This window comes from Stenella coeruleoalba, assembly GCF_951394435.1.
Source record: "Stenella coeruleoalba genome assembly, chromosome: 13".
In the NCBI taxonomy this organism is placed as follows: Eukaryota; Metazoa; Chordata; class Mammalia; order Artiodactyla; family Delphinidae; genus Stenella; species Stenella coeruleoalba.
In genome coordinates this window covers 64828414-65116771 of record NC_137159.1, presented here as the reverse complement: position 1 = coordinate 65116771, position 288358 = coordinate 64828414, and the positions used below count along the sequence as shown (strand labels likewise).

At 37.0% G+C, this 288358-nt stretch overlaps 3 protein-coding genes and 1 pseudogene across 6 annotated transcripts; 2 read left to right on the top strand and 2 right to left on the bottom strand.

Annotated features, from left to right (window-relative positions):
• Positions 1-63955: 63955 nt before the first annotated feature.
• On the bottom strand, positions 63956-194342 carry MEMO1 (mediator of cell motility 1). The gene is made up of 10 exons (XM_079940721.1): positions 194194-194342; positions 193422-193499; positions 129309-129390; positions 112054-112122; positions 104930-105042; positions 102548-102659; positions 85182-85324; positions 76943-77019; positions 67005-67109; positions 63956-65655 (listed from the first exon to the last, which is right to left on the bottom strand). The coding sequence occupies exons 2-10, from the start codon at positions 193480-193482 to the stop codon at positions 65524-65526; spliced, it is 894 nt and encodes a 297-aa protein (XP_079796847.1). The 5' UTR covers positions 193483-193499; positions 194194-194342; the 3' UTR covers positions 63956-65523.
• Positions 194343-201360: 7018 nt separating this feature from the next.
• DPY30 (dpy-30 histone methyltransferase complex regulatory subunit) lies at positions 201361-212804 on the bottom strand. 2 transcript variants are annotated; one of them, XM_079940722.1, is made up of 6 exons: positions 212772-212792; positions 212573-212671; positions 212402-212473; positions 212269-212316; positions 203736-203878; positions 201362-201721 (listed from the first exon to the last, which is right to left on the bottom strand). In XM_079940722.1, the coding sequence occupies exons 3-6, from the start codon at positions 212435-212437 to the stop codon at positions 201649-201651; spliced, it is 300 nt and encodes a 99-aa protein (XP_079796848.1). In that variant the 5' UTR covers positions 212438-212473; positions 212573-212671; positions 212772-212792; the 3' UTR covers positions 201362-201648. The 2 variants fall into 2 exon arrangements, with proteins under 2 accessions (XP_079796849.1, XP_079796848.1); XM_079940723.1 differs by lacking the exon at positions 212573-212671 and having other exon boundaries at positions 201361-201721; positions 212711-212804.
• LOC307195999 (transmembrane protein 33-like) lies at positions 203888-212260 on the top strand (annotated as a pseudogene). The gene has a single exon. The product of its transcript is annotated as a transmembrane protein 33-like (transcript).
• A 12464-nt stretch (positions 212805-225268) lies between the features above and the next one.
• On the top strand, positions 225269-287800 carry SPAST (spastin). Of its 2 annotated transcripts, none has more exons than XM_079940253.1 (17): positions 225269-225945; positions 242250-242333; positions 244327-244410; positions 250953-251048; positions 256165-256352; positions 257401-257534; positions 257815-257908; positions 270481-270555; positions 271932-272003; positions 273439-273514; positions 273762-273853; positions 273997-274076; positions 276145-276187; positions 277391-277470; positions 279262-279332; positions 280681-280721; positions 284828-287800. In XM_079940253.1, exons 1-17 carry the CDS (start codon positions 225531-225533, stop codon positions 284948-284950), a joined length of 1848 nt encoding a protein of 615 aa, XP_079796379.1. In that variant the 5' UTR covers positions 225269-225530; the 3' UTR covers positions 284951-287800. The 2 variants fall into 2 exon arrangements, with proteins under 2 accessions (XP_079796379.1, XP_079796378.1); XM_079940252.1 differs by having other exon boundaries at positions 242247-242333.
• The last annotated feature ends 558 nt before the right edge of the window (positions 287801-288358 follow it).

Below are 288358 nucleotides of genomic sequence, written 5' to 3'. Positions count from 1 at the left end.
CAAGAACAGAAAGAGTGAGGACTGGGGCTTCCCTGGTGGCACAGTGGTTGAGAGTCCGCCTGCCAATGCAGGGGACACGGGTTCGTGCCCTGGTCCGGAAAGATCCCACATGCCGCGGAGCGGCTAGGCCCGTGAGCCATGGCCGCTGAGCCTACGCATCCGGAGCCTGTGGTCTGCAACGGGAGAGGCCACAACTGTGAGAGACCCGTGTACCGCAAAAAAAAAAAAAAAAAAAAAGGTGTAGAACAATCAGTACAAATAAAAAGTTAGAAGACAATTTTAGCAAAATATACCAGGAATCATGTAATTGGACAAAGTGTTCCAAAAACAAAAGTTGTCAGACTGGGTTTTAAAACTCAATTATATGATTTTAAAAGAGCCACAATTAAACATAAGGATAGAATGATTGAAAGCAAAATGATTAGAAAATATATACCTTGCAAATACAGAGCAAAATGAAACTGACATTGCTGTTTTCCTGTTTGAGAAAAAAGACTCTAATATTACAATGATTACTAGATATCAGAAGAATCACCTCATAATGGTGAAAGTTGAATTCACCAAGAAGATATAACAAATCCAAATATATATATATATATATATATATATATAGACCATAGTACAAGGAGAAAACAATATATTCAGATCACAAAGACCTACTTTAACACTTCTCTCAGTATTTCAGTCATTGTTAGAATAAGCAGACAAAATTCTGTAAAGAAGATATGAATATGTTCTTAATAAACACATATGGAATACTTCAGAATACACATTATTTCAAGCACACTAAGCCATAAGGAAAATCTAAAAAAAGTTTAAATATTGAAACTATATGAATTCTGTTATCTGATGACCATGAAATTGGGTTCTGAATCAAAAACAAAAAGATACTAAAATCCCTATATGTTTGGAAACTAAGAAATATACTTCTAATTAGCCATGGGTCAAAGAAAATAACAATTAAGAGGTAAAAGTATAAGTAATCAAAATAATTTTCATTTGAATGATAAAAATACTACATATTAAAATTTGCACAGTGCAGCTAAAACAGTAGAAAAAATGTATAATCTTAAACACATATATTTAAAAAAGAAAGTCCTAAAATAATGAGCTATGCATTTATGTCAAGAAACAAAAACAGAAACAGCAAAATACACCAAATAAATTAGAAAGTTAGAAAATAGATATTTAAAATAAAAGTTAATTAAAAAGAAAAAACTAATAAAAGCCATAACTTCTGACAAGACTGATAGAAAAAAATTGAAAGAGCAAATAAAAATGTCAGAAATGGTGTAGACAATTAAAAGATAAGATATTATGAACAATTTTCCACCAAGAGCTTGAAATTTTAAATAAAAGGAACAAATATTTTAGAAATATACAGCTTAAATAAAATGAACCAAGAAGAAATAGAAAACCTGAATATTCCTATAATTGCACAAGAAATTAAATTGATAATCATAAACACACACAGTCCAGGGGGAGATCTTCAAGATGGCAGAGGAGTAAGACATGAAATCACCTTCCTCCCCACAATTACATCAGAAATACATCTACATGCAGACAACCCCTACAGAACACCTACTGAATGCAGGCAGAAGCCCAGAGATTTTCCAAAAGGGTTTTGGTGCTCCGGCTGGGTGTCGGGCCTGTGCCTCTGAGGTGGGAGAGCCAAATTCAGGACATTGGTCTACCAGAGACCTCCCAGCTCCATGTAATATCAAATGAAGAAAGCTCTCCCAGAGATCTCCATCTCAACGCTAAGACCCAGCTCCACTCAACAACCAGCAAGCTACAGTGCTGGACACCCTATGCCAAACAACTAGCAAGACAGGAACACAACCCCACCCATTAGCAGAGAGGCTGCCTAAATTCATAACAAGGTCACAGACACCCCAAAACACACCAGCGGATGTGGTCCTGCCCACAAGAAAGACAAGATTCAGCTTCATCCACCAGAACACAGGCACTAGTCCCCTACACCAGGAAGCCTACACAACACACTGAACCAACCTTAGCCACTGGGGACAGACACCAAAAACAACAGGAACTACGAACCTGCAGCCTGCACAAAGGAAACCCCAAACACAGTAAGTTAAGCAAAATGAGAAGACAAAGAAACACACAGCAGATGAAGGAGCAAGGTAAAAACCCACCAGAGCAAAGAAATGAAGAGGAAATAGGCAGTCTAACCCAAAAAAGAATTCAGAGTAATGATAGTATGATATCCAAAATCTTGGAAATGGAATGGAGAAAATACAAGAAACCTTTAGCAAGGACCTAGAAGAACTAAAGACCAAACAAACAGTGATGAACAACAAAATAAAAGAAATTAAAAATTCTCTAGAAGGAATCAATAGCAGAAATAAATGAGGCAGAAGAACGGATAAGTGACCTGGAGGACAAAATAGTGGAAATAACTACTGCAGAGCAGAATAAAGAAAACAAAATGAAAAGAGTTGAGGACAGTCTCAGAGACCCGTGGAACGACATTAAACACACCAATATTCGAATTATTGCGGTCCCAGAAGAAGAAGAGGAAAAGAAAGGGATTGAGAAAATATTTGAAGAGATTATGGTTGAAAACTTCCCTAATATGGGAAAGGAAATAGTTAATCAAGTCCAGGAAGCACAGAGAGGCCCATACAGGATAAATCCAAGGAGAAACACGCCAGGACACATATTAATCAAACTATCAAAAATTAAATAGAAAGAAAAATATTAAAAGCAGCAAGGGAAAAACAAAACATAACACACAAGAGAATCCCCATAAGGTTAACAGCTGATCTTTCAGCAGGAATTCTGCAAGCCAGAAGGGAGTGGCAGAACATACTTAAAGTCATGAAAGGGAAAAAACTACAGCCAGGATTACTTTACCCAGCAAAGATCTCATTCAGATTCGACAGAGAAATTAAAACCTTTACAGACAAGCAAAAGCTAAGAGAATTCAGCACCACCAAACCAGCTTTACAACAAATGCTAAAGGAACTTCTCTAGGCAGGAAACACAAGAGAAAGGAAAGGCCTATAATAACAAAACACAAAACAATTAAGAAAATGGTAATAGGAATATACATATTGATAATTACCTTAAATGCAAATGGATTAAATGCTCCCACCAAAAGACATAGACTAGCCGAATGGATACAACAATAAGATCCCATATGTATGCTGTCTACAGGAGACCCACTTCAGACCTAGGGATACATACAGACTGAAAGTAAGGGGATGGAAAAAGATATTCCATGCAAATGGATATCAAAAGAAAGCTGGAGTAGCAATTCTCATATCAGACAAAATAGGCTTTAAAATAAAGACTGTTACAAGGGACAAAGAAGGACACTACATAATGATCAAGGGATCAATCCAAGAAGAAGATATAACAATTGTAAATATTTATGCACTCAACAGAGAAGCACCTCAATATATAAGGCAAATGTTAACAGCCATAAAAGGGGAAATCGACAGTAACACAATCATAGTAGGGGACTTTAACACCCCACTTTCACCAATGGACAGATCATCCAAAATGAAAATGAGTAAGGAAACACAAGCTTTAAATGATACATTAAACAACATGGACTTAAATGATATTTATGGAACATTCCACCAAAAACAACAGAATACACTTTCTTCCCAAGTGCTCATGGAACATTCTCCAGGACAGATCATATCTTGGGTCACAAATCAAGCCTTGGTAAAGTTAAGAAAATTGAAATCATATGAAGTATCTTTTCCGACCACAATGCTATGACACTAGATATCAATGACAGTAAAAAAAAAACTGTAAAAAATACAAACACATGGAGGCTAAACAATGCACTACTTAATAACAAAGAGATCACTGAAGAAATCAAAGAGGAAATCAAAAAATACCTAGAAAAAAATGATAATGAAAACACAACAACCCAAAACCTATGGGATGCAGCAAAAGCAGTTCTAAGAGGGAAGTTTATAGCAATACACTCCTACCTCAAGAAACCAGAAACATCTCAAATACGCAATCTAACCTTACAGCTAAAGCAATTAGCGAAAGAACAAAAACACCCCAACGTTAGCAGAAGGAAAGGAATCATAAACATCAGATCAGAAATAAATGAAAAAGAAATGAAGGAAACAATAGCAAACATCAATAAAACTAAAAGCTGGTTCTTTGAGAAGATAAAATTGATAAACATTAGCCAGACTCATCAAGAAAAAAAGGGAGAAGACTCAAATCAATAGAATTAGAAATGAAAAAGGAGAAGTAACAACTGACACTGCAGAAATACAACAAATCATGAGAGATTACTACAAGCAACTATAGGGCAATAAAATGGACAACCTGGAAGAAATGGACAAATTCTTAGAAAATCACAATCTTCTGAGACTGAACCAGGAAGAAACAGAAAATATAAACAGACCAATAAAAAGCACTGAAACTGAGACTGTGACGAAAAATCTTCCAACAAACTAAAGCCTAGGACCAGATGGCTTCACAGGCGAACTCTATCAAACATTTAGAGAAGAGCTAACACCTATCCTTCTCAAACTCTTCCAAAATATAGCAGAGGGAGGAACACTCCCAAACTCACTCTACAAGGCCACCATCACCCTGATATGAAAACCAGACAAAGATGTCACAAAGAAAAAAAATTACAGGCCAATACACTGATGAACATAGATGCAAACATCCTCAACAAAATATTAGCAAACATAATCCAACAGCACATTAAAAGGATCATACACCATGATCAACTGGAGTTTATACCAGGAATGCAAGGATTCTTCAATATATGCAAATCAATCAATGTGATACATCATATTAACAAATTGAAGAATAAGAACCATATGATCATCTCAAAAGATGCAGAAAAAGCTTTTGACAAAATTCAACTCCCATTTATGATAAAAACCCTCCAGAAAGTAGGCATAAAAGGAACTTACCTCAACATAATAAAGGCCATATATGACAAACTCACAGCCAACATTGTTCTCAATGGTGAAAAACTGAAAACATTTCCACTAGGATCAGGAACAAGACAAGGTTGTCCACTCTCACCACTATTATCCAACATAGTTTTGGAAGTGTTAACCACAGCAATCAGAGAAGAAAATGAAATAAAAGGAATACAAATTGGAAAAGAAGAAGTAAAGCTGTCACTCTTTGCAGATGACATGATACTATAATAGAGAATCCTAAAGATGCTACCAGAAAACTACTAGAGCTAATCAATGAATTTGGTAAAGTAGCAGGATACAAAATTTATGCACAGAAATCTCTTGCATTCCTATACACTAACGATGAAAAATCTGAAATAGAAATTAAGTAAACACTCCCATTTACATTGCAACAAAAAGAATAAAATATCTAGGAATAAACCTACCCAAGGAGACAAAAGATCTGTATATGGAAAACTATAAGACACTGATGAAAGAAATTAAAGGTGATAAAAACAGATGGAGAGATATACCATGTTCTTGGATTGGAAGAATCAACATTGTGAAAATGACTATACTACCCAAAGCAATCTACAGATTCAATGCAATCCCTATCAAACTACCAATGGCATTTTTAATAAAAATAGAACAAACAATTTCACAATTTGTATGGAAATACAAAAGACCACAAATAACCAAAGCAATCTTGAGAAAGAAAAACGGAACTGAAGGAATCAGGCTCCCAGACTTCAGACTATACTACAAAGCTACAGTAATCAAGACAGTATGGTACTGGCACAAAAACAGAAATATAGATCAATGGAACAGGATAGAAAGCCCAGAGATAAACCCACAAACATATGGTCACCTTATCTTTGATAAAGTAAGCAAGAATACACAGTGGAGAAAACACAGCCTCTTTGATAAGTGGTGCTGGGAAAACTGGACAGCTACATGTAAAAGAATGAAATTAGAACACTCCCTAACACCATACACAAAAATAAACTCAAAATGCATTAAGACCTAAATGTAAGACTGGACACTATAAAACTCTTAGAGGAAAATATAGGTAGAACACTCTATGACATAAATCACAGCAAGATCCTTTTTGACCCACCTCCTAGAGAAATGGAAATAAAAACAAAAATAAACAAATGGGACCTAATGAAACTTCAAAGCTTTTGCACAGCAAAGGAAACCATAAACAAGACCAAAAGACAGCCCTCAGAATGGGAGAAAATATTTGCAAATGAAGCAACTGACAAAGGATCAATCTCCAAAATTTACAAGTAACACATGCAGCTCAATATCAAAAAAACCCAACCCAATCCAAAAATGGGCAGAAGACCTAAATAGACATTTCTCCAGAGAATATATACAGATTGCTGACAAACACATGAAAGAATGCTCAACATCTCTAATCATTAGAGAAATGCAAGTCAAAACTACCAAGAGGTATCACCTCCCACCGGTCAGAATGGCCATCTTAAAAAAATCTACAAACAATAAAAGCTGGAGAGGGTGTGGAGAAAAGGGAACCCTCTTGCACTGTTGGTGGGAATGTAAGTTGATACAGCCACTATGGAGAACAGTATGGAGGTTCCTTAAAATACTAAAAATAGAACTACCATATGACCCAGCAATCCCACTACTGGGCATATACCCTGAGAAAACCATAATTCAAAAAGAGTCATGTACCACAATGTTCATTGCAGCTATATTTACAATAGCCAGGACATGGAAACAACCTAAGTGTCCATCAACAGATGAATGGATAAAGAAGATGTGGCACATATATACAATGGAATATTACTCAGCCATAAAAAGAAATGAAATTGAGTTATTTGTAGTGAGGTGGATGGACCTAGAGTCTGTCATACAGAGTGAAGTAAGTCAGAAAGAGAAAAACAAATACTGTATGCTAACACATACATATGGAATCTGAAAAAAAAAAGGTTCTGAAGAACTAGGGGCAGGACAGGAATAAAGACGCAAACATAGAGAATGGACTTGAGGACATGGGGAGGGCGAAGGGTAAGCTGGGACAAAGTGAGAGAGTGGCATGGACTTATACATACTACCAAATGTAAAATAGATAGCTAGTGGGAAGCAGCCGCATAGCACAGGGAGATCAGCTCAGTGCTTTGTGTCCACCCAGAGGGGTGGGATAGGGAGGATGGGAGGGAGATGCAAGAAGGAGGAGATATGGGGATATATGTGTATGTATAGCTGATTCACTTTGTTATAAAGCAGAACTAACACACCATTGTAAAGCAATTATACTCAAATAAAGATGTTAAAAAGAAAAAGAAAGAAACATACACACACACACACACACACACACACACACACACACAAGAAATCCAGATTCAGATGGTTTCACTGGCAAGTTCTTCAATACTTTTAAGGAAGAAAAAATTTCAGTGTTACACAAACTCTTCCAGAGAATAAAAACGGAGGGTATGTTCACAAATTTATTTTATGAGGCTATCATATTGATACCATAATTTAACAAAGATGGTATGAGAAAAATTTCCCAGCCAGTCTTATTTATGAACTTAGACATCAGTAGCATATAACTAACAAAGGTCTTCTAACAAGAACATATAAAATATTTTTACCAATCAATGACAAAAAGGCAGCGCATCCATTACAAAATTGTGCAAGGGACCTGACCAGGCACTCCACAAAAAGGGAAATGTAAATGACCAATCAACATATGAAAATGTGCTAAATGTCCTAAGTAATCAGGGAAATTAAGACTGTGAGATCCCAGTACACATAAAACATAGTGGTTGTCTAAGAAAAGCACTCCTGTGTTTCTCCTTTATTCTCACACCATTACCACACAATACTTCTTACACCAAATGTTTGGATTTTCCATACATTAAGCAATTCTCTGACACCAGCTGAGTGTCCTATAATTCAGTTCAGATCTGACACTACCTATCCAGAGTTAGTGTCATATCCCACAGGTTCAGGGCTCAGTCCCACAAGACCATCCCGATTTCAGACATCAATCACAAGTTCTTAATTGTCACCTGTACTTCTGACCAACCAGTTACAAATCAATGACCCCCTCTTTGGCTTTGATAATTTATTAGAATGACTTACAGAACTCAAGGAAACACTTACTTATATTTACCAGTTTATTATAAAGGATATATTAAAGGATATGAGTGAAAAGCCAGATGAAAACATATGTAGGGTGAGGTCCAAAGAGGTCACATGCATAGAAAGGTTTTGTCCCCATGAAGTTGGGTTATTCCACCCTCCCTGGATGTAGATGTGCTGACCAACCCAGAAGCTCTTCAAACCACATACTTTGGGGATTTCTGTGGAGGCTTCAACATATAGTCAGGGTCAATCATGAACTCCACTTCTAGCCCTTCCCCTGCTTCCCAGAAGATGAGGAATGGGGCTGAAAGTTCCAAGTTTCTAATCATGGCTTCCTTTCTGGTGGACAGCCCCTATCATGAAGCTATTCGGGAGCCAACCAAGAGTCACCTGCTTAGAGCAAAAGACAATCCTATCGCCCAGGAAATTTCAAGAGATTTAGGAGCATTGTGTCAGTAACCAGGGTCAAAGACCAAATATTAGAACAAAAGATGCTTCTAGGGTTATTATCATTTAGGAAATTACAAGGGTTTTAGCATCTCTGTGCCAGGAACCAGAAGCAGAGACTGATATATACATTTTCTATTATTTCAAAGTGGATAAAATTAAAAGATGTGACAATATCAAATGTTGGCAAGTTTGTGGGCAGATGGGACTCTCGAACACTCCTAATGGGAGATTAAATTTGTTTCACTGCTTTGGAAATCTTTATCATTATTTATTCAAGTTGAAGATATGTCCACCTTATGACTGAGCAATTCTACTCTTGATTACACACAATAAAGGATTAGTTGCCCATGTGTGCCATGTGCTTCCTAGCCACATTTTATGTAATATCCAAAAATGAGACACAAACCAAATGTCCATCAACAATTATATACAATGTTATACCATACAGCAATGAAAATAAACAATCTGTGGTAAAAAAGAAGCCAGACCAAAAGGTACATACTTTATGATTGCTTTTCATAAGTTTCATAAACAGACAATTTACATTATGGTATTTAAGGATGCATACTGTGGTGGTAAAACCAACAAGAAAAAAGGTGATTACCATAAAATTTAATAGCTATCATTAGGGGAGAGAGAGGAATATGACCAAGAAGGGGCAGAGGAATGTTTCTGAGGTTCTTCCAATATTCTATGTCTTGGCCCATGTGGTGATCACATAGACATTTATTTTACAATAAGTTTTTAAGTTGTACACTTATATATATGTATATTTCTGTAGTAGTGTTATTTTCCACACCAGAAAAGATTTAATTAACATGATAAATCGAAATCTAGATTCATTTTCACGGGGAGAGGCAGGACATGGGACAAGAGGGAAAAGGACATGCAAAGCTTCTACTCATACCTCTCCACCCAATATAAATATCTTTCATTTACTCACTGATGTCTGAGATTTACTTCTTTGCTAAGAATTTGCTTCTGTTAAAATATTAACACCCCACTAAGAAATATGCACTAAGATTTACAATCCCTGACAGTTTCATGAGAACAAAAATGTGTTTAATCTGTCTTTTGCATTAACATTCTGAAAAGTTTTGCATGTGGGGAAAGAGAAGAGTAGTAAGACAAAGGGTACATGAGGGCATGATATATATTTATATAGATAGAGAAATAGGGAGAGATAAGGGGGAAAGCCCAAGAGAGAGAGTATAAGAGAAAATTTCTCTGCTTTAAAAATGGAAGATGACACACAAAGAAAAGTACTATATGATTGCACTTATCTGAGTTACTTAGAGTAGTCAAAATCACAGAGACAGAAAGTTGAAAGGTGGTTGCCAGGGGCTGGGAGGAGGAGGGAATGAGGAGGTGTTGTTTAATGGGTCCAGAGTTTCAGTTTTGCAAGATGAGAAGAGGTCTGGTGATGGGTGGTGGTAATTGTTGCACAACAATATGAATGTACTTAATACCACTGAACTACACGCTTAAAAATGGTTAAGGTAGTAAATTTTGTTATGTATTTTACCCAATAAAAAAAATTGGGGAAAAATGTGGAAGATGACAATGACGTTTGGAAACCTTGAGTTTGAGACTACACACCACCTAAGCTTTATTGAGTTTAAACCAATAAACTACACGCTTAAAAACGGTTAAGGTAGTAAATTTTGTTATGTATTTCACTCAATAAAAAAATTGAGGAAAAAAGTGGAAGATGAAAATGATGTTTGGAAACCTTGAGTTTGAGACTACACACCAACTAAGCTTTATTGAGTTTAAACCAAGTATCCTCAGAAGATCCAAAGTCGAGTTTCCTCATGGGATCAACTCTCCATACTGAGCTTGGAGAGGAGATTCTCTTAAGTAGAACCTCACTTCACCTTACTATTGTTCTCAGGATCACTCTGAAAAACATGTCTGTGTCCCTAAATGATAAAATTGGCTACCTCATTCATCAAGATTTTCAAATTTGCAAAGCATGCCTAGAGTCATTTTTCTGGTGTTTAAATTTTAATGTTGATTTTCAAAGACCACAGCTAAAATCTAAAGCTTGCCCAGGTTTCAGTAAGTTCACAATACATGTGGCAGGCATTTAATGTCTCCTTTGCTAATGGCACTCTTCTTTCTGGAGCTCTCACTTTTCAAGAACTCACATTTTTCCAGGTATCTTGTTCCAATTTTTTGTTGCCACTTTCTCTCCTCACTAAAGTTTTCCTATTGTCTTCTGAACTTGAAACCATAAAACATAATATTGTGAATTTAGCTTGTAAATTCTTAAATAAATACTCAGTAAAATGGAAAATTTCTTCAAGCATTCAATGAAACAGTTATAGATAACTGGGAAAACCTCCCTGATATCACACATAACTTTCAGTTTTCCATTTCAAGTCAAAAGTCTTAATCTAGCTATTAGATTTTAGTTTTAAATTGCCTAATTTCATTCTTTTACATGTAGCTGTCCAGTTTCCCCAACACCACTTATTGAAGAGGGTGTCTTTTCACCATTGTATATTCTTGCCTCCTTTATCAAAGATAAGGTGACCATATGTGCGTGGGTTTATCTCTGGGCTTTCTATCCTGTTCCATTGATCTATCTTTCTGTTTTTGTGCCAGTACCATACTGCCTTGATTACTGTAGCTTTGTAGTATAGTCTGAAGTCAGGGAGCCTGATTTCTCCAGCTCCATTTTTCGTTCTCAAGATTGCTTTGGCTATTTGGGGTCTTTTGTGTTTCCATACAAACTGTAAAATTTTTTGTTCTAGTTCTGTGAAAACTAAAAATAGAACTATCATATGACCCAGCAATCTCACTACTGGACATATACCCTGAGAAAACCATAATTCAAAAAGAGATGTACCACAATGTTCACTGCAGCACTATTTACAATAGTCAGGACATGGAAGCAACCTAAGCGTCCATCGACAGATGAATGGATAAAAAAGATGTGGCACATATATACAATGGAATATTACTCAGCCATAAAAAGGAATGAAATTGAGTTATTTGTAGTGAGGTGGGTGGACCTAGAGTCTGTCATACAGAGTGAAGTAAGTCAGAAAGAGAAAAACAAATACCATATGCTAACACATATATATGGAATCTAAAAAAATAAATGGTTCTGATGAACCTAGGGGCAGGATAGGAACAAAGATGCAGACGTAGAGAATGGACTTTAGGACACAGGGAGGGGGAAGGGTAAGCTGGGATGAAGTGAGAGAGTGGCATGGACATATATACACTACCAAATATAAAATAGATAGCTAGTGGGAAGCAGCCGCATAGCACAGGGAGATCAGCTCGGTGCTTTGTGACCACCTAGAGGGGTGGGATAGGGAGGGTGGCAGGGAGGGAGATGCAAGAGGGAAGAGATATGGAGATATATGTATAACTGATTCAGTTTGTTATTAAGCTGAAACTAACACACCATTGTAAAGCAGTTATACTCCAATAAAGATGTTTAAAAATGTTTTAAAAATGAAATTAAATTAAAGAAAAAAGAGCTGTGCACCAGGCACAACAACAAAATAAAGTTCCTTAAATTGCTTAATTTGCCATGCTTGCATAATGAACGGCATCAAAACCCTTCAGATGAAAAAGGCTGTATATCTCCCTTTAGAACAATGAGGTAAGTGGGTTCCACACTCCATTTGTCATGAACAGAACATAACCCCTCCAGTTAGAGACGCTTCAAGAGGAGAGGTAGCTCAGTACTGCCACCTGCTACAGGAAAGAAAAGAACGCAGAAAGCTGACCCAGGGCTGAAAAGTAAGCCTGAGACCTTGCAGGAGAAGGTTCTTGGTGGGTTTCCTGGTAGTTTCTGAGAAAGGAGGATTTGAGCTGGCTGGTCTTTAAGACTGTATAAGACTACATTTGTCCTTCACCAGGGGAGAAGACCAGAGTATCCACACTGGGCCAAGATGTAGGTATGAGGAAGTACATAGATCTGCCAACAAGGAGCCAGGCTCCTGACAGGGAGCAGAAAGTAGGGTTGGAATGCAGGTTGGAGCAGAGTCAGGGCAACGTGACTCCTTACAAGTTAGAGACAGGAAGAGGATGAGGACTTTGTTCCGGGGAAGCTATGCCAACCGAACCAACCATGCCCAGACATCTTGTGATGTAGGGTTAAAGAAATTCTCCTCTGAAAACGTAATTTCCTTTCATCTCTTAGGATAAATTCTTTTGTCTTGGCCAAAGTAAGAAAAAGAAGGATAAATTCACAGGGTATAACATAGTGACTAAGAACATGCTTTCTGTAGTTAGACTACCTGAGCTCAAATCCTAGCTCTACTAATTATTCTGTGACCTAGAACAAGTTATACATTTTCCCCTGTGCCTCAGGTCCAGCTTCTGTAAAAATTGTGGAGATAATAATAGTTCTTACTTCAGGGAATAGTGTCAAGATTAAATGAAACAATAGAGATAAAGCTCTTAGAATAATGCCTGGTACATAACTAGAATTCAGTAGATGTTACCACTGGGTAACAAGAAGAAGCTCCTGCAGAAGTGGGTCTCAACTTCAGTGTGTAAGAATCACTAAGGAAATCTCCTCTAAATACAGATGTCAGGGGATTCTGGATTAGATATGAGGAATCTGCATTTTTAGTGTCGCTCCAAATGGCCCTAATGCAGGTCATCCAAGAGAACCCTGAAGGAACCCTGCCCTAATGATGGCTATATTTAGTGGTGGCATCTCCCCTGCCCAGTTGAAAACCCAGGAGCAATTTGTAAGGCAAACCGCAGAAGAGCTGGAGACAGCAGTGGTGCCACTCTCTTCCAGCTCAGAGCTTTCCCTTTTACACTTGCACAGAGCAAGAGGAGTCTGACGAGGTCATCTCAGTACTGTTACTAAGCAGCATCTCCCATTCCAAAAGAAACTTTTTGCGAGGACTTCCCCTGCCCCTTTTTTAAACTTTTCTGTTCCTCCGCTCTGAATGCTGTGCTTTTAAAGAGTGTTTCAAGATTTCTGCTGTCCCAAAGGGATAAAGGTTGGAATTAACACTCCATTCACACATAAGCTTGGGAAATCCTTCTGCAGCACAATGAGAAGATGAAATGGAAAAGCTTTCTTGGGCACTTTGAACAGTCTAGACAACCCTCCAGATGTGCCCTCCAGATCCTCCAGAACTCCAGGAGTAGCCCCAGATTCCAAACAATAGCGGGCTGAGACCCAAAAATGCTCTTTGTGGTCTTGGATCCTTTCGAGCACCATCCCAGATTGAAGAGAATTCAAAATTTAGCCTAACAGATTCTCTTGAAGTCTTGCCCCACAATGTCCTAAGTAAGCACTTAGCCTCCCACTCACTTAGCAATGGCATGGCACTTAAGAATTGCAAAGTGCATGAAAGACACATGGCTTTATTTTTCTGTGCATTTAGTCCTGGGCTTGATGATGGCATTATCTCCCTAATCATCACAAGCACAGAAATGGTTTGCTTGGGGGGGCAGGGGTGCACTTGTCCTTCACACCAGAAGGCTCCTTGACTAAAAGTCTCCTTTCCATGCAGTCCTTCTGTGCTCATTGCCACAGGATTTGAAATTATGGCAAAATTATCCTACTGAGTTTGTTTGTTTTTTTAGGTAACTGAAACTCTACATGAACCATTTTCCTTATACCAATCATTTATCTACCTTTTTTTTTTTTTTTTCCGGTACGCAGGCCTCTTACTGTTGTGGCCTCTCCCATTGCAGAGCACAGGCTCCGGACGCACAGGCTCAGCGGCCTATGGCTCACGGGCCCAGCCACTCCGCAGCATGTGAGATCCTCCCAGACCAGCGCACGAACCCGTGTCCTCTACATCGGCAGGCGGACTCTCAACCACTGCACCACCAGGGAAGCCCTATCTACCTTATTTTAAATTACATTCCTGCTTTGTCTTCTTTGGAGTATAATTGAAGAAACATGAGCTTTGAAGTCTGCTAGAACTGGTTTCAGCTTGGCCCTGCCACTTGACAGTTGTGTGAATTTAAGCAAGTTACTTAACTTCTATTTACCTTGGTTTCTTTAATCTGTAAAATGAAACTGATGTGGAAGCTCCTTTGGAGGTTCTTCAGAAGAAAATATCCATAGCTTCTACAATCCCTGTTTCTACAACTGGTCCATCATAGATATCTATAACTTCCTTCTTCCACTACCCATTCCATGTTCCATTGCCCTCAGTCATCCCCTCATCTAGAAATGTCTCTTGATCTAATAGGGTAATTCAAAATTTCATTCCTGAAAAGTCTGAATCACTAGCCTGTATTGGGTTGCTATAGTATGCCATTAACTTTTACCACTGGTCATGGAGACATGAGGAGACACTCTAACTGGTTTATTTTATAGAAGAGGAACTCAAGGTTAGAGAGGTGAAAATGCAAGAAGATAACCTGTATCAAGGACCATATAAATAACCAGTGTCACATCAGTATGGAGTAAAACAAGTATTATTTAAGAAGGTAGGACTTAACCAGATCTCTAAGGGAAGAGTATGAAGAGAGCATTCCAAGGAGGAATGAGGGAATCAGCAAAATTATGGCAATCAAAAGGAACATGATATGTTGGGGAAAACAGTAACCAAACCAGTTTGGAGGGAGCAGAAATTTCTTTCAGGGAAGTAGTAGAAGATAAGGCTCGAATAGTAGGTTGGGGTCAAAACCTGGGAGCCCTTAAATATCAGAGTTCAGACTATCCTGCAACATTGGGGTGCTCTTAAAAGTGTTTTAATATTAGGATGACTTGAAAAAGATGGTGATTTTGAAAGATAAACCAGACACCAAGGAAGGTCAGGGGACTGCACTGGAACCAGACAGACTAGTTAGAAAGTAGGAAGTGATGATGTCTGGGCTGGGGAGACTATAAAAGAAATCAAAAAGAGGAAGCAGACTGATTCATCATTAAAACTTGAGAAAGACGATGGGAGAGGGGTAAACATCAAGAGTGAATTAAAGATTTCCAGCTTATATGACTGGGAGGGTGAGGGTCTGAGGGGAAAAAAAGAGAGGGGGGAGGCAGAGAAAATAAACTCTTAAACCTGGAAAATTCCTTGCAGATTATCTCCTCCAAGTAGTGTGTTTTACAGATGATGACCAGGTGAATGCTGGTGCTGGAGAAAATGGGGAGACTGCTTTTAGTCAGAGCTCTTAGAATGTGTCTCTCATTACTTTAAAGGCCAAGAATGGAAACATCCACTGATGGAGAACAGCAACAGCCTTAGGCAGAGTTGCATCTGGCCCCTGGGTGGGGCTCATCGTGCTTCTCTTTCTTGTCTGGTCTGTGCAGCCCAGGATCTGCCCTGCGCATGGATGAAATCTTCTTCACCTGGATCTCTGTAGCTTCCCTGTTCCCTTGCCTGGAGTATTCTCTTACCTAAGTCCAGGCCTTTTATTCTGACCCCAGACTCATCCCCTCCGCTTAGACCTGCCCTGAGCAGATGCATGCTAGCTCCACAATATCCCTTTCTGCATTCTCCTTCAGTCACTCCTTCACATTCATTCATTCAAGGTTTTATAAGTCCTGGAAATACAATAGTAAGCAAGACATCGTTGGTGCCCTCATAGGGCTTACATGCTGGAATTGAAGGCAGGCCCTTCCCACTAACCCTTCAAAACAAGTAAACAAATAATTAAAACAAAATAATTTAAAATCATGATAAGTACTAGCAAGAAAAACAGGGCTGGGATGTAAAATTATGGAGGGTTTTTGCAATCTATGTGGGGAATCAGAATAGTCAAAGAAGGTGCTCTGGGGAGGTGTCACTTGAGTTGAGACCTAAAGGATGAGGAGGAGCCAGAATTCCAGCTATGTGCAAAGGCCCTGAGAATTTATGCACTCAAGGAATTGAAAGGAGGCCAGAGAGACTGAAGCACAGTGAGTAAGGGGGGAGACATACAACCAGGGAACTAGACAGTGAGGAAAATTCTTTCAGAAAAATAATACAGAATTTTGAATACAATATTAGGTACAAAACTAAGTTTATTTAGAATGAGAAAAGATATCACACAATATATAAATTTGTAAAAGCTTAGGAACTAAAATTTTAGAATTATTAAAACTTTCTAGTTGTTTGAACCTTTTATCATGAACTGAGCCGCTCTAATAATGCTTTCTAACTTAAAGTTTACTTGTCTGACAATAACTATACCAGTTTTCTTTTAGTTTTTTCCATGGTATCTTTTCTCATTCTTTATTTTCAACCTTTTGGAAACATTATGTTTTAAATCTTTTTCTGATAAACAGTCTATATGGGTATTTCTTAAATTCCATCTTAAAAAAATCTTTATCTTTTAACTAGAGTACTTGGTTCATTTATATTTAATGAAATTACTGATAAATTTGAATTTAAATCTATCATTATTTTCGTCTATTTGAGCCACTTGTTCTATGTTCCTTTTCCCCTCCTTTCATGCCTTCCTTTAGATTGACTGTTTTTTATCATTCTGCCTTTTCCATCTATGAGTTTGGATATTGCACATACATTTTGCACTCTCTTCATGATTATCCCAGTGCATCTTTGAAATATCAAAGTCTGATGCTAATCTTTACTTTTACCCTCCCCCTGAAAAAATGCAAGAAACTTGGAGTACCTTAACTATGTCTTCTTCGCCTCCAAAAAATCATATGTAGTATTATGTGTTTTGATTGCATATAGTTTTAAAACCCCACATGTTATTATTATTATTGTTGCTTTATATAGTTAATGGTCATTTAGATTCACCTACATATTTACCACCTTCTTTGCTCTCCTTTCCTTTCTACATCACAGAGCTTCCATCTGGCATCATTTTCCTTCTTAGTGAACAATATCCGTTAAATTTTTCTTTAGTGTGTGTCTGTTGGCAGGAATTTTATATTTCCATCAGCAGTGTATGAGGGTTCCAATTTCTCCACGTCCTCCTCAAGACTTACCATCCATCTTTTTAATTATAACCACCCAAGTGGGTGTGAAGTGAAATCTCATAATGCTTTTGATTTGCATTTCCCTAATGACTAATGATAGTGAGCATCTTTTCATGTGTTTATTGGTCATCTGTATATCTTCTTTAGAGAAATGTCTACTCAAATTCTTAGCCCATTTTTAAATTGGGTTATTTATCTTTTTATTATTGAGTTGAATGAGTTCTTTATATACTCTGGATACCAATCCCTTATCAGATATACAAACTGCATATGTTTTCTCCCACTTTGTGGATTATCTTTTCACTTTTGTGATGGGATTGTTTTTAGCATAAAAGTTTTTAATTTTAATGAGGTCAAATTTATCTATTTTTTTCTCTTGTTGCTTGTGCTTTTGGTTTCACATCTAAGAAACCATTGCTTAATCAAGGCAATTAAGATTTACTCCTATTATTTCTAAGAGTTTTATAGCTTTAGCTCTCACAGTGAGGTATATGATCTACTTTGAGCTAATTTTTGTATATACTGTGAGTTACGGGTTCAAGTTTATTCTTTTGCATGTGGATATACAATTGTCCTGGCAATAATTTTTTTAACATCTTTATTGGAGTAAAATTGCTTTACAATGGTGTGTTAGTTTCTGCTTTATAACAAAGTGAATCAGCTATAGATATACATATATCGCCATATCTCCTCCCTCTTGTGTCTTCCTCCCACCCTCCCTATTCCACCCTTCCAGGTGGTCACAAAGCACAAAGCTGATCTCCCTATGCTATGTGGCCAGCAGTACTTTTTGAAAAGACTGTTCTTTTACCATTGAATTGTCTTGGCATTCTTATCAAAAGTCAGTTTACCATAATATAAGGTATTATTTCTGTATTTTCAATTCTACCCCATTTATCTATATGTCTATCCTTCTGTCGGTACCACACTGTCTTTATTACTATATCTTTGTAGTAAATTTTGAAATAGGAAAATGTGAGTCCTACAGTTTTGTTGTTTTTCAAGATTGTTCTGCCTTGCATTCTCATATGAATTTTAATATCAACCTGTCCCTTTCTGGGAGAAAATCAGCCAGGATTCTGATAGGGACTGTGTTGAATTTGTAGATAAATTGGGGGAATATTGCCAGCTTGACAACACTAAGTATTCCAATCCAGGAGCATGCATATTTTTCCATTTATTTAGATTTTCTTTCATTTCTTCCACCAATGTTTTGTAGTTTTCAGTGTACAAGTCTTGCATTTCTTTTGTTAAACTTATATCTAAGTATTTTATTATTTTTATGCCATTGTAAATTGCATTGTTTTCTTAATTTCATTTTCAGAACGTTCATTGTTAAGTTTAGAAAAATGCAACTTTTCTTTGTGTGTTGATCTTATATCCTGTAACTTTGCTGAATTTACTAGTCCTAATAGTTTTTTTAGTGGATTTTTTAGGATGTTCTCTACACAAGATCACGTCATCTGTGACTAGAGATGGTTTTATTTCTTCCTCTCCAAGCTGTATGTCAGTTATTTATTTATTTATTTATTTATTTATTTTTCCCAGGTGTCCTTGCTAGAACCTTCAGTACAATGATAAATAGAAGTGACAAGAGCAAATAACCTTTTCTTGTTCCTGATGTTAAGGGGAAAACATTCAGTGTCACTCCTTTTTTTTTTTTTAATATTTATTTATTTATTTGGTTGTTCCAGGTCTTAGCTGCAGCATGCGGGCTCCTTAGTTGTGGCATGCAAACTCTTAGCTGTGGCTTGCATGTGGGATCTACTTCCCTGAACAGGGATCAAACCCAGGTCCCCTGCATTGGGAGCACAGAGTCTTATCCACTGCACCACCAGGGAAGTCCCCAGTGTCACTCTTTATGTATCTAGTTCCCTGATGAAATTTTTAAGCTCCAAATTTATCTCTATGAAGTTAGTAAGCATAGTAGTTCTACAGTCCATATCTAATAATTCCAGTATCTTATGTCTCTGTGGAGCTACTTTTTCTGCTAGTTCTGGCTTATACTCTTTTATCTCTTAGTGTATCTCATTGTTTTGAAGCCATTTTCATTTTTAATTACTTGCAGAAGTAATTTGAGGCCTTAAATGGTGTTATCTTCCTTCAGAGGAAATTTTTTTTCCCCTTCTGCCAGGTACCTACGGGCCCCCTTGCTGTTGGGAACCAAGGTTTTCTGAGTTGCCAAGATGACCTACCAAAGTATAGTCATATCCTTATTCCCAAGGCACATCTTGTTGAGGTCTCAGTCCTGAGCAGTGAGTGTTTCAACGTTTTTTCCACCCTTGGACTGTGCTGGACTCCAATCCTTACCTCTGCCAAGATAGAGTATAGTTCTACATTTCATTCTTTTCCCTGAAATGAGCATATGCCCCCAGGATAAAAACATTTTTGAATGGTGCAACTTTCATTTTGAATGGTGTGGGAGTCTCAACCTCCTGATTCCAAATCCCTCCTACACTAACCCGCGGAAAGTGTAGCTTTGTCCCAATCAATGAACACCTCCAGGGCAGAAGCAGCTGAGGCTTATCTCTCTGAACTATCTTTCTCAAGCTGATCACAACCTCATAATTATTCACTATCATTCTTCCTCACTATTACTTTTAAGACTTCTTTTTCTGTCCAGCATTTTTAGTTGTCTTCAGAGGAAATGTTATTACCAAATCCAGAAAATTCCTTTTCATCTTAGTAAGTTTGCTCTCCAAATAGAAGAGGATATTTCTCTTTATAGATGAAGCCCAACTGATTATTGAAGAAAGAATGACAAATTTTGAATATCATTGTTTTATAAACCTAGTGAAGTAATGAATCTAAGTATTGAATTATTAGCTGCTAAGATCACAAGAAGAGGGACAATCAGACATTGCAAGCCTCCTAATAGAAAAACACAATGCCACTATGAAGTAGTAATCTCACAAAAAAAAAAACACACCTAAATTTAATCAAGCCTCTAAATCCATCTACAAATCTATCTACAAGAAATACTAAGGACAAAGGGGCATATTAAAATGTAACATAAAGATGTAATAGGCAAAATCCAGATTGTAAGACACTCATGAGAAATAGCTTGGTTTCTTTAACAAATAAATTGCATGGGAAAAAAAGAGGATTGGGGGACTTAGAGGTTAAAATAGATTTATGAGACATATGAAAGAATCACATTGCACAGATCTTATTTGGATTCTGATATTTTAAAAACTATTGAAACTATGAAATTTATGATACAACTGAGAATTTGAATACTGAATCAAAATTATTTGATAACATCTTTAAATATTATTACATTTTAAAGTATGGTAATACTATTGTGATTATGTTTAGCAAAAAGAAGTGTGTTTGTATCTGTGTGTGTACATACATATGTACATACAAATGTATATGTACATACGTACATACATAATATGTGTATATTATACTATACACACATATATAGTATAGAAGTTATAAGTGCAAATGTTACTGAACCAAACTTGAGTCCACTTGCTGGTGTGCAGTAAAGCCAATCTACTGACACCGGCTTGTGGTGAAGGAAAGTGCAGCATTTATTGCAAGGCACCAAGCAAGGAGCTCGGACCTTTTAAACACTAGCTGCCCAGACTCCTTGCTTGGCACCTGCAATAAATGCTGCAAGATCCTTCACCACAACCCAGTGTCAGTAGATTGGCTTTACTGTGCATGGGCAAGTGGACCCAAGTTTGGTTCAGTAACACAAATATTAAGATGTCCGAGAGTTGTTTAAAACTAACACAGGAAGGTAAGAGGTGGATGGGGGTGTGGAAGCAGGGGAAAAAAAGAAGACTGTGTGGAGAATAGGAGAATGGGTTGGTAACAACAAGAATGCAGAAAAGGAGACCATTTGGGAGCCTACTGTTGTGTCCAGGTGAGAGATGATGGTGACCCAGACTAAGTCAATGAAGCAACGTGGAAATTTTTTATTATATGAAGGTGGCCTTGATTGTAAATTGAATGTCTGGATCAGGGAAAGGGAAGAACCAAAGGTCACTTCTTAAGGGAACCCTCATATATTGTTGGTGGGAATGTAAACTGGTGCAGCCACTATGGAGAACAGCATGGAGATTCTTCAAAAAAATTAAGACTATAACCACCAAACTACCAAATGATCCAGCTATCCCACTTCTGGGTATTTATCCAAAGAATACGAAAACACTAATTCTAAAAGATATATGTATCCCTATGTTTATCACAACATTACTTACAATAGCCGAGATATGGAAACAACCTAAGTGCCCACCAACAGATGATGGATAAAGAAGATGTGAGATATATATACACACACACACATACACACACACATACACACACACACACACACACACACACACACAGAATGGAATACTACTCAGGCATAAAAAAGATGAAATCTTGCCATTTGTAACAGCCTGGATAAACCTGAGGATATCATGCTAAGTGAAATAAGTCAGATGAAGAAAGACAGATACTGCATAATTTTACTTATATGCGTAATAAAAAAAATGAACAAACCAAACCAAACAAAAGCAAACACACCAATACAGAGAACAGAATAGTGGTTAACAGAGGGAAAGGAGTAGGGAGGAGGGTGAAATGGGTAAAGGGGGTCAACTGTGTGGTGATGGATGGAAACTATTTTTGGTGGTGAACACACTGTAGTGTATACAGAAGTAAAAATATAATGTTGCACACGTGAAACATATAATGTTATAAACTAATGTTACCTGAATAAAAAATAAATTTAAAAATAATAAAAATACCTAACAGCCAAAAACAAAAAAAGTGACTTCTCAGTTTCCAGTTTGAATAACTGAGTTGGTGTGATAACACTTACAGAGAAAACTTGAGAACAGGTGTGGGGAAGGGCAGGTTGGTGGGGAACAGACTTCTGCTGACATTTGTTACATTTTGACTTTGAGATTTCTGTGAGAAATCCATGAATACGTAAGAAGATAGTTGCCAAGGAAAGATTATATAATTTGGAATGAACTTATATCAATGAAAAGATGATTTTTAAATCTAGATGAATTAATAAGCCTAGTCAGGAGGAGAACATAAAGGCAAACATTTACTGAAGCCTAATATATCAGGCACTCAATAGATTTACAATCTAGATGGGGGAGACAAGTCAGTGGTAAATGCTGTGATAAACACGGGCCAAGTAGAGTTTTGAGTGGGGGTGTGAGGCAGGATCACTCTCTATTCTAGCTCCCCAACCAGTTACAGGGGATGGACTGTGAATATGGGTCGAGAAATGTAAACTGAATGATGTCTGAGATGTTGTCACTGTCTGAACTGCTCAACTTCCTCCAAAGGAAATCGCCATTTTTATTGATAAAATCATTCTTCTAGCCTTGTCTTTTTAAAAAATGAATTTTAAAAGCTTTAGGCACAGGGTAACATGTCATGCCCAGCATTTTGGATGCCCTCAGGATCAGGACAAGATGGAGCCTGAAGCTGCTGGTCAAAGCAGCCACGAGCAAACTAGGCTCCAATTTTCCTTGGTAGGAAGGCACTGGAACAGCCAAACAGGATGGGGGGAGAAGCCAGTCCAAGAGTACATTCTCGCTGGCTCACAAGGCCTGTTTATGCAACCCCTCATGCCCTTCAAGTTTTCTCCCACCCTGAACGCACAGGCTGTGAGTGAGTGCTAGTTTATAGGCACGGCTGATTCCAGTCTCTTACATATCATGTCCTAATGTTTTATGACGTGCTGAGAAGACCTCTGGCAAAAAGTCTCTGTTTGAATTCCTTTTATTATTTTCTCATTTGTGATGTATCAGGCCAGAGGATGTGTGCAACCTGATCAACCTAGTAAAAATTTTAATCCCTTCTATTTTTATGGCCTTCCAGGAAAAATTCCATTTAGGGGAAAAGTAATGAGTTTCAGAACTAATTCACAAACATCCTGTCAACATGTTACCAAAAATGGGGCCCAACCTTGTCAGGGGTCTCAACTCATCTAAAAGTTTTCCTAATAGTTTTTGTTTAAAACGTGGTGCGTTGGAGCACTTGGGAAGCAGAGACTTGAGCAGGGGACGGGTGAAGGGTTCACTGAGAGTGTGTGTCTGTTTGTGGGAGGAATGGAGGAAAAGACTTAGGAATGAAGAGTTGTTAGGATGCCTATTTCCAAGACCTTTAGTCCACAGAAACTAAAGGTCTTTCTTGCTACCAGATCACTCAAAATACTAATCACAGCTAAAGTCACAATCTCTTTGGTTCTCACAAAAAGCCTGTGAAGTAGATATTCCACACATTGCAACCCCATTTTCCAGATGGGGAACTAAAGCTGGGAAAAGCTAAATGACTTGTTCAGGGCCACATGGCTTAGTGAGCAACAGCTTTGACCTGGTCACTTCTGACCTCCATGTCTAGTTTTGTTCCTGCCCTGTGCATGGGCCAAACTACCTCCTACACAGAAGATTGCTCCCCAGTATAAACATTCCCCCACCTCTACTCAAAGAGCCTGGGAACCAAAGGAGGGCAAATTTGAGAGTAACATACACAAGAGCTGCAGCATCATTCCATGTATAGCATCTTCAGTCTAATGATTCTTACCTCCTTTTTATCTCACTCCCACGATAGTTCATGTACACCTGGGATCACCTCATCAGCATAGGATCACCCATCTGTAATTCCAGTACTTTGTCTCTCACTTAAAGAGAAGCATAGCAAAATTCAGGTAAGAGCGATATTAAATCAGCTCTAATTTATCTTCATGTCAGTCATTCACAAACATTCCATAATTAGTAAGAACAAGTTATTAGTAGCACCAATTACTTGCAATGTAGTTTCAAACTGTCACCAGAAGTGACACCTGTTGTTCCATCCCAGTGATAACCACTTATTCTTTTTCACATCTACTACTGTTTCCTATTCACAACCACACACTCACTTTCACTAATTGAGGTCAGACCACATGCCTGCCTTCAGATAATACCAAGAGAGACAAGAGACCTGTCCCCATGGAGGAGGCTATGCACGGAGGTGTGTCAGAGGAACCACAATGGTGAATGACTCCCAAACTGAATCCCAACACCGTAAGTGCAGGTATGACACAAGAGATAAATCAGTAATGGAGAGGCAAAACACAATGAAAAGCGAGATCATCTCAGGATCATATGTTAGTGAATCATCAAAGGATTGATAGGGTTCTACCAGAGGAGTTAGCTATATTTATTCTATCCGCTAACAAATCCATTTTTAAAATCTTAAATCTGACACTGATCACTGCTCACTCAAAATCTATAATGGTGCTATGCTGTCTTACCAGGGATTCCTGTCCAGTATTATCTGTATCAAAAAATGAAGATATGATATGTAGCCTCAGCTGGTGCCCCAGGGCCACTCTCTTCACTGACTGACTCTTAAGCCCAGTTTTACAATCATCACTCCATACTTTTTCCACTCTCTTTAATCCCTCAAATAGAAACTCACACCATACTCCCACACTCCACGTCCAAATGCACAGATGACCTAGCCTCCTAGGAGGTTTTGTGAAGCCTGAAGCGTATACAATTTGGGGAAAGGGGTTCTTTAAGGAAAAGAATGCAAAATGATGAATACAATAAAGAAATAATGCAAAGCACAAATTTTTTAAACGTGGAAAATACCACATCATCATAATATATATAAAAAATACATAATGTTTTTAGTAATTAACTGCCTGACATATCTCTTATATTTTTCTTACAATTTTTTGCCTGCAAACTCTGTGATCGTCTCTTCATATGACAATGGCTTTATAATATAATTTTTTATAGAGAGAACAGAAAGGTCATTATCTTTCCCTTAGCATGGTTGATCAAACTTTGTGGGTTTTTTAAATTCATATTTTAGGAGAGTTTCTTTCAATTTCCCAATTCTGTTACTGGTGATGTGAAGCAAATTTTTAGGATCATTGTCAAATTTAGGAAAACCTCTATTAAGTTTCTTTCATATATAAGCTATAAGATATGGAAGAAATTCCCATAGATTAGTTTATGACTCCTTATTTTTCAAACTTTGTTTCTCCTCCACTATCCACACACTCCTGATGCCTAGCACTGTAGAAAATGTTCGTTTGGGGTTATGACCTTTGGCTGCACACCTTCATGTCATGATGCCAGGTTAAGTCAGCTCAGTGGGCTGTAGAGTATTCCTGGATGTCATTCCTACACCGGGATTGCTATGAATGACTTAACTATACACAGAAGTGACTGAGAACTGAATAAATACACCCCACTAAACCTAATTAAATATATCCCCAACTTACTTCCCTGTAGCCAGATCCTCAGAATGTCCTCCACACTCCAATGTCAATCCACATGAGGGAAAAGTGTGACAAATAGGAAGCTGGAGTGGAAAGAGACAGCAATCTTAACCAAACGCAGTTTAAATATTGTACTTTTGCAAATCTTATAAAAACATGTGAACACATTGCTAGAAAAGGGAGGGGCCCATGAAAGTAAGGGGTTCTGAAGCTTTAAGTTTCATTAGATTCATGGTAAATCTACCTCTGTCTCTTAAGGGATTTGAAGTCATCCTACATAAACTTCCTCAGTTCCTCTCCCTTCTTTTTCAAAATGTGTCCATATCTTTAGCTATCCTCTGACCGTTCCCTTCTGTTTCTGGAGAAAAAGCATACCAACCTATTTGCAATAACAACCCTTCCATTTAATCCCATCTCTGCTGAGCTCTTGCCCAACCCATCATCCCTTCTTTTTTATCTCACCCTTCCCTGCACTATTAGTTTCTTTGACTCAGCCTGGAGATATACCAAAGTCCCAATACACCTTAAGGTGTTTAGACTGTGCTTTTCATCTTATCCCCATATCTGCTCTTTCTTTGTGTTCTCCTTTTTATTATGACTTCCATCATCATCCTAGACCCACAGGCTACAAGACTGACATATTTCACTCCCATATGAATCCTTTTGCCAAGTTTGGTCAAGTGTACATCCACAATATCTTTCTTAATCAGACACTCCATTTTTATATGACCTACATATAGTAAACAAACTAGGCTCTCAAGTCTATAGTCTTCCTGCTCTTACCCAGCCAAATACTGGGTTGACAGAGTGGACCGCTGTTGTTTTTTCTACCGAGCATTCACCCTCCTTTCTTACTGTCAATAACAATACCCCAATTTTTTGTTGAGGAGCCACCCCACCCCCATCCTCAGTCCATCTGTGGGCATAGACCTAAACATGGACAATCAGAGAATTCCATTTCCCTGGCCATAGTGATGATCAGTTCACATGTGGGCATAAACGACTTACCCAGACCAATGAGACTCCATTCTGAGTTTGGGGTGTTTTTTCTTAATTACTGGGGATGAGGAACTGGTAATGATATCTTACTGGATCTCTCACTAATAAATGGGTTAAATAAAATCTTGACACATTTATTTTACATTTGTATTGGAATCATGATTTTACCTTTTTTTTTTCAATTAATGATCTTTCTGGAGGTCCTCCACCAAGATGCTCAGTGAATGCACCTGACACAACTGAGTAAACTGCATTGCCAGGAAAGTGCACCCAATGGATAGCTTGAGGCCAGACACATATTATCTTTGCTCCCAGAGATGAATGCCAAACAGCAATTTATCTTGAACTTTGCTGACTCTCCACTTCTCTAGTTCGTTTGATTTTTTTTTAATTTCCACTAATTGTGTATGTGTATATTTCATTTATGACTGATCAATTATTCCCCATCAGTGTCAGCAAAGATTAGGAATTTGGTTTGAATGTATGACCAATTTGGCAATCTCCAAAACTGCATTAATAGACTGTAGAGATCTTTTTATGTTGTTGTTGCGTTAGAGAAGACAGAGAATTTGTTTGTTTGGTTCGTCTATTTGTTTATTTTGAGCTCAAGCCAGTCAAGAATTTGTGCTCACTGGGAAGGAGCACCAAGTTTTCAAAACTTGGAAATGAACAGAAAAATATTAGAGGGTATTTTGCCTAGCTCACCAGGTTACCTCAGCCTTTCCATGTCTTTGAGCTATTTCACAACTCTGTAAATTGTAAATAACTAATAGCAATGTAGATGATATTTTCCATAGTAATGCAAGTTATGCCTAGTGAAGAACCTATTGATTCCCAGCACCTTCTCCCCTACCCTTGTAGAAAAAGACAGTTTTCAAATTTAAAAATTTTTTTAATTGAAGTATAACTGAAAAATAACATTAAAATTTTAGAACTTTTTCTGGCTATTTTTACATGTCTCCCTTTCCCTCTAAATATTAGAATTAGTTTGTCTGGCTTTTAAAAATAATTTTGGAATTTTTCACTGGAATTGCATTAAATTTATAGATTAAGTTACAAATTATAACTTTGTGAAGTCGAGTTTTTTTTGTTTGTTTGTTTGCGGTACGTGGGCCTCTCACTGTTGTGGCCTCTCCCGTTGCGGAGCACAGGCTCCGGACGCGCAGGCTCAGCAGCCATGGCTCACGGGCCCAGCCGCTCCACGGCATGTGGGATCTTCCCGGACCGAGGCACGAACCCGTGTCCCCTGCATCAGCAGGCGGACTCTCAACCACTGTGCCACCAGAGAAGCCCTAGAGAATTTTTAATTTCATTGATTGTGTTGTTCATCACTGTTTGTTTGCTCTTTAGTTCTTCTAGGTCCTTGTTAAACATTTCTTGTATTTTCTCCATTCTATTTCCAAGATTTTGGATCATCTTTACTACCATTACTCTGAATTCTTTTTCAGGTAGACTGCCTATTTCCTCTTCATTTGTTTGGTCTGGTGGGTTACCTTGCTCCTTCATCTGCTGTGTGTTTCTCTGTCTTCTCATTTTGCTTAACTTACTGTGTTTGCAGTCTCCTTTTTGCAGGCTGCAGGTTCATAGTTCATGTTGTTTTTGGTGTCTACCCCCAGTGGCTATAGTTGGTTCAGTGGTTTGTGTAGGCTTCCTGGTGGAGGGGACTAGTACCTCTGTTCTGGTGGATGAGGCTGGATCTTGTCTTTCTGGTGGGCAGGTCCACATCTGGTGGTGTGTTTTGGGGTGTCTGTGACCTTATTAGGATTTTAGGCAGCCTCTCTGCTAATGGGTGGGGTTGTGTTCCTGCCTTGCTAGTTGTTTGGCATAGGGTGTCCAGCACTGTAGCTTGCTGGTCACTGAGTGGAGCTGGGTCTTGGCGTTGAGGTGGACATCTCTGGGAGATTTTTGCCGTTTGATATTACATGGAGCTGGGAGGTCTCTGGTGGACTAATGTCCTGAACCTGGCTCTCCCACCTCAGAGGAACAGCCCTGATGCCTGGCTGGAGCACCAAAAGCCTGTCATCCACACAGCTCAGAATAAAAGGGAGAAAGAAAGAAAGAAGATAAAATAAAATAAAGTTATTAAAATAAAAAGTAAAAATTAATTAATAAAAAAAAATTTAAAGTAATAAAAAAAAGGAAAGAAAGAAAGAAGGGAGCAACCAAACCAAAACACAAATCCACCAATGATAACAAGTGCTAAAAACTATACTAAAAAAAAAAAAAAGTACACAACCCTAAGACAAATGGTAAAAGCAAAGCTATACAGACAGTATCACCCACAGAAGCATACACATACACACTCCCAAAAAGAGAAAAAGGGAAAAAAAAAAAAATATATATATATATATATATATATATATATACCGTTGTTCCCAAAGTCCACCTCCTCAATTTGGGATGATTCGTTGTCTAAAGGAGGGAAGGAAGGAAAGAAAGAATGAAGATAAAGTAAAATAAAATAAAGTTATTAAAATAAAAAGTAATTATTAAGAAAAAAAAAAAAAAACAGACGGATAGAACCCTAGGACAAATGGTGGAAGCAAAGCTATACAGACAAAATCTCACACAGAAGCATACACATACACACTCACAAAAAGAGGAAAAGGGGAAAATATCATAAATCTTGCTCTCAAAGTCCACCTCCTTAATTTGGGATGATTCGTTGTCTATTCATGAATTCCACAGATGCAGGGTACATCAAGTTGATTGTGGAGATTTAATCCGCTATTCCTGAGGCTGCTGGGAGAGATTTCCCTTTCTCTTCTTTGTTCACACAGCTCCTGGGGTTCAGCTTTAGATTTGGCCCTGCCTCTGTGTGTAGGTCGCCTGAGGGCATCTGCTCTTTGCTCAGATACGATGGGGTTAAAGGAGCAGCTGATTCGGGGACTCTGGCACATTCAGGCCGGGGGTAGGTAGGGGTACAGAGTGCGGGGTGGGCCTGGGGCGGCAGAGGCCGGCGTGATATTGCAACAGCCTGAGGCGTGCCGTGCGTTCTCCCGGGGAAGTTGTCCGTGGATCCCGGGACCCCGGCAGTGGCAGGCTGCACAGGCTCCCGGAAGAGGGGTGTGGATAGTGACCTGTGCTCGCACACAGGCTTCTTGGTGGCTGCAGCAGCAGCCTTAGCGTCTCATGCCCGTCTCTGGGGTGCGTGCTGATAGCCGCGGCTCGTGCCTGTCTCTGGAGCTCCTTTAAGCAGCGCTCTTAATCCCCTCTCCTCGCGCACCAGGAAACAAAAGAGGGAAGAAAATGTCTCTTGCCTCTTCGGCAGGTCCAGACTTTTCCCCGGACTCCCTCCCAGCTAGCCGTGGCGCACTAACCCCCTGCAGGTTGTGTTCACGCCGCCAGTCCTCTCCCTGCGCTCCGACCGAAGCCGGAGCCTCAGCTCCCAGCCCCGCCCGCCCCGGCGGTTGACTAGACAAGCTTCTCCGGCTGGTGAGTGCCGGTCGGCACCGATCCTCTGTGCGGGAATCTCTCCGCTTTGGCCCCTCAACCCCTATTGCTGTGCTCTCCTCCACAGCTCCGAAGCTTCCCCCTCCGCCACCCGCAGTCTCCGCCCGCAAAGGGGCTTCCTAGTGTGTGGAAACCTTTCTTCCTTCACAGCTCCCTCCCACTGGTGCAGGTCCCGTCCCTATTCTTTTGTCTCTGTTTATTCTTTTTTCTTTTGCCCTACCCAGGTACGTGGGGACTTTCTTGCCTTTTGGGATGTCTGAGGTCTTCTGCCAGCGTTCAGTAGGTGTTCTGTAGGAGTTGTTCCACGTGTAGATGTATTTCTGGTGTATCTGTGGGGAGGAAGGTGATCTCCTCATCTTACTCTTCTGCCATCTTCCGATCGCCTATGAATATTTTTAACACATTTTTATTAATAGAGGACAATCAAGAGTTTGTGACAGATAGATAAATGATAGATAGACAGATATCCAAATACGTGTTCTTGTACAAACTGTAAAGTTAGGTGAATAGGAGTAACTTGGAAAAGTTAGAAATAAACTGAATAAAACTAACGGTGAAATGTTAAATACTTATCAATTGAGTTCTGTTTCCAGCCCTATGGTACAAATGAAGGTCAGAAAAATTCCTCTTTGTACTGAACATTTTTTTAAAAAGCTGCAATATACATAATTCATGGCTGAGCTGAAAGAAGAATGAGAGTACATTGAAAAGACAGGAATAACAATACTAGAATCATATTTATCCTGCAGAAAAGCTGGAACAGCCTTCCAATTTCAGCCCTGAAATACAAAGCTTCTAAGTCATCATTCCTATCTTTAGTAAAGTCTTCCAAGTGCGAAATTTTAAACTAGGAGATAAGTAGTGAAGGTAGTCTTAGCTGTCTACAGAGGTCTGGGCTTGTCCTTGCTCAAGAGATTTCCATAAATTCAATGAAATTATGAGAGCCCAAAAAAGAGATCATGCAAATTAACATTGTTTAAAAATAACTAGAGACAAGTGAAAAAAACCCACAACACACCAAACTTATGGGATGCATCAAAAGTGGAGCTAAGGGAGAAATTTAAAGCGCTAACCACTCACATTAAAAAATAAGAAAGGGGCTTCCCTGGTGGCGCAGTGGTTGAGAGTCCGCCTGCCGATGCGGGGGACGCGGGTTCGTGCCCCGGTCCGGGAGGATACCACGTGCCGCGGAGCGGCTGGGCCCGTGAGCCATGGCTGCTGAGCCTGCGCGTCCGTAGCCTGTGCTCCGCAATGGGAGAGGCCGCAGCAGTGAGAGGCCCACATACCGCAAAAACAAACAAAAAAAAAAAAAAAATAAGAAAGATCTCTAATCAAACTAACTTTACAACTTAAAGAACAAGAACAACAAACAAAACCCAAAGCTAGCAGAAGGAAGGAAATAACAGATTAGAGCAGAGATAAAGAAAATTTAGAATAGTAAAACAACAGAGAAAATCAATAAAAACAAAAATTGGTTCTTCAAAAAGATCAACAAAACTGACAAACCTTTAGCTGCATAGACTAAGATAAAGAGGAAAGACTCAACTACTAAAAAACAATGAAAGTAGGGACATTACTACAAATTCTACAGCAATAAACAGGATTATAGGCAGTTTTGGTCCAAGATGGTGATGTGGAAAGATCCTGAACCCACTTCCTCCCATGGACACTCTGATTCTATAACTATTATACATATGGAGCAATTTCCACTGGGGGGGGAAAAAAAACCTAAAAGCCAGCTGAGCAACACCTACATATCAGGGAAACAAGAAAGAAGCCACATTGAGCAGGTTGCTGGTATAACCTGGAAAGGAATTTGTAAACTGAACTGGAACCTTGATTTTTGTGATTGCAGTCCAAGAGACACCTCTATATCACCTGGCTCTGGTGGCCAGTGGGACTTATACTTGTGGTCCACAGGACTGTATATATTTGCATACTTTAAAAGCTGCAGCCTGAGGGCTTGGCTCCCAATCAGACTGAATATAGGTGCTGACAGAGAAACTTCCCTTTAGGACATTGACAGGCCTTGGCACACCCTCAGATACGGGGATCCACTAAAAATGGGCTGTATGGATAATCACAAAGGTTTGAGAGATAATAAAGAGTTAGGGCAGGGTTGAACAATAAGGTTCATCTACACAAGGCCATTCCATTAAGACTGGAAGAGGTGGCTGTTTTATCTAATGAATAGAAACTAACAGAGTCAAGGAAAAAGAAGAAGCAGGGGATTATGTTCCAAATAAAGGACAGAAAAAACATCAGGAAAAAAAATAAAGTCCTTAATGAAATGAAGATAAGAGATTTACCTGATAAAGAGTTAAAAAATAATAGCCATTAAGATGCTAACCAACGCAAGAGGGAAGAGATATAGGAACATATGTATATGTATAACTGATTCACTTTGTTATAAAGCAGAAACTAACACACCACTGTAAAGCAATTATACTCCAATAAAGATGTTAAAAAAAAATGCTAACCAAACTCAGGAATGATAAATGCAGTGAGAACTTCAACAAAGAAACAGAAAATATATGAAAATACCAAATAGAAGTCACAGATATATACATAGATATAGATAGATAGATAGATACAATAACCAAACTGAAACATGCACTAGAGAGGTTCAACAGCATGCTAGATGAAGCAGAAGAAATGATCAGTAAACTCAAAGACAAGGCAGTGGAAATCACCAAATCAGAGGAGCAACAAAAGTAAAAATAATAATAATAATAAATAAATAAAGTGAAGATAGCTTAAGGAACTTAAAGAGACAACACCAAGGTAACAAACATTTGCATTATAGGGGCTCGAGAAGAAGAGAGATAGAGAAAGGGGCAGAAAACTTATATGAAGAAATAATGACTGAAAACTTCCCTAACTTGGGAAAGGAAACAGACATCCAGATCCAGGAAGACCAGAGAGTTCCAAATAAGATGAGCCCAAAGAGACCCACATCAAGATACTTTACAATTTAAAAGTCAACAGTTAAAGACAAGGAGAGAATTTTTAGAGGAGCAAGAGAAAAACAACTTGTTATATACAAGGGAATCCCCATAAGACTGTCAGATTTTTCAGCAGAAATGTTATAGGCCAGAAGGGAGTGGCAAGATATATATCTCATGTTCATGGATCAGAAGAATTAATATTGTTTAAATATTCATACTGCCAAAGCCATCAGTAGATTAAATCTAAGCTCTATCAAAATTCCAATGATATTTTTCACAGAAATTGAAATCCTAAAATTCATAGGGAACCATAAAAGACCCCGAATAACCAAAACAATCTTCAGAAGGAAGAACAAAGTTGGAGGTATCACACTTCCTGCTTCTAAACTGTACTACAAAGCTATACTAATCAAAATAGTGTGGTACTGGCAAAAAAAAATACACATTAGACCAACAGAACAGAATAGAGGACCCCAAAATAAACAACCCCCTGCATATATGGTCAACTAATATTTGGAGCCAACAAGGGAGCCAAGAGTATTCAATGGGGAAAATATAATCTCTTTAATAAATGGTGCTGGGAAACTGGAAGACCACATGTAGAAAAATGAAACTGGACCCATATCTTACACCCCTCACAAAAATTAACTCAAAATGCATTAAAGACTTAAAATAAGACCTGAAACCATGAACTCCCAGAAGAAAACATAGTCTGTAAGCTCCTTGACATCAGTCTTCGTGATGACTTTTTGATCTGACTCCAAAAGCAAAGGCAAAAAAAGCAAAAATAAACAAGTGAGACTATATCAAACTTAAAAGCTTTTGCACAGCAGAAGAAATCATCAACAAAATGAACCTACTGAATGGGAGAAAGGCAACCTATTGAATGGGAGAAAATGTTTGCAAATCACACATCTGATAAGGGGCTAATATCCAAAATATACAAAGAACTCATACAACTCAATAGAAAAAAACAAACAATTGGATTAAAAAATGGGCAGAGGAACTGAATAGACATTTCTCTAAAGACATACAAACAGTAGATACATGAAAACATACTCAACATCACTAATCATCAGGGAAATACAATCAAAACCACAATGAGATATCACCTCACACCTATTTGAATAGCTATCATCAAAAAGATGAGATACTAAGTGCTGGTGAGGATGTGGGGTAAAAGGAAACTTTGTGTACTGCTGTTGGGAATATAAATTGGTTAGCCATTATGGAAAAGAGGATGAATTCCAGCAATTCCAGTTCTAGGTATATAGCAAAGAGAAAACAGTGATATTGAAAAGATATCTGCACACCCATGTTTATTGCATCATTATTCACAATAGCCAAGACATGGAAACAACGCTAAGTCTCCATCAATGGGTGAATGGATAAAGGAGATATGGCATATCTTGAGGGCATTATGCTAAGTGAAATAAGCCAGACAGAGAAAGACAAATAATGTATGATACCACCTATATGTGGACTGTAAAAAAAAAAAAACATACACACTCATAGAAACAGAGTACATTAGTGGTTGACAGTGGCTTGGGGGGTGGGGGAATTGGTCAAAAGGTACAAACTTGCAGTTCGAAGATGAGAAAGTTCTGGAGATCTTATGCACAGCACTGTGATTATAGTCAATACTGTACTAGGGCTTCCCTGGTGATGCAGTGGTTGAGAATCCGCCTGCCAATGCAGGGGATAGGGGTTCAAGCCCTGGTCCGGGAAGATCCCACATGCCACGGAGCAACTAAGCCCGGGCGCCACAGCTACTGAGCCTGCGCTCTAGAGCCCGTGAGCCACAACTACTGAAGCCCCATGCCTAAAGCCCGCGCTCCGCAATAACAGAAGCCACCGCAATGAAAAGCCTGCGTACCACAAGGACGAGTAGCCCCCGCTCGCCACAACTAGAGAAAGCCCGCGCGCAGCAACGAAGACCCAACGCAGCCAAAAATAAACAAATAAATAAATTAAAAAAAACTAATAATAATAATACTGTACTATACACTTCAAAGTTGCTGAGAAACTAGATCTTAAATCTTCTTATCACACACGCACACACACACACACACACACACACAAAGATAATTATGTAATGTGATGGAAGTATAAGCTAACACTATGGTGATAATCATATTGCAATATATAATTGTATCAATTCAACATGTTCAATTCAACCTTAAACTTATACAATGTCAATTATATCTCAATTTTTTAAAAAAGAATTTTAGGTCAAGTCTTCCACCATGTCTACTTCCACTTGCCTCTTAACATTTTCAAAATATACAGAATACTAAGAATTTCTTATACTTCAGTAAAGCTCTTTTTAAAATATTTATATTTCACATGTCATTCTGATGACCCTGTGTAGTAGGTAAGACAGAGATTATCATTATCTACACAGCTAATAAGTAGTATTAAAGCCTAGAGATAAGAAAATGTTAGCATCCTAGACAAAGAGGAGATGGCTCTAAATTTCTGATATGCTGAGTTTATGGAGGGAGGAGGAGTCAAATGAGATAGGCAGCTCTCTCACTTTCAACAGCTTGCCAATCTGAAAGATTATTGGTGCATAGTAGCCTAAGCTAGTACATTGTTATATCCTTTTCCGGTTTTAGATCTGAATTTCCCAGATCTGCTTTTTTTTTTTTTGGCTGTGTCGGGTTGTCGGATCTTAGTTGCGGCACGCGGAATCTTTCATCGCGGCGTGTGGGCTTCTCTCTAGTTGTGGCGGGCAGGCTCTGTATTTGTAGCACATGGGCTTATTTGCCTTGCAGCATGTGGGATCTTAGTTTCTCGACCAGGGCTCAAACCTGCATTGGAAGACGGATTCTTAACCACTGGACCACCAGGGAAGTCTCCCAGATCTGCTTAAGTATCTTCCTATTCCAAGCTTGGATACCCTCTAAATAAAATCAGAGCAGGCATTTCGTGTACATGACTATTTTGAAGCACAATGCTGACACCTAGTGTATTGACTGATTTTTTTTCTTTCATTCTTTCTACTTTCCTTTTCTTTCATCCCTTCCTTCCTTCCTTCCTTCCTCCCTACCTACCTCCTTCCCTTCCTTCCTCCGTCCCTCCCTCCAAAAATGGCTACTAGGATATAGTTGTGTTTGTTTTTTTTTTCACACCACACGACTTGCGGGATCCTAGTTCCCTGACCAGGGATGGAACCCTGGCCCCCCACAGTGGAAGTGAGGAGTCCCAACGGCTGGACTGCCAGGGAATTCCCTAGGATACAATTTAATAATAGCAAACATTTATTAAGAACTTAACAGCATATCAAGCATTGTGCAAAGCATTTTAAAATATTTATCTTCATCAACTACAAACAATTCTTTATCATCATCCCCATTTCATTAAAAGAAAAGGGGGGGTGGGAGAGGTTAAAAGTTTAAATTTTATGACTGCAAAAGTTAGGATTCAAATGCAGATGTCTGACTCTGGAGCTTAGGTATGCACTCAATCACTATTTTTAAAGGCTTTTAAAAAATAGTTTGATTTGATGGCTAAGTCAGTTTACGTGTTATTCACGTGGAGTACATGTTTACAACAGAGACTATTCATAAGACTATTCATAAGAGTTAAGGCAGAAAATACGACAAATATTAGGTCTGCAACTTTGAGCCAGCCCTTCTCTTGATTTAATGTCTCTCTAGGACAGGACGTCAGCCCTAGGCTCATCCAGGCTCTTTGCCCTTTCATTCTCCCTCTGAGGGCATAAGAAGACTCACAGAGTCTTCTAGGCAGGTTCTGGTTACCTCTGCCTTTTCAAAAAGAAGAGCAGTTATCCCGTGAACAATATACATTATAGCGTAGTTTCTTGTAGGGAGAGCCTACCTTTCCTTAGGTTAACTTGTTTCTTCTAGACTGAATGCTGCAAGAAGCCAGAACGTATGCCTTTCTCATTTTCAAAGGCAGAAAACTTGGCATGTAGTGGGTACTCAGTAATAATGTGCTAAATACATTAATGGAAGGCTGAGAATCTGTTATTTCTTTGCACGTTTTATTTAGAATATGCAGTTCTTTCAGTTCAGTTGCTTGGTGCTTGGTGTAAGACTATAGCTGTGAGTACAATCTCCAAGTGAGTAGCTTAGCTTCTCTCTGAGAAAACAGGGTCCCCAGGGCTTGACAGCGTCTCCATCCAAAGGCTCTTTCAAGAATTTTATTTCCCTTTCCCTTCTCCTCGCCTGAGAGTTCTGATACTAGGATGCATCAACTGTTCTAATGCAATGGGAATAAAGTGGTTAGAGAGGCTAAGTAACATGCACAGTGTCAGGCTTTCCAGTTAGTTTGAGCAAGCATAACTTGGCTGCTTCCAGGACTTCCCTTTCAACTTCCTTGGATCAGCCTGTCACTAAATCTTTGTGTTTAAATCTTTGTAATTAAACCTGAAAAGAACCTGTCAAAATACTTCTAGCCTAACTCTTCTAGACTAGATTTTATTCTTCATTTCCAGTGTCTAGTATACAATGGATTCTCAAGGAGAGTTTAGTAATAGAGAAAATATTAAAAGCTAACATTGATCGAATACTTGGCACATGCAAGTTCATTGCTTAACACAGCACACACATTATCTCAGTTCACAATACTAGAAAAAAAAACTATTATTATTGTTCCAATTTTACAGATTAGGAAACACAATAAAAGAAATTAAGTAATTCATCCAGGGTCAGGTTCCAGATTAATATTTGACTTAAAACCCAACACTTTACAGCTATGAATCCCAAGTCCAGAACTGAGCTTTCTTTTGCCCCTTTTGGATCAAAAAGGCAAGACGTTCCTGTCAGGCCTGGACTTTAGTTCGAAACTGTTCTCCAAACGTCTGTCTGAAAAAAGTAGTGATGACCTTTTAACTCTACTCAGAAATAGCCTCTGGATGCAGAACATCCCACAACGCCTTTTTTGGGAAACTCTGTAATAAATTCATTAAAATTAAAATGTATGTGATTAATGACTTGTTCACTTGAGGTACAGGCCTTTTAGGTGAAGTAGAAATTTAGAGTTGTTTTAATACCATATTATTTCTACAAAAGTTGGACAAATCCATATTCAGCAATACTACCTCCTTTTCCATAAAATCAGATTCATTTCTATCACTGACTTACAGTTTGTTTCAGGAAAGTATATTCCTTTGTTTCAAAACTGTAGGTATTAAAGATATTGAACATCTGATAGAATAACATTAATTTCCTCACACTCCCAATTATACACATTTTACAATCACTTCAGTAGTTCTCAAACTTCAATGTGTAAATTCTGTTGGGAAGACTGCTAAGAATTGGGGTTCCTAGGCTATTCTCAGAGAATTCTAATTAATGGCTCTTGTTTGGAGCCTATATAATAAACAACTAAGCTAATTGCTTTTTTTAAAATTTTCATGACATATTTATTATGTCAGTATATGCAAAGTGTTATCATTTCAACATGTAATCAATATTAAAACTATTGGGTTATTTTACGTTTTTTTGCACCAAGTCTTTGAAACATAGTATGTATTTTACATTTATAGTACACCTTTTAAAAAATTTTTATTTTATATTGAAGTATTGTTGATTAACAATGGTGGGTTAGTTTCAGGTGTACAACAATGTAATTCACTTATACATATACATGTTTCTATTCTTTTTCAAATTCTTTTCCCACTTAGGTTATTACAGAGTATTGAGCAGAGTTCCCTGTGCTATACAGTAGGTCCTTGTTGGTTATCTATTTTAAATACAGCAGTGTGTACATGTCAATCCCAAACTCTCAATCTATCCCTACCCCACACCCGTCCCCCCAGTAATGATTAGTTCATTCTCTAAGTCAGTGAGTCTGTTTCTGTTTTATAAGTTCATTTTTATCAATTTTTTTTACATTCTGCATATAATTGATATCACATTTGTCTTTCTCTGACTTACTTCACTTAGTATGATAATCTCCAGGTCCATCCATGTTACTGCAAATGGCATTATTTCATTCTTTTTAATGGCTGAGTAATATTCAGTCATATATAAGTAACATATCTTCTTTATCCATTCATCTGTTGATGGACATTTAGGTTGCTTCCATGTCTTGGCTATTGTAAACAGTGCTGCAATGAACACTGGGGTGCATGTATCCTTTCGAACCATGTTTTTCTCTGGCTATATGCCCAGGTGTGGGTTTGCTGGGTCATATGGTAGTTCTATTTTTAGTATTTTAAGGAACCTCCATACTGTTCTCCATAGTGGCTGTATCAACTTACATTCCCACCAACAGTGCAAGAGGGTTCCCTTTTCTCCACACCCTCTCCAGCTTTTATTGTTTGTAGATTTTTTTAAGATGGCCATTCTGACCGGTGGGAGGTGATACCTCATGGTAGTTTTGACTTGCATTTCTCTAATGATTAGAGATGTTGAGCATTCTTTGATGTGTTTGTCGGCAATCTGTATATATTCTCTGGAGAAATGTCTATTTAGGTCTTCTGCCCATTTTTGGATTGGGTTGTTTCTTTTTTTGATATTGAGCTGCATGTGTTACTTGTAAATTTTGGAGATTGATCCTTTGTCAGTTGCTTCATTTGCAAATATTTTCTCCCATTCTGAGGGTTGTCTTTTCATCTTGTTTATGGCTTCCTTTGCTGTGCAAAAGCTTTGAAGTTCCATTAGGTCCCATTTGTTTATTTTTGGTTTTATTTTCATTACTCTAGAAGGTGGGTCAAAAAAGGTCATCAGTGTTCATGAGGGATATTGGTTTGTCATTCTTCTTTTAATGAGTTTTTCTGAATTTTTGTTTGGTTGTGTTTTGGTTTGGTTTGGTATCAGGATAATGTTGGACTCATAACTTGGGAAATGTTCCCTACTGTCCTATTTTTAATGAGTTTGTGTAAAATTAGTATTGTTTCTTTCTTAAATGCTTGGTAGAATTTACCAGTGAAGTCATCTAAGCCAGAAATTTTATTTGTGAGAAGTATTTAACTCCTTTAAAAGGTATGCCTATTTTTCCAGTTATCTAGTTTCTTCAGTGAGCTTTGGTTGGTCAAGTTGTGTCTTTCAAAGAACTATCCATTTCACCTAAGTTGTCAAATTTATTGGCATGAAACTATTAATTTCTTTATTTTGATATCTGTATGATCTGTAGTGATGTCCCCTCTTTCATTCTTGTTATTAGTTGTGTCTTCACTCTTTTTTGACCTACTTGGATAGAAATTTATCAGTTATATTGATCTTTCACAAAATCAGTTTTGATTCCATTTATTTCTGTTTGTTTTCTGTATCACTGAGTTCCTCTCTTATCTTTGATTTCCATCTTTATACTTACAGTTACTTTGCTCTTTTCTAGTTTCTGAAACTGGAAGGTTAGATTATTAACTTGAAATCTTTTCTATTTTCTAAAAAAAAGCATTAAATTTTTCTTTAAGCACTACTTTAGCTAAATCCCATACATTTTGTTTTAATTTTCATTCAGTCCAAAATATTTTGACTCATTATTTAAAAGTATGTTTTTTAATCTTCATATATTTGAAGTTTGTTCAGACAAGTTTGTTATTAATTTTAGTTTAATTCTACTGTGATCGGAAAAAATTGTTTTGAACTTACTGCGATTTATTGAGATTTGTTTTATGGCCTAGTATATGGTACATCTTGGTGAATGTTCCATGTGAGCTTCAAAGAAAATATATCCTGCTACTGTTAGGTGGAGTGATCTATAGATGTCAGTTAGGTTAAGTTAGTTAATAGTATTGTCCAAGTCTTCTATATCCTTACTGATTTTTCTCTCAACTCATTCTATCAGTTATGAGAAAGGTGTTCTGAAGTAGTCAACTATGATTGTGGGTTTATCTAGTTCCCCTTTCCAGTCTATCAGCTTGCGATTTGTGTATTTTGAAACTTTATTATTAGGTGCATCAGAGTTAAGATATTCTCATTTCCTCTTGATCAGTTAACCAGGCTGTCATAATACAAAATCCTTCATTATCCATAGTAATATTTTTCGATCTGAAGTATACTTTATTTGACTAACACAGCCACTCCAACTTTGGATTACTGTTTGCATATAACTGGGTCTTGCTTTTTCATCCAGTGTGACAATATCATCTTTTAATTCTGGTGTTTAGACCGTTTTCATTTAATATAATTTAATATAATTATTCATATGGTTGGGTTTAAATCTACCCTTTTCATAGTTTTTTCTATTTGTCTCATGTGGTCTTTGTTCCTTTCCTCTTTTCCTAACTTCTTTTGGGTTTGCTGAGGTTGGTTTTTGTTTCTTAAATAATTCAAATATTTTTAAATACCTCTTTGTTTTGTTATTTTGTCTTAGTAATTGCTAGAGTTTACAATATAGTCAATCTTCAAATAACATTACACCACTTCACACATACTGTAAGAACCTTACTAATGCATGCTTCCCATCCCCCATTTGCACACTGTGATATTATTTTTAGACATTTTACTTCTACATATGCTATCCACCCCAAATGCATTGTAAATATTTTTGCTCTACATAATAGATTATTCCATTAGATTTAACAATTAGAAAAATTAATCTTTTTTATTTACTCACATACATGTGTCCAAATATCTGGTTGTTCTTGTTTTTTCTTGCTAGGAAAAGTTACTTGTCTTTTAGTATTGGTCTACTGTCAATTTATTATCTCGCCTTTTGTCTAAAAAAGTGTTTATTTCAACTTCCATTTTAGGAAGTGTTTTCTTGGGTCAAATTTGTAGGTTTAGGTTTTTTTTTAACTTTTTTTTTTTTTTTTGCGGTACGCGGGCCTCTCACTGTTGTGGCCTCTCCTGTTGCAGAGCACAGGCTCCGGACGCGCAGGCTCAGTGGCCATGGCTCATGGGTCCAGCTGCTCCACGGCATGTGGGATCTTCCCAGACCGGGCCATGAACCCGTGTGCCATGCATCGGCAGGTGGACTCTCAACCACTGCACCACCAGGGAAGCCCTAGGTTTAGTTTTTTGTTGTTGCTGTTTGTTTCAGTGCTTTAAAGGCATCCATTGTTACAGCCCGCATAGTTCCTGGTAAGTCAGTTGTCATTTTTATCTTTGTTTCTCTGTGTCTTACCATGTCTTTTTCCCCTCTGGTTTCAGATTTTCTCTCTATCAAAGGTTTTCAGCAACTTGTTTATAATACGCCTTGCTGTGGTTTCTTAGCATTTATTCTTTGTTCAATTTGCTTCTTGAATCTATGTGTCCAGTTTTTATGAAATTTGGGGAAATTCTGGACATTATTTCTTCAAATACTTTTTTTGTCCCTTCCCCAACCACCCCCCTCCTTTTTTTTCCCCACTGGGATGCCAATTACACCTAAATTAAACTGCTTAATACTATCCCATAGATCACTAGTGCATTGATTATTTCCTCTTCCCCTGACTCTTTTTTTTCATTATGGATAATCCTGTCTTTGATTTAGTGTCTAATCTGATAATCCCATTTAGTGTATTTTTCACTTCAGCTACTATATTTTTCATTTCTAGAAGTTCCAGTTTGGTCTTTTTTATATCTCCCACTTCTACCATGCTGTTTTCTTCTGCCTTCTTGGCCATGTGGAGCATTATTTTAAAGTCTCCAGTATAAGACAACACTCAATCTGGCTAAAAGATTCCAGAGTAAGTCCTTATGATAATGAAGGCCACCAAAGGCTGGCCTTCATCCAAAGAAGGTGATATTGTGTATATGGTGGGATTGGAAGGGAGTCCTCTATTATGAGCCCCTTCTGGAAAACCAAACGATTAATTCCAACAAGTACTGCTCTCAGTTAGACCAACTGAAAGCAGCACTTGACGAAAGCATCAGAATTAGTCAACAGAAAACGCATAATCTTCCATCAGGATAATGCAAGACCACATGTTTCTTTGATGACCAGGTAAAAACTGTTACAGCTTGACTGGGAAGTTCTGATTCATCTGCCATATTCACCAGACATTGCACCTTCGGATTTCCATTTATTTTGGTCTTTATAGAATTCTCTTAATGGAAAAAAATTCAACTCCCTGGAAGACTGTAAAAGGCACCTGGAACAGTTCTTTGCTCCAAAAGGTAAAAAGTTTTGGGAAGATGGAATTATGAAGTTGCCTGGAAAATGGCAGTAGGTCGTGGAATAGTGAATACGTTGTTCAATAAAGTTCTTGCTGAAAATGAAAAATATGTCTTTTATTTTTACTTAAAAACTGAAGGAACTTTTGGCCAACCCAATAGTATACATAATGTAATGTCATATATTTATATAGTTATAATTTATATATTTAGATGTACTGTTATATATGTACTATTTAATTTAGAAAGTAAATGCATACACACACACACACACACACACACACACACCCCTATCTATATATCTATACCTATCTATCTATTTCTCTATCTACATATATCCTTTCTAACTGCCCAGGACTCTTTTTCTCAAAAGAATGCTGTTCAAACTAAAGGGTACACCAACCATTATAACAATAGAAAAGACACTGAAAAATTTTTTTAATTACAAGAAAACATCTTGCTGCTTTATTGTGGGTAGTTTTGATGAAAAGAAAAAAAAATGACATGCTATCAGACCCTGTCCTTGCAACACCATTCTTCATCTGGAATGCCTCTGAGCCGAGATGGACAAGGCAAAGGAACATGTAGACAGGTGTGAAGAGGGTTTTCCAGGCATCATAAATAGCAGATGTAAAGCCATAGAAGTGCTGAAGCGTAATTTTGGATGGTTAAAGAAGAGGATGGAAGAGGTCATAGATGAGGTTGAAGAAGAAAGCTCTTTAAGAGCCTTATAAAAGAATTTCGACTTTATCCCATGGATAATGAAATGGCATTCAAAAATTTAAACACAGAAAAAGCACAATCATATTTTCCTATTAGAGAACTCTGGTGCTGGTGTAAATGAGAGATTAGGGACAGTAGAAGACTCGAGGTGGGAAGACTAACCACAAGAGTCTTATCTATAAAATGTGGACAATGATATCTGCTTTGCCTATTTCACTTAGAGTACTGTGAGATGATCAAATGAGAATATATGTGAAAGTGTTCTGAAAACATAAGTAGTAAACAAATGCTTATTATATCCAGAAGGTGAACTGTGCATAAGATCTGAGTGTTCATACTATTTCTGAAGAATCAGACAGCAATAAAGATGACAAAAGACCAAAAATTGGTAAATACTCTTCACTTTTTCAAAAGTAGTAAAAGGTGCATTTCCAGAAATTTAAGACTGGTAAAATTGACCTCAAGCCCCATTCCTACCAAGAATCATCCCTATACTTTTTAAGACATTCAGGGCCAAACACATGGGATGGTCTAAGTTCTCCCAGCCCACTGTGAATTTAGAGGTTATAAAAGGATGCACCTTAAATGCTGTGTGCAAGGCATCCTTATGATGGTGTATAGTCCCTTCCCCTTGAGTAACTTGCTTCTACCCAACTTTGAGAGGGTGTCACTTCCATAATTAGACTACAAAAGATTTTGACTTCTGTCTTGCTAGTAGACTTTCTCCCTTGCTCTGATGAAGTTGTCATGTTTGGGAAGCCTAGATGACAAGGAACTTCTGGCCTGCGGCCAGCTACACATCTGAGGCCTTAGTCCAACAACCCCAAAAGAACTCAATCCTGCCAAAAACCACGTAAGTGAGCTTGGAAGCAGAACTTTCTTCAGTCAAGCCTTCAGATGAGACTCCAGCCCTGGTTGACACTTTGAATCAATATGAGACAGCCATGAGGCAGATGACCAACCAGCTAAGCTGTGCCCAGATTCCTAACCCACAGAAACTGTGAGATAATAAATAGGTGTAGCTTTAAACTATTACTTTTGTTGTAGTTTGCTATGCAGCAATAGTTAACCAATACATACTAGTAGGATTACCTTGGACAAACACAATGGTTGTAGAACATTCAATTGAGCCAATGTTTTTCCCAAAAAAAAGCAACTGACTATAAGCCAGAATACTCTAGCATTCTCTTGGGAAGAAAACTGTTACTGTCATGGCAACCTGATAAAGTGGCCTTATTTTAGGAGATAAAAGATGTAAACAGCCTGGCCCAGGACTTCATTATAACATCATGTTCCTATTATCAAAAGATGATAGGGCTTCCCTGGTGGCGCAGTGGTTGAGAGTCCGCCTGCCGATGCAGGGGACACAGGTTCGTGCCCCAGTCTGGGAAGATCGCACATGCCACGGAGCGGCTGGGCCCGTGACCCACGGCCGCTGAACCTGCGCGTCCGGAGCCTGTGCTCCGCAGCAGGAGAGACCACAACAGTGAGAGGCCCGCGTACCGCAAAAAAAAAAAAAAAAAAAAGATGATAAACAACCCAGAAAAAAACACTGAAGATGATTAAAAGAAAGCAGACCATGAAGAAAGATTCAAGGACAAGAATGAATTAGGCCAGGGAAGAGTAATCTGGGTTGATAGGTAAGGAAGTTGAAAATGATTTCAAGTACATAAGGGATAAATGAATACATATGTACGGTTAGGTAAAGTTATAAAATTTCCCCCTAGAGATTTGAAAGGAAGAAAGAACAGGTTATTCTCCATAACCCAGTCAAGCTCTGTGCTTCTGGAATCTACACATCAATTCAAAACACCACAAAACAATGACATCACAAGTTTTAATATTCTGGCTTGGCAAAAATATGGGAAGCAGCACTGAACAAGTACAGCCATGTGTCCCGATACTAGTCTAGAGAGTATGGGTTAGCAAATGTAGTCATGCCTATCCATAGGAGTATTAACTACTACTCTGATTACTGCTGCTATAATCTTTGGTTGTCTAGACAGCTGTAACTATCTTAGAAAACGCAACAAATACTGTATATAGATTTAAGATAAATTTAAATATCAAAAGAAAATCTTCCTTATCACCTGCAAGTTAACTCTGCCAGAAAGGAAACTTGTGAATAGATGGTCATCACTCAACCCTTTACTGTGCTAGGATACCAACAGATCATTACCACATTAACCACGTAACTGCACTGAATCCCCCAGGTACCTTTAAAAGACAGCTTTTCTCAAATCAAACCACTGCATCCAGAGTCTGAAGAACCAGAACTTGTTTCACTGTTTAGGAGAGGCCTTAAGAAAAGAAAAAGAAAATATGGAAAAAAAAACTATAGTGAAGTTGGGTTCTTTAGTTTTTTACAGTCTGATTCCAGGTAACAGTTTCATTCCAGATATGCCTCACACAGAAGACTTTAATTCTTCAGAGTTCTAAGTAGATGAACAAAGGAAAATAACTTTACAAGGTTTTTAAAAAAATTTTTTTTCTGACCAGTTACCCCTTTGGTTAAGGTCTTGATATAAAAGTGCGCCATAGGAGTGATGTCAGCGAGATGACAAAATAGGAAGCCTTCCCCCAACAAACACACCAATTCAACAATAATTCATGGATAGATTCCCTTTGTGACAAACCCTGAAACTAGTTAAGTAGCAAAAATCCAAAACATTGACAACACCAAATGCTGGAGAGGATATGAAGCAACACGAACTCTCATTCACTGCTGCTGAAAATGTGATAGCAATACTACAGTCACTCTGGAAAACGGTTTGGCAATCTCTTACAAAACTAAACGCACTCTTACCATACAATCCAGCAAGCGCACTACTTGGTACTTACCCAAATGAGCTGAAAATTTACATCCACACAAAACCTGCACAAAGATGTTTATAGTAGCATTATTCATAACTGCTGAAACTTGGAAACAACCAAGATGTCCTTCAGCTGGTGAATGGATGATCAACTGTGGTACATCCAGACAATGGAATATTAGTGCAAAAAAAGAAGTGAGTTAAAAAGCCAAAAAATGACCTGAAGGAAACTGAAATGCACATTAGTAAGGAAAAGATGCCAATCTAAAAAGGTTACAATAGCCTATGATCCCAAATATATGACATTCTGGAAAAGATAAAATTATGGAGACAGTAAAAAGAACAGTGATGGCCAGGAGTATGGAGGATGGTGGAATGAATAGGCAGGAGCATGTAAGATTTTTAGAGCAATGAAACTATTCTGTATGATACTATAAGGGTGGATACATGTCATTACACATCTGTCAAAACCCATAGACGGTACAATATGTGATGTTGTAAACTGTGGACTTTGAGTGATAATGTGTCAGTGCAGGTTCATGGATTTTAACAAATATACCACTCTGGTTCAGGCCATGATAGTGGGAATGGCTGTGTACATGTCAGGGAAGGGGATATATGTGAACTCTGTACTTTCTGCTCAGTCTTTCTGTGAACCTAAAACTGCTCTTAAGAAGTCTATTTTTAAAAAATTAAATTTCATAGGCGCAGGTAGTCTGACAAAAACCTCAACTAATTTCTTAAATGTTCCAACATGTTTCCTGTCCTTCTTAAGGCTTAAGGTGATCATTGAAAAGAATCAAAAAGAGTATCTTGCAAGTTGTGAAGATAGTTATAGAAAGTGCCAAAGTGCTGATAAGTGGTCAGCTACCCACAGATATTGCCCCAAGGACAGCAGCTGTCTGTGTACATGAATTCGGATAAGTTGGTAGAAGACAAAGGTCTCTTCAGTTGATAGGCATATCTTATTCAAGGGGATCATCACATAGTATCCAAATCCTCTTTTCCTGAAAGTCTACTGTTTGTATATTGTTTAAATTTTGTTGTTATGCAGATTTTATTTTAAACAGTACTTTCTATAATGAGATTTAACCTGTAATATAGCCTCAAATTGGCTGAATATTACAAAGTTACATATCATTTTCAATTACTAGGTATATAATATAATCATAATGCTCATCAAATGCTTTTACCAAAAAAAAATATTTTTTTAAAATGTGACATTTTAAAAGAAATTTTATGAGAATCGCTAAGAAAGAAAAACTGTTTAAGAACACTGCTGTTTTAAAAGCACAGCTAACAGTTTTAAAATGACATTACTTCCCTGAGAATCACAGCTGTAGATGCCTTAATTCCTGTGCCAGATTAAAGAACATTAATTCGTTACCAAAAAGTAAAACTGAAGGACTTCAATACAAACATCTCTTTTAAATTTTAACGAAGTAAAAGTTAAGATTTTTCTATATCAAAATCACTAACTGAGATTTCCCCAAATTTCACAGTGGTTCTAAGGAATTCTAATTGTTAACAAACAAACAAAAAAAACTTTAAACTTTTGCATTTTCAAAAACTGCATTTTTATACCAGTTATCAATTTTCACTGAAATGTCTAGGAGTTTCACATACATAACCTCTAAGTATTTAAGTAATTTCAATTATGTTACATGGCCTAAAGGCTGTCCATCAAGTTAAAATCTTGACTATCCTGCTCACAGAAGTGAATTTAAGGTAAAGCAATGATTTGAAAACTTTTGAGGTGTATTCTTTCTTGCTTTCCTCCCCTCCCACACACCCACAACAGACAACACACAAAAGGGCTGTGGCATTAGGCTTCATAATGAGTTCTACAATCTCACCTTGAACTAAGAGAAATTTCACTTAATCTTTGAAACTCCTCCTGGGCAGAACCTTACCTAAACCATTCTTGATGAAGCTACGTCCCCTCTTCTTCACCAAACCGTCCTATGACTGTGTGCTCTGTTATGCTCCTACAGCTGCACAAGTGTTTCCCAGGGTCTGGTCTGATTTATGACTATTTAAAACTAGCTATTGGGGGCTTCCCTGGTGGCGCAGTGGTTGAGAGTCCGCCTGCCGACGCAGGGGACACGGGTTCGTGCCCCGGTCCGGGAAGATCCCACATGCCGCGGAGCGGCTGGGCCCGTGAGCCATGGCCGCTGAGCCTGCGCGTCCGGAGCCTGTGCTCCGCAACGGGAGAGGCCACAACACTGAGAGGCCCACGTACCGCTAGCTAGCTAGCTAGCTAAATCAATCAATCAATCAATCAATCAATCAATCAATCAATCAATCTAGCTATTGGGCTTCCCTGGTGGCGCATAGGTTGAGAGTCCGCCTGCCGATGCAGGGAACACGGGTTCGTGCCTCGGTCCGGGAAGATCACACATGCAGCGGAGCGGCTAGGCCCGTGAGCCATGGCCACTGAGCCTGTGTGTCCGGAGCCTGTGCTCCGCAACGGGAGAGGCCACAACAGTGAGAGGCCCGCGTACAGCAGAAAAAAAAATAAAAATAAAAAAACCCAAAAAACGAGCTATTGACTGAAATAAAAACAGCTCATTATCACCCAGAACATGTTCCTAAAGATAAAATCAATCCTGACCTCTCCTCTTTACTATTCCACACATTTTTCTTAAATCTTCCTCCAAATCCTATTTCCTCAAATCACATGTGCCACTTACTCTGAACTTTTTTTCTCCTTTTTGCATCTGTGGAGTCCAAAATCAAGCATAAAACTCTTACAAATGTTTAAACAATGTGTAAGGACTCTGCAAAACACCGTTAGGATGGCCATTTTTCTCCCATCGTACCTATGATGCCATATTATAAGTGGATGGCAATAAGCAAAGTTTGTATTTCCAGAAGAGTTATTTTTTCTCTTTTTGAAAACTCAGTGGGAAGGCTTGCATTCCTGGGTCCCTTGAAACTGAAACAGAGAGGCAGTTCTTAGTAGACTACCACCCCCACGGCACTGCGAGGACAGCAGACTGAAACACACCCCCGTCTTTCTGGAAAAGAGGCCTATTTGCTTGTCCTGGAACTTCAGCCTGAGGGGCAGCCTTCTGGTTTGGCACACACCTGGAGACTACAGAGGTGCTCTCAGGGAACAGGATGCCATCTTTGCACTCTCCATCTGCCTCACAACAGCTCTCGGATATTTTCCAGAAAGGAGCTTATACACTCATCTGGAGCACAGATTTGTGCACCTGTTGCCTAGGGAACACCTCCAGATCGCCCAGCTCTAGTGGCCAACAGGGCTTATGCTTGCGGTCCCACTGGTCCCACTGTATAAGTTTGCATGCTTCAAAAGCTGCAGCCTAAGGGTTTGGCTCCCAATCAGCCTGAATCTAGGTGCTGACTAAGATACTTGGACAATGACAGGTCTTGACACACCCTCAACTACTGGAAATTATTAAAGATAAAACAGGCTACATGAACAATCATAAAGCCTTCAGATACAACCAACAGCTAGGGCAAGGTTGAATGATAAGTTTCATCTCCTAAACAAGGCTACCCCTTCAAGACTGGAAGAGGTGGTTTTTAATCTAATGCACAGAAACGAGCAGAGAGATGAAACTGGACCACTATCTTACACCATACACAAAAATTAACTCAAAATGCATTAAAAACTTGAATGTAAGACCTCAAACCATAAAACTCCTAGAAGAAAACATAGGTGGTAAGTTCCTTGACATCAGTCTTAGCAATGATTTTTTGGATCTGATTCCAAAAGCAAAGGCAACAAGAGCAAAAATAAACAAGTGGGACTATATCAAACTAGAAAGCTTCTGCACAGCAAAGGAAAACAACAAAATGAAAAGATAACATACTGAATGGGAGAAAATATTTGCAAACCACATATCTGATAAAGGGTTAATATCCAAAATATATAAAAAACTCGTACACCTCAATAGGAAAAAAAAATCCAATTTAAAAATGGGCAGGGAATGTGAATAGATATTTTTCCAAAGAATACATACACATAGCCGACAGGTACATGAAAAGCTGCTGAACATCACTAATCATCAGGGAGATGCAAATCAAAACCACAATGTGATATCACCTCAAACCTGTTAGAAGGGTTATTACCAAATAGACAATAAATAACAAGTGTTGGAAAGGACTTGGAGAAAAGGGAACCCATGTACACTATTGGTGGGAATGTAAATTGGTGCAGTCGCTATGGAAAACTGCATGGAGGTTCCTCAAAAAATTAAAAATAGAACTACCATATGATCTCGCAATTTCACTTCTGGGTATTTATCTAAAGAAAATGAAAACACTAACTCAAAAAGATATATGCACCACCATGTTCACTGCAGCATTTACAGTAGCCAAGATATGAAATCAATCTAAGTGTCCATCAATGCATGGATAAAGAAACTATGGTGATCACATACCAATACACAATATTTATTATTCAGTCATTTTAAAAGCATAAAATCCTGCCATTTGCAACAACATGGATGGACCTTGAGGAGATTATTCTAAGTGAAATAAGTCAGAGAAAGACAAATACCATAAGATCTCACTTACATGTGGAATCTAAAAAAAAAACAAAACCGAGCTCACTGATACAGAAAACAGATTGGTGGTTATTAGAGGCAGGCAATGATGAGTGGGTGAAATGGGTCAAACAGTACCAACTTTCAGCTATAAAATACATAAATTATAGGGATATAATGTATAGCATGGTGACCATAGTTAGTAGTACTGCATTACATATTTGAAAGTTGCTAAGAGAGTAGACCTCAAATGACCTCATCACAAGAAAAAACATTGTATAACTCTATGGTGACATGTTAACTAGACTTATTGTGGAGACCATTTTGCAATATATACTAATATACTTTATGCCAATTATGCCTCAACCCAAAAAAGAAGAAAAAAATGACATTCTTTCTTAGATAAAGGGAGAAAAAGAGACATAGGATAAAAAAATGACAAAATAGAGAAAGCTGTATCCCTTCTGATGTCATATGATGAAAGAAACTGAGATTTAAGTGTTGTTTTAGGCTTGCAAAATTGGCCCTATTACACACAAAGGAACCCCATTCAAGAAGAAACTAAAAATCCATTTTTATTAATGATTTTTGTAAGAAAACAACATATTTACATACATGTTTACAAACATTTGCATAAAATTTTTTTCCTTTCCTTTTAAAAGGTGTTGTTCATTTGGCAAAAGATTAAAACATTATTTACCACTAGCAATGAAATCCAGTAACTTTATAAATGGTTATTTCTTCCCTTCACCCTTTTCCTTATATTAAATACACTTAAAGGCTACCCAAACTAACACTAATATTTAGAAGGACAATGAACTAAAGGAGCATGACTAATGGTAAGAATGCCTGTTAGGAGATAATGCTAAATTTATGTGTGCTAATTAAGAATATGAAATACAGCAATTGCATACTTACAAGGTCCTATTTTCCTTGATGTGTTTCATTGAAGGAAGAGGGAGAAACAGTAAAGGAGTGAGGGAAAAGGGGCAAGAAGGGGGTCGTTGCTGGTGGGGTCTTTTTTGGGGGGTGGGAGGGATGGAAAGGTCCTTGGAGAGGACCACAAAAAAGCATCTGAGACCACAAGTACAGTTAGAGAACATGCCTAACACCATTCCTGCACACAAACATGGGGCTGCTGGGTATTATCTCCTGAGTTCCACTCTCCATTAAAAACCAGGACATGGAAGCAACCTAAGTATCCATCAACAGATGAATGTATAAAGAAGATGTGGCACATATATACAATGGAGTATTACTCAGCCATAAAAAGAAACGAAAGGGAGTTATCTGTAGTGAGGTGGATAGACCTAGAGACTGTCATAACAGAGTGAAGTAAGTCAGAAAGAGAAAAACAAATACCGTATGCTAACACATATATATGGAATCTAAAAAAAAAGGTCATGAAGAACCTTGGGGCAGGACAGTAATAAAGATGCAGACCTACTAGAGAATGGACTTGAGGACACAGGCAGGGGGAAGGGTAAGCTGGGACAAAGTGAGATAGTGGCATGGACATATACACACTACCAAATGTAAAACCGATAGCTAGTGGGAAGCAGCTGCATAGCACAGGGAGAACAGCTCAGTGCTTTGTGACCACCTAGAGGGGTGGGATAGGGAGGGTGGGAGACGCAAGAGGGAAGAGATATGGGGATATATGTATATGTATAGCTGATTCACTGTTATAAAGCGGAAACTAACACACCACTGTAAAGCAATTATACTCCAATAAAGATGTTTTAAAAAAATGAATTGTAGGGAAAAATGAAAAAAAAACCAAAAGTCAAGCCTAAGGATACAAGAGAATGAATAGATTACCTACTGCCAGAAGCCACAGGTTGTGAGCTATCTTGAAAAAGTTTCTCCCAGGTTAAAGCAGCCTCTTCAGGACTACAAAAGTAGGCTGTCGTCGTTGTTTTCAATATACAGGAAAACAAAAATACAATAAAGAGAAAAGAAGAACGGATACAGATCAGTATCTTTCTTCACATCGCCATGTTTTATCTTAGAGGTAATCTTTTTTTTTTCCAACAGCTTTATTAACATTAGCAGCTTCATTCACATACCATACAGATCATCAATTTAAATCAAACAGTTCAATGGGTTTTAGTATATTCACAGACTTAAGCAACCATCACCAAAATCAATTTTATCACCCCATAAAAGAACACCTGTGCTTTTTATTTTTTGGGGGGGTGCTGCATTGGGTCTTCATTGTTGCATGTGGGCTTTCTCTAGTTCGTCTAGTGGGGGCTACTCTTCATTGCGGTGTGTGGACTTCTCATTGGGGTGGCTTCTTTTGTTGTGGAGCACAGGCTCTAGGTGCACAGGCTTCAGTAGTTGCAGCACGTGGGCTCAGTAGCTGTGGCTCACAGGCTCTACCGCGCAGGCTCAGTTGCTCCACGGCATGTGAGATCTTCCCAGACAGGACTCAAACCCATGTCTCCTGCATTGGCAGGCAGATTCTTAACCACTGCGCCACCAGGGAAGTGCCACCTGTGCTCTTTAGTTATCATCTCCTTCGTCTCTCTGTCTCTAAAGATTTGCCTATTCTGGACATTTAATATAAATGGAGTCATGTAATTGGTCTTTTATAATTGGCTTTTTTCACTAAGCATGATGTCTTCAAGGTTCATCCATGTTGTAGAGTGTATCAGTCTTTCATTCCTTTCCATTGCTATGAATATACTACATTTTATCCATTCAGCAGTTGATTTCTACTTTTTGGGTTTTATATGAATAATACTGCTATGGACATTCATGTAAAACTTTTTGTGCAGGCACGTTTTCATTTCTCTTAGGTATGTAGGTAGGAGTAGCACTGCTGGGTCAATCATAAGATACCTCTCTGTTTAGCTTTTTAAGGGACTGCCAGACTATCTTCCAAAGGGGCTGCACCATTTTATATTCCCACCAGCAATGCACAAAGCCTCCAATTTCTCCACATCTTTGCCCACATGTTGTTATCTATCTTTTTTATTATAGCCAGCCCAGTGTGAAATAGTATCTCATTGTGGTTTTGATTTGCATTTATTTCCCTGATGTCTAATGATGGTAAGCATCTTTGCTTATTGGCCATTTGTACAACTTCCTTGGAGAAATGTCTATTCAGATCCTTTGCCCGTTTTTAAATTGAGTTTCATTTTGAGTTGTGAGTTATTTATATATATATAAAATACAAGTCCCTTTCCAGATATGTGATTGCAAAATTTTCTCTGATTCTGTGGGTTCTTTTATTTTCTTGATGATGTCCTTTGATGTAAAAAAGTTTTAAATTTTGATGAAGTCCAGTTTGTCTTTTTTTTCCGTTTGTTCCATGTGGATATCTAGTTGTCCCAGCACCGCTTGTTGAAAATACTATTCTTTCCCCATTGAATTATCTTTACACTCTTGAAAATCAATTGATCATACATGAGGATTTATTTTTAGACCCTCAGTTCTATTCCATTGATCTATATGTCTATCTTCATGCTAGTACCTCCCTGTCTTGACTACTGTAGCTTTGTAGTAAGTTTTGAAATCAGGAAAAGTGAGTCTTCCAGTTTTGTTCTTTTTCAAGATTGTTTTGGCTATTTTAGGTCCCTTGCCTTTCCATATAAGTTTTAGCATCAACTTGTCAAAATCTACAAAAAAGGGCAGCTGGGATTGTGATAGTGATTGTGTTGAATCTGTAGATTACTTTAGGGACTGAGGCAATGTCTTTTTAAACGTTAGGGGATAACAAGTATTATAGAATTAAACCAGTAATACTACTGTTGAATTACTTGTATCAATTAACTAAAAGTGGGGAGAGAAACAGATAAAACTTGGCATTTACTGCTTTAGTTCCCAAATACATGAAAGATAGATACTCCTAGGAATAACCAACTTAGTTTGCCTTAAAAAGGGTCTAAATTTTTTAAAAAATATTTTGACTATTCATATTATTTTCCATTTATTATATAAACCTCATTATCTTTATTTGAAAGACTATTATTCTTCAGTGAACATGATAAAATCCCCAAGCTCAGTAATCTCAGCATCTCTATTTTGCTACACAATCCACTGTTGCTTTCTTGAGGGTGTTCCTAGGCTGATCTGCAAATAAGTACAAAATTTGGTAAAGGTTTATTTTTTAAGAATATTAAGTGCTGCAAACTCTGTTATAAGAGAGAGAAGTATAGCTCCCTATCACAGTGCTGCTCATCTTGGGCAGAAAGGCTAAAATTCAGCGAAAATAACTCCACTTTCAAATACGTAGTTTTCCTTAAATTGTAGAGAAGGTACTGGCAATGTAGACTTTTTTTTTTTAAGGAGGGGAAAATAATAGGATAGAAACTAACAAGAAAAGCTAAAGATTCTAACCAGATAGCTTTTTGCTTCCATGTGGTATTGAAATTACTATAAAAGTTTGCTAAAAATAATTTTTATAATTCATTTTATATCAAGAGTAACTTCAATCATCTACGAGTTGGTTACAGAAACCTGAAGCTATTATAGACAGATATAACTTCAGTTAAAGAGGTAAAATTTCAATGAAAAAAAAAGGAAATGTAGTTGTACCACATAAAAGCTGTTATCGCACACTGAACGAAAGGAACAAAAGTTCAAGTAATAAACTACTAATGATTTAAATACTGTACATTTACCTAAATTTCTATTAGCTAAAAATTTTTTTAATCTTCATTTTATAAACAAGCCTAAATGAAGGCAGAAATTTAAAACAACACTAATAATGCAAAACCTCTACATTACACTTAAAATGTAAATTACAATCAAGCAATTTTGAATCCAATATCAATTCTAATGTAAATACCTGAGTGGAAACTGATATCCTTCAGATATTCAATCACAAACCTAATGCAAAACACTAGACCTAAATTTAGACCAGTTTTAGTAATAACAATTGGTTCAACTTCCCTCATTCAATAATGTAAACATTTAGTTAAAAATTATTTGTTGAGACAATAAATGTGAAGATTTTTCAAACAGCAAAAAATGTAAATCAAGCACTGCAAGGTACAATATTTTCCTAACACAAAAACAGTAAGAACCAGAAATTACAAAATTATCTGTGTCAATTATGGAGATCTACTTTTTAAATAGAAATTTTAAAATATTTTAACTATTAAAACATGCATCATTGTTTCATCCAAGTTAATTTTCTCTGACAACTGTACCAAGTAGAACTTTCAGGAACAGACTAACACTATGAGATTCATCAAATTAACAAACACTCAGAAATATAACACTGTTAAATACAAGTACTTAACATTAATGTAGGCAGGGAGCACTTTTTAAACCTTAAAAAGTCCAGGTTGTACTTGAATACTTAGTACAGAGGTATTGCATAAGTGGCCTACTGGTGATGGAAAATATGTGAACTTTTGAAAAGAGACAATTTTTCAAGCTTGTTTTACATCAAGTTATCATGAGATTGTTCACATTTAGCACAAAGAATCAGCTTCCAGTAAAGACTGTAAAAAGATATTTCACATTTTTGATCTAACATTCCTTACAGAAAATATTTAGTGTTCAGGAAATGGGAGAGCCTTCTTGACACATTTTAAAAATCATCTCCGGTTCTTACTCCAAATTTTCAATCTATCATATTGAGATATTTGAAATGCCAAAAGCCTTGACTGGATTTGATAATAAATTAGTTAGTTGTTGGGAAGTAACACGTCTAAAAAATAACAAGATTAATGTTTTTGAAATAACAGAACTTATATTTACAAACGAATAGTTACTTTAATAGACTACAAGCTTTTTCCAATATGCCACTGCAGAGATTCTGAGGAGACAGTTTCCACTTTAGACCAGTTGATGTGTCCCAGGAGAAAGTCAGACTTACTCCTTTGTAACTATTTTCCCCCTAGACCATATTATCCAATTTAATCACCCAGCTGACCTTTGAACATTTCTAACAGACAAATGTAACCTCAAAGGTCAATAAACGCCCTGTCATATATTCAAAAGAACATGGCAGAATGTGAAGTTACCACAAGGCAACTGCATTGAGGGAAAATACTCTGTATACACTCTCTGGTATTTTCGCTTAAAAAAAATACAAATGTTTAAAGATGTTACTTTACAAAAAGGATAACTAATTAAAATACATTCTTTAAATGTTTTGTTTTTTCCTATGGAAAAATATCTGTGCGTGCTAATCTTAGGATGGCCCTATAAATAGAACTATAAACTTGGTTAAATTCATGCATGTTCCATCGCATAAACCAAATCAATAGAGAATACATTTCAGACATACAAACACAATTTTTACATGGAAAAAAGAAGACTGATAACTAACATATACCTAAAAGGAATACAAATCTCCCACATCAATTTTTTTAAAAACATATAAAAATCATTATTTCTAGTTCAAAAAAAAGGTATCCAAGAACTACAAAAGATGTACTTACAATACACTGAATTTAACATAGCGCTTATTCAACTTTAAAACTCCATATTCTTAATCTTTAATAAATCAGAAAAAGTTTTGAGTTAACAAGGACCACAGAGCAATCTTTGGGGAAATTAGCCAGGAACTAAATTTATCCTTACAATCAATGTTCAGCAAGGCTAATCCTGGTCACGGATTGTGAATAAGCAGGTCCTGGTAAGAGATGAGAAGGCTGGATTCAAGTAGAAAATAATCTATAATGTTGGCTGAACCAAATTCCATGTTAATTCAATTTCTACCAAAATAGATAACCCAGTGTGTCCTTATAAAGCATTTGGAAAATCAGGCCATAACTTTTTTTAGAAGGACAAAAAGATATGGTAGAAAGATTTCCACATAAGATATTTACCCTGAATTTCTACTTAAGAGTTTTACCTTGAATCTTTCCTTTGTTAGGAAATGAAGCTAAGGAAATTAATTTGAACATGGATGTGATTAGGAGACTAATTAAAGAATCAGAATATTAAAATACTTGTTTTAGATCTTGTTCAAAATAATTGCCTTAAAAAAAATCTTTCATATCTAACAAGAACACTAGTAATAACTTATTTCCCAAATCAAACATGTTTTAGTTTACCCCAGAAACAGACTCTGAGACAGGATTCAAAGACAAGAATCTCATTTGGGAGGTAATGTCAGAAAACATTGTTAAAGGAATGAGAAGTGAGACAGAGAAGAAGAGGAAGAAAATAAAGAATGCATATTTAACAGTCTCCTGTTGTGGGCAATGAGGTCCAGCCCCACTGGAAACTCTAGGAAACAACATGAAACACGCCTCAAAGTATTACCAGAAGGGCAAGGAAGCTGGAATAATTATTCTCCGATTCCCATCTATCACTGGCTGAGGGATGCTCCCAGAGGATTATCTTCCTAGCACTTCCAGTCTGCCCTGTGTGCAGGTGAGAAAATCCAAGGCAGAGTCGCAGGTGCTTGCAGGACACGTTAATGCATGAACTGGAATGCTGAGAGTGTCTGCTGCAAAGTCTCACCATCAGAAATCACAAAGCTTAAATTCATTTTTTGTCACAGTCGTATTACAAAGAAGAAGTGCATTTTTAACGATGCAAGCAATAGCACAGAATTTTGAGGTCTAAAAGTAAACCTCCCAGCAAAGAGAACAGAAGTCTGCAGTTATTAGGAGTATTTTAATCCACCAAAAAAAAATCTATTTTTGCCTGAATTAATCAAAGTAGATGTTTACATGAATCATTCCCATTTTCACTAAAGTTGCACAAACCCATTACTATTTGAATTCAATATGATATCTCAAAGAGCCAGCACCAAAAACAAAACATAGAATAATAATATGGTATAGCATTTGTAACACACAAGACTAAAAATTAGAAGAGCTGAATTCTTGCTAGCTCTTCATACTAACTAGCCATGCAAACTTATATAAGTCATGTTATTTGTATGGGCCTCGGAGTCTCTATCAGTAAAAATACAGTAACGTCTGGCCTACTTATTGTTGAGACTAAGAGAAAAGAAAAAGGTGTGAAACATATTTTTTAAATTACAATATGTTAAAAGTACAATATATTAAATAATAAGGTATTTTTATTATCATCATAAAAAGTCAAAGGTGGAAAGGCCCTTAGGAGTCATACTATTCACTTCTAACACACATTAATAAAGAGATAAACTCTGCTCTAGGAAAGACCAATGATTTGTTCCAGCAAATCAGTAGCAACTCACTGGCAAAGCTGAAAATGGATTCCAGTGCAAAGCTTCTAGCACCTCAAAACATCTTTTTACTTGAGAGTTGGCTAGACATGTCATTGGACAAACAGCTAAAACACAGTTTAATTAGCTGTTTTAAAAACTCTGTAACACTTTTAAATAACAGTAAACACCATAGGATATTATAAAATATGAGCTAAGAATCATGGGCCAATGGTTTTAAATTTACCAGATCACTTATATTATCATTCATTTGGCATTACATAGAGCCTAGGAATATTAAATTCTACCATCTTTTAAAATTAATAAGGAAGCTGGTTTCCACAATCAAAAACTGAACATGGAAAAAGCCAATTAAAAATTGCTTCCAGTTAAAAGGTTTGTTTTCCTGTCCTTTAGAAAACACTTCATATAAAGATTGCCTTTTGTTCTCCTTGCTTTAAAATTCAATTCATCAAAGTTGAACCAATACCAACTGAAGTCTCTTATGTGCTAGATTTAAATGGGTAAATTTTAAATGGAAAAAAAAACTTCTTAGAAAAGAATTTCCATTTATAAAATTGTTAAAGTAAAAATATTTTATTAAATCTAGTTCAACAGTCTAGGTATTTAATTTTAAAACTCACAAAACTCAGTCTTGTCATTTATATGATGTCATTCACATGTCATTCTAATTTTCTTAGTTTTCATCTTGCTTTAATATTTTTTACTTAAATGTATATAATATCACATTCAGTAAGTAATTCAGAGAATACTGTGGTCACAAAAATTAAAATATTTTCCAAAGTTTACATTGGCAGACTTAAAGACCAGAACTAAGGTCTTACTCATAGCTGAATACACTTGGCCTTGAATAAGTTAATAACATTCTCTTTGGTTTCCTTATTAGGCTGATAGGAAAAAAATAGGACTGTATCTAGTAAAATTACAAACCTCACTTTATACAGTATGAAATATACATTTCAATATAGTGTACAATTTAAAAACCAATTGCATTATATGGCTTTCAAAATTAGGAGAACTGGCTTTAAATTTTTTCCATTATTTTTCTAGGGTGATGGCCAAAACCTTGCATTAGAATTAAATACAAACACTGTAAATGTGATAAGCCCTGGGTCCAAACCACTCTGTGACCACTGGAGAACCCTTGAACAAATGACAAATCTAAAACTCTACGGTTCTTCACAGAGGACCCAAAAAACAGAACATATCAATTAACTTAGGATAGGCAAACAGACTCCATACACAACAATTACGTTACAAAGGCAGAAGTTCCAGTTACCAGCATTACTTTTACCAAATGTATATAGCATGGTCAATGTAATACTGTGACATGCCACTCGGTCATATTTACAGCATAGGAAAAGAGGAAAAGCGCAGAGAAAACTTATCTGCCAGCTGCTCTTGGTTCCCCTCCCAATATTTTGACATTAAAATAATATAAAAAGAGCAAGCTCCCTCAATACCCTTTTCTGATACTGATATAGCTCTGTTTTAGATTTAGGAAAGCTAAGTCACTTTCACTAACAATTAAGTAACAATCATCAATTTATAATCTCTGTTGAAAGTTAGTGTTAAATGATCAAAATCAGTTTTTATTTAAAAATGATTTCCCTTAACAGTTTTATACAAATGAAATAAGTTCCATTTTATTTATACTAATTCCATTAGCTATTTTTCAGCTTGGTGATCCATAATTTCAGGTCTACACAGGTAATATACCCCAGTGGTGGTGCTGATGCTGACAGTATAGGGCTCCTACTTTGAGAACCACTGATCTAGCTTTTGTGCGAATACTTCCAATGATTTTATGAGGACAGAGCTGATTTTCATGTAGAAATTCTCATACACATAATTCTCCTTAAATGTGGAACCAGAAACTTCCATTTCTTATAATTAATTTTTCCACCTAGAACAAGACAGAACAATTCTATTCCTTCTTACACATGGCAGTCACTCAAATATCTGAAGAAAACTCCCTCTCTTTAAACTTATTTTCTCCAAAATAAGTATCACCAATTTCTTTGCATCCCACTCAAGACTTTCAACATTCAGTCTGCCTCCTTATGAACACCATACTTCACAATGTCATTTTTGGTATGTGGCGCTTACAATTTTCAGTCTGCCTCCTTATGAACACTATACTTCACAATGTCACTTTTGATATGTGGCACTTACAATTTAACACAATAATATAAAAGTTTTAGTCTGAATATCAGAGTACATGTGGTTTACTACATCTCCTTATCAATAATAATTTTATAACTACATTAGATCTTTCAGCAACTGTATCACAGCACTTTCCAACTGCCAGTCTGTGGACTGATACTACTCCTTGATGAAATTTTCAGTGATACAGAGTAGATGAGAAAAGAAAAGGTGGAGCAATTTTTCCATCAACTTAAAGTCATTCAACTTAAATAACTCTCTTTTATCCTAAGTTTATGTCCTTCCTAAATATGGGAGGAATTTGAGGGGGTCTTAAACAAAGTGATGGTGATGGAAGATGGTAGTTATTTTTCCAACAGTCTTCCTTTATATGGCAAAATAAAGTCTCAAATTTCACAATTTCTCTTATCTGTTCCACCCTCTACTATCATCTAGGTAGCCAAGTGCTTAAGAATAATTTATATAATCTGCAACCACCAATCACAACCTCCACTCATCACTCTTTTGATTAACTATGGCAGCAAAGCAAAACTCTAATGGGCTCTAGCAAATAAAAGGGCTTCAAAGTGCTTTTTTCCCTAATAGTTTCTAGTTTCCCATACCCACTTCCCACTTACCTTTATAATCCTAAATAACATTCAAACCCAGCCAGCCAGACTACATCAAATTAAGAGAGGGCTGGAATGACAGAAACTCACAACCATTTGTTGCAGTTTAAATTACTAGCCAGTAATTTGAACTACAAGTGAACTATACCATCTAGGACAGCAAACTACGGCCTATGGACCAAATCCAGCTCACCATCTTTTTGTGTAAATAAAGTGTGAGTGAAGCACAGCCACAATGACTCATTTACACATTGTCTATGGCTGCATTTGTGTTACAATGGCAAAAGTGAATAGCTGTGGAGCGACTAGATGGCCTGAAAAACCTAAAATATTTATTATGTGGCCCTTCACACAAAACATTTACCAACCTCTAATCTACGATAATGAACTATTTGCTACCAAAGAAAAATTTGAGATCTGCAATAATAACCATTAACTAACTCAGGACACTTACTATCTCCATTGGAATATCTAAACACTGGAATCTGAATAATCCTTTATCCCTACTCTGTATAAAAGATTTGTTGCCCACCCAAGACAGAGAGCATTTACTTACCTGCTCACTGAGCTAATCTTTAACATACATTTCTCAAGGACTCATTACCCGAATAATGAAGAATCCATGAATATACTGCTCTGTGCAATCTAAGGTTTAAAAAAAAGTTGCTGCTAATAACTCAAAAGTATATCAAAAAAAAGAAACTGTATAGAACTACATAAAATTTCCTTTACATTTTATATTTCAAATAAAAATACTTTTAAAGGCACTTAAAGCAGGAAAGCTTAAGTTCAACAATTTAGGTACTATTAACTGCATTAAGTAATGCAAATTAATTTCCCTTTTGTATTAAAAAAAGGACTTTCGTTTTCATGTATGTAGAGTTGAAATCAAAAGATAATACTTCTAATCCAATTCAACCATGTAGTTTTTTAAACATAAATGACATTAGAATCTCTAAAGAGCAAAATCACAAGATCAAAGTACTTTGAAACCGGAAAGTGCTTAAAAGATCACCTCTACATTTTACAGTTAAAGTTTTGATACAACATGAAATATTTATGGTGAGACAAATAATTAGTGGCAGAGGCAGATCCAGAACCCAACACTTAACTATCAGTTTGGAACTCTTTCTACTTTATGACTAAGAAAGATAGCTCATATTCCAGGATAAAGTAAAGTGATGTTGAAGTACTTTGGAGATTTAAATGTACAGTAAACATACTCAGAGGGCTATAGCCCACTCAACCTACCAACCCTCTTGTGTTTTTTATTAATCAATTAACTATAAAATTACAGAAGGGAAAAAAATAATTCATTATAAAGCCACTCTTAATAGAATGATCAAAAGAACAACCAATTATTTGCTTAACAAATTGTCAACGATTAGAAAAAATAATAGCGGAAAAGCGGCAGTATGATGAGTACTCATAAACTGCTAATTTGGTACAATCTTTCTGAAGGATAACTTGGTCATATTTTAAAGAGCTTAAAAAGTTCTCACCATCTAAACCAATTATCCCATTCCCATGAATATATCCTAAAGAACTAGTCTAATATAGAATTCAAATTTCACATACAAAGATGTCCATCCCACTATTATTTATAATTGTCAAACATTAGAAACAATCTAATATCCAAAGAGAGAACTGGTTAAATCATGTTGTATTCATACAATAGAATATTAGGCAGCCATTTCTAAAAATCACATTTTCAAAGACATGGGGAAGTACTTATGATGGTCAGTTATAAAAAGTAGGATATACAACTATATGATCAGCATAATCTCAATTTTGTTATTACGCACACACACAAACACATATACACACTCATACATATAAATAGCATAGACAAAGACCGAAAGGAAATACAAAAAATATTAACAGTGTATATCTCTGAATAGTGAGATTGCAGGTAATTTTTTTTCTCTTCTTTATAGCTATCAGCATTTTCTAAATTTTCTGTAATAATCATGTAATTAGTTTTATACCCAGAAAACATTAAAAATGTACTCTGTAGTCAATTTTGAAATTTTTATAGTCTATATAATAAATAAGGAATAAATATTTACAGTACTCAAAAGTATATCTGAATGATGGGAAATAAATCACTAATATGTAAGAATATAATTTCCACATATGGATTGGTGGGTAATTTTGAATCCAAAAGATTACAGTATTTTATCTCAGTTGTTGAGTATAGAAAGTTGGTATTTAGTAAGAAATGCAAATCTTTAAGTAAAATTGGTGCAAGGCATCTAAAAATTGTGCTATTCTGGCATAACACTGAAGATATAAATGCTCTCCAATGTAATAATACCCACTGTTATATTAAAATAGGTATAATCTAGTACATACATGATGGCCAATATTAACTAATTGAATTAACTTTTTTTTTTTTTTGCCAAAGTGACTACGATTGGTCTATGCTAAAGGAAGAAATACAACACCATACCATTATTTTAGTTGGAAGAGCCGCACCAAAAATCATGACAAAAAAAATTGTAGAACTGTAAGAAAATCCAGTGGTTTTTTGTTACTGTTAATGACTTCCTGCTAAAAATTCAAGTAAGAGAGTCAAATTGCTTGAAGCACTAAAAAAGCATAGCAGCAGTGTATGGTCTGCAATGATTTGAAAACCACTAAGAACATTCTTCAGTATTTCCTCATTTGCAGACTATCAAGCACTGCCTATCAAGCACTATCTCTGAATTACAGGACTACACCTATGTTCTTTACCAATCTTGAATTTATATTGTGTTATAATACAGTAATGACACAAACTGATGTCACACATAAAAAGGCAAACTGTATGTAATTTTAAAAGCTAACTTTAAAATATGATTCTAATATCTGTGATAAAAAAATCACATAAATATGTAAAATATAAAAATACATCCTAACATATTTTTACATAAGAGCTAAAGTTTACCACTTTTAACATAAAAATTCTGAAATGGAATTAATAAAAAACAATTTTCATATGTACCACAGAGCAATAAGTTTAAATCAGACTATTTTGAGTTGTGTAGCCCTTTATTAGCAACTAAAATAGAAGGTATCTGTTGTACAACACGGGTAGTAATTGACTATAACTGGAGATTTTTATATTCTAATACAGATCATTTATAAATGCAATTTCTTTATTAAAAAGCTTCCACCCTTTTTGTTTGTTTGTGTACAATTTGCAAAACTATTCTGAAAGCGGAGTATATGTGCACAAGTCTGCAAAGAGTGCAAATTTAGGATATGGTAAATGCTTTACAAGTTAACTTTCAAAAAACTGACTGCCACAACTGTGCCTTTACATTGCCTTTTTTTTTTTTTGATCAAAATATTTTGATGCCAGCCTTCCTTCCACTGCTCTAAACTATAAAGCATTTTTTTAATGAGTTGAAATTAAGGAAGGACTACACCTACTAGAAAAGAAGAGAAGAAAGTTCCATTAGTTTGAGGTTTCAGAATCCCCCCAAACCAGGACCAGTATCTTGGTAAGGGTTAGGCTGGGACCCTGGACAGAGTATGAGTATGTGCAGGTGGCATCCCTGAGGATTCAGAGCTTCAGTGAACCGTGAGTGCTCCAGCTGCATAACTCACTGAACTGTCTTGCCAGTTTCGACACTGGCTTGACTGGGCATAATTCAAAAAGGAAAAGCTCATATTCATTCCATTCTTCTGCAGCTCTGTGATAGCCTAGAAAAAGAAAAATTTGGTTATGACAGACATCACACAAAAAAGTGAGCAATCTTTGAATGTGCTGGTAGCTTAACTTTGAAGCCTAGATCTCTCTCTCACTCTTAGTTTCTTGAATTTCTCGTCACCCCATATTAAATAGGAAAAAGAAAGAACTCCTTATTTCATTCTCTCAAAGAACTTCTCCTAATCTAGCTTCTTGATAAATATCAGTCATCTTCCACTCTACCTCTCCCTGTATTTAATAAGGCACTTTAAAAAATAAATAAATAAAAAATTTTAAAAATCATAGTATCTTTCTTTCTATTCTCTAAACCAAACCTTGGCCACTTTCGTCTTGAAATGTTGGAGTCTTTTCTTTGTCTGAAATTTTAAATGTATATAAATTGAGTACCAGATCTAAGAGGTATACCAGGGTTTTTACTTTAATTGTGAATTGGCTCATCATTTATTTTACTAAAGTTTTATTTGACCCAATTCAAACTTTGGTAAATTAGTATAGCTTATTCTAGTTTAAATTTTATAAATCAATTTAAGCCCTTAACAGGCTTTTCTCCCAATCAATCAACACTGCTTAAGAGAAGACCTTTCCTAAAAATCCACAATGTACTATTTTTCAAATCACAGTAATACTAGACCTTTAGGTTCCTACCCTAGACTATTCTAGACTACATTACCAACTCCAGTATTTCTCTGCCTCTCCAAACAATGAGCCCATTATTACTTCCTCTAACCATTCCTGAGTGTACACTGTCTTCTTTTTGAGTCTCTCATTTTCTTTCAATTTCAGTTTTATTAGGAAAAAAATTAATGTTATTATTCTCTTTAGAAAATCCAGCTAACCAAAACTTCTGCCTCTTTACCAGTCTTTAAATGAAATATTGTTTTTGTTATAAGTAGAAAAACATATACATGTCATCTGCCTTGCTTTATTAAATTATGAATATCTAAAACTCAAGAGCAGAATCTTCCATTTATTTTTTATAAAGTCAAGAACACTAAATAAAACCAAAAAATTAGTAAGACCATATTTCTTGAGACGTTACTTTGGTTTATATTTGTAAAGAGCATATTGGAATTGGCTCAGAGTCAAGAGAAAAAAATGGGTTTCTCTTCTAAATAACTTTCTGTATTTAAAAGAAAGTATTGACCTGTCATACAGTGATGTACAATTTTATTTAAGTAACCAAAACAATGGAAATTTAAATTATCTTAAAGGAACTAGAAAGAAAATTGACTATATATCTAAAATCAAAGCTAATAAGGTATGACAGATGATAACAATTAAGACATTTTGAAACATAATAGGATCAAATTTTAAAAAATCAAGGCTTCCTAAGGATACTCACATTTAATAACACCCCAATGGGATGTCTTCCACATATAGTATTATGGTATTTCTTCAAGTAATTGCTAAAAGATACAGGGTCTAATTGTTCTATAATACTCATACCCTAAAAAAAAAGAAGAAGAGAAAAAAAAGAATGAAAGAAAAAGAAAATAAGACAATTTATTATTTCCTAATTATATTTTAAAACTGTTACTTAGAGCTAACAATCATAATTTTTCAATTAAGGAGAAGTAAAGAAAATACATTAAACATTAAACTCTGTGAAATATCAAATTCATTCATCCAAGATAATCTCATTATAGTCAACTCTCAGTAATATACATACTTTATTAAGTATGTATATTAAACATACTGAAACATTTAATCTCCAGTTTTCTCTGACCTCCTGGTATGTTTCTACACCACCTTCCCCAGTTGTCACTCAGCTCACAAATCCTCAAACATTTCATGATTTTATGTTTTTCATATATAATATTTACACAAGTAAACATGTTGTGAAAATTTTCACACAAAATCTAAAATTAAATTTGATATATGGCTGTTTTTCCAATGTCCATTATACTTCTCATACCACTGGTATAAATAATCAAGAGCTGATTATAATTTATCTTTTTCCATAACATATACTTAAACATCAACAGTGTGTAAGGCATTTTGAATTATCAGTATTTAGGTATGTGATAAAAAGAGTCCACGAACTAAGAAAATAGTTAATGTATTTTAATCAATTTAAAGCTCATAAAAGACTGATAAAAGCTTAAGCAAAATGGGTCTTTAAAAATAAGTGGAAAAAATAAAAGTTCTTTATCTCTTAAACTAGAATGCTTTGCTTTCAAGATTTTAATTGAGAATCAAAATTTTTAGACTACTATTGAAACAATAACTATCATTTGGACACTTGTTTATACTTAATTCTGTATTCTGCAAATGCATTCAAAATAATGTGCTCAAAATACATCAATACAGAGCAACTTTAACTCATCTGAATCAAGCAAATAAATCAATGATTCTAACTCATCCATTTACCAACTACCTTACCTTGTTTTCTTATTCAGGTGAAATACTTTACATTTGTGTTTAATAAACTGGCTTAATATCCTCTGGGAAAAATGTAAATGGTGGTTTAACTCAGGAATTAACTGATACATTTTTGTGTTTTTTTAATTATATTTCAACATGTTTTAACAAGCACAGTGTAAAATCACCTAGAGTAATCAGATGAACACTCAACTGAAAAATGATAGCCATCAGTAGGTAGCACAGTACAAATATTGCAATGGCGGTATGTAAATCAAATTTTAATTTTATAAAGAATCTTTCTTCAGAATATCCAAGTCTTTCATAAACATTATCATATTTTTCTACAAATATATCTGAAAGATAAGCGTATGTGTGTATAGTCAACTTTCAATTGCTTGCACATCAATTAGCCACTCTCAGATTTATCCACAACCAGTGTTTAAGGCTAAGTTGGTTTTTCCCCTGTCAACTAGGAGGCTTACAGGTCACCATTCTCCACTGACATTTGGTGCAAACCGAGTGAAATATGAACTAATTTAAAAGTTAAACCTAAGATAAACAATTAGTATTATAATTCTGGTACGTAGAAAATCACTCATATTTCTAAACCAAGTAGTAATGCAGAGATGGGGTTACAAATCTCTTCCATAAATATGCATAATCAAGGTAGAACTCCCTAAAGATGAAGAAACTAAGGCATAAAAAAGGTTAAAAGCTTGTCTCAAATTTCTAATCCTAGGCTATTGGATTTCTAATCCTAGGCTTCTCATTGACTTACTCTGCTTCATATAGAATAACAAGAGACATACCAACAATTCTTTAATACTCTCACATAGGTACAATTGGTATACATATTATAAAAGAACTTTCAATGCTCCTGGGTGAAGTCTAGGACAGCTTACCTTAAATAGAATTCCACTTGTTAATAAATCATGTAACACTGAAGTTCAAATGTATATTTTAATACTAAAATCTCAAAGCACATTGTGAACAAACATCACATTTATATATATTAACATGAGTAATTCAAAGAGAAGAAAACTAATGATCACATTTGTAGAAGAGAAAGAATTAAAAGTAACTGGCCAAGAAATTTCACACAGAAAATATAGAATTATAAATGTAGAGAAGTGTAAATAAATAAAGTGTTAAAAATGAAGATATAATGGTTAAATTACAACACAGAAAGTAAAAAATTCAGGTGATGGAAGTTAAGGTATTACATTTAAAATTTTAATTTCCTGAAGTGTGCTATGTACCTACCAGGGCAAGAATCAATTCCATTATACTCAATTCTCTGACAAATATGACAGTTAAGAGGTATGCCTTTTTGGGACTTCCCTGGTGGTGCAGTGGTTAAGAATCCGCCTGCTAATGCAGGGGACACAGGTTCGAGCCCTGGTCTGGGCAGATCCCACATGCCGCGGAGCAACTAAGCCCGTGTGCCACAACTACTGAGCCTGCACTCTAGAGCCCGCGAGACACAACTACTGAGCCCACGTGCCACAACTACTGAAGCCCACGCACCTAAAGCCCGTGCTCCTCAACAAGAGAAACCACTGCAATGAGAAGCCCGCGCACCACAACAAAGACCCAATGCAGCCAAAAGTAAAAAAAAAAAATTTATATAAAAAAAAAGAGATGCCTTTTTATAAAGGAGGGATAGAGAGAAAAATTAAGGCACTTCTCATGAGTGAACCTCTCCAAGTGGAAAATTCATGACGTTTGCAAACAACAGCAAAAATGATTAGTAAAACTGCAAACTGGGACACCCATTAACTAACACAGAACACTGACAAATAAGCGCTTTTGTATATATTTATGTTTTGATGCAAACAATTTTGAAATTACTATTACCAAAATTCCAAGAAGATAAAAATGCTAGTTTGATACTACTGCACAAATTCCAAAAAGATGAAAAACAAAAATGCTTCCCAAATACGCCTAAAGAACTTTTTGATTTCTTAACATACTGGAAGATATGATCAGCAAATCTAAAGTCCAGGTGATAGAAAGCTTGCCTAGGGCCTGGTATATTGAGAGTTTGTTCATATGAACTTAATCTAATATGAAGCAGTGAAGTGGGTCACTACCCATTCAGCTCTAAGATACAAACAGACATTATAAACACCAAGAGCCTATCCATCATAGTACGGGTTTCTGAGGAATTTTAACAGTTTCAGCAAGAAATTCTCAGACTGAAAGCTAACTCCCTACCTTGAGGGGAAGAAGGGCGGAGGGAATCTGTCATTGTGCTGACTCTCTCCAAGTGAGTGAAAGCTTGTATTGTCAAATCCTAAATGGTAATCCCAAACCTAATAGGCAGTTTTAACTGCCTATTGAACAGAGCTGCAAATTCAAGACTCGACAACAAAGGTCTTCCCTTTTTAAAAGTTTATCTATATATAACAAATTATTTAATTTAAATTTTATTTAATTTTAAATACTATCACCTAGATGTAATCTAAAGTAACACACACAAAAGAGTAGCAAAACATTTTTAGAAGTCTTTGAGAAATAAGAACTAGAATCATGTCTATCAATTATTAACAGATAATTAAAACCATATTATCAAATCATTAGGACTGTGGCCTTATTTTTTTAAAATAAGGATACACATTTATGTTGAAGAGATGGGTACACATTTAGGAAGATGAGGTAGGAAAAGGAAATATTCTAGTTTCTTTAAGAGGTATCAAGATAAAATCTTCATTAGAAAGAAATTTTATGGAAAAAAGAAATCACCCTAAATATAGCAGTGCTAAGAACCAGTGTACTAATAAATAGCTACCTTAAAGATGATGCTGTAAAACCGACTAAAGACTACTAAAGAAACTAAACTACTGGCCTAAGTTCAAGAGAAAGAAGTACGAGTGGACAAACATGAACAATTTCACTTTCAGAAGCGTAAAAGGAAAAGAAGTTGAAGTTCAAAGTAAACAAAGTGACTACTAGTAAATTTGGAAGGAAAAGAAGTTACAAAGCTGACTACAATGACATTTTCAGATTCTCTCTGCCAAATCATAAATAGTATGCCAATAGCCATAAGGAAACACTGGTCTATATCAAAAGTAGTACGGAAAAAATAACCTGTGGTCATGTAATATATATAAAATATGTATAAATGTGGCTAATGTTTCCAGTATGTGATCTAAAAGGTTCACAAAAATCAACATCTTAAAATATGTTCTGCTTTGGTCACTATAATTACTGAAATTGCAAAGTACTAATTTCCAAAAAACATGGTCAGTAGTCAGTAATATTCTAAGACTTTCAGAATCTATATCTCTTATAACTAGTTATTTTCTCCCAAATACAACATTTGGAAGATTGTTTGTTTTCCAATTCATTCTTCCTTCCTTATGCGTTTTCTTCACATAATTAACTTCCAAGATATTCAAATGCTGGACATAAAATTTTTGCCAAAAAAAAAAAAAAAAGAATTAGCAGTTTTTCTTTTGGAAACTAAAAACTTTCAATTATTTTCTAGCATTTTAATAACTATATTTAATAAGACTTTTCTGATAACAAAAAAGGGACCAAAACTTAATTAACATAATAATATTTAAAAATTAAATCTAAAATTTTATACTTAAAAATAATCTTTTCACTCTATCAAACTTTCCAAACGTATAATTACAATTCAGAATTGCTAACATTTTTGCAATACTTGTACAGAGAAGCATCCTACTATATTTTGCTCTGAAAAGATTGTATATAGCAACTAAGATATTAATTCTGAAATGAAAGAAATTATTTACAACATAAAATGACACTTGTGAAAAGCAATATACAGTGGGATATTCACCATTTGGTTATATAAACCAATTAAGAAAACACATTGTATAAGAGTCTGCCTAATAGTGAGTGTACATATACTCATACATGTATAAAACCATATATACATGAGTATATGTACAGACCTAACCATGCTTATTATTTTAATCCATTTATTCTAACTCCCAGAATGGACTTATAACTTGAATTAATAGCATGCTAATAAAAGAACAGACCATTTTAGACCCCTTTAAAAATTCTATATATTATAAAAAAATTCTATATATAAATAGAAATGTTTCAATAAACGGACCACAAAAATCAAGTTCAAGTCAAATGTTACATCAAATACTAAATTCAAGCATATTAATATAAAGCAAATACTCAATAATTCACTGATTTACAAATTTGCAAAATTAAATGTTGCCTGATTAAAGTTTACAAATGATTTAAAGAGCTGAGTAGAAAACAAAGGGAAAGAAGATGAATAGGAAATTTTCTTCTACTTCAACAGATCAGGGGCCATAATAGGCTAGCTCAAACTCACCTACGAAGCTATTCTGGAATAAAGTTGTTGGGACTCTCTCCATATTACTGAAAGTGGATATCCAGGGGTGGGTATGGGCAGGTCTATTTTGAAAAAGTTCCACAAGTGATTTCAGTTGTAAAGATGGGGTTAAGGATTACTATAGTAGACAACCTTATCTCTGCCCTGGCTTTGATTACCATCTACATGTTGAGAATGCCCAAACTTACTCCAGACCTCTTCTCTGAGCTCCAAACCAATATAGTCAATCCATTAGCAAAGCCCTGTTGAATACAAGAACTCAAATCTATGAACTTCTTTCTATCTCCACTACTACCACCCCAGTCCAAATTACTATCTTCTCTCCCCTAAACTCCTGCCAATGCCCACTGTTACTATCCCTGACCCTCTTGTAGAATCTATTCTCTACACAACCGCCAGACCGACTTTTAAAATAATTATTTCATTACTACATCATTTCACTTCCCACTGTATTCACATAAATTTCTTACCCTGGACTATAAAGCCCTACATTATCTGATCCCTGCCCACCTCTCTTACCAGAGCTGTGTCACTCTAACCCCTATCTACTATATTCCTACAACCCTGACCTTTTTCCCATTCTTCTAACACACTAGCCTCTTTCCCATCATAAAGTTTTTGCAATGGCAGTTCTGTCTAGAATGCTCTTCCCTCTAATCTTCACTTGGTTTGCTCCTTCTTATTTATATCTCAATTTAATATTCCTTCTCAGGAAGTCCTTCTCCAATCATTCAATCTAAAGCAGCCTAGAATTATATACTGTTTAAAAACCCTTTTAATATTTTCTGCATAGCACACATCACTATTAGAAACTAACTTATATACAATATCCTTAACTTAAAAAAAAAAAAAATGTATCTCCTCCCGTTAGAATAAAATGTCCGTGAGAGCAAGTTGGCTTGTTTACTGCCATATCTCCACCAGTGCCTAGAACTGTAAATGCACTCAAAAATAACTGGTGAGGGCTTCCCTGGTGGCACAGTGGTTGAGAGTCCGCCTGCCGATGCAGGGGACACGGGTTCGTGCCCCGGTCTGGGAAGATCCCACGTGCCGCGGAGCAGCTGGGCCCGTGAGCCATGGCCGCTGAGCCTGCGCGTCCGGAGCCTGCGCTCTGCAACGGGAGAGGCCACAACAGTAAGAGGCCCGCGTACCGCAAAAAAAAAAAAAAAAAAACTGGTGAAAAGAAAATCCAAATGCCTACTTGGTTGACATCTCCACTTGGATGCCTTAAAAGCAATAGCAAATATAACATATCCTAATACAATTTATGATCACCCTACCTCGTAAAAAATCTAGTCCTATCTTCTTGTGCTTCCGACTTAAGAGAACAGAACCAAGACTTAACCAGCAGCATAAGCCAGATATTTAGGAAACATCCTTTTTTACTTTTTTAATTTTTATAAATTGTTAAAGGTTACATTCCATTTACAATTATTACAAAATACTGGCTTTACTCCCCATGTTGTATGATACATCCTTGTAGCCTGTCTTACACTCAATAGTTTGTACCTCCCACTCCCTCAACTCCATGTTGCCCCTTCCCCCCTCCCCACTGGTAACCACTAGTTTGTTCTCTAAATCTGTGAGTCTGCTTCTTTTTTGTTATATTCACTAGTTTGTTGTAGTTTTTAGAAGGAATTATCCTTGATACTTCCTTCCCCTCCAAGTTCAATTGATCTCCGAGTTCTATCATCAATTTGTCTCTAAAATATACTGGATACATCCACTCTGTCCCTCTCTTCCACCATCACCAACCCATCCACTGTCTAAATTACCATGTCTCACTTGGATTATCAAACTAGTCTACTCATTTCTCCTCTGGCATCCCTCCAACCCATTTGCTGCACTGCAACTATACGATCTATTCACATACAATCTGATTTTATCACTTTCTTATTAGATATCCTTTAAACAGCCTGTTCTAGATTCTCTAGCCTAATTTCTCACTACTCTCCCATCCACTCATCCATTAATTTAACAAATACATACACTGAGTACCACAAACAGGCTGATACAAAATGGACAAAGATCCTGATCTCACGAAGCTTATAATCTAATAGGGCAAGTTTTCATCAACAAATCAACAAATAATAAGTCACACAGTAATAAGTACTAAGAAGAAAAATAAAGCAGAGTAAGGTCACAGAATAACTGTTCAACACAGGGGCATAATGGAAAATTGTGGGCACATTTCTGGGTTGTGCCAATAACTAGAAGATACTGTCAGGGGATTTGGTAGATGGAATCCAGGGATGCTGACTGTCCTGCAATACAGGACAGTCCCACACAGAAAGAACTGTTCTCATCCTATAACACTTTCACATGTCCATGTATGCGAAAAACCTGCTTATAATTATCTACACTCTAACGCCATTTTACATACAAACACAAAGAAGTTTTGCATGATTTTAATATACAATAGATTTCCCAGGAACAAACTATCATATAAAGTGAGGGAAGACTGTACTTTGTTTAGTTTACAGTTTTGCTAAGAAATGTTCACCATTTTGGAAAATCAAGTCACCCACCAACGTAACTTGGTAAACGTAAGACAAATATAAACAACTGTTTGTATGTGGCTGTTATATTAAAGATACTATGTGTAAGCATCTAACTACTTCATTGTCTCTTTTAGTACAGTTGGTGCCTGAGCATTTACATTATTAAATATATATTAATATATTATAAATTACTTTCCTTTTATTTCTTTCTCAGAGTACACTTAGGGTATTCATTTAACTCAATTATGTATATAGGAAGATTATAGTCACCAATTCATTCATTTGAAAAGTATTTGTTGAGCACCTACTTATGTTCCAATTGCTATTCTAAGCACTTGGATACATTAGTGAACAAAACAAATATCCTTATGTAATAAATAAGTAAAATATTCGGTTTCTTAGAAGAAAAAGTGGAACTCGGTAAGGTGGACTGGGAATGCTGAAAGGGTGGAGTGTAAGATGTCAAATTAAATACGGTGGTCAGGGCTTCCCTGGTGGCGTAGTGGTTGAGAGTCCGCCTGACGATTCAGGGGACACGGGTTCGTGCCCCGGTCTGGGAAGATCCCACATGCCGCGGAGCGGCTGGGCCCGTGAGCCATGGCCGCTGAGCCTGCGCATCCGGAGCCTGTGCTCCGCAACAGGAGAGGCCACAACAGTGAGAGGCCCGCGTACAGCAAAAAAAAAAAATACGGTGGTCAGTAGGCCTCATTGGGAAGGTGAAAATGGAGCAAAGCCATAAAGTAAGTGAGACAGTCCAGTGCAAAGAGGGCAAAAGCCCTAAGCTAGGCACACATATGGCATTATCAAGAAATAGTAAGGAGACCAGTGTTTCCACACTGCCTCATAAATATCTTATATCTCTATATTGTAACAGCTTCTTTCTAAATCTGTTCAATGATTAGACTGTAAGATCCATTAAGTGGGAGATCATGTTTTCTCTTCTTAGTATCTTCAATACTTCACATAGTACCAGACACACAGTGGATACACATTAACCATTTGCTATATGAAGAAAATAAATGATATAGAACCAGAAAGTTTTCTGAGGCAACTAAGAACTAAACCTCAGAAAAGTAAGATTAGAATAATAGCCAGAAAAGAATTAACTGACTGAAATGGCAACATAATAAAGCCAAAAAAAAAAAAAAAAGTCAGTGAATTAAAATCCAAACAAAATTCCAAAGGTAAAAGCATTAGGCCATAATTGGATTTAAAGTAACAGAATAAATTTAAATATGATAAAATCTCCTAAGTAACTATTTTGTATGATAAAATCTCCTAAGTAACTGCATTCATTCCATTTGACTTTTAATAAAATAATACTACTCAATATAATCTACTTATAGTTTCAGATCCAGATTCCTTAGTAAAATGTTTTATCTACTTTAGACTAAATATTTTTATACTAAAACATACATAAAGCTTTTCACACACTGATAAAGTTGACTTTAACAGATTACAGACTTAAAGGCTGGTGGAGTTTAAAGACAATTTAGAGACCAAGCCTCTCCAAGTCTCTCATCTTAGAGATGACAAATTGAAGACTAGAAAATTGAAACGATCTATTGAAGGTCAGAGAGAATTAGTGATATATCTGCTAGATTCAACTCCTGGACTAGTTAAGAATACAATAATGCTTTAAAATTCTAATTTAAAACAAATTAAAATTCTATTTAAGAAAAACCCAAATGGCCAAAAAATATAACTAAATAATAAAATAAACTTAGAATTTGCTATGGTTGTTTCTGCTTAACAGTAAGTAATGGAATTAGTATCCCATTGTCCCTAAAACTAAGACATTCCCCAAATAGTATCTAAAAATCTGTATCTAATTATTCAAGGTGTAATTAATCAAATAAAATTAAGATGAAGGAAATTTCTACTAATAGAACAGGGATTATTTTTATAATCAATATCACATGACTACAAAATATATATTGCACATTTAGTTAAAGATAGGGAAAGAATTATTAGCCCATTGTATATTTTAACATATTAAGTCTTGAATCACTAATCTGAAATTAAAGAAAAAATCTTAGAGCAGTAAAACCCCACACCTGAAGGACTTACCATTTTATCTAGATGTTCAATGGATCTATAAATCTCCCCCTGGGATTCATCATAGTAACTGTAACGGAACCTTTGACCTTGAAACAAATATCATGTACAAAATAAAATAGGGAAAAATTAGAAGCTAAAAAGAAAGCAAGCGCTTACCAAATAATTTCAGTTCTCATGGAAGGCAAAGCACAGCTTAAGCCTCTGAGAGAATCATTCCCAAGAGCCCTTGTACATAAAAATAAAAGGCATATTTGGGAAGGTAATAAAGAAATGATATATCACCAGTGTTTCATGATGTTAAAAACTATTTCAAACTGTAAAACCTTAAAGTCACGAGCAATACAAAAGACTATGGAAACAAACAGTTTAAAAGTTAGAAGCATTGTTAAACATATTATATCGGTCTATAATGGAAAGTAAACGCCAAGAATATGATTCAAGAAAATTTGGCTTAAGGAAACTATCTCAATTTAACAAATCAATGAAAGCTTAGCTTTTGTTGTACAAATGCAAAGATTTAATCTCTACTACAGAAAAGAAAGAAAAAAAGTAGGTCAGAGATATATGTGGCTTGTATAATTTTTATGACCTAGATTTTAAAAATTTATCTCATTTTTGCAAAATTTTCTACTTGGAAAAGGATCAATACAAGTGCCTTTAAGTAGGATACACAGAAGTATAAATATAACAAATAGTCCTACTCTGACAATAAAATCTCAACAAAGGTACAAGCACAGGACATTCAATGTTTAGCTATTCTCCAAAGAACAGAGAGGGTAAAATGGAAGAAGTTTAAAAAGAAGGTAGAAAACAAAAGGCTCAGGAAATAAAATTTGCTTCCTACTATAGTCAAAGAAAAGCCAAAAGTTAAACATATTCATAATTAATTACATATTATTATTCAACTGATTATGTTGTATTTCAGATATATCTAAACCTATTTTTCAGCAATGCCTTTATTTCCAAGAACTCATTACTTTTATATTCTTTATTTTTAAAGATTCACCAAAACGCAATTTTGAAGGTATCAGAGTACACTAATCATACACACACATACTATGCATCTTGTGCTTCAATTTTACAGCGAAGTTCACATATCCAATTATTATCCTCCCATCTGAGGAGGCGGGTTTCTTTGGCTGGATAATTATGATTTTTAAGTTTTCTGTTTATCTCACTAAAAAAATCACCTTATAAATAATGAGACATGTAAAATTATAACACCCTTTTGATGTCCTTTTTTAGAGAAACTACACATCACAGTTCTTAACATTTCATTAACTTGTTGATGCTAATCATCTCCGATAGTCACCTTTCTACAATATACCATATTTCCTTAACTTTCACATATTAACTTTTCACATACATTAACATGCACAGCTACTCAATGTGGCAGTTCTTATTTCCCTGCACCCCCTGCCCAGCGCCACTATTAAATAAATATTTCATCTTAAAATTCATGATATCCTATAATCAAGCAATAGGGTTCTGAGACAATTACCTGCATTCTGAATATAACAACCTTTTCTGGTAAACACTGGAGATTACTGCATGTTGCTATAACTATCAGATTCATTACAGTCCTTGCACTAAAAAAATTCTTAAACAGTGACAATTCTATCACTGAGTACCCCTATATTAAATAATTCATCAGACATTTCTTACAAAATTTAGAGTTAAGTATAGCTTTGTTTTTCTTTAAAGAATATATGTACTTCCTCCTAGCTAACAACAGGAACTATATAATTCACCCTATTTTTCCTATTCGTCAGCTGGCTGCCAGAAGATTCAAAGCCAAATATAATGTCTGTCATAATAACTTAGTGATTCAATTCATTGGTACTAAATTTCTACTTCTGTTTCAAAGTTCTTTTGATGAAGCTGCCCCAAATCTTCTGTGAAATGAATAAACAATTAAAAGAATAATCTTAGACAAGAAAATTCTAACTCACTGTCACTGTAATAAGAGTAATATCCTTGGATGAAATCAAGATGAATATTCTTTGAACCCGAGCTGCTTCAGGTTTATACTAACACATTCTCTTTTTCTTGCTTCTGGTGCTGTCAGTTTTAGTTGTCAATAATCCCTGTGACTGGGACATAATTGTCTTATCTCAAGACTGCTACTCTCAGGTGCAAAGAAAAATGCATGTACTTTGTGACATTTACTATTCGAAAGTCCTTTCTATTTATTTCCAAGTTCAGAGCCGCTGTTTCAAACGCTGAAGTTGGTCAAACCTGCCTTAATCATAAGTCAGAAGTGTAACTATATTTTAAAACTCGGTCTTGTTCATATGGACCATTTTCAATGTAACTTTCACTTAAAAACTACTTCTGAAGTAAGAGAGAAGTACACAGAATGTTTAAAGTAAGTTAAAATACTAAATCAACATGTGATTTAATAAGAATGAAAATATACACAGAAAATCAATGAGCAAATGTTTAATATTTTGCTATCTACTTTTTGCTACTCTTTAGTAGCCACCTCCCATTTAGTAGCTGAAGAACTGAGTAGAAATATTTGATAAGTGTTAAAGGATTTATCAGTTAAGAAGCTAAATTTACACTACTAAGCTACTACACTGAAAAAAGTATCCTACTTATGATAGCTCAAATTGTCTTACGATCATTGTTTTTAATTATACAAACATTTCAAAATTACTTTTCAAAATTACTACATTCTGGTCAATATACTTAAAGAAAGCATCTAATTTGAAGTAAATAGTTGCCATCATCCTAGCCTAAATGTATATACACACATATGTATGAATATATGTGTGTGCACATGAGTACACACACATACAAGTTCAGTTAAATACTACTTGGAATTTGAGTTCAAAAGATTTTTTTGTTTCTAATTATTAAAAAAAAAAAGTTTGTCAAAATTTTATTTAACAAGAAATAAAAAAAGACAATCCTAGTGCAACACACTGATCATAAATGCAATTTTAAGTATTTATTGTTCATTTAAAATATATTATGATTTCATGTACCTCATGAGTTTTGTTTTACAATATTTCTAACGTTCAGTTAAGTTTATGCATCTAAACTGAACAAATATAGTTGCCTATGTGCCTGGAGAACTGGACTTGTGAACTTTTATATTAAGTATGAATAAAGCATATCACATAGTAAGAGAAAATTACTTACCTGAAACTTATCCTTTCAGAAGGTACACTGGGAAAATGGATTCTTTGAGCCCCTGTTTCAACTCCAAGTATGAGCTTTCTAGCTTTAAGAGCCATTGACACTGCCCCTAGGGGCAGCACAAGCTTTGGAACTCCCCTAGTGAGTATGTCAGTAGTTTCTTCAGGTGCCTTCCCTCAGTTCTTTTCAAATTCAAAAGATGAGAGGAAAAATAACCCAAGAAAAAAATCCTGTAAAGCAGAAACCTTACTCTTTGAGGGAAGGAGGGTAGCTCATTTGTGAATCCATTCCAGAGCACGCTTTCTGAGAAAAAGAAATACAGGTAAGTAATTTTCCCATCTCCAAAGGTGACTGGTGATTAATGAGTGGATTCACAGAGTGTGGAGAATAAGCTCCAGGGATGTCTGTTTAACACACAACAATCAACTAATGAGGACAAACATAACAATGAATGGTACAAGAACCAACACTACTTTTGAATTACCTCAAAACAAAAAGTAAAAAAAATATTAAATACCTCAACATTAAGCTATACACTAGATTGCAGAAACAAACATGAGCTTGGAAAGTTGTTCAATAAAGCCCCCAAAAGATCAGTCAGTAAGACAGACTACCAGACTTATGTCCAGTAAAAACTGTACTGTTATACATTTACTTAATCACTTTATGTTTATATGTTAAAACGTTTTCAAATATTTGAGTTAAACCTCACAACAACCTGTGAGATAGACTATTAAACCACAGTACACTAAGGATCTAAACTGGGGACACTCATAATTGACGTCACTACCAAAGAAAAAATGTACTTCACAAAGAAAATATTATCTAAGTATCTCAAATGAGGTAATCATTTTCATAAGCAAAATACTATAGTCCTTTCATTCTGAAGTCTTAGTTATAATGTAAAATTATTGGCTTTATCTCAAACTTGTAAAAGATTAAAACCCTAAATATGTGAAATCAGTATGTACCAGTATTTGAGAAGACAAATGTGAAAGCCTGAATAAGATATATTTCAGGTATTAGCTAGCTTACACTCAAACCAATTTAAATATTTAGAAAATAGTAATACCCTCAGACCCAATAGACTAACAACAGAAAGGAAGAAGAGTATGCATGAATAATCACGTGTTAATATATATTAAACTAGAATTCTGAATAAAGATATAAATTTCATAAACATTGAAGGAGAATGCCAATTTTAATAAGTGGCACATATTTATAAAAAAGAAATTACGTAAACCTAGACAAATATAAGTTTATAGATAAAAATCCAAAACTGCTGAAGTGACTGTAGTGTAAACTCTATTCATATTTTAACAAAATAATATAATTTATCGTTAACATCTACCAAATAAATTTACTGAAACTGATTTGAACTTAAAACTACCATTTAAAAAGAAAATTAAATAGAAGCATGAACCCACTTTTAAAGAATCAATTTCTGTTAGGTCCAGTTTCATTCAGAAACTTCTTAGAAGTTAACTGAAAGTTATGTTAATGAAAGTTGTCAGTAATCTAAATTTGGAAGTATAAAGTTCAGGGTGATCAGGAAAACACAAATATTAACAGTATATACGGAAAAGAGCAAAAATGAAACTCAGGAAAATAGAATAAAAATTCTACTAACTAGAAAAACTAAAATAGGCCCAGACAAAATCCTCTTACACGGAGCCATCCTCTAGGATGTGGAACTTGGTAAGTACACAAAGTATGGGGACAATATTACTTCACCATGGTAAAAGTCAAATACTAGCAGCAAGTGTATCCCACTCTTCCTGGTAGTAGTAGGAAAGGTGAAAAGAGGTGGGATCATTAAAACATTACCAGGGAAACATCATCCTATTGGACTCCCTAATGATCAAATAAAACGCAGGAATTGAAATGCAGGGGGTTGGCAGGGTGATTCAAGTGAGGGGATAGAAAGACAGGGCACAATAGAATCTAGGTTCCCAACTCTCCCTTTGCTTCTCTCACCCAAAAAGAAAAATTGAGAGTATTTTAATCTTTCTATTTTTTCTCTAATATCTCTTTCAAGTCTAAATAAGAGCTAAATGGTATCTGAAAGATGAACATCTTTAAAGTAAAATACCCTTTAAAAAAAAGTCATTCTTATAATGGACATTGGCTAACAAATAAGGTTGACAAAGGCAAAATCCTTCCAGTTACACACATATAGGTCTCCTAACTGTCTCTATCATCAAGTTTCTCATTTTATTTTCCACAGAAGCTGGACATTATATTATATAAAGAGAAATGACCACTGGAGATAAAAGATGTCGTCACTGCCAGTACTCTATTGTTCAACAAAAACAAAAAAATTCCACTGTATATATGTGAGTAATTGATCAACTGTACCATAATCAATTAAGTGATTTTTCTTCAAAAACCAGCTATTCAGAAATGTGGAGTGTGTTAAGAGCATAACTCAATGAAACTTCTAAGATCTCTGAGTACTTGAGGAAATGAATCCTTCCTGTGAAATGACTTAGAATTCAGTGTCATCATTATTTAGTATGGTAAGATCAATCTGCACAGCATCTTTAAAACAAAAAGAAACTACTAAGTATTATTGTCATGAGAAAAAGCTAGACTTTTGAGATGGAAATATACCCCTCATTAATTTAGGAAAGATGACCAATGCCACTAAAGCATGAATTTGAAAAATACGAAACAATTTCTAAGTAACCACAGTTTAACCCATAACTAGCCAATGATTCATATTATTTCAACAGGCATATAAAATAGAAAATGAAGCTTATTTTACAAGAATGACAGTTACTATTACTATTGTAGAAAGAAGTCTACCAATTTTGGAATAGTGTCCATGTAACTCTTTCCACTTACTCCCAAACCTCCATCAAATTTCCTAACAAGAATTAGTACAGTGCTTTCCATAAGTACAAAGTAAGCACTTAATGAGTATTGTTAGTGATAGTGATACTGAAAAAATAAACACTTGAAAAAGTTCCATTACTTAATCACCAAATGTAAATATAAATATGTTCTAGTCTCTAGATGATTCCCATAGCTAACATTTATCAACCTCTGGAAATTTTGAGTTCTTTTTTGTAATTATCACCAAAAAATTCTATCTTGCAATTTAAATTCCAAAATTTTCAAGAAATCAGGAGATCAAATGGCCTAAATAATTTTCTGAGGACCTAGATAGAATATAAGACAAAATTCATCTTTCTCTCTCAACATTCTACTTAAATATAGTAGTGGCTTAGGATTTGCTTTATAATCATCAATGAGGTAAAAAGGATGAGTCCACATAAAAGAGCAATATTAAAACATCTACTCATGTTTTATGTGGATTTATGCTGTGGTTGTACGTGCTGCCAAACTTGAGGGAGGGCCCTGAAGAACACTATCAGGGGAGTGAATTATTCAAATCATAAAAGTGACTTTAAATGATTCATAAGAGCCTTAATTAAAAGTGAAGAGGGAGGGAACACATGCTTCAGGAGCTTTTAATTTCTAAAACATGCTTTATTATCAACACAAATTCATAACACTAAGTAAAATAGCCTTTTTTTCAATAATGATACTCCCTAGTTTTATTACTAAACTTCAAAGTTCCCAAGAAAAGAACTCTTTCAAGCATCTACCTACTCAGATCTAAGTAATATACTTATATCCATAAAAAATAACTTCTGCCAAAGGTAGCAAACCAACTAGCAAATAGAATTCATTATTAAAGAACCCTGAGAGCCTCTTAATGAGTTTGACAAGGTAGCAGAGCTACATGCATACCCTAATCCAGGGCTTCCAACCTGAGCACTATCAACATTTGGGGCAGGATAATGCTTTGATGTGGGGGGCTGTCCTGTGCATTGTAGGATGTTTATTTAACAGCTTTCCTGGACTCTACTCCTTAGATGCCAATAGCATCCCCACCTCCTTCCCCACCCCAGCTGTGATGACCAAAAATGTCTCTAGGCATTTCCAAATGTCTCTAGGCATTTCCAAATGTCTCCTAGGGGGACAGTCAGCCCCAGCTGAGAAATCAGTGCCTTAAACAGAAATACTTATCTAGACCATTAGGGAGGATGGTTCTCTTGAACCGAAATCTCAAGGCCATGCATAGTGCAGCATGAGGTAAGAGAAGAAGAAACCAGCCTATCCAGGCCTGATAAATGTCGAATAAACTCCAGCAATCAATGATAAGACATGTAAAAGCCAGGGCTCCCTATATCTCATTAAGGATGTTTTTCTGGCCATTCTGTATCTGAAAATTTATGGTGTTGTGCCTTATGTCTTTACTATAATCAAAGAAATAACTAAAGAATGAACAGATAATGGCATCCTTAAACCATTAAAATAAATGAGTCAAAGAGATGTCCTAAAAGGAACAGGATTCAGAAATATTCTACAACAGTAATGGATAAATGAGAACAAATTGTATCCAAAGAATTCAAAACACAAAATTTACTAAACAAGGCATCCACAAATGTCTCACTTCCTTTATGATCTATTCACTGTGAAGCTTCCTTATTCTTTTAATTCACAATAATAACAAAAATCTCTTAGGAGTCCTTACCCTTATGAACCATTACCAATTTAGACCACAGTGCTAATAGCTAACATGTAACAACCATTGGAGGGTAGTTCTAAACTGGCAACTATGGGCAAAAATTAAGCACCAAAGGAAAAAAAAGAAAGAAGAAAAGACTAATTACAAAAAAGGAAATGTGGAAAAGGACTTGCATAGCACACAGTGCTCTTCTACGGTCTAAAGAACATTTGTTTTATCTACCAAAAATTTAACTTCAGAGAATCTATCACACAACTCTACCTGGAAATGGGGTTAAAAAATCTTAACTCCCACTAACCTAAGTGTCTAAGCAAGGATGCCCTCACAGTGTGAATCCAATTATACCAGTCGCCTTTGGAAATGTATCCATAATCCCCTACTACAATCTCATCCTTTTTAAATGACCAAAAGACTTTTTTATTCACCTTTAAACACTGTTGCTAAAAGTAAAACTTTCCACGGAAAGTGATAAAGAACTGAAAATCAGAGCTTAGAATGAAAAGATACCTTTAACCACAAGTACATTATATCTACCATGAAATGTTAAAATCTAGAACTTACCCCAATGGCAGAAATCAGAAGAAACCACAAAGAGATTACTAGGATCCGCTAGATATTTACTGAAGAGTTTTCCGAATTCCTGTTCTTTTGACTCACTCAGAGCTCCAACCAATACAGGAATAATGGTAAACTCATCCTTATGGCTTAAAGAAAACAGAAAACAGAAAAAAAAAAAAAAAAAGTCATTTAAGAAATATAAGAATAAAAATAGTTTTCCAATGTGTTGGCACTAAAAAGTGGAACATTTATTAATAGTGGAATGGATAATATACATATTGCTGAATTCTTAAAATCTATAAATTAATGTTTAAAGAAAACCATTTAAAAATATGAGGTACAGAATACTAAAAATATCTATTTAAATTACAGAAATGTACAATACTTCTTTAGGTAAACAAAGCTATTTTACTACTAATAATATCTTCGAATGTAAAAAGAAGCCCATCAAACCATCACCAAGTCAAGTCTTCTCAACTACCCATAAAAACTACAGTCATCTCTGCCCAATGCTTCTGTAATTTTAAAAGAGTATTAAATTCTTCCTCACTTATTTTAATTCTATCCGATTATAAATACCACCATTTCTGGCACTTGTTCTATAAACCTGCCAAGTGAGACCTACAAAACTTATCTTGGCTCCCGTAAGATTCACCAAATGCACCTTACTCCTATACTAATAAACAGATACAGGACAGTCTGAAGATACAACTCAAATTTCACTGGCATCTAGGGTGGACATAGAATTCAAGGAAATAGATATTAATTTCTAGCAACAAGAAAAAGACGCCACGCCCATCCACAATGTTTATGGCATATCCACAAGTCCCTTTTTCACTCTATAGATTGAAAGATTTATGGAAAAGGAACAGAGCAGATTAATTAAGAATAACTGTGACGGGCTACAGAACAGACCTTTTAAATTTTTCATTGTAGTGAAATTTTGTTTACATATATTCAATATTATTTATATTCTAAAGGATCCCAGATTTGGAATTTTAGAAGCATGAATCATGTTTGTCTGACTTGTTCTAAACAGGACTTTTAAAAATATCATTGTAATAAATGCTTTTTAATATAATCCGGCACTTAATTGATGTTGGACAAACAGAATTCATAAAAGGGTCTGTAAAAACACTAGGTTTAAGTATTACCAAAATAAATGTTAGCTCAGCTTCATAAAGCTAAATTCAGGGCACCCAAGCGCCTCCCCCAAAAAGGCCCCCTTACCCTTGTCAATTGCGAAATAAACAGATCATACAGATCTCCAATCCCTCTGCAATGCAGGGGCTTCTTGGGCAGAATCTGCATCTATGGAGTAAGAAAAAAAGAGGAAGCTGGCAGAGGAAGCTGCCATGGGATATCTCTTTCTCTGATTCTTACCACTTTGCTTAACAACTGCATGAACGAATAGGGGCTCTTCAGTAAGTTAAGAGTGATTATCATATGAAAGAAAAGAATTTGAGCGCTAGTAAAAATTCAAGAAGATTGTTATGAATTGTTCTAACTTCAAGTACTACCTACATAAATAAATACACTAAGATCATTAAAGAGTCTGCAAGTAATTATGACATAGTAGGGAAGCAGTTATATAGAGTATAAAAAACAAGAAGTCAGAAGAAATGGACTCAAGCACTATCTCTATCACATACAAATAAATGTTGAGAGCATAGGTAAGTTACCAACCTAAAAATTTATATTATTTGTAAAATGATCATAATTACAATACCCTTTTCATAAAACTGTTATGAAGTAAGGAATACTACAAGAAAAGTACTTTGTCAACAATAGTTGCTTCACTCTGAGCAAACACGTCTCCTTCTCCATAACAGCCACCAAACTATTCAATTAACCTGTCTGAACTATCTACACAGAGGTAAAAGTCTAATACTACTTAGAAATCTAAGCTCTGAATCAAGATTCATCCATCCACCTCTTTGTTATTTCTCTTTTTAAAAAATTGCTTGTTGTTCTCTATCCCCACAAAGCATGACTTAGAGAAAAGAGCATTTGGCTTTGAAATGTAATATTCCTAGGTTTTAGAATCCAAGTTGTGAAGTTGGACTTCCCTAGTGAAGGAGTATAAAATCTCGCCCTCAAATAACAATTATAAAAACTGGATAAAGCTGTCAAAAAAACCAACCATTTTGTGCTTTGGAAATCAACCAAGGGCGAAAAACACAATGAGAAGAGTTTATTCATGAAAAATAAACTGATTTCTTGGGAAGAACAGTGGAAGTCTGGCATCTTACCAGGAACTGACTCTATCTCCCTTCCCTGCTCCACCAACATTATGGTGAAAGCAAGGTGAGATTGCCTGTGAAAACCAGCAGCTTCACCGCTGAAGGAAGCTGACTTTGATTTGGAGTAGAGAGCAGAATACCCACACCCAGCAGGAAACAGAAAATCCTGCAGCTTTTGTTGCCTGAAATTACCATATCATTTGAGGCAAGCCACAAACCTGAGGACTACCTAGAAATCTAACAGGGAGGTCTGGGAAAGGAGAGACCCATATAGGGACTGAATAAATTCATATATTCTGAAGAGATGCCCTGATGGTGACCTGGCTGAACAGGAGGCAGCACATGTGTACAGGGGAGGTCCATAAGGCCCTAAGCTCTCGCCAAATGCCAGGTAATTGGGAGGATGAGAGCAAGCACAAGGGTAAGTGGAGACCTGAGAGACACCAAGCTCTTACACATCCCTGGCTGACTGGAAACCTCCACACACGCACAGGGAGACCAGAGAAGATCCAACAGAAAGCAAAGGAGGCAAACTTGAAAATTTCATATGTGCTCCCCAAAACATACACAATCCAGCAGCAGAGGGTGAAAGGTATACAGGTTCAACATGTTTAAGCACAACCTCCAAACAAACAGTAGCTAAGCACTAAGCAGTGCAGATACAGGGGTGAACTCTAGAAAGCCAGGGTAAAAAATATAAATAAGAATTTTTTAAAAGCTAAGGAGATACATCAGTAGCCAAATACTGTGAGAGAGACAAATTCCACACAGAGTCCACGAAAGTTACTTTTAAAAAAATTAACGGGGGCTTCCCTGGTGGCACAGTGGTTGAGAGTCCGCCTGCCAATGCAGGGGACACGGGTTCGTGCCCTGGTCCGGGAAGATCCCACATGCCGCGGAGCGGCTGGGCCCATGAGCCATGGCCGCTGAGCCTGTGCGTCCGGAGCCTGTGCTCCGCAACGGGAGAGGCCACAACAGTGAGAGGCCCTCGTACCGCAAAAAAAAAAAAAAAAAAAGGTACAAATGAACTTATTTACAAAACAGAAACAGACTCACAGACTTAGAGAACAAACTTATGATTACCGGGGGGAAGGGCAGAGGGGAGGGATAGCTAGGGAGTTTGGGACTGACACTACACACTGCTATATTTAAAATGGATAACCAACAAGGACCTACTGTATAGCACAGGGAACTCTGCTCAATATTATGTAACAACCTAAATGGGAAAAGTATTTGAAAAAGAATAGATACATGTACATGTATAACTGAATCACTCTGCTGTACACCTGAAACTATCACAACATTGTTAACTGACTATAATATAAAATAAAAAGTTTAAAAAAAAAGAATAAAGTTGCTATAATATACTATTGGGTTGGCTAAAAGGTTCGTTCCGGTTTTTCTGTAAGATCTTATGGAAAAACACAAACAAACTTTTTGGCCAACCCAGAATGTAAAAAGTCCAGTTTCAAGAAAAAAATTGTGAGCCAAAGAAAAAGGAACCTGTGACCCACTCTTGGGCGTAGGGTGGGGGTGGGAGTGGAAGTAGAAGCTGTATCCAAATGGGACCAGATATTAGATTTAGCAGACAAAGATTTTAAAAGTTATTAAAAATGTGTTCAAAGAAATAAAGGAAACTATGCTTGATATATACAATATCAAACATATGAGGATGCACACAATGGGAATCCCAGAAAAGTTACAGTAAAAGTATTAGAAAAAAATAATGGCTGAAAACTTGCCAAATTTCATGAAAAACATTAACCTTCAGATCAAAAAAAACTAAACAACCCAAAGTAGGTAAGTATAAAGAGATTCCCAACCTAGGTACACCATAATGAAACTGATGAAAATCAAAGACAAAGAGAAAATCTTGAAAGCAGCAAAAAGAAAATGACTCATTACTTACAGGATAGACTTTTCAACAAATGGTACTGCGATAATTGCGTATCCATAGGAAAAAAGTGAACTCAGACCTTTACCTCATACCATACACAAACTGGTTAATAGCCACAACTATAATCTAAAACCGTAACACATCTAGAACTGGGTTCAGCAAACATCTTTTGAAATGGGCCATACTGTAGGTTTTCTGGGCCATACAATATCTGTAGAAACTACTCAACTGTCACTGTAAAGAGAAAGCAGCCATAGTCATTAGGTAAATGAATGGGTGTGACTATGTTCCGATAAAACATTACAATAACAAGTTGTGGGCCAGATATGGTCTGCAGAACACATTCAAGAAGAGAAAATCTATGTGGCCCTGGATTCAAAAGTAGAATCCATACAAGAAAAAAAAAAGATAAAAATTCATCAAGAATGTTTGCTCTTCAACAGACACCATTAAGAAAACAAACAGACAAGCCATACAATGGGAAGAAATCTTTGGATATCATATATATGAATAAAAAAACCTGTGTCCAGAATATATAAAATCTTGTAACTCAGTAAAAAGATGAATTATCAAATTAAAACTAGGGCAAAATATATGAATAGGCATTTGACAAAAGAAGATACACGAATGACTAATAATCATATGAAAACGTGCTCAACTTCATAAGTCACTGGAGAGATGCAAATTAACACCACAGTGAGGTTACACTACACATCTATCAGAATGGTTGTAAAAAAAAGACCGACAATAACAGGTACTGGCCAGAATGTGGAGAAACAGAACCCTCATGCATTGTTCCTGGAATATAAAACAGTGTCATCACTCTGAAAAACAGTTTGGCAGTTTCTAAAAGAGTTAAAACACAGACTTATCATATGACTCAGCAATTCCATTTCCAAGTAACTATTCAAGAGAAATGAAAACATGTGTTCACATAAAGACTTGTACAAGAATGTTTATATCATTATTCCTAATAGCCAAAAATGAAAATGATCCAAATGTCCATTAACTGGTGAATGGTTAAACAAAATGTGGCATATTCATACAATGGAATAACTACTTGGCAATAAAAAGAATGAACCATGGGTACATACCGCAACATGGATGAATCTCAAAAACAGTATGCTAAGTGAAAAAGGACAGACACAAAAGACTATATTTTGTATGATTCCATTTATTTAAAATTTCCAAAAACTACAAATCTATAGAGAAAGAAAGAAGGTAAATGGTTGCCTGAGGTTGAGAATGGGAGCAAGAATTGCCCTCAAATGGACACAAGGTTTCTTTTTTGGGTGATAAAAATGTTGTTTTAAAACTAGATTGTGAGATGTCTGCACAAATCTATAAATTTACCAGAAATCAGTGAGCTATAATCTTATGTGGATGAATTTTACAAGATATCACTCATATTTCAAACTTCAATAAAACTGTTAAAAAAAGAAAAAGAAGAAAGAAAGAAAATCCATCTTTGCCACTTGCAAACTGTGCTACTTGCACCAGGTTACTTAACCTACCCTAAGCCTCAACTGTCATCAGTAAGAACAGAGTTAATAAAATGTACCTTGCAAAACTCTTGTGAGCCCTTTAGTAATGTAGATGAAAGTTTTATCCCTTTTTCTGTCCTATACTTTAACCCATGCTGCAGAAAATTACTATATCCAAGATGTGTAACAAACAATAATTGAAATCCCAGAACCAATAGTGAAGCACTCTCTTTAAAAACAAACAATATAGGCTTCCGTGGTGGTGCAGTGGTTAAGAATCTGCCTGCCAACTACTGAGCCCACATGCCTCAACCACTGAAGCCAACACGTCTCAACCACTGAAACCCACGCACCTAGAGCCTGTGCCCTGCAACAACAGAGAACTAGAGAAGGCCCGCACGCAGCAACGAAGACCCAATGCAGCCATAAATAAATAAAAATTTTAAAAAACCAAACAAACAATATTGGGACTTCCCTGGTGGTCCAGTGGCTAAGACTCCGCACTCCCAACGCAGGGTGCCCGGGTTTGATCGCTGGTCAGGGAACTAGATCCCACATGCCGCAACTAAAGATCCTGCATGCCACAACTAAAAGGTCCCGCGTGCCGCAACTAAGATCCCACGTGCTGGAACAAAGATCCCACATGCCGCAACTAAGACCCAGCGCAGCCAAATAAATAAATAAACAAATATTTTTTAAAAAACAATATCACCGTATCACCAATGCTCTTAATGGTACAGAGCACAAAAAGTCTAAATTCTAATGTAAAAATTCTAATATAAAAATGTGAATTTGTAGCTAACATAGTTCTACAGTTAATGGTACAGTTAATAACACTATTGAATATTCGAAACTTGCTAAGAGTAGATCTTAAAAGTCCTCATCAGAAGGAAAAAATGTGAACTCTAATATGAATATTCTAAGTGATAAGAAAACAATTTAAATGACAGTGTTTTTACTTAATTAGTGATATATAAGTAACTGAAATCTTAAAATTGATGACATTTTAAACTAGATGAAATACTGTATACAAATAGTTATTTGCTTATTCTTTCTATGGCATTAATCTGAATATTTCTCCCCTGAACAACACTGATGAACATGAGAAATTTCTTTTCTATACAAGTTCCAACTTTCCAAAGATTTTAGAAGCAGTCCAGAGCTACTCAGGTGAGAATTTAAAAAAAAAATCATAGGTACTTCCCTGGTGGCACAGTGGTTAAGACTCCGTGTTCCCAATACAGGGGGCCCGGGTTCGATCCCTGGTTGGGGAACTAGATCCCACATGCATGCTGCAACTAAGAGTCTGCATGCCACAACTAAGGAGCTGGCAAGCCACAACTAAGGAGCCTGCCTGCCGCAACTAAGACCCAGTGCAACCAAATAAATAATTACTAAGCCAGTCAGAAGAAAAATTATTCTTATCCCTAAGGTGCTGAGGCTGTTGCCACAATAATATCACTATATAATTTACTCTCCTCTCCTCTTTTAGAAAATATTCATAGGGAAAAAAGAGGACAAAACATATGTAAATATAAAAAAATCTTTACTCTGATAAAAATAAAATACATCCCAATCTTCTCAAATGTCTTATGCTACCTCTTGCTCATCCTTTTCATGGTCATAGAAACTAAAATTATTCCATTACGACCAACAGAGAATTTGTACTTATTATTCCAGAGATTCTCCATGTTCTATCTATAACTCTAAAAAATGCTCTCTTCCGGATACAGGTAATACTCAAAAGGAAACTTCTATGTTCATGAAAAAGGGAAACTGGGGAAGGGAAAGAAAAGGGAAAAGGGAGAAGGTAAACTAGCTGTCAATGACAACTAAAATTACCATTAAGTCATTATAAATCTTTACTGTTGGATCAGGTAAGTGAATCTAATGAGATTATCAAAACTAATTTCAAAGGTTTTATCTTTCTGAATTTCCATTCCAGTAGGAGTACTTATTAGAAAGGTTTTACAAGAGCAGGCATATTTCAGGTACCAGAGAATCGTACTAAACTCTGTTTTGGAAACTCAACCATTTGAAGCAAGAGTCCTATGATAAATTGGCCCAAGTCTGCTGTCAGAATTATAGAGACATTCTAGTATTTTGAGAGAAACAAGTCAACATTTATTTCCATGCCCTATGCTCTCCTAAAATTACACCCGGGTTTACACCTAAAACTTAACAGCTTTACCATCTCTGATAATTGTATACTCTTAGGCCTTAAACTTATCTTAAAATTATCTTACTCTACCACATAGAAATATTTACCAAGTTTTGCTCATTCTAACCTTTAAATGTCTCCCATAATCTGCTCAGTCTGCTACCCTATCCACCACTACGTTAGTTCAAAGCCCCCGTGATTTCTAAACCATTTCTACCAACCTCTTCCAATTCTAATCCATCCTTCACAGTACCATCACGCCATCAAAGAGTAATACTCTTATAGTCAAGTTCTAATCATCTCCCTCTTTTGCTGAGGAACTTTTACTAGCTCTATGCCAATCATGGAATGAAATACAAATATCTTAAAATGACATTCAATGCCCTTCATAATCCTGTCCCAACCTACTTTCCAACTTTCTAATCTTGGCCCTCTTACTCTACACCTCTACAAAGTTACCTATTCAAATGTCTCCAGTCCCACGTTGGTATCATATATGTGTGAAAAGTCAGATAAGGTATAAGATAACAGGAAGTGGCAGGACCAATATCCAACTAAAAACATTCATATCTGTGAAAAAACTTTTTCTAACTATGCAGGCCAAAAAACATCTACAGACAGACCTCAGTTACTAGTTCAGCCTTCTGTAACTCCTGCAAGCTAAGTCGATTAATTTTCTGTTCTTAAAATAAGCCCTGGGCTTTCTTACTCCTATACTTTGTATTTACAGTACTCCCTTTCCCTCAAAAAATTCTGCCCCATTCTGTGAAAATTATAGCCATCCTCAAAGTCCACTCAAATATCACCTTCTCACAAAGCCTTCTGTGCTCCCCTAACTCAGTTATCACCTACACCCCCCCTTTTCTGTTCCTATAAACTCTTCAATCGTACTTATTACATTTTGAATTATATTACATTTATTTATATAGATATCTCTCCTACTAGACTATATGCTGAGGAAACACAAAATATTTACTTATTTTTTATCACCTGTCATTCCTTGCACAGTTAGGCAACTCTACTAATACCGGAAAAATTCAGATTAACCAAAATTTTTAAATTTTGAGAGTAAATGTCATCTTAAAAACAATCAGGGCTTCCCTGGTGGCGCAGTGGTTGAGAGTCCGCCTGCTGATGCAGGGGACACGGGTTCGTGCCCCGGTCCGGGAAGATCCCACATGCCACGGAGCGGCTGGGCCCGTGAGCCATGGCCACTGAGCCTACGTGTGTCTGGAGCCTGTGCTCCGCAACGGGAGAGGCCACAACAGTGAGAGGCCCGAGTACCGCAAAAAAAAAAAAAAAATTAAATATTTACATCAATAACTAGTAAAACTGAAGGCAAGGGGAATTACGATTATGGGCCAAAATGAGTTTTGTTTACTAGCCTACTTAATTACTCCCCATGAATAAAATACATTATTCTTAATCTGTGATTAACAGCAACATTGGAAAAGGAGTCTCTTGTGTATTCCTGAGAAGGTGACAAAGGTAAAGGAAAAGAAATCCTTTTTCCAACCCAAAATAACAAGTTTTAAATAATAAAATCAGGAACTTCCCTGGTGGTCCAGTGGTTAAGAATCTGCCTTCCAATGCAGGGGAAGCGGGTTTGATCCCTGGTTGGGGAACTAAGATCCTACATGCTGCGGGGCAACTAAACCTGAGGGCCGCACTACTGAGCCCATGTGCTCTGGAGCCTGTGCGCCACATCTAGAGAAGAACCCGCACACCGCTACTAAGACCCAATACAGCCAAATAAATAAATATTTTAAAATAAATAAAATAAAATCAGAGCTATAAACTGCCAAAAAGTCCTTCTGAGACAAGGAAAATGATATAGGTCATAGACTCATATCGACATAAAAGAAAGGAAGCACATTAGAGAGGGATAAAAGAATGTAAAATAACATCTTTTGTTTATTTCATTTTATTTTTCTTATTCTTAATTGATCCAACAGATAACAATTGTTCAAAATAATTATAGCAATAATGTGTTTAGTAATTATAGCTTATGAATGATAACAATGTTATAAGGGACAGGAAGGAGAAATCGGGAATACTCTGTTATAAGATACTTGCACTACATGAATCAGTACAGTGTTACTTGAAAGTACACTTGCATCAGTTGCAAATGTATGTTGCAAACTTTAAAGCAACCACTAAACAAAGTAAAAAGAAGTATAATCAATATACAAAGAGAGGAAAGAAAATGAATTCATATTAAATGCTCAATTAAAACCTGAGCAAGAAGAAAAAGAGGGGAAGACAAAAAAGAAATAAAGAACAAGGGCAATGAACAGAAAATGGTAACAAATGTAACAGATATTAATCCAAGTATATCAATAATCTCTTAATAGGTAAATGGATACACTGTGATACACCCATAAAATGGACTATTATTCAACATAAAGAAAAATAAGCTACCAAGCCATAAAAAGACATGAAGGAATCTTGAAAATATATTACCAAGTTAAAGAAGCCAACCTGAAAAGGCTACATACTGCATGATTCCAACTACATGATATTCTAGAAACTGTATGACTATGAAGACAGTAAAAAGATCAGCAGTTACCAGGGGTTGGATGGAGGTAGAGAGGGGGGAGAAGACGAATAGGTAAAGCACAGGGGATTTTTAGGGCAGTAAAACTATTTTACAGGGTACTATAATGGTAGATACATGACATGAGGCACTTCGCAAAACCCATAAACTATATAACACAAAGAGTGAACCCTAATTAAACTATGAACTTCAGTTAATAATCATGTATCAATATTGGTTCATCAATTATCACAAATGTATTATACTAGTATAAGATGTTACAAATAGAAAAAATGTTCAGTTAATAGTAATTAATACCATACAAGGCATCTGACATTCTCACTCAGGGAACTCAAAACTATAATTAATACAAATAAACACAAGAATTACAAGAATTAGGTTTAACAATTTGGATTAAACTATACAAAATCAAGATTTTCTAGATATATATAATGGTATAAGTACTAAGTTACCAAATCCTAACCATGGTGAATTTCTAAGATTGGCTAGAACCTGAAACATAAGATGAAACAGATTTAAATACACGGTACTGTGCTTTCAAGTTGCCCATGTTCCAAAATATTAGTAACAAAAAGCATTATATGGCTAAAAAGATAATAATGATATTTTTACAGTGAACATGAACTTTTTTTTTTTTTTTTTTTTTTTGCGGTACACGGGCCTCCCACTGCCGTGGCCTCTCCCGCTGCGGAGCACAGGCTCCGGACGCGCAGGCCCAGTGGCCATGGCTCACGGTCCCAGCCGCTCCATGGCATGTGGGACCCTCCCGGACCGGGGCACGAATCCACGTCCCCTGCATCTGCAGGCGGACTCTCAACCACTGCGCCACCAGGGAAGCCCCAACATGAACATTTTTATAGGGTCATATTTCTCAAACACTTTGAAAGTTACTAAAGAACTCTATTTACTTTGCACATTTTTTCTGAACAAAAAAGAAAAGCACTGAAATTAGGGCAAAGGAATTGTTCTATATGTTGACGATGGTGAATATTTACAACTCTGCATTTATCAATATTCACAGACTTCTATGCCATAAAGAGCATATTTTACAGTATGTAAATTACCTCAGAAATCAATTAAAAATTTAAACTGTAAATAGAGTAAATGGGAATGATATAGAGAAAGGAATAAAAGGGGCGAAAGATAACTGAACAGAGTAAAATGCAAAGAAAAAGAAGAGGTGGGATCATGTTGTTAAGAGTGAACATTTTTTTTCAAGATATACGATTTCTACATATCCAAACTTAACTCTCTCAAATGTAATTATATGCAATATTAAAAACTATGAATTTCTGGACTTCCCTGGTGGCGCAGTGGTTGAGAGTCCGCCTGCCGATGCAGGGGACGTGGGTTCGTGCCCCGGTCTGGGAAGATCTCACATGCCGCAGAGCGGCTGGGCCCGTGAGCCATGGCCGCTGAGCCTGCGCGTCCGGAGCCTGTGCTCCGCAACGGGAGAGGCCACGACAGTGAGAGGCCGCGTACCGCAAAAACAAAAACAAAAAAATACTATGAATTTCAATCGTAAAGATAATATATGGAAAAAAAGGATCAGAATAAAATACTTAAGATATCATCTCCTATTTACATGTTTTAATTTTCACAAAAACATGTGTATGTATAAATCTTATACATATATTGTATATACACAAACATATATGCATACATATATGTTAGCATATCTATAATAATTTTTACTGTCAGTAAACACTGGTTGAGGAGAAGCAAAGCGGCTTTCACTGCTCATTTTGTACTTCTTGATGTTGTTTACACTTTTAAACCATGTACATCCATTTTTTAAATGTCAACAGAATTAACTGAGCAAGGGGATTATGGGTCATTTTATGTTTTCTCCTCTATAACCTCTAATGAATATCATTTTTAAATCTGTTTAAAATAAGAAAATTATAAATAATAGATATTTAATTGTTAAACCTGTTTTTATAGTAGTGAAAAATGAGGGAAAAGTTTTAAAATTAAATGATCAATTGAAGTATTACAGAGACATATACTAGAAAGTCCTATGTATACCCAATAAAAAGGAGTTTAAAAAATGACATGGAAATAGGTTCATGATATGAAAAGCAGTTAATAAAAAAAAACTGATCTCATTTTTGGGAAAAATATTTAATAGAAGTATTAAAAATAGATTGTTATTAATTTATTCAACAATTAATTATTGAGATCCTTTTGTGTACCAGGTACTGAGACGGGTACAGAAGATACAGGGTAGACTAGCTGCCCTGGAGTAGGGAATAGGTTAGGGAAGTACCAGAGAAGGGAGATAAAGAGCTATTTAACTGCAGTGCTACTGTGGTAGGTTGTCTACAAATATAATCACCAAAATTCCTCCCACTTCTGAATGCTCATGCCACCCCTCCCATTAGGTATAGAGCCAATTTCTCCTTCCCTTTGAACCTAGCCTTCCAACTTACTTTGCCAAGTAGAATGCAACATAAGTGATACTGTGCCAGTTCCAAGCCTAAATATTAAGAGGCCTAGAAGTTTCTACTTGTTTTCTTGTTACCCTGAACTGCCATGTACTTCAGGATAGTCCAGCAGGAAAGGGAAACCATGTGTAAGAGACAGGCCCTGAAGGAAGAGTAACAACAAGTGGAGATAGCACCAAGATGAGAACTAAGGTGCCCAGCAGACAACCTGCATCATAGCCCCAAACAGAAAGTGAGAGCACCTTGGAACATCTAGCCTAAGTCAACCTGTCTCAACTGGCAGCAGATAAAACAGAGATGACTGGTTGCCACTCATCCCTGACCAAATTTCTAGCCCAAAGAATCATAAACAAAAAAAAAAAGGTACTTTAAGGTGATATGCCATGCTGCAATAGATAACTGAGACCAAAAAATAGTACCTGGAAAGCGTATTACTGTAAGAGAAACCTAAAAAATATAATATTGGCTTTGTGGACACAGAGATAGGTGGAAGTTGAAAGGGCAACAAGGAGCCTGGAAACTGGATGAGCAGTAAGGACACTGCTATAGGAGGCTAGAAATAGAGTTATCCGTATTATTTACTGGGAGAACAATTAGCATAACGTAACTTAGAAGATTAAAAATACACTTAAAGATTAAAAATAGCTAAGAAGATTTCCAGACAAAATATTCAAAGTGTCAATGGCTTCTTTACAGCCAAGTATGAGAAGGTACAAGAAGAAAAACATGAGCTAAAGAATTATAAGCAGAATTTAAAAGAAATATTTCCAACCAGGAGTTGCTTGGTTGGAAAATAACTTTCTCATCGCTAGCCTCTACAGATAGCAGAAAACTGTCAAAGAAACAGCATAAGGACAAAGATCAAATCCACAGTGCTACCAAGAACATGGGCTCAGAGGCATCAAATCAAAACGCATCTGTAAAATGTATTAGGACCTCAGGAAGACTTAAGACAGTGCTTGTATACTCTCTCAGGAAGGTAAAAGGGCTTCTAAGAAACTCCAGGCCCCTAACTTGAGATCCAAAGTAGAAAGAAGCCTGTCTCAGAAAGAACTGTGGATGTGACTTTTGTCTAATGGAATGCACTTATAATCTGATGTACAGAAAACCCACAAAGTGTTTAATGGAGTTCAATCAGTTTGTACTAAAAAACAAAACAAAACACTATTCCAAATAAAAAGAGGCCTTTAGGCTCTTAAACTGTCACATACATGAAGCAGACTAAAACTGCTACTTAGATGCAAACAAGGCCCATTTCTTATGGAAAAGTAAAAATGACTCAGAGAGGAGAGCCAAAAGCCGAAAGGATCCAGTCAAGAGCTAAGAATAATACAGGTCTTCCTCAACTTAAATGGGGTTAAGTCTCAATAAACCCACTGTAAGTCGAAAATACATTTAATACACCTAACCTACTAAACATCATAGCTTAGCCTAGCCTACATTAAATGTGCTTAGAACATTTACATTAGTCTACAGTTGGGCAAATCATCTAACACGAAGCCTTTTTCATAATAAAGTGTTGAATCTCTCATGTAATTTATTGAACACTGTACTGAAAATGAAAAACAGAATGGTTGTCTTGGTTCAGAGGATTTTAAGTGTACCGGTTGTTCACCCTTCTGATCATGAGGCTGCCTGGGTGCTGCGACTCACTGCCACTGCCCAGAAACATGAGAGAGTAAGCACACACATTGCTAGCCTGGGAAAAGATCAAAATTCGAAGTACAGTTTCTACTTAATATGTATCACTTTCACACCATCAAAAAGCCAAAAAATCTTAAGTGGAATCATCATAAGTCAGGAACCATCTGTAATGAATTATGAAGCCACTACCAGAAGACAGAACCAAGCCATAATCAAGGATATTTTCTATTTCCTGGTTAGAGTTCAGAATTGCTTTGGACCAGAGACTACTACATGCTTCCCATTCTTTCACTCTGCAACGGAAGTAACTATTGTGCTTTACTGTCCTTGTCTCAAAACTGTATACTGAGTGTATTGGGAGGGGGAGGGGGAGACTTGCCTTCTTAGTGCACAGGTATCCAAATCAAAAAGAGCTACACCCAAGGAGCCTCATCCATATCCCAACCTAATGCAGATCATAAGATAATGGACTTCGAACCTGAGGTCATAACTGGATGAGATTTCTGGGCATCTTAGGAGAGCTGGGGGTGCCCTCCATGTTGGAGAAATGTGAATTGTCCACCAGAGGAAGAATTGTGGTAGCCATCTGCAAAGATGGCTGCCAACAATACCTCCTACTCCTGTACACATATGCTACTCCTCCTGCCAAGAGGTGGCATCTATTTCTCCTTTGAAAAACAAAATGCAGTTGAAATGATACTATGTAGTTTCAGGCCTAGGCCTTAATGGGCCAAGAAACTTCTGGTTTTGTTCTCTTGTTATCCAGAATCACCATGTAAAGAAATCCAGACTATCCTTCTACAGAGAAACCAAGAATATAGAAAAGCCCTGGTTGGTAAACAAACAGGCCATCTAGAGAACAGATGAGGTGTCTCAAGTAAAAGCCAGCACTAAGGCCATCTTGGATCCTCAAGGCCCACTCCAGCCATCTCAGTCAGTATCTTGTGGACCAGAGCAAGGTATTCCCTACTCAAACTCCTGATCCAAAAATTGTGAGCAATAAAATAGTTATGATTTTAAGTCACTAAGCGTTGAGGCAATTTGTTACTCAGTAATGAAAGACTGATACAGGTAGTGAGCGCAGCAAAGACTACAAAGGAAAAGTACTAGGTACTTTCTAAGAGTCAGTATTAGGAATCCTAATGTAATCTGAGATGTAGGGAAGGTTTTCTTGAGAAGTGATATACTTAAAAGTGGTTATTTAACACTATTTAATAGGAAATTATGAACAAAAATTTTGTTCACTGGTTTCAAATTTCTATTTTCCTAAATTTCCACATTATGCCTGTTTTACTTTTGAAATAACAACAAAAATGTTATTTTATTAAAGCTTCCTTAAGGATACTGTTGGCAGTTTACTGGTCCTATTGTATTGAAATTTATTAAGTCTAACATATATTTTCTTATGACAAAATATGCAAACATTTCAGCAAATAACAAAAGTTTTCTACTGTCCTATGTAGTTGAAGAATGGGATGTTCTGATTACACTAGGATTCCAAAACTTAAACAGCCTATATTGGTTTAATAACTTCTAAAGAATTAGAATGTATTAAAACAATTAACCTAAAATTATACTGCTTATAATTTAATATCACACTATTTTTGGAAACTTCTTCAGGTTTATGTTAATTCCTCATAGTTATCATTGTGAAAAGATGTGGATAACATAAGACTGAGAGAAGTAAATGATACTTTGATAACAGAATTAAGAGTGGAAATAACCCCCAAAACTGCAATAATGGAATAAAAGCAACATGGAAAAATTAAACAGAAATAACTGAAGAGACAAACACATTTAGGGTTAAAAAGAAATCAACCACAAAAGTACAAGAGGAGAAATAATCCAGCTTAACAGTATAAAAAAGCCTTGGGGTTTCAGCTGACCACAAGTATATCAGACAAGTATATATCAGTATATATATACAATAGTAAGGTAAGCCATATCAGCATAATAACTGCTTAGATAATCTCAGACTTCATTAATGCATTTAATTGACAAATATTTACTGAAAATCTATAATGCACTACTTATTTTCCTAAGAGAATACAGTAATGAGGACCAGAGAAGGAATAATCTCACCATATTTAGAACTAGTCAAACTACATATGGAATATTAAGTCCATATAAAGGAAATGGTTGAAAAAATTAGAGAAATGTGACCTATAAAAGGAAAACTTCCTAATTTGAATATTGCCCTAAAAGAAGAAAGAAAGCTCTTAAAACAATTCTTTCATTTTACCAAAATAAATTGACTACTACGTGACAGGCGTTGTGCTAGGCACTGGGGTATAAGTGGAAAACAAAATAGATATTGTCCCTGTCTTCACTCTACTTATAGTCTAGTGAACACCCTATCACTAGAAGACCTTTTAGCAGGTACCAAATAAGAATCTGTCAAGCACTTTTTATAAAAGAGATCTCTTTTATAACAGATCTATATTATATTTAGATAATCTCTTTTATTATATATTATTATACAATAATCTCTTTTATAATAGAGATTCATGTACTTTGATAAGGCTGAAATAAATTACCTCCAAAGTTACTTCCAAATCTAAAATTTTATGATTACTTACTTATAGCACTATAACATGAAAGAATGTAATTGTTACTCTGAGATAAATGAATGTATAATGAATAAGATAACAGGCAAATCAATACACACAAACACACACACACGGGTTGTTGTTTTTTTCTTTTAATATTTCTACCTAATAAGACAACCACGTCACTTTACACGTTAAGCCTTCATAGGCAAACTACTCAAAACCAACTTCAATCCATATTCAGAAAATCCAATCCCAAATTTTTATTTCATTTCAACAAAAATTTTAAAACTCTTTACCCTAATGATTATCTCACCCTAGTTAAAATAATTCCAAAGAAATTAATATCCATGATTTCTCTGGGATTTCTTATATTAATTAATATACCTTTCCATGGCTTTAGCTGTATAAGGCAAATGCATTTCAATACTGTGTTCATCTTCATCTGTCTGCAGAGACATTCGTTCAAACATTCCTGTCTTCCACAGTTCTCCGTAAACTAGAGATTTCAAAATATAGTAAAACAAATATATTAATGTATATCCTTACCCTGTGAGACTCTATCCAGTAACACAAACTACATGCTTTGGCAAGAGACAAAAAGCACCACATAATATTCTCCATTTTTAGTTTAAAAAAAGGAAAAAACAACTAGCTTCTTACATACCAGACAAAACAGTAAGACATGTAATGATTTATTCAGCACTTTCACATGTTACATAGTTACATAAAAAATAGTAATTTTAATTTTTCATCAATTCCTTTCATTATATCTAAAATCACCTCTGAGTCTAAGCTTATCCTTGACCTTATTCAATCTGTAGATATTAACAAGAACAGTTGATTAGAAATCTTACTGAAATATGGAAAAATCCCCTGGTCTACTTACTCATGAGGTTAATAATATAGTTTTTGAGTTTTGTTTTGTTTTTTAATACAATGTACAGACTTATTATTTTACACCTCAGGTTCCTGTCATACTAAGATAAGAAAAGAAAATTCCTTCTGAGAATGCTATTTTCCTCAACATTAAAAATTAAGCTCGTGGTATAGACTGGAATATAAATTTACCACAGTACCATGCCTTAAATAATCTTAAAATTTTAAAATGATTTAGTAATTCAAATCCTTCTGATGAATTCCACTTAAAACTAAATATTATCAATATATAGCAAGAAAATGATGAAATATGTAAAAAAAGATATAAGAATATTTTTATTTTATCATTGAACAAAACCAGCATTTTTATAACTACATCCATAAATGGGTTTACCAATAACAAAGAAACGAACAAATAACGGTATGACTTTTTTTTCTATAAAATTATACCTGATTAAAAATCCTCCATTCCTCATTGTCAGTCTATCCAAAACCAAAATTTTCTGAATGCCCCAACAAGGTTTTAAAAATAAAGCGTGTCCCAGAGGAAAGGGGAATTGGAATGAAGGTCGTAAAAAGGTACAAACTTCCAGTAATAAGATAAGTAAGTACTAGGGATGTAATGTACAACATGATAAATATAATAAACACTGCTGTATGTTATATACAAGTTGTTGAGAGTAAATCCTAAGAGTTCACATCACAAGGGAAAAAAATATTTTTTTCTATTTCTTTAATTTTGTATCTATATGAGATGATGGATATTCGCTAAACTTATCATTTCATGATGTATGTAAAGTCAAATCACCATATTGTATAACTTAAACCTATGTAGTGTTGTATGTCAACTATATCTCAATAGAACTGGAAGAAAAAAATAAAAATTTTAAAAGCATTTTAAATATTTGAAAAATGTGTACCCTAAAACCATTCCAGGGAGTAAGGCTAGTTTCATTAATAACCTATATCCTAACAACAAATTGCTAATACTCTATAATAGTTAAAACCCCAAATTATGAAAATTTAGGCCTAAAAATTAAAGAAAAAGAGGTGATCATTTCCTCTGCAAATGGCTTTCTTCATTCTACAGAAGAATTTGTTGCAAAATTTCTTGAAACAATAAAAACACTCAATGTACTTAAAATATAATTTGATGAACTGGAAGGATACACACCAAGTTCATGAGTGTGGTTACTTTGGGGAAATCAAATTGAGTTCAGATGAGGGGAAATTCTGAGTCAAGTGTGGATGATAAGTACATGAGTATTTGTTATAGTAGTCTCTGTATTGTTTGGTATTTTTTAAATTATGTACAAAATGAGACATGATTAAATAAAAACTGTGATTTCTAGAATTCTATTTAAAAATCAAAATAATAGATACGTTTTAAAAATAAAATGCACTTAAGATTTATGTGGCACCCTTCTTGCAGAGTTTCACAACTACGGTCTCAATTTTTTTCCCATAAAAATTATATATGAGGATATAAAGTCATTATCACCATTATCCATTTACGGTGAGGGAACTGTTATACACAGAGGAAGACAAACATGCCCAAAATGTTTCAACAAGTTGTTATGGGTACCAATTTCTTGTCTCACTGTATAACAAGTACATGGTACTTCCCTGATTATAAATGTAACCAGTACACTCCAAAGACTAGCGGATCTGACAGATTTTTGCGGCTGGCAGAAAAACTATAGTTGTCTTTTAGGCATATGGAAGATTTTCTTTCTTAGTTTTTGTTTTTTGCAGATTAGTTATAACAAATTTTATTTTTACAATTCAAATATTACTATGATACTAATACTTTTAACTGTAAATTAACTTATAGTTCCTATTTGTAAAAACTTCAGCTGTTTACAAACTATAAAATTTCTATATACTTACTCTTTTGGTCAATACGAAGGTCATACAGAGGTGTCCTATATATATCCACACTGGAAAGTGCACATCGAGAAAGGGGCACATGATGAGAAGGCCCAAGGATGAAAATTCTCCGGCTAGGAGATATACAATAAAAAACACAGAACAATTGCACTTCTACAAAAACTTTATTAAATAAAAAGGAAAAAACAAGTAATTTTTAAAAATTACATGTAATATTGTTTTCCTTGATTGAGTTCATTACCTACTGCTATATGCTAAACTGTGTTCTCTTGAAATCATACGTTGAAGTTTCAACCCCTGTACCTCAAAATGGAACCTATTTGGAGATAAGGTCTTTAAAGAGGTGATTAAGCTAAAATGAGGTCATTACCGTGAGGCCTGAATTCAATATGACTGGTGTCCTTATAAGAAGAGGAAGAGACACCAGGGGTGCACATGCACAGAGAGGTGATTGACCATGTGAAGAGGCATCAGGAAGACAGTCATCTGCAAGCCAAGGAAGAAACCTAAGAAGAAACCAACCCTGCCAAACCATCTTGGACTTTTCCAGCATCTAGAACTGTGAGAAAATAAATTTCTGTTGTTTCAGTCCCCTAGTTGATGGTAGTTTGTTATGGCAGCACTAGCAAACTAATGTTCCTACCAATGACTTGCTCCTCAGTTAATTAAGTTCAATTACTTATCTCTATCTTTTTGTTGGAAGGTCTTTAAAAGAACCATGTTTAACACCTGGGAATACTAGTTACTGATTATCTACAGTAAACCAACCGACTATGCTTAAAATCACCTCTGTATTCACAATGGCTAGGCTACAAAAGGTTTTCAATAGCTGTATTAATTGAATTTTAAACACTTCATCTATTAAAATCTCAAAATAACAAATTCTAAACTTGCCTACAACATTAATAAAAATCCATAAAAGTATAAATTCTAAAAATCCAAAATATCATTACAAAGAAGCATTCTGTTAAAGCTATTTCTACATTTCTTCCATGGCAGAGAAAAAAGGCATCTTGTTGAGAACTCTGTGTAATAAGCTTTCTCAGTTCCCATTCAAGTAGAAGTCATTCTCAAAAACAAAGAAAATTATGTGTTATTTGCACTGTAGGCTAAAGAAAAGAACTAGGCTAAACTGTAGATTAAATCTTTACAATCCTTTTATCTTAACATCAAGAGTAAAATTAACTTATTCTCCATTTTATCTCAAACATCTCTACAATCTAAATTCCAAACTCTCCATTTTCGTTGTTTCTCCCAGATTCATATGAACAAAATTTTCCCCACAACACACACACACACACACACACACACACACACACACAAAGTTACAGACACAAAAGAACCAAAACTATAAGAAAAAAAGGAATATATGTAAGCTATATACCTAGAAAATTAAGTGCTACCCATTGCTCATCTAATGGACAAAAACACAAAGACTGAATCACAGAGCTGTATCTCTTTCACATCAAAAACTTGCAGGCCAAGGAATGTGTGCTTTAGCAATATATTTATTTTGACAGAATTCTATTACAGCTAAGAAAATTAACCTACTGTCATCTATATCTTACTTGCTATATGGGGTGTTGGGGGGCAGGGGTGGATAAGAAAGATGTGGATAAGGAAAAGGTAATTCTCAGTTTAGTCCCAAAATCTCCTCAAGATGTTGCAATCCTCAAGATGTCACTCAGAGCCCACATGTAAGACTTCACTCACAGGCCATTTCTAGTCAGAAACATAATCCATTTCCTCGCCTCCCCTGCTAATACCCACTTCTTGTCACCATCTCTATGATCAACTCAATAACCATTTCAGAAAAAAAAAATCAGATCTATAGATTCCTAAATGAACAAAAGATACCACTATGTTCTTGTATCTTAACAGCACAAAAATATCACCACATTTTTAAAATTAAAGTTTAATGAGGGACATAGAAAATGGTAAATTTGAGTGCTTAGGAAACTTGCTTAAGGATAGGTATTATATGAATCAAGAATCAAGTAAGAAAAAAAAGTATTTTTATGATTGAGGAATGTATTTCTATGAAAAGAGAGAGGGATAGAATATTTAAAATCAGAACACTCCTGGGAAATTCAGAATATATAATTAAAATATGAAATGACTTTTAAAAATCAATCTAGGCATAGATATATTTCATAGGTAAGTATAACAAGGTTCTTCTAACAGTGGCTAAAAGATGAGCGTTACTCCAGAAATAAAGACCCGAGGTCAGCTTCGAAAGCCTAACTGCCTCCTCTAATACGTGACTATTCAATTGCTTGCCTTTTTGTCAGACCCAACCTAGATGAAAAGATAAAGTCTGGTGGGGAAAAGGGGTCCCATCAGTCTGAATTATCCAACTGTGTACCCAAAGGTTGAAACTCATCCAAAAGCAACATAGTGAAGTTCCACATTTAGTTAAGAGAGATAATAGGAAAAAAGAGATTTAGGTCCCATCAATATAAAACCCTTAAAAGTGATATACCCAAAAACAAACCAAAAAAGACTTCTTTTCATTGAGAGAAGAAAAAAGAAACTGGATATTGAACAAGTAGTAATCTCAGAATGAGTCTCTGTGTTAGCTATATGCTATAAGACAATTAATAGTGTAAATAAAAGATAATGCATTTTTCCCCCTAGATTGCTAGATCCATAAACACCAAGACCATACAAATATTTTGGAGAGAAATGTAATACAAGCATTGAAAGTAATGCCACTTTCTCTCCCTTCAATTAATTACAAAGTTCTTTGTCTTAAAAGAGTAACTTTTAAATATTGGCATATAATCACTGTTGCCATACACGTAAAAGAAACCTTTAATATAAAAAAATAGAAAAAAATCAGTAGGCATTCTTTCAGAAATAAATGTATTTCACATATAATAATACCTCCAGATAATCCACATTTGTGGAGTTACTTACTATGAGGAGTGCAGTCTGTACACCTAACACATGAGTTACCTGAGTGTCTGTTCTCATAAATATTCAACTACTTATACTAAATAATGGAACACAAGTAATTTTTTTAAAGTGTTTCATGGTTAAGTGGAGATATTTTAACTAAAGAATAAAATGTCATGTGGCCCCAAAAAAGATTCCTTTTGGCATTCTTTTTCTGCCCTGCAAGGTTTTCTGAAAGATATGAATCAAAATCAAGTTACTATCTAAGTAACATCCTGAGTTCCGGTTTTTAATTAAAGTTTTAGTAATAGGAAAAGACTTTGCAACTCTAAATATGGGAAAGAACTTAATTAAATGTATAATTTTTAAAATTCCTTAAACAGCCTGAGTATTCTTTCTAAAACATGAATCAGATCATATCACTTCCCTGCTTAAAAAGTCTTTCAATGGCTTTTCTTGGTCAGAGGATAAAATACAAAAATCCTTAAAATGGGTTCTAAAGTCTCATATCAACTGGCCCCTTCTTGTGTTATTATTCTTCCCCCGCTGGATCTCAGTACTTTATGCACACTGGTCTTGCAGTTCCTTGATAACAAGAATATCTTTGCCTATTTCAAAACTTCTTCACGTGTAATTGTTTCTTTTGCTTGGCTTAAAAATCATTTCCCCAGAGATGCCTTCTCCAATACCTTATCCACAATATAAATCCAATCACCCTGAATCACACCAATCACTCTGAATCACAGCAAAGTGTGAACTCACAAGAACCTTTCAAGGAGTCCACAAAATCAAAACTATTTTCATACTAATACAGAGAAGTTATTTGCCTTTTCAACATGTTAACATTTGCACTTGTAGTACAATAGTAAGACTGGGTATACTGCTGGCTACAACCAAGGTAACGGAATCAAAATGTACTAGTAGTCATGTATTCTTCACCTTCACCCATGCTGTATTTTTTTTTAAGCCAGTTTCATTTAATTTCATTAAATTTTGAACTTCGAGTACAGTTTTATAAAAATATTCTGTATGACAAAATGCATTCAATTTGTGGTGATAAACACATAAAGCACTTCTACTGCATACAGAAGTATGTCTCAAGGAAAAAGCATCTGTGTGATTTTGAGTTATGAGCTGAAGTAGACTTTTTTCCACGGAACACAATTTTTACTTCAAAAAAATGACTGTAGACAAATTGTGGTTATTCCAATTTAGGTATCCAGCAGAAATTTTTTAGAAAATGAACAAAATGAGCCTGACACTTCAAAGAAAATATTTGACGTATTTGTTGCCAATGATAAAATTGAAACTTTTAAGTGAAAATTAGACTTTTGCAAAAAAGCTTCCCAATAATTAAAATTTTTTCTCATGAAATTGATGGTGCTATTAACAAATGTGATTTTTTTTTACATCGTATGATGAAATGTCAACATTTGAAAGATCTGCATGACTCAATGAACAAATATTTTCCAAATGTTCATGCAAGATGTTACAAAATCATGCAAAGGTAAAAGATCCATTCAAATTTTAAGGACAAAAGATGATCCTGGTTGACACGTAGAGAATGGGAATGGGAAAGAAGAATGGAAGCTAGTGGTATCAAATTTATCCTTCTCTCTTGGACTGTTATTTTTTCTCTATACTTATTATTCCCAAAAGGATGTTTTCTCTATTTTCTTAAAGAACTATGAAGATATTGCAAATCTCAGGGAGGGCCACTTCCAAGAGAATACAACAAGACTGTCCATGATTATTTTTAACACTGAGACCTTCACACTTATTTATTCAGAATTCAATTACTATATACTAATTATAAAAATAAACTGATCACATCATCATCCATCATTTGCATTTCTTTTTACTGATCTCCTTTATTGTCACCTTCTTAGTCCTTGACTCTCTTCCCTTATTATCTTTTTCCTTTCCATTCTCACTGTCCATCAACTTATTTAACACACAATTTCCACTTATATCAATATAGGCTCTCTACATATTCCTAGGCCAAATTTAATTCAGGGGTACCCTTTTAGCACATATCATCATCAATAAAAGTTCTGCCAAATAGAAAAAGGTTTGGAAAAGGCTGTTATATAAACTAGCCTTGATTATGTTGGTTTATAGGCCCAGGGTCAAATAAAGGAAGCTTCTGAAAAGCTTTACAATCTAATTTCTATTTTACTCTTATTCATGAAACAAGTTAAAATTATACATTAAATATGTATTATGAATTATTTGTTAAAGATATGCATCAAAACATCATAAAGGAGGTGGAGCTAACCAAAACCTCCTCAATCTGGCAATATTATCATTTTATTTATTATTAAAAACTTACTACAAAATAATTTTCAATAAAGGCCTGATAAAATGTGCAGAGCATACTACATAAAAACAAAAGAGAGCAGCTTTTTTGCTTTGACAATTTGAACTAATTGCTCATAAAGGAGTAGGCTGTGGGTGAGATTTTCTTTTTAAACTCAGGGCTATTGTGAGTTACTTCTGAATGATTATACTTCATCTCTACTAGTACGGGTCTAACCTAACAACATTTGACAGAATTAAAATGATCAGTTTCACCTATTCACACAGTGTATGTACAACTGGCAATATAGACTAGAACCTGACACTGGTTCACATGTAGTGAATTAACTATTTAAATAAAATGTTGGTCAGCAAATTAAGTAATTTGGGTGGCTAATTCCAGCAGAAACTTTTGAAACTTCACAAGTTTCTTATTTTAGAGAGTGGTATACTAAGCTTTTAAAGTTCACAAATTTCTCATTTTAGAGAGTAGTATACGACTCAGTCTCAATTTGACAGAAAGATTTTTTTTAAGCTAATTTCAGAGCTGTCATTAAATTATTAAGAGCTAATATACTTCAAAAACCATATTAAATTCATTGTCAGATTCTAAAATAACTCAGGTACCTTATCCTGTCAATGAGAAATTATTCTTCATTCATTAAACACAACCTAACACGTGCAATAAAGAATTTTCAATTATAAAGTGATTAAAATAGAACAAAGGGCTTTGAATTTTTCTTAAAAGTATTCATCTCCAGGTTTTCAAAGAAAATTTTAAAAACCAAAATATTTAACTGTTAATGTTCCTGGACCCAATTCCACTGTGTGCGTTCACGTGAGTGGAAGAGGGGGCACACTCAATTCTGACACTATCTACCTTGAGATAGCATCAGATTCCACAGGTTACGGGTTCAGTCCTACAAAAACGTCCCCACACCCACACCCATCCCCCATCTCAGATGCCAGTCACAAGCCCAGGTTGTCACTTGTGCTTCTGACCAACCAGTTACAGATTGGCGATTCCAACAACCACCTCCTTGAATTTCAATTCAGAGGCCAATCATAAGTCCAGGTTGTTACCTATACTTCTGACAGACCGGTTATAAATCAGAGGTTTAATTTGCTAGAGCGGCTCACAAAACTCAGAGAAATATTTCACTTACTAGGTCACCGGTTTATTATAAAAAGATATAACTTAGCAACAGCCAGATGGAAGAGGTGCATAGGACAAGGCAAGGGGAAAGAGCCAGGACCTTCCATGCCCTCTCCAGGCAGGCCACTCTCCCCAAATCTCCACGTGTTCACCAACCTGGAAGCTCTCCGAACCCTGTCCCTTTGGGTTTTTATGGGGGCTTTATTACATAGTCATGATGGCAACTGATTCAACCTCCAGGCTCTCTCCCCTCCCCAGGGGAGGTCAGGGATTGGGAATGAAAATTCCAACCCTCTAAACACAAGGTTGGTTATCCTGGCAACCTGGCAGCCCCATGCTTAGGTGGGGTCCGAAAGTCACCTTATTAACATACAAGAAAAACCTTTGCCATTCTCACCACTTAGGAAATTCCAAGGGTTTTGGGAGCTGTGAGCCAGTAACTGTGGAAAAAGACTGAATATATATGTGAAATATATTTTGGTCATCTAAATGACCAAATACATATTTCGTATAAATCACAATACTGTATTAACCTTCTAACACTTCCAGAACTAAACATTTTACCAAACAAAGGGAAGGTAGAAGCTAAATGTTCAGATAATGAAAAATAGTATTAAAGCTTTTCATAACCTATATAAGGTATAATCAAATTCATAAAGTCAAATTCTTAATGAAATCAAGTATATAAGTATGTAAAACAAATTACTTCAGTGACAAAGCAATTATAATTCCCAACCACCTAATCAAAAAGGTATCTAACTATATTACTTACGTAATAGATGGATCCACTTGTTTGTAAGCATGAGCAGCACAAGACCCACAGTACGTATACCCTGCATGGCTACAAAACAAAAAAATGTTTAACTTAATCATCAGATTCAAAATCAAGTTATTCTGGGGAAAAAAAAACTTTTGAAAGAAATCTAATAATTATGGTAAACATTATGTGTACAGATTAAAAAGCAATGTATTGATAGATAATGATGCAACTTATAGAAGATAACAGGGAACACATCATTGTTTTGTGTTCCACTGTTATTTTATTTATTTATTTATTTATTTTGTGGGGGGGCCATGCTGCACAGCATGCAGGATCTTAGTTCACCAACCAGAGATCAAACCCGTGCCCCCTGCAGTGGAAGCATGGAGTCTTAACCACTGGACCACCAGGGAAGTCCCCCTGTGTTCCAATTTTAAATGTTAAAAAGTATTTGGTCTGAAGGAAAATTATATTTGGAAATATTCAAGGCTTATTTGAAGTTGCTAATGTAACATTAATAATATGTGAGCTCTTAACATTCCTCTTCAATACCATAAACAGACTATTACATACATAAAAATGATAAGACCAAGTCAAATCAGAGCAAAACAAATAATCTACAAGAAACAACTCACGTCCCTCTGTGTCTTTAGTGGTAAGAGAATTGACCTGACCTTCTGTGTATTATGCCTTTCATTTTCTCTCCCTACTACTCATCCCATCCTTTTCGTCCTCTGGTCTCAGCTTTACATTGGTTCTCTGATCACCCATACAATGACTTGGTTTCATAACTTCATTTTTCTTTCTTGACTCAAGCTATGTGAGTCTAGAAATATTTCCCTTAATGCTTACTATTTAGTGTACAGCCAGTAAATGTTTAACAAATGGCTCTGTAGGAAAAAACTGTATACATATATACATAAGCTTATTATAAATTTTACTGAAATAAAGAAAGACGTATCACACAACTGACAAACAATGAAAAAATATAAAATACTCTTTACTGCAAATTCAGCTTAGGCAACTGATTGTCCCAGAATACTTTCACTGATGGTAGCTGAACTCTTTGACCCACAGCCAAGCAATGGCTGCAAATGACAAGAGTGAAATAATGAAGACATATGTCTGAATTTCACTCATTCAACAATGACTTGAATGACTTCTTTGCTTATTAAACAATAGTTTTTCAAATACTGGAAAGCATATTTCTTTCCTCATTTTTTCGTGCTTGTCACAGTGTAAAGGTTACAGACATAACATAATTTTAAGTTTCATCTGCCTTATTAACCTTTCCCCATTACTTTTCTTGAGTACAGACAATCAACAAAAAATAAAGTCCTGATTTATAGCAATCTGTCTATTAATGTGGATTAAATCATTCCCATCATGGACAATTTCAAGATGCAGAGTAAACTGAAAACACAAAACACAGACTGGGAGAAAATATTTGTAAAGCATATACCTGACAAAGGATTTATATCTAAATATATAAAGAAAAAGCATATATCTGATAAAGCATTTATATCTGAATATATAAAGAAATTTCAAAACAACCTAATACTTTAAAAAATATAGGTAACTGTTTTACAAGACAAAAAGAATTCTGAAGATTGGTTGCACAACAAAGTGAATGCACTTAACACTACTATATAAATGGTTAAAAGTAGTTAAGATAGTAGATTTTATGTTACTACAATTTTTTTTTAATTGTTAAATAGGAAAAGATGTGAACAGATACTTTCATCAAAAAACACACCGGGGGCTTCCCTGGTGGCGCAGTGGTTGAGAGTCCGCCTGCCGATGCAGGGGACACGGGTTCGAGCCTCAGTCCGGGAAGATCCCACATGCAGCGGAGCAGCTGGGCCCGTGAGCCATGGCCGCTGGGCCTGCGCGTCCGGAGCCTGTGCTCCGCAACGGGAGAGGCCACAGTAGTGAGAGGCCCGCGTACCGCAAAAAAAAAAAAAAAAAAAAACACCAGGATGGCAAAAAGCACACAAAAGAAGGCTCTACATCAGTTAGTCATTGAGGAGAGGCAAATTAAAACTACAGTGAGCTACCACTGAACACCCACTAGAATAAGCTAAAATTAAAATGAGTGACCATACCAAATGTGGCAAGGATGTAGAACTGAAACTCAGTCTGTAGGAAACGTAAAACGGTAGAACTACTTTGGAAAATAGTTTGGCAATTTCTTAAAAAAAAAAAAAGAAAGCTAAACATACTTCTGCCATAAAACTCCTGCCAGCGATTCCACTCCTAAATATATATATACATATATATATATATATATATATTTAAGCATTATGTGCACACAAAGATTTGTACACATTCATCCCATTTTTATTTGCAAGAGCCAAAAACGGAAACAGCCAAACGTCCCTCAAAAGGTGAATGGATAAACAAATTGAAGTATATCCATACAATGAAATAACTCTTCAGCAATAGAAAGGAATGAACTATTGACACACTCAGAATAATTATGGTAAAAAAATAAATATGCTGAGTGAGAGAAGCCAGACAAAAAAGAGTTCATGCTATATGATTCCATTTAAATACTTCTACAATAAAAATTTTTTTAAAAGAATATGTATGTATAAAACTGAGTCACTTGCTGTACAGGAGAATGGCACAACACTGTAAATCAACTCTTCTTCAATTAAAAATAAAAATAAATAATTCTAGAAAATAAGAACTAATCTATAGTGACAGAAAGTAAATCAGTGGATGTGGGAGGGTGGGAGAAGGGCAGAGAGGGAAAGAAGGGCACAAGGAAACTTCTGAAGATGAAGAATATGTTCATTATCTTAATCGTGGTAATGATTTCACAGGTGTATACATATTTCAAACTTATCAAACTGCATACTTTATATGCAGTTGAATGTTAATCATACCCCAGTAAAGCTCTATTTTAAAAATGAGGGCTTCCCTGGTGGCGCAGTGGTTGAGAGTCTGCCTGCCGATGTAGGGGACACGGGTTCTTGCCCCGGTCCAGGAAAATCCCACATGCCGCGGAGCGGCTGGGCCCGTGAGCCATGGCCGCTGAGCCTGCTCGTCCGGAGCCTGTGCTCCGCAACTGGAGAGGCCGCAACGGTGAGAGGCCCGCGTAACGCAAAAAAAAAAAAACACAAAAATGATACTCATCTGATATAGACACAGAAAAAAGAGAGTCACACAATCACAACCATACAAGATAGTAGCGTCCTTAATTAGGAGTAAAGTAATATGGGACATATGCTAAGCACACTGAAATCACTGAGGCTTTATTGGTCAGATTAATGGTAGTCACTCCATCCTTACACCTCTGTCAAGGGAGCCTATCAAGTTGCCTGAATATAGCAATATTCTCACAACCCAGTTCTAATCTTAGCCAGAAGGTAATATAAGTTGTTCTGTGGCTCAGCAGATTCAGTTTTGTTGTCATCCTGCACTGATCTTGATATTCTAGGCTAACCAGGGGCTCTATTTTAACCGGTTATGTCCCCAATCTTCCAGTCCCCAAGACACCAATACCAACTACTTCAGATACTTAATACCTGTTCCTCATCTGAACATCACTGGCTCCTGTCAGTTCAGATATGCACTATCTTGCCTGGCCATGCAGACCTTAAAAACCATCTGATCCATCTGGATCCTCCCTGGTCTGTCACAAACCTGAATGACATTCAGATTTTCAACACTGCTTTGCTCTCAGTTGTCCCTCACTTCACATCCCTCCACTTCTCAATCCTTACTCTTCTTGAATTTAAAGGCCCTGAACCCCAATCTATACTCCGATCTCTAAATCAACCTGTCTTTGTACTCTAAGTCTCTCCCAGTTTTACCAATGCTGTTCCTACCCAAGCTCAGTTCTTAAATGCCAGAAAGCCTTCTTAGAAACGTTAGATTCTTGAAGTATAGGCAGAAAAGAAATAGTAAGTAGAAGGGTAAGGGCATGAAGGGAATAAAGCCTGAAGGAAAAACATGAGCAAATGTCCAAGTGTATGATGTAAATGAGAAAATATGAAATTGGCCTGAATGGAACAAGACAGTAATGTTAAGCCAGAGTCAGACAGAAGAGTCTGGGCTTGATAAAACAAGTTACTGAAAAACTGCTGTGTGCTCTTGGAACAGGGAGTGATAATATGAAACTGTTATCATGTACTGAAAAACACAAGCACAAAGGACGTGTTAGAGGCAAGATGAGTTACATGAAGCTCTCTTGGAAACTGTGGCATGAGGTAGTAATATCACGGTCTAGGTCTAGAATGGTGTCAGTGTCAGTGGGAAATGAAAAATCAATGCTCTAGGGTCTAGAAAGAAACACTGACATATCTTAGTGACCAAGTAGGAGGAAGAAGAAGAGGACAGTTATGATGATGGTGATAATTGAGTGCTTACTGCATCTCAGGCACTCTTCTACGTAACTCAAAGCATTACTTTTAATCCTAACAACTCTATGAGATAGGAATTATTATTCTTCTCATTTGATAGATGAAAAAACTGAAGCAGAAAGGTTAAGAAACTTGCTCAAGGTCATACAGATAGTAAATGGCACTCCAGGATATAAAGCCAGGCAGTAGAGCTCCAGAACCCATTCTTACGCACCGTTAAGAGACCTTTACATAGTTCAAGGAAGAAGGGAAGGAGTCCATGGAGTAGGAAAAGCAACAAGCCTAACAACTGGAAGAATACTTAAAGAATCATATATCCTGTAAGACTACAAGGAAGGACGATAGTTTCGAAAACACTATTAACTAAGGTAAACTTGTTTCATAATAAGAACTGAGATTTCATGGTTTCAGTCCTTTTTGAAGCTGAAGGTTTAACTTTCCTTGACCTAAAGACAACATAGTGGCAAAAGGAAAGGAAGATTCTTTTATCTTTTCTAAAATTTTATTTATTTATTTTATACAGCAGGTTCTTATTAGCTATCTATTTTATACATCTCAGTGTATATATGTCAACCCCAATCTCCCAATTCATCCCACCACCACCACCACCCCACCCCCGCTTTCCACCCATGGTTTCCATACATCTGTTCTCTACATCTCTGTCTCTATTTCTGCCTTGCAAACCAGTTCATCTATACCATTTTTCTATATTCCACAAATATGCATTAATATACTATATTTCTTTTTCTCTTTCTGACTTCACTCTGTATGACAGTATCTAGGTCCATCCACGTTTCTACAAATGACCCAATTTCGTTCCTTTATATGGCTGAGTAATATTCCACTGTATACATGTACCACTTCTTCTTTACCAATTCGGCTGTCGATACGCATTTAGGTTGCTCCCAATGACTTGGTTATTGTAAATAGTGCTGCAATGAACATTGGGGTGCATGTGTCTTTTAGAATTATGGTTTTCTCTGGGTATATGCCCACTAGTGGGATTGCTGGGTCATATGGTAATTCTATTTTTACTTTTTTAAGGAACCTCCATACTGTTCTCCATAGTGGCTGTATCAACTTACATACCCACCACCAGTGCAAGAGGGTTCCCTCTTCTCCACAGCCTCTCCGGCATTTGTTGTTTGTAGATTTTCTGAGGGATGCCCATTCTAACCAGTGTGAGGTGATACCTCACTGTAGTTTTGATTTCCATTTCTCTAATAATTAGTGATGTTGAGCAGCTTTTCATGTGCCTCTTGGTCATCTGTATGTCTTCTATGGAGATATGTCTATTTAGGTCTTCTGCCCATTTTGGGATTGGGTTGTTCATTTTTTTAATATTGAGCTGCATGAGCTGTTTATATATTTTTGAGATTAATCCTTTGTCCGTTGATTTGTTTGCAAATATTTTCTCCCATTCTGAGGGTTGTCTTTTCGTCTTGTTTATACTTTCCTTTACTTTGCAAAAGATTTTAAGTTTCATTAGGTCTCATATGTTTATTTTTGTTTTTATTTCCATTATTCTAGGAGGTGGATCAAAAAATATCTTGCTGTGATTTATGTCAAAGAGTGTTCTTCCTATGTTTTCCTCTAAGAGTTTTACAGTGTCCGGTCTTAGGTCTCTAATCTATTTTGAGTTTATTTTGTGTATGGTGTTAGACAGTGTTCTAATTTCAATCCTTTATAGGTAGCTGTCCAGTTTTCCTAGCACCACTTACTAAACAAGCTATCTTTTCTCCATTGTATACTCTTGCCTCCTTTGTCATACATTATTTGACCATAGGTGCGTGGGTTTATCTCTGGGCTTTCTATCCTGTTCCACTGACCTATATTTCTGTTGTTGTGCCAGTACCATACTGTCTTGATTACTGTAGCTTTGTAGTATAGTCTGAAGTCAGGGAGTCTCATTCTTCCAGTTCCCTTTTTTCCCGTCAAGACTGCTTTGGCTATTTGGGGTCTTTGGTGTCTCCATAGAAACTTTAAGATTTTTTGTTCTAGTTCTGTAAAAAATGCCATTGGTAATTTGATAGGGATTGCATTGAATCTGTAGATTGCTTTGGGTAGTATAGTCATTTTCATAATATTCATCCTTCCAATCCAAGAACATGGCATATATCTCCTCCTGTTTGTGTCATCTTTGATTTCTTTCACCAGTGTCTTATAGTTTTCTGAGTACAGTTCTTTTACCTCCTTAGGTAGGTTTATTCCCTTGTATTTTATTATTTTTGTTGCAATGGTGAATGAGATTGTTTCTCCTTAATTTCTTTCTGATATTTTGTTGTTAGTGCATAGAAATGCAAGAGATTTCTGTGCATTAATTTTGTATCCTGCAACTTTACCAAATTCATTCATTAGCTCTAGAAGTTTTCTGGTGGCATCTTTTAGATTATCTATGTATAGTATCATGTCATCTGCAAAAAATGACAGTTCTACTTCTTCTTTCCTGATTTGGATTCCTTTTATTTCTTTTTCTTCTCTGCCACGGCTAGGATTTCCAAAACTACGTTGAATAATAGTGGCGAGAGTGGACATCCTTGTCTTCTTCCTGATCTTAGAGGAAATGCTTTCAGTTTTTCACCATTGAGAATGATGTTTGCTGTGGGTTTGTTGTATATGGCCTTTATTATGTTGAGGTAGGTTCCCACTATGCCCACTTTCTGGAGTTTTTATCATAAATGGGTGTGGAATTTTGTCAAAAGCTTTTTCTACATCTATTCAGATGATCATTTGGTTTTTATTCTTCGATTTGTTAATATGGTGTATCACATTGATTGATTTGCATATTTTGAAGAATCGTTGCATCCCTGGGGTAAATCCCACTTGATCATGGTGTATGATCCTTTTAATCATACACCATGGTGTTCTTGGATTCTGTTTGCTAGTACTTCGTTCAGGATTTTTGCATCTATCTTCATCTGTGATATTGGTCTGTAATTTTCTCTCTTTGTATCATCTTTGTCCGGTTTGGGTATCAGGGTGATGGTGGCCTCGTAGAATGAGATTGGGAGTGTTCCATCCTCTGCGATATTTTGGAAGAGTTTGAGAAGGATGGGCATTAGCTCTTCTCTAAACGTTTGATAGAATTCACCTGTGAAGCCATCTGGTCCTGGACTTTTGTTTCTTGGAAGATTTTTAATCACAGTTTCAATTTCATTACTTGTGATTGGTCTGTTCATATTTTCTGTTTCTTCCTGGTTCAGTCTTGGAAGGTTATACCTTTCCAAGAATTTGTCCATTTCTTCCAAGTTCTCCATTTTATTGGCTTACATTTGCTTGTAGTAATCTCTTAGGATGCTTTGTATTTCTGCAGTGTCTGTTGTAACTTCTCGTTTTTCATTTCTAATTTTATTGATTTGAGTCCTCTCCCTCTTTTTCTTGATGAGTCTGGCTAAAGGTTTATTAATTTTGTTTATCTTCTCAAAGAACCAGGCTTTACTTTTATTATCTTTGCTACTGCTTTGTTTCCATTTCATTTATTTTCGCTCTGATCTTTATGTTTTCTTCCCTTCTACTAACTTTGGGTTTTGTTTGTTCTTCTTTCTCTAGTTCCTTTAGGTGTAAGGTTAATTGTTTATTTGAGATTTTGTTGTGTCTTGAGGTAGGATTGTATTGCTATAAACTTCCCTCTTCGAACTGTTTTGCTGCATCCCATAGGTTTTGGATTGTCATGTTTTCGTTATCATTTGTCTCTAGGAATTTTTTTATTTTCTCCTTGATTTCATCAGTGATCTCTTGGTTATTTAGTAACATTTTGTTTAGCCTCCATGTGTTTGTCTTTTTTACGTTTTTTTCCCTGTAATTTATTTCTAATCTCATAGCGTGTGGTCAGAAAAGATCTCGATATGATTTCAATTTTCTTAAATTTTCCAAGGCTTTATTTGTGACCCAAGATGTGATCTATCCTGGAGAATGTTCTGTGTGCACTTGAGAAGAAAGTGTCATCTGCTGTTTTTGGATGGAATGTCCTATAAATATCAATTAAATCTATCTGGTCTGTTGTGTCATTTAAAGCTTGTGTTTCCTTATTATATTTCTGTCTGGATGATCTGTTCACTGGTATAAGTGAGGTGTTAAAGTTCCCCACTGTTATTGTGTTACTATTTCCTCATTTATAGCTGTTAGCAGTTGCCTTATGTATTGAGGTGGTCCTATGTTGGGTGAATATAAATTTATAACAGTTATACCTTCTTCTTGGATTGATCCCTTGATCATTATGTTGTGTCCTTCCTTGTCTCTTGTAACATTCTTTAAAGTTTATTTTATCTGATATGAGTATTGCTACTCCAGCTTTCTTTTGATTTCCATTTGCATGGAATATCTTTCACCATCCCCTCACTTTCAGTCTGCATGTGTCCCTATGTCTGAAGTGGGTCTCTTATAGACAGCATATATATGGGTCTTGTTTTTGTATCCATTCAGCCAGACTGTGTCTTTTGGTTGGAGCATTTAATCCATTCACATTTAAGGTAATTATTGATATGTATGTTCCTATGACCATTATCTTAATTGTTTTGGTTTTGTTTTTGTAGGTCCTTTTCTTCTCTTGTGTTTCCCACTTAGAGAAGTTCCTTTAGCATTTGTTGTAGAGCTGGTTTGGTGCTGCTGAATTCTCTTAGCTTTTGCTTGCCTGTAAAGCTTTTGATTTCTGTGTCAAAACTGAATGAGAGGGCTTCCCTAGTGGCGCAGTGGTTGAGAGTCCACCTGCCAATGCAGGGGACACGCGTTCGTGCCCCAATCCGGGAGTATCCCAATGTGCCGTGGAGCAGCTGGGCCCGTGAGCCATGGCTGCTGGGCCTGCGCGTCTGGAGCCTGTGCTCCACAACGGGAGAGGCTGCAGCAGTGAGAGGCCCGCGTACCACAAAAAAAAGAAGAATGAGATCCTTGCTGGGTAGAGTAATCTTGGTTTTAGGTTCTTCCCTTTCATCACTTTAAATATATCATGCTACTCCCTTCTGGCTTGCAGAGTTTCTGCTGAGAAATCAGTTGTTACCCTTATGGGAATTCCCTTTTATGTTATGTGTTGTTCTTCCCTTGTTGCTTTCAATAATTTTTCTTTGTCTTTAATTTTTACAATTTGATTACTATGTATCTCAGCGTGCTTCCCCTTGGGTTTATCCCAACTGGAACTCTCTGTGCTTCCTGGACATGGGTGGCTATTTCCTTTCCCATGTTAGGAAAGTTTTCGACTATAATCTCTTCAAATATTTTCTCGGGTCCTTTCTCTCTCTCTTCTCCTTCTGGGACCCCTATAATGCAAATGTTGGTATGTTTAATGTTGTCCCAGAGGTCCCTTAGGCTTTCTTCATTGCTTTTCATTCTTTTTTCTTTATTCTGTCCTGTGGCAGTGATTTCCACCCTTCCATCTTCCAGGTCACTTATCCGTTCTTCTGCCTCAGTTATTCTGCTATTGATTCCTTCTAGTGTATTTTTCACTTCAGTTATTATATTGTTCACCTCTGTTTAAATCTTCTAGGTCTTTGTTAAACATTTCTTGCATCTTCTCCATCTCTGCCTCCATTCTTTTTCCAAAGTCCTGGATCATCTTCACTATCATTATTCTGAATTCTTTTTCTGTAAGGTTGCCTATCTCCACTTCAGTTCGTTGTTCTTCTGGAGTTTTATCTTGTTTCTTCATCTGGTACATAGTCCTCTGCCTTTTCATTTTGTCTATCTTTCTGTGAATGTGGTTTTCATTCCACAGGCTGCAGGATTACAGTTCTTGCTTCTGCTGTCTGCCCTTGGATAAGGCTATGTAAGCAGTTGTGCAAGCTTCCTGATGGGAGGGACTGGTGGTGGGTAGAGCTGGGTGTTGCTCTGGTGGGCAGAGCTCAGTAAAACTTTAATGCTTGTCTGCTTGTCTGCTGATGGGTGGGGCTGAGTTTCCTCCCTGTTGGTTGTTTGGCCTGAGGCGACCCAGCACTGGAGCCAACAGGCTCTTGGTGGGGCTAATGGTGAACTCTGGGAGGCCTCACGCCAAGGAATACTTCCCAGAACTTCTGCTGCCAGTGTCCTTGTCCCCGCGGTGAGCCACAGCTGCCCCCTGCCTCTTCAGGAAACCCTCCAACACTAGCAGGTAGGTCTGGTTCAGTCTCCTATGGGGTCACTGCTCCTTCCCCCTGGGTCCTGATATGCACACTACTTTGTGTGTGCCCTCCAAGAGTGGAGTCTCTGCTTCCCCCAGTCCTGTCAAAGTCCTGCAATCAAATCCCACTAGCCTTCAAAGTCTGAGTCTCTAGGAATTCCTCCTCCCGTTGCCAGACCCCCAGGTTAGGAAGCCTGACCTGGGAGTCAGAACCTTCACTCCAGTGGGTGGACTTCTGTGGTATAAGTGTTCTCCAGTTTGTGAGTCATCCACTCAGCAGTTATGGGATTTGATTTTATTGTGATTGTGCCCCTCCTACTGTCTCATTGTGGCTTCTCCTTTGTCTTTGGATGTGGGGTATCTTTTTTGGTGAGTTCCAGCGTCTTCCTGTCGATGACTGTTCAGCAGTTAGTTGTGATTCCTGTGCTCTTGCAAGAGGGAGTGAGCACACATCCTTCTACCCCGCCATCTTGAACCCATCTCCCAAGGACAGGGAGATTCTTAACTTAGATAGAGAATACACTGCAATGTATCTATTTTTTGATCATTAAGTATATATACCCCATACTCACTTATCCCATAGTGAGGAACTCACTCTACTTCATGAAAGGATCAAGGTCACATTCAAAGAAGAGAATTTGTAATACTTTCCTTTACTCTGGCCCAGATATATGGTAATGAATAAAGCCAGAGTAATAATCATCAACTCTCACCATTAACCCTGTTCCTACACCCTTCTCTTGCTAACAGAATCTATAACTCTACATGTATGTGGCAACAGGTTCCGGTAAGGAATCACTCACAATAAAGGAGGCTTCACTAAGGGAACGGCTACGTTTTTTTCTTTAGTCGTTCTGCATAACAGCCAGAAAAGCAATGAAAATTTGAGCTCTACAGATATTTGAATATGCATCATAAAAGTGTGTCTAAGTCAGTCTTTCCAGAGTTCTTAAAACCTTTAATACAAAGTCATCCCTGCTAGCTGTTACAGGTAACTCTGATTCTCAATGTAACTTCTCATGAAAATAAATACAAAATTATACTATTATTATATATATATTATTATATCTATAATTTGTCATTAGGCTAAAACCATACCTCTAAAAACTGATCTTTCTTTTAACATAGAGTACTTTTGCTTCTCCCTTTACACCTACACAGCAGATCCTTTGCATCAGCAGCTTCAGCTCCCAACCTACCAGAATTTCTCTGCCCCTCAGAGAGCTGCAATTAAATGAGGATGCAAGGTCACACTGTCCACAATCATTCACTAGTTAAGTGACAGTTTCCCATACAGCAACCTTGCAGTGTGGTATAATTTAAATTCCTACCTCAGGAAAATTACTAATCACTACATCACATGGACTTTCACTTATATCAACTATGAATGCCAAGAGTCTACTAAACATTCTATGAGAGGCTTTTCATCAAAGTGGATATAGGGAATAATAAACACTTACTTGAATTCAACAAAGTCAGATTTCCGTAGTCCTAATTCTACTGAATAGCAGGAAAAATGCAAAATAAAAGACTGCCCTAGATGAAATGAGAAGATTGGACCAGATGAAATGAGATCTCCTCCAACAATAAGCAAAGTTTGCAACCTTAAGTTAAGATATGATCTACAAACCTAGAAACTAAATTTAAAAACACCTGTAAACGTACAGGATCAACCTGAATGACAACTGGCCCCAAACAGTTTCCAGAAGCAGCAACCTCCACCTCGGTTTTATTTTGCTGCACGTAGCCTTTTATTCTTTTCCTTCACAGGCAATGCTCAATGGCCCTAAAGATTCCTGCTTCGATAAAAAAATCAGCAAATGATTATATCCAAGAAATATTCAGGTAAAACAGTCATTATTTAGAATATTTTATTTTTACAAATGGAATCTCACAAACATTAAGCAAACAATATTATGAGCTAAAAAGTCAAGTAAGAATAAACTAACCACAATGTTACATATTGAGGGTTTTTTTTTTTTACTGCTAGAGCATATATGATTTGAGATATTGCCATGAATAACCTACCAGTCCTTCTTACTATTAACAAGACTGGGAAAGTCTTGATGGTTTCTACCAGATTTAGCTCGAACTCTATGCTAATGCAAGGAGCCTGTCTTCTGGCCTATCATTCACACAGGGCACATCTGCTTTCACTATGTGAAAGGAAGTGAGACAAAACCAAAACCAAGCCAAACAAGCACACAACACAACACAGAACGCACTATGAGACTGTTTAGAAGATTGTTTGTTAACATTAACAAGGACTGCAAATCTCCAGTAACTTAAGTTAACTAGATAATTTATGAAGATTGTCTCATGACATGTACTGGTAGAGCTCTACAGGTATGCTTCACTATATACAACCTGGTCTTCTATATAAATGTTTCTTAGTTTTTAAATTTTTCAAACAGGTTTTTATACTAAAGGTATAATGTACACAGTAAAAAAAAGTCAAACCGTAATAAAAGGTACGCAATGAAAAGTGAAAGTATCCTTTATTCCATACTATTCCTACTTGGTTAACTACTAAGAAATCAAATTCTGCTTTAAATGTATGGCCTTCAATATTCATTGTCTGTGCTTGACAGTAAAAAATAATTTCATCATGTAAATTAAGCTCCTTCCACAATTATCTGCTTATCTTTTTATATTCAATAAGATGTTTCTTAAGTGATGTATACCTGTACAGCTCCATTCTAAGGGTTGCTGAGTTATTGCTGAATACTGCAAGATAAACAACAATTTTGGCATCAAGGTAAACTGGCAGTCATGGTAAGAAGGCTTCTGGAACTCCTAGTTCATGAGATCATTTCAATATATATCCCAGGGCCACATACTGTCTCCTGTGCCTCAATATAAGTAAGATAGTTCCAAATGCAACCAAAGGATATTTTTTAGTCAAATTAAATTCTTTTGAATCCCTCTCCCAAATGTGCCTGGTTATGTTATATAGATTAGAATTCATTAAAATTGATCAACAGTTGGTTTATGGGTCAATATTTAATCTTTTAATAACATCAACAATAAATGACATTATTCTATTTAATCTACATCCATATAAAAATAAGCAAACTGTTTAAACATTTTCAAAAGTGTGCTATCTAGGTTCTGAGTTTGTTTTTTTAAGGTTGCCCTCATATGATTTATTCTTATGAAGGCAAAATCTAAGAAAAGGTGGTCCCAGAGAGCTAGAATTTATAAAATTTTAAAAGTATGTTTTTGATTTGAAATAAAAGTAGAAATCTTAAAATTTTAAGTTGTCTAATTACTATATAAGCTCGTTCTTACAAAGACACTTTTGTGCCTATATAACAAGAAAATATTTGTTGTTGCTTTTCTACCTTAAAAAAAAAAAGGAGGGCTTCCCTGGTGGCGCAGTGGTTGAGAGTCCGCCTGCCAATGCAGGGGACACGGGTTCCTGCCCCGGTCTGGGAAGATCCCACATGCCACGGAGCGGCTGGGCCCGTGAGCCATGGCCGCTGAGCATCCAGAGCCTGTGCTCCACAGCAGGAGAAGCCACAACAGTGAGAGGCCCGCTTACCGCAAAAAAAAACAGGTAACTCTGGAAAGGAAAATATAGTAAGATGAACTTGACTATATTTAAAGTTTTCACATATTAACAAAGTAGAAATTGCCTATATATACATAAACATAACTACAAAGTCACTATATAGCAGAAACATGCACACCAAAGCCAAAACTATTTTCAAATATTCATTTTAAAACCTAAGGTAACTTGGAAATCTTTTACAAATTAATATATTTGTAACGTAGACTCAAACATTTCATTTCCAAGGGCATTTCCAAACATTTCAATTTAAAACTAACTACAAGAAGCAAACAAGTCTAGTTACTTTTTCATGAATAACTAACCTCATTTTAATTTTATGTTGATTCAGTTCAGCTCCCACATTTAGAGTAAGTTTTAACTAGGAAGGTAGTATACCATAATAGTCAAATACCAGCAAAGTAATGGGAATGACAATAGAACATACCTCATGAGATGTTATAAAGAGATGATTACTAATCCACTGTTTCTCACCCAACCAAGGATCTCACTTATACAAACTTCCCAACTTATCCTTGCATCAATTTTTCTTTCTCTACTAGATCATGTCATCAACATTATAAACACTTTAATATCTCCCACCTTCAATAAAAATTCTCCCCAACACCACATTCCCATTGCCCTACTTCCTTGATTTATAGCAAAATTTCTCAAAAAAACTATCTATACTCACTGTCTTCATTTCCCTCCTTGATTCTTTCTTGAACCCACTCCAACTGTGCTTTCATCCCCACCGCCCCACAGAAACTGTTCTTACTAAAATAACCAGCAATCTCCATAGTATCCAATTATCAATCCTCATCTTATTTGACCTCTTGGCAGAATTTGACACACCTGATCATCTTTTCCTCCCTGACACATTTTCATCCTTTTGCCTCCCAGAGACTTCACTCACTCTTGGTTTTCCTCCTTCCCCACTGGTCCTCCTTCAAAATCTCCTTTGCAAATACTCATCTTCATCGTGACCTCTAAATTAAGCTGGCTTGCCTAAGACCTTAGTCTTTGAACCTCTTCTCTATTTTACTCCCGAGGCAACCATGTCTGATTAAAGTTACACACTTAGCTGTGTTAAGTGTGATATGCCAACACAGCCTTGGCCTTCTTCCCTGTACTCCAGATTCATATACCTAGCTGCCTCACTTGGATACCTAATAGGTATCTCAACATTAACACAGGCAGAATAAAATTTAGATTTTATATAAACACTTCAAATTCCACTCCCCACCTACACCCTTGTTTTCTCCTTTAATTAGTACAAACCCCAATTCCATCCTTCCAATTTCACAAGCCCAAACTTAAGAGTCATCCTTGAGTTCTTCTATTTTATTGGTCCTGCCTTCCAAATACCCAGAATATACAGTTTCTCATCACCTCCACCTCTAGCTCCCAGCCAAAGGCATTATGTCATCTCTTTTCTGTACTATAGTAATAAGCCTCCGAAATTGGACTCCTTGCCCCCACAAAACAGAAAGTTCATACAGCAGCAAGAATAATCCTTTTCAAACCTAAGTCAGATCATGTCACTTTGCTGCTCAAAACTTCTCATTACTTGCCATATCACTTGGAATAAAAACCAAAGTTTGGGGCTTCCCTGGTGGCGCAGTGGTTGAGAGTCCGCCTGCCGATGCAGGGGACACGGGATCATGCCCCGGTCCGGGAAGATCCCACATGCCACAGAGCAGGCCCCGCAACGGGAGAGGCCGCAACAGTAGACGCCCGCGTACCGCAAAAAAAAAAAAAAAGAAGCAAAAACCAAAGTTTTTATGTTCTCCTACAAAGCCTCCCTACAATCCAGCCCCTGCAGCCTACCTCATCCACTACTCTTCTCCACACACACGCCACTCCAGCTACACTGGCCTTGCTTTTCCTCAAACACCTTTAAGCGTATCCTGCCCCAGAGCCTTTGTCCTTGCTTTGTCCTCAACCTGAAACCCTTTTTCCCTGGGCATCTGCATAACTTCTCTCTCACATCATTTAGACTCAACTGTTACCTTATGAGGAAGACCTTTTCTTACTATCCTATCTAAACTAGCAACTCCCTACCCATACTGTCACTCTCAATCTTCTTATCTGCTTGATTTTTCTTAGCACCTGACACAGAATATAATTATTTATTTACTGTCTGTCTTCCCCAAATACTAAAAGGCAAGCACTACGAGAGTAGTGATTTTGTTTTATTCAAAGAGCAGCACAAAGAAGAGTATCTGGCATTTAGCCTGGTAGATATTTGCTGAATAACAAAATAAGTAATAGCAAGTCATTATGCTAAAAGTTTTATAAAGATTGGCTCACTTAATCTTTGGAAAAACTATATGAAAGTAATATTCCAATTTTACCAAGGAGACAAAGGCACAAGAGATTAAATAATTATATGTCACAGTTGGTAAGTAGTATACTCAGCTTCCTGAATCTTTTAAACGAGATGAAGTTAGATCATACAAATGGAGTATTTAACAAAATGTGGCACAAAAAATACATAACATTTATGGAATACTTATTATGTGCCAAACATTAATGTAAGCTTTTTATGTGTATTTACTCATTTAATTCTCATATTGTTTAGTAAGTGGTTGCTATTATTTTTACTATTTACTATTTATCAAGGTACCAACCTGAACTCAACAGAAGTCACATAAAAGATGCTGCTGTGACAGAAATAGTACAAACTCCAACATTTACCAAATCAAAATTAACTGAATTCACATCATACACAGACACATAGTTAACTGTATGTTTGCTAGCCTGTAGTTCTCAAAAAGCCCTCTAACATAGACAAAATAGTCACAGATTTTCTTCATTAAAAAAAAAAAATCTACCCCTCCCCTAAAAATCTGGCTGCTACTCCATACTGCACCATTTTATGTTTAATCCATTTTTTATTATAAGTTTAAAATTATGTGATTAAAGTAGATCTTTTCAATGTTTAAAACAGAACTTATTCATTTGTACCAAATACTACTGAAATCACCAAGTTTATCTAATGTAAACAACTCTTTGTTTTAAAAGTCAGTTTTATTACCAAAAGTAAATTTTGATATTTCTGCATCTGAGAAAATAAAGTAGCCAATTCCTTTATCCTTGAGTTAAAGTGAAAACCACAGAAATCATGAAATTTAGTGAATATAACTTCTTCAGTTCAACACAGCATTTGATTTTTAATTTTTAATTCTATCCGTAGATACCCATTCTTTATTAATAATTAACATATGAAAGATTCTGGGTAAAGACCCTTAAAACTTACGGTGCAATAATGGCTCTAGCAGGTCTTTTCGTGGACTGTACTTGTGAAAGCCAACCTTCTAGCTGTGCATTCAGTTGCGGTCCTATAAAAAGAGAAAGAGAGAAACAGGAGTGAGCAAAGCAATACAGTACTAATAACCATACATGACACAAAGTCCTCACTGAACCTATTTGGAACTAAAATAGCTTAATGGGCAGTGGATCATCATTTTGGATGTTAATGTTTGAAACTTAACCAACTACAAAGTTTCTAGTAGCAAGCCATGTGATAAAGACAAGCACTGATTCAACAAAATTTGCTTTTATCCATCCACTTATTTATTTACAACCATCTTCATTCAAGAACAATACAATCTACAATTTGAGGCAATGATCAAACAAAATGAAACAAGAAAGATAAAAATATAGTATATGAAAAGAAAATAACTGAATATATTTTAGAGTACCAAAACCTGCCTTAATCACTAAAATCACATCCATGGAGTGATCATTACCACACTCAATGATCTTTCCTGCCATCCACTCCAGCCCCCTATTCCCATCACCGTATCAATAACCAGTGTAACTACACCACCTCAAAAATCTCAATTTCAAGCATCCCACTCTCTTCACTTCCTATCATTCCAGTTCACGTCTAGAAATCTGTTGGAGTCACTTTTCCAACTGTCCTTCATCCTCTCTTCTTCACTTTTTATACCCATCCTGAGATTTGATGATCCATCACTGTAACCACTCCCTTGCCTGTGGCCTCCCTCCTTTGCTCCTCTTTCTCCAGTGTAGTCAAATCATAGTTAAAACCAACCTTCCACTTAACAAAGCACCTCCATCTGAACAGCTGAATGAGACTGTAAAGAAACACAACCATATGAACTTTGAAATTATACTCATAAATTACAGCAGATCCTTAGCAAACAAAGCTCAGAAATCATACCACGACAACCTAGTGAATTTGCTCACCTATCTTTAAGATAGAGAGTTACTTCATATAGCTTCTCTTTTTACCTTAAACCATCATCCCCTTCCCATTCCCATTCCCAACAGATGATCAAACTTTTCATTTCGTTAAGGAAAAACAAGCAGAATAACCAACCATCCTGGTTGCTCAGGACTTTGCCAGTTTTAGCACTGGAAGTCCTGCATCCTGGGAAACCTCCCAGTCTCAAGCAAACCTGAATGTTAGTCGCCCTAAATTCAGAAGAGAACTACTTCCTCTTCCCACCATTTATTCTGCTTTCCCTACTGTTTCAACAAATTGTCCTTGCTCCTATCAAAAGCCAAACAAATTACTTCTGCACTGGATCTCACTTTGTTTTTCATACTCAAGGACTCTGCTCTTACAACTGTCCTTGTCTCCCGCACTAACTTTTCCCTTTTTACTAGATCATTATCATTACCATGCAAATATGCAATACTAGCAAATTGATTTCCCCCAACTACTGCCCCCTTTTTCTCTGGCTCTCTCTTTTTAAACTTTTAATAAAAAAATATTCAAACATTACAAAAGAACCTAGATAATAATATAACAAACACTCATGGATTGACAGCCCAAATTAATTAAACCTTAACATTCTATCTTATTAAGATCTTCTTTTATTAAGAAATAAAATACTGGACTTCCCTAGTGGTCCAGTGGCTAAGAATCTGCCTGCCAGTGCAGGGGACACGGGTTCAATCCCTGGTCCGGGAAGATCCCATATGCCGCGGAGCAACTAAGCCTGTGTGCCACAACTACTGAGCCCACGCTCTAGAGCCCGCGAGTCACAACTACTGAGCCCACATGCCTAGAGCCCATGCTCCACAACAAGAGAAGCCACCGCAATGAGAAGCCCATGCGCCAGGGAAGTCCCAAAAATTGTTTTAAAAATAAAATAAAAACTAAAATAAAAGTTAAACGGGGGCTTCCCTGGTGGTGCAGTGGTTGAGAGTCCACCTGCTGATGCAGGGGACATGGGTTCATGCCCCGGTCCGGGAAGATCCCACGTGCCGCGGAGCGGCTGGGCCCGTGAGTCATGGCCGCTGAGCCTGCACGTCCGGAGCCTGTGCTCCGTTGCAACGGGAGAGGCCACAACAGTGAGAGGTCCGCATACACCAAAAATTAAATAAAAAATTAAAGGGACTTTCCTGGTGGCACAGTGGTTAAGAATCTGCCTGCCAATGCAGGGGACACAGGTTCAAGCCCTGGTCCGGGAAGATCCCACATGCCACGGAGCAACTAAGCCCGTGCGCCACAACTATTGAGCCTGTGCTCTAGAGCCCACGAGTCACAACTACTGAGCCCGTGAGCCACAACTACTGAGTCCACGTGCCACAACTGCTGACGCCCACGCGCCTAGAGCCGGTGCTCCACAACAAGAGAAGCCACCGCAGTGAGAAGTCCGTGCACCACAATGATGAGTGGCCCCCGCTCACTGCAACTGGAGAAAGCCCACATGATGCAACAAGGACCCAACGCAGCCATAAACAAATAAATACATTTATTAAAAATAAAAACTTTCTAAAAATTTAAATTAAAAAAAAAGCTAAATAAGCCTCTAATCAGCAACTCAGGACCATCTTTCTCAAGGACCCAAAAGCCATCTCTTTGAAATGTGACAATCAAGGGAGATAGTGCCCCTTTCTGCCAGTTTCTGTGGGGTAGGAACTAACTTCAGAGGGCCACCTAGCCCCAAGTTGCAAAATTACCTCCTGTCATAAAAATATGTAAGTTTAGTTTTCCTTTGGATAAAGCAATTAGCTAATACATATGGTCACCTCAATTACCAAGTGAATTTAGGATGAACTATGTGTGACAAATGTTTCTATCAAGTCCTCTTACTTGAACACTACTCATAATTTATCTTGAGAATATGCATATAATGGGTTTTATCTGCTTAGCTAAATAAAAGGATGAGCACTCTTCACATCTTTGCAATCTGTTAGCAGATAGCCGGTGACGTGCATCATATTGTAGCTTAATGCTTAGTCAAAAATAAAATTTTCTTTCTCTTCTACCTTTGAAGAGAAGTTTTCTGAGATGGCAGGAGGTTTTGGTTTAAATTATATTTCTCCAACATCAGCAATGGCTCAAAATTCCCATTTCCCTACATCCTTACCAACATCTGATACTGTCAGAATTTTTCATTTTTGCCAATTTGATATGGGTATGAAATTGTACCCCTTTGTTTCTTCTAATTTGTACTTGCCAAATAGCCATTGAGATGAAGCATTTACAGATTTGCAAATTCTGTGTTTAGGACTATATACAAAAACAAGTCAAGTTTATAAATGGCTAGCCCATCTATAAACTGCCAAAGTACAAAAAAGGTCCGATTCAGCAATCAAATGATGTACTTTATTTTCAAAACTTAGATTTAAGAACAGTTACCAAAAAACTTATATTAAATAATTTCATTACTAATTCAAGGAAAAATGGTTCCTAATTTCAAAGTAAATTAAAATTTTAGCTTCCTAATAAACTTCATGTTAACTTAAAATAAGTATTTCCATGTCACAGGAAGTTTACAAAACAAATTTAAAACGAAATAAAACAAAGAAAACAACATCTCCCAATTCAGCAACCCTACTGCCACCAACTTCACTGGTTTTAAGCACTAAACCAAGCTTTCTTAACAGTCCTTCTGTAAAATAACCAGTTTCTTCATAAGGATCCTAAGGTAAAAGTCAAACTCCAAGTTTCTCAATTATTTTTAAGTAAGATAACTGAGTGTATCTATTTATTACAAATGGCTGCTTAACTGTTGATCTGTAAAGTGTCAAATAAAAAAAAATTTGCATTCTTCCACAGAAGCTGATACTTGGCAATATGGCATCCTTAATACATGAAGGTGATGTAGAATGCGTGCTTTCTTTCTCAAATATCACTGAATTTGAAGGCACACTGATGAATGGAAAAAATCAATCAAAAGGAAAAATCCTAGCAAAACTACTTCATGGCTGTGTGACCTTGCCCTGAGAGGAATAAATGGGCATGTACACCTTTGGATAAACAGTAAAAGTAGGTTCCCAAAGGATCAATGCTAAGGTATTTCCTTAAGAAACAGACAATAAATAATGTGCTGTAGGCAAGTCAGTACACTTCTGTTTGAGTTCCAATTAAATCAAACAATATTTCACAAAAAAGTTTATTTGCATAGTGACAAAACCACAAAGATACTAAACACACACACACATTTTCAGGAATTCCTATGCAACTAATTAACAGAACCATTCTAAAATACGGTAATTAAGCAAGCCAAATTGATTTTTAACTCTCTTTAGTCTGCTCCTCCTATTCCTCTTCAGAGAGAAAAAAAATTCAATAGCCTCCTGACTCTGAAAAAAATCATGTGTTCTATAAACTGTTCTCAAAAAATGTGCAATGGAACCACCTGAGGATCTCATTAAAATACTAACTATGGGGGGGCTTCCCTGGTGGCGCAGTGGTTGAGAGTCTGCCTGCTGATGCAGGGGACATAGGTTCGTGCCCCAGTCCAGGAAGATCCCACATGCCGCAGTGGCAGAGGCCACAACAGTGAGAGGCTTGCGTACCGCAAAAAAAAAAAAAAAAAAAAAAAAAAAAACGAATTATGATTCTGTAGGTCTGGAGTGGGGCCTGAGATCCTTCATTTCTAATATACTCTGCAATTAACAGCAACGTTTGCTGGCCTATAGACCACACTCCAACAGCAAGTCTAGATCAACGGTGGCCAACCAAAAAAGGGACTTGGACCGCAAAGACTCCACAAAACTATATGCATAACAAGTTTTACCTAAAGATAAAATAAATCTCTAGATAAATGTAAGATCTATCAATTACAGATTAAGAAATACATATTCATTTAACAGTGGTCATGAAACTTCTTTTACCTTTTTAAAATCATCTATTTTGTCAATCAAGGGATAGTAAAGACTAATTACTGTCCTCTAGGAAACTCCATACTTTCTAACATGAAGTAGGTTCCTTAAAAAGAGGAAAGTAGAGAAGAAGAACTACAATCCTGCAGCCTGTGGAACGAAAACCACATTCACAGAAAGACAGACAAGATGAAAGGCAGAGGGCTATATACCAGATGAAGAACAAGATAAAACCCCAGAAAAACAACTAATTGAAGTGGAGACAGGCAACCTTCCAGAAACAGAATTCAGAATAATGATAGTGAACATGATCCAGGACCTTGAAAAAGAATGGAGGGAAAGATTGAGAAGATGCAAGAAATGTTTAAGAAAGACCTAGAAGAATTCAAGAACAAACACCTAGAAGAATTAAAGAACAAACAAACAGAGAAGAACAATACAATAACTGAGATGGAAAATACACTAGAAGGAATCAATAGCAGAATAACTGAGGCAGAAGAACGGATAAGTGACCTGGAAAACAGAAGGGTGGAAATCACTGGCAAGGAACAGAATAAAGAAAAAAGTATGAAAAGAAATGAAGACAGCCTAAGAGACCTCTGGAACAACATGAAACTCAACAATATTCACATTATAGGGGTACCAGAAGGAGAAGAGAAAGAAAGGACCCAAGAAAATATTTGAAGAGATTATAGTTGAAAACTTCCCTAACATGGGAAAGGAAATAGCCACCCATGTCCAGGAAGCACAGAGAGTTCCAGGCAGGATAAACCCAAGGAGAAACGCCAAGAAACATAGTAATCAAACTGACGAAAATTAAAGACAAAGAAAAATTATTGAAAGCAACAAGGGAAAAATGATCAATAACATACAGGGAACTCCCATAACGTTAGGAGCTGATTTCTCAGCAGAAACTCTACAAGCCAGAAGAGAGTGGCATAATATATTTAAAGTGATGATAGGGAAGAACCTACGACCAAGATTACCCTACCCAGCAAGGATCTCATTCAGTTTCAACAGAGAAATCAAAAGCTTTACAGACAAGCAAAAGCTAAGAGAATTCAGCAGCACCAAACCAGCTCTAAAGCTACAACAAATGCTAAAGGAACTTCTCTAAGTATAAAACACAAGAGAAGAAAAGGACCCACAAAAACAAAGCCAAAACAATTAAGAAAATGGTCAGAGGAACATACATATCGATAATCACCTTAACTGTGAATGGAGTAAATGCTCCAACCAAAAGACACAGGCTGGCTGAATGGATACAAAAACAAGACCCACATATATCCTGTCTACAAGAGACCCACTTCAGACCTACGGACACATACACACTGAAAGTGAGGGGATGGCGAAAGATATTCCATGCAAATGGAAATCAAAAGAAAGCTGGAGTAGCAATACTCATATCAGATAAAATAAACTTTAAATTAAAGAATGTAACAAAAGACAAGGAAAGACATGACATAATGATCAAGGGATCAAGCCAAGAAAAAGATATAAGTTATAAACATATATTCACCCAACATAGGACCACCTCAATACATAAGGCAACTGCTAACAGCTATAAAAGAGGAAATAGACAGTAACACAATAATAGTGGGGGACTTTTAACACCTCACTTACACCAGTGAACAGATCATCCAGACAGAAAATTAATAAGGAAACACAAGCTTTAAATGACACAACAGACCAGATAGATTTAATTGATATTTATAGGACATTCCATCCAAAAACAGCAGATAACACTTTCTTCTCAAGTGCGCACAAAACATTCTCCAGGATAGATCACATCTTGGGTCACAAATAAAGCCTTGGAAAATTTAAGAAAATTGAAATCATATCAAGCATCTTTTCCGACCACAATGCTATGAGATTAGAAATAAACTACAGAGGAAAAAATGTAAAAAAGACAAACACATGGAGGCTAAACAAAATGTTACTAAATAACCAAGAGATCACTGAAGAAATCAAGGAGAAAATCAAAAACTACCTAGAGACAAATGACAATGAAAACATGACAATCCAAAACCTATGCAATGCAGCAAAAGCAGTTCGAAGAGGGAAGTTTATAGCAATAAAATCCTACCTCAAGAAACAAAAAAAACTCAAATAAACAATCTAAACTTACACCTAAAGGAACCAGAGAAAGAAGAACAAACAAAACCCAAAGTTAGTAGAAGGAAAGAAAACATAAAGATCAGAGCAAAAATAAATGAAATAGAAACAAAGCAGTAGCAAAGATAATAAAACTAAAGTCTGGTTCTTTGAGAAGATAAACAAAATTGATAAACCTTTAGCCAGACTTATCAAGAAAAAGAGAGAGAAGACTCAAATCAATAAAATTAGAAATGAAAAACGAGAAGTTAAAACAGACACTGCAGAAGTACAAAGCATACGAAGAGACTACTACAAGCAAATGTATGCCAATAAAATGGACAACTTGGAAGAAATGGACAAATTCTTGGAAAGGTATAAGCTTCCAAGACTGAACCAGGAAGAAACAGAAAATATGAACAGACCAATCACAAGTAATGAAATTGAAACTGTGATTAAAAATCTTCCAAGCAGTAATAAAGGCATCATAGTGATTATGAAAAAAAAAAAAAAATCTTCCAAGAAACAAAAGTCCAGGACCAGATGGCTTCACAGGTGAATTCTATCAAACGTTTAGAGAAGAGCTAATGCCCATCCTTCTCAAACTCTTCCAACATATCACAGAGGATGGAACACTCCCAATCTCATTCTACGAGGCCACCATCACCCTGATACCCAAACCGGACAAAGATGATACAAAGAGAGAAAATTACAGACCAATATCACCGATGAAGATAGATGCAAAAATCCTGAACGAAGTACTAGCAAACAGAATCCAACAACACCATGGTGTATGATTAAAAGTATCATACACCATGATCAAGTGGGATTTATCCCAGGGATGCAACGATTCTTCAAAATATGCAAATCAATCAATGTGATACACCATATTAACAAATCGAAGAATAAAAACCAAATGATCATCTGAATAGATGCAGAAAAAGCTTTTGACAAAATTCCACACCCATTTATGATAAAAACTCTCCAGAAAGTGGGCACAGAGGGAAACTACCTCAACATAATAAAGGCCATATACAACAAACCCACAGCAAACATCATTCTCAATGGTGAAAAACTGAAAGCATTTCCTCTAAGATCAGGAAGAAGACAAGGATGTCCACTCTCGCCACTATTATTCAACGTAGTTTTGGAAATCCTGGCCACGGCAGTCAGAGAAGAAAAAGAAATAAAAGGAATCCAAATCAGAAAAGAAGAAGTAAAACTGTCACTGTTTGCAGATGCCGTGATACTATACATAGATAATCCAAAAGATGCCACCAGAAAACTACTAGAGCTAATCAATGAATTTGGTAAAGTTGCAGGATACAAAATTAATGCACAGAAATCTCTTGCATTCCTATGCACTAACAACAAAATATCAGAAAGAAATTAAGGAGAAACAATCTTATTCACGATTGCAACAAAAAAAATAAAATACAAAGGAATAAACCTACCTAAGGAGGTAAAAGACCTGTACTCAGAAAACTGTAAGGCACTGGTGAAAGAAATCAAAGATCACACAAACAGAAGGAGAGATATGCCATGTTCTTGGATTGGAAGGATGAATATTATGAAAATGACTATACTACCCAAAGCAATCTACAGATTCAATGCAATCCCTATCAAATTACCAATGGCATTTTTTACAGAACTAGAACAAAAAATCTTAAAGTTTCTATGGAGACACCAAAGATCCCAAATAGCCAAAGCAGTCTTGAGGGAAAAAAACAGAGCTGGAAGAATGAGACTCCCTGACTTCAGACGATACTACAAAGCTACAGTAATCAAGACAATATGGTACTGGCACAACAACAGAAATATAGATCAATGGAACAAGACAGAAAGCCAAGAGATAAACCCACGCACCTATGGTCAACTAATCTATGACAAAGGAGGCAAGAATATACAATGGAGAAAAGACAGTCGCTTCAATAACTGGTGCTAAGAAAACTGGACAGCTACCTATAAAAGAATGAAATTAGAACACTCCCTAACACCATACACAAAAATAAACTCAAAATGGATTAAAGACCTAAATGTAAGACCAGACACTATAAAACTCTTAGAGGAAAACATAGGAAGAACACTCTTTGACATAAATCACAGCAAGAACTTTTTCGATCCACCTCCTTGAGTAATGGAAATAAAAACAAAAGTAAACAAATGGGACGTAGTCAAACTTAAAAGCTTTTTGCAAAGCTGAGGAAACTACAAACAAGACGAAAAGAAAACCCTCAGAATGGGAGAAAATATTTGCAAACAAATCAACGGACAAAGGATTAATTTCCAAAATATATTAACAGCTCACGCAGCTCAATATTAAGAAAACAAACAACCCAATCCCAAAATGGGCAGAAGACCTAAATAGACATTTCTCCAAAGAAGGCATACAGATGGCCAAGAAGTACATGAAAAGCTGTTCAACATCACTAATTATTAGAGAAATGCAAATCAAAACTACAGTGAGGTATCACCCACACCAGTTAGAATGGACTTCATCAGAAAATCTACAAACAACAAATGCTGGAGAGGGTGTGGAGAAAAGGGAACCCTCTTGCACTGCTGCTGGGTATGTAAATTGGTACAGCCACTATGGAGAACAGTATGGAGTTTCCTTAAAAAACTAAAAATAGGGCTTCCCTGGTGGCGCAGTCGTTGAGAGTCCACCTGCTGATGCAGGGGACATGGGTTCGTGCCCCAGTCCTGGAAGATACCACATGCCGCGGAGCAGCTGGGCCCATGAGCCACGGCCACTGAGCCTGCGCGTCCGGAGTCTGTGCTCCACAACGGGAGAGGGCACAACAGTGAGGGGTCTGCGTACCGCAAAAAAAAAAAACTAAAAATAGAATTACCATATGACCCAGCAATCCCACTACTGGGCATATACCCAGAGGAAACCATAATTCAAAAAGACACATGCACCCCAGTGTTCACTGCAGTACTATGTACAACAGCCAGGTCATGGAAGCAACCTAAATGGTCATCGACAGCCAAATGGATAAAGAAGATGTGGTACATATATACAATGGAATATTACTCAGCCATAAAAAGGAAAAACTGGGTCATTTGCAGAGATGTGGATGGATCTAGAGACTGTCATACAGAGTGAAGTAAGTCAGAAAGAGAAAAACGAATATCGTATATTAACGCATATATGTGGAACCTAGAAAAATGGTACAGATGAACTTTTGTGCAGGGCAGAAACAGAGACACAGATGTAGAGAACAAACGTATGGACACCAATCAGGGAAAGTGGCGGGGGCGGGGGGTGGTGGGATGAACTGGGAGATTGGGATTGACATATATATATACTAATATGCATAAAATGGATGAGTAATAAGAACCTGCTGGGTAAAAGAATAAAATAAATTAAATTCAGGAAAAAAAAAAAAGAGGACGGTAGAATACACCTCAAAAACCCCGAGGACCAAAATAAAATTAAACATTTTTAAAATAAATAAATAAAGTCTGAGGACCATTCTAGTCCTATCACTTACCTTTCCTAGAATTTTTTCTGTATTATGTTTCAGTCACCACACAGCTTTATGTTCCACTAGTTATTTAATAAACTATTACATCATAAGGTTAACTATGATCAATCATGTTATAATTTGCTTTCATTTGTTAACTGAATAAATATTTATGGAGCATCTATTTATGTGCCAGGAAGTGGGATGAATGCTGGAGTTATAGCAATAAAAACAAGACAGGAGATGGGACTTCCCTGGTGGTCCTGTGGTAAAGAATCCTCCTTGCAATGCAGGGGATGTGGGTTCAATCCCTGGTCAGGGAACTAAGATCCCACATGCTGTGGGGCAACTAAGCCCATGCACCACAACTATTGAGCTTGCCCGCCTCAACTAGAGAGCCTGTGTGCCGCAAACTACAGAGCCCATGCACTCTGGAACCCATGCCAGAGCTACAGAGCCCACAAGCCCTGGAGCCTGTGCACCACAACTAGAGAAGAGAAAACCCGCACGCCACAACTTAGAGAGAAGCCCGTGCACCGCAATGAAAAGATCCCACATGCCTCAACGAAGATCCCGCGTGCTGCAACTAAGACCCGATGCAGCCAAAAATAAATAATAAATATTTTTTTTAACTTAAAAAAAAAAAAGACAGGAGAGATACCTGCCTTCATGGCACTTTTTAAGTGTCAATGTCTTACATCCAAAGAATGGCAGAAAGATGATAAATTCAGACACCAGGACAAGCTAATAGGAAAGACAATTTTGGTTAGGAGAGAAGCCTTCCAGTGCTAATCAAAGTATTCCACATACATAAGGTAAAGAATGATCAACTATCACAATTCTTTTAACATTCTCTTTTAACTGGTACCAGCATAGTAAATATAATTCTACGGGACTGGTTAAAACAAAGTAACCAGGCTTCCCTGGTGGCTCAGTGGTTAAGAATCCTCTTGCCAATGCAGGGGACACGGGTTCTAGCCCTGGTCCGGGAAGATCCCACATGCCACGGAGCAACTAAGCCCGTGCGCCACAACTACTAAGCCTGCACTCTAGAGCCCATGAGCCACAACTACTGAAGCTCACGTGCCTAGAGACCGTGCTCCGCAACAAGAGAAGCCACTGCAATGAGAAGCCTGCGCACCGCAACGAAGAGCAGCGCCCGCTCGCCGCAACTAGAGAAAGCCCACGTGCAGCAACGAAAAACCAACACAGCCAAAAATAAATAAAATGAAAATTTTTTAAATGTAAAAAAACCCCAAAATACCAAAGTAACAAGAGACAAAGCAGAAGTAAAAAATACAAAGCCAAAAAAGTAGGTTGTCACCACCTAGTATTTTCTTCTTAATCACTCTAAATCTGTTAAATCTGTTAAAACCAAGCTAAGAAATAAACTCTAACCTGTGATAGAAAGTCTACAAATAATAAGATTAATATGTTAAGGAGTTCCTAGGTGGCCTAGTGGTTAGGATTTGGCGCTCTCACTACGGAGGCCCAGGTTCAATCCCTGGTTGGGGAACCATCCCGCATGCCGCGCAGCGTGGCCAAAACACGAAGATAAAGATTAACATGCTAGACTTTTTATGACAGTGGCTCCTGGATCGCTGAATGTTACAGGCCAATAAAATTTCAGTAGAAATTTAAGGGACCAACATAGGGTTGCAATTTTTTTTTTTTTTGCACATGTCAACTTTATTTGAAGTACTGACAGTAAACTTATTCAAAACAATGTAATGTTGCCTTGACGTATTTTGTATATGAGAAAGATGAATGTTAACATTTTCCATCACAGTACTGGTTGTACAATGATAATTATCATGATTATAAAATTTGTAGCAAGATGGATCCTGGTTTTCCATATCTAGTGCTATTCTAATTATATATTTTATATTAAAAAGAAGATTAAAGTAATGAGAAGTCCAAAATGTCAAAAACATGAGCTCTCATCTCAAAACAGATTTTGTCATTATAGATGGTCTAATTTCCATACCAATAATAATGTCATGTTACTTCACTATCAATATATTATGCAGGTAAAATGAGATGATACATTATCAATTAAATTTTTTTTTTTTTTTTTTTGCAGTACGCGGGCCTCTCACTGTTGTGGCCTCTCCCGTTGCGGAGCACAGGCTCCGGACGCGCAGGCTCAGCGGCCATGGCTCACGGGCCATGTGGGATCTTCCTGGACCGGGGCATGAACCCGTGCCCCCTGCGTTGGCAGGCGGACTCTCAACCACAGAGCCACCAGGGAAGCCCTATCAATTAAAATTTTTTAATTGAAATATAGTTGATTTACAATTTTGTGTTAGTTTCAGGTGTACAGCAAAGTGATTCAGATATATATATATATATATATATATATATATTCTTTTTGAGATTCTTTTCCATTATCGGTTATAACAAGATAGTGAATATAATTCCCCGTGCTATACAGTAAGTCCTTGTTTTTTCTCTATTTTATATATAGTAGTGTCTATCTGTTAATCTCAAATTCCTAATTTATCCCTAGCTCCTGCCTTTTCCCTTTGGTAACCATAAGTTTGTTTTCTATGTCTGTGAGTCTATTTCTGTTTTCTAAATAAGTTCATTTGTATCATTTTTTTAGATTCCACATATAAGTGATACCATATGATATTTGTCTTTGTCTGACTTTATTTAGTATGATAATCTCTAGGTTCATCCATGTTGCTGCAAATGGCATCATTTAATTCTTTTTTGTGGCTGAGTAATATCCCACTATATATTGTACATATACCATATCTTCTTTATCCATTCATCTGTCGATGGACACTTTGGTTGCTTCCATGTCTTGGATATTGTAAATAGTGCTGCTGCAAACACTGTGGTGCATGTGTCTTTTCAAATTAAGAGTTTTCATCTTTTCCAGATACATGGCCAGGAGTGGGACTGCTATTGTAACTCTATTTTTAGTTTTTTAAGAAGCCTCCATACTGTTTTCCATAGTGGCTGTGCAAATTTTTTATTTTCTCAAGAAAGGACATTTAAAACACATCAACCATTTATCTATGATCATCATGATTTCTTAAAATAAATACTGTAACACCAAAAAGTAATAAATGCACAATTTTAAGATAACCTCAGTCCTTTAAACTGAATAACCACATTTCATTGATTCCAAGAAGGTGCACCTGTGTTTTATGTATCACTAAGAAAGAAAGAAAATAAAAAACCTTCCAATTAAAATAAGACAGATGGTTTCTTATCACTTTGAATTTTTATATTTATTTGAAAAGTTCTTAAACTTATTTAGATATGAATTCTCATAACACAAGTTTATGTAAAAAAGAAAAGCAAAATGAATTCAAGATACTCTTAAAATTTTCTTCACATTCAAAATCTAATACCTAAATTGCTTTTTAACTCAGTCATCAGTGACCCTGTTTGTCCATAATATCATCCTCTGTACCAAAGGAATTAGTGATGTAATATTCCTTTTAAAAATGTTCCTCTACTGCCTTGGGACTCTAGTGCAAGAAACTGACATACATTGTCCAAGTCTTGATGCTATATCTTTTCTGATCTTACCAAAAGGTATCACCAGAAGGTGCAACCAACAGGTTTCAGAAGACAACCCAGGCATGTTCATCTCTTTCATAAATGGTCCTTAAATGGTATGTTACCAGAAACACCAATGGGTTGCAGTTGTCTAGTCATACCAACAGGATTAATTATTGAGTTCGAGTATATGTAGGCAGTGACAACTATTTCACAACTGACAATGATGTAAAGATGCCATTGATTGTAAAACACATCTCAATTTCAGAAACGTTAAAATGTGGGAAAACGTACATCTTAAAATCAATGAAATATAGTAGCACTATGAAAACCACACTCTCCACAATGTTCTCCCATTTTTTTTATTTCAATGCAAAACAGTGAAAAAATTCATCAAAAAACAGCATTTGGGAACCACTTCTCACTACAATGAAAAGTATTTCTCAGAAGGCTTACTGACTATAATGACCTCATTTAATTAAAAAATAACATTTCAGCAGTTCTCCCTAAATCCTTTCCCTCATTACTGATGTCTTACTGTGACCATATACTTATAATTTATTGCTATGCTATTTACAAAACTAAGTATCCTATTTTTAGATACATTGCAAGGGATGCTGTTTGTTTTTATGTATCGTATGACAGGACTTCTCATATAGAAAAGAATATGCCCTTAGGAGTACAACACAAGAATTGTCTCACTGAATCTGACCCAAAACCCATCCAGAGCAGTACTGTATCAAACCAAAAACACAAAAATAAAAAAAACCTTGCTATGAAGAACACTATTGTTCTCCTTGATACAAACCTCAAAGGGTTAGACCAAATCTAACCAAATATCTCGGATTCCTTATTACCCACTAAAATTATAAACATTTTAAGAATCTGTTTATATTTTTTGCTAAACTCTGTAGTTCAGAATAGAATCCATAGCGGCAAATAACTATCCAAATGAACAATCTTTAGTGCATACCAACTAACCCATATCTGGCCAAGTGGACATCACTTACCACTTTTCTGCCCACTCATATACAGTCTCTCAAAATTTTCATATAGTTAATACCAATTCCACTGGCATTTCATATGTAAAAGGGCTTCAGATTTGAAGGATCACAGTGCATTTCTCCCTTGAGGTGATTTATAAAACCATAATCTGAAAATAGGTTCAGCACTGATCCCTTTAACAGTCTATTAATTTGGACTCCCTATTCTTACTCTTATTCTGTTTATAAACAAATTTCCTATCCCTATCAAATGATGCCACTAAGTTCCTTGAGAGTGCCTGGTTATAGTATCTTACCTAAACTCCTTTTTAAGATCAGGATATTGATTTTTGTCTGCTATTTCTTCATTATAAAATATATATATATATATATGTTCAGTATGGAAATTGTGGGGAATACATATTAAGAAGGGGGAAAAACAAAAATCCCATAATTATTTTAAAAAACCCACCAAAATTAATATTTTCCAAATTTCCTTCTAGTCTTTAAAATGATATACAATTCTGTAAACTGATTTTATTTACATAACATTATACATAGGTATTTCCCTGTATTATGAACTCTTTATAGACATTTTATGGCTAAATAAGATTTCTTTGTGTAAATGGATCACTGTTTCCTTAAACATTAATATAAGATGTTTAGGTTCTTTCTTTCCAATTTTTTGTGCTATTATAAACAATTCTGTAATATGTATCTCTATTTCCATATTTTAAATTATCTCCTTTTGAGATTCTCAGAATGGAATTACTATGTAGATCAATGAGTCTTAAGATTTCAATACATATATTCAAAATGTTATCCAAAATTGCATCCATTCATAATCATGCAACATGCATGAACAATACCTGTTTCACCATACCCTCACCATTCTCCTCAAAACAGCATTTTAAAAGATTAATTTAACTCATCCCTTATCTGATAAAAATTTAATGCCTGACCTCAATTATATTTGACATTTCAGAATAAATTAATTTATTTCTTCAAAGTAATTTAAATGCCTAGAAAAAATACATTTTGACTCTTAAGATATGTATTTTCTACTTGGACCATGAAATAGCAACATAACTGTTGCTGCCAGTCACAAGTTATCCATTACTAATGTTTAGCAAACAACTACTATCTATTGGCCTTTACAGTAGGCAGGTCAAATTCAAAACCAAGCCTATTATGCTGCATTATGCTACTGTTTTAAATCGCTCACAATCCTTAAGACTTTTATATTCTCCTGCCATTAAATCTTTTTAAGTAATGGGGTATTTTTTTAACCTTTTAGTTACGATAATTCTTTCTCTTATAATAGTCAAAAAGTGGTCTACAGACGAGAATCATCCAATAATGTGTTTATTTTAAAAAGAGATCACTATGTCATCACAATCTCTGGGGATGGTTATCTGGAGTTTTTAACAAGCTTTTAACAAGCTCTCAGGTGGCTGTGATACACACTAAAATGTGGGGGCCCTGCCATAAGGGCATTCATGTACACATGCTATATGAATGAATACATGAATGAATGCAGCTAACAGACTCTTGGACAGTTTATATTAGTTACAAACTGTTTTCATTACATAAATAAATCACATAATCTTTAAGTTAGCAATATATAAATGCATGAAGTTTTACCTCTAAACTACTTTGAATCCATAAGTGATCCACTGTTTCTTAAAATTTACATAAGTTTATTTTTAATAGTGTTTCTAGCCTCTCACTTCAATCAATGCCTCTCCAGCTTTTCCACTCAAATAACAAATGAAAAAGGAAAATAAACTCAGATTCACAGAAACTGGGTGATATGCAAACAAATTCTTTTAAATCTTCTGTTTTAGTCCAAAAATTCATGTGAGGGGCTTCCCTGGTGGCGTAGTGGTTAAGAATCCGCCTGCCAATGCAGGGGACGTGGGTTCGAGTGCTGGTCCAGGAAGATCCCACATGCCACGGATCAACTAAGCCCATGTGCCACAACTACTGAGCCTGCACTCTAGAGCCCGTGAGCCACAACTACTGAACCCATGTGCCACAACTACTGAGCCTGCACTCTAGAGCCCGTGCTCTGCAACGAGAAGCCACCGCAATGAGAGGCCCGCGCACCCCAACAGAGTAGGCCCTGCTCTCCGCAACTAGAGAAAGCTCGCGCACACCAACGAAGACCCAATGCAGCCAAAAATAAAATAAATAAATTTTTTTAAAAATTCATGTGAATGTAATAAACTAAATGACAATATCCATAGTAATTTCAAAATTCCCATGCTCCTATCTGCAATTTAAATGGAGGCTTCAAGAAGATACACCACATTTATCCTCTAACACAGGGTCAAGTACTCTAGTTAGGAAACACGAACCTGGATCATAAAAAGCAACAAGCTAAATGAGCTGAAGTGGTACAAATGCTTAAAGTTGGGTCCACAATACTTCCTCAATGCATATCTAACCAGGAATCATTATTTTCTTCCAATTGCAACTTTTTTTTTTTTAATGTTTCTTTAGGTTACAACCAGCCAGTTGATACTAGTGAATCCGGATAATTCGGTCCCAAATGCAAAAACATAATTTATGGAAAAATAAAACAAGTCTGCTTTAGCGGAAAGAATCAGGAATAGGATAACACTTCCCACACAAGGAAACAATTCTCAGGCAATTGCTAAAAAATAAAAGTTTCTTAAGGTAAAAGGAAAAATTAGAATTTTCACTTTTCATATATTTCTACCACAAAACAGATCTGTAGATATTATCACATTCTCACCCTATTCAGTGTAATACAGATTTTCTTCTCTAAGAGTTTTCACTTACAGAGTTTGATCAGAAAAAGTGTATCAGGCCCAGTGGACTAGACCAAATCTAACTTATAATAAGACTGCACATATGTAAACTGCTATCACAAAAGATCTGAAACAATCTAAGCACCTACCAAAAAAGAAATTAGTTAAACTAATCATGGTAGATCCATAAAATAGAATATTCAGCAACTGGAAAACAAAGAGGCAAATTTTATGAACCTCTATGAAAGATCTTTTAATTGAGGGTAAAAAGAAGCATGGTACAGAAGGATACAATATGCTGCCTTTTTTTTTTTTTTTGCGGTACACGGGCCTCTCACTGTTGTGGTCTCTCCCGTTGCAGAGCCAGGCTCCGGACGCGCAGGCTCAGTGGCCATGGCTCACGGGCCCAGCCGCTCCGCGGCACGTGGGATCTTCCCGGACCGGGGCACGAACCCGCGTCCCCTGCATCGGCAGGCGGACTCTCAACCACGGTGCCACCAGGGAAGCCCTATGCTGCCATTTTTGTGTGTGCATATATACCATACATGATTATGTACTGGTTTTTATTCATGTGGAATTCCTCTAGGCAAATACAAAAGAAATGGATAACAATGACTGAATCCTGAGAAGAGGACCAAGAGTACAGGGAAACTTTACTTTTCACTGTATACCTTTTTCTATCTCTTGTATTTTGCACTATACACATATACTACCTACCCAAAAATTAAGTATAAAAAAAAGACAGTGCAGTCATATAACATTAAATAATGATGCTGCAGACACATGTTTACTGACATGGAAAAAAACTTATAAACACTAAACCCAGGGACTTCCCTGGTGGTCCAGTGGCTAAGACTTCATGCTCCCAATGCAGGGGGCCCAGGTTCGATCCCTGGTCAGGGAACTAGATCCCACGTGCCACAACTAAGAGTTCACATACTGCCACTACAAAGCCCGCACACCACAACGAAGATCCTGCACACAACAACGACAATCCCAAGTGCTGCAACTAAAGACCTGGCGTAGCCAAATAAATAAACATTAAAAAAAAAAAAAACTAAACCCAACTAACAACAAATCATTGTTAGACCTAAGACAATACCTACTTAATAATCTAGGTTAAAATAAATAAAGCCAAACGGTTGAGAATTGCTATTTGACCAATAAAATATGTATCAGAGTACTGGAATACATATGGACCAATCTGACAAGACTTCCCTGTTACCAAGAAGGGATTTCCCCTTTTACTTCACTTCCCTAGGTTTGACATTCATCACCAAATTTCTGGTAGATAGAATCAGTGAATACAGAAACATTCTAGAAAAGAATGGTCCAGAAAAGATAACATTAAACACATTATTAATATTATTTTAGTTTATTTTTATTGAAGTATAGTTGATTATTAATATCTTTCTTTATAATTCTTCTCCATTGAAAATGCAATGCTTTCAACATTTTTTTTTTTTAATTTGTCTATCAAGGACTAGAGTTATTCCCCACTCTGAGTTCCTCAGCAATCATGTACCAGATAATCTAGAAAAGTCAAATTACTTTTTGAAGTAATTAACTATAATCTAATGCAATTTTTGTTTTTGTACTCTTGTGGCATGTTTGAGGCCTGTTTCCTTCTTTCACTAAGCGTTGGTACTGCATATGCCAGCTCATCCATCTAAAGAATTATGTTTCTGATTTTGCAACCATAAGATGCAAACAAAAAGAATCTCAGCAAGTTTTTACTTGATAACTAGCCAAGAAAACATGCCTAATGTGGACTGAGAGATGGGCATACCAGGTATCAGACATGCAGAAAAGAAAAAGATAGTCGGTCATAACAGCCATCAAGATAAAAGGATTTTCAAGTTCTGAGATTGATGATTTAGGAGAAAATTAAGTTTGGAAACAAAAGGATATGGTTCAACATGGAAGTTGAGGTATGTGCATGTGCATCCACTCTGCCAAACCCTTTCCATATCCTTTGTACTGTTTTTTGTTGTTGTTTTTTTTTTTTGCGGTACATGGGCCTCTCACTGTTGTGGCCTCTCCTGTTGCGGAGCACGGGCTCCGGACGCGCAGGCTCAGCGGCCATAGCTCACGGGCCCAGCCACTCCGCGGCATGTGGGATCTTCCCAGACCAGGGCACGAACCCGTGTCCCCTGCATCGGCAGGCAGACTCTCAACCGCTGCGCCACCAGGGAAGCCCCTTTGTACTGTTTTCATCAAACTGTCTAACACTGAAACAAATGTGTTAATGTAAAAGCTGCCCAGATTGAAGAATACCTGGGTTTAAACCCAAGTGGCACCTCTCCCATTCCCAGATCATACCAGAAAAGTTTTGACAGGCTCAGCCATACTCAGGCACTAGCACCTTTAAGAGGCCTTAGACAATACCACTGGCACTTTCTTTTAAACCAGAGCCACCACAAAAATTCTATTAAAGAAATAAAAACTCCCTCCCAAACTCCTCTACACTTACGCCAATTCAAAAGAAATATAGATAACTACACAACCAATCTTAATTCTATAAGCCAACATTTCCCAAATTGTGTTAGCAAAATGAGAATATAGAATTTTGTGCCTAAATAAATTGGAAAGGGGTGAGTGAAAGAATCAATGATGACTAAACTTGGGAGCTGGATAAGTGACAGTACCACTATCAGTGACAGAATTAAGACCAGGAAGTTTGTTCCAAGATGAAGACTTTGACTTAGACACACTGAAAGTTTTAGCAGACAATAAGGCAACCAGGTAAAGATATGCAATTGGTAAAGAATAAGAGTCTTAAGTACAGAAAAATAAAGGATCAAGGACAGAAACAAAGAATTCAGAGTCATTTAATTAAGGTGGTGAAAGACAAGAATGGGTAGGAACTGCCTAAATGTGTACAGATTGATGTTGACAACACAAATGTTAAAAATCTGAGGCTTAGGATACAGATATGAGTAAGAAGTTCAGCCAGTGAAGGAGGGGAAAGAGGTGCAGCACAAGAAATAGAGGGAAAATACAGTACAAGGAAAGTAAAGAGGTAAGATCTTCAGGAAGATTAGCAGAATCCAATGGTCTCTAATGAATGAGCATGATGAGAACAGAAAAAATGCCAATCAATGTAGTATTTGCTGATTATGAGAAATCAGTAACCTTGGAGCAATTAGTGTTCAGTGGCTGGGGGTAAAACTTGCATTTACAAGTAGTTACAGACAAGATGAGTTACAAGAAAATGGAGTCATCAAATGAAAACCAATCCAAGAAGAATTGAAAGCAACTATCATTGCCTTCTTTTTCATCACCTCTAGGCCTCCCAATCTGAGGTCTCCAACACTTCAAATACATCAATTTACTCACTTTATGAAATATAACCTTAGGCATTAGTAATCATATTTTTATACCTCTCAATAAAGAAAGCCATCTATTAATGCCATGGGAAAATCAACATTCGGGTATGCTTTTGGAATTTTATCCAAATAGGTAGCAAACAACCTGAATCTGAGAGTGTATTTATTGGAAGATAAACACCTTCTAAGATTTTCTCTACACATTCACATTTAAACATGTATTACAGGGACTTCCCTGGTGGTGCAGGGAAGAATGCACCCTGGTGGTGCAGGGAAGAATGGTTAAGAATCTGCCTGCCGGGCTTCCCTGGTGGCGCAGAGGTTAAGAATCCACCTGCCAATGCAGGGAACGCGGGTTCGAGACCTGGTCCAGGAAGATCCCACATGCCGCGGAGCAACTAAGCCTATGCACCACGACAACTGAGCCTGTGCTCTAGAGCCCGCAAGCCACAACTACTGAGCCCGTGCGCCACAACTACTGAAGCCCATGCGCCTAGAGCCCATGTTCCACAACAAGAGAAGCCACAGCAATGAGAAGCCTGTGCACCGCAACGAAGAGTAGCCCCCGCTTACCAAAAGTAGAGAAAGCCCGTGTGCAAAAATGAAGACCCAATGCAGCCAAATATTTTAAAATTAATAAATAAATAAATTTATTTTAAAAATAAATAAATAAAAATAAACAGGTATTATAGGTTAACAATGCTGTAGCTAGTTCTACAGAAACGTAAGCCAACATTTCGTGTTAAAAAGGAGAGTGATAATTAAAAATATTAGCATTTGGTATTGGTAGTATAGCTTTCAACTAAGGACATAAAAGCAACCTTTCAATATCTATTAATAATGGCCTTTCTAACAATCCTGTTTCCTGGAGCAGAATACAAGCATGAACATGATTACAGTTTACCCTGATGACACATAAAATATTAGTTAAAATATTTTTGATTAACAGTCAATAATTACAATAAATGGGGATATAACAACCAAAATTATTTTAAAGTACTTCAGAATAAAAGTAAATCTTCTCAATTTGAACTTCAGTAACTGTCATCCAGAAAGTTCAGAAAAGGAGCAGACCAAATTTTTTATTCCAATAAGAAAAAATTTGTTAAGTAGATACCATGAACAAGGTAATACATGCAACAAAAGCATGCTATTTTCAGCTACTTTAGGTATATCTGATGTTCAGTTCAAACGGGAGGCAAGAAAAGAAATGCAAACAAGAGGGACAGGAAAAAAACAGAATTTATAGTGTACCCGCAATGTGACAGGCATAGTACCGGGTTCCTTAAAATGTTACTCTTGATTAACTGTCATAGTAATCATATGACATAGTTATTATCTCTAGCTTACAAATACATTTAAAAAACAAAGTTTCCTTGGGAATTCCCTGGTGCTCCAGGGGTTAAGACTCCACACTTCCACCGCAGGGGGCACGGGTTCGATTCCTGGTTGGGGAACGAAAAACCTGCACACCACATGGCGCAGCCAAAAAAAAAAAAAACAAACTTTCCTCAAGTTCATACAGCTAATAAACGGCAATGTCAAGATCTCTGAGCCATATCGGTCTGTCTCTGAACTGTGAGGTTGTGCTACTTCACAGCACAATGCCAACTCTGAGATGCAAGTGATCCAGGTGACAATCCTAGCTTTCCTACAGATCCAGGCCTCAATTTCCTTTCCTGTAAAATGAAGAGGGTAAACTCAATTATGTCTGTAATTCCAGGTTACTGTAACATACTAAGAGGTAGAATTGTTTAGGTTGATGCTTAAAGAAGATAATTATCAATCATTTTATATGCATTTTACTAGGTATGACTCCATGCCATCAGCTTTCACTCTACACTTTCCTCAAATGTTATATCAGAAACTAAGAAAGATCAAGGTAGGAATGACTGAGCAGACATCAAGAACCTCTTTCCCAAAAGTGAGAAAAGAACAAAATTAAGTAACATATAAGAGAATTTAATTACTCTTAAGAAATTACACCTTTCTTGATAAAAATCCTGAAACAGAGACTTTTTTTTTTTTTTTGGCTGCGCAGATTGTGGGATCTTAGTTCCCTGACAAGGGACTGAACCCAGGCCACCACAGTGAAAGCGCCGAGTCCTAACCACTGGAACACCAGGGAATTCCCAACAAAGCCTTTTAAAGTAAAGCTTTGCGAAGTATGAATCTCAATGTACTTTCATCATTAAAAGAATCATCAACTTTAACAAACTCATTGATTAGTTCTAGTAGTTTTCTGGTGGCATCTTTAGGATTTTCTCTGTATAGCATCATGTCATCTGCAAACAGTGACAGTTTAACTTCTTCTTTTCCAATTTGTATTCCTTTTATTTTTCTTCTCTGATTGCCATGGCTAGGACTTCCTATACACTAACAACGAAAGATCAGAAAGAGAAATTAAGGAAACAATCCCATCTACCATTGCAATAAAAAGAATAAAATACCTAGGAATAAACCTACCTAAGGAGGCAAAAGATCTGTACTCAGAAAACTATAAAACACTGATAAAAGAAATCAAGGATGACACAAACAGATGGAGAGATACACCATGTTTTTGGATTGGAAGAATCAATATTGTGAGAATGACTATACTTCCCAAAGCAATCTACAGATTCAATGCAATCCCTATCAAATTACCAATGGCATTTTTCACAGAATTAGAACAAAAAACTTTACAATTTGTATGGAAATACAAAAGACCCCAAATAGCCAAAGCAATCTTGAGAAAGAAAAATGGAGCCGGAGGAATCAGGCTCCCCAACTTCAGACTACACTACAAAGCTACAGTAATCGAGACAGCATGGTACTGGCACAAAAACAAATATAGATCAATGGTACAGAACAGAAAGCCCAGATATAAACCCACGTACCTATGATCACCTAATCTATGACAAAGGAGGCAAGAATATACAATGGAGAAAAGACAGCCTCTTCAATAAGTGGTGCTGGGAAAACTGGACAGCTACATGTAAAAGAATGAAATTAGAACACTAACACCATACACAAAAATAAACTCAAAATGGATTAAAGACCTAAATGTAAGACCAGACACTATAAAGCTCTTAGAGAAAAACATGGGAAAAACACTCTTTAACATAAATCACAGCAAGATCTTTTTTAACCCACCTCCTAGAGTAATGAAAAGAAAAATAAGCAAATGGGACCTAATTAAACTTAAAAGATTTTGCACTGGAAAGGAAACCATAAACAAGATGAAAAAACAACCCTCAGAATGGGAGAAAATATTTGCAAGCAAAGCAATGGACAAAGGATTAATTTCCAAAATATACAAATAGCTCATGCAGCTCAATATCAAAAAAACAAACAACCCAATCAAAAAATGGGCAGAAGACCTAAACAGACATTTCTCCAAAGAAGACATACAGATGGCCAACAAACACATGAAAAGATACTCAACATCACTAATTATTACAGAAATGCAAATCAAAACTACAACGAGATATCATCTCACACCAGTCAGAATGGCCATCATCAAAAAATCTACAAACAATAAATGCTGGAGAGGGTATTGAGAAAAGGGACACTCTTGTACTGCTGGTGGGAATGTAAATTGATACAGCCACCATAGACAACAGTATGGAGGGTCCCTAAAAAACTAAAGATAGAACTATCATATGACCCAGCAATCCCACTACTGAGCATATACCCTGAGAAAACAGTAATTCAAAAAGTCACATGTACCCCAATGTTCACTGCAGCACTATTTACAATAGCCAGGACACGGAAACAATCTAAATGTCCATCAACAGATAAATGGATAAAGAAGATATGGTACATATATATCACGGAATATTACTCAGCCATAAAAAGGAACAAAATTGGGTCATCTGTAGTGATGTGGATGGACCCAGAGTCTGTCATACAGGTTGAAGTAAGTCAGAAAGAGAAAAACAAATATATGTGTAATCTAGAAAAATGGTACAGATGAACCTATCTGCAGGGCAGGAATAGAGACACAGACGTAGAGAATGGATGTGTGGGCACAGCGGGGGAAGGGGAGGGTGGGATGAATGGGGAGATTAGGTTTGACATAAATATACTACCATGTGTAAAATAGGTAGCTAGTGGGAACCTGCTGTATAGCACAGGGAGCTCAGCTCGGTGCTCTGTGATGACCTAGATGGGTGGGATATGGTGGGGAGGGAGGTCCAAGAGGGAGGGGATTATACATACATAGAGCTGATTCACTTCATTGTACAGCAGAAACTAACACAACATTGCAAAGCAATTATACTCCAATAAAAGAAAAAAAGAACCATCAGATGGCACTTACTAACTGCCAACATTATCTAGAAGATTTTGCTACTTTGATTTTGTTTAAGAGAGTAAAGATCTGGGCTCCTTAGGAAAATGGTGGATTCCACATCTGGGGAAGGAAATGTAAAATTAAGCCTGGAACATGTTATACCAGTTGCAGTGGTTAATTTAATATGTCAACTTGACTGAATCATGGGGTGCCAGACGTTTGGTCAAACATTATTCTGGGTGCACCCAGAGGGTTTTTCTAGATGAGATTAACATTTGAATCTGTAAACAAGTAAAGCAGGACTTTACTGGTGGCGCAGTGGTTAAGAATCCGCCTGCCAATGCAGGGGACACAGGTTCGAGCCCTGGTCCAGGAAGATCCCACATGTCACGGAGCAACTAAGGCCCCATACCACAACTACTAAGCCTGTGCTCTGGAGCCCGCAAGCCTCAACTACTGAGCCCGCACGCCTAGAGGCCGTGCTCCGCAACGAGAGAAGCCACCACAATGAGAAGCACTGCAACGAAGAGTAGCCCCTGCTCGTCCCAACTAGAGAAAGCCCGCGGCAGCAACGAAGACCCAACACAGCCATAAATAAATAAATAAATTCATTAAAAAAAAAAAAAAGAAACAAGTAAAGCAGATTGCCTTCCCCAAACAGTTGAAGGCCTGAATAGAAGATAAAGGCTGACCCTCCCACAAGTAAGAGGGAATTCTGCATAAAGCCTTCAAGCTGCACCCTGGTTTTTCCCCTCCCTTCAGACTCAAACTAAAACAATTGCTCCCCTTGGGTCTCAAGCTTACTGGATTCTTGACTGGAACTACATCATCATCCTTCCTGGGCCTCCAGCTTGCCAACTGCAGATCTTGGGACTTGTCAGCCTCCAAAACTGCATAAACAAATTCATTATAATAAGTCTCTTTATATACATTTATATATGTATATAAATATATATAGATACATATATCCTATGTCCTACTGGTTGCGTTTCTCTGGAGAATACAGATTAATACACCGGAAAGCAAGAAAGCCGTCAAAGACTATTAGGGCCATGTCAAAAGGACATAAGAGCCAGCTTAATGAGGCTCCCACTGGCTAAAGGTGAGACAATCTGAGTATCTTCTATTTTTTTATCTATTCTTTTTTTTTTTTTTTTTTTTTTGGCTGTGTTGGGTCTTCCTTGCGGTGTGCAGGCTTTTCACTGTGGTGGTTTCTCTTGTTGTGGAACACAGGCTCTAGGTGCGCTGGCTTCAGCAGTTGTGGCACGTGGGATTCAGTAGCTGTGGCTCAAGGGCTCAGTTGCTCCGCAGCATGTGGAATCTTCCCGGACCAGGGATTGAACCTGTGTCCCCTGCATTGGCAGGCAAATTCTCAACCACTGGGCCATCAGGGAAGTCCCGAGAATCTTTTAATTCTATGAGTTTACAATGACACTTGAAGAAAGAAATTTGCTGGCTACCTTTGGATACTGCTAGGGATCCAACTCATTATTTTGATAACTGGTAAATAAAGAAAAAGAATCAAGCATTACTCATCTCACTTTTTCTATATTAATTTTTCCTTTGGGTAGCCAAAACAACTGAGGATAGAAAATATCCCTTTAAAGAAGTATTACAGATAATAAATGAAGGTAGAATAATAAAAATATCACCACTTTATAAGCCTTAACGAATTAATAGATCTAAACAATGATCATGAATGACTACCAACATCACCAAAACAGACAACCAGACATGCCTTATTTCCTGACAAAAAAAAAAAAGTCTAAACCTGATGAAGTCTCTAGATCTGTGCTACTCAATACAGGAGTCACTAGCCACATGTGGCTATCGCGTACTTGCAAGGTGGCTAATCCTGATTGAGATGTGATATAAGTGTAAAATACAAACCAGATTTCTAAGATTTAATACCAAAACAATGTGAAATATCTCAATAATTAAATAGGCTATGCATTGAAATGATAACATTTTGGATATAATGGATTAAAAAAATATGTTAAAACCAATTTCACCTGTTTCTTTTTTTTACTTTTTTTTGAAGTGTATACCATAAAAATTTCAAATAACCGATATGTGGCTAAAATTTATGGCTTTCATTATATTTATATTGGACAGTGTTGCTCTAGATCTAATTACCAAAATTTATATAATACTGGGAGAGAAATATATGTTGAACACCACCACAGAGATGCAATTACCAAAATCCAGTCTATGGGAATCACTAAAAATCACAATATCCAGTTTCTTCAACAACACAGTAACAAAGTTGCAAGGAGGGGGAAAGAAAGAATGAATAAGATAGAGGAGGAATATGTAGATTTAAAAAGACAATGTCAGGAACATGACAAGGATGCCCCTCTCTCATCACTGCTTTTCAACACTGTACGAGAAATTTTACCTAATACATTAAGACAAGAAAAGGAAATAAAAGTATACAGATTGGGAAGAAAGAATAAAAATTGTTCTTCTAAGCAAATGACATGATCACCTATGGAGAAAATCCAAGAGTCAACCAAAAAATTCCTGAAATTAAAAAGCGGGGGACTTCCCTGGTGGCTCAGTGGTGAAGAATCCACCTGCCAACACAGGGAACATAGGTTCAAGTCCTGGGCCGGGAATATCCCACATGCCACAGGGCAACTAAGCCTGTGCGCCACAACTACTGAGCCTGCACTCTAGAGTCTGCGAGCTACAACTACTGAGAGCACACACCACAACTACTGAAGCCCACGCACCTAGAACCCGTGCTCCACAACAAGAGAAGCCACTGTGATGAGAAGCCTGCGCACCACAACGAAGAGTAGACCCCGCTTACCAAAACTAGAGAAAGTCCGCGTGAAGCAACGAAGACCCAACACAGCCAATAAATTAATTAATTTTAAAAAGTAATAAATAAATAAATAAAAATAAAAAACGATTATAGCAAGGCTGCAGGACAGGCTAAAATTAAAAAGTCAATTGCTTTTCTACATACCAGCAATGAACAAGTGGAATCTGAAATTAAAACACAATACTATTTACAGTACCACCCCACAAAAAGAAATACTTAGGTATATATCCAGCAAAATATGTATAAGATCTATATGAGAAAAACTACAAAACTGATAAGAAGACTCAATATTGTCAAGATGTCAGTTTTTCCCAACTTGACCTATAGATTCAATGCAATCCCAATCAAAATTCCAGCAAGTTATTTTGTGGATATCAACAAACTGATTCTGAAGATTATATGAAGAGGCAAAAGACACAGAAGAGCCAGTACAATACTGAAGGAAAAGAACAAAGTTGGAGGACTAAGAACTGACACAACCCAACTTCAAGAGTTAATATAAAGTTGCAATAATCAAGTGTGGTATTGGTGAAAGAACAGACAAATCAAGTAATGGAATAGAATGGAGAACCCAGGAAAGAATCCACATAAGTACAGTCACCTGATCTTCAACAAAAGAACAGAGGCAATACAGTGAAGAAAAGATAATCTTTTCAACAAATGGTGGTGGAACAAGTGGACATCCAGGAGTTATATTGTAAAGCTCTGTGCCTTCTGCTCAATTCTGCTACAAAGATAAAACTGTTCAAAACAAAATCTATCTTTAAAATAACAATAATAAAATAATAATTTTTAATGAGACATATCAACCAATTGCAATGTACATAGCCCTTACTTAAATCCCACCTTAAAAACAGTTTTAAAAGAAATTATGACAATCAGGAAAATGTGAGCATTAACTGGAAATGAGGGAATTAATGGTTTTTTAACAGTGATAATATTACTATGGTGATGTTTTAAATTTTTTAAAAATAATTTCTCTCTTTTAGAGGTATATACTGAAACGTGTGCATATGAAATGTTATGCTGGGACGTGTGTTAAAGTAATGTGGGGGGAATACGATGTGGGGGCAACCATAAATGGTATAGACGAAACACACAGGTAACGGGCTAATAATTTTGTAGTTCCATGTTAGGTAAATGGAAATTCATTATACTGTTCTCTCCACTTCATTAAAGTCACAGATTTTTAGAGTTGGAAAGAACTTTAGAAATCAGAACACCATAAACATGAGGGAAAGAAATGGAGACAAAGCCAGAAATACCTGAGTGTGTGACTTGAACAAAAAACTTTCTGACTTTGTTTCCACTTTTTTTTTTCTTTAATCAGCCACGCTGCACACATGCGAGATCTTAGTTCCCCAACCAGGGATGGAACCCGTGCCCCCTGCAGTGGAAGTGCGGAGTCCTAACCACTGTACCGGCAGGGATTTCTCTTGTTTCCTCTTCCATAAAAATGAGGATAAAACACTTGCCTTACATGGGGTGGTTTAAAATTAACTGGAATAACACATATAAAAACATATGTTTCCTTAAAACCAACTCTTTTAACCCTTTCCTAAAGTACTAAACAAACACTAGCTCAACTGGCCCAATCTTATTTAAAAAGTGAGAAAATAAAGAAAACCTCCAAACTCCACATGCAGTTAGCTCCTCTTTCCTAATACCATCCCTTCATTCCCAGTTTATACAGAGTATCTATGCTCTGTGTACCCTCTTGCCTAAATGCAGACTTATTTTAATACAAACTTGCTGGTCACCAGACAGTGGTAGTTACTGCTACTGGTTATTTGGTGATTATCTTTACAGTTCAAAACAAACACCCTTCTTTTGAATAATGGATGATATTTACAACCTTCTTCTCTCATAACTGTTTGCCATTAAAACTAACACAATATTGTAAATCAACTACACTTCAACTTTTAAAAAATCCAACAACAGCAGCAGCAGCAACAACTAGGCCTAATATTCATATCCCAAAGAAAGCTAAACCACTTGTTGCTAGCTCTACATGCATTTCAAGAATCTCACTTATATTGTTTTAGCTAAAATTTATTAAAGATTTAAGTTAAAAATCTTTGGAAAGAATATTACATTTATGCAAAACAACCTAACTTAGTAAATGCTGCCACATGTAAATGCTATAAAACCAATATTCTGTCAGCAGTTATTTCTGGGTGTCAAATTATGGTTACTTACTTTGGTCATCTCTATACATTCTAACTTTTTCTTTTTTAAAGGTTTGGTTCTTTTTTTAAACTTTATTTTCTTTTAAGTAAGTAATTTATTTATTTTTTGGCTGCGTTGGGTCTTCGTTGCTGGGCATGGGCTTTCTCTAGTTGCAGCCAGTGGGGGCTACTCTTCGTTGCGATTTGCGGGCTTCTCACTGTGGTGGCTTCTCTTGTTGCAAAGCACTGGCTCTAGGTGCGTGGGCTTCAGTAGTTGTGGCACATGGGCTCTGTAACTGTGGCTCGTGGGCTCTAGAGCACAGGCTCAGTAGTTGGGGCACATGGGCTTAGTTGCTCCACAGCATGTGGGATCTTCCCAGACCAGGGATCAAACCCGTGTACGCTTCATTGGCAGGCAGATTCCTAACCACTACGCCACCAGGGAAGTACCTTTTTCTTCAGTAACTAAGTATTTTTATAATTGGAAAAAAGCTTTGTATAAATATAGGATAATGCAGGACTTCATTCTATAAAGGAAGAAGAAAAATAATGAATACTAAATTGTTTTACAGTTATCAGCATGATTTCATTAAATGAAACTGCTACGTAAAAAATATTAATATGGGTTTCCCTGGTGGCGCAGTGGTTAAGAATCCACCTGCCAATGTAGGGGACACAGGTTCGAGCCCTGGTCCGGGAAGATCCCACATGCCGCGGAGCAACTAAGCCATGAGCCACACTGAGTCTGCACTCTAGAGCTCACGAGCCACAACTACTGAGCCCGCATGCCACAGCTACTGAAGTCCTCATGCCTAGAGCCCATGCTCCGCAACAAGAGAAGCCACCACAATGAGAAGCCCGCACACCGCAACAAAGAGTAGCCCCTGCTCACAGCAACTACAGAAAGCCCACGTGCAGCAATGAAGACCCAATGCAGTCAAAAACAAAAAGAAATAAATATTTTTTAAAATGTTAATATAACAGGTCCCAATCATTTGGCAATCAATAGTAATTATTTCTAATAAAAATATAATTTCTTAATAAAACTTAATGGGTTTTTAATCTGTTAATGTTTAGCAGAGGGTTTTAAATTTTTGATTTGCTGTTTATGTATGTTCTGAAAACAGTTATTATGAAATTACTGTTCTGACCTCTGTTCTCAAGTATTATCTTGGAGAGCCATCTGAGGCCTCAGAACAATGAGGGATTGACCAGGATGATAAGGTAATAGGAATCAAACTCACAAGTGCCAGTCAACAGTCAAGACTCCTGCCTCTGTGTCTCAATCTCTGGTCCAAGAGCCACATTCAAGAGAACTGCTGATGTACTTAATAAAAATTCAGACACCCCGCACAACAAAGCCTAACTCAAAAAGACTGAATCAGAGTATACAGGAAAGTAACAAGCCTAAATCTGGCAAATAAAAGCACTTCATTGAAGATTATTCTATTTCTTCCTATAATCCTTAAATATCTTCCCCCCCCAGCCAACCCATGAAACCATCTCACCTCATTTAAACAGTTCCAGGTATCTCATCTTGTGAAGTACCTGATTCTGCCTCACTTGGCAATAGGATGCATCTGCAGACCTGAGCTCTGCCTGGCTTCATTTAACACCAAGGGTCCCAGGGCTGCCTACACCCAAGCAGGGCTGACTGCATACAGCTTCTACCCTGGAATCACCAACTCTGCTCAGGAACTCTCATGCTGATCTCCTGACCTGGAAGTCTCTGAATCTTGCACTGCCTGCTACCTTATCGGTATCAGCAGATTTCCATCTTCTGGTAGCAAACCTTCCAGTTATTTGTTTCTGCTCTGTTAGGGACCAATCGTAGCATGAGAAATCCTCCAAGTGCCTCAGATTAATTACAAAGGAGGCCTCCTCCTCTTTCACTTTTTATCTTCTTGATTACAAAACTACCCTCAACTTCATATTCTTACATTCCAAACTCCATGCTTCCCCCCAAATTACTGACATATAAACTGTTTTGTTTCATAATTTAATCTCTATTTGTGTTTTTTGTTTTCATCCTAATTTTATTGTCACTGTCCATAATAGATAGAATTTTAGATAGTAAATACATTTTCTCCCTAAACAGGACATTTCCATTCCAAGTTTTTAACCCTTTCTCATAATCTAGAATATACTAGAGTCCTGGTTCAGTTTAGTACAGTATATTCATAATAACAAAATTTTAAATTTTAAACTAAAAAAATGGAAAAATATGAGTTCATAAAGTACTAAAAAATGTAAAATACTGAACAATTTGATTTGCTCTTACATACACGACATACTTTTATTAATATTTACTAATAATGTTTACTTTACATAAATGTTACAAACAATTCAATACCATCTATCTTTTATATATGGAAAAGCTAGTTATTACATCCAGTTAGCCATTTAAAACTGTACTAATTACACAGGAAACTTTCTGGCAGGATTCCTAATACCCAATATTTCAACAGAAAGTTTTGTACATGTTAGACTTATGGTTAAGGGAATACAGCAGGATACAAAGCCATATATATATATATATATATATATATATATATATATATGAAATATATATAAAATTTATATATATATAAAAATTTAAATGATCCCATTTTTATATACAGGCATAGAAAAAAGCTAAGAAAGGTTCTTTTAGGATGACAGGTTATTTACTTCTGCTTCATATTTATATTTTCTTAATTTTCTTTAACATACCTGAATTCCCTTTGTAATAAAAATAATACAAGTTTGTTTTTCTTTTTCATAAATTTCAACAGAAGGAACAATTCTCTTCCTGGGCCCTCACAACATTTTTACATTCAGTATATTAGTCCTATTACTGTACTTGAAAATGTAGTTTGTTTTAAAGAGTTAACATTACTTTAGCTGATCCCAGCCTCTTTCATATTTTAGACCACTGCTCAAGCAGTTTTATAGTTAAGTTTGTTTTTACTGATTCACCCATTTAACCAAACATTTATTAAATACCCACTCAATGCCAGACACTGTTATATAGCCTGGTTTCCTAATGAGTCTTAGGGAATCTGTCTGTTAACACCCTTCTTGACCAAACAGTATAATCCTCAGTCACACTCAGAATGTGCTATCATGCTCATCAGGATCAAGTAAAAAAAACACTGTAGATGCACAACCAAACGCTTCTTAATTACATGCACCCCAATGTTCACTGCAGCACTATTCACAATAACCAAAACATGGAAACAACCTAAATGTCCATCAACAGATGAATGGATAAAGAAGATGTGGTACATATATACAATGGAATACTACTCAGCCATAAAAAAGAATGAAATAATGCCATTTGCAGCAACATGAATGGACCTGAAGATTAGCATACTAAGTGAAGTAAATCAGACAGAGAAAGACAAATAGCACATATATCACTTATATGTGGAATCTAAAATATGACACAAACTTATCTATGAAACAGAAACAGACTCACAGACACAGAGAACAGACGGGGTGGGAAAAGGATGGATTGGGAGTTTGCATTAGCAGATGCAAACTATTATATATAGAACAGATAAACAACAAGGTCCTACTGTGTAGCACAGGGAACTATATTCAATATCCTGTGATAAACCACAATGGAAAAGAATATGAAAAAGAATATATATATGCATAACTGAATCACTCTGCTGTACATCAGAAATTAACACAACATTGTAAATCAACTATACTTCAATTTAAAAAATTACTGCTGAGTATTCATTTTGATTCTATCATGAATGAAATTGTTTTCTTAATTTCCTTTTTGGATTGTTCATTGTTAATAAATAGAAATACAACTGTTTGTTGTTTCTTTTTTTTAATTTTTATTTTATATTGCAGTATAGTTCATTAACAATGTTGTGTTAGTTGCAGGTTGCTTTTTGCTTCTTGCTCTTGTATCCTTTATTAGCCCTGATGGTTTTAATGTGGATTCTTTATCATGAATTTATCAAAATTAAAAACTTTTGGGGGGGACTTCCCTGGTGGTCCAGTGGCTAAGACTCCACGCTCCCAATGCAGGGGGACTGGGTTCGATCCCTGGTCAGGGAACTAGATCCCACATACCACAACTAGAAGTTCGCGTACTGCAACTAAGACCCAACACAACCAAATAAATAAATAAATAAATTTTTAAAAACTTATGTACATGAAAAGATATTGTCAAGAATGTGAAAATACAACCTACAGAATGGGAGAAAATATTTGGAAGTCGTGTATCTGACAAAGAATTAATAGCTAAAATACATAAAGAATTCAACAATAAAAAGACAAACAACCCAATTTTGAAAACATGCAAGACCTGAAAAAACATTTCTCCAAAGACGATATACAAATGGCCAATAAGCACATAAAAAGATGCTCAACATCATTTGTGATCTGGAAACATAAGTCAAACCACAGTGAGATACCACTTCACACTCATTAAAATGGCTATTTAAAAAAATTAAAAGGGGACTTCCCTGGTGGCACAGTGGTTAACAATCTGCCTGCCAATGCAGGGGACACAGGTTGGAGTCCTAGTCCGGGAAGATCTCACATGCCGCAGAGCAACTAAGCTCGTGTGCCACAACTACTGAGCCTGCGCTCTAGAGCCCGCGAGCCACAACTACTGAAGCCCGCGCACCTAGAGCCCGTGCTCCGCAACAAGAGAAGCCACTGCAATGAGAAGCCCGCAGGCCACAATGAAGAGTAGCTCCCCATCGCTGCAACTAGAGAAAGCCCGCGCGCAGCAACGAAGACCCAAGGCTGCCAAAAATAAATAAATTTATTTTTAAAAATGAATAAAATAAAAAGAAGAAAATAACAAGTGATCAAAGAAGATGTGGAGAAACTAGAATCTTCATATGTTGTTGGGGCTGTAAAATGGTGCAGCCACTGTGGAAAGCATTTTGCCATTTCCTAAAGAAATTAAACATAGATCTACCATATGACCCAGCAATTCCACTCCTAGGTAAAAACGCAAAAGCACTGTAAACAGGTATTCAAACAAATAGCTGTGCATAAATGGTCATAGCAGCACTATTCACAAATGCCAAAAGATGGAAACAATTCAAATGTCTATCAATGAATGAATGGATAAGCAAGGTGTGATATACATACAATAGAATATCATTTCACCATAAAAAAGAATCATGTACCAATACATGCTATAGAGTGGATGAACCATGAAAACACCAGACACAAAAGGTCACAAATTGTATGGTTCAATTTATATGAAATACCCCAAAGAGATAGAGACAGAGAGCAGATTGGTGGCTGACAGTGATTGAAGGTAGGCAGGAATGGGAGTAATTGCTTAATAGGTATGGCATTTTCTTTTGGGATTACGAGGATGTTCTGGAACTCGATATAGGTGATAGTTGCACAACATCATGAATGCATTAAATGCCAATGAAATATACATTTTAAAATGGTTAATTTTATATTATCTGAACTTTACCTCAATAAAACAAAGACAATTTAGACAAATCTTCATTCATAGTATGATAAAAATTAAAAGTCAGTAAATCAGAAAGTGCCAATTATTCTCTCCCTCTACCTCCAATCTTTTGTACCTGCTTAATATCATGGAGAGCCATAAAATATACTACCTTGCTCCGTAACACTAAACAAGGGCAATTTATTTACTCACTTCGTTGGTTTTTGTTTGTCTGCCGTACCGCACGTCATGCAGGATCTTCGTTCCCTGACCAGGGATTGAACCCATGCCCCCCAAGAGTGGAAGCGTGAAGTCTTAACCACTGGACTGCCGGGAAAGTCCCTACTCACCAAGTTTTTACCTGACACTCAACAAAGAAGCAAGGTCAGTGTACCACATCATTTGCAGTTAACAATTTAACTATGTGAAAATTAATTTCAATTAACATAATATTGGTTAGAAAACCATACTTTCAGTTTTCATATTCAAAACATGATTGTTAAAAAAAACATGACATGTACCTAACAAGATAATTTGTGTAATGGATATTAAAAGTGTTATGTACCTTTCTAATGACTCAAATTGGCTTCTAAGTAAAAGTTAAAACACATGCACATGCATACACGTTTGTTTTCTCATGGCTTCAACATCTCTAGAAATCCAGCATTTCAAACTACAAAACACCAGCAAACTTATAAAAAAAATCTATGGACAGATACAGAATACCAAAATCTAAATCAACTCAATCTTGTGTTTATAACCACATGCCACAGAGAAAAATAAAACAATGGTCATGAGTAATAGAAGTAGGTAGTGAAATCATAAAAGTACCAAGGGGTACATTGATTTTTCTTAAGCCAGAATAGGAACACCATAAAAACATAAGGTTTCTCCCATTTAAACAGTCTGCAGTAGGAAAGTAAAACTAATGTAAAAAAATAAACACCAACACATTTGGCAAGTATAATGACTCCTAAATTATGCATTCCCCTGGGACAACGCTCCTTTAACCAGACAAAGCTGGTGTTTGAGGAAAATTCTCGTGTCCACATCTGTGTGACAGAGAGAGGAGTCAGCAGTTAATGCATATACAATGGGGCTTTATCGGGTCAGTTCAGGGAAAGCCGAAACACCTAAACCCATGCCCTACCACATAGACATACAGGAGATGCCACCTAGATTTAAAGAACACTTAGCTTACACATCCTTTACTGGTTATCTAGAAAAAGGCAATAGTGCCCTAGTTCCATTTCTTCCCCTCCCCCTATGTGGGCTGAGTACTAAAAAACAGAGTGGTTTTGCCTAGAAACAAACTGTCTCTAGAAACAAACTGTCTCTAGAGAGACTGAAAGAAAAGGAAAGGAAGCAAGTACAATGCAATGATGAGCTGAGAAACGAGTCTATACTCCAAAACACATTTAAATGTAACAGAAATTAAAGATGCTGAAAATAATGTCAAACAAATACATTATAATGACCTAGCATTAGTGGTCACATTTCTAAAAATTACTAAACATATATACTCACATACTAAAATTATGAAGAGACAATTTAAAAAAAGAACCCACAACGTCCAAAAAGTTGAATTGTGCATGCAAACCACATTCTCTTTAAGTGGCCCATAAATTGAGAACAAGGTTAAGTTTAACTACCATCTGGACTCTTTTTTTTTCCTTTCTCTTTTGTTCTTTTTTTTTGGCCACACCACGCAGCATCTTAGTTCCCCAACCAGGGATTGAACCTGGGGCCACAGCAGTGAAAGCACTGAGTCCCAACCAATAACCACTGGACCACCAGGTAACTCCCTCCATGTAGACTCTTAATATAGATAATTTCAATTACTTTTAATAAATATTTCTCCTAAGATTAGTGCTCCCTCAACTAAACACTAAATAGGAGAATGATAAAGTGGCAACTGAGGAAGCAAATTCTCAATTTGCTTTAAAAATTTTATATAAGAGTTCAAAGTAGAAAAAACATTAATGAACAGTGCAAACAAGCTGAAGTCAAAGCTTTCCTCAAGTACATTCCAGATTTAGAAAGTATAAGTCAAACCTATAAAGGCTATATATTTAAAATTAATATAAGGTATTCGAGAAACCGTTTTGAAGTATAAATAATTAAATATATCAAATACCCATTTCTAAATACTCACAATATTAATTCCTATGATCATATTCTTGCTATTTATACAAACCAACACAAAATAATCTTTTTTTCCTTTCAGAGTTCCAACCTTTCATTTCTTGATGAAATTAAACACCAAAATCTTCCACAAGAATATAAATTTTCAGATTTTAAACTTAAGATTTATAATGAGAAAGGATAAAATGTAAACATTTATTTAAAAAACATTACTGATATTGCCATATATAGCTTTTTATCCTGTTTTTCACTAGCAAGCAATTATTGAGCTCCCTGTGTGTATAAGACACTACAAAAAGGTATCGGTGACAGCCACTTGCATCTAGAGGCTTATCTAGTTGGGAAAACAGCTAAACAAAACAAGGAGGATATACACAATGCCTAATGAGGGATTAAAGAGTTCTGAAGAAGGAAAAATGCTGGGAGGGACTTCCCTGGTGGTGCAGTGGTTAAGAATCCACCTGCCAATGCAAGGGACACGGGTTCGAGCCCTGGTCCGGGAAAATCCCACACGCCGCTGAGCAACTAAGCCCGTGCGCCACAACTACTGAGCCTGCGCTCGAAAGCCTGCAAGCCACAACTACTGAACCCCGCTCCCCACAGCTAGAGAAAGCCCGCATGCAGCAACAAAGACCCAATGCAGCCAAAAACAAATAAATAAATTTAAATCATGGCTCTTCATTCAATGTTTATTACAAACATTTTAATTTTTGGTCAATATTTTTTGAGTTCTCTCTGCCATTTCACATGTATTCCCACTATAATTAGAATAAAACCCAAACCATTTTACCAGCCCTCCAAGAGTCTATATAACCCTAGCCTCCTTCTCCAACGTTCTCTACTATATTTTCAGCCATGTATTCTCTCTAACTAGAAATCTCTCTCCCCAAGAACTTCACAGCATTCTGCACTTCAACTTATTTCTACCTCTACAGAAAGGTCTCTTCTAATCCCCATCCATAGTTATTTCTCCACTACTCACTTCTTTTTTTTTTTTTTGCAGTATGTGGGCCTCTCACGGTCATGGCCTCTCCCTGTCATGGCCTCTCCCATTGCGGAGCACAGGCTCCGGACGCACAGGCTCAACAGCCATGGCTCACGGGCCCAGCCACTCCGCAGCACGTGGGATCCTCCCGGACCGAGGCACGAACCCGTGTCCCCTGCATCGGCAGGCGGACTCCCAACCACTGCGCCACCAGGGAAGCCCCCTCCCCTACTTAATTCTGTATTACCGCTTCACCACAGTCAAATGCAGAGACAAGTAGTACGAAGTGCGGTTATATAAGGCATAATATTAAATAACCCTTCCAATCTGGTCACAGCTGACTAGAACAGGAATGGGGGTCTAAACCCAAGAAGAGCCCATTTATAGGCTGGCCAACAGCTGAGAAAGTAGCCTCAGGGGTCAAAGAATTCTACACAAAGCAGACATGGAGACCAGGTAACTAAACAGTCAGTTCCTTGGCTTCTACTTCTTATAGTTTGTTTGTTTGTTTATTTATTTAGCATTGAAGTATAGATGATTTAAAATATTGTGTTAGTTTCAGGTATGCAGCAAAGTGATTCAGTTATACTTTTTTCAGATTATTTTCCATTATAGGTTACTATAAGATATTGAATATTGTTCCCTGTATTTTACAGTAAATCCTTGTCGCTTGTCTACTTTATGTATAGTAGTTTGTATCTGTTAATCCCATACTCCTAATTTATCCCTTCCCCCACTTCTCCTTTGGTAATAAGTTTGTTTTTTACGTCTGTGAGTCTGCCTGCTTTGTATATAGATTCATTTGTATTTCTTTTTAGGTTCCACATATTAATGACATCATATAAATTTGTCTTTCTATGTCTGACTTCACTTAGAATAACATTCTCTACGTCCATCCATGTTGCTGCAAACTGCAATACTTCATTCTTTTTTATGGCTGAGTAATATACTCCATCTTACACACACACACACACACACACACACACACGGGCATTTGAGTTGTTTACATGTCTTAGCTACTGTAACTAGTGCTGCTATAAACATTGGGGTGCATGTATCTTTTCGAATTATAGTTAACACCATAAAACTCGTAAGCAAAACATTCTTGGACATAAATCGCAGCAATATTTTATTAGATCAGTCTCTCAAGGCAAAAGAAATAAAAGCAAAACTAAACAAATGGGACCTAATCAAACTTAAAAGCTTTTGCACTGCAAAGGAAACCATCAACAAAACATCCAGACAACCTATGAAATGAGAAAAAGTATTTGCAAACGAAGGGCCCAACAAGGGCTTAATTTCCAAAATATACAAAGAGCTCATACAACTCAATATCAAAAAAACAAACAACCCAATCAAGAAATGGGCAGAAGACCTAAACAGACATTTCTCCAAAGCAGACATACAGATGGCCAACAGGCACATGAAAAGATGCTCATACCGCTAATTATTTAGAGAAATGCAAATCAAAACCACAATAAGGTATCACCTCACACCAGGTCAGAATAGCTATCAGATAGTCAGAATGGCTATCATCAAAAAGTCTACAAATAGGGCTTCCCTGGTGGCGCAGTGGTTGAGAGTCCGCCTGCCGATGCAGGGGACACGGGTTCATGCCCCGGTCCGCGAGGATCCCACATGCCGCGGAGCGGCTGGACCCGTGAGCCGTGGCCGCTGAGCCTGCGCATCCGGAGCCTGTGCTGCGCAACGGGAGAGGCCACAGAAGTCTACAAATAATAAATTCTAGAGAGGGTGTGGAGAAAAGGGAACCCTCCTACACTGTTGGTGGGAGTGTAAATTGGTGCAGCCACTACGGAAAACAGTATGGAAGTTACTTAAAATTAAAAATTGATCTACCATACAATACAGCAATCCCACTCCTGCACACATACCTGGAAAAGACAAAAACTCTAATTTGAAAAGATACATGCACCCCAATGTTCTCACGGTTTAAATTAATCAGAGGGAGCTCCCTGGTGGCCTAGTGGAATTCCAGGCTTTCACTGCCATGGCCCAGGTTCAATCCCTGGTCAGGGAACTGAGATCCCGCAAGCCGTGTGGCACAGCCAAAAAATATAAATAAATAAAACAAATAAGTCAAATAGCATTAATTCAGAAGAAACAGACCCTGACTTACCTAACAGCAAAGCACTAGAGCAAAAGTATTCATCAGAATCACCTGTAAAGCTTTTTTAAAAAATAATAATAATAATAAACAAAGCCAGAATCCTCATTCCTAGAAGAGTCTAACTGACTCAACAGATCTGGTATAGGGCAGCACGGACAATTCTTATATACAACCTCTGGTTGAGAACCTCTGTAGCAGGGACTGAGCCAAGGACACTTGTTGCTAAGAGGGCAACAAAATAATCGAGAGCTCCCTGGTTTCCTAAATGACTGCTCATTCCCTCAGCCACTCTCAGTCTTACTTATACCTTGCCATGCAACAGCTGAGATTTCTGTGTCCTTTACTTTCCCATAATAAATCTCCATCATTTAAGGTAATTGAAGACTATATCTCTGGCTTATAACCTAAACAACACAGTATCCCACTTTTCCTGTGAAGACCAAATAATCCAGATGTTAAGAATAATCATCAGATAGATAGATGTTCTTCCTTACCACATTTGGTCTAATTTTCCAAATCACTGTGATATCTATGAATCTTGTACTCAAACTTCAAATATTTTTACCAACTGATAACACAAAGGAGAACCAAAGACAAAAGCATTTCATTGACAAAACCGGTATCTAAGTCTACATATGAAATTCATGCACTTTATCCCCAGAAAAGTTCCCTAGAATTCAAGACTTATTTCACTCAATTCTAATAAATGTATGCTAATACCAAACACCCTATAGATGAGAAGCAACAACTTAGAGGGAAAAAGAGACTGACTGCTACAAATTGGCCTGACAACATCTACAAGAAATGAGACATACACACAAACACATTTTTCTAAATAAACAGATTTTATGCATTTGCCAAACCCGGAGAACTGAAATCATAAAGAATGAACTTAAATGTATGCAAATTAAACAAACAAAGAAATGTACCAGCATGCCAGGATATTCCAAGATGGAACAGAAATGGTGACAAATAAATCTAACTGTATTTATTTATAATTTATGACACCACCTCACCCAAGGGGGTAAGGGGAAAAGCAGCTGTAAAATGTAGTAACTTTCCAAAACCACTTAACTTTGGAAAATGATGTTTTCATTAGAAATTGTAAGGCTAAAGACAAAAGGAACTGTACATACACACTTTAGTTGGTAAATGTGTTTCACATAGAGATATGGGTTAACAATTCTAAGCCTGCTTTATATATATATAAACTGGGGTTGAGCAAATGAGTACACGGATGGTGGATGGTGGTTAGGAACCAGGTTTCTCACTACTGAAGAGGGAAGTTACAGATAAGCAAGGGGAAAAGAGTAAAAATGATGAATTAGAGTTGGAGAAATGAGTGTGAACTCATGCTTCGCTTAATAAAGAAAGAGATGGATAGATATAAAAATAGAGATATAGGTATATGAGTGAGTAAAAATAAATGTATTTCCTAGTTTATCCAAAAACAAAACCTAGAAGCAATAACACCCAGTAGCAGTAAATACATCCCAGTGCCCAGGTCTTAGCTCCTAAATACAATTACCATAAAAAAAGAAAGCAAGAATCCTTGCAGAAATGTCACATTCTATGACTAGGGCAGTGAAAATACAACATAAGCGAGGAGTACCTTGTAGAAAGAAAGGAAGTGCTCAAAAAGCAAAAGCATGGGGCATGTAAAGGGAATGCAGGAGCCAACTTGAATGTGCTTCCAATGACCAAAGGTGGAAATATGTGAGCAACCAAAAAACTAGTGTGGGGCAGGATTACCCTCCAAAGTATGAAGTAAATATACATGTGTCCATACTAATACAAATGACTGAATAAATAAATGGGAAAATGGAACAAATCTTCCTTAGAGAAGAGCCCAAAGTATTATATGTAGATACATACCCCTCCAAAAGTGTGGGCTAGACTTCAGTGACTCACATCCAAAGAACAAAACATGAAAAGGGGAAGATAGTAAATTTACAGTGGAGATAATGATGAAAAATCTGCAAGAGAAATTAAGGAAACACTCCCATTTACTACTGCAACAAAAAGAATAAAATACCTAGGAATAAACCTACCTAAGGGGACAAAAGACCTGTATTCAGAAAACTATAAGACACTGATGAAAGAAATTAAAGATAATACAAACAGATGGAGAGATATACCATGATCTTGGATTGGAAGAATCAACATTGTGAAAACGACTATACTACTCAAAGCAATCCACAGATTCAATGCAATCCCTATCAAACTATCAATGGCATTTTTCACAGAACTAGGACAAAAAATTTCACAATTTGTATGGAAACACAAAAGACCCCAAAGAGTCAAAGCAATCTAGAGAAAGAAAAATGGAGCTGGAGGAATCAGGCTACTGGACTTCAGACTATACTACAAAGTTACAGTAATCAAGACAGCATGGTACTGGCACAAAAAAAATATATAGATCAATGGAACAGGATAGAAAACCCAGAGATAAGCCCACGCACACATGGTCACCTTATTTTTGACATAGGAGGCAAGAATATACAATGGAGAAAAGACAGCCTCTTCAATAAGTGGTGCTGGGAACACTGGACAGCTACATGTAAAAGAATGAAATTGGAACACTCCCTAACACCATACACAAAAATAAATTCAAAATGGATGAAAGACCTCAATGTAAGGCCAGACACTATAAAACCCTTAGAGGAAAACCGGCAGAACACTCTATGCCATAAATCACAGCAAGATCCTTTTTGACCACCTCCTAGAGAAATGGAGATATAAACAAATGGGACCTAATGAAACTTCAAAGCTTTTGCACAGCAAAGGAAACCATAAACAAGACAAAAAGACAACCCTCAGAATGGGAGAAAATATTTGCAAATGAAACAACAGACAAAGGATTAATCTCCAAAATTTACAAGCAGCTCATGCAGTTCAATATCAAAAAAACAAACAACCAAATCCAAAAATGGGCAGAAGACCTAAACAGACATTTCTCCAAAGAAAATATACAGATTGCCAACAAACACATGAAAGGATGCTCAACATCACTAATCATTAGAGAAATGCAAATCAAAACTACAATGAGAAGGCTTCCCTGGTGGCGCAGTGGTTGAGAGTCCGCCTGCCGATGCAGGGGACACGGGTTCGTGCCCCGGTCCATGAAGATCCCACATGCCGCGGAGCGGCTGGGCCCGTGAGCCATGGCCGCTGAGCCTGCACGTCCGGAGCCTGTGCTCCACAATGGGAGAGGACACAACAGTGAGAGGCCCACGTACCGCAAAAAAAAAAAAAAAAAAAAAAAAAAGGATACTTGGGTAAAAACTGGTGAAATTGAAGTCTAGAGTTCAGTTAATAGTATCGACCAATTTCTGTTCTTAGTTTTAACAAATGTATCATGGTAATCTTTTTTCTTTTTTTTTAATTTTTTTTTTTCTGGTTGTACCGGGTCTTTTTTGTGGCAGGCAGGCTCCTTAGTTGCGGCACATGTGCTCCTTAGTTGCTGCATGTGTGCTTCTTAGTTGTGGCTCACTGGCTCCTTAGTTGTGGCATGTGTGCTCCTTAGTTGCGGCCGGCGGGCTCCTTAGTTGTGGCATGTGAACTCTTAGTTGCGGCATGCATGTGGGATCTAGTTCCCCGACCAGGGATTGAACCCATTTCCACATGCATTGGAAGGCGGACTCTCAACCACTGCACCACCAGGGAAGTCCTAACATGGTAATTTAAGATGTTACTATTAGGGGAAGCTGGGCGACAGATATACAGAAACTCTGTATTACCTTTACAATTTTGCAGAAAATCTAAACTTATTCCAAAGTTAAAAGGTTATTAATAATAATAACAAACCAACACAAATAGCACAGAAACTGGGGACAGCAGTAAACACATTGAGAGTAGAGACAAATATCACCAGGCTCCTGACTAAATCCTGAGTGTCACTGGTTGTTTAAGAAAACAGGAGATGGGACTTCCCTGTTGGTGCAGTGGTTAAGAATCCGCCTGCCAATGCAGGGGACATGGGTTCGAGCCCTGGTCCGGGAAGCTGTCATATGCCACGGAGCAACTAAGCCCGTGTGCCACAACTACTGAGCTTGCACTCTGGAGCCCATGAGCCACAACTACTGAGCCCGCATGCCACAACTACTGAAGCCCACGCACCTAGAGCCCGTGCTCCGCCACAAAGAAGCCGCCACAATGAGAAGCCCACGCACCGCAACGAAGAGTAGCCCCCGCTCACTGCAACTAGAGAAAGCCTGCATGCAGCAACAAAGACCCAACACAGCCAAAAATTAATTAATTAATTTAAAAAAAAAAAAAAAAACAGAAGAGGAGTGACATCAGTAAGATGGCCGAATAAGAAGTCCCTTGCCTGTATCCCCACTCAGCAACGATTTGGCATGCATGCATCAACAGAAGTTCCTTTGTAGGAGCTGTGGGATCCTGCACAATATGCCAAGGGACCCAGGAGGAGTCTACCCATCCATGGGTCAAGTAATAGGCATACAGACCTCAGTCCTGGCTGTGGACCCATCAGTGACCCATTAAGTGGCTCCAGCCTCTCTCCAGTGTGGCACAGGAGCCCCTGGAGAACACTGTCTTAGACAATCATCCACAATGAGAGAGATTTTGTAGCAGTCTAGGAGTTCAGTGGAGAAGTTCCAGCATACCACTGGAGCAAAAAAATATGAGTTTGGACATACTAGAGACAGTAAGAGAAACAGTTTGACTTCATCCATGTCACTTATACCCTAAGGCAACTTAGCTCAGTGCCAAAAGAAACCTTCTCAGCCTGTGATTTCTCCCATGAGGGAAAATGAAAGGATGTAAGTGAGCACCCAGCTTCCCTAGCTGTGCAGGATTCTACCAGAGAGGCCCATGTCCCCGTGTACCATTATTCACAACAGGCAAGACATGGAAACAACCTAAGTGTCCACTGATGGATGAACAAATAAAGAAAATGTAGTATGTATATATACAATGCAATATTATTCAGCCATGAGAAAGAAAAAATCCTGCCATTTCCAACAATGTGAATGGGCCTTGAGATCACTGTGCTAAGTGAATAAGTGAGACAATGAAACAGACACTGTATGATCTCACTTACATGTGGAATCTAAAAGAATCAAACTCATAGAAACAGAAAGTATAATAGTGGTTGACAGGGGCTAGCGGGTGGGGGAAATTTGGAAGAGGTCAGTGAAAGGATAAAAACTTCCAGTTATAAGATAAATAAGTTCCAGAGATCTAATGCACAGCTATAGTTAACAATACTATATCGTATACTTGAAAACTGCTGAAAGAGTAGATCTTAAATGTTCTCACCAAAAAAACGACATGGTAATTACGTGAGATGATGGAAGTGTTACCCTTCTGTGGTAATCGTTTCACAATATATAAGGGCATCAAATCATCACGCTGTACACCTTAACCTTACACGATGTTATATGTCAATTATACCTCAAGGGACTTCCCTGGTGGTCCAGTGGGTAAGACTCTGCGCTCCCAATGCAGAGGGCCTGGGTTCGATCCCTGGTCGGGGAACTAGATCTCACATGCATGCCACGACTAAGAGTTCACATGCTGCAACTAAGCCCTCATGTCACAACTAAAAGATCCCACATGCCACAACAAAGATCCCAAGTGCCACAACTAAGACTCGGTGCAGCATAAGTAAAAAAATTTTTTTAAATATTATATCTCAATAAAGCTGGGGGAAAAAGATATGCCATGTACTTTTCTATTTCCAACTCCCTAAAATAAAAGCTATAATGCTGAAAGCAGTAATTTACCTAATATACTTAATCCAAAATGACTTCTTGGTTATAAATAGCAATGGCTTTATTTTATTTACATACTTATTTTACATCAGAAATTACTGTTGCTCCCTCTTATATTAGTTTTAAAATCTGTTTAAATCACACTTATTTATAAAGAGAAATGTCTATTCCACAGGCAATTTTATAAACCAGAAACCATAATCTGTGACAACTAGTAGAACAAAGTTATTCATTGTTAAGTCCTTAATTATTAATAAATATAACCATTACCTTTATTCATTAAGTTAAAGTTATTTGTTGAGTGATCAAATAATTTTCTTCCATACATTCTTTTCATTCATTCATTCATCTGTTTATTCAATAAATCTTATAAAATGTCTATTACATGCCAAGACTGTTTCTGGTACTGTGGAGACAACAATAAACAAGACAGGCAGATCTATGTTCTCATGGAGCATATATTCTAGAGGAGGGAGGCAGACAGTAAATAAGTAAACAAATAAAGTAACTTCAAATTGTGATAAATGCTATGAAAGAAATAAACAGATTATTTCATTGACATTTTATGTGCAGTAAAAGGAGTAAAAACAAAGACAGGAAAAGCACCTCAAAAGCATGTGACACCTGAATTGAGACCTGAAGAATAAGAAGAAAGAGGCAAGAAAAGAGCTGGGGGAAGAGACTTCTGGGAAGAAAGAACAGCAAGTACAATGGTCCTAAGGTAAGGAGCTTAACATATTAAAGGAACCAGGAGGAAAAAGGAATGACCAGTTTCATGAATGCTAAAATATAGTGAAAAGGGAGAGACTGACAAAAGATGAGGTAGGATAGGCAGGCATAAGCCAAATCATGTTAGGTTATCTAAAATCAGAAGCATAACACACAAGAGGAAACCACTGAAGCAGCAATCATTAAGCAGTACAGCCACATTATCTGACTTAAATATTTTTAAGTTCTAAAATATACTTGTAGGGCTTCTCTGGTGGCGCGGCGGTTAAGAATTCGCCTGCCAATGCAGGGGACACGGGTTCGAGCTCTGGTCCAGGAAGATCCCACATGCCACAGAGCAACTAAGCCCGTGCACCACAACTACTGAGCCTGTGCTCTAGAGGCTGCAAGCCACAACTACTGAGCCTGCGTGCTGCAACTACTGAAGCCCGAGCGCCTAGAGCCCATGCTCCACAACAAGAGAAGCCACCACAATGAGAAGCCCGCGCACTGCAATGAGAAGCCCGCGCACCACAACGAAGAGCAGCCCCTGCTCGCGACAACTAGAGAAAGCCCGTGCACAGCAACGAAGACCCAACGCAGCCAAAAATGAATAAATAAAATTTTTTTTAAAATAAATTAATTAAAAAATATACTTGTAAAGTAAGCACAATACAAAATATAATGAAATACATAATTTAAGGCTAACTTTGTCATCATATATTTGGCAAGTTGGTGTCAGACAAATACCATAATAACCTAGTCAGATTGGTCATTCAATCACTCATAAAGCATTTAGTGAGCTCCTGCTCTGTGTCAGACACTTCTCTCAGTGCTAGAAATACAAAGATGATAGTGGTGATGTCACCTTCCACTCTGAACAGTAAAAACAAAACTGATAATGTGATGTCATCTTCTACTTTGAGCAACCCAGTTTTCTTCCTAAAGACTCAAAACAGTGTGGTAAAAATGAAGACACCTGGGTCCCACTTATCAGCAAATCTAATTCAAAAGTTTATGATAGTCCCTCACCATGCTTTTGAGAAACAGAGGTGAGGGAGGAAGCTTATCAAAACCACTTATGACTTATAAATTACATGTCCCCATTTTCCTCGAGCCACTGTAATTAGTAGAAGGAGTATGTAATATGGCATAGGGTGTACTGGGCTGTGTGTGTGTGAGTGTGAGTGTGAAGACAGACATTAAGATTGATAACCACTACAATAAAGAGTTCTTGGCGGGGGGGGGGGGGGGGGGGGGCGGGGCAGGGGGTTGTTAATTATAATTGCCAAGGAAGAAGTAAGAATTTCTACAAACCAGAGCTTCTCAAAGTAACATGTACAGATTCCTGGAATCCCCAAGACCCTTTCAGAAGGTCCATCAGATCAAAATCATTTTCAAAATACTAAAAACATGATTGGCTTCTTTCACTGTATTGGCACTCATTGCATTTCACTCATTAGCATTTATTGATGGCTCAAAAGTAACAGTAGGTAAAAACGCTGGTATCTTAGCAGTAGCAGCACACTGTACTAGTAGTCATTACATTCTTTGCCACTACACTCACCACACTCTATTTAAAAAAGAAAAAAAAAACCCAGTTTCATTCAAGAATGTCTTTGATGTAGCTGTAGCTATAAATTTAACACATTTTATAAAATCTCAACCCTTGAGTACACACCTTTTAATATTCTGTGTGTTGAAATGGGAAGTATAATGGTTGTCTCAGGCACTTACACGACTGCACAGCAAGCTGAACTAGCCACTTTTCTATAGAACATCATTTTTCTTGAAAGAACGACTGATAGACAAATGATGGTTACTTAATCTTGGGTATTTAGCAAATATTTCCTTGAAAATCAACAGTGAGCCTAGGGACTTCCCTAGAGGTCCAGTGATAAAGAATCCGCCTTCCAATGCAGGGGATGCAGGTTCTATCCCTGGTCGGGGAACTAAGATCCCACATGCCACGGGGCAACTAAGCCTGCGCACCACAACTACTGAGGCCACATGCCACAAAAACCACAAAGCCCAGGCACCCTGTAGTGCGCACACCACAACTAGAGAAACCCATGCGCAGCAAAAAAGAACCCGTGCAGCGCAACAAAAAGATCCCGCGTGCCTCAACGAAGAGCTTGTGTGCTGCAAGTAAGACCCGATGCAGCCAAAAAAATAAAGAAAATAAACAAATATTTAAAAAAAAAAGAAAATCAACTGTGAGCCTATAACATCAAGGAAAACAACTGTCAACATCTATTGCTAACTACAAAATTCAAGCTTTGAGAGAAATAGAATTTTGCAAACTCATTTCTACCAGTGCGGACTTAAAAGCTTCCTACATCAGAAAGACTTTTCTGATGAGAATGTGAAATTAACAAATGTGATTCTTTGACAACGAATAATGAAATGTGTAAACATTCGCAAGATCTGCATAACCCAAGGAACAAATATTTTCCAGATGATCAATGCATGGGGTTAAGAAATCCTGCATGGATAAAAGACACATTCAAAGTGGAGGACAGACCAACTGATCTTAATAAAAACAGAGTATGAAAACTTCATTTCATTGCTATGATTTCAAATTCCACATTACAATTAAATCTTTCCGAAACTGCCTTTAGGAGTACACCATCTTGATTTGATAGCTTCACAGGTATATTAAAAATGTGTGACTTACTGTATGTCAACTATATGTCAGTAAAAGTTTAAAAAGTAAGAAACTACCACTTGAGTTTTCGTATGGCATCAAAGAAGAATATTCACAATTATCTGAAAGGTCTATTAAAATACTCTGCCCTTTTCTAATTACATATCCGTATGAGACCAGAATTTCCTCATATGCTTCAAGTAAAATAACATATCACAAGACAGTGAATACAGCTACAGATATGAGAATTCAGCTGTTTTCTATTAAGCTAGACATTAAATATATTTGCAAAAATGTTAATAAATGCCAATCTCCTTACACCTGAAACTAGCATAATATTGTAAATCAACTATAATTCAATTAAAAAAAAAAAAGCTGGACTTTCCTGGCGGTCCAGTGGTTAAGACTCCATGCTTCCATTGCAGGGGGCACGGGTTCGATCCCTGGTCAGGGAACTAGGATCCCACATGTCGCACAATGCAGCCTAAATAAATAAATAATTTTTGTAAAAGCGAATCTCTTATATATTCCCTGTTTTGGAAAATAAAGTTATTTTCATTAAAAATGCTACTGGGGGGGAGGGATAAATTGGGAGATTGGGATTGACATATACACATTACTATATATAAAATAGATAACTAATAAGGACCTACTGTATAGCACAGAGAACTCTTCTCAATACTCTGTAATGACCTATCTGGGGAAAGAATCTAAAAAAAAGAGCTGATATATGTATATGTATAACTGATTCACTTTGCTTACAGCAGAAGCTAACACAACACTGTAAATCAACTATACTCCAATAAAAATTTTTTTAAATGCTGCTTATGTTATTAATATGGAATGGGTTTATTACTGTTATTTTAAATGAATTAAAAGTAAATACTTCTAACGTTTCTCAGTTTTAGTTTCTAATTTGACAGGTATTAATAGACATAATCCACATAAAAGTTCTTTGAGGTTATCAGTAATTTTGAAAAGTATAAAAGAATTCTGAGACTGAAAAATTTGAAAACAACTGCTGGAGATCTGATGATACTTTATTTAGCTATTCACCTCTGGATAACCTTACTGAATGCATCATAACTATCTTCCTTTGAAGAACCAGAATAAACACTGAGAAAAAAAGGAGGTATGATAGGTAGAATAATAACTCTCTGTTGTAATATGAAAAGATCTTCAATTGTTAAATTTGTTAAGTACAAAAAGGCAAAGGATACGACAAAATATGAGATATTGGCATTTATTACACTTCAGCTTCCATTTGCTGAAAAGAGGGAGAAAATGATGACGTGTCCATACGTGCTTGTATATGCATAAAGAAACACCAGGCACTCAAGAAACCAGTAAAGGCAATACCTATAAGGGAAGGGGAATATGGAATACACAGAAGGGTACAGGAATGAGACTTCTCAATGAATATCTTTAATTTTTAAAACATACAAATGTATTCAAATTTTTTTAATTTATAATTTAATTTAAACAACATAATCCTAAACCAATATTAAGCCATAATTCAAATGTATTTTCAATTTTTATGTTGCTCTGATCTCAGAAAAACAAAAAATTTTACTCTTTTTTTCAGCTCCGAGGCAAAACAGTATCACTAGCAACTAAATACTCATGCCAGAAGAATAAGTATCTCATTTCTAAAACACAAGAGGGAAATGTTTTTTTAAACCTATAAATAAATCCATCATCTGAAAAAAAATAGTAATGAATAAAGTAATTATAAAGAAAATATTAGGAGTTTCCTGGTGGTATAGTGGTTAGGATTTGGCACTTTCACTGCCGTGGTCTGGTTTCAACCCCTGGTCGGGGAACTGAGATCCCGCAAGCCACACAATGCGGCAAAAAAAAAAGAAAAGATTCAGGTAAATCCATGAAATCAGCAGTTATTTTAATTCTTTTATACTTAAAAGATGTCATTGACAGAATTAAAAGCAAAATTAGATACTGCACAAGAAAAAAATCAGTGAAACTGAATATAAAGCAAAAGAAATTATCCAAAAGGAAGCAGAGAGGAAAAAAAGGAAAAAAATAATTCTCAGTGAACTGTGGGACAATATTAAGATATCTAACATACTTTTTTTTATTTGGAGTCTAGAAAACAAAGGAAGTGAAAAAGAAAAATATCTGAGATGATAATGATGACTGCTTTTCCAAATTTGCTGCAAACTACAACCCACACATCTGAGAAACTTGACAAATTCCAAACAGGATTAAATTCAAAGAAAATTATTCAAAGGCACATGATAATAGACTAGCAGAAAAATGTTAATAATTTTTTAAAATCTTAAAGCAACTAGAGGAAAAAAGACACTCTATATTCAGAGGAACAAATGTTTAAAAATCACATAATTCTCAGAATCTGTGCAAGCCAAAATACAACAGAACATTTATAAAATGCTAAAAGAAGTAATGTCAACATACCCACTGAATTCAATACCTACCAAACTACCTTTCAAAAATGGAGTAAAAAAGCTACAGAAATCAAGAGTATGGTAGTGGGAATTCCCTGGCAGTCCAGTGGTTAGGAACCTGTGCTTTCAAAAATAGGCAAAGGACCTGAAAACACACTTCTCCAAAGATGATATACAAATGGCCAATAAACACATGAAAAGGTGTTCAACATAATTAGTCATTAGAGAAATACAAATCAAAACCATAACGATACAAATTCACACTCATTAGGATGATTATCCAAAAAAAGAAAAATAACAAGTGTTGTCAAGGCTGCAAAAAAAAATGGAACCCCCAAGCATTGCTGGTAGGAATGTAAAATGGTGCAACTACTGTGGCAATCAGTTTGGTGGTTTCTCAAAAAGTGAAACACAGAATTACTATATGACCCAGCAATTATACTCTTAGATAGATATCCTAAAGTACGGAAAGCAAGACTCAAGCGGATACTTGTACACCAACATTCATAGCACTATTATTCACAAAAGTCAAAAGGTAGCAACAACCCAAATGTCTATCAACAGATAAACGAATAAACTATGGTATATCATACAATGGATATTATTCAGCTTTAAAAAGGAATTCTGATACATGCTACAACATAAATGAACTCTGAAAACACGCTAAGTGAAATAAGCCAGACATAAAAGGACAAATATTGTATGAATCCACCTAAATGTGGTACCTAAGATAGGTGAAATCATAAAGAAAGGAGAAGAGTGGTTGCCAAAGCTGGAGGAAGGAGTCAGTAGGGAGTTAAGTGTTTAATGGGTGCAAAGTTTCAGTTGGAACAGATGAAAACACTCTAGAGATGGATGCTGGAGACGGTTGTATTGGATTGGCCAAAAAGTTCATTCTGTAACATCTTACGGAAAAAACCCAAATGAACTTTTTGGCCACCCCAATAAATAATACAAATGTACTCATGCCAGAGAAGTGTACATTCAGAAATTGGTAAAACAGTAAATTTTGTTATATATATTCTACCACAATTTTTTTAAGTGTCTTTGTATAGCTGGGGCCTTGCCAAATAGTTTATGCTACAATGTGATTTATGGTGAACTCTTCTTTTTGTTCTCCTGCTACCCTGGGCCACACTGTGACCTCTGCAGGAGAGAGGAGGGCTGGAGACTGAGTAGCTAAGGTCAGTCACAAGCTTGCTCCATGCCTACATGACCAGCTCCCAAGAAAAACCCGGGGTACCAAGGCCTAGCTGAGCTTCCCTGGTTGGCAATACTGCACACTTGTTGTCACGCGTCACTAAGGGAACAACTGGACTCTCACACTTGGTCTCTCCTGCACTCCACTGTACTGTATGCACCTTTCCCTCATTTTAACCTGTATTCTTTCTCTGTAATAAACCCCGTCTGTAAGTATAACAGCTCTGATCCTTCTAACAAATCATCAAACCTGAAGGTGGTCTTGGTGACGCTGACACATATGGAAAAGAATATACCATATAAATATTAACCATGAGAAAGTTGGATTGGCTTCATTAATACAAAACAAGGAACACTTCAGAGCAAAAAATATTACCAGATATAAAGAAGAACATACACTGTGATAGTCAATTCATCAACAAAATATAATCCCAACAGGTATATCAAATAACAGAAATTCAAAAAACTTGAAACAACAAATCAACAAAACTAAAAGAAAAAACAGACAAATCCAGAATCACAGTTGGAAATTTCAAAACTGCTCTCAGGAACTGACAGGAAAAAAAGGAAAATCAATAGGAATGTAGAGATTTAAATAACCCAATTTAACCTAATTAACATTTAGAGAGCAATCTACCCCACAATGACAGAAAACATACATTATTTTCAAACAGACACAGAACACTCACCAAGACAGACCATGTAATAAGCCATAAAACAAGTCTCTTGTTAGTTGTCTGGGCCCAATGGAGAAAAACAGATGCAACATTTCCTAAACTTATTTGACCATAAACCCTTTCTGCAAAGGCATCTCCAGGGACTGTTTCTCAGAACACTTTGGGAAAACCTATCCCATTCATTCTCAACATCTCTCCCTAATTGTTCTCCTGGTTGTGACTAAGGAAATAAGAGAGTCAATAAATATACCTTTTCCTTGACTACCAATCCAGGATTAATCAATGTTATGAAGTGCACACAAAAGTCCTAAGGCAGGAATAAGCTTGACATATTTGGGGAACAGCAAGGGGGCCAGAATGGCTGGAACAACATAAGGTAAAGGACAAGTGGTAGAAGATGAAATCAGAAAGTTAGGCAGAGGTCAAAGCATATAAAACCTTCTAAGCCTTGGCAAGGATTTTTAAGTGTGATTTTAAGTATGATAGGATTTTGAGAAAAGAATATTATCTTATTTACATTTTTAAAAGAGCTCTGAGGCTGCTGTGTAAAGAACAGAATGGAAACTAGGCAACCAGTTAGGAAGCTCTGGCAGCAGCATAAGAGATGGCTAAGACCAGAGTGGCTTAGACCAGATTAAATGTGTTTGTCAAAGAAAGAAAGCCCAGAAAAATCTACATAAATTGTGTTGAGATGCCTTAAAGCATTTTCCCTACTTGGCTCCCAGGACATCTCGTTCTTTTCCTCATGAGAAGCTTAATCTATCTTCCTTACATGATATCCCTCACCTCTTCAACCTCTTCAAGTTGGAAATGTTCCAAGCTCACTCACAAGCCCCTTTTTTCTGGCTACTCTGATTCCTATGGTGATTTCATCCAGACACTTGGCTTTAAATGTTATCTACATAATGATAATTCCCAATTTTAAAGCTCCACCCTAGGCCTCTCCCCTAAACTCCAGACTCATGTATCCACTTAACTATACAGTAAACATCTCAAACTTAACAAACCAAAATTGAGCTCCTAACCTTCCCCCTCCAAAGCTGTTTCTCTTAAGTCTTCCCTTTCTCAGATAATAGCAACTCCATTATTGCAATCTCAGGGATAAACCTTAAGAAATATCCATGACTCCTCTCTTTCTCTCACACTCCACTCCAAGTATATCAGCAAATCCTTTGGACTCTACCTTCAAAATACACCCAGTAATGAACCACTTCTTACCCACTTCCACAGCTATTACTCAATCCAAGCCATCATCTGTAACTTGGATTGCTACTTTCCTCTTAACTGTTGGTTCAGCCCTTGCCACTGCCTTCACCACTCCCCAACTGTAGTCTACTCTGAACATGGCAGTCAAGTGGTTCTAGTAAGTCTAAACTATAATAGATCATGTCACCAACTGCTCAAAACTTTCCAATGGCTATCTCACTCAAGTAAAGGTCCTTACAATGGTCTTCCAGACCTAATGTCATCTGACCACAACACTTTTGTGCCTCTGCTCCAGCTATTTATTTTCCTCTTAACCTCATGTCAAACTACTCTGCCCCATGTCACTTCATTCCAGTTGCAATAACCTTCTTGCATTCCTCAAATACTCCAGGCCTGCTCTAGCCACAGGACCTTTAAACTTGCTGTAACCTCGACCTAAAACTATCTAGCCCCTAACCCCTAAAATTACCTAGAATGCAAGGCTTGTTCTTTCACCTACTTCAAGTCTTCACTCAAATGTCAGTTCAGTGACATCTACCCTGTCCTTGCCATTTAAAATTTCTCCCATTCTTGGGGACTTCCCTGGTGGTCCAGTGGCTAAGACTCTGCGCTCCCAATGCAGGGGGCCCAGATTCGATCCCTGGTCAGGGAACTAGATCCCACATGCCGCAACTAAGAGTTCGCATGCTGCAAATGAAGATCCCGTATGCTGCAACTGAAGATCCTGCATGCTGCAACGAAGGTCCCACATGCCGCAACGCAGGTCCCACATGCCACAACTAAGACCCAGCGCACCCAAATAAATAATTAAACAAATAAATATTTTTTAATAAAAATAAATAAAATTCTCCCATTCTTTAACATTCCTTATGCACCAGCTCCACTTTATTTGCTTTATAATTCTCCATAGCATTTTCCTCTATCTAACATACTATGTGTTCTACTTACTTACCGTATTTATAGTCTGTCTCTCCCAACTAGAATATAAACTCTAGAGATTTTTGTCTGTTTTCATCTCCTGCTATGCACCTAGTCCCTAGAGCAGTACCTTTCACACAGAACTGAGTTTGTCCAATACTGAATGATGGAAAGTTAAATAAAGCCTCCGCAGAAGTGTCAAGTTTTGATAGGCCCAATTCAAATCCTAGGACTAGAGTAATTAAAATATACCAATTCCTTTGTCTATTTATACCATAAGAACAATATTCAATATTCTTAAGTGCTTTTAGTTATGCTTTTATTATTTTATAATATATTTAACCTGACACTTATAGAGGTGCTTACTGATTCCAAATAGTTCAACTTCTTACTTACTCTGGCATCACTATAAATAGAACACTAGGCTTCAGCTATAAGTCCTAGGTTCAAATTCTAGCTCTACCATTTACTAGTAGTATGACTCAGGCAATTTAGCCTCCTTCAAGTCTTAGTTTCTCATCAATAAAATAGAAAGGTGGGGATGGATTAAAGACCTGCCTGCCTTATCTATCCTGTAATCATAAGATTATTGTGAAAGTCAAAAATGTATGAGAAAATGCTTTATAAACCATAAATGATACATAAGTGTCAGTTAAATGTCTATATTGTAGTTTGGGAAAAACCTGAATGGAACAGAAAAGTTCAGTGTTTGGGGCAGCATATCTCATCATACCTCCCTGCCCCTAACATTTAACTCTAGTTTTGGAGTCAGACTGGCTCTTCCACTTACTTACTATACCTTAAGCAAGTTACTCAACCTCTCTGAGTCATTGTTTCCACATCCATAAATGGAGAATATACCAACCTTGTAGCAGCCTTTTGAAAATTAGAGGGTATACAGACATAAATGTAATGTAACTACAGAATACACTTAACAAATGACATTTTTACTTGTTGTCTTGACCTTCTTTAAAATGGACAAAAACCCAAAAGTAGATAATATAAACTACACTATGGAGGTAGGCAAGATGATTTTTGACTTGGAAATTGCATGTGAAAGGATAAGAAGGAAAGTGAGAAAGAGGTAATCAAGCAATAATCTCAAGTTTACCTATTAAATTTGTTCTTTCCTTCTTGCCTTTCTCCAAGGTTAAATAATAGGATGAGACGCAAACATCATCATACAGAAAACCATATTTAGTAACCTAAAAAAGTTCATTTCAAAACTAAATATTATATAGTATTTTCTCTTCAAAGGAGAATATTTGTATCAGTTTTTTAATTTCTCACACACCAAGATATATTTTGACACTCTAGAACTCAAGGTACATGCCAAAAAAAAAAAAAGTTGTGGTTTTCCAATTATAGAACCCTGATATAATTTTATTAAATATATTTAGAAATATGACAGAAAGAATTAAAAGAACTTAAAAAATAAAACTGCTACTAAGATATATACCATACAAACAGTTCAAGAATGCTTTATGAAATCATTAGACTCTGATATATTTCCTCACTTCTATGACACTAGTAATTATAAGGTATAACAACCACTTTCCGGGGGGGTGGGAGTGGGGGGGAACCTCCCACATTAAATATACACTTAAGATATAAAACATAGCAATTTCAGAAAACATTAAAATGTGATATATCCCTCTGAGATGGTGAAAACGTTCTATTTCTTGAGCTAGGGGATAGTTACACAGAGTATATTTGTGGATATTCATCAAAGTGTACACCCATTTTGTACACCCATTTATACTTTTTCTATATGTACATTTATTTCAAAATAAATTTATGTAATGTACCACAACCATACAGATACAGCTATCAACCAGATGAATTATTGACCTTAATATGAAAGGTGAAAAAATAAAGCTTTTAAAAGAAAACATAGGAAAGTTAGTTTCATGACACTGAGGTAGGTAGAGATTTCATAAACGGAAACAGAAGAATACTAATCAGCTGATAAACTGGACTTCTTTAAAATTAAGAACTTTGACTCACCAAGATACCAAGATCCTGAAAAAGCTACAGAGTAGAAGGTATCTGCAATACATATACCTAAAAGGACTATATCCAGAATATATAAAGAACTACAAATCAATATGAAAAAAGTAAATACTCTAGTATAAAAAGGGCTAAAGACTTGACAGACACTTCACAAAAGCAGAGGTCCAAATGACTAATAAACATGGGGCCCCTAATATGAAAAGGTGCTCAACTTCATTAGTCATCGGAAAATAAAATCAAAACTACAATGCAATACCACTACACACCCTTCAAGAAAAACTAAAAATAAAAAGACTGACAATACCAAGTGTTGACAAACATGTGGAACAACTGGAATTCTCTCATATACTTCTGGTGGGAGTATAAGTTTGTAAAACCACTTGGCAAAACTTCAGCAAAATCTACTAAAAATGAACATACCATAGCCATAACCATGACCTAATAATTCCACTTAAGGTACATACCCAACAAAAATGCATATATACATTCATCAGGAAAAAGAGTACAAAAATGTTCAAAGCAGCAAAACTGTAAATAACAAAAATGTCCATTAATAGTAGAATGGAAAAACTGTGGTTTATTCACAGAATAGAACACAACAACAAGAATAAACAAACCACAGTATAACATGGATTAATCTCATAAATGTAATGTTGAGCAAAAGAAGCTCAAACAAGTTATTCTATATGATTTCACTTATACAGAGTTCAAAAACAGACAAAACTTTTCTATGGTGTTAGAATACAAGGAATACAGTGTGAGTTGGGAATTCCACTACTGATGTTTATTGAGCTGGGTGCTAGTTACAATGACACGCCTATTTTGTGAAACTTCATCTAGCTGTACACTTTTCTATATGCATGTCGTACTTCTTTAAAAATCTTACATTAAATAAGGTCCCCAACTAGTGAATCATGATTTCTAATCTTTTCCTACCACCAAGATTCTTCACCTATACTACGCTCAGAGACTTAACTAGCAATGGTCTTATATCACCCGCCATGTTCTTAGGGATTTAAATGTCAATATCTCTGTCCATATGTACTATATGCTAAGCCCTTTAATGTTCACTCGTTCAGATACTTATTAAATTTATGTACAAAACCTGTGCTTGCTGAGAACGTGGGGTACAAAAAAATTAGTAAGACATAGTCCCTGTCTTCTAGGAGTTCATAATCTTATAGAAGACCACATACACAGATAACAAGGTAAATATATAGAGATACACACAGGATATTATGGGAACACAAAGGAACAGCCAGGGGTAGGTAAGGCATCAGGGTAGGCTTCTAGGAGGTGTTAACACCTGAGTCCTTAAAAGATGAGAAGGAGTTATCCTGGCAAAGTGCATTCCAACACAGGAAACAGCTTGAATAAAAACACAGTGATAAGAAACAGCACAGTGTATTTAAAGAAACAATGAACAGCTGCTAGACAGTTGCTGAAGCGTAGTAAAAGGGAGAACTGGGATGGGGTTGGGGGAAGTGGCCAAAGAGATAGGAAGATGCCAAGTCATGAAGAGACTTAGACCTTATCCAACAGGAAAGATGGGTCAGTGAGATTTATGCAAAGAAATTATGTGGTCAGATAGATTATTCAGGGAGCAATGCAGAGGATGGACTTAAAGGGAATAAAGTTGGCAGAAAGAAGGACAGTTAGGAGGCAGTTATAACTGTCCAGACAGAAGATCATAAGGGCTGAAATAATGAAATGAAAGATATAGCAAATCTGGAAAAAGTACAGACACATTATGCCGCTGATCTAGAGACCACATTTTGAGAACCACAAATATATACTATGGGTTGACAATTTTTTTCTGTAAAGGCCCAAATAAATAGTAAATACTTTAGACTTTACAGGCCACATACAGACTCTATTTCACTTCTTGGTTCTTGTTTGTTTTTTAAACCCTTCAACAATTAAAAACCGGACTTCCCTGGTGGCGTGGTGGTTAAGAATCCGCCTGCCAATGCAGGGGACACGGGTTCAAGCCCTGGTCTGGGAAGATCTCATGTGCCATGGAGCAACTAAGTCCATGTGCCAAAACTACTGAAGCCCACACGCCTAGAGGCTGTGCTCCGCAACAAGAGAAGCCACTGCAATGAGAGGCCCGCTCGCCGCAACTAGGGAAAGCCCACTCGCAGCAGCGAAGACCCAACGCAGCCAAAAATAAAATAAATTAAATAAATAAATTTTTAAAAAAATTAAAAACCATTCTGTTAGTGGACTTTACCACAAAAAAAAAAAAAAAAGGCCACAGGCTGGATTTGGACTGCAGACATAGTGAGTTTGCTGATCCCTGCTGTATACCCATAAAGAAGCAAGGATTAACCTTCCTATGAGATTAATTTTCCTAAAATGCTACTTGCATATCAGTGCCCTACTCAGAAACTTCTGCACTGGTCCTGATTACCTACTGCATAAGTTAAATCCCTATGATGCATAGCATTCACAGGCATCTACACTCTAGCTCCAACCAGACTCGTGAACTACACCCCGTGAGAACCTTCCATTCTTATTAAATTGGCCTACTTTCGCTTACCTGCCTCTGTATCTTTGTGGTGTTCCCCAATGTACTTTCTCCCTTTTCAAATCTACTCAAATACCCTTCCTTCAAAGCATAATTCAAATCCTTTGAAGTGATTCCACCCTCGTCCAAACTCCTAAAAGCACTGCCTCAATTTATCTGATATTTATTTTTTGTCTTGAGTTACTACACTTCAGAGAGAGACTTTTAAACTTGAGTAATAATTAGGGTGAATTTATCCTCCAATATCTTCTTGGAGGGCAGGGAATACTTGATACTTTTATCAAAGGATCTAGCATATAACAAGGGGTAAATAAAAACGAAGGTGTGTATGTAGATATATAACACATATATGTATACACACTTTTTTTTTTCTGAACTAGCTATATAACTGAAGCAAATGTTATCTCACCATTTTATCAGTAATTGAGCACTTTAATTCTATGGACACAATCTGAATGCTGCAGAATTACAGAATGACAATCCAAAAGCACATCTGTCTCTCTCCTACTACATGTTTTTAGGCCTAGTTTAAGGGAACAATAATAATACAAGTAAAATTTTTCCAATGGTCAATGTTATCAATCTAGATACAATGGGGTCTAGAAGTCACTAGATCAAGTCAAAATTTACTTATGTATATTTTTATTCATTTTTAAAATATGAAATCAGCTTTTATAACTAAATTGCCTTTTTTTTTTCTTTTAAATTTGGCAGCGATGCATGGCTTGCGAGATCTCATTTCCCTGAGCAGGGATTTGAACCCACGCCCTCAGCAGTGAAAGCACAGAGTCCTAACCACTGGACCGCCAGAGAATTCCCCTAAATTGCTTTAAATTCACCCTAATTATTACTCAAGTTTAAAAGTCTCTCTCTCTCTCCCTCTCTCTCTCTCTCTCTCTCTCTCTCTCTCACACACACACACACACACACACACACACACACCACACATGGTCTGAATTTTTTTTTTTAACAATAAGGTTCTCCATGACAATTCACATTCCAAAATTGCATTACTGATTTCATTCAGAATTTAGGGAAATAAGAATATATTTTAAAATTTTAAGAAAGTTGTCCATTTTAGTTCACTACTGATAGTTTTAATCACAGAATGTTTTCAGCTGGATTAAAGGATTCTTATATTTGAGATTACTGAAGAAGTCTTTTCAAGTCTGAAGTGTGAACTATGCCTAATTTTACTATGCAAAGAATGTTCAAGAATCTATAAAAATTCCTGCAGAATCATCTGGCCACATTTTCAGTGCAAAAGTTTAAAACACTTTTGAAAGGTATAGAAAACAAAATAAATTATCCAAAAAGTGGCCATGAAAATGAAAACTGTGACTTTTTATCTCTTCAAAACACATTGAAGAAAAAGTTTAGTGACTCACAACCCTGAAAAGACTATTATTCATTGATAACTTTAATAGTAATAATGCATTGATTGGAAGACAAAACCAGGAGCCAGGGACTCCCATTCCTGTTTTGCCACTGGTTTGTACAGAATCTTGGGCATATCCCCATAAGCTGAACAAGAAAGGCTTAACTGACATGCTAAGGTTGTGAGAACTGATGAAATGTTTATGAAGCACTTTGGAACCATGAGGGAAGCCACTATAACCATTAAAAGTCATCTGCTTAATGCAAAACTATAGCTACCTGTTAGGCTTGCAAATCCTTTATGTCTTCTTAACACAGCAAATCTTCAGTGAGTCAGTAAAGAGCATGTATTTAATGAGCGAGCTTAGCAACCTCAGAGAAATGAATTTTCTTCCAAATCTTTGTTTTCTCACAAACCATGTCTCTATCCAACCCAACTATTTGCAAAGGGAAACATGATCCGACCCACACTAAAGATTTGGGTCTAGGTATTGATAAGCCAATACCAAATGACTGAAAATTCAGGAATCACAGTGGAATTTTGTCAACTTATCAGAAATGTGACTCCTGAAAATAATCCCAGAAAACAGTCGTTCTAACAAGAGCTTTATTAAAGCGAAAGTCCCTACACTCTCTCACCTAAAGAGCTGTAAAGTATTTTTGGACAGTGTCGATAGAAGACTAAACTCGCTCAAAACCTGACCCAACGCGTTAAGTAGTTCCAGGACCTGCTTGGTGTTAAGCGACTGGAGACTGGGGAGGCTGCTCAGGAAAAAGTGCTGATGCCATCTCCAGCTGCCCCTTTCGTGAATGACAGTAACAATGAAAACACTGACAAAAGAGCTAGGAGGCCACCCCAAGCCTCTGCTTAGCAATACTTCTACCCTACCCCCAACAGACAGAGCAGCAAACCCCAGAAAGGGGCGTCCCCTCACAGACCTAACATGCCCAGACCCTGCCTCTGGTCTGGCAATGTCAAAAAGTACTACCCTTCACTCCTCTCAAGACGGCTGAGCACCTGAAAGGTGAGGGGGAAATGCGGCCTCTCGTTCTGAACTGCCAAGGGGAGCGGGAGAAGACTGCCTGGCAGGAGGCGGGCGAGCAGAGCCCGTGTGCACCCCGGGAGACTAAGAAGTCCCCGGGTCGCGGGCGCCGCTCGGAGCGCCGTGGGGAGGAGAGGCGAAGAGAGGAGATGGGAGGGGAAGGGACGGGAGGGGAGGGGAGGGGACGGGAGGGGAGGGGAAAGGAGGAAGGCGCTTCCCTCCCGCGGCTGGAGGGCGGAGGGTCGCTCGGCTCCGCACGGAGGAAGCAGGGCTAGGGCGCAGGGCTAACCGTCCCCCCGGGGGGTGGCTGCGGCCGGCCGCCCGCTTCCCGGGAGCCGGAGGAGGCGACAAGTAGGCTCGGTCGGGAAGCACATTCTTTCCTCGAGCCTGGTCCTGAGGGAGGGCGCAGGCTGCCGAGGCGGCAACTCTCCCTCTCGCCCAACTCCCGGCAGAGCGTGAGGGAGGCCGACCCCGGGCTGACCGGCGGGATGCCGCCCGGGTGGGAAGGCGGCGAGGCCAGCCTCCGGCCCGCTCCCTCCCCACGCGGTCCGCGGCCGGCGGCCGTCAGCGCCCTCGTCTCTCCCGCCGCCGCGCGGGGCCGGGCCGCCGACCTCGGCCGGCCGGGCGCGGGGCCAGGCAGCGGCGGCGGAAGGGCCGGCCGGCCTGGGGCCCTACCTGAGGCTGTGTACCAGCTCCCGGCGTGACTGGCTTCCCGGCAGACCACTCGGTTGGACATCTTGGTGCCTGTGCCGCCTATGGTGCACGAGGATGAATGAGGAGGCGGCGGCGGCGGCGGCAGGAGCGGCTCCGCGAGGGGACGAGACACCGCGGGCCCAGCCCAGGAGGAGGCGGCAGCGGGGAGGGGATCAGCCCGGCCCAGGAGGAGGAGGAAGAGGAGGAGGCGGCGGCCCGGGAGGAGGAGGAGATGGCAGCCGGGGCGGTGGCGGCGGCGGCGGCGGCAACAATCACCTCAAACTCGGGCGGCCGCCGGAAGACGGGGCCCGCGGCGGCCTCACCGAAGCCCGGAAAGCCTGGCCCCGGCCCCCAAAGTCGCCGCTGCTCCCCAGCCGGGGCTGGTTCCGCCGAGCCACCCCCACGGCCCCCTCCCCTACCGGTCGGCCTCCCGGAGCCACCGCCGGTGACCCCACCCCCGTGACTCCGCGCCCGCCCCCTCCCCCCACCCCCCGCGGGACTCCCCGCACCCACCCCCACCCCCGGCGGGGCCCTCCTGCCCGCCCGGCTGCCGGCCCGCCGGCCCCGCCCCGCCCCGCTCCTCCTCCGGCCGCGCGGCGAGGTTAACGGCGGACACCGGACAGGCCACACGGCATCTGGGGTCGGGCGGCCCCGCGGGGAGCCAGCGGCGGCTGCTGCTCCGCGCACACAAAAGCCCAGGGCCGGGGCCTGAACCGGGGAAGGCAGACCCGGAGAAGAGCCAACGCTTCCTTACTCGCCACTCTAACGGGTCCTGCCCACTGAGCATGCCCAGCAGCCTCTGCCAGGCCCGCCGAGGAATCTCGACGTGCGCGGTCCGCTCTCCGGGGTTTAGCGGCAGCAGAGGCTGGGAGGGGGAGGGCGCGGGGAGTAGGACGCAGCCGCAGGGCAAGCCCCCTCCCCCAACCAACTTCCTTAAACGCAGAGCACCCAGGGCAAGACGGTGCGGCTTTCCACGTGGAAAGTCCCCTGTCTTCCCCGCCACACACAGGAATCCTTAGTGGATGCTCGCCCCCAAGGTTTCACTACTAGGCACGCAAGTCTGTGGCCACGATGGGAAGTTCATTTGTAGAAGCAGGCATGTGGTAGTGTGCCTGTGGTCCTGCAAATGCTACTTTTTGCTTCACCGGGCCACTCTTACCGTCTAATCATGGCTCTTACACTGTAAACAGTTATATTTATGTAATTGCATGTCTTAACTCCGTAACTAGACTACAGTGTGATATAGCTAGCCTCAGTTATTCTCATCTATAAAATGGGTATAACAATACTCAAGGTGTGTCCCTAGGATTATGAGTTAATAAATGTAAAGAGCCTGATAGAGTAGTCATACAACAAACATTATTTCCAACCCTCCATTATCTTTTAAATCCCACGTGTCAGGAACAAAGAATTACGTTAAAATTATACAAGAATCACAGCAAAGTAGAATATCTTGGACCTCCAAGGAAATGTCATGGAGTAGACCATTCCCAAACTGGGAAGAGAGTAAGAGAAAGTTGCATACCTTCAATGAAAGACTTGGAGTTAAAATCATAAAAATTGTTATATCTGAATTTCACACTAAACAGATCCCCGGTAGAGTCCAAAACAAACGAATGACTGCTTAATTTTCAAGTTTTCCTAGTGTCATATAATAGATTTTTTTTTTCAGGTACTATATAGTTTCTACCCCTCCTCTCACCTTTTCAATTTTAAGGCTCAAGGATCTTGCATGAGATCCCAGTCCTGGTCAATTACTGGAACACTTCTGACTTTCACACCTTTTTATACACTGGTTTTAAGCTGGAAAAAAAAAACTCCACTCTGTATAGTTCTTTACTCAATTTTTAACCCTCTCACTTCACCACTAACCTGCCCAAATATTAAGCTATTACACAGGAAAAAAAAAAAGGACATGCCAAGTAGTCAATTTAGGGATAACAAAAAGGAGGGCTGGAGCTGATTCCCTGGTACTCTTCCTGAAGAAGCAAAACTCAGTGATACCTGATGAAATGGTAAACTTTTCATTGTAAATTTCAAGAAAAGGAAATAGTTGATATGGTTGATACGGTGTAAGAATGTTGATTGCTATGTCACTCATCAGCTGTGTGATTATGGATATCTAGCAATTTAACCTTTTCAATGCTGTTTTCTCATCTGTCAAATGCAAACAGCAGTCATATATAACTCACAGGCTTGCTGTGAGAATCATTAAGTATCATGAAAACAATTTATAAGCTGTTCTTTATAAATGTTTTATCATTATCCTCTGCTCCTAGCAACAATCCTAGGTCTCATTCCAAACTAGTAATGTAATCTAAAATTAAGCTTCCTCCCTATTAAAATGCTCAGTTGGAGGCTTCTTTCCCCAAAGGATTTTTCTTACTGATCAAACTCAGCAAAACCACAATGCCAAGCAAAGTGAAAGGTTAGAGGATCTTCTATTTCTAGAATGCTCTTAACATATCCCATCATTACTCCTCCTGTCCATTTTATTCTGGCTACCTTATTCAAGGATGTGCTCTTGAAAGAAATGTTGAAACTACTCACCCACATCCCCTAAATTAAGGAAGATCCATATAATGCAAAATACTTCATATCCTAGAAGAAGCCTGTTTGGCAATACTGTACAATTCCCATGTTATTATTAACAATTTCCAGGGACTTCCCCGGTGGTCCAATGGTTAAGACTCCGTGCTTCCACTGAAGGGGGCGTGGGTTCAATCCCTAGTGAGGGAACTAAGATCCCACGTGCCGCGTGGTGCGGCCAAAAAAAAAAAAAAAATTTCCATTATATCCACCAGGGATTTGGGTTTGACGCTCCATAAACATCATCCAAGTTAAAGGCAAGGAGGAAATCTTCATTAACAGAGAGTCCTTATGAAGCACAGACTTCAACAAATAAGGCACCCAGAGCCCAACATTAATAACACATCTTCTGAAATAGCATGTTGGATAGTCACTGCATCAGTCTGTACTAGCAAACGACTAGAAACAACCACAGTGTCTGTCAATAAGACTTGTTAAATTAGGGTATACCCATACATATGCACCCATTAAAAAGAATAAGGTGATGCTATATCACTGTCATGGAAAGAGCTGCCCACCCCAAAAAAATGCAAAAGGCAAATTGCAGAACAATGTGTAAAGTATGCTACCATTTGTGTAAAAACAAGTACTTATATTCTCACACACTTGCATATACATGGCATACTTCTAGAAGGAAACAAACTGGTAACAGCCAATGTACATCTTTGTATATCTTTTGAATTTTGTGCCATATACATATACTACCTATACCCAAATTATTTATTAAATAATTTATTAGGCTTGATTTTGGGAGCCTATATGGCAATATTAAATTGCCCATTTTTAGATTTTACTTATCCACAACTGACACCTCGAGGAGCCCCCTAATTACTAAAAGCCCTTTGTCAGAAAAATATTCTAGAATGATACCACCAGGTTTTGAAAAAGTCAAGGTTGAGAGAAGGGAGTTTAGTATAAAGATGCTCTTTTAATTTCAATTAACACTGGTACTCTAACCTAGTATCAGTTGACTTTGCTCTTTTCTTCTTTAGAAACCAAACTTAATAAGTAACATTTATTAAACACTTACTATGCACCTGACACTAGGCTAAGTACTTTACATAGTTAATGATTCTTACAAGATGAAAACTTGTTCATTTCCAAATTTTTGGAGTAAATTTTGTACACAGAGCTTTTTCCAAATTTATTGTTAATATTTTTTTAACATCTTTATTGGGGTATAATTGCTTTACAATGGTGTGTTAGTTTCTGCTTTATAACAAAGTGAATCAGTCATACATAAACATAGGTTCCCATATGTCTTCCCTCTTGTGTCTCCCTATTGTTAATATTATTTAGGATTCCCAGAAATTAAACAACTGAGTCAAAAGATTTGAAGTTTTTTTAAAGGCTGACAAGAGTTTTCTTAAAAAGAAAATTCTGATTCATTACTGATTGCCCCCTTTAGCTCTGGTGACCTATTTTCCACTATTATATTACTTTCCTTCTTTAAATCCAGAGATTTTAAACAAGTGGATTCTCAGTGATAGTCATTTACACCTTCCATCTTTTGTCCCTTGTTGCTACAGTTAGACAATATGTATCAGGCCTCCAATTTGTTACTGCCTTTCTGGAATCCAGTCCAGGAAAATACCTGGCTACAATATTTTATGCTGTCCCTACAGCCATCCTATCATGTTGCTAATGGGAAGTTACCAGTCTTAAAATCTCCTTTACCTTCTCCTAAACAAAGAGATTTAAACAAAGGTTCAATATTCTCCCCATAGGTTCATCAGAATTAGGTAAACAGTTTCCTTCTATCCAAACTATTTTTCTGTTCTTTCTTTTTCTTTTTCTTTTTTTTTTTTTTTTTTGTGGTACGCGGGCCTCTCACTGTTGTGGCCTCTCCCTTTGCGGAGCACAGGCTCCGGACGCGCAGGCTCAGCGGCCATGGCTCACGGGCCCAGCTGCTCCGTGGCATGTGGGATCTTCCCGGACCGGGTCACGAACCCGCGCTCCCTGCATTGGCAGGCGGACTCTCAACCCCTGTGCCACCAGGGAAGCCCTGTTCTTTCTTTTTCTTTCTTTTTTGGCCACAGCTTGTTGGATCTTAGTTCCCCGACCAGGGATTGAACCCGTGCCCTCGGCAGTGAAAGCATTAAGTCCTAACCACTGGACCTCCAGGGAATTCCCTATTTTTCTGTTTTTTTCAATTCAAGGTCTCTATATCCTCTAGGAATCTATTCCTGATTTACTCTATTGGTCCTCCCACTTGTCCACATTTTTCAAGAATTCACTCTACAGGATACAGTACCTTTTACTCTATTACTGTATACGTTTATTAAACATTATCTTCCTGACTAAGCAGTCAAAGGGTAGGAATTGTTTCTATAGTATAATTGTCAGCTACACATGAAATACCTCATCAAAGTATAGTAGAAGCTTTCTTAACTGATTTCTATTTAAGCAACTTACTGGACTAAGTGATGCTGTCCATCCCCATAGTAAAATACACTGAACCATGCCCACCACAAGCTGAATTCTTGGAGATGGTAGACTACACTTTTTAGGAAACTCACACTGTTGCACTCTTCTCCCAGGTTTGTGTGCATAACTAACAAGGGTCAATCATGTTCTCCAACCTATTTATACGAGATGTACAAAGTACTGCCATTACATAATTTAATAAAATATTACATAAACCAATGAAACACAAACACATAATGCAAAAGGTGTTAGTACAAAAATTAGGTGGAATGCTTTGGACTCAATAAAAACAACTGTCAAATTAGAGGCAGATAAGATGGCTGGAGAAAAAAAATCATGAAAAAGTGTATCATTATACACTTAATGCCTTAAGAATTAAGATCTTAAATGTCTAAGATCTTACGCTACTGTCAAAAAATCTGAAACTGAAATTTGTAAACTATACATTATAGGAGTGGTTTGTGGAAGGAAGATACAGAATTCCAATCAAAGAACCCATACTCAGAGCAAAGGCTGACATCAAAATATTACCAAGTTAATATAGATTAATATTTTCTAAGTTTTTAAAAAAACTGTTCACAGTGTCATTTACGTTTCCTTACTATGACTCCTATTTTTCTATTTTTCATCTACCAGCTAGATAAGAGGGCTTCTATTGTATACACATAAGGGCAGACTGATTTTTCCCCCAAAGAAAAATTTTAAGCACATCTGAGAGCATTAGAGCAGAGAGTACTACAGCATTCAGGGCAGGGAGGTAATATAGCATTAAACTGGGTATGAATCCCTGCCTCAAACTTACTTCCCCTGCAGCCTTAAGCAAGTTAACCAAATCTCACTTTCCTCCTCTAAAAGTGAGGTATTAAAATTAAACCTACCTCACAGGGTTTTGAGGTTAAATGACAATTCATGTAAAGTATTTAGCATGGTGCCTGGCATATGGTTAAGTGCTAAGTAGGATGTGCACTGCCAGCAAGACATGCCTATTCTCAGCCCTTACAGAAAAAAGTATCGAGTTTACGATTAATTTAAGCCCTGTCTTGAAGATAATTCATTAGAACACTGGAAGCCATGCAGCGTTAGGCAGAGTACTGAATTACTTCTAAGTGGTCATTAACCAAAGGTGGTATCAGAATGCCTTAGAGTTTTTGTCAAATTCAGAAGTCCAGGCTCTATCCCAGTTGAATCAGGCTCTCCAGGATCCAGGTACGCATCGATATATAGATGTATAAAAGAGATATATAACACAGAGAGATATAATTTATATATTTTTAATATATTTTTATATATATTTATATATGAAAAGTTCCACAAGTGGCTCTGATGTGAATCGCTGATGAAGAACTGTTAAGAAGATAAAATTATTGATGCTTTAATAAAAGACTACCCAGTTAGGGCTTCCCTGGTGGCGCAGTGGTTGAGAGTTCGCCTGCCGATGCAGGGGACACGGGTTCGTGCCCCGGTCCGGGAAGATTTCACGTGCCGCGGAGCGGCTAGGCCCGTGAGCCATGGCCACTGATCCTGAGCGTCCGGAGCCTGTGCACCGCAACGGGAGAGGCCCACGTACCGCAAAAAAAAAAAAAAAAAGACTACCCAGTTAGTACTTACTCGAATATTAAAATATCATTAAAAGACATAGACAGATTAACTTATGAGTTAGTCAAATCACCAAAATAAATTTAATGAAATTAATAGTTACAAAAACTACTACATAAGCATAAATATTGAGAGCTCAATATTTCCAGGTTTTTCCTATTCAAACCTATAGATCTGCAGATGTATATCAAAACCATCATATCACCTCCCCAAAAGTGTCACTCCTACTGAAATGTTTTTCCTATATTAAAGAGAACTATAAGACACACCTCATCAGCATTAAATTTCTAACTTTGCCTTCACATGTTTAGCTTGGAGACATGTCTTTAATATATGCTTCCAAAGCAGGGTTTCTCAATCTTAGCTCTACTAACATTTTGAGCTGGATGATTCTTGGACATGGGTGGGGCACCCAGGCTGTCCTGCGCATAGTTAAGATATTTAGCAGCATCACTGGCCATTACCCACTAGATGCCAGTAGAATCCCACCTTACTCCAGTTGTGACGACCAAAATGCTTCTGGACATCGCCAAATGTCCCTTGGGGAAAGGGGGGACAAAATCACTCCCAGCTGAGAAACCACTGCTCCACCGAATGTTTATCCTTCCTGGCTCTCTTCAATTTTCTCTTTTCTGAGCTAGTGCATTATCTCAATTTCTTCATACAGGACAAAGTGAGCAGACCCAAAAAAAAGGACTAGCTGGTGTGTTTTATTGCGAAAAGAAGCAATATGTTAACTAGTACAAGTACTTCTCACTTAGCTATCAGCAGCACATTGGTAGAACTGGGTTTGAATGCCCGTTCAAGCACTTACCAGCAGTGTGGTCTTGAGCAAGTCGCTTAACCTCTCCAAATCTGTTTCCTCATCTGCAAAATGGGAATAACAACATCTACTTTGCAGAATTGCTACATCAGAGATAACAAATAAAATAGTTCTGTGCCTGACACATAGTAGAACTGCAATAAATGATAGCTATTATTATATTAATACCATAAAGGTTGATAGCATTGAAGGATATTGTACACCCTCTGCAATGCTTAACAGCACTCCAAAATTTATTGTGAAAAAAAACAATTTATTGTGCATTAGAATCACTGGTGATGTTTGTTAAAAATTGAAGATGTCCAAATCCTACCCTCCAAGAGGTCCAGGAACAACGCTAGAAAAACTGGCTGAGATTTTTTATATTCTACTTGACTCTGGTGTATTTTCACACTGTTGTAAAACTCTGCAGCATTCTAAGACACAAGGAATAAGTAATACATGAAAACAACTGAACCACATAAAATATTTGTCATATAGAACAAACACTACTGTAAGATAATGATGTTTTAACAGTTTATTTTGAAGGTCATTTTAAAAACAAAGTTAAAGACAATCTGAGAAAAAACTGCACAGAATACACTCATTAAATAAGTATGTGATTAAATCAATAAGGGAGATATGTCTTCTTCTGCAACTCCAAAATAAGTTCTGCTGTCCTGATGATTCTTATACTTCCAAAATGGGGGGGGGGGGGAATCATGGCAATTAAAGTTGCCTCTTAATCATGTAAATCTACAGTGGAAACCAAATTTTTCTGTTCTTCCCAATAAGTCAGTTTCGATCTTCAAACTGTGCCTTGTTTTTTAAAAGATAGGATGCTAGAAATTCAATGGGATTTGGTGGTCTGTAAGGGAAAAGAAATCCAAAATTTAGAAATTTATATTCGAGACGTGTTAATTTAAATGTATTGTCCCATAATGAAAACATCTTTTTTTTTCTGTTTTTTTGGCCACACCGTGCAGCATGTGGCATCTTAGTTCCCCCACCAGGGATCAAACCTGTGTCCCCTGCAGTGGAAGCACGGAGTCTTAACCACTGGACCGCCAGGGAAGTCCCTTAAACATATTTTAAAATTAAGAGGTGAGAGAGAGGGGTTGTTGGAGGAAGGTGGTACAAAATTCCAGTTCTAAGTACTAGGGGTATAAAGTACGACATGACGACTATAGCTGACACTGCTGTATGATATACAGGAAAGTTGTCAAAAGAGTAGATCCTAAGAGTTCTCATCACAAGAAGAAAATTTTTTTCTTTTTTTCCTTTTTATTGTATATGTATATATTGTATATATGTATATATGAGATCATGGATGTTAACAAAACCTGTGTGGTAATCATTTCACAACATATGTAAATCAAACCATTATGCTGTATACCTTAAACTTATATAGTGACGTATGTAAATTTTTTCTCAAAACTGGAAAAAAAATTTTAATAAAATAAAGAGGTGTTATTTCATATTTATCACTTTTACATATGTTGCTTTTGCTGATAAAACAGGTCCAAAGATGAAAAGTTGGGGGAAACATCTACCTTAAACCCTAGTATAAAAAGGCATATTTTAAAAAAAAAAAAAAGGCATATTTAGAATTGATTTACAATGATCTCAAAACATTCTCCTAGCACTTTAAACAACCTTTTGAACTAACTAGATAGAGACAATACTTGTTACATAATATTTACAGTTAATTTGATGAATTATTTTGCTAGAATGCTTACTTAAAAACTGTATTTACTAATAGAATGTTACTGTAAAACTTCTTCAAATTCTTTTCTTCTAGCATTTAAAGTAATATTTAGAATTTCTGATATATTGGCCTTCTTTAGAGAAAGAACAAAAATGCATAAAAGATGCCCATATTTTAATTGTCAGTAGTAGAGCCAAGACATATCTTGCAGTCAAAAATAAATCCTATTTTATAAATATAACAATCCAAAACAAATACTTATTGTTTATTCATTTAATTTTTTAACTTAACACTAAGTAATAAAAATAAATTAATTAAAAAATAAAACTAAGTAATACACCTATTCTAAATAACTCAGATATGTTCCATCAAGTTCCTTATCAAGTTATGTCAGTTTACTACAGTGTTCATTATTAGTCTTTGAGAAAAACATAATTTACACCCAATAAATGTTGACTAATGTAACTTACAACAAAATTTTCTTATTGGATTTACTTATACAAAAAGAACTTTTGTACAGAAAACATGTACAGAAAAGAGAAAAACTGTAATTGTGCTAACAAAGAAATGTAAATTTAAAAAACTTGGCAAAAAAAGTTTATAACACACATGCACTTGAGGCTATGATGACACCTGAAGAATTTTAAGGATAAACTTTTGGACAGAAATATGATATTATGTGTCAAACACTATAAAAATAGTCATGTCATTTGAAATAGCAAACCAATTCTTGGGTATTTATCATAAAGTAATTAAACAAAAGTAAAAGGGTATAAAAACAGATAAACTACCTGGTGATCAATAATAACAAAGGAAATTGGTCCTAAATGGTCAACAACAAGAAAATGGCTAAGTTAACTGTGATACTATAATTTCATTTATAATCATGAAGGCTCTGTAAAGATATGGAAGAAGTTTTATCTTATAATTTTAAGTAAAAAGGAGATATAAAATTACATGTATACCATGATTACAAATATGCATATGATCTAAGACTAGTAGAAAAATAAGTGTCTTAATTGAGATTATGGCTGACTTGTTTTTAAAAAACTTCAGTATCTATAAATTCCTTATATAGTAAAAAAATAACTATACATAACTCATGATATTTCAACTAGGGAAGTTTTTATTTTGCTTTTTCTGGTAACTCCATTTGCAGACACTATTATCTTACCTTTCCTTTGCAAGCACAGCAAGTCCTTGTAATAAGATAGGCACAACTGTCTGATCCAGATAGGCACGAGTTGGCAAAGACTGGAGATCCACTTTCTGTTTTGATGACTTTTCTGCATTAATTTTCTCATTTTCTACTATCCTCTAGTGAATTCAAAAAACATGCATGAATATTTAAAAATAACTAGATTATTTTGAGCGCTAAACCAAAATTAATGGAAATATAAAACTAATAGAAAATGTAAATCAATGACTAGAAAGCTGATTGAACTGCAAATCTTTCTGCCAAAATAAAATCAGACCCATTTCTAAATTTCATTCAAGCATTTTCTGAAGGCACCATAATATCTCATTCTTTTAATGTCGTATCTCCAGATCCTACACTTACTTTCTCTCTTTCTTTCTGCCTTTTTAGGAATAAATACAAGTCCCTTTTCTTTTCTTCATGAGAATACACCTTCTTACAATGTGCTTCAAAAAATCTGGACATGACACTAAGTAACACTGAATCACAGTGAGAAAACTAGTCCTGTTTCAAATCTTTTATCACAGATAATATCAAGGACAATGTCTCAGTTTGGCACTAACATGTCTTTAACACTTCTGTAACACTTGCTAAACTCCCTTCTTAACAGAGAGCAGGCTTCAGCTTAGAGACTTCAACTGGCAACAGAATCTAGCTAAAATTTATTACCACTGTTTTGTATTCATTGTTTTCATTTTTACGGTTACCCTCTACAGCAATGAGAATGCTTTTCCATTTGTTTCTTTTCTAAACAAATGCATCTATGATTTTTTAAAAATGAGTAAATTTAAGAAAAAATATAAAGTAAAATTAGCCAAAAAATAGAAGAAATGACTAATATGGGAAAGATCATTAATGTGATATTTAAATGATGTTTCGGAAATGATGACTTACACTTCCTCCGTCTAAGAACCCCCCAAAATCTGGGCCTTTCATATAAATTCACCTGACATCCAGAGCATCAAAAACTACTTTACTGGAAAACTTTGCCTTCTTCTGAAAATCTGTCATTTCAGAAATTTAGAAATAAGTGGCTATCTCAAAGACAAAACACTATTAAGAGCACTTTCATTTAAATGAAATTTGTTCCAATCATACTAGAACTGGATAGTCAACGATTACAAACAAAAAAATTCTACACTTAATTTTTTTAAAGAAAATTTTATTTTGTAAAAACTGAGAAAAAACTTTAAGCATATAACTACAACATACATACCTTGCTTTCCAAAAACACTTGCCAGAACTATGTCAGGTAACTTGTCTAGTTTTGCTTGTGATTTTTCAATCTAATTTTTGGACTTAATAAAAATAATTACCTATACTTATTTAATGTATGAAACAGTTATTTCATTTGCCCATGAATTAAGAAACTTATAGTTCACCAGTAAATTTCAACAAATACCCATATATGATAAAAACTAGTCAATTACATGACATCCCAATACCTTCATTAAGAAACAGCAATGGGCCTTCCCTGGTGGCGCAGTGGTTGAGAATCTGCCTGCCAATGCAGGGGACACAGGTTCGAGCCCTGGTCTGGGAAGATCCCACATGCCACGGAGCAACTAGGCCCATGAGCCACAACTACTGAGCCTGCACATCTGGAGCTTGTGCTCCACAACAAGAGAGGCCACGATAGTGAGAGGCCCGCACACCGCGATGAAGAGTGGCCCCCGCTCGCCACAACTAGAGAAAGCCCTCTCACAGAAATGAAGACCCAACACAGCCAAATAAATTAATTTTTAAAAAAAAGAAAGAAAAAGAAACAGCAATGCCTAAGCAACTCTGATAGATCCTATAATAAGCTCCTTGACCAAATCCTCTCATTTATTTCATTTAAACATTTACTGATTATCCACTATGTGCCAATTGCTATGCTTACTTTCAGTAAAGTCAAAATCCTGAATTAATCTAAAAAATATACAGTTGATGCCTGAACAACATGACCCTCTGCCCAGCCAAAAATCCACTTATAACTTACAGTTGGCCCTTTATACAGGCTGTTCCTCCATATCTGTGGTTCTGTATCTACAGTTCCATATCCGTGGATTCAAGCAACTGGAAATCGTGTAGTACTACAGTACTTACTACTGAAAAAAAATCCACTTTTAAGTGGACCCATGCAGTTCAAACCTGGGTTGTTCTAGGGTCAAATGTATATCCAACCACAAACACACACACACACACACACACACACACACACACACACACACACACACACAGATTAAGCTTTTAAGAGTGTAGAACAATGATCACAAAAATGGGAAAAAATTAGGTGAATCCTATGATTGCGCCAGCTTACTGCATCCTGCCTAGAGAACTTATACAACAAAACCCAGGGAGAAGGACCCCAAGCAGAGCCCTGAAGTCTCCCTAAGTTGAGAAGACAGAGTTGAAAATTCAGGGAAACCAAGAGAACTAGAACTTGCAGAGAAGAGTACTGAAAAGGAAACTTTCACAGAGAGGAGAGAGTTGCATAGAAAGAGACTAAGAGATTGCCTTCCAGTTTTCAAGTGAGTATTTATCAGAGCATGAGTGTGAGGGAACTCTTCTTCCAAGTGGTTTTTTCTTCTGGCCTTGAGTAGTCCCCTCTTTTCATGTATGGTATAAGAACCTTATAACAGTATCCTTCCATTTCCTCTCTCCTTGCCTTTATACTATTGTTATCTTATATTTCTACATATGTTACAAACCCTGCAATTGATTTTTATTTTTCTTTAAAAAGTCAATTATCTTTTTTATTTTATTAAAAATTTTTTATTGTTTACTTAACATTATAGTTACTTTATTGCTCTAGAAAATTTAGTTTTTAAAACTATCAGATTACATACATAGTGATAATGAGACTACCCCCCCCCCAACAATCAACTGTATATTATGAGGCTTCTCTAACTTGGTAGATAACTATTACAAAATTACAAAAATAGCTGGTTACAGTTGAGCTATCAAGTAGGTATCACATTTCTGTAGATTGAAAAGTTGAATAAAAAGAAAACTGATGTTACTGATAAGTCGCTGAGTGTATCTGAGAAATCCAAGCTACATGCACACAGAAAAAAAACTGGTTACAAAAACCATTACGTTACTCTGTATTAACATTTTGCAATGTTTTACAAAATGTTTTACAAAATGTGTGAGGGAACTACTCAAGGCCAGAAGAAAAAACCACTTGGAGGAAGCAGGAGGCACAAACCCTGGAGCTCACACAGGCCAGGAGTAGTTCATGTTCCTGTGACCCAGGATGGGAAAACCTCATAACACATGAAGCACTGGGTAGAATACACAAGAGGAAGAAATTAAGTCTAAACTAAAGGTTGGTCTGGTCCCACCTAAAAAAGCTTAAAGGCAAACCTCAAAAGATCAAATTGTTTCCAAGTAACCTAACCGAGTCCTAGAACAAAGCCCAAGAGTATATGAAGAAATACAAAAATAACCAGTACCCAACAAGGTAACATTCATGATGCCCAGCCTCCAATAAAAATTACCAGAGAGGCAAAGAAGCAGAAAAAATTACCCATAATGAAGAGAAAAACCAATTCACAGAAACAGACACAGAAATGATACAGATAGCATAGGCAATGCCATTAAACCAGTTATTATAATATATTCCATATGTTCAAGAAGACTAAGGAAAGAATTAGTAAATTAAGCTAACAAAATACTTGAAAATATTTGAAGAAATAATGGCTGAAATTTTTTCAAATTTAATGAAAACTCTAAACCCAAAGATCCAAGAAACTCAATGAATCCTAAGCACAAGAAACATTAAAAAAAATTACGCCAAGACACATTATAATCAAATTATTTAAAACCAGTAAAAAATCTTAAAAGCACAAAGAGAAGACGTTAACTACAGAAGAGCAAAGATAGGAATGATAGCAGACTTTTCAGCAGAAACAATGTCAGCCAGAAGACAGTGGAGCAAATACTCAGCAAAAATACCTCAAAAGCAAAGGCAAAATAATTACCTTTTCAGACATTCAGAACCTTAAAGAATTCCTTCCCAGCCAACCTCCACTACAAGAAATGTTAAAGAAAGCCCTTCAGGAGGATGGGAAATGATACCAGCCGGATCTACACAGAAGAATGGAGAACCCAGAAATGACAATTACACGGATAAACGTGAAACACTCCTTTCTCGTACTGTTCCAATCTCTTTTAAAAAGATAATTGGACGGAAGTCAAGGGAGCACTTCCGGGTTCAGCAATAACCTGGAGCCGGCGGCGTTAGGTCGGCCGTCTTGGGCCTTGCTCCGCAGCTCCGCCTTCACTCTGGTCTTTCTAGAAACCCAGCTGTGCTCTCGGGTGTGCCGGACAGCCTCCCAGACGCGTGTGTAATAAGCCCCCCATGGTGGACACGGCCCCGAACGGCACCCAAGAGGCGGGCGCAATGCAATTCATCACGGCCAATAAACTGGCCACGGCAATGTTGCTTTCTCGCTTGTTCATAGTTTACTGCTCTTTGTTCTGCCTCTTCTTGGGTTGCATGAAGTAGCAAGCTTTTACCAACGTGCTTTGCTGGCAAATGCTCTGGCTAGTGCTCTGAGGCTGCACCAAAGCTTACTACACTTCCAGTTAAGCAGAGCATTCCTGGCCCAGGCTTTGTTAGAGGACAGCTGTCACTACCTGTTCTGTTCACTCATCTTTCTCAATTCCTACCCCGTTACAATGAGTATTTCCCAGTCTTGTTATTTTCTTCGCTTCATACTGCCACATACACGAAAAAGGTGCCTTGATGCAAAGGGTGCAAATAGTTTACCTCTGCTGAGACCTCTCGGATAAATTCAGCGCTAATCAACAGAATATTCTGAAATTCATTGCTTGTCATGAAATATTCTTGATGCCTGCTACAGTTTTAATGCTTTTTAGGGGTCAAGGAAGTTTGCTCCAGCCTTTTATATACCATAGATTGCTTACTGTTCGATACTCCTCTAGAAGAAATCCATATTATTGGACCTTGTTTAATGAACAGAGGATTGTTGTTAAACATCTAATAATGAAACCTGCTTGCCCACTGTTTGTGAGAAGACTTCGTCTCCAGAGCATTGTCTTTATAAGCAGACTGGCACCAACAGTTGCATAGTTTAACATCCAGCTAAGTTATGTGTAATATAAATAAGCACTGTTAGCTGCTGGTACTTCTGCTAGGAATGGTTAATTCCAGGTGTAAAACTGACCTCACTGCAATTTACATAATTTACATAAATGCATCTCAAAAGAAAAATAATCATTTTCCTGGCATGTTAAATCAAGCCTTTTAAACACTTTCTGAGAAACTTTATTGTAATGTGTTGTTAATAGTTAAGGAAATTTAAATCTTGTGATAAATGTACCAAAAATTCTTTAGACGCTGCTGTGCCTTTATCATGAAGTACGTTTATTTCTCTTGTAAAAATAGCTCTAAAATTCGTTTTCATCTAATTAGTAACTTGAATTTATATCTGGCATGAGTTCATTATGGTAATATTAACATGTAAATTCAGTATATTTTGAGACAGTATTCTTTTGCCATTCAGTAATTTTGGTTGATGATTTTAACAAAAACACTTCCCACTATTTAATTTCAAATTGTTTTTAAATTGATTTTGTGCTGCTTTGTTAGGACAGATTTATTTTGGATGTACCATTATAATAGGAATTCTATATGTATCTTATGCTATGATCTTCCAAAATTTTATTTTCATAATTACTTCTGTGGCTTTGAATATTTTAAAAGGCCCAACTGTAAGACTGTTAGCCAATTGGGTTAAATACTTGTGGTCACCTAAGCGTTTTACATCAAAGAGCAGTAGTCAGACAGTTTTCCTTTCAGAGACCCATTGAGTAACATTTCTCAAATAGGAAATCCTTCTTCTAGAAATGTGCACACATAGGTTTTAGTATTATTGTAGTTTACACAATTACTTAGATCAGATTCTTGACTGCCAGTTTTCTCGGTTTCTTAGGCTTGAATTTTCATAGACAATTGCAGCAGTTCAGATGCTTTCTGAAAGGAATGTAACTGAAGACTGAGCATGTGACTAAACTTGGTATCTGTTCTGAAATACTGAAGACTATACATACTCACCCATCAAATCTGATTTAAAAGATTAAACAGAAAGGTTTATATAGATAACGTTATTGAATAGAAATGGGGCCAGAGGAGGAGTTGTGGAGGAAATAGTGTGCATTTCAATGCTGTAATGCATAGATAAATTTGGGAGAACTGGATGTGTTATGATGTGATTTTAGCTGTATGATATGTTAAATACGTTTGTTGAGCTTCCATCAACTCCTTTATAAAATTCATTCTGATCTTTATTATTGTTGCATGATTGGAAATGTTTAAAACATTGCAAAATGTTAATACAGAGTAACGTAATGGTTTTTGTAACCAGTTTTTTTCTGTGTGCATGTAGCTTGGATTTCTCAGATACACTCAGCGACTTATCAGTAACATCAGTTTTCTTTTTATTCAACTTTTCAATCTACAGAAATGTGATACCTACTTGATAGCTCAACTGTAACCAGCTATTTTTGTAATTTTGTAATAGTTATCTACCAAGTTAGAGAAGCCTCATAATATACAGTTGATTGTTGGGGGGGGTAGTCTCATTATCACTATGTATGTAATCTGATAGTTTTAAAAACTAAATTTTCTAGAGCAATAAAGTAACTATAATGTTAAGTAAACAATAAAAAAATTTTAATAAAATAAAATAAAAAGGATAATTGACTTTTTAAATAAAAATAATCAATTGCAGGGTTTATAACATATGTATAAATATAATATATGATAACAATAGTATAAAGGCAAGGAGAGAGAAAATGGAAGGATACTGTTATAAGGTCCTTATACCATACATGAAAAGATATGATACCAGTTGAAGGTAAATTGTGGGAAGTTAAACTTCCATCCGATAAGTCCTAAAGCAACAACCTAAAAAAACTGTAAGTCAATAATGGACATAAAATGGAATTCTAAGACAAAAAGCAGCAGCAGCAGCTGTAGAGTAGTGGTTTCCAGACTCTGAGATATCACAAACAAGTAAATTAAAAATAAAATAATACAGTGAATGAAGGGACTAACATAGGGTTGTTAACTCTATTTTACCAAGTAAAAACTTACAAACAAACAAGCATAATTATTATTTTACTATCACCATAACTCATAAAAGAACAGGCATTTTAAAATTATGGAAGCAAGAAAACCAATCACCAAATAATGTATCATCAGTACTCACTCCACTCTCCTTATTTTTTTTCTCACTTTACCATGGAAATTGGTCTGAGGGTTTGAAAAACAAAGCATTTGGTATCACTGCTCTACTGTATTATGGCTCTGCCTCCATACACAAGCACCATCAAGAAGACTGCTGATGCCTAAAAAGAAATCTCTTAAATGATAAGTGGCATAAAGTATCTTCACCTGATTCAGCACAGCAGTTCAATTAAAAACTGCATTATGAAAAGACTCAGATTTTCTTAACCCTGATAATCCAACTAACAAACATTCCTAGCAATTTTATAGGCAGAGAGTAGTCACTCCACATGCCAGGGAACTCTAGTAGTTGGTCAAGATCAGCAATACAATTTAATACCACCTCAAAAATGTCAGCCTGCTTAGGTTTAACACACAACTCTCCACTTACTTCCTAGTGATCTTAGACAAGTTACTCAAATTCTCTGAGCCTTGCAAGACTGAAAATACATGGAAGTTACTTAGGAGTGTGCCTGGCACATAGTAAAAGGACTAATATTAGCAGCTATTACTATTATTACTCTGCTTGGAAATGCTCCTGCCCTCATTTATCCAAACTTAATTATTGATGATGTCTCCCCACCCACCTCGTAAAACACCCACATCTCTTCCAGGAACTCTCTGTTTTCCTAACCAATCCCACCTAGCTCTGGTTAATTCAACTGTTCCAGCATTTATTCATTCATTTACAAAGTAACTTCTTCTTTTAGACAGCAACTTCTTAGTACCTGTATGAAAAAGCTCTATAAAAGTATACCTTCTTTTGCACATTTTTTCACATGTACTCTCTGAATTCAGACTCAACCATGTAAGGCAAAAACAGTGTCTACTACCTGTTATAGCTTCCAATGGCACCTACTACTGAACTCTGCAAAGATATCAACATTTACTAAATGTTGACTTCACCAGCACACTATTCTGCTACAAATACAATGGGCTTCTTAATTGTGATGCGCAGTTTTTCCAATGCAGTATCCCAACAGAGCATTAGTAGCCACCAAGCAAAAGTATTCTGAGTCTCCATCAGTAATGTATGTTTGTTTCTCTATATAATTTTCAAAATTCAACCTCTCGACTCAGCTGATGTGTACGTCTGCATACCACGAAGTATTAGTACCGCTAATAAAACAAGTTTCCCATAATTTGATACTATTTCGTTCGTGACGATAAAGTTTTCCCTTGTGCAAAGCAACCTAGTAAAAATGAAACCCAAGTTTTCTCCAGTTCATAAGAGACGCAAAGATACGGCATAGGAACTGGGCAAGTTACCTCGACGTTGTCTGTGAGACCGTACTCAGAGTGGGGATTTTCTGCAACCTAGAAAACAAAACACCGGTCACAGAACCATCAGCCACTCTTCCTTGCTTCACACCACCACCCTGAATCCAGGGCTTTCTGGTACCTGCGTCTGTCCCTCCAGCATCTGCTCTGGTTCCATGGTGGACCCTGCAAGTCACAGTCCCCGGATACCAGTCTTGGAAAACAAGAAAAACCGTGAGTTACCCGGGAGATTTCAAGATGAAGACACCAGGATGGAGTCCAGCCCAGCCGCGACCCCGCCCCTCACCCCCACCTGGGCGCGGAGCACCCCGAGCAGTAGAGGAACAGGGTGGGACAGTCCACGACCGGGCGCCCGCATCAGGTCCGGAAGCTCCGCCGTACTCCCAAGAACCTAGAAGAGGTAGAGAAAAGGGGAAAGGGAGCTGATTACCCGCGCCCAAGCCGTTCGTTCCTAAGAGCCCTGCACCGCGCCACCAACTCCCAGCACAAACCACTTCCGCCGTAAGTGACGGATGTCGCACGACTGCCGCGCCTGCGCAGAACTGCCAGCGGGGGCCGGGCTGGGAGGGATCCAGACCGGCCCTGATTCTACTACGACACTCTTTGCGGTAAGAAGTGACCTGGGGAAGTTGTGGCCTCGGGGTCTGCCAAAGACTCGTTCCTCGACCTGCCTACCCAGAGCAGGCGCCACCCCAGCTGCAGACCCAGTGACCAGGCCAGCCGGCAGAGGTTCGGCCTGGCCAGCCCTCCGTGCTACCTGAAATCTGCCGAAGCTCTTCGCGGAACCGAAACCACTTGCTGGATAGTTCTTACTAGAAAATCACAGACCCAAACTCAACTGTCTACGAAAGAATGTCAGTGTTTTACTCTAAAGCCAAAGTGGGGAAGAAGAAATGTTTTAGGGTTTCGTAGTAAGCTTTTATTCAAGCCCTTAAATATGTGAACATGCCATGTTAGTGCTACCTTACATTTGTATCAAGATTAGCAATATGCAACGGGCTTTCCAAACCGTGATGCTATTGATACTATTGCATTTGTAAAAATACAAAAGACAATTTGCCTCCTACACACATTTGTAAATACCAAACAGGATCTAGTAAATCGGATTGTTGTTGTAATTCCAATAAATTCCTTTTATTTTAATGTAAATATAAATGATACACTCATTAAAGTGCCTGCCTTTGATTCAGTAATCCCATTTATAGTTGCACTTTGTAATATTAAAATATTTTAACTTCATATAAAATATTTGGAGACTTAATTATGGCATATCAATATACTAGAATAAAGCCATAACTCTACAAATGCAGAAATGTTTGTGATCATAACACTAACGTGTTTGTTTTTTAAGGCCGCGCTGTGCAGCATGCGGAATCTTAGTTCCCCAACCAGGGATCAAACCCGTGCCCCCTGTGTTGGGAGTGTGGAGTCTTAACCACTGGACCGCCAGGGAAGAGGTAGAATACAACGTCATTTTACTACTCCGTTAAAACTGCATGGCTAAAAATCTAAAGTAAATAAAATTTGTTTAAGAGCCAGGCTTGTGGATACATTTTTAAAGTTTTATTTTATAATGTATATTTGATTGGGACTTCCCTGTGGGCGTGGCACAGTAGTTAAGAATCCGCCTGCCAATGCAGGGGACACAGGTTCCATCCCTAGTCCGGAAAGATCCCACGTGCCACAGAACAACTAAGTCCGAAAGCCACAACTACTGAGCCTGCATGCTGCAACTACTGGAGCCTGCGCACCTACAGCCCATGTTCCAAAACAAGAGAAGCCACCGCAATAAGAAGCCCGCGCACCACAACAAAGAGTAGCCCCCACTCACCACAACTAGAGAAAGCCCGCACGCAGCAGTGAAGACCCAACACAGACAAAACTTAAAAAAAAAAAAAATCAGCTTATATAATGTATGCTTGATTAGCATTGTGATTGGTGACAGCTTTTTCATGTAGAACTGTTGCAAAGATGTGGATGCGTATGTACAGGATATAGAATTTTTCATGCAGAATTGATGCAAAGTTGTGGATGCTTATGTACAGGATATAGAAACTGACTAGTACATATATTGATTCAAATTAAGATTAAATGCTTTTTAGGAATGGAAAATAACAAAGTAAAACTAGAGAATGATTGGGAAAACTAGAGGAGAGTTATGTGGATCGTTATTATATATCCATACATTTCCCAATACATAGTAGGCACGCCATAAAAACTTCCAAATTAAAAAAAATAAAAAAACAAAACAAAAAAGTCTTCCAGAAAGTAACTGAGAGCTGCTAATTTACATTTTCTAAGTACTGACAGTATTAGTAAAGTAGGAAGCTAGACTGTGAGCTCCTTCAGGACAGAGAACTTGTTTTATATATCTTTATGCTTCACATGGTGCCTGGTACATCATAGGTACACAACATATATTGAATTGATTCACAGTTAAAACTGGATTTTAATTAAGACACTGACACTACTGAAGAAAAAGGACAGAATGTAAAAATGATTACTAAAGGAAACAGCACAGAATAATTAACTATAGGCCAGGTTTCTCTCAATCAAAAAACAAAGTTATCAGTGTGGTTTACAAAAAAGCTTCGCTAAAGTTTTTACATTTATAACATTAATTGAAAGATTCAGGGAAAAAGCCATAGCAGCAGAGAGCTGAACAAAAATAAATAAATAAATAAAAGTAAATAACAGCTAGAAATGATAGAAACAAAGTAGCAAGAAAGTTATAGGAAGTATAAAATTAATTCAAAATACTGCAGAATGTTGTTTTGATATGAAATCAAAAATTCTAAAGAGTACGGCATAGAAAACAAACTTATGGTTACCAAAAGAAAAATGGGGGAGATAAGTTAGGAGTTTGAGATTAACATATACACACTACTGTATATAAAATAGATAACCAAAAAGGACCTATTGTATAGCACAGGGAACTATACTCAATATTTTGCAATAACCTGTAACAGAAAAGAATCCGAAAAAAAAATATATATATATACACATAGGTATATACATATATCTGAATCACTTTGCTGTACACCTGAAACTAATGCAACGTTGTAAATCAACTATACTTCAATAAAAAAATTAAAATAAAAAGATGGCCCTGAAAACCATCATTATGACGGAAATTTGCAATATTGTGTACTATTTTTTTGTTGTTAGTTTCTGCTTTATATCTTGTGTACTGTCTAGAGTGGGATAAATTAAAAGAATGAGAATAACATTTAGCTCTTATCTGGACTTGTAGTACAAAACTTTGTTCAGTACTCCCCTCATCTACTTCCACTATGTCTATTTATTATGGTACTTACCTCATCCTGCCTTATATTTTGTTTACAGTTAAATACAATTAGATATTTTAGTTCTTCAAAGGCAAAGATCTTATTATATTCATTTTTTCATTTTTTGTTTCTTATATTTGATAAATATTTTTTTCAAAAGTGAATTTATAAGGAAAGCAAGCAGTTGCACCAAAGTACTAGTCTCTAGCCTTCCCTTCTTGGGGTTTTGGGGAGATAGTAGTTATAGATTCTAGAACTAGAATTCTAGAATCTAGAATAATTTTGCTACTGTTCTTGACCCTCTTTTTACAGACATGATGCAAATTCTGTTAATAAAATATTAACCTATTTAGACAGGCAATACCTATTTAGGAATAATACAATATGTGTAGTAGAGAAAGAATTGATTTGGGATTAGTTAAGTATTAAAACCTGGTTCCTTCATTTGTTTGCCATGTGGAATTAAGCAAATAGTTTAACACTTCTGAGCTTCATGTTTTTTTCACATATATAATTAGCATAAAAATTCTTCACAGAGAGAATCAAATGAGATTAGATAGATGAAACTGCTTTGTAAACAAAAGTTATATAAATCTAAGTGAAACCTAAGTACTTCATTATTGTGATATTGTTCTACCTGTTATTGTTGTTGTTTCTAATCTGTTTTTTTTTCTTTTAAATAATTAGTGGGAGAGAAAGTGCTCAGAGAAGTAAAGAACATGATCCAGCGCGCACACACACACACACACACACACAAATGTGTTTGCAGAGAAATACACAGAAGTTATTGAGTGTAAATGGAACCTCTGCATGCGGTTCGTGTGGAGGGACACCAACCACCTTTCAAGAAGACCTAAAGGGCTTCCCTTCCCTGGTGGCGCAGTGGTTGAGAGTCCGCCTGCCGATGCAGGGGATATGGGTTCTTGCCCCTGTCTGGGAGGATCCCGCATGCCGTGGAGCGGCTGGGCCCATGAGCCATGGCCGCTGGGCCTGCGCGTCCGGAGCCTGTGCTGCACAACGGGAAAAAGAAGACATAAAAGTATATATTCCAGATTTGGTAAATCACTTTCCAAGGAAGTATTTTTTGTTGTCTAATATAGGAAGACAACTACTCCATCTGTAGTTCCCTTGTCTTCACTACCAAACTCCATGTCCAGGCACACTTACCACCATCCCCAAGGACATATCAAATGGGCTTTTCAAAGACATGAATATAGGGACTTCCCTGATGGTCCAGTGGTTGAGACTCTGTGCTTCCACTGCAGGGGACACGGGTTTGATCCCTGGTCCTGGAATTAAGATCCCACATGCTGTGTGGCATGGCCAAAAAAAAGACATGAATAAAGTGTATTATTGATTTTTATGATACAGACATATCTCAGCAATGAGAATAATAAAAATGAAGGAAAAGGCTAACCTTAATATCACTTCCCATCCCAAAATTGTCAATTACTTCAGCCGTTTCTCAGAAGAGCCTATATTTATATTTCTTTTCCACATTTCAGGAGGGAAAGCATCACTTCTCATGGGTCTACCCATGAGAAAAAAGCCTGAAGTTTTCTTTCACCTATCCAACTTGAACCAGTTATTTCGATAAGGCAGATGCCATGTGCTCATTGCCACAGACCTAAATTACTGCCTTCCCTGAGCAATAATGAAGATATGACCTGGTGGTAGTTAATACCACCTGAATTGCATGACTGCTATGCAATGGGACAGGATGGGTTTCACAAGGGAAAACCTTAGAATGGCTAGGAAGAGGGAAGAAAGGTAATGGATTCTGAGTAGTGAGTCAACAAATGTTCACTATCACGTATTATGTAAAGAGTTCATACTCAGTATGAGCTTACCACAAAAGAGATAAAATAAAATGGAATGTTCACTTTGACACACTAATGCTATTTCTGTGTTTTTAATCCCATAAAAATACAAAAATGTACAAGGGTACAAAGATACTTACTGTACCACAGTTTTTAGTAGAAAGAGATTGGGAATAGATTAAATTATGATATCTCAATACAATGGACTACTGTGTAGCCATTGAAAAGAATGAGGTAGATTTATAGGTACTGGCATGTAAAAACATTCACAACATAATTTCATCTGAAAATTCATGTTGTAGGAAAATCTGTGTAGTGAGATTCTTTTTTCTTGCATGTATATACTAGTATATGCATAGGAAAAAGCCTGGAGAGATATACAACAAACTATAAATATGGTTACCTGTGGAGCGGGAAAATGGGGAAGGGAAGTCTTTGCTTTTTGCAAACTTTTATATTGTTTGAACTTTTTTTTTTTTACCGAAAGCATGAATTTATTTTAAAATTAAAAGGCCAGGGACTTCCCTGGTGGTCCAGTGGTCAAGACTCTGTGCTTCCACTGCTGGGGGCATGGGTTCAATCCCTGGTTAGGGAACTAAGATCCCAAGCGGCATGGCCCTCCCCAAAAAAGACCAAAAATATTTGGATAATTTTTTTTTTTTTTTTTTTGCAGTACGCGGGCCTCTCACTGTTGTGGCCTCTCCCGTTGCGGAGCACAGGCTCCGGACGCACAGGCTCAGTGGCCATGGCTCACGGGCCCAGCCGCTCCACGGCATGTGGGATCTTCCCGGACCGGGGCACGAACCCGCGTCCCCTGCATTGGCAGGCGGACTCTCAACCACTGCGCCACCAGGGAAGCCCTGGATAAATTTTTTAAATTGGAAAATATGTCACCCTATTATTTGTAACACAGGCAATAATGTGGAAGAATATTTATATGAGTAATGAGTCTAACTGGTTGTATGACAGCATTAAAAGAAAAATCTTCCAGTTTATTCTTCCCTTTACCCATGTATTTATGAGGCATATGCAGAAAAGAGGTAACATAGCAGGCCTGAGACTGCTGGCCTTAGGAAGTCCTGCTTGCAAGATTGGCTGGTATCTAGGAATTTGAGTGATAAACAGTTCCCTACACTGATATAAAACTTTCCCTAAATGATGAGAGTGACTCACTGGGCCTAAAATGTTTGTGCAAAAAATATGGTTTATGTTAAGCACGTGCTTTCCTTCTAGGAGTCTGGACTTTTAGTATGTATTAGGCATAGGGTGCCTACATGATCAGCAGGACTGAATTTCTTATGAGTGTCCCTGGTAGACAACATTTCACACATGTTGTCAGATCTCAATGCTGGAAGAATTGTGTCCTGTGTGACTCCACTGAGAGAAGACTCATGGAAGTTGATGCCGGGTTTCATTCAGACTTTGCTCCATGTGCCTTTTCCCTTTGTTGATTTTGCTTTGTATCCTTTTGCTGTCATAAATCATAGCTGTGAGTATGACTATATGCTGAGTCCTGTGAGTCCTAGCAAATCACAAAATCTGGGGGTTAACTTGGGGATCAGAAACTCTTGGAGAGCTTGAGATAAATATAAATTACAGTGCCCGCCCTCATAAATTTGTATCCTAGTTCAGCTCGATCAGACATACATATGTCATACATTTAAATTACAAAAAAGATAACTGACTAAAGGTTAAGATGAATGATATAGAGCACAAATTCTGAAGGAGTTCAGATGAGGTTGAGATAAATGTAAGCAGGTATCCTTGGAGCAGTTTGGAACAAAGAATAATTATTTAAGCAAAGCAGGGAGGAATGGGGTGGAGGGGACATAATACAGACTGAAACACTAACAAAGAAATTAAATGGAGGAATTCATTTAATATCCAGTATTAACTGACTCCGCTTACGCTTCCATAGCCTCACAGCTTTAAAAATTGAGCTGAGCAAATTAGGTAACAATTTATACTGTTACACCTAATACTATTTCAAAAACATGAGTTCATTTACACTTTCACTAGTAACAGATCCTCTGTAAACTAGAGAATCTCAAACTCGTGCCTCAGTTTTGTTTTGGTTTGTTTGTTTTAAAATTTTGAGCCAGAATCTCCTCAGCAATAAATTTCACATAAAAGTTCAGAATTCTGGTTTCTCTTGATATGTTTTAAACTTTGGCAACAGAGGCCACACGTTTCTGAAAGGCAAAAATCAGCGGGAGCTGAGTAACAGCTGTCCCATTTAATAAGGGAAGGCTACTCTCCAATTTCTCAAAATCTTTATATTCACATCATATATACATTTTTGAATTCCACACCCACACATGGAACTCATATATGTTATATGTCTGACCACTGTGTCTCGTTGTTATTTGAGTTTTTTAGCCATTGTATTAGACTGTAAACTTGCTCTTATTCCCTACTATATCCTGGCAACTTACTCGTCAGCTGGCACATTGTCTGTGCTTACTATCTATTTGTTGAACAAATGAATGATTAATATATGTCACAATGTGAACTCAATATGGGGAAATGATTAATTGTCCGCAACGATGTTTTTGCTTATTAACATAGCTATAGGATAATAATCCCCTAATTGTTACTCTACTCTTCCCATTCCCTACCTCCAACCATGCCTTCTGTTTCTCTCTTTTAAGTTTTCTGCCTTTTTCAAAATCAGCCATCTCTTCTCTTGGTTCTAGGTGCTCCACTTTATTTTCCTTATTTTTTTTTAATTGAAAAGAAGTCCTTAATAAGTGTCATTGGTCGCTACTTCAAATAATTCAGCATCTCTCCAACTGAAGGTTTGAGGAGCTCCTTAGAAAAGAAGGAGAGCTAAAATATCCAAAAAAACTATTTAGTGGTAGTCACTTTCTAAATAAATTAATGGGTTAAAGTGATAAAGTGACCAAATGTCCTGGATTAGTTAGCTCAGTACTCAGCTCCTCCTTTTTGTCCTGGTGAAACTGGCCCAGATTCCCTTCAAGATTAAGTGTTCTGCAAGTTCTTGCCATCTGAAAACTGGGAGGCTGTCACACTGTAGGTTAAATGGCTGAGAAGGTTAGGATCTTCAGTCCAGGGAGATTATAAAGCCAGTGTAATATCTAGGCACTATTTTTCTTGAGACAAATTTCAAAAGATGTTAATTTAGAAAATGTATTTGACTGGGATATAATTCCAAAAGGCAGAAGATGTGGACTGAGATTATTAAAAATTGAGATCCTAGTGGAGTCTGAATTCTGGAATGACATTGTACATGTAAGAGATAAAAACAAATAAAATTATTGAGCCCTCTTACATTGCAGGTATTATGCAGGAGGTTTTAGGTGTATTCTTTCATTTTGTAATTTAATTCTTATCCCACCCATTTTACAGATGAGTTAATTAAAGAACTTGCTCCATAACACACAACTAATAAGTGGCAGAACCAAAATACCAACCCCAGTCTTTCTGACTCTTAAGCCCATATTTTTACCAAAGAAAAAATGGCAAAGGTACAGAAAAGCAGTCAATATTAAGAACAACTGGATAGCAGGGACTTAGCAAGTGAGAGGCCAGGGGCCAGAAACTCAATACCTGGATGCTCAGGAATGAAAGACCACTCTTGTTCCAGGGGCTAATGATATATTTATTTCATGACTAATAAAATATAAAGTCTATGTAAAAATGTTTTTCTTTGGAAGCCTAGATTTTAACCTTAAAACGCTAAAGTAGTGTGTGTCATTAACTAATATGTGATGTTGGGCAAGTAACAGACTGTTAGAGCCTCAAATTCCTTATTTAAAAAAATGGAGACCATAATGCTTAACTCAAATAGTGATGATTGACTACAACAGTAAAAGTTAACCTGCTTAGCCTGGAGTATGGGTTCAATAAATGTTAGCTAGTAGTAGTAGTAGTCATCATCATCATCATTGTTGCTGTTGTCTCCTTAAACTTCGTTAATTTACCTCATGAATGAAACTAGGAATGTTTTTATGACTCACCAAAGTGACTGGGAAATGCTTTTTTAGATGAGCAATCCATCTTAAGCTCTAATCTGAAATTGAGGTAAAAGGAAATTCTGCACATAATCACTGTGGTAGATTACTTGCAAAGACGGCCACAATGATTTCTTCCATCCCTACATATACACCTCTTTGCAATGTGACTTTGCTACTCCTCCATAAGGATGTAGAATTTATTTTCCCATCTCTTATGTTGGAGCTGGCCATGTGACTTCCTTTGACAAAAGAATGCAGCAGAAATTACATTGTACAACTTTGAAGTTTAGGCTTCAAGAGCCCTTGCATCTTCGACTCATTCTCTCTTGAAAGCCAGATGCTATATAAAGAAGTCTGGAATACCCTGCTGGAGATACATGCCCCAGCCAATAGCCACCACCAGCAACTGGACATGTGAATGAAGATAACTAGGCCACTCAGCCCTGGTCAAGCCTGCAGCAGATTACTGCATTCACATAAATGAACCCAGACAAGGCCAGCAGAAGGACCACCCAGCCAAACTCAACCCAAATTGCTGACTCACAGAACTGTGAGTAAATAAATGGCTGTTATCTTAAGTCAGTAAGTTTTTGAGTGGTTTATTACACAGCAACAGAAATCTACAACAATTACCATGTTTGAATCATTTTTCAAATTATTAATATTTATTAAATGAGTACCATAAGCAAGGCATCAGGCTAGGTACAGAAAGTGAGTCAAAATATGTAAAGTTTGGCCACTGTCTTGAAATGAATTTATAATCTATATCAGGAGGTGATAAAGTATTTAAATAACAATAACACAAGACAATATATTAGAAGAGCCATAGAGTAACCCAACTATATTGTTGTAAGAATTAAAAAATAGGGTCATTTCTGCTGGAGGTGATAAGGGAAGGATTTATCATGAAGATAATATTAGAGTTAAGTCTTGAAGGATTTTGACAGTGGAGTAGGAGGAAAAGAAATTCTAAGGGAAAGAAAAATGACCTGAGGATAACTGTGGTCTTGGTAAAGAGCAAAGAGTGCTCAGAAACTTGCCAATACTTTTTGTTGGATTATAGTATATATGTAGATGTGGGAGAACAATTCTTCAACAAATATCAAGTCACAACTTCATTCCAGGCACTGCCTACTACTACGTTATTATGTATTGATGATAGATGTGGAAGCTGAACTACAGATGTGAAGGCCAAGTCACTAGTCCAAGTTCACAGCAAGTGGGGGAGCAGGGGTTTGAATGCAACCAGTCAGACTCTAGAGCCACTCTACTACTGGGCAGTGTCTTGGCTAAGTTAAAAAGTTAGTTACTTAAGGAAAAACAACAAAAAAAAGGCTGACACCAAACTAAATACCCATTTAACAGTTGCAGTGAAAACAAATCAACAAGGAAGAAATTCAAACACTTAATATTGAGCAGAAAAATCAAATTAAGAAGAATAAATGCAGGGACTTCTCTGGTGGCGCGGTGGTTAAGAATCTGCCTTGCAATGCAGGGGACACGGGTTCGAGCCCTGGTCCGGGAAGATCCCACATGCCGTGGGGCAACTAAGCCCGTGAGCCACAACTACTGAGCCTGTGCCCTAGAGCCCACGAGCCACAACTACTGAGCCCATGTGCTGCAACTACTGAAGCCTGCGTGCCTAGAGCCTATGCTCTGCAACAAGAGAAGCCACCGCAATGAGAAGCCCGTGCGTAGCAGCGAAGACCCAACACAGCCAAAATAAATAAATTAATTAATTAATTAAAAAAAAAAGAAGAATACATGCAGTATGATTATATTTGTGTAAGGTAAAAACCAGGCAACTATACAGCATATTTACATATGTTAATGTATAAACAAAACTAAAATGAAAAGAAAAAAATGATGAGTACAAAATTCAGGATAAATTTTCTGGAGGTCCAGTGGTTAAGACTCTGCACTGCCACTGAAAGGGTTACAGGTTCGATCCCTGGTCGGGGAACTAAGATCCCGCAGGCCGCGGGGGCGGGGCGGGGGGGGGGTGGTGGCCAAAAAAAAAAAACCCCAAAATTTAGGATAGTGGCTTCCTCTAGAGGGGGAGAAAAGAGTTTGAGATTAGGGAGGGGCTCACAGAGTGCTTCAAGGAACTGGTTACATTAGTTTTTCTTAAAATAGATGCTGTTAATTTTATTATTTTTCTTTAAATTATATATATGTTATACAGTTGTTCCTTAGTTTCCTGGGGGTGCGGGGTAGGTTCCAGGAACCACCCCCCCAATACCAAAAGCCAGGATGCTCAAGCCTGTTACATAAAATGATATAGTTTTTGCATATAACCTACTCACATCCTACCATACACTTGAAATCATCTCTAGATTACTTACAACACCTAATACAATGTAAATGCTATGTAAATAGTTGCAGGCCATGTGGCAAATTCAAGTTTTGCTTTTTGGAACTTTCTGGAATTTTTTTCCAAATATTTTCCATCTGCTGTTGGTTGAATTCGGATGCAGAACAACGGATACGGAGGGCCCATTGTATACATCTTGTTTACATGATATATGTATAAATCTAATAGATTTCACACAACAAAAAGTACCACAGGGTTCAAAAGAGGGTAGTTAGGAATTGAAATGAATCAGATGTGAAAGAGAGAAAGCATTTCAGAATGAGGAACTGGCCGAGGCACAGAGGCAGGAAAAGGGGTGGGGAACAGTAAGAGGGAAACAGGGAGTAAGTCATTTTTGCAATAGCCTACACTTGTAGGGGAGTAGTGGTGGGGAAAAGCTAGATAAAGTTGTGGCCAGAATGTGGAGAGTCTTGGAAGCACTTGTAAACCTCACATTGTAAACAATGGGGTCTTTACTTCAATTAGTATTCCTTAGTTTTGGGCAACAAGAAACAAGAAACAATTACGGCTATTCCACGTAAAAAGAGAAAGAGAAGAGAGAAAAAAAAGATAGGGAGATAGATAGTAGGAGAGAGAAAGAGAGAAGGAGGGAAGGAGAAAACAGAAGCAGAAAAATAGAGAAATAGACTGAACAGTTTTGGGATAGGTTATCAAGTAAGTGACCAGTCCAGGAACCTGGTAGTTCTGAGGATCTCAATGAAATAAACTGATAGAGCAGCTCTTTAGAACACTCAATTCTTACTACCTTCTACCCCAGTGTGTTTCCATCCAAGATTCCAGTTTCTAGGAGAGTATGGTTAACCTAGTGCTTCCACCTCTGTGATCTGGGAAGCAGGGTTCTGTGCTTGCAGCTCATGAGAATACAGGAAGCGAAGTCGAGTAGAATTAAAAAAAAAAAAAAAAAAAGGCCCAGTCTGAATTGCTCAGGAAGTATGGTATTACTGAGCAAAACCTAAGGATTCCCTTATTCAAACATTAGTTCTTCAGATTAGACATGTCAACACGTACTAATTTAATTAAATCTCTGGAACTGATGATTTCATCACAATGAGCTAACAGTTTCGTTTTCGGTGACCTTAAGTTTTTGTACGCCTCTACAACTGCTGTCCTCTCATAATAATTACTAAATTGGAACCCATTACTTCTGTGATGGAACTCAGATCAACCAGCCTTTGCGGAAGACCTGGCAGAAAATGCTGAAAGAAATATAAGAAAACTATGACACCGTAAGATGGCCCTGAGAAATAGCCGAGCGACCCCAGGCTGCAGCGGTCCCTCCAGTGAGTTGATAGCCTAAGTTCCCTGCTAAAGAGCTCCCAGGGTCAGCGAAGTCGACTGAGCGACCGGTCCCTATGGCAGACGTAGGCCGAACTGCGCACTGGGAAATGTAGTTCCATGGGGAAGGGACGGAGTGGCGGGAGCCGCACACGCGCACTAAGAGCTCAGGGCAACAAAGACGGCGGCGTGTGCGCACGCGCCTGAGAAAGACTCGGGAGGGCGTGCGCGTACGCGTGCGCGCCCGGCCGCGGTTCTGAGCTACCGAGCGGCTGAGAGGACAGAGAGGGAGGGGCAGGAGCTACCGACCGCAGGAGGAGGAGAAGGGGTTGTGCTCCTGGCCGAGCAAGGAGAAAGGGGCGGGGCTGGAGAGCAGCGCGCCGGGGTGCCGAGCTCCTGGGACCGGCGGGCGCGTGGGGGTCTGTGGCCCTTGCCGTCCCAGTGGCCGCCGCCGTCGCTTGGCTGCCGTCGGTCTGCGGGAGGCGGGTTATGGCGGCGGCGGCAGTGGGAGCTGTGAATGAGTTCTCCGGGTGGACGAGGGAAGAAGAAAGGCTCCGGCGGCCCCAGCAGCCCGGTGCCTCCCAGGCCTCCGCCCCACTGCCTGGCCCCCTCCCGCCCCGCCCCAAGGCCGGCCCCTTCGCCCCAATCGCCGCATAAGCGAAACCTGTACTACTTCTCCTACCCGCTGTTCGTAGGCTTCGCGCTGCTGCGTTTGGTCGCCTTCCACCTGGGGCTCCTCTTCGTGTGGCTCTGCCAGCGCTTCTCCCGCGCCCTCATGGCCGCCAAGAGGAGCTCCGGGGCCGCGCCGGCGCCGGCCTCGGCCTCGCCCCCGGCGCCAGTGCCAGGCGGGGAGGCCGAGCGCGTCCGAGCCTTCCACAAGCAGGCCTTCGAGTATATCTCCGTTGCTTTGCGCATCGATGAGGACGAGAAAGGTAACTGGGGGCCTGGGGGGAGGGGGCGGCGGCGCCGGGAAGAAAGCGGTGGGGTCGACGAGGGAGGGCAACACCTGCGTCCCTTTCCTGCGGGAGCCGGCGGTGCTCCTCCGTAATTGATCTGCCCAGTGAGACTGCTTCCTCGGGTTAGACCCTCATCCTCCACGATTCTCGGTTAAACACCTCTCTTCTCTCAGGCACCCTAGCCGGTGACTTTGTTTCAGACACTAGCCTACACCTACACTTCTGCATGACCCAAGTCCCTATGAGACACCCAGACGTGCTGGTGACAGTGACAGTTGTCCTAGAGTGACCACACAGATCCTTTCTAGCGCTGTAAACAGTGAGTGGCTTCCTCTGAGCCAGGTTTTCCAAAAGGTTTTGATATCGAAGAAGCTGTGCCTTGTTATAGGCTTTTAGTGAAAGCAGAGTACTGTAGTGTCAGAAAAAAAGAACAAATGGTGACTCAGTTTTGAAAGGAACAGCTGCATATGATTACAGCTGAATTTGCACTATTTTTAAAAGTTTCATAACAGTCATTTTTATGAATGTAATGACTTCTAAGTATTTTTCAGTAAAGTTCTATTTTAGTATAAAACTTTTGCTCCTGGTTAATTTGATCTCATCTAAGTAAGTATTCCAAGGTAACCTCTAAATTTTTAAATTGAAATATTGAGTGAGGACTTCCCTTGTGGGGCAGTGGTTAAGAATCCGCCTGCCAATGCCGGGGACAGGGGTTTGAGCCCTGGTCCGGGAAGATCCCACATGCCGTGGAGCAACTAAGCCCATGCACCACAACTACTGAGCCTGCGCTCTAGAGCCTGCAAGCCACAACTACTGAAGCCTGCGCGCCTAGGGCTGGTGCTCCACAACAAAAGAAGCCACTGCAATGAGAAGGCTGCACTTGCAGCAATGAAGAAGACTCAATGCAGCCAAAAATAAATAAATAAATAAATATTTAAGAAATTGAGTGAATAGGATTAATTTATAATACCATTTTACAATAAAATTTAAAGATTTCTATTTCTGAATGAAAGCAAGGGTACTACATCCTTCAGATTTCTTTTAAGCTAACGTTTTTTAGTCTTTCTATAGGCTAGGCACTGTGTGCTCTTAGCTTTACATGTGTTACCTGTTTAGTCCTCAGAGTTACCCTGTGAGGTGAAGGTACTGTTAGTATCAGCATTTTACAGATGAACAAACTGAGGTTCAAAAGATTAAAGCAGGTCATTCCAAACCTATGCTAATTGCTAATGCCAATTTTTTTTATGGAGTTAGAAGGAGTCTTATAGCATTTTGAAAATCCCTCCTTTTGTCCCAACTCCAGTATGCTGAGATTTTCTTTTCCCTCTAACTACTCATTTTCATTGTCCATTAGTTTAAAAAAAAAAAAAAAGCAATCTGCAGTTCATTTGTAGTGTCTCCACTACCAACTCCAGAAACTGTTCTAGAATGTCGGTTTTGTTGAAACTTATTTCCTTTGTGAGGCCTTGGACTGAGAAGTAGGATATAAGGAAAGAGGCAGGTATTCATGGGTTTTGGAGTGTAAGGACAGAGTGGAGGTTAAGAACGTTGAAGAAAGGAGGCGTGGGGCTTCCCTGGTGGCGCCGTGGTTAAGAATCTGCCTGCCAATTCTGGGCACATGGGTTCAATCCCTGGCCTGGGAAGATCCCACAGGCTGTGGAGCAACTAAGCCCATGCGCCACAACTACTGAGCCTGCGCTCTAGAGCCCATGCTCTGCAACAAGAGAAGCCACGACAATGAGAAGCCTGCGCACCACAATGAAGAGTAGCCCCCACTTGCCTCAACTAGAGAAAGCCTACGCGCAGCAACGAAGACCTAATGCAGCCAAAAATAAAAACAAATAAATAAATAAATTTATTTTTAAAAAAAAGGAGGCACATTTAAGAAAAGAATACCGGGCTTCCCTGGTGGCGCAGTGGTTGAGAGTCCGCCTGCTGATGCAGGGGACACGGGTTCGTGCCCCAGTCTGGGAAGATCCCATATGCCGCGGAGCAGCTGGGCCTGTGAGCCATGGCCGCTGAGCCTGCGCGTCCGGAGCCTGTGCTCCGCAACGGGAGAGGCCACAACAGTGAGAGGCCCGCGTACCGCAAAAAAAAAGAGAAAAAAATACCATGTGTTTTGGGAGGGAAGTCTTTAATCGCTTCATTCTTTTCTTAATATATATTTAAAATATTTATTTATTTATTTTTGGCTGCGTTGGGTCTTTGTTGCTGCCTGTGGGCTTTTTCTAGTTGTGGCGAGTGCGGGCTGCTGTTTGTTGAGGTGCACAGGCTTCTCATTGCGGTGGCTTCTCTTGTTGCGGAGCACAGCCTCTAGGCGTGTGGGCTTCAGTAGTTTTGGCTTGCAGGCTCAGTAGTTGTGGTGCCCGGGCTTAGTTGCTCCGCGGCATGTGGGATCTTCCCGGACCAGGGCTCAAACCCCTGTCCCCGGCATTGGCAGGCGGATTCTTAACCACTGCGCCACCAGGGAACTCCATGTTGCTTCATTTTTTATCTCTAAGGAGCATCCACGATCTCCTAGGGAGGATGAAGAAGCATACCATTATCCCTTCCTAGAGAAGCACTGTTTTATTGCACTATTTTATTATAATAGAGTCCTTTGAAGTTTACTAATCTAAGTCAAAAGTTGTTTTAGAATAGAGGGAATATATTTAAGGGTAGATCAATTCCAGTAAATACAAGGAAATTTTGTTAACACTGGGTGATGGGAGTTGGGAGGTAGCATAAGAGGTCAAGGAAAACTTAGGTATTAAAAAAAAGGATCCTGGACTCTTAGATTTAAAGAGAAATCAGTTCCATGTGAGGGGTAAGTAATGGAAGTGGAATTCAGACCTTGGGTTTCATGCTGGTGACTTATCTTTGGGTATCACATATATACCTCTATCTATTATATTTAATTCCTCTTAAAATATTTACTGTAAATATTTTCAGCAATCTCTGTACCACGTATTTCACTCTCAGCTGATAATGTTTCTATTCAAAGGTTTTGCTTTATTTATACAGTTAGTTTATAAAGTGGACAGCAGAACAGGCAATGATAACTCTAGTTTGAATTCTATAACTGATGCATTATATGAGAAAATAAATTAGATCAAACCGAAACAAATTAGTTATATTAATTTGCCTTTGACAGTGAAGTAAAACTGAGTTTACGTTGTCGTGGTTCTCTTCTATCTCAAATTTTTCCTTTAGCATATTGAAAATTTTTTTACTTTACCTTTAATTCAGTGGTTGCTGGAGTTCACATTTGAAGTCTATTTGCCTCTCAGCCATCCTTGACAATACAGAACTTAATTTCAGAAGAATTTTATTCTCCCTCTTTCCTACTGCATCAAAATACATACGAACAAATTGAAATGAATTGGATAGTGTTCAAAGGTTTCCTAACTCTGTAGTTAGCCCCAAACCATTAAGGGGCTAGTAATGTCATGCAGTCCCTTTCTGTTAAAAACTTGACCTAGCTTCTAAATATACTGAAAGCCACTTTATTTCATCAGGTGAAGTGGGCTATTTCAGACTGTAGTGATATTAGTTAATTGACACATTTGGTGCCTTCAAATAATAAAGGCCAAATTAAATCTTATTTTAACAAGGTAATAAATGTGGTTTATAAGGTGGCTGTTTATTTTGAATTTTATTCTTTTTTATGGCATACTCAACTTTGACACTGAATTTTCATAAAGGCCTAAATTTATCTGAAACCAAGCAATTTTTTAAAAAAATAAATTTATTTTTTCTCTGCGTGTGGGCTTTCTCTAGTTGCGGCAAGCGGGGGCTACTCTTTGTTGCGGTGTGCGGGCTTCTCATTGCGGTGCCTTCTCTTGTTGCAGAGCACGGGCTCCAGGTGTGCGGTTTTCAGTAGTTGTGGCACATGGGCTCAGTAATTGTGCCTTGCGGGCTCTAGAGTGCAGGCTCAGTAGTTGTGGCGCACGGGCTTAGTTGCTCCACGCCATGTGGGATCTTCCCGGACCAGGGCTCGAACCCATGTCGCCTGTATTGGCAGGCGGATTCTTAACCACTGCGCCACCAGGGAAGCCCCTGTTTGTTTTATATGAAGCAGGTTCTCTGTCTTTTAATTCCAAGGGCCCCTTGGAATACTTGGGGGAGGAGAGAAGGTTGTAATAGTGGTTCTTTGGATTAACCAGAACATGACCTAACATGCTTTGGGTGGCTCCTGCTGATAGACAAGCCTGGGGTCTCCTGAGTAATACAGTGGTGCAGGTTCTTCAGGTGTGGCTCAGTTACCTCAAGTGTGTAGGACTTGACAGACAGTAAGGGCCCAATGTATTGTATGAAAGAGAGAGAGCCAGTTTCTCAGGATAAGATAGGGCTGCAGCATCTGGCATCAAAGATAGAAGTTATCTAAATAAAATCCTTCTTTATTTATTCCTAGTCAGTTTATATTTAAAATGGAAGGTTTTTAAAAAAATTAATTACCATGTACTATAATTTCATATAATCCAATGTAGTACTTTATTTAAAACACACAAAATACTTGCTTATCCACATCTATTTTCAGAAGGTGGAGCTAGAGATTAGAAATCAGAAGTATCAGATTTGGTATACTTTCTTTTATTCCTAAAAACTATTAGATACCATTTTGAAAGGATTGATTTCAGACAATTTTCTTGTGCCTAATTTCTGCTTTAAATGATTAGAACAAGGAAAGAATTATTCTGATGGATGGACATTCTGATAATATCATACTTTTCCCAGAGAATAACATTATTTTTTATTAAATAAACAATAAACACTTTATATTTCTCTTCAAGAATATTTAGTGGCATTTGCACTAAAGAGACAAAAAGGCAGCCACTTTTACGAACTTCATTCCTTGTTCTGTTTTTAGCTGATTTTTATTGCAGTTTATATTCTTCCTAGTACAGAATACAGTTGAACTGTATAAAACTCACCTGGTAACTAGATTCCTAAGATTATTGTTAGTCATCCTGATGACAATTAAGGGGTAGTCAGTAAACGGATATTAAATTATTGAAGAAGGATCTTCCCTAACCCTTCCTGCCTCTTTTTCACTATCTTATTCTCTGTGCTCTACCCAATAGTAGTTGGATTTTTCAATTATGGCAAAGTGTAGATTCTCTACTTTTCTACTCGTTTTCCACTCTCTTGACCTGTATAAGATCAGTGAAGGTATTAATCAGTGACCTAGGCTTTTTTTCTCTTGCTTTGTGAATTATTAACAAATGCTCATGCTAGACATCCTATAGAATAAAACATCTTTGAGCACACTCACATCTCAGTGGTTCATTCTGGTAGTGAGGAAAGAAAAATGTCAAAATCCACAATTTTCTTGGAACTAGTAAGTGTTTTACAGCTATATAGGTATAGCATAGACGTTATACTTATTCACATATCTTTCTGTTCTTTTGCAGATATTTTATGTTGCAGTAGAGAGGGAGAGAATTAGTTTGTTGTTCTTAAGTGGATTTTGTCAGTTCCTTTCAGTGAGGTTTCACTAGAACACCCATCCATGGCTGAACAAGTGGGATTTATTACTTATTGTAACCAAGAGAACACACACCATGGGGAACCATGGTGTATCTCAGGAAAAGGCTAAAAAGAACTTACAGAATTTGGGCTTGTATTAGGTGATTTTAAGGAGGATTGAAGGAAGCAGGGTTTTGCTCTGGATTGGATGTTTTCAGGAATTGGGGATAATTCTGTGATTAAGTATCTTAAATCTAACCCACAAAGAGAGAAGACTAGAGTGAGGATGAAGCTGCAATTGGTTAAGAAGTAGTCATTAGCCCGAAGAGGGGGATGTTTGGTGTTTCATGGCTTGGCCAATGTTCACATTTTGTCTGTGTTTAGACATGATTGTAGAGTGGTCTCATTTTTGTCTTCATCCATCATGATCACAGAGTGACCTTGTCTGATGTTGTTGTTCTGTGGAATTGTTTATACTCAGTAGAACACCAAGGCTTAGTTGTAATGTCAGGTCATTTCCTTGTCACACCAAGGCTTAGTTGACGGTACCAGCTCCTCGATGTCAGGGGCTGCTTTTCTTTATCTCAGGTTTGAGAGTCTAATTTTATCCTTTTTAAATTGCAGTGCCTCTTATCCAAATTGACATTTGAATTCTGGCTCCACAGGATCTTGGACAAGTTACTTATTATTAGACTGAGATAATGTTTGTAAAATACTTAGTGTCTGCACATAGTAGGTCCTCAGAAAATGGGAACTATTGTTATTTATTTATTTTAAAAACTTGTAAAAAATTTTATTTATTTAATTTACTTATTTTTGGCTGTGCTGTGTCTTCGTTGCTGTGCACGGGCTTTCTCTAGTTGTGGCGAGTGGGGGCTACTCTTCGTTGGGGGCTACTCTTCGTTGCGGTGCATGGGCTTCTCATTGCGGTGGCTTCTTGTTGTGGAGCACGGACTCTAGACGCATGGGCTTCAGTAGTTGTGGCACGAGAGCTGAGTGGTTGTGGCTCACAGGCTGTAGAGCACAGGCTCAGTAGTTGTGGTGCACGGGCTTAGTTGCTCCGCAGCATGTGGGATCTTCCTGGACCAGGGCTCGAACCCATGTCCCCTGCATTGGCAGGCGGATGCTTTTTTTTTTTAAGATGTTGGGGGTAGGAGTTTATTAATTAATTAATTAATTTTTGCTGTGTTGGGTCTTCGTTTCTGTGCCAGGGCTTTTTCTAGTTGTGGCAAGCGGGGACCACTCTTCTTCGCAGTGCGTGGGCCTCTCACTATCGTGGGCTCTCTTGTTGCAGAGCACAGGCTCCAGACGCGCAGGCTCAGTAGTTGTGGCTCACGGGCCCAGTTGCTCTGTGGCACGTGGGATCCTCCCAGACCAGGGCTCGAACCCGTGTGCCCTGCATTAGCAGGCAGATTCTCAACCACTGCATCACCAGGGAAGCCCTGGCAGGCGGATTCTTAACCACTGTGCCACCAGGGAAGTCCCAAACTATTGTTATTAATTTTACAGTTCTTTTAAGGTTAACAGCCTCTAGAGGTTATGTTAGAACATTGTTAAACCTTGATACCTAGTTTGTACTACTCTTTTTATGAAACAGCAACAGTGAGATTTGAGGAAGAATGAGATTTGAGGAAGAAGGCGTATTATCTGAAGAGTGATATAAAAATATTTTTGCTAATTGTGACCCTTTGTTCAGAAAAAACAGATGGAAGTCTCCCCTTAGCATTGCTTAGTATCCTAGCTTTTTATTACAAAAGAGATGAAATGATTTTTTATTCTCATGTATGTACTCGTGTATGAATGCAAGCTCTTTTTTTTTTTTTTTTTTTTTTTTTTGCGGTACACGGGCCTCTCACTGTTGTGGCCTCTCCCGTTGCGGAGCACAGACTCCGGACGCGCAGGCTCAGTGGCCATGGCTCACTGGCCCAGCTGCTCCCGCGGCATGTGGGATCCTCCCGGACCAGGGCACAAACCCGTGTCCCCTGCATCGGCAGGCGGACTCTCAACCACTGTGCCACCAGGGAAGCCCTGAATGCAAGCTCTTGATAGAGAATTGGAAAATACCAAAAATGCACAGAAGAAAATTAAAATTACCTACCATCCATAGTAAATTAAACAAGACTTAAAGAAGACAAATTGATTGAAATTCTTAAGGTTTAAAGAAAATGTCCAAAACTGTAATGATTCCTTTACATGGGATTCAAAACCTTTCCAATTAAATGGGAAAAAATAAATCTTAACTTCAGAAATAAACCTTGATGGTTGAACATGAAAGCAAATATGGCCTTTTTTTGCTGAATTAAAACAGAGTAGAAAGATCCTTTCTGTGATAGTGAACTATGAGAGAATTAATCGGGGCTGTTAGTCTGATGCTTCATGGTCTCTGTGGTTTATTGTGGATTAGCACACATTAAAATGTACTGTAAGATTTTTAAAGATACCCGTTATTCCGCTAATGTGACACTTGCAAGTTGCTAGCAAAAAATTGTGTAGGAAAATGGATGTACTTACTCCCTGGAATTGTTTGTAGAATGATGCTTAAGAAGGACTAAATAGATAAGTTAAAAGCAGTGGGCTTTATGAGCTAAAATACAACAGTGCATACAGTTCCGGAGTAGAAGGATTTATATTTATTAACAAATTTACTAAGTATGATAAAGGTAATTTTTTACATATCTCTTTATTAAAGTATTATCCCATGCGCTATTTCATTTGATCTTTGCTACAACTCATGAGGTAAAAGAAATGTCATCTTGTTTTTAGGTAAGGAGACTAAAACTCAGAGAAATTGCCAGACTTTGTCAAAGTCATACAGCTATTAAATGATGGAGAAAGACTTAAATCTCTGTCTTCTAACTCACATACTTGCAAACTGACATCCTACCTCGCTACCCAAACTACTCACGTTTTGACCCTTCTTGTGGCAATCTGGGTACCACTAACATGTGAGTGAAAAGATTCAGTTGATGATTCACAAATTAGTCTGCTATTCTTTTTTTTTTTAAACAGAATGTAGATTTACTTTTTAAAAAATTAATTAATTAATTTGGCTGTGTTGGGTCTTAGCTGCAGCACACGGGGTCTTCATTGTGAGATCTTTTGTTTCACGCATGGGCTCTTTGTTGTGGCGTGCAGGCTTCTCTGGTTGTGGTGCGTGGGCTCAGTAGTTGCGCGTGTGGGCTTAGTTGCCATGCGGCATGTGGGATTTTAGTTCCCTGACCAGCGATTGAACCTGTGTCCCCTGCACTGGAAGGCGGATTCTTAACCACTGGACCACCAGGGAAGTCCCTCCACTATTATTATCTTCATTTAAAGATGGATAACATCAGTATTTTTGTTGCTTGTACAGTAACACAACTCTAAAATAATGCACAAATATAGAAAGTGAAAATCTTCTGTAATCTTATCCTTAGGGAGATGATTACTGATAAGTTTCCTGATTTTGTCTAGTTACATAAACGTAAATATTCATTAGAGGCAAAGAACCATGTTACATAGAAACTGATCTGTAACCTTTTTCACTTAATGTATGGGGACTCACTTTCCGTTTCAATATATTTAATCTTCCTCCTCTATTTTTTTCAGTTTTTAAATACACTTTTATTAAAGCATACATAAAGTGCACAGTTAGTGTGTTGCTTAATGAATTATTAAACTGAGCACAGCAGTTTGAAACCCCACCAGGTCAAGAAATAGAATATTACTCCAGAAGCCTGCCTTTCTCATCCTCCCTTCTGCTCACTACCTTTCCCCACCCTTCACAAAGGTATCTTCAATTCCTAACTTCTTACACCATAAATCACCTTTGCCTGATCTTGAGCTTTATCAGTGAAATCATACAGTGTGTGTTCTTTTTATGTATGGCTCCTTTTGCTCAACATTATGCTTGTCAGATTAATCCTTGAGGTTACTTGTGGCAGTAATTGTTCATTTTCATTGCTGTATACCAGGGAGCAGCAAACTGCCTATAATGGGTCATTTAGTAATTTTTTTTTATTGTAGTAAAAGATAGATAACAAAATTTGCCATTTTAGTCAATTAAAGTCTGCAAATCATTGGCATTAAATACATTCACAGTACTGTGTAACCATCACCACTATCCATTTCTAGAGCTTTTCATCATCCCAAACAGCAACTCTGCATCCATTAAACAATAACTCCCCATTTCCTCTTCTCCATACTCCCTTCCTCCCAGTCCCTGATTAACCTCTGTTCTGCTTTCTGTCTCTATGAATTTGCATATTCTGGGTACCTCATATAAGTGGAATCATACAATGTCTGTCCTTTTGTGTCTGACATTTCACTTAGCATTTCAATGTTTATCAGCCTTGTAGCATATAACAGAGTTCATCCCTTTTTGAGGCTGAATAATATTCCATTGTATGTATATACCACATTTTGTTTATCCCTTCATCTGTTGATGGATATTTGGGTTGTTTCCATCTGTTGTTAATAATGCTACTATAAACATTGGTGTACAAGTCTCTGAGTTCCTTTTCAATACTTTTGAGTATCCACCTAGGAATAGAATTGCTGGATCATAAGGTAATTATTATGTTTAATTTTTTGAGTGACTGCCAAACTGCTTTCCACAGCAGCTTTGCATTTTTTAAGCATATTTTTAAAAATTAATTAATTATTTTCTTTAATCTTTGGCTGCGTTGGGTCTTCATTACCGCAAGTGTGCTTTCTCTACTTGCGGTGAGCGGGGGCTACTCTTCGTTGCGGTATGCGGGCTTCTCATTGAGGTGGCTTCTTTTGTTCCGGAGCACGGGCTCTAGGCACATGGGCTTCAGTAGTTGTGGCTCACAGGCTCTAGAGCGCAGGCTTAGTGTTTGTGGCTCAAGGGCTTAGTTGCTCTGCGGCATGTGGGATCTTCCCGGACCGGGGCTCAAACCCGTGTCACCTGCATTGACAGGTGGATTCTTAACCACTGCACCACCAGGGAAGTCCCCAGCTTTGCATTTTTACATTCCCAGCACCAGTGCACAAGGTTTTCTAATTTCTTCATGTTTGTTAGTTTCAAGATTTGCTTGTTTTATTTTTATTTATATTTATTTATTTTTACTTTATTTTTTCGTCTTTTGACCACACCACGCGGCATGTGGGATCCTAGTTCCCCAACCAGGGATCGAACCCGAGGCCCCTGCATTGGAAGTGTGGAGTCTTAACCACTGGACCGCCAGGGAAGTCTCTGTCTTTTTAAATAATGGCCATATGTGAAGTGGTATTGCATCATGGTTTTGATTTGCATTTCACTAATGACTTATGATATCAAGCATCTTTTCATGTGCTTATTGGCCATTTGCATATCTTCTTTGGAAAAATGTCTATTCAAGTCCTTTGCCCATTTTTGCATTCTCTTGGTTTTTTGTTGAACCATTTAATAAATATTTCTCTCTTTTTTTTGAATTTTGAATTTTATTTTATTTATTTGTTTATGCAGCAGGTTCTTACTAGTTATTTTATACACATTAGTGTATATATTTAATAATTATTTCAAGTGCTCTTTCAAAACTATTCAACACTGTCATATAGGGGGTGTGATCCAGTAAAGCTTTATATACAAAAACAGGCAGCTGACTCTATTTGGCTCTTGGGCTGTTGTTGGTCCTAGATTATATAGTTCACTTGTAGTTCACATTATTGGCTATTAATTTTAACTACCACTACAACCATTGTAAGTTTCTGCCATCCCAATCTTCTCTTGATTTGATGTAGTCTGTTGGTTGAGTTTGAATGTTGTTGGGGCCCATATAGGAAAGAGGGAAATGTGTAAGGGAAACTAAGAACTGTTCAAGTATCATGAAGGCCTTTTGTGTGCTGGACGCCATTGTAAGGTTTGATTTTTCTGCCATAATTTAGTCAAAAGGGGGAATTCCCTGATGGTCCAGTGTCAGGACTTGGCGCTCTCACTGCCAGGGCCTGGGTTCAATCCCTGGTCGGGGAACTAAGATCCCACAAGCTGCATGGCATGGCCAAAAGTTAAAAAAAAATTTAGTCAGAAGGATGATCACGTAGGAGCTTATGGGCTTGTAGTTTCCCCTAATTTCGGGGACTGAAGTGATTTGAGTGTGGGTGTCAGCCCTTGTACAGGCTGGCCTAGTTCATAACTCTTCAGTGATGCAGGGTCCCAACCAAAATCTTGGAATCATTGCCGCTTATTCTCCTTGGCATGCCCTGGAATTCATTTTTTGTCAGCTTAGTCCCATGAGTCTGCTGAAAGCTCTGCTTAGTTTCTTGGTCACATTTGCATTCAGAATTGACAATTGTATCAAGCAAAAAAGTGCCCCAAGTCATAGGTTCACCTCTGTTGGCTCTTCTCTTTTCCATATTTTGGTAATTTTTTAAAACAGCCATCCTAATGAGTGTGAAATGTCCCCTCCTTCCAAATTTTAGTAATTTTCATACTGTTTTGAAAATTCTCTGATCCCTTCAAACAGATGTTTTAAAAATATTTTCCTGGTTTTTCTCTTCTAATCTTACTCTTGTAATCAAAATTTTAGTTCTGGTATTATAATTCAAGTCACAACAAATGTTCTTATACATAAATGTTGGAGTATTGCACTCTTAAAACATCAGATTTATTGAGGTATAATTTACATAAAGTTTACCCTATTTAGGGATCTATAGTTCAGTGAGTTATGACAAAGAGCTGTGTAAACCATCACCACACTCAATATATTGAATGTTTTATCACCCCAAAATCTCCCTTGTGCCTCTTTGTAGTCCGTCCCTTTGCCTCCCCCTTAGCCTCTGGCAATCACTAATCTGATTCGTCCCTCTAGTTTTGTCTTCACTGAGTGTCATGTAAATGGCATTATATAGTGTGTAGCCTCTTGTGTCTGGCTTTTTTCACTTAGCATGTTTTTGAGATTCATCTATGTTCCTACATGTATCAGTATTTTGTTCTTTTTATTGCTGAGTAGTAGTCTATGTATGGTTGTATCACAATTTGTTAATATGTTCACTAAATGATGGACATCTGGGTTTCCAGTTTTTAGCTCTTATGAATAAAGCTGGTAAACATTCATGTACAGGTCTTTGATGTTTTTATTTCTTAGGGTAAATACATAGAAGAAGGGCTGGTCATGTGGTAAGTATATGTTAATGTCATGAGGAACTACCGAAGTCTTCCAAAATGGCTGTATCATTTTGTAGTCACACCTGCAAATGTGACTTGTAACTTTTTTCCATTCAAAATTAAAATCTTGGAGTTTTAATTTGTAGTTCCCTAACAGCTAATGATGTTGAACATCTTTTCTTGTGTTTATTTGCCATGTATGTCTCTTCTTTGGTAAAGTGTATGTTTTGATCTTTTGCACACTATTTTTAAATGACTTTTTAAAATATCATTGTAAGAGTTCTCTATATATTCTGCTTACAAGACGTTTATTAGACATATCGTTTTGCAAATATTCTCTCCCAGTCAATCTGTGGCCTGTCTTTACATTGTCGGATCCATCTTTTGAAGAGCAGGATCTTTTAATTTTTATGAAGTCTGGCTTATCAGTTTTTTCCTCTTTTTAAAAAATTTATTTATTTATTTATTTTTGGCTGTGTTGGGTCTTTGTTGCTGCGTGCAGGCTTTCTCTAGTTGCGGTGAGCGGGGGCTACTCTTTGATGTGGTGCATGGGCTTCTCATTGCGGTGCCTTCTCTTGTTGTGGAGCACGGGTTCTAGGCAGGTGGACGTCAGTAGTTGTGGCTCACGGGCTCATTAGTTGTGGCTCACAGGCTCTGGAGTGCAGGCTCTGTAGTTGTGGTGCACAGGCTTAGTTGCTCCGTGGCATGTGGGATCTTCCCAGACCAGGGCTCGAACCCCTGTCCCCTGCATTAGCAGGTGGATTCTTAATCACTGTGCCACCAGGGAAGTCCCACTTTTTTCCTCTTAAGGTTTGTGATTTTTATGTGCGAAGGAGTATCTGCCTAAGCCAAGATCACAAAGAATTTTGTCTATGTTTTCTTCTGTAAATTTTATATTTTTAGGTTTTACATTTAGGTCTGTGATCCATTTCAAGTTAATTTTTGTATGTCACGTGGTTTTTTTGTGTATGGGTGTCCATTATTCCAGTGTCATTTTTTGAAAAAGCTGTTCTTTCTCCATTGAATTACCTTGTCATCTTTGTCAAAGTCAAATCAATGATATATGTGGGGTCTATTTCTGGACTTCTGTTCCATTGATTTTTTTTTTTTTTTTTTTTTTGTGGTATGCGGGCCTCTCACTGCTGTGGCCCCTCCCACTGTGGAGCACAGGCCCCGGACGCGCAGGACCAGCAGCCACGGCCCACAGGCCCAGCCGCTCCGCGGCATGTGGGATCTTCCCAGACCGGGGCATGAACCCGTGTCCCCTGCATCGGCAGGAGGACTCCCAACCACTGCACCACCAGGGAAGCCCTGGTATTTTTTTTAAATTTTCTTTCTTTTTTGTTTTTGGCTACGTCGGGTCTTAGTTGTGGCATGCAGGATCTTCGTTGAGGCATGTGGGATCTTTCATTGTGGCGCTCAGACTTCTTTCTAGTTGTGGCGTGTGGGTTTTTTTCTCTCTCTAGTTGTGGCACGTGGACTCCAGGGCGCGTGGGCTCTGTAGTTTGTGGTACGCGGGCTCTCTTGTTGAGGTGCGTGAGCTCAGTAGTTGTGGTGTGCAGGCTTAGTTGCCTTGCAGCATGTGGGATCTTAGTTCCCTAACCAGGGATCAAACCCACATCTCCTGCATTGGACGGCAGATTCTTTACCACTGGACCACCAGGAAAGTCCCTCTGTTCCATCGATTTATATGTCTATCCTTTCTCTGGTGGTCTTGTGCTTTTAGGTAAGAAATATCTGTGCATTTTCTACTGTCACACTGACTTAACGAGATTCAAATAATGCAGTAAATCAACTTCCTGTTACCAACCGAATGTTAGGTAGTAGAGTAATTATTGAGCATGTGATTTTATTTGTAATCAGTCATTTCACTTGCCTCCCTGTAATGTGGTAAAACGCCTTAAAAGATTTTGTTCAGATGTTGCCAGTGAGAACTGTCATACACTGCTGTTAGGAGTATAAATTGGCACAAGCACTCTCAAAAAGCATTTTGTTGATTTCTGGAGAATATGTGATGAACTATGACTCATCAATTCTACTTCTTAAGCATATACTCAAAAGAAACTGGCACATGTACATAGGGGGACAGGTACAAGAATGTTTATTGCAACTATTTGAAATATTGAAAAACTGGAAACAACCTATATATCTTTTAATAGGAGATAGTTGAATAAATTGTAGGATGGTATAGGATACTATACAGAGTCGAAATGAATGAACTAATCTCTGTATAGCAACATAGATCTAAAAAGCAATGTAAATTTTTAAAATAAAATGATATCAATAAAGTAGGAACAATAGAAAAATATATACAAGTAAGGTAGACACTCAATTCACGATAGTGGTTTCTGGGAAGGAAAGGAGCATGAGAATGGGAAGAGGCACAAAAAAGGAACTTCTGTTGTATCTGTTAAGTTGCAGTTCATTTTTAAAATTTTTAAGTAAATACGATATTGTTATCAATATTCCCACCACACAGAATGCAAATGCTATTTTACTGTTTTCTGTAATTTACCCCTTTTTTAAAATTAAAAAACCAAAAACACATGTAAACAGATATTTTCTTCATAAAAAACTAGAAGGTAAGCATCCAAATAGTTTGAATTGACTTACAACAGATTCTTAATAATTTCTTCATGTGTCATTATCAAGTACTTATTGAGCACTTACTCTGGATCAGACACTGTGTAAAATACTAATGGCATTTTATATGGGTAATAAGTAAGAAATTACCCTGTCCAAGGGGCTAAATCTAGTTAGTGATTTATTTTGGGGGTGGAGGAAGGTAGGTAGGAGGTACACACTCAAAAGGGGACAGTATTTCTTAGTTGTTGTGTGGTGTTTATAATAAGACTTCATCTATTCTGTGTTATCAAGAGAGTCATGATATTTTATTGATTTTGAAATTTCAAATTAAAGAATGGCATGGGGATTTTTGTTTGATTAAATAGGGACATGAGTAGGGAAAAATGAAAAACAGTTCTTATGCATGATTTCCACCTTTGCTTTACTGTATCTCTATATTAGCCACTTATGAGGCTTTGCAGAGTCTAAGGACTAAGAAACTAATTTTTAAAAACAATGAAATTTGCATATAATTGTTAACACTTTAAAGAAGTATCCTACACATATTTTGATTATGCTGAATTTTTAGGTCCTTTTGAAGATTAATTTTGGATCAAGGATAAATGTTGTCATGTTTCAAAGAAAATAGAAATGTGTTACTTAATGGCCACACTTGTAATCTCATATACCAGTTCTCATGGTGCAATCATTTATGAAATAAAAGCTAACTCTGAAAGGAGCACCCGTGAACATATTACATCATATTTGACTACAGTTAGATTAAACAATGCTTTTTTCCTCATTATTATTGAAATCGTATTTATTTTTCCTAATAGTATATATTTTAAAAACCATTTATTTAAAATAAAATCTTGAATATTTATTTCTCTAATACAACATTTCAGTAGTTATAAGCATCAATACCATGAGATGATAAACAAATAAAGAATCACAGCTCTAAAATTTTGAGAAACGTTGACGTCTATATCTCCCTCTTGCAGAGCCACATATACATTAAGATGCTAAAGTCCTAAGAAGTCACAGAGTAACAGTTTTCAGACTTGTTTGATCACAACTCTTTTTTTCATGTATCTCCTAATAAGAGCATGCTTTGGAAAATGTTTAGTGTATTCTTAGGGTATACTTGTGATTTATACAAATAATTATTTCTATTTTAAAGTAGGACAAAAGGAGCAAGCTGTGGAATGGTATAAGAAAGGTATTGAAGAACTAGAAAAAGGAATAGCTGTCGTAGTTACAGGACAAGGTAAGGTTATATTTACGTTTGTTTAGTAGCATCCGAAATTGTGTTCACATGATTGTCCTGATTTCAGATCCGTTTATCTTAATAAAGGTATTTAACAGAATTTTTAATGTTCTTGTTAAAGTTAATGCTTTATTACCTATGCTAAAAATGAAGTTATAACCAGATATGTTCAAACTTGATTATTGTATTACTTGTGTCCTCCTTGGAACTGCTATTCATACGTTAACCCTATTTTTAAACCTGTTTTTGAAACCTCATCCTTTCCTCATTGTCGAGGCAGGCAAGGAGTGGTTATTTCACAGACTCCCTTTTACACTGTGGGTAATGCTTGACTGCATGTTAAAATATGAGCTGTAATGTCTGACTTTGATTCACACATGGCTTTTTAAAACCAAAAAATTATTTCTCATCTTTACTTTCCTGTCACATCAAATTAAAAATTAGTCTAAGGACTTCCCTGGTGGCACAGTGGTTAAGAATCCACCTGCCAATGCAGGGGACACAGGTTCAATCCCTGGTCCAGGAAGATCCCACATGCCATGGAGCAACTAAGCCTGTGTGCCACAACTAGTGAGCCTGCGCTCTAGAGCCCACATGCCACAACTACTGAGCCTGCGTGCCACAACTACTGAAGCCCATGCTCCGCAACAAGAGAAGCCATTGCAATGAGAAGCCAGCACACTACAACTAGAGAAAGCCTGCGTGCAGCAACGAAGACCTAACACAGCCAAAAAAAAAAATCAGAGTCTTAACATTACCTTTAAATATGTAGACAACATTTCTTGCACACATACTATGTGCCCAAGCATCATTGTATGTGCTTCATACGTATTATCTCTTTTAATTTCACCACAACCCTACACTCTAAAGCTGCTACCGTTATCCTTATTTTTCGGATGAAAAACCTTAAGTGCAAAGAAATTAAGTAACTTGCGTGAGGTCTCATAGGCAGGAATTGGTAGAGTCAGGATTTGAACCCAGGCAGTCTGACTTCAGAACCTGAATTCTTAAATACTATGCTGTGAATAGTGGTATGTGGATACCACTATTATATGAGTAAAGTACTTCAGCTTATCATAGCTAAAATAAATTCAGAAGCAAAAATTACAATGTGTGGGCTGAGAATCTTAGCCTTATGGATCAGTCCACCCAGTGGATATTTTATCTGGTTGGCTGATTCTATAACTTATATCAGCTAATTTCCAGTAACTATAATGTGTCCAATATTTACCTTTTTCTGTAATCTCTCCTTTTTATTTTGACTGTTTCTCTAGCTACTGGTCTCCTGTATAAAAGAGAGCAGAATAGAACAAGTAAATATGGAAGATTGGGTCTTGGAGACTTTTCATGAGTTTATGAGCATGACTTTATGAATTATGTACAAAATATATTCGCTGTTCTTTGCCAAATGCATAGAAGAAGAGTTAGAAGAAAATGAGTTGGTTATAAGAAAAATAGTATTTCATTGAATCAAAAATGCCTTCAACTGTACCAAGAGAAAAAACAATGTCAATTAAACGATGACACATCCTCTTCTTATCACATAGAATTTGAATTTTAACCTTATTGAATATGCTATCTTAATCTTATTTAGACATAGCTATAACAGAAGTATTAGTATCTATGACCAAATTTTTGTATGCAGAGGAAGTGACAGACTATGTTATGACTGCAGCCTGGCTGATAGCATTAGTAGGTTGGCACAGGTTTTAAAACACTTCCCAATTTCAAAGAGTTTTAAATGTAGGGGGAAAAATATATCTCAAAACCCGTAAAATTCATGAAATACCACAATAGGTCTGAAACCATCATAAGGAACTATAACTGATTTTTTTAAGATATTATTTGAAACTGATATTTTGTTAATTTCATAGTCTTTTTATAAAGACTATGACTCCCCATGAGATTAGTTGGTATGATAAAATTTATCTTGAAGCAGCATTAGTAGGTAAATGTAGATATTTTAATTCTTTTTTTCTGCTTTTTCTTTCAGGTGAACAGTGTGAAAGAGCTAGACGCCTTCAAGCTAAAATGATGACTAATTTGGTTATGGCCAAGGACCGTTTACAACTATTAGGTATCAATTAATGAATTGTATAACTGGAATGAGATGTATTTAAAATCTTAAAATTTAAGATTTAAAATCTTAAAAGTTTAATGAAACTTTAAATGCAGATGGAAATCAGTGAACTTGAAAATGTGTTCTAGGCTTTCTTTTAACTTCTGAAAATTTCTAACGTATACAAAACAGAAGAGTTTATTGAACTAATTATCCATCACTCAGCTTTGGTAATTATCAACTCATTGTCGGTCTTGATTTAAGACTGGCAAACTATAGCCTATGGACTAAACCCAGTTCACTGCCTGTTTTTGTAAGTTGGCACAAAGCTACTCTCATTCCTTTGTATATTATCTGGTTGCTTTCATGCTACAGTGAGAGAATTAAGTAGTTGATACAGAGATCATACAGCCTGCAAAGCCTTTTAATATATAGCTTTTAAAAATATTTTAATATTTACTACTGGCTCTTTACAGAAAAAGTTTGCCAACCACAGTTTATATCCCTGCTTACTTTCCCCAACTTCATATTACTATTTTGAAACAATTTCTCGATATCTTTTTGTTTCATTTATAAGTATTTCATATCTCTAAAAGATAAAGATGCTTTAAAAATAAAATTGCCAAAGTAAGGAGATTGTCGCTTCTAACGTTTCCCTTCTAACGTTTCCCTTCTTTCCGTCCCTCCCTTATTTCCTGTGTATCACTTATTTTTTACTTTGATTTGTAACTAGAACAAACCTTCAAAAAGAAAACTCATTTCATTATAAAACGAAGGTAATGATTCTTCCCTCTGGGGAAGCTGTGAGTATTAAATGGGATGATGGACATGACTGCCAAAAAAAAAAAATTGCCAAAATACCATTATCACACCTAAAAAATAACCAATAATTCTTTTAATACTAACATAAACATAAAAGTAATGGCCAAAAAAATGGTCAGTGTCCAAATTTATATATAATATATAAATAATGTGCAGTCAGTATCTCAAAATTTAATAACTCCTACTATTTTTTTAATAATTTAATTGTTTGAATCAGGATTTCAAGAAGATCCATACTATACATCTTTTAATATACAAGTCTGTTTTTTCTTTTTCTTGCAATTTATTTGCTGATGAACCAGATGTTTTCCACGTAGTGTTTCCTGCAGTCTGACTTTCGCTCCATGCATCTCTGTGTTATCTTTTAGTATGTTCTTCTGTCCTCCCTATAAATTGATAGTTGGATATAGAGCCTTAATTGGATTGAAAGTAGATTTTTATTTTTTAATGATAAGACTACTTGATAGGTGGTTTTGTGTTTATCCATCAGTATTTCTTGTGATGTTAGCAGCAGTTGATGACTTACGCCTAGTGACATTATAATTGTCATTCTTTCTGCATTCATCAGCTGTAAAAGGTCTATAAAGAGAAACTTCTCATCTTCTGTTTGATGGTATAGGTTTTAAAAATATATTCTTAAGGTAAATCTACTCCTCAAACAAGGTGGAACTAAAACCCACCCTTCTTGGGTGGTTCTGCCATAGCTTGATGTGATAGAAATAGTAGCAACTTGGTAAACAGGCAGACTTTATTTGTTGCTCTGTGCTTTTGATAAGTTATTTGGCATTTCTGAGTCTTCTTTATTTCATTTATAATATGAGGCTAATAGATAATTATTATCTCACTGTATTTGTGACTATGAATTGTTGAAGGAACCTAACCCATAGTAAGTACTCGAAAATGCTGGTTTTTGTTCATCTCCTTACCTGTGTGTAATCACCACCCCTGCTTTTGTGTACATATATACACATATGGTTCTTATTAATTCCCTTATTCATTCATTCCTATATGGTCCATGGTGTTTATAAACTTTGCCCCACATTTTTGAAAGAGAAACCCTTACTGTTTTCAGATAGCTAACAAGGCAGTGTTCTCCTGGCTTCTGTGGCTGACAGTTTGCTTTCTTACTTCCTAAGTGATGGTTATTACTGTGTCAAATAAAATTACATGTTACATCAAGGGTTGTTGTAGTAAAATAATTATCTAATTGTTCTAGTTGGTCCTTTCTATGTGTTTTAGCTATAACACCTTTTCAGTATATGTACAAAGTATCAATGTATGTGATGCAGATTAAGTTTGATTATGGAACATTTTGTAACATGTTTCAAATTGAATAATAGTTGGTTTTTATCTTTTATCAGTATTTGAAATTGTGATATGGTAAAACATTAGAAGCAACTCATCAATTCATAGTCTTGTCTTTAAATGCAACTTAGTAATTTCTTATTTGCGTTGTTAGAGGAGAGGACAAAAAGATATATAACATAACATGAAGCTAGGCTTTAATAGAATTAATATTTGGTTGTTGTTGTTGTCTGTTATCCCCAAAAGTGCTATATGTCCATTCAGGAAAGATGTTACTTTAAAAAAGAGACGGTGGAATAAAAGACATCATCAACATTTTCCTGTCTTCTGAGAACGCAGAATATCTGGGAGTTATATACCAAAGACAGTAAAAAAGAAGTGTGCACAAGTGCATAGTAGAGCATATTTGTGTATTATGTGCTGGTTAAAAAAATGGAGCTTTTCAGAGGTGGGATGCCTGATAGGTATCTAAGTAGTATGGAGAATGATAACTGGGAGTTCCCCATACAGACTGGTTTGAGAGGATGTAGCATCTCTGATAAAGATGGGAAGAGTTCATATGTATTACATATCTTCAATTTAGTGATAGTGAACCTTAGAGCAAAGCTTAAGTGTAAAACCTGCTGTAGATAAAAAGATAATTTTGGTGTTGGTGTCTGGTATACTTGGCAATTACCCTTTTTAAAAAAAATTTAGCTTCATTCAAGGTCCATTTATTAAGTCCTTACTCTGTACTAGGAATGGTGCCAAGGGATATAAACTGAATTTCTTTCTTTTCTTTTTTTAAATTTATTTTTGGCTGTGTTGGGTCTTTGTTGCTGTGCGCAGGCATTCTCTAGTTGCAGCAAGCAGGGGCTACTCTTTGTTGCGGCACGCGGGCTTCTCATTGCAGTGGCTTCTCTTGTTGCGGAGCATGGGCTCTAGGCGCATGGGCTTCAGTAGTTGTGGCATGTGGGCTCAGTAGTTGTGTCTCGCAGGCTCTAGAGCACAGGCCAGTAGTTGTGGCGCACAGACTTAGTTGCTCCGCGGCATGTGAGATCTTCCCGGACCAGGGTTTGAACCTGTGTCCCCTGCATTGGCAGGCGGATTCTTAACCTCTGTGCCACCAGGGAAGCCCTGAATTTATTTCTTAACTCGGGAAATATTTATTGGGTGGTTATCATGTTCTAGGCACTTAGGATATAGACAAGGATCCTTGTGTCATAGAGTTTATATTCCAGCAGGGAGAATACTGACAGTAGGCAATAAACATAAAGAATAAATAAGTTATTCCATGTGTTAGAAGGTGATAAATTTGTGGAGAAAAGAAAACATAAAACACAGTACAGGGGATTAGGAGTAGATGGGAGATGGTCTGGGTTTTTAGTTTTAAATAGGATAGTCAGGGTATATGCCTCTTGGAGAAGTTGACATGACCTGTAAGTTAGCCTTACAGGTATCTGGGAGAAGAGTGGTCTGGGGAGAAGTAAGAGCTGATGCAAAGCCTTAAGAAAACACATCTGGTATGTTTGAGAGGAGCAAAGAGGCCAGTGTGCCACAGCAAGGAGAGTATAGTAGAGATGAGGTCAGAGAACTAATGGTGGTGGGGTAGGCAGAGGGGGCGGCCATTACAACATGCAGGACCTTACAGGCCACTGAAGATTTGAGCTTTTGCCACCTGTGAAGTGGGGAGCAGTTACAAGGATTTTTTAGGAAAGGAGTAACATCATCTGACTTCAGTTTAAAAAGGATCCCTCTGGTTGTGATGTTGCAAGGGTATGTTATGTACCAAGGAGAGCAAGTAGGACAACTATTGTGGTAAGCTAGGAGAAAAATGATGGAGGCTTGGACCAGGATGATACCAGGAGTAACAAGTGGTTGGATTATGATTGTAGTTGAAACTTGAGCAAACAGATTTACTGATAGATTGGATAAAATGTTCCTGTGTTTAGGCTCTTGTTGATATAGTAGAGAAGGCAGACATAAATAGATAAATCATCATTACTGCAGGATGGAGATACACAGATATTTTGTAGAGATGGGAAAATAGGTGTCTGAGAAATTTTCCTGGAAGAAACCTAAAGTGGGGATTTAAAAAGATAAATAAAAGTTATTAATGGTTGGGTGGAAAGATATTCCATGAGGAACTAACAGCATGAACATAGACTCAGGGACAAGGAAAAGCATGGTGCTGGTAAAGACATGAATTTGGGATTGCTCAGGCATAAGAAGTGTAGGCAGATCATGGAGGGCCTTGTTGGTCATATAAAGGAGATTGAGTGCTAATCTGTGGGCAATGGGAAACTGCTAAAGGGTTGTAGGCACACAAGTTATGTGGTAAAATTTCCCTTATAAGTAGATCACTGAGATGATTGTGTGGGGATTGCACATGAGGGGATCAAGAAGCAAGGTGACTTGTTTTATTTTAAATCATTGGTTAATCTACACGACCTTTAGTCATTCTAAAAAGAAGCATTAGGGCTTCCCTGGTGGCGCAATGGTTGAGAGTCCGCCTGCCGATGCAGGGGACACGGGCTTGTGCCCTGGTCTGGGAGGATCCCACATGCCGCAGAGCAGCTGGGCCCGTGAGCCATGGCCGCTGAGCCTGCACATCCGGAGCCTGTGCTCTGCAACGGGAGAGGCCACAACAGTGAGAGGCCCATGCAAAAAAAGAAAAAAAGAAAAAAAAAAAAAAGCATTAAACTAAGCTTACTTTCTTCAAAAAAAGAATTGGAGCAGGTTCACATTAGCTGTGTGCTGCTATTGTGTGTGTGTTTTCATGCATATAAATCCAAACCCTGCACAAAAGTTCGATGACTTATTATTCTTAGTTATTATCAAAACTAAGGATTTAATTTCTGTTTATTTTTTACTATATAATGAATGTTTATGTGAACTTTTTGTTACATTTCATTGAAGAGTTTTAATTGATAAATCAGACATTTACAAATCAGTTCTTTCTAATTTATGTCTTTTACCAACACAAATGGTTTCTTTCTCAATATGGTGATTTGAAGAGTATTATCTTTGAGAAAAATCAGATGACCTACCTGTTAACTAACAACAGAAAAAGGGCTCCAAGGTATATTGTATCAGCCAGTTCTAGGATACAAAAGCTGTGCAGTACTTTGTGCTTTGTGTAAAAAGGGTAGCTGCTATTTAACCTGTCCCAAAGGCATGTGTGGTTGTACCATAAACCAAGCATGGCGCCTGCTTGTCTGACATTAGAAATGAAAGTTTAAAAGAGTTAGTATATATGTGCTACATTTTTGCATATATTCATCGACTTCTTAGTACCAGAGGAAAGAATCAGTAATGATAACTTGGAGTATTTCAACAAAATAAATACGGTCAAAATTGAGCCCTATTATGAATGACGCTCAGAGCAAGTACTTCATGTGTTATTTTATTTAACCCTTGAGACCCTCGGAAAACTGACGCTAAAGCAAGTTCGTACTAGTGAGTAAGTGGTAGAGTGTCAGGGTGTTCGTCAGCTAACAATATGGATTGACTTGACTGGGGAAAGAGTGTAGCAGTGATGTAGAGTGGCAAGGAAGCTCAAACCGATACACTCTTGGGCTTCAGGTGCTAGAGGTAGAGACCTAGATCTTGAGAGGATTTGTTGTTGTTATCAGAAGTGGGAGTAAGGTTGAAATAATCCTTTAAAATCTTTGATTAATTTAAAAATAGGCAATATATGCACATGCCACAAAATTTCAAAAGTTTAAGTTTGAAAAGCATCCATCCCATGCTATGCCCCAGCCACTCGTTTCCCATCCCCAGAGGCAGCTGGTATTACCAGTTTCTCTGGGTCTTTTTTAGAGATAATTTTCATATATTACAAGTATACATGTGTGTATTTAAATAAATGGTAGGGTACTGTACGCACAGTTCTGCAGCATGCTTATTCCATTCTGCTTTATTACATTTATTTTCTGCCTGACATACATTAATGTAGCTGAATATGGCATTTCCTAGACACTCCTTACAGTTTCCTTCTGTGTCATTTCTCCTTTCCTAAATGTCCTTTTTTTTTTTTTTAATCTTTACAGATCCTAGCCAACCCACAGCCCACTTCCTCTGTAAAGCCTTTTTAATGTTCTCTTTGTATCTCTATCCTGCTCTCCCTACACAATGATTTGGACATATTAGATATTCAGGAAGTATTTGCTGGCGATGGTAGTGATATAGAATTGCCTCAGGTTACCAAACCTGAATAATGCATATTTTGAACATAGTCATTCACTTGTTCATTTCTGTTGCTATTTTAATGTCTGAGTTTTTACTAATTATGTTGTTAAAGGTAATTCTATGTAAATGCCAAACCCTTCATTATGTAATAACTTTGTAACACCTTGAATCGTTTTTCATTTTCACATATACATTTTATTTTTTATCATGTATTTTTTTCTTTTTGTTTATTTTTTTCTTTTTTACCCCCCTCTGTTGCATAGAGAAGCTGCAGCCAGTTTTGCAGTTTTCCAAGTCACAAACGGACGTCTATAATGACAGTACTAACTTGACATGCCGCAATGGACATCTCCAGTCAGGTGGGTTTAGGTTAACTAACATGTAAAATAACAAAGCTTGCATGCAAAGTAGAGTCTTACTTAACCTGATAATGTTGATTTGATTTTATAGTGGTAGATTTGATTGGTTTTTGTTTGCACAGGGCTGTGTGGAAAATACAGTAGCCCTATCATTCATGGTGTGTAAACATGTAATAAATAGGGCATAGCCATTCTCAACATGTTATATTTGCATATTTTACAACCTCCAATTTTTGAAATTATAAAATATGAAGGTTCATTTTCCTAAATTATTAAAATATTCTTTTGTTTCTATCTTACTTTGAGCTTTTGTGTTTTTTTCTATGGGTACCTGTACCAAATTTTTATGAAGTAGTGTTTATTGAGACAGAAATTTTAATTTTTCTTTGTTATATACCAATTTTCAATGCATATATATTTTCATTTATATAATACATGAATGTTTTATCATAGCACCTGTTAGAAAAAGTTTGAAGCTGAATTCACATAGTGAGGAGAAGCATTAGAATACTATTTTTCTTTTTCTTTTGTCCATGCCGCGTGGCATGCAGGGACCTTAGTTCCCCAACCAGGAGTCAAACCCTACCCCACTGCAGTGGAAGCATGGAGTCTTAACCACTGGACTGCCAGGGAAGTCCCCTAGAATACTATTATTTACTATGGGTTAAATTTGTTTTCCATAAACTTTGGTCATCACATCAACTCCTACAGAAAATTAAATGCTTTTTTGTTTTGTTTTGTTCTTTGACACCTTCTCTAGTTTTATCGGTAACTTTTTCAGAATTCGTTCTGTGTCCAGTACTTAAATTTTATTAAAGTAAATATTACTTTGTTCAAGTTGTAGTAGAAAACCCTTAGTATAGACTATAAAACAACTGCTTTCTTTACTCATATGTGATAAAAAAAAGTTTCAAGATTTATTTTTTTGTTTGTTTGCTTTTATCATTTTTATTGGAGTGTAGTTGATTTACAATGTTGTGTTAGTTTCAGGTGTACAGCAAAGTGAATCAGTTATACATATACATATATCCACTCTTTTTTTAGATTCTTTTCCCGTATAGGCCATTACAGAGTATCGAGTAGAGTTCCCTGTGCTATACCGTAGATTCTTATTAGTTATCTATTTCATATATGGTAGTGTATATATGTCAATGCCAATCTCCCAATTTTTCCCCCCCCCGTTACCCCCGGTAACCATAAGTTTGTTTTCTACTTCTGTAAATCTATTTCTGTTTTGTAGATAAGTTCAGTTGTACCCATTTTTTAGATTCCACATATAAAAACGATATTATATGATATTTGCCCTTCTCTGTCTAACTTACTTTACTCAGTATGACAATCTCTAGGTCCGTCCATGTTGCTGCACTTGGCATTATTTTGTTCTTTCTTATGGCTGAGTAATATTCCATTGTATATATGTACCACATCTTTAAAAAATATATTTTATTATTTATTTATCTATTTGGCTGCGCCAGGTCTTAGTTGCTATACAACATTTTCTTTATCCATTCCTGTGTTGATGGACATTTAGGTTGCTTCCATGTCCTGGCTATTGTAAATAGTGCTGCAATGAACAAGATTTCAATAAAGAAGAAATAGTGTGAGTGGATTTCTTGGGATGGAAGAGACAGTTGGTCATCAACTCTTTCCCTTGTGGCTTCACCTCTCCCTTAAGGAGTTCTCAGTCTGGTTTGGTCTTCCACTACAGAGCCCCACCTTAGTAACTATATTCATTTTCCCATTCCCTGCTGTATCTGATTTAAAATAACCTTTTCAAGTATAGAGAAGTATTTTGTCTGTTTCTGTTCCATGTTTTAGCATGGCTGTGAAGGGCTGACATCTTCATAATGAACTGTTTGAAAAAACAAAGAAATGTAAGAATGCACCATGTGTAAATAGTGAAGTTTGCAAAATACAAATTTGAGATCCTAATAATCCTACCTGAGTAAATAGCAAAATTTTCTAGCCCTGAGAAGCTGGTATGCCTTTCCCTTGTTATCTTGATTTTTTTCTACTTAATTCCACATGTGAGATCCCATTGTATTTTTCTGCCATGTTGGGGGACAAAAGCAGCTTTCTCTTTTGGGACCCATTAAAAAAATCAAACTGTCTTATTTTAAATACCTAGTTATCAATTCTGTTCTTTCTTCTTGTTGGGGGGACATACTGACTTCACAGCTAATTTATGCAGCACTGGTGTTTGATTCCCGTTGAGCCTTAGTGAATCAGCTGGCTCATTCATGCCTAGTTCATTAGTGTCACCCACTTATGGAACATTCTATGATGTTTCACTTGGATGAGTTACTTCTTCTCTCTTAGGAAGCAGATATGCCAAAGTCTGCTTACTACTTTATGTGTTATCTACAATGTCCAATTTTCAAGTCAAAATTATTAGACGTGCAAAGAAATAGGAAAGTGTGACCCTTACTCAAGAAAGAAATCAGCCTGTAAAAACTGATTCTTGACTGGGCCCACATGTTGAATTTAGCAGATAAAGACTTCAAAGCAACCATTATAAATATGTTCAAAGAATTAAAAGAAAATATGGCATCTGTTAACAAACCTGCAATCTTAGCAGAGAATATAAACTAAACAATAAAAATAATGGAAGTTTTAAAGTTGAAAAGTACAGTTGGTGAAAAAAATTGCTAGATAGCCTCAACAGCAGATTGGAGATGTCAAATGAAAGATTCAGTGACCTTGAACTTAGATTAATAGAAATTGCTAAATCAGATGACTCCAATATCAGAAAGCAGATTAGTCATTGCTTAGGGCTAGGGGCAGTAAGAGGAATGGAATGCAAATGGATACAAGGAAACTTTTGGCTATGATGGAAACATTTTGTATCTTGATTTTAGTGGCTATTTTGCCAATATATTATACATTTTAAGTGCATGCAAAATATTATACATAGATTATACCCTAAAATGTTGATTTAAAAATACTGAAAAGGTTTATAAAGAGAAATAATATTCCCCTTCCCACCTGTTATATCTCCCTTTCTTACCTGCACCCCTAGTTTGGCTCCTCATACAATATTTAACTCTTTGCTATTTTTTCTCATGCTCATTATACTTTCAAATATTATGCTTTTATTGCTATTCCTGATTTATGAGTTTTTGATATGTATTGACTTCTTTTTCAGGTAGAAGAAGGTTTAATTCTCTTATGCCACCAATATCCTTCATTCCGTGTGTGTTTGTATATATGTACATATATATCACTGTTTTTAGTTATATTGAAAAATTATATTTCATATTATTAGAAACTTAGTAAATATTGTTCACCCAAAGACAAATAATATATTTTAATTGTTTTCCCTTTTGGGTTTTTCCTCCCCCCAGGTTGTCTGACTTTTTTCTTGCTCTCTAGCTTCATATTACAGATTTTTACTTCTTTCTGTGTTTAATTTGCTTTTTAACTAAAAGGCCTCCTTTAGTATTTCTTTTAATGAGGGTTGTAGATAGTAAACTCTCTCAGCCTTTCTAGTGTCTGAAAATACTCTCATTCTTACGTGACTGGTCACCTGAATATAGAATAAATGAAAGTTAGCATTGATTTTTCCTTCAGCATTTTGAGCATACTCCGTTATCTACTGACCTTTGTTATTTTTATGAAAAGTCTGCTGTCATTCTCACAATTCCTTATGAAAATTTCCATCCATTTGTAATCTTAGGACTATATATTTTCTGTTTGAAGAAATTCTTCTCCAGTCTCCTTTTTTCCCCTCTGAAATGCATGATACTTATCATCACCCTAGACAGACCTTGCTTTTATTCACACCTTAGCTTTTCCTTATTGTCATTCCCTTTTCTGGATTGCTTTCCTGCTTCTTCCTATAGGGTCATTATATTAGTTCCTTGAACATACGGTACAGAACTTCGCATTTGTTTACTAGAAAAGAACCCTTGGATCTCAATTCCCTGACCAGGATCTAACCTGTTCCCCCTGCATTGGGAGCATGGAGTCTTAACCACTGGACCGCCAGGGAAGTCCCTAATTTACTGTACTCTTAAGTTCCCTTCTTTTGTTTCCTTAAGCCATATTAAGGGATTTGATGACAAGAGCAACAATAAGGCTTTTGTCTTTAAGCTAGTCTTTTCTCTAGACTACTCTAATTTGCTGACTGATTTAACATCTGTCTTCACAGTGAACATTGTTATTCATAAACTCTGATGTTTGTTATATAGTATATGAAAATACTATTTAGAAGCAGTGAGATTTGAACATTCAGAAGTCTGTAATTTATGTAGAAGAGCACAGTAGCTAGGTCAGGTAACCTTTTAGATTTAATTGAAGGTGTCCTATATGTGTTTATTTGCATAGAGGGTAAAAATACTTGGCGATTTAACCATATCTTTATACCCTTTAAATTAAATTTATTTTTTTAAACTTGGTGGCACAGACTAGACTTTCATTCTATTTTGTAGTCTTAAAAGTTTGGAACGAAGTGCTATTTTTTTTTTTTTCTCCATACAACCTATCCCTAATGCCTTTACTACATTTTGTTTGTTTAATTTTTGGCAGCTTTTTTTTTTTTTTTTTTTTTTTTTTTTTGCGGTACGCGGGCTTCTCACTGTTGTGGCCTCTCCCGTTGCGGAGCACAGGCTCCAGACGCACAGGCTCAGCGGCCATGGCTCACGGGCCTAGCCACTCCGCGGCATGTGGGATCTTCCTGGACCGGGGCACAAACCCGTGTCCCCTGCATTGGCAGGCGGACTCTCAACCACTGTGCCACCAGGGAAGCCCTGGCAGCTTTTAAACAAAGAAAAAAGAAAGAAAAAGCATTTTGGCAGCTTTTTGCTTGGTACCTTTTTTATATCCTCCTTCTGTCCCCACAAATAAAGTTATTTCTTTTTATAGCAAATACATATTCCTTATAAGAAAATTATAATATACATCAGGAAAAGGAAAAAGCTAAATAACCCATAATCTTGCCCACACCCAGTAATAACCCTTATGCACACCCTAGTATATATTCTGATTGAAATCTTATTTTGAAATATTGTTGAAGTAAAAAAAAAATTATTAGTTTTACAAATTTGTACTGGTCTTTATATTTTTATGTTTAGCCACAATTTTCTAACCATGATGATTTTATTTTTTTCCTTGCTAGAAAGTGGAGCTGTTCCGAAAAGAAAAGATCCCTTAACACACACTAGTAATTCACTGCCTCGTTCAAAAACAGTTATGAAAACTGGATCCACAGGTCTTTCAGGCCACCACAGAGCACCTAGCTGCAGTGGTTTATCCATGGTTTCTGGAGTGAGACAGGGACCTGGTCCTGCAACTGCCACTCATAAGGTATTTGGAGACAGTAACTTTAATTGCTATGCTGTTGCAAATAGAAAATTTTGAACATCATATGCTTGCTTAAGTTTATTACAAGTACTTTATAATACCTTAGAGAATCGATAAGTTTCTACAACACTGAATGAAATTTTTCTTTTTTTTAATTTAGATTTTTAAGACTCTTAAGTAGTAGCGGCAACTTGCTACTAAAAAGCAAACCTCTTTTTTTCTCTATTATTTATTTATTTTTGCGGTACGCGGGCCTCTCACTATTGTGGCCTCTCCCATTGCGGAGCACAGGCTCCGGACGTGCAGGCTCAGCAGCCATGGCTCACGGGCCTAGCCGCTCCGCGGCATGTGGGATCTTCCCGGACCGGGGCACGAACCCGTGTCCCCTACATCGGCAGGCGGACTCTCAACCACTGCGCCACCAGGGAAGCCCTCTCTATTATTTTTTAAGCAAATTTTTTTTAACTCCTTTTGGTTCTAAATAGGTTTTTTAATAGTAAGTTTGCTTATCCAATCTGTTTTATATAATACTGTATAATTCTTTTTTAAAAAAATTAATTTATTTATTAGGCCGCATGGTGCAGCTTGTGGTATCTTAGTTCCCTGACCAGGGATTGAATCCGAGTCCTTGGCAGTGAAAGCGCCGAGTCCTAACCACTGGACCACCAGGGAATTCCCTATAGTTCATTTAAAATTTGTTATTCTTTTAATTATTTAAATCTACATAAATGTTTTATAACATTAAACATACATAGAGTTTTGTTACAATTCTAACAAGGATCAAAATTGTATGACTGCATTGTGATACAGCCTTTTTATTTTATAGTAACTGAATCTCTCTGGATAAAATCTTCTATAAACCCACTTCATGCCAAATGTAGTTCTATAGTGAATGCCATTTTATCTTGGAGTAAATATACAATTTTTGGATTTTTATATCCATTTTTTGCTACTTTTAAGCCTTTAATTCTGTGAACATTAAGGTTGACTCACATGTGAAAAGTGCAAACGTTATGTTGTGTTTTCACATTAAAATTTTGTGTCCTTCAAGAGTACACCAAAAACAAATAGAACAAATAAACCTTCTACCCCTACAACTGCTGCTCGTAAAAAGAAAGACTTGAAGAACTTTAGGAATGTGGACAGCAACCTTGCTAACCTTATAATGAACGAAATTGTGGACAAGTAAGTTTTGTCATCTAAAGTGTTTTATGGGGTTTTAAAATTTTTTTATTTATGAAATATATCATGAGTGAAATGGATAATATATACCTTGTCTAATTTACATATGTAATTTTTATTATGGTTTTCAATTAGTGTAAATGTAGAAAACCATTGCTTTACTGATATAACTATAGTTTCACAGTTAACATAAAAATGGCTATGTTACATAGAGCTTAGACTTAATATTATAATAACTGAAGTATATTTCTGTTACGGAGCTAACTGAAATTCTGTTTCTTAGTGGAACAGCTGTTAAATTTGATGATATAGCTGGTCAAGAGTTGGCAAAACAAGCATTGCAAGAAATTGTTATTCTTCCTTCTCTGAGGCCTGAGGTAAGGATTTTATGTTATCATTTTCCTATAGCATCATCCATTACTGAATCCATAGTACAGTAAAGAAGTGTTTGAGCTATACTAGAATGATTAGTTCATATAACAGTAGGTTAGATGTCTTTTAAAGGAAAAAAACATTAGCAGTTGATGTTGACTAGTTACTTATACTGGAAAGGAGAATAAATATAATGGTTCCTAATTCCCAGTCCATTTTTAATTAAATTTATAGGAAAAGTAGGTAACAGGAAATAATTTTTATATCAAGGTAAGAGAGATTTAAAGTTAAGAAAGAATCCGCCTGCCAATGCAGGCGACATGGGTTCGAGCCCTGATCTGGGAAGATTCCCACGTGCCGCGGAGCCACTAAGCCTGTGTGCCACAGCTACTGAGCCTGCACTCTAGTGCCCGCGAGCCACAACTAGGGAGCCCGTGTGCCACAACTACTGAAGCCTGCACACCTAGAGCCCATGCTTCGCAACAAGAAAAACTACTGCAATGAGAAGCCTGCACACCACAACAAAGAGCAGCCCCTGCTCACCGAAACTAGAGAAAGCCCACGCGCAGCAATGAAGACCCAATGCAGCCATAAATAAATAAATAATAAATAAATAAATAAATAATTATTTTCAAGATATTAAGTCATCAAAGTAAGTGGAGAGCTGGTGAATGATGGGTAGGGACCTCACCTTTCATCCCTTATTTTTAAACTCACTAAGGAAGTTAGGTAATCTTGCAATCGATAATAAATATTTAATTTTCCACACATAGCATTGTTTTTCTTTTTTCAGTGCTTCGTTCTTTTTAATTGGCGTATAATTGCTTTACAATGTTGTGTTAGTTTCTGTTGTACAATGAAGTAAATCAGCCATATGTGTACATATATCCTCTCCCTCTTGGGCCTCCCTCCCATCCCTTCCCATCCCCTCCCATCCCACCCATCTAGGTTGTAACAGAGCACCAAGCTGAGCTCCCTGTGCTATACCGCAGGTTCCCACTAGCTATCTGTTTTACACATGGTAGTGTATTTATGTCAAACCTAATCTCCCAATTAGCATTATTTTGGATTCTCACAATTCACAGATTGCATGTTTGATGCTGTTCTGAAAATATTGCAAAAAATAAATATGAGGATCCAGCCTGGAGTAGTTATTTCTCTTCTCCTAGGACTTTCAAGTCTTAATGGACTCATTTACAAAATCTCGTGAAAATAGATGTTATATGGCACATTGTGATGAATACGCTTTTAAATGAATTTGTTGTGTGGCTCTATTTTTCTAGAGTCTATGTCACTCTCATACTACTTTCATGGTGTTTATAACTTGTGAGTACCAACTATACTGAAACTTACTATTTTTTGAGTCCACTTTCTTTATTTTTCCTTCTTGCCCACTCTAAGAAGCAGTGTGCATGAAATCACTGGTTTAATATACTAATTGAAATTTTCTTAATACACAATAAAATAGAGAATTATTAAAATAGAAGGCATTTGTCCTTTTATGAACCAAATTTATCTCTTGTACAACCTCAGGCCACACTTTGAGGAAACATATTATAGCTTGTATTTGGGCTTACTTTTTGCCTGGAGTTATATAAGAGTAGTAAATGTAGCAGAGTGAGTATTGACAAAAAAATGCTTGTTGAAAGAACTCATATAATTGTAGACCTGTTAAGGATCTTATCAGTCATCTAGTCCATTTGTGGATAAAGAAACTAATCCTGAAATCCAAATTTCTTGCTCAAGATTATAATTAAGTGGTGGTTCTAGGAAATGAAATAAATAAGATTCCTAACATTAGACTGCCGCCTCAAGGCTATAACTGCCAGCTAATTCTTGTTTTTTGTATTTGTTTTTTTACTGTATGTGTAATTTAATAGTAATTTTTTTACATCTTTATTGGAGTATAATTGCTTTACAATGGTATGTTAGTTTCTGCTTTATAACAAAGTGAATCAGTTATGCATATACATATGTTCCCATATCTCTTCCCTCTTGTGTCTCCCTCCCTCCCACCCTCCCTATCCCATCCCTCTAGGTGGTAACAGAGCACCGAACTGATCTCCCTGTGCTATGCGGCTGCTTCCCACTAGCTATCTGTTTTACGTTTGGTAGTGTATATATGTCCATGCCACTCTCTCGCTTTGTCACAGCTTACCCTTCCCCCTCCCCATAGCCTCAAGTCCATTCGCTAGTAGGTCTGTGTCTTTATTCCTGTCTTACTCCTAGGTTCTTCATGACATTTTTTTTTCTTAAATTCCATATATATGTGTTAGCATACGGTATCTTTCTCTTTCTGACTTACTTCGCTCTGTATGACAGACTCTAGGTCCATCCACCTCATTACAAATAGCTCAATTTCGTTTCTTTTTATGGCTGAGTAATATTCCATTGTATATATGTGCCACATTTTTATCCATTCATCTGTCGATGGACACTTAGGTTGTTTCCATCTCTGGGCTAGTGTAAACAGAGCTGCAATGAACATTTTGGTACATGACTCTTTTTGAATTATGGTTTTCTCAGGGTATATGCCCAGCAGTGGGATTGCTGGGTCATATGGTAGTTCTATTTGTAGTTTTTTAAGGAACCTCATACTGTTCTCCATAGTGGCTGTACCAATTCACATTCTCACCAGCAGTGCAAGAGTGTTCCCTTTTCTCCACACCCTCTTCAGCATTTATTGTTTCTAGATATTTTGATGATGGCCATTCTGACTGGTATGAGATGATATCTCATTGTAGTTTTGATTTGCACTTCTCTAATGATTAATGATGTTGAGCATTCTTTCATGTGTTTGTTGGCAATCTGTGTATCTTCTTTGGACAAATGTCTGTTTAGGTCTTCTGCCCATGTTTGGATTGGGTTGTTTGTTTTCTTGTTATTGATCTGCATGAGCTGCTTGTAAATTTTGGAGATTAATCCTTTGTCAGTTGCTTCATTTGCAAATATTTTCTCCCATTCTGAGAGTTGTCTTTTGGTCTTGTTTATGGTTTCCTTTGCTGTGCAAAAGCTTTGAGATTTCATTAGGTCCCATTTGTTTATTTTTGTTTTTATTTCCATTTCTCTAGGAGGTGGGTCAAAAAGGATCTTGCTGTGATTTATGTCATAGAGTGTTCTGCCTATGTTTTCCTCTAAGAGTTTGATAGATTCTGGCCTTACATTTAGGTCTTTAATCCATTTTGAGCTTATTTTTGTGTATAGTGTTAGGGAGTGATCTAATCTCATACTTTTACATGTACTGTCCAGTTTCCCCAGCACCACTTATTGAAGAGGCTGTCCTTTCTCCACTGTACATTCCTGCCTCCTTTATCAAAGATAAGGTGACCATATGTGCGTGGCTTTATCTCTGGACTTTCTATCCTGTTCCATTGATCTATCTTTCTGTTTTTTGTTTTTTTTTGCGGTACACGGGCCTCTCACTGTTGTGGCCACTCCTGTTGCGGAGCACAGGCTCCGGACGCGCAGGCTCAGCGGCCATGGCTCACGGGCCCAGCCGCTCCGCGGCATGCGGGATCCCTCTGGACCAGGGCACGAACCCGTGTTCCCTGCATCGGCAGGCGGACTCTCAACCACTGCGCCACCAAGGAAGCCCTATCTTTCTGTTTTTGTGCCAGTACCATACTGTCTTGATTACTGTAGCTTTGTAGTATAATCTGAAGTCAGGGAGCCTGATTCCTCCAGCTCCAGTTTTTATTCTCAAGATTGCTTTGGCTATTCGAGGTCTTTTGTGTTTCCATACAAATTGTGAAATTTTTTGTTCTAGTTCTCTGAAAAATGCCAATGGTAGTTTGATAGGGATTACATTGAATCTGTAGATTGCTTAGGGTCGTAGAGTCATTTTCACAATGTTGATTCTTCCAATCCAAGAGCATGGTATATCTCTCCATGTATTTGTATCATCTTTAATTTCTTTCATCAGTGTCTTATAATTTTCTGCATACAGGTCTTTTGTCTCCTTAGGTAGGTTTATTCCTAGATATTTTATTCTTTTTTGTTGCAGTGGCAAATGGGAGTGTTTTCTTGATTTCACTTTCAGATTTTTCATCATTAGTGTATAGGAATGCCAGAGATTTCTGTGCATTAATTTTGTATCCTGCAACTTTACCAAATTCATTGATTAGCTCTAGTAGTTTTCTGGTAGCATCTTTAGGATTCTCTATGTATAGTATCATGTCATCTGCAAACAGTGACAGCTTTACTTCTTCTTTTCCGATTTGGATTCCTTTTATTTCCTTTTCTTCTCTGATTGCTGTGGCTAAAACTTCCAAAACTATGTTGAATAAGAGAGGTGAAAGTGGGCAACCTTGTCTTGTTCCTGATCTTAGTGGAAATGCTTTCAGTTTTTCACCATTGAGGATGATGTTGGCTGTGGGTTTGTCATATATGGCCTTTATTATGTTGAGGAAAGTTCCCACTATGCCTACTTTTTGCAGGGTTTTTATCATAAATGGGTGTTGAATTTTGTCAAAAGCTTTCTCTGTATCTATTGAGATGATCATATGGTTTTTCTCCTTCAATTTGTTAATATGGTTTATCACATTGATTGGTTTGCATATATTGAACAATCCTTGCATTCCTGGAATAAACCCCACTTGATCATGGTGTATAATACTTTTAATGTGCTGTTGGATTCTGTTTGCTAGTATTTTGTTGAGGATTTTTGCATCTATGTTCATCAGTGATATTGGCCTGTAGTTTTCTCTCTTTGTGACATCTTTGTCTGCTTTCGGTATCAGGGTGATGGTGGCCTCGTAGAATGAGTTTGGGAGTGTTCCTCCCTCTGCTATATTTTGCAAGAGTTTGAGAAGGATAGGTGTTAGTTCTTCTCTAAGTGTTTGATAGAATTCGCCCGTGAAGCTATCTGGTCCTATCTGGTTTTGTTTCTTGGAAGATTTTTAGTCACAGTTTCAATTTCAGTGCTTGTGATTGGTCTGCTCATATTTTCTATTTCTTCCTGATTCAGTGTTGGCAGGTTGTGCATTTCTAAGAATTTGTCCATTTCTTCCAGGTTGTCCATTTTATTGGCATAGAGTTGCTTGTAGTAATCTCTCATGAACTTTTGTATTTCTGCAGTGTCAGTTGTTACTTCTCCTTTTTCATTTCTAATTCTATTGATTTGAGTATTCTCCCTTATTTTCTTGATGAGGCTGGCTAATGGTTTATCAATTTTGTTTATCTTCTCAAAGAACCAGCTTTTAGTTTTATTGATCTTTGCTATCGTTTCCTTCATTTCTTTTTCATTTATTTCTGATCTGATCTTTATGATTTCTTTCCTTCTGCTAACTTTGGGGGTTTTTTGTTCTTCTTTCTCTGCTTGCTTTAGGTGCAAGGTTAGGTTGTTTATTGGAGATGTTTCCTGTTTCTTAAGGTAGGATTGTATTCCTATAAACATCCCTCTTAGAACTGCTTTTGCTGCATCCGATAGGTTTTGGGTCGTCGTGTCTCCATTGTCATTTGTTTCTAGGTACTTTTTAATTTCCTCTTTGATTTCTTCAGTGATCACTTCGTTATTAAGTAGTGTATTGTTTAGCCTCCATGTGTTTGTATTTTTTACAGATATTTTCCTGTAATTGATATCTAGTCTCATAGCGTTATGGTCGGAAAAGATACTTGATACAATTTCAATTTTCTTAAATTTACCAAGGCTTGATTTGTGACCCAAGATATGATCTATCCTGGAGAATATTCCATGAGCACTTGAGAAGAATGTGTATTCTGTTGTTTTTGGATCGAATTTCCTATAAATATCAATTAAGTCCATCTTGTTTAATGTATCATTTAAAGCTTGTGTTTCCTTATTTATTTTCATTTTGGATGATCTGTCCATTGGTGAAAGTAGGGTGTTAAAGTCCCCTGCTATGAATGTGTTACTGTCGATTTCCCCTTTTATGGCTGTTGTATTTGCCTTATGTATTGAGGTGCTCCTATGTTGGGTGCATAAGTATTTACAATTGTTATATCTTCTTCTTGGCTCGATCCCTTGATCATTATGTAGTGTCCTTCTTTGTTGCTTCTGATCTTTATTTTAAAGTCTATTTTGTCTGATATGAGAATTGCTACTCCAGCTTTCTTTTGGTTTCCATTTGCATGGAATATCTTTTTCAGTCCCCTCACTTTCAGTCTATATGTGTCTCTAGGTCTGAAGTGGGTCTCTTGTAGACAGCATATATATGGTTCTTGTTTTTGTATCCATTCAGCCAGTCTGTTTCTTTTGGTGGGAGCATTTAATCCATTTACATTTAAGGTAGTTATCAATATGTATGTTCCTATTCCTATTTTCTTAATTGTTTTGGGTTCGTTATTATAGGTCTTTTCCTTCTCTTGTGTTTCTTGCCTAGAGAAGTTCCTTTAGCATTTGTTGTAAAGCTGGTTTGGTGGTGCTGAACTGTCTCAGCTTTTGCTTGTCTGTAAAGGTTTTAATTTCTCCATCAAATCTGAATGAGATCCTTGCTGGGTAGAGTAATCTTGGTTGTAGGTTTTTCTCCTTCATCACTTTAAATATGTCCTGGTAGTCCCTTCTGGCTTGCAGAGTTTCTGCTGAAAGATCAGCTTTTAACCTTATGGGGATTCCCTTGTGTGTTATTTGTTGTTTTTCCCTTGCTGCTTTTAATATGTTTTCTTTGTATTTAGTTTTTGACAGTTTGATTAATATGTGTCTTGGCGTGTTTCTCCTTGGAATTATCCTGTATAGGACTCTCTGTGCTTCCTGGACTTGATTAACTGTTTCCTTTACCATATTAGGGAAGTTTTCAATTATAATCTCTTCAAATATTTTCTCCGTCCCTTTCTTTTTTCTTCTTCTTCTGGTACCCCTGTAATTCGAATGTTGGTGCGTTTAATGTTGTCCCAGAGGTCTCTGAGACTGTCCTCAGTTCTTTTCATTCTTTTTCTTTATTCTGCTCTGCAGTAGTTATTTCCACTATTTTATCTTCCAGGTCACTTATCCGTTCTTCTGCCTCAGTTATTCTGCTATTGATCCCATCTAGAGTATTTTTAATTTCATTTATTGTGTTGTTCATCGTTGTTTGTTTCATCTTTAGTTCTTCTAGGTCCTTGTTAAATGTTTCTTGCATTTTGTCTATTCTACTTCCAAGATTTTGGATCATCTTTACTATCATTATTCTCAATTCTTTTTCAGGTAGACTGCCTATTTCCTCTTCATTTTTTAGGTCTGGTGGGTTTTTATTTTGCTCCTTCATCTGCTGTGTATTTTTCTGTCTTCTCATTTTGCTTATCTTACTGTGTTTAGGGTCTCCTTTTCGCAGGCTGCAGGTTTGTAGTTCCCGTTGTTTTTGGTGTCTGTCCCCAGAGGCTAAGGTTGGTTCAGTGGGTTGTGTAGGCTTCCTGGTGGAGGGGAGTAGTGCCTGTGTTCTGGTGGATGAGGCTGGATCTTGTCTTTCTGGTGGGCAGGTCCACGTCTGGTGGTGTGTTTTGGGGTGTCTGTGGACTTATTATGATTTTAGGCAGCCTCTCTGTTAATGGGTGGGGTTGTGTTCCTGTCTTGCTAGTTGTTTGGCATAGAGTGTCCAGCACTGTAGCTTGCTGGTCGTTGAGTGAAGCTGGGTGCTGGTGTTGAGATGGAGATCTCTGGGAGATTTTTGCCGTTAGATATTATGTGGAGGTGGGAGGTCTCTTGTGGACCAGTGTCCTGAAGTTGGCTCTCCCACCTCAGAGGCACAGCACTGACTCCTGGCTGCAGCACCAAGATCCTTTCAGCCACACGGCTCAGAATAAAAGGAGAAGAAAAGAAAGAAAGAAACAAAGAAAGGAGGAAAGAAAGGAAGAAAGAAAGAAAAAGGAAGGAAGGAAGGGGATAAAATAAAATAAAGTAAGATAAAATAAAATATAGTTATTAAAATAAAAAATAATTATTTAGCAAAAAAAAATTTTTTAAAGAAAAAACGAACAAAAAAAACCGGACGGATAGAACCCTAGGACCAATGGTGAAAGCAAAGCTATACAGACAGAATCTCACACAGAAGCATACACATACACACTCACAAAAAGAGGAAAAGGGGAAAAAATGATGTTGCTCTCAAAGTCCACCTCCTCAATTTGGGATGATTCCTTGTCTATTCATGTATTCCACAGATGCAGGGTATATCGAGTTGATTGTGGAGCTTCTATCGGCTGCTTCTGAGGCTGGTGGGAGAGATTTCCCTTTCTCTTCTTTGTTCTCACTGCTCCTGGGGCTCAGCTTTGGATTTGGCCCTCCCTCTGTGTGTAGGTCACCAGAGGGTGTCTGTTCTTCGCTCAGACAGGATGGGGTTAAAGGAGCAGCTGCTTCAGGGACTCTGGCTCCCTCAGGCCAGAGGGAGGGAGGGAGGAGTGCGGATGCGGGGCGAGCCTGCGGCGGCAGAGGCCGGTGGGAGGTTGCAACAGCTTGAGGCGCCCTGTGCGTTCTCCCGGGGAAGTTGTCTCTGGATCACGGGACCCTGGCAGTGGCGGGATGCACAGGCTCTCCGGAAGAGGGGTGTGGATAGTGACCTGTGCTTGCGCAATGGCTTCTTGGTGGTGGCAGCAGCAGCCTTAGCGTCTTATGCCCGTCTCTGGGGTCCGCGCTGTTAGCCGCGGCTTGCGCCCGTCTCTGGGGCTCTTTTAAGCAGCGCTCTTAATCCCCTCTCCTCACGCACCAGGAAACAAAGAGGGGAGCAAAAGTGTCTTGCCTCTTTGGCAGGTCCTGACTTTTCCCTGGACTCCCTCCCAGTTAGCCGTGGTGCACTAACCCTTTCAGGCTGTGTTCACGCCGCCAACCCCAGTCCTCTCCCTGCGCTCCGGCCGAAGCCCAAGCCTCAGCTCCCAGCCCCGCCCGCCCCGGCGGGTGAGCAGACAAGCCTCTCGGGCTGGTGAGTGCTGGTCGGCACCGATCCTCTGTGCGGGAATCTCTCCGCTTTGCCCTCCGCACCCCTGTTGCTGCGCTCCCCACCACGGCTCCGAAGCTTTCCCCCTCCGCCACCCGCAGTCTCTGCCCGCGAAGAGGCTTCCTAGTGTGTGGAAAGTTTTCCTCCTTCACGGCTCCCTCCCACTGGTGCAGGTCCCGTCCCTATTTTTTTGTCTCTGTTTATTCTTTTTTCTTTTGCCCTACCCAGGTACGTGGGGAGTTTCTTACCTTTTGGGATGTCTGAGGTCTTCTGCCAGCGTTCTCTTGGTGTTCTGTAGGAGTTACTCCACGTGTAGATGTATTTCTGGTGTATCTGCTAGTGTTGGAGGGTATCCTGCAGTGGCGGGGGGTGGCTGTGGCTCACCGTGGAGACAAGGACACTGGCAGCAGAAGTTCTGGGAAGTACTCCTTGGCATGAGCCCTCCAGGAGTCCGCCATTAGTCCCAGCAAAGAGCCTCCAGCTAATTCTTAAGTATGGAGTTTAGTATTTATTCAGTGGTATGCTTCTTAGGGTACAAAAATATATCTAAAATTAGAGAGGTAGTAAGTAAATATTTGGACTGTGCTAGAAGGCATTCAGCTTCTACTCTACCCGTAACTTTAGGGAACATATCTAAAGTGGAAAGTGAGATCAAACAGCATATGACTTTACATTTTGGCATATTTCCATGGTAGCGCCATATGTTAGAAAAAACTGGAATTTCAAAATTGAATAACCTAACCTTGGGAGGGGCAGAAACCTTAGTAAATGTACTAAATTGGGGCTTGAGGAAGGACAGCATTTGAGGTAGAGCCAGACCTCAGGGTTTGGACCATTTGTGTGTCTCCACACCTGCCAATTGGACCATTTTTATAATTCTAGTTCAGATTCTAATGCAGAAAGGGAATATGATTGTTCTAGCTCAGCTTTTCACAGTAGACCCATAAAATGGATCGTGGTAAGCCGTGAATGGGTCAGACTTATTTCATAAAGCATCTCCATTGTGCAACAAATCAGCTTTATTCATAATTCTCCACAGTGGGGCGCTTGCATGGACCACGGTGGGGACATTGTTAGGCTAGATTGGAAAGTTGGGTATGACAGGCATCATGACGAACTTATTCATTGTTTAGTGTGCTAGAATTTTTATTTCATCATAGAAACACGGAATCATAATTAAGTCACCGAACACTAAAAATGGCTTTAAGGAGATAAAAAATGTTTTAAATATATGCTTGAGTTAATTTCTTCTCAGAATTACCTAAAGCAAGTACTTTAACCCTTGTTCATTCATGAAGTCATGGACTTGGAAAGGACATTGAAAAAACTCTTGTCCATCTCCCTGCCATCAAATAGGACTATGTTTTAAATACTTTAAAAGTAATTTTTTAAAATCACAAATATTAATCTTTGAAACAAGTTGAAACTGTAAGAAGAATATAAAATAAAATGTACCTTCCGACCCCAAAGCAGTACATTTCAAAGTATATCACAGTGATCTGTCTACATACTTTTCTCAAAAATTTTACAACGAAAGTATATATTCTTCTGTCCTATTTCATAGACCTCTTTCATATCCTGTCCAGCTTATTTGTCAGCATTTTTCTGAGCTCTTGTGTTTTTTTCTTAATTTTTGAATTTAATTTTATTTATTTTTTTATACAGCAGGTTCTTATTAGTCATCCATTTTATACACATCAGCGGGTAGATGTCAATCCCAATTGCCCAATTCATCCCACCCCCACCCCCACCCCCCGCCGCTTTCCCCCCTTGGTGTCCATACATTTGTTCTCTACATCTGTGTCTCAATTTCTGCCCTGCAAACCGGTTCATCTGTAGAGCTCTTATGTTTATTTTGTTATCTTGCTGCTTAATAATAGCATTTTCTTTCAGTTTTATAGAAGAATGTGACTGTTCTCTAATTTTAAAAGGTTCTACCTACTAGTAAAATTTCCATGAATTTCTAAATATGTTAGCTTGAACATTTGCTTTTTTAAAAGTTTTTGAACTTACCTCTTTAAGTAATAATCTTATAAAGCCAATTCTTTTTTTTTCATGTAGAATCTTTAATTTGATGAACCCTTAGCTCCATTATATCACACATTCCCTACCCCATCCTCCCAGTGTAGTATATCATTGCTGAGGTTAAATCAATATTCATTTCTTGTAAATGTTAAGTACCACGCTGAGTAGGATAGTGTGGTTTTTTTTCCCTTGTATAGGTTTTTTTTTCCCCCTAAATAATTGTGTTACTTTTTTGCTTAGTTTTCATCTTACCAATTGTCAAACCAATTTGAAAATTCATTAGCTCAGTTGTTTTTTTTCTTGGAACCCCTTTGTCTGGAACCACCTTTTTCTGTTCCATTCGACCAGTTGTTCTTATTTCATAGCTGTTCTATAATCTTGCTTCACCATCATCATGGAACTTTTCTTTGTCTTTCAATTTTAATGGATCTCTGGGTTTTTTGGATTCCTTATTTTCTCTTTCATGGTTTATTTTCTCATTTTGATGGCATACATCCTCCTGTAAGTTCCTGAGAAAGGGTCATGTGAGACAATATTTTGAGATTTCACATATCTGAAAATATATTTAATCTGCTGTCTTCCCTTGTTGATAATTTGATTAGATGTCAAGATTTAGGTTGAAACTGTAATGGTGGATATGTGACACAAATAGTGAACCCTAATGTAAAATATGGACTTAGGTTAATAGTATTATATCACTGTTCATCAGCTGTATTAACATATCACTATTCATCAGCTGTATTAAATGTACTATACTAATGCAAGATGTTAATAATAGGGGAAATGGGGGAAGTGAGGAGTTATGTGGAAACTCTCTATACTTTCCATTAAATTTTCTGTAAACCTAAAACCACTCAAAAAAATATTCCGTCTTTAAGTTGAATATCAGCCGCTTCATATGGTTCAACTTAAAAGTACATACACTTTCACTATTAAGTAAAGTGTTATCAGTCGGGTGCTTCACCCTTCATTCCTGCCATGCCTGGTGTCCCAGAGTTTGGAGACTCTGGTTAAATTTCTCTCCTTTGGTTGTGGAAGAGAAGTACTTGCCGGCGTGCTCTTGGTGGGGGCAAGAGCATGGGTTCCATTGTTCTTCATACAGATTTTCAATCAGTTCCCCTGTTTTTGGCCAGCTACCTTACTGCTGCTTTCTCTGGTACCTGGTGCCTCCAGTTCCTGAGATGTTCCAGGGTTTTTTGTTCACATCAGCTTGCTCCTTGTATCTAGGTATCCCTTCACAAGCTGGCACTTAGGTTTTAGCTCCTTCAACTCCGTTAAATAATTTACCACACTTTATCAGCTCTCCATGTACAAAAATTTGTGTCCTCTGTTGTCTCCTTTTGTATTTTTTGTTTTGTTTTGAAGATTTGTATCTTTTTTATTCATTTACTATTATTTGGTGAGATTTCTAAAGGAAGTAGAGAGGCATACTATGTTCAATATGTCTTGTTTAACCAATCTGCTTTCATTTTGATCAATAAGGGTTTGGTTTTAATTCATTTTGTTTTCTTCTGTTTTTAATAATTATTCTAATTTATTGGTTATGTGTTCTCTTTAGAGCTCTGGGCAGCTCTCTTTGGGAGGATGCTATTGAAAGATGGTGCTTTTTAGATAACAAATAATACTTAAAATGTCTGGAAAAATTGTCTCCAGAATCATGGTTGTGAACTAAAGTGTGTATTTTTAAGTTGTTCACAGGGCTTAGAGCTCCTGCCAGAGGACTGTTACTCTTTGGTCCACCTGGAAATGGGAAAACAATGCTGGTAAGAATTCTTTTTATTTTTATTTTTTAAACTTAAAAAAATATATATTTATTTATTTGGTTGTGCTGGGTCTTAGTTGCAGCATGTGTGCTCCTTAGTTGTGGCATGCGAACTCTTAGTTGTGGCATGCATGTGGGATCTAGTTCCCTGACCAGGGATTGAATCCGGGCCCCTTGCATTGGGATTGCAGAGTCTTAACCACTGGACCACCAGGGAAGTCCCAAGAATTTTTTTTTTTTTTTTTTTTGCGGTACGCTGGCCTCGCACTGTTGTGGCCTCTCCTGTTGCGGAGCACAGGCTTCGGACGCGCAGGCTCAGCGGCCATGGCTCACGGGCCTAGCCGCTCCGCGGCGTGTGGGATCTTCCCGGACCGGGGCACGAACCCATGTCCCCTGCATCGGCAGATGGAATCTCAACCACTGCGCCACCAGGGAAGCCCCCCAAGAATTCTTTTTAAATGTGCACGTTCTGTTGAGATATTTGGGAGATAATATGAAAAAAGAAACTTTTCATTGTCCCTGAGTCTATTACTTATGACTTGCCTTTGCTATAATATACTTTTTTTTATGGCCACACTGCGTGGCTTGCAGGATCTTAGTTCCCTGACCAGGGATTGAACCCAGGGCCACAGCAGTGAAAACGCCAAGTCCTAACCTCTGAACCACCAGGGAACTCCCAATTTTTAAACTAGTTTTTAATGACGAAGTAGGTGGAAACCCACATACGTTATCTTCCATAGTAGTTTGGGGCTGGCTAAATTTAATAGTGTAATTTTCATTATTTTCCCAAGTTAAATAATAAAATTTTACTGTAGAAGAGCTTACCTTACTATATTGAGTATCTTCCTAATCTTTGATTTTTTTTTTTTACTATTGTAACAGGTTTATTTAAATAAAATAATCAGCATGATACAGATTTCTTTCTTTTTTTTTAAATTGAGGCATAATTGACATACAACAGATTTTTTTTTTCTGTGTCCTTTTGCCAAAAGTTTTTGGTAGGATTTGGATATCTTTCTCCTGCATAGCTCTCCTAGAGGGAAAACATAAATAGGGAAAGAGTAACTTTTTCCGTTAGCTGTTTGTATTTCTCCAAGCAGTTATCTTCTATAACTAGGAAGAGAATAATACCCTCTTTTTTTTTTTTCTTTAACCTCTCCCTGTCACTTCTCTCTTAGAGAAAAAGAGAGTGGAAAGAAGCATAGCTCTTCCTAGAGCTTTTCCTCATTGCTGAGAAGAAAACACATTGATTGCCATATGTTGAGAATTGTGTCATGGCTTATATTTTTAGGAAATCTTTTCTAGAACTTAAATTGATCAGATGTGGTTATCTTTTTAAAGCAGTTGAACTAATATTTACCCTTGTGATTTTTAAAGGCTAAAGCAGTAGCTGCAGAATCTAGTGCAACCTTCTTTAATATAAGTGCTGCAAGTTTAACTTCAAAATACGTGAGTATTCTTTTTTCCAGTATTGTCATGTTCTAAGTTACTGTCTAAACGTTACTGTGTTAAGTATAAATGGTAAGAACATTACACCAAAATGTTTTTATTTGAGTTTTATATCTATTATTTAGATATGCTGAATATCACTCTTCAAAGTAGAAAGTTATGTGCATTTGCTAGGTTCTTTTAAAATTGAAATTATTCTGTTAAATACTGTATTTGTTTGCTAGGGCTGTGTATTAAAGTACCACAAACTGGCTGGCTTGAACAATAGAAATTTATTGTATTGTATTTTGGAGGCTAGAAGTCCAAATCAGGTATTGGCAGGGGTCTTAATTTTGTAAAGTAATTAAAAATAACTATAAAATGATACTTTTCCTGGTTAAATTTTACTTCCTGTGTGAAATTTTATACGTAAAATTGTTATTAAAGTAGGTTTACCCATATTATGCACATACTATAACAGAAAGCATTGTCTTGGAAGCTAGGAGGTAGGGATTCCAGCCTAACTTTTACATGCCAAGCTGGCCTTAAGAAAGTATCACTTTAGGCTTTACTTCATTTATTTTTTAAAAATATAAACCAGGTTCTATTTATTAAATACATAGATCTTCTTTCAAATTCATGTACAAGATTTGTTAGCAGTTATGAATAAGTCTTACTATATTTACTTCACTTATAAAGTGTTGATGTCATAAGAGGTGATCTCTTGCAGTTCCTTCCGGCTCTGAGAATATTTGTTTTGAAGATTCTAACTCTGGGGTCTTTCCTTTTTTCTTTTATTTAATTTTCAATAAAAAGAATAGATGCCACCTAGAGAACAAAATAGTTTTTGCAGTAGATTACCACAAACCTCATGACTCTTTCGTTAGATGCTTTGGTGCATAGAATGGCTTTAGTATAGTATTTCAGCCCCTGGGAATGTCTTAAGGAGTGTTCATAGACCTCCTAGAAATACTTTGATATTTATTGACAGTGATATTGTGAGAATGGGTTTTCACGGTGTTCTCAATAGAGCAAGTTTTATTTAGATCATTTTCCAACTTACCTGCTTCTATAAATATACCCTGCAACCTAGGGCTTAAGAATACGTGCCGCATCTCTCTCTTCTCTAGTATTCCCTCTTTCTCAGTAGTTATATCCCAATAGCTATTCCATTCTCAAGTCTTAGGAATGCAGAGTGAAACAAGACAGAGATATTTGTCATTTTTTAAAGTACTCACCAGACCGTCTTAAATAATAAATAAGTAGTCTATTTTCTAAAATTATAAGGGACAATTCAGGAACACTCCCATACCCCCATTCCTTAAACCAAATCTTTGGTTGTTGCAAAGAAAGGAAATTAAATTCCTAGGTTCTAGACTTTTAATAGTGAAATTTAAAAAGCTGGAATAATCTTGCATTTTATGGGTATAACAGTGTATATAATGCCTTGTTTTAGGTGGGAGAAGGAGAGAAATTGGTGAGAGCTCTTTTTGCTGTGGCTCGAGAACTTCAACCTTCTATAATTTTTATAGGTAAGAACATGTTTTCCAACAACTTAGTTGAGCATTTGTAAAATTCCCTTTTCCAAATGTGAGGGATATGATGGGAAAGATTATTCAGAAGTAAAAAGTTTTTTTTAATTTATTTTTTATTGAAGTATAGTTGCAGAAGTAAAAAGTTTTAAAGAAGCACAAAGTTAAAAACTGTCTAATAAATTGAGTAGGACCCATTATATTAATAACCTAAGTGGTAAACTAGAGATCCTTTTATTTCCTCTAGATGAAGTTGATAGCCTTTTGTGTGAAAGAAGAGAAGGAGAACACGATGCTAGTAGACGTCTAAAAACTGAATTTCTAATAGAATTTGATGGTGTAAGTATTGATTATGATATTTTTAATGTGGTAGCATTTTAGGGTATTTTCCTATTGAATGGCCCAAATTAGAAATAAATATCTTTATTATGTTTTTCTTTGTTATTTATCTAAAAGTATTGAAAAAAAAATTTGGCTTATAGGTACAATCTGCTGGAGATGACAGAGTGCTTGTAATGGGTGCAACTAACAGGCCACAAGAGCTTGATGAGGCTGTTCTCAGGTAGGGAGATTTATGTAGAAACGCACACATTTATTACAGATGTATTTACTCACGTGTTCATCTGACGTATTTCTTGTTTCCTTCTCTCTCAATTTTAAGACTAAATTCATTATTTTCCTCTCTATATCCATCTTCTGGTCTCTTGTTACCAACTGAAGATTTTGAGGACAGGACCAGCATGATATCAGGAAAACTATTTTTAACTTTATGGTTTTAGGAAAATTACTTATTTCTTCTGGGTTGGATTAAAGTATCAAAACACCAAAACTGATTTTTACCCTCTTTTACTGGGCTTCATGAGAAGCTGATAAAGCACAGCTCATGGGAGCCATATGCTCTCTTCTCCTGTGTTTGATCAAATGTATTCCCTTTCTACTGGGAGGATAGTTTGGCTCAGCATAAAATTCTTGGATCTCCCGTTCTTTTCCTGAGGAATTTATAACATTGCCCCATTGTTTCTAGGATTGGATGTTGCAGTGTGAAAGTCTGAAGCCAGCCTGCTTTTATTCACATTTATGGGTTAATCCAGTAGGGTTAGTGTCTAATCTCCTTTCTAATACTACTACTACTACTTTTGTAGCCTTTGTTTCTGTGGTGGTTTTTGTTTTCTTTTTTATTGGTTTCCTGATCTCTGCAAACCCATTTTTCATCTTCTGTTGTCTACTTCTTTGAGCCTTTGTATGTCATTTCCTTGAGCCTTTATATCTCACTGAGCTCTTATTTCATAGGAGCCTTTTTCTTTTCATCAAATTATTTTATTTCTTGGAAAGATATTTGGTCACAATTTTAATTTGCTTTAAGGCAAAATCCTCTTGTGCATGTTCTTCATTTTATCTGTTTTATGTTTAATGTATTCTTTCCCCTCTTTTTTTTGGCACTGTTTTTTAAAATCAGTCCTATGCTTTTGTCTCTTTTGCTTATTAATTTTATTTGAATAAGGGGAGTTTTCTTGGAAAACCTAATTTGGAAGGATATTGTAGAAGAGGTAGAAAAGTAAGATAGCAACCATGTATCTTGAGTTGTCCCATGAATACCCTGGACTGGTGGGCAGTCTCCCTGACTCACAACAAAGCCGTACCTGATAAAGAAGTATATGTGTATATAAATAAGCGATTGGGTTGATTTAGTCTTCTTCAACTGAAAAAGATTGGTCATTGCAAAACAGCTTGTCATCTTGCCAGACTGATTGATGTCGTCTTACAAAGATGATGTATCTTTGAGTTTCTTTGTTCAGACTCATCTTCCTTGCCATTCCCTTGCTACTGACTAGGGTCACATGATCTGCAGAGCCAGTCCTCACATGTTTGTTTAAATATGGGGAGGTAGTTTTATTATCCCTCAGAGTGTGCTCTCTGTTTCCTCTGGAAAATTCTGCTCTGACAGCCATGTCTAAAATTTGCAGTGGCAGGTGCTGTCTGTATTCACCTTTGTCAGTGTAATTTTCACTGCCCTAGGCAGCCCTTCTTCATACATTTTAGTTCTGTAAATGTTATGTAGTTTGTTGATGATGGAGTTTACATTTCTGTTTCTGTTGTCCTTGTTGGTTTTAATTGTTTTGTTTCAAGAAGACAGCAGAGATCTGTTTCTTCAACTTCTTATATCAGATATTTTGTTTTAAAGTGTTACTGCTGTTAAAAAAATACAAATACATAAATGGTTAATTTAATTCTGACAATATTGAATTAAGGATTTTTAAACATTAACTAGAATTTTTTTAACTCTTTATTGGAGTATATTTGATTTACAATTTTGTGTTAGTTTCAAGTGTATAGCAAAGTGAATCAGTTATACATATATCCACTCTTTTTTAGATTATTTTCCCATATAGATCATGACAGAGTATTGGGTAGTGTTACCTGTGCTATGCAGTAGGTCCTTATTAGTTATCTATTTTATATATTTAACTAGAATATTTTAAAAGAGTAACTTTTATACTGATAACTACTAAAATGTATTCAAATGCCTTCAGCATTATATTTAAAGCTTTGTTCTTGTTATGTGCTACTTGAACTGAATTATCTGTAAATTCAAAACTGTATTTCTGAGATGGCTTGAATCCTTTTTTTAGGCGTTTCACCAAACGGGTATATGTGTCTTTGCCAAATGAGGAGGTATGTATCTGTGTTTGAATTTTTTTTAAGGCAGAAACAAGAACTACCATCTTGACAGTATTAAGTCTTCCAGTGCATGGTACCGCTGCATTGGAAAAGTTTGGTGGTTTCTTAAAAAGATAAACAGAAAACTTACTGTAAGACCCCAAAACTTCATTCCTAAGAATCTACCCAAGAGAAATGAAAACATATGTCTACACAGACATGTACAAGAATTTTTATAACAGCATTATAAATAATAGCCAAGAACTACAGAGAATCTAAAATAGTCTTCAGGCTTCCCTGGTGGCCTGAATCCACCTGCCAGTGAAGGGGACACAGGTTCGAGCCCTGGTCTGGGAAGATCCCACATGCTGCAGAGCAACTAAGTAGACCCCGTGCTCCGCAACAAGAGAAGCCACCGCAATGGGAAGCCCACACACCACAACGAAGAATAGCCCCTGCTCGCCGCAACTAGAGAAGGCCCACACGCAGCAACGAAGACCCAACACAGCCAAAAATAAATAAATAAATAAATTTTTAAAAATCCTTAAAAAAAAAGTCATCAGTTGGTGAAAGGATATACAAATGTGGTATATCCATTTAATGGAATACTGTTTAGCAATAAAAGGAATGAGCTACTTACACATACCATAATATGGATGAACCTCAAAAACATACTAAATAAAGATGCCAGATGCAAAAGATTTCCTATCATATGATTCCATTTTTATGAAATGTCTAGAAAAGGCTCACTTCTGGAAACAAAGTAGATAGTGATTAGGTAAGGCTGTGGGTGGAAGTCGGGATTAACTGCAAACAGGCACAAGTGAACTTTTTGGGGTGATAGAAATGTTCTAAAACTGGATTATGGTGATGGTTGCACAATTCTAAACTTACTAAAAGTCATTGAATTATACACTTCAAAAGGGTGAGATTCCATGTTACATGAATTCATATCTCTATAAAACTTTTTTTTTTTAAATTGTGGTGTCTAGCTCAGACCCTTAGCATCCTTGGTAGTAACAGCAGCTACTTTCTTAGTGTTTTATTTGGATTGTTTTTAACCCTTTCAGGAACTCTCAAAAAATTGTTATTTTAACAGATATATGTGTGAGGCTCTAAGAGGTAGAGTGGTTTGTATAAGATCATTCAGTTCCTAAATCCTGGATATTTTATTAAGCCAATTCTTAGGACTGATAATTCTTTAAAATTTCTTTTCAGACACGACTACTTTTATTAAAAAATCTATTATGTAAACAAGGAAGCCCATTGACCCAAAAAGAACTAGCACAACTTGCTAGGTGAGTAATTTGATTTAGTCTATCTTGCAGTTGTTTTTTTTTAAGAATTCTTTTTGTTTTCTTTAAAGTAAGCTCATGTATGAAATGAGTAATTTATCTATCAGAAAACTTCTTATTGTTTCATTCTCTACTTCCTTTACCTTCTCTCATCTCATTTTCTTATATATATGGTGTCTAAATTTTAGTTTCTAGATCCTCTAGAAGACATGACCTAAACAGCTAATGATGGTAGTATATATTCTTTTTATAAATTTATTAAAACTTATAAGTGGTATTAAAGTAATTTTTAATAAATTTATTTTATTTATTTTTGGCTGTGTTGGGTCTTCGTTGCTGCATGTGGGCTTTCTCTAGTTTTGGTGAGCGGGGTCTACTCTTCGTTGTGGTGTGTGGGCTTCTCATTGCGGTGGCTTCTCTTGTTGCAGAGCACGGGCTCTAGGCACGCGGGCTTCAGTAGTTGTGGTACACGGGCTCAGTAGTTGTGGCTCATGGGCTCTAGAGCGCAGGCTCAGTAGTTGAGGCTCACAGGTTTAGTTGCCCCGTGGCATGTGGGATCTTCCTGGACCAGCCCTCGAACCTGTGTTCCCTGCATTGGCAGGCAGGTTCTTAACCACTGCGCCACCAGGGAAGCCCTGAAGTAATTTTTAAAATGTAAAACATCTCATATCTGCCTACACCAACACATATTTTCACTTAAACTTATTTTGCTTACACATAATTTTTTTTTCTTTTTTTTTTGGTACGCGGGCCTCTCACTGCTGTGGCCTCTCCCGTTGCGGAGCGCAGGCTCAGCGGCCATGGTTCACGGGCCCAGCCGCTCCGGCATGTGGGATCTTCCTGGACCGGGGCACGAACCCGTGTCCCCTGCATTGGCAGGCAGACTCTCAACCACTGCGCCACCAGGGAAGCCCCACATAATTTTTTTAAACTTCGACTTCTTCAGCTTTTTTTTATGAGTGGTGTATTAAGTAGAAACTGAATATAGGAGATACACTCATGAATTTTAGTCATTGAAAAAAATCTCATAAAGTAATTTAAAATGTTCAACAAGCATGTGAATAGCTAGTTATGTTGGTAAAAACTCTGAGTTCCCAGATACCTATGAAAAAATAAATTCAGTACTTGGAAATACTGAGATCCTTCTTTGAATTCCAATAAAATATTTTGCTAATAATGTTTGTGCAGTTATTTAACATAGTACATGATAAGTAAATGCTTTTTTTCCCTGTTTTATTTCCCTCTTCCTCTTTGCCTCCCTAGTTCTTAGTTCCCTTTGATAGTGTCTTGGCTGCCCAGGATCTCCACTGTGGCATCCCATTCAGGTGTGCCTCCTTTTGCCAATGTCTTCTATCCCAGACCCTTCCTTCACCCTGTCTGTCCTACATTTAAAGAAATCTTCCTTGATTGGCCCTCATTTCATCAAGGCAGTTCTCTTTGTGAAGATAAAGACTCATTAACTTATAGAGAAGTAATTGTGGTTATGTGTCAGTTGGCCAGCAATGGCTTATAGATGTTACCTTTCCAGGGCACAAATTTACAATTTAATGGAGCCTCCTGGAGATATAGTATACTTTAATCAAAGGAATGGTTCTAATAATGAAAATTCGAGGCATTATAAGGAACCAGTCGGCTGTTTGTTTTTAGCAAGTAGGCCTTCCTCTGCCCTTCAAATCAAATCACATAGCTGTCTGCTTGATAACAAAGGCAAGCTAGGTTTTACTGTCTTATTCTGTGGAGATTTAAATCTGCAAAGGTGAAAATAAGTTGCTCTTTCTTCTTTCCCATTCTCAGAATGACCGATGGATACTCAGGAAGTGATCTAACAGCTTTGGCAAAAGATGCAGCACTGGGTCCTATCCGAGGTAGGAATACAAAAGCTTGAAACATTTACAACTGTTTATTAGACCACTTCAGAAGTTTAAGAAGTCCCTATTGAGAGGTATTTTTTATTAGTAAGAAAGCAGTAAAACTATATCAGTGGAAAACTTGATACAAAGTTTCTAGACTTAGGGTCAACAAACCTTTCTGAAAATAGTTTTAGACTCATGGGCCACATATGCTCTGTTGCATCTTCTTCTTCTCACTCTTCTTCTGACTCCTTCTCCTCCTCCTGCTCATCCTCCTCTTTTTTTTTTTTTTTTTTCCAACAACAACAAAAAGCTGTGAAACCATTCTTAGCTCACAGACAATACAAAGACAGTCCGTGGATGAGTGGACCATGAGCCCTGTTCTGGACAGCAGGTTTTGCTTCTTGATAGTAGGTTTGCAGCAGAAAACTCAAGAAAATGAGAACTTTTTAAAGCAAGTGGAAAAGAATAATAAAGGGAAGATTTTCTTATCTATTTTTTGGTTCTTTTCATTTCAGTATTCTAGTATGACTTGAAATTAATGTGTGTAAGGAAACATATAAATAGAAGTTTTAACTTTTATCATTATATGTTATCTTTGAAAAATTGCAGCAAAGTATATCATTCATTGCTCTGTTTTGATTCAAGGTAATTTGTTGACTCTGAAATACCACATCTATCACTTTTAGGTTATGTTAGATTAAACTCACTGTGATAATCACTTTAGACTAGATGTTCTCAGCTACTCTTCCACAGGCAGCATGGGCAGTGGATGGGTGATGCTCTCAGGTATGCACTCAGATTACTGGCTATGGTGGTAAAATTGAACATGGAACATTCAGCTTCTAGAACATATCTCTAACAGTGAAACAGGGTACTGATTAAGAACTGCTGCTTTAGAGAATAATAAATGTAATCTTGAGAATATAGTTTGAAACTCTGGGTAAAGCATTTTAGTCAAGCTTTCTTTCTGCAGGAGGCATGAAATCTTGTTCAGATACTGGACTCAGAATCAGTAGCTAATGTATAAATCGTGTATTTTTTAGAATATTTTAGCTGTTATTCTGAAACAAAGTTGTTGGCTTAAAACAACGAATGCCTTTTATAAAGAACAAGTTGTATTATTTTAAGTTTACCATGAAATTTGTAGAATCTGTTGTTCTTGAGCAATATATAAAGAAATTGAATGCCTTCCTAAGAAGGAATATTATTCTAAGCATTTATAAATTGTATGTGCTCTTAATATTAATGTATGTCTCTTTTAATATAATGATTTATATTGAACATATACTTTTAGATTATTGTACTTCGTTAGTTTAAACTTGGAAGTCTTTTTTTTGTAAGTGACTTTTATATTTTACAGAACTGAAACCAGAACAAGTGAAGAATATGTCTGCCAGTGAGGTATACTATTTTACAATTATCTTTTTTTCGTTCTGGTCCTCTAGATTGTAAAACATATCTTTTGTCTGGATTTTTCTAGTTTATCTGATTAGAAACTAGAAAAAGTTAATTTTGCTTCATTTCAAAATATGGAGGACTGTCCAACTAGTCTCTTATGGTGTCCTTTGGTAATACACAATAAATATACATAATCATTAAGTCATTTTCTGTCAAATCATATTACATAAATACTAAACAGAACAAAATTATAGGCAACTTGAGGATTTTATACATTATGAATATAGCTTGTAACAGGTTAATCCCTTGATGTCCTATTTTGTTAGTTTTTCAGTAATGTTTATGTCTTCCTTATAAAAGCAATACAGTTTCCATTGTAATGTAATTCATTACATTTAAAAAATATGGGAGGTCCCCTTATGAGATGCTGAAGCATTTCTTCTGAAAAAAATTGCCAGCAAAATATAGAATTGGATATGTGGAATGATCATAACTATGTAACCAGCCAGTTTAAATCAGATTTGAATTATGTAACTTATCTCTCAGAGCTCAGATAGCACCGAAACATTACTAACCAAAGAGACTTCATTCTTGGAACAGAAGAGAGAATAGAACTCCAGTGGAGTCCAAATGTGAACTGAAAACAAAACAAACAAAAAAAAACAATAAAAAACCCCAGAGGCATGGGCTAGAGGCTGGTGGCTGGCTAGGGGATCTGCACATTACACTGCAGAGAGTCCTGTCCAAGTGAACTCTTAACATAGAGAATAAATGTACTTGAGTATGAGTACATTTTGGCAGTCTTTTTTCTTCAGGCTTCCAAGTAAATTTGAGGTTGTCTTCAGGCATCTTGTGCATGGTGCTTAACCAACTACATTACTAAGAAAGCCTTCAGACTTCTTGCAACCACCTTTTTCCATTTCAGCAGTCTAGTTTACCTGGAGTGTGTTTGACATGAATGAAGCTTAGGAACAGAGAATTCCACATGTCATATACTTTGGTGTTTAGCTACTGTTACCTTAAAAATTCATGTTTAAAGTATAAGTTTCAGGTCCCTTTTATCTGATTCATAATTTTGATTCTACATTTTTCTAATTTTTAAAAATGTATTAGTACTGTCTTAAGGTAATAATTTATTTACAGTATCCCATCAATATATGATTTTTTAAAATGTTCTTATACTTATAGCATAACCTAATAGTACTTTTCTACCCAGAAAGTAAGCATTGTGCATGAATTATTTCTTTTCCACACACCACTCTCCCTACCTTGGACTCAGGACAGGTAAACTTGATATTTCATATATGTACTCTGGCCCCCTAAAGTTGAGGAAAGGCCCATTGTGTGACATTTTAGGCCTCTGTCTTTGTCCCTTGGACAGACCATATACTAAAATTAAAACTACTGAATGAATTACAAAAAATAACATTACTGGTACCTTTTGTGACCATTCCACTAATTGTGTGTAGTCAGGTTACAGTGTTATAGTTTTTGGTTCTACTGTATGCTTTCATTCAGTTTAAGTTTATTTTTAACCTAATGATTTTAGTATTAATAATTTGATAATAGCTTTTAGTCATTAGTCCTGGCTTATGAGTTAATATTTTTAAAGAACTTAGAAAAGTCTGGCAATAGTGAATACTGCATAGGTATCCATTAAATAATTTTAAAATACATAAATACTAAATAATGGCAATTTATTATAGAGATCAAGGAAATCCATTCTATTTTCTTATTTATGAGATGACAGAAAAACACAAGTAGTTTGGTTTTAAAATTGTATACTAGAATTTTTTTCAGCCATTCTTCGGTACAATTTTAATAATTGTGTTATCAGGTGCTGGTCTATATGCAGAAATTTAGATGAGATATACCTAATTTGCCTTTTATAGTTTATTAGAATAGAAACTCAAATAATTGTGTTGGAATTCTGTGTTTTTAAAAGGTAGTGCTGAAAATCATTGGTTATAAATTCAGAGTATAATGTACTTTGTTTATAAAGCACACAGTTTGTATCCAGTTCAACTTTATTAGTTCTTTTATTATTTTGTTTTGATAAGACTTCTTTGCTATTTATTTTTCCCTCTTTACTGAACTAGCTACCGGTTGATTTTTCCTGTTAATATACATTAGTCTCTTAGTAACTTTAAAATATCATATTTTCTATATAACTTTTAAAGGTTACTTTCCATTTACAGTTATTACAAAATATTGGCTATATACCCCATGTTGTACAATACATCCTTGAGCCTATCTTACACCCGATAGTTTGTACCTCCCACTCCCCCATGCCTACATTGCCCCTCTCGCCCTCTCCCTGCTGGTAACCACTAGTTTGTTCTCTATATCTGAGTCTGCTTCTTTTTTGTTATATTAACTAGTTTGTTGTATTTTTTGAATTCCACATGTAAGTGATATCATACAGTATTTGTCTTTCTCTGTCTCATTTAGTTCACTTAGCATGATATCCTCCAAGTCCATACATGTTGCTGCAAATGGCAAAATTTTGTACTTTTTTATGGCTGAGTAGTATTCCATTGTGTGTATAATATATGTGTGCATATATATATATTATACACACACACACACACACACGCACACACACCATATCTTTATCCATTCATCTGTTGATGGATACTTAGGTTGCTTCTATATCTTGGCAATTGTAAATAAGGCTGCTATGAACATTGGGGTGCATGTATCTTATCAAATTAGTGTTTTTGTTTTTTTCAGATATATACCCAGGTGTGGAATTGCTGGGTCATATGGTAGTTCTAGTTTTAGTTTTCTGAGAAACCTCCATACTGTTTTCCACAGTGAAATACACACACACACACACACACACACGCGCGCGCGCGCGCGCACACGCACACACACACACACACACACACACACACACACACCCCGAACTATGAACATAAATTAGAATTTCATCAAAAGCTTTTGAAACCTTAATCTTAAGAACAGATATTCAGGAGTATCATAGATAATACTCACATTACATTCATCATTCTTCTAAATTTTGGGCTTTAGGAAGAGCCAGTATGTGTTTTACAGTTAAATAAGGAGCAAATAGGGGTCATGCAGCGATTATGGTAACAATATATCCTTTTCCATTTTGACAAATTTTTCAGATTAGGCTACAAGTTACAAATGTAGTTGATTTTCTTAATCTATGCTATGTTGATATTAGAGAGGATGTGAAGTAGTTAGATTGGGTTTTATAAGAGTAATAAAAAGAATAATATAGATAAATATCAGTTGTTGAAGTTTTATCTCCAGTTCTTCTTTAACTTCTCATTTGGGAGCAAAATATACATGTGATAATACATAAGTGATAATTTTTAATACCGGTCATCTTGTGCCAAACTCCATTTTGCCTTTTGAAAATCCTTAGGTAAAAATTAGGTATTTATTAACTCAGTATTGTTTTATTTTACTTTCTTGAAGCCAATTAAAAATCTCAGAATATAAGACCAAATTGACATAAAAATGTATTATAAGCAATACTAATATTAGAAAATTTCAGACATAAGCCTCCTCCAAGAGCTCTTTAACTGCTCTTGTAGTTAAAGAGCAATATTTCCTTCAAAGTCCTGTGTACATCTTGTAAACTCCTCTTTCCTTTCTGATAAACCTGGCATGAATTTAGCTAGAGTGTGTTTGTGGTGAGTGAGACTTGAGAGTGCAAAATTCCGTGGAACTATACGCAGAAAAAAAACTGGAAGGAGATAAGCCAATAGTTGTTGTATATCTGAACGGTGGAATTGTGAGTGATTCTTTTTTCTGATTGTCTGTATTTTGTCAAATTTTCTGTAATGAGTATGTTTTGTTTTTATAATGGAAAAATATTGCGATTTAAAATGTTAATACCTAGGAGCTAAAACGTGAAATGAAAGTATATTGGTATAGCATTTTGGTAGGATTTCTTATATAGCAAACTTGCCTAATAAAGAATAATATATAAAATAAGATGATTGGCATGATTTTCTAAGAATACATCTCTATATATTTTAACATTAATAAACAGCATCATTACTTTTATCCATCATTGGGTTAACTATTGCATATGTGTTCATCTATCGTCATGTGTGTTTTTTTTAATCTAGATGAGAAATATTCGATTATCTGACTTCACCGAATCCTTAAAAAAGATAAAACGCAGCGTGAGTCCTCAAACCTTAGAAGCATACATACGTTGGAACAAGGATTTTGGAGATACTACTGTTTAAACCTGCAGAACGTTTTACTTTCCAAGAGAGAAACCTACCATCTTCTATGAATAGTTATCTGCTACAGAAACTCAGCCTAAGTTTACAGGACTTTTCAGAGTCTTACAATTATTTGTGCACCCCAGAAGATGAACCGTAAAATAAATTTAAATAAAGTATACAATGCAAATGGAATATTTTGTTTAAGGCCTTCTTGCCTTGATGGTCACAGATATCCCGATGGGCACTGTAAGTTAGAGCAGAACAAAAACTGATTCTGGTCTTCTTTACCAATATAATCATAATGTAAATAATAATTTGTATATTATGTTGCAGATGAAAGTATTCCAGAGACAGTGAATGGTAGAAGACACAAGAGCCTTTGGTTGTTTGTCTTCTGACATCTTTTCTTAAAATAGTAATTTTTCCTATTTTCCTTTCCTACTGTTGTCTTTACTACATTATGGGTGATTGGAATGCCAAACACTCTGTTTCTTTTTTTTTTCTTTTTACAAATTGTGTGCCAAATGAAACTTTTTCCTATGTAACAGTAGTAGGAAAAAAGTATTTCGAAGGTTTTTTTCTTCTTCATAAATCTACAGACATTAAACAATGTATCCTTTTCACTTTTTATTTTTCTATTACCTTTCTACCAAACAATTTAGAAAGTAATATGATAGCAACAAAACAAATCTAGTGAAATGGAGAAGGAGAAATTTTGATGTTTTCAGACACTCTGTCATACAACATGTAGATCAGTCCTCCTGTGACCTGATGTATTTTTTTTTCTAATATATTTGTCAGAAATCTATTGTAGACTGTTAACTTATTCCTAATGGAATTTATTTTCTGTTAGAATTCTAATATTTAAGAAAGCCAATTTTAACTGCTGTAAAAGTGGTTTCTGTGCAAGAGAAGGGAAGTACTAGGAGCTAAGACATTTCTAATTTATTGCTTATTACTTTCTTACTGTTTATAGGATAATTACAAGCCAGTGGATTTACCATGTTTTATTCTTAATAATTATTAATCCCTCCAGTGAAACTTTAAAAAAAATTACTGAATTTTTATACATTGCATACATTTTATAGGTTTCTTGTGCTCACTTTGTTAACTAAAAAGTTTTAGTCTGTTAAGCTGCCTTTTGTTCCCCAAAAATGTACAGTAATTCTGTTTCTTGTTTGTATAAGTATGCCTGGGTTTTTATTATAAAAACGTCATTGTAGGAAGTAGAGACTCATATCATGGCCTTTTAAATATTGTAATAAAGGCAAATAGATATTTGCCCTTAGTTTACTGGTTAAAAGTTTGTTTATAGAAATTTTCTTTGGTGCTTTTATGTAAAATGTCATGGGTGGAAATAATAATTTTATAGTAGTAACAAATATTTTTCATTTAGGAAAAATACCTTTGGTTTAGAGAGAATATATTAAAGTTAAAAACTTGCCCCCACTAGATAAGAATTTTATAATGAAGACATACATTCTTCTTCACTTTACTCTTTCTCATCTTAAAGATTTATCTAAATATAGAAGGTGATTTCTTAAGATCATGTGCTATCTGTAACCATAACTTAAATCATGTTTCTTCTAACCATAGAACTCCCTGGATAATAAAAATGAGGGTTGAGATAAATAGAAAAAAAATTTTTTAAGCCAGAACCATACATATTTTTAGGTCATGAGTAGTATCTTTCTAAGGTCTCAAACACTAAACCATCCAATATAAAATATTGATAATGACAGATGATGAAATATACACGATGACAAGAATTAGGAACATCCCAAATTAAAACATTTTCAATAAAGCTCATAAAATTTCATTTTTTCTTTTCATTTAGAAAAAGATTAACATTATTGATACTTGGATAACTGGTCAATCGTATTAAAAGTCTGTGCGCTTTAAATTCAACTTTTAAAATATAAACTCCTTTAAAATTATCATAAAATTATCTGCAATAATTGAATGTAGCTCACTTTTTATTGGGAAAGGTTTTAGGTAACAAAGACTTCAAATGTTATATAAAAGTCAAATTAATATTGTTATAAACATTGATTCAGAATTATATTACTGTATGAATATCCATCCGTGTATGGAAGTTACTTTAATTTCCTGATGAGGTCTAAAATTGAGCTTAGTGCTACAGAACTATTTTCTTTGACTTAACTATGACCAAGTTTTATTTTAAGCTGTGTTTCTCTCATGGAAGGGCCATAAACATAGAATAATTATATAGTAGGATGTGTAAGGGATTGGTTTGGTCTTTTTCAATAAAGATAGAAGTTGCTGAGGTTTCCCGAATTAGTATTAGGCTTAGATTGTGACCTTGTAGATTTTGCACTGAGGTCTGTGTCATGTTATTTCGTAAAAGGTAATGTTTAAACATTAAACGTTAGTGTGTTGTTCATGTAAATATGGCAGAGTTTCGTAAACTAAATTAAAACTTACTGATGTACTGGACTTTGAGCCAAGGGAAAGAATCAATACTGTCTTTCCAGATATCTTAAGGGTAAAAGCTTATTCTAAGACAGTCTGCCAATTGAGGTTATTAGATTTCCGACTTGCATATATACTTTGTGCTTGGGAAGAATTGGAGGAAAATCAGATACTAGAATTCTAATTTAATTAAATATACAGCAGTCTTTGTGTATAGTGTAAAATTCATTATATTTTGTACAAAAACTAATTCTTTTGGTAGAATGAACCATTTACAGTTTGTTTTTGGACTCTGAGTCAGAGGGTTTTCCTTTAAATGCCTGTCTCAGTTTTACTCTGGTCTTTTGTACCTTTCTTCAGAAGAAATGAATTAAAAGGTTCAGCTGCATAAGTGGGTTTTTATCCTAATGGATTGGAAATAAATTATAAACTTTATTTTGCTTTTAATTTTTTTATTTGAAATTTTTTGAGATTTCAGAGGTTGCAGTCTGGTATTGAACGAATAGCTTTTATTGGACTGACTCTCTTGCCAATAAAAATGTAAAGTCTGAACAAAGTATAAAAAACTGTGATTAGAAGACTCTAGAAAGCAATCAAAAACAGGCAAAAACAACACAAAATCATATACTAGAAGAGATCCACATTAACTAGCTTTTTACCATGAGGGCAATTTCCAGCTTGTGCAGTGTGCTTGGAAATAGAATTCAAGCAGAATGTGACAGTCTTGCTGGGCTGAGGAGTCATTTGGGGCTTCTAGGACAGCTTGAAATTAGGAGGGAAATTTTGAAAAGGAGAGAGCTTCAGAGATCTAATCCCCCAAATCTGCTTGCAAATTCTTTTCAAATGCTTGGTGGATTCCAAAATTGTACCTGTGCAGTGTGATATTCAAAGGAACCCAGCAGAAAGCAATACTTGAAGTCCAAGGAACTGAGTAGTGGTAACAACGGCTGGACGAATATAGAGCGAATAAGAGGGGTTTAGTAAACACTTCTG

What these genes read in the sequence shown, in the direction of transcription:
- MEMO1 (XM_079940721.1), bottom strand. Translation starts at nt 193,482, where the DNA reads ATGTCCAACCGAGTGGTCTGCCGGGAAGCCAGTCACGCCGGGAGCTGG. An exon ending in GCTAGAGCCATTATTGCACC is followed by an intron (nt 112,123 to 129,308) that starts GTAAGTTTTAAG and finishes TTTGTTTTGTAG; the next exon opens with CCATGCAGGGTATACGTACT. An exon ending in CAAGTGGATCCATCTATTAC is followed by an intron (nt 105,043 to 112,053) that starts GTAAGTAATATA and finishes TATATCTCCTAG; the next exon opens with CCGGAGAATTTTCATCCTTG.
- DPY30 (XM_079940723.1), bottom strand. Translation starts at nt 212,437, where the DNA reads ATGGAACCAGAGCAGATGCTGGAGGGACAGACGCAG. An exon ending in TGCTGGAGGGACAGACGCAG is followed by an intron (nt 212,317 to 212,401) that starts GTACCAGAAAGC and finishes TTTGTTTTCTAG; the next exon opens with GTTGCAGAAAATCCCCACTC. An exon ending in GCTGTGCTTGCAAAGGAAAG is followed by an intron (nt 201,722 to 203,735) that starts GTAAGATAATAG and finishes TTTCCCTTACAG; the next exon opens with ACCACCAAATCCCATTGAAT.
- SPAST (XM_079940252.1), top strand. Translation starts at nt 225,531, where the DNA reads ATGAGTTCTCCGGGTGGACGAGGGAAGAAGAAAGGCTCCGGCGGCCCC. An exon ending in GGACCGTTTACAACTATTAG is followed by an intron (nt 244,411 to 250,952) that starts GTATCAATTAAT and finishes TCTGTTGCATAG; the next exon opens with AGAAGCTGCAGCCAGTTTTG. An exon ending in CTGCAACTGCCACTCATAAG is followed by an intron (nt 256,353 to 257,400) that starts GTATTTGGAGAC and finishes GTGTCCTTCAAG; the next exon opens with AGTACACCAAAAACAAATAG.